The sequence below is a fragment of the Orcinus orca genome, chromosome 5 (assembly GCF_937001465.1).
Source record: "Orcinus orca chromosome 5, mOrcOrc1.1, whole genome shotgun sequence".
NCBI classification, from domain to species: Eukaryota; Metazoa; Chordata; class Mammalia; order Artiodactyla; family Delphinidae; genus Orcinus; species Orcinus orca.
The window spans coordinates 44,989,352-45,277,709 of NC_064563.1; the positions used below are offsets into that span (position 1 = coordinate 44,989,352).

General features: G+C 37.4%; 4 protein-coding genes and 1 non-coding gene across 17 annotated transcripts; 1 reads left to right on the top strand and 4 right to left on the bottom strand.

Moving 5' to 3' along the window:
* Window positions 1-15,687: 15,687 nt before the first annotated feature.
* On the bottom strand, window positions 15,688-122,027 carry IFT80 (intraflagellar transport 80). 10 transcript variants are annotated; one of them, XR_007477649.1, is made up of 20 exons: window positions 108,908-109,033; window positions 106,017-106,232; window positions 96,624-96,734; window positions 95,029-95,097; window positions 85,275-85,384; window positions 81,683-81,772; window positions 80,583-80,720; window positions 58,750-58,929; window positions 48,726-48,844; window positions 44,879-44,953; window positions 41,042-41,205; window positions 37,177-37,241; window positions 35,398-35,533; window positions 34,799-34,946; window positions 33,298-33,469; window positions 32,286-32,375; window positions 32,023-32,195; window positions 31,226-31,311; window positions 23,123-23,246; window positions 15,688-16,136 (listed from the first exon to the last, which is right to left on the bottom strand). XR_007477649.1 is itself a non-coding variant. In XM_049710508.1 (20 exons), the coding sequence occupies exons 2-20, from the start codon at window positions 109,105-109,107 to the stop codon at window positions 16,026-16,028; spliced, it is 2,334 nt and encodes a 777-aa protein (XP_049566465.1). In that variant the 5' UTR covers window positions 109,108-109,154; window positions 121,685-122,027; the 3' UTR covers window positions 15,688-16,025. The 10 variants fall into 10 exon arrangements, 9 of the variants coding, with proteins under 9 accessions (XP_049566465.1, XP_049566469.1, XP_049566464.1 ...); XM_049710508.1 differs by lacking the exons at window positions 31,226-31,311; window positions 108,908-109,033 and adding exons at window positions 109,069-109,154; window positions 121,685-122,027 and having other exon boundaries at window positions 106,017-106,236; XM_049710512.1 differs by lacking the exons at window positions 31,226-31,311; window positions 108,908-109,033 and adding exons at window positions 107,382-107,580; window positions 108,435-108,807.
* Window positions 122,028-122,135: 108 nt separating this feature from the next.
* Window positions 122,136-156,833, top strand: SMC4 (structural maintenance of chromosomes 4). 2 transcript variants are annotated; one of them, XM_049710501.1, is made up of 24 exons: window positions 122,136-122,244; window positions 123,427-123,570; window positions 124,456-124,634; window positions 125,004-125,195; window positions 126,767-126,943; window positions 134,100-134,264; window positions 134,539-134,666; window positions 135,138-135,278; window positions 135,935-136,085; window positions 137,832-137,996; window positions 139,523-139,756; window positions 141,562-141,747; window positions 142,697-142,858; window positions 145,028-145,253; window positions 145,339-145,418; window positions 146,255-146,407; window positions 147,763-147,889; window positions 151,563-151,752; window positions 152,910-153,054; window positions 153,333-153,506; window positions 153,934-154,116; window positions 154,254-154,486; window positions 155,008-155,191; window positions 155,644-156,833. In XM_049710501.1, the coding sequence occupies exons 2-24, from the start codon at window positions 123,432-123,434 to the stop codon at window positions 155,794-155,796; spliced, it is 3,867 nt and encodes a 1,288-aa protein (XP_049566458.1). In that variant the 5' UTR covers window positions 122,136-122,244; window positions 123,427-123,431; the 3' UTR covers window positions 155,797-156,833. The 2 variants fall into 2 exon arrangements, with proteins under 2 accessions (XP_049566458.1, XP_004281901.1); XM_004281853.4 differs by having other exon boundaries at window positions 122,160-122,303.
* Window positions 156,834-157,424: 591 nt separating this feature from the next.
* On the bottom strand, window positions 157,425-169,039 carry TRIM59 (tripartite motif containing 59). 2 transcript variants are annotated; one of them, XM_049710520.1, is made up of 3 exons: window positions 168,752-169,034; window positions 167,716-167,786; window positions 157,425-160,560 (listed from the first exon to the last, which is right to left on the bottom strand). In XM_049710520.1, the coding sequence occupies exon 3, from the start codon at window positions 160,555-160,557 to the stop codon at window positions 159,349-159,351; it is 1,209 nt and encodes a 402-aa protein (XP_049566477.1). In that variant the 5' UTR covers window positions 160,558-160,560; window positions 167,716-167,786; window positions 168,752-169,034; the 3' UTR covers window positions 157,425-159,348. The 2 variants fall into 2 exon arrangements, with proteins under 2 accessions (XP_049566477.1, XP_033265370.1); XM_033409479.2 differs by lacking the exon at window positions 167,716-167,786 and having other exon boundaries at window positions 168,752-169,039.
* A 41,948-nt stretch (window positions 169,040-210,987) lies between these two features.
* Window positions 210,988-266,393, bottom strand: KPNA4 (karyopherin subunit alpha 4). 2 transcript variants are annotated; one of them, XM_033409527.2, is made up of 17 exons: window positions 266,142-266,393; window positions 240,178-240,222; window positions 239,253-239,342; window positions 239,114-239,143; window positions 238,967-239,019; window positions 235,810-235,905; window positions 235,209-235,294; window positions 233,253-233,339; window positions 231,232-231,401; window positions 231,088-231,132; window positions 227,892-228,023; window positions 224,029-224,157; window positions 222,561-222,665; window positions 219,326-219,397; window positions 217,407-217,569; window positions 214,716-214,810; window positions 210,988-213,060 (listed from the first exon to the last, which is right to left on the bottom strand). In XM_033409527.2, exons 1-17 carry the CDS (start codon window positions 266,208-266,210, stop codon window positions 212,962-212,964), a joined length of 1,566 nt encoding a protein of 521 aa, XP_033265418.1. In that variant the 5' UTR covers window positions 266,211-266,393; the 3' UTR covers window positions 210,988-212,961. The 2 variants fall into 2 exon arrangements, with proteins under 2 accessions (XP_033265418.1, XP_012392896.1); XM_012537442.3 differs by lacking the exon at window positions 266,142-266,393 and adding an exon at window positions 244,603-245,037.
* Window positions 223,496-223,819, bottom strand: LOC117197493 (small Cajal body-specific RNA 7). The gene has a single exon (XR_004478140.1). It is a non-coding gene; the product is annotated as a small Cajal body-specific RNA 7 (non-coding RNA).
* Window positions 266,394-288,358: the final 21,965 nt, after the last annotated feature.

Here is a 288,358-nt window from a genome sequence, read left to right on the forward strand (position 1 = left end):
GTGATAAATTAACATATCTCAGGGCAATACACACACATATGTAACATACCATATTAATACACACAGAACCCATGTGTTCACAACAGTAGAATACCTGGATAGAAACATTTTTAAAGCACTAACGGCAATATCTTGGTGGTCAGTTTTATAGATTTCACCTGGAAGTTATTTATTACATAGAACTAGTAGAAAATAGAAAGGTAGATAATAGTTTTATTCTTTCACCTGAAAATAAATCATGATGAGATGCTGATTTTACTTATTTTTAATATTCTATATATAGTATAGAATGCAGATGTAGCTATATGGATACAGACATATCTATATAGATATATAGTCTGTGACTGATATCTTTTGCAGGGCTGCTACATACCATATCTTAAACAAAGCCACCTGGAAATGCCAGGTTCTCCAGTACTAACGAACTTTTGCTCCTGGTTTTCAGTTATCAAACTAATTCACGTACTAAAACATTTCAAACATTTTTATTTTCATTGACTTCTCATGAGTAGGGAAGTAATGGCCCTGTCCATCTGGAATGAGAGAAAACATGATTGATTTTCTAAATCGTGTGTGTATATATATATATATAATCACCAGTTGCTTAAAAGCCATTTGTAATGGTGTTGTTCAGTATCATAACCAAGAGGAAAATGTCTTCTTGAGATATAATGATAGTTTTAAGAGGCCATTAATTGCCACATTCTGCAAATGTGGGTGTGCTTCAGCCATGGAAAATGGCATTGGCAATTATGCCAAAGGGCATGAGGTGTACTATATAAGGAAAACAAGATTCAATTGTGAAGGCCAAAGGGAACATTAAGGAAATGGCCTCAACAGTTTAAAAGGCAATATGGTAAGTATCTTAATGTTGTACTTTTTGTATATAGTTTCTCTCAAGTGGAATTAATAAAGGAGACAATCCAGAGCTGAAACTGATATGTTATACACATGAGGTGGTGTTGAGATTTATACTATATTTTTATATACTATACTATTATAGTATATACTATATTCTGTATTGACTTGTAGAAATTTTGTGAATCATAATTAATTTGGATTTCCACACTAAGAGAAACAATGAGTTGTTTTATTTTGAACAACCCAGCATTAACCATCTCTCCAAAAGTGTAAGTTACAGACAACCAATCAATAATAGAATATTTGACAAGTTTATGTCTGACCTCACTGGTTTACAATTTATTTTTTCATTCATTCTCCTTTCATCCATTGGTGAAAAGGCTAATAAGTGGTAGGCTAAGGGAAAGTATTTTGTCAACCAAAGATTAAATCAAGTAACCAGCTAATTGCAAGAAATTAAGACATCTTTTCTTCCATAGGGGTAGAAAGGATGTCTTCATTATGTTTTTAAAATTTTGCCTATAAAATAATTAAATGTCAAATAAAACCAATACTTTGATTATACTTAAATACATATAGAACCTAATTTTATTTATTTATTCTCTTTTACCTACAGAATTCACTTTTAATTTTATGGCAAAAATTATTCTCTGGAGGATATTTAGGCTTGCCTTTAAACTAAAGAGTATTACTTTTTATCCCTCCTAGCTAAGCACCTGCATTGTCTTGATATCTTATAGTTCTTATTTTCTTTCTTTGTGTGTTGTTCTTATCCTGCTTTAGATTTTCAGTAGATGTTTTCTCCCAAACTCATCGTTTAGAACTCCAGGTTAATCTTTGCTGGAATTTAATATCACGCTGGTTATGCCTTGGCTTTTTGCACAAAGTTTCTTCTTTTGGTAAAACAGTATCTTCCAAAGTGTTTATTTTGTGTTCTATTCGCATGTGACTTCTGTAGTTTTCCAGTTTTGAATGAGGTAATTTTTCCTTTTCATCCACTAAATGACTGTAAACGTATCTGTTTGTTCTTATCTACAGAATTTTCTCTGTCACACTGGGGCAGAGATCAAATCTTTGCATCTTTTTAGCAAAGACTTATTTTTTCCAGATTTCAAACACAATAAATCTTTATTTACCTCTTTGTCTTATTGCTGCCTCTTTGTTGGCTACATTTGTTTCATCAGACAAAGGATTAGAATCTTGCAGATTTGCTCCTGTTTTATTCTGGTTTGTGTGAATTTTCTCTTCTGTATTGACCAAAGATTTTACCACATCAGAATTAATTTTTGATTATTTTCCTGGGTATTAAAAGTATCTTCTCTTCATTCTAGATTTCACTTTTCTCTTGCAAACTCTTCACTGGTTTGTCACCACGTGCATAACCCTTGTTGAAATGGCCAAGCTATCAGATTCCTGTAAATTTACACCAGTTTTACTTCTTCCTCTGATGTTACAGTCTCTGTCTTTTGTTTCGTAGCTCCATCTTCAGAGTTTTTCTCTTGGAAACTTCACAGTATTCTTTTCATCTTTCTTTATCTGAATCTTTTTTTTTTTTTTAAGAAGATGTTGGGGGTAGGAGTTTATTAATTATTTATTTTTGCTGTGTTGGGTCTTCGTTTTTCTGTGCAAGGGCTTTCTCTAGCTGTGGCAAGCAGGGGCCACTCTTCATTGCGGTGCGCAGGCCTCTCACTATCGCGGCCTCTCTTGTTACGGAGCACGGGCTCCAGACGCGCAAGCTCAGTAGTTGTGGCTCACGGGCCTAGTTGCTCCACGGCATGTGGGATCCTCCCAGACCAGGGCTCGAACCCGTGTCCCCTGCATTAGCATGCAGGTTCTCAACCACTGCGCCACCAGGGAAGCCCTATCTGAATCTTTTCTGATAATATAAGCAACTGAGACTTGAGTTCTGTATCAGTTCTATATCTGTGTCTGGGATATAGGGACATTCCCTGACTCAGCTTTTCTTGAAAATCAAGCTCATATTTCTTTACATTTATCTCTCTTTGCACATTCTCTTTTGACTAGGCAAATGTTTAGTTTTTTTTAATCTTTTTTGTTTCTTAGGATAGATCTTGTTCTTTGACTATCTTGAATGTTCTTTGGCTACATGTCTTCAGTTTCAGAGGCATTAGTTTTAGCTTCATATTCACAAGGCTTACAAGAGGAGTTTTCTTGACTGAGATCTCCTGGTCCAGCCTTATTTTTGTTCACTGAATCAAACATTTCCTCAAATCCACTATAGTCCACTTCCAAACAGCATGTCTTCTGCTTCGATTCTGCCATAAGTGTTTGCATTCCAAGAAGTCTTCAACTGCATTTTTCTTTTTTCTTGATGTTTTCAATCAAGTACTGATAACTATTGTCTCCAGGTTTTCTTTTGATGTTTTATTATTTTTTTAATAATATATTATCTATCTATTTATTTTGGCTGCACCGGGTCTTAGTTGTGGCATGCAGACTCTTAGTTGTGGCATGCATGAGAGATCTAGTTCCCTGACCAGGGATCGAACCCGCGCCCCCTGTATTGGGAGCGCAGAGTCTTACCCACTGGACCACCAGGGAAGTCCCTCTTTTGGTGTTTGAAGAAAAAGTTTTGTATGGCCTTCTACATTTTCTTTTGTTTGAAAAACATGTACACTCTGTATGTTCTAATATTTTTTCTATTACTCGGTTTTCTTGAGTAGTATTTTTCACATCTAAAAACCTACAGATGTTTTGGTTTTCCTTGTAATTCCCCTGATATATCTGACTCCTTCCTAAGGGTTTCCTGGGAACAAGATTTTAAAATTTGGAGTTTCCCTAAGTATTGTAATGTCTGCCAGATTTTCTACTGCATGTGCCTTAGGAATTTTCTTAGGTTTCTTCATGCCTGTAGAATGGAACATGCCTGTAGAATGTGAATGGAACCTGTCCATTCACATATCTGCTTTGGAGTTGTCCTGAGGTTAGTGAGAAGAGTCGCACTGTATTACAGTTTTGCAAATTGTAGAAGACCTGTCAAGTCTTCTACTTGGTTTCCCTTTTCTTTAGGAGTTTTGTCTGTTGGTGCCTGTTGGGTTTTCCATGGGTTCAGTCTTTTCCACAGAAGTTCTTAGAAATTTCTTGATTGTTGTCAGGAGTTCAGCTGATTCACCTTTCTCCCTGGGAACTGTCCCGAATTTCTTATTGTCTTATCTTCTGGGTCCACAATTTGCTGTGAAGTTTTCATAGGGCCGTAGGTTCCTGTTGGGTCTTCCACTGGTTCTGCCCTTTCTTTAAGCATCCTAAACAATCTTTTTTTTTTTTTTTTTAAACCTGTGACGTTTTCACCTTTTCTACATTTCCACTGGGGGGATAGGGAGTTCCTGTTGCTTTCACTCTCTGGTTGTATTGCGCCTCTGGTGTTTGTGTAAACTCTTGATGCCTATCAGATAGATCTTCTTCCACGGAATCTGCATTTTCCCTCAGTTGTTCCCAGTGGTCTCCTGAATATTCTTAGATGTTCTACTGGTTCTGGTTTGTGCTTTGGAGTGTTCCTAAGCATTTTGTGAACATCACCACCATTTATTTATTCCTCTGGTTCTTCTGGTGTTTACAGGTGCTCTATGAGAGCTGCCGGGTCTTTCATTAATTCTTGTTGTATTTTAGATGTCCTCAGCACTCCCGTGAGGATGCTGAGGGTGTTTGCTGGGTCTAATGTATGCTTTGGCATGCTCCTAAGCCTTCTGTGGACATTACCTCTATTTATTTGTCCCTGTTTCTTTTGGTGTGCGCGGGAGCTCTCGGACACCTGCCGAGTCTTCCGCAGGTTCTACCTTTTCTTCATGCGCTTTCAGCAGTATCCTGAGGACTGCTGGCGTTTCCAGAGGTTCCCGATCCTGCTCCGCAGTGCACCTAAGCTTTTTGTGGACACACATCTGTCATCGGTCTATAATTAATCATTTCATAAGTTAATTCCTGAAATTTATAGTGCTATGTTTGAGTTCTGGCAATTCATCTTGTTAAGTTACATATCATTATTTCTAGCAAGCTCTGTTTTAAAATTTGGTAGCAATTCACATTGTAGTCTTTCTTCCAAAGAATAAAATGTAAGCATGTACACAGCTTTAGATATAAGCTTGGCAGTTGCTTTGGGGGTGACAGTTTTTATTTGCTATCATAATGATTATCACAGTAATAACTGTAATTCATTGAATGCTTCCATATGCCAAGCACTGTGCTAGGCATTTTATGTGTATTGTCTCATTTGAAATTCATAAAAGGAGTAACTAAGGATTATTAGTTCCGTTTCACAGATGAGGAAGGTGCAGCCCAGAGAGGCTGAGTGGTGTGTCCAAAGTCACATGGCTGATATGTGGAAGATCCAGGGGGCAGATCCACCTTGTCTGACTCCAGAGCTGGGACTTCCACCCATTAAACTTCTCAGCATGCTCTTGACCCTGTGGAATATCTTATCATTAGAGCTATGCCTTAGCTGCATAGCATCATATGGCATCACTTTCTTTTTTTCACAAGTGAATAAGTAGCTACTGTTATTTGCTGTTTAAAGGAATTATTATTGGGGCTTCCCAGGTGGCGCAGTGGTTGAGAGTCCACCTGATGATGCAGGGGACACGGGTTCGTGCCCCGGTCCGGGAAGATCCCACATGCCGCGGAGCGGCTGGGGCTGTGAGCCATGGCCACTGAGCCTGCGCGTCCAGAGCCTGTGCTCCGCAACGGGAGAAGCCACAACAGTGAGAGGCCCGCGTACCGCAAAAGAAAAAAAAGGAATTATTATTAAAAGTACAGTAGAATCTGGGCCGGGAATCTTTAATGACTCAACAATTATTTGTGGGCATGCAGAAATGTTTCATGGATAAAACCTGAAAACGGTCAACAAAAGCAACTCAGATACCAGTTTTTTCCATTTCATTCAGCCAGTTCCTTCAGTGGCAAGTGTGCCTCCTTTCTGGTCTGGCTTCACTAACTTTAAAAATTCAAAAACACTTCTTTAAAACAGCTGGTAAATTGTTTCCAATATTTAGAAAAAGAAACAGATTTTTGTATGCTCAGCATAAAATGAGAACCATAGAGGCTAACACTACAACTAAGTACCCAGTGCCAGCTAATATCAAAACAGGGACAAAAACAGCTTCCTAAATGAAGATTTTGTTTGTGTTCTTGTGGTAGAGTATGATTGTTAAGACTTCATGAAGAATAACAGTGGTTTAGAGTGTGACTGCCTGGGTGACTCGCTGGACTCTAGATTTACTAGTTATGTGACTGTGAGCAAGCTGCTTGCCTTCTCTAAGCCTATTTTCTCATCTGTAAAGTGGGGAGAGATGGTTGTAATGAATATTAAGGTAATGTATAGAAAGCACTTAACACTGTGCCTGGGCCATAAAGATGTATGCAGGTGCGAGTGCACACATATTGGTTGACACTGGGTTGTTGATAAACTTGTGGAAATTCAAAAACTTTTCTAGTTATTCATGGACATTAATGATTTGAATTGAGTATAGAAACATTTAGGATGGAGCTAGAGATGATCATACTAAGTGGAGTAAGTCAGACAGAGAAAGACAAATATCATATGATATCACTTATATGTGGAATCTAAAAATGATCCAAATGAACTTATTTACAAAACAGAAACAGACTCACAGGCATAGAAAACAAACTTATGGTTACCAAAGGGGAAGGGGGATGTGGGATAAATTAGGAGTCTGGGATGAGCAGATACAAACTACTATATATAAAGTAAATAAACAAGTTCTACTGTATAGCACAAGGAACTATATTCAATATCTTGTAATACCCTATAATGGAAAAGAATCTGAAAAAGAATATATACATACATATATATCACTTTGCTGTATATCTGAAACATTGTAAATCAACTAGTCCTCAGTAAAAAAAAAAAAAAAAAGTATAGAAACATTTTAAAGAAAAACAGAAATTACCTTTAAAAAGAAAAACAAAACTGCCGGTCTTAATGACTGGTTTTGGCTGAGATGATACACTGTGGGTGAAAGCCTGGGTGGGAGCAGTAAGAGAGGACGGAGAGGGGCTTCCCTGGTGGCGCAGTGGTTGAGAGTCCGCCTGCTGATGCAGGGGACACGGGTTCGTGCCCCGGTCCGGGAAGATCCCACATGCTGCGGAGCGGCTGGGCCCGTGAGCCATGGCCACTGAGCCTGCGCATCCAGGGCCTGTGCTCCACAACGGGAGAGGCCACAACAGTGAGAGGCCCGCGTACCGAAAAACAAAAAACAGATGAATGGATAAAACAATTGTGATATATATTTATATATATTCCATTTTATTTATATATATATATATATATATATATATATAATGGAATATTATTCCACCATAAAAAAGAAGGAAATCTTCCTATTTGTGATAATACGGATGGATCTTGAAGGCATTATGCTAAATGAAATACAGACACTGTATGACAGAGAAAGATACTGTATGTTCTCACTCATATGTGGAATCTAAAAAGGTCAAACTCATCAATACAGAGAACAGATTGGTGATTGCCAGAGAGAGGCCGGGGTGGGGTGGTAGAGTGGGTGAAGGTGGTTAAAGATACAAACTTCCATTTATAACTTAAATAAGCCCTGGGGATCTAATGTACAGCATGGTGACTATAGTTAGCTTTATAATTTAAAGTTGCTATGTGTAGTGATGGCTGTGACCTAGACTTATTGTGGTGATTTTTTCGCAATATATACAGATATCAAAGCATTATGCTGTACACCTAAACCTAATATAACGTTATATGTCAATATATTTCAATTGGGAAAAAAATGCATTTCCCAAGAAGCAGTGGGTGGCATAGATTCTAGGACCAGGTTCTCGAGGCTTCTGACCCCAGATCCAAAGTTTATTAGGGCTGTGTTTCCAACTGAATTGCTTAACCTCTCTGTCCCTCGAATTCTACTTCTGAAAAGGAAGCTAAAAGTAATACATCAGAGGGTAAAGCTCTTAGAGTCTGGCACCCAGTGAAGACTACATATGAGGTGGTTGGTGTTCCCACTGTGAATGGATTTGAGAGAGAGGAAAGGTCAAGGTTGACTTGGCAGCCATGAAAAAAGTTTTCTTCACTGAGCTTTGAGGAGCCTCTGAATTCCAGAATGTGTCAGAAGCAGACCTTTAGCAGAATTCAGGAGCCTCTGAATTCCAGAATGTGTCAAAAGCCCTAAAATGTACATAGCTTTGATTCGGCAGTTCCCCCACTGGGAATCTATCCCATGGAAACAATCAAGGCCCTGTGCAAAATAGGATTACAGAGATATCCGTCAAAGCACTGGTCTAATGGTGAAGTATTGAAAATTACCTAATTATCCAATAGTAGGACACTGATTAAATAAACTATGCTCCATTCATACAAAGAGATATTCTTCAACCTTTAAAATGATGTGATAAGACATGTATTAATATGGGCATATGTTTATGATATATGTCATTAAGTGAAAAGAACTAGCAATAAAATAATATAAACACACACACACTGGAGAAAATTCAGGGTTTTTTTTTTTAATATTTTATTTTTTGGCCTTGCCACGTGGCTTGTGGAATCATACTCCCTCGACCAGGGATCTAACCCGGGCTCCGGCTGTGAAAGCGCCAAGTCCTAACCATTGGACCACCAGGGAATTCCCGGAAATTCAGTTTTTAAATCCATCTTTTATGCCATTACACTGAGATATGCCAACAAATGTATAGAAACTTCCAGCATTTTTTGCTTAAATTTTCAGTTACTCCAGTAATAACAAATACATGTTCTTTTTTAAAAAAGAAAAGAAAACGTTATGGCAAAGTCCCCTCTAACACCCCTGCTCTCTCAATTCCCAGCTCACTCCTCCAATATCTTTTCAGAATATTCTCTGTGTATTTTTACTACACATAGATGTATTCATAGTAAATATATATATAGTACTATTTTGCGCTTACTGTTTTTGTTTCTATGCAATTTTATCACATGTGTGGCTTCGTGTAACCACCACTACAATCAAGATACAGAACTGTGCCATCACCTCAGAGCTTTCTGGTGCCACCCTTTATAGCCCTATAGCCACACACACCCTTCCTCTCACTAATCCTTAACCCCTGACATCTCTTAATCTGTTCTGCATATCTGTATTTTGTTATTTCAAGAATGTTATATAGGGCTTCCCTGGTGGCGCAGTGGTTGAGAGTCCGCCTGCCGATGCAGGGGACACGGGTTCGTGCCCCGGTCCGGGAAGATCCCACATGCCACGGAGCGGCTGGGCGCGTGAGCCACAGCCGCTGAGCCTGCGCGTCCGGAGCCTGTGCTCCGCAACGGGAGAGGCCGCAACAGTGAGAGGCCCGCGTACCGCAAAAAAATATATATATACTAAACATACAATCTCTTGGGTGTTGTTATCTGTAACTGCTAAAATGAGAATAAAAGAGAATGCTGGGGTGAATCTTGATTGAGAACCAAGCTCAGGACTATGGTCACTAGCCTCAAACCTGACCCCAAAGGAAAAATTATGGTGAGACAATGGAAAGTACCTCCAAGACCTCTGGTCACCAAGAAAGTAGCCCATGTAGCGGGAGGGCAAAACCAAGAAACTATTGAAATTTGAAGGTACGGTGTGAAGGAGTTTTCTCATTTTGTGGTTAGTTATCATCGGCTCCCTGCAGAAGCTTGGCTAAAACGGATTGTGAGAGTGACAAATTTAGGGGCAGTATCTTTTGTTCTGAATACTGCAGCGTGAACAAGCACATTTGGGTGGATACAGGACCCACAGCTCAGCATGGGATAGTCATAGATGGCTGTACATGATGCAGACCCACAGCAGGTTATTCCCAAGGGAACAGCCAGCCTAGTGGACTAAATAAAACTGCTGTCAAGTGTGTTTACCCTGAAAAGGAGGACTTTCCAGCTTCCCAAATCAATGCCAAGTAGAATACCCCAGGTAAAGCAGCTGAAATGCTTTACATACAAACTGTGTGGAACTGGCTTTGTGATGAAGGGACTATTCATCCGCCCACATCATGGTAAATGCTGTGATTAAGGGGGCCCCTTTTCCATGGGCACTGCATGTCATCTTACTGCTGCAAAACTGAACAACAGTCTGAGAAGCCTTATCAGGTTTGCTTCCTCAGCTTGCTCACGTGCGTCTTACACATACCAAAAACATTAAAGAAAGTGGGAAATCGGGCTTGCCCGGTGGCGCAGTGGTTGAGAGTCCGCCTGCCATTGCAGGGGACACGGGTTCGTGCCCCGGTCCGGGAGGATCCCACATGCCGCGGAGCGGCTGGGCCCGTGAGCCATGGCCGCTGAGCCTGCGCGTCCGGAGCCTGTGCTCCGCAACGGGAGAGGCCACAACAGTGAGAGGCCCGCGTACTGCAAAAAAAAAAAAAAAGAAAGTGGGAAAGACAGATGGGAGAATCGAGGGACTCACTCCAGTGGCATGGAAATACTCCATTGGGGTGGAAATCTTTTCATGGTTATTAAGAAATGGGAAGAATAAAATGGACATAGATGGAATCGAAACAAAAGTCTTAATACAGCACTACTGAAATTTGGGAGGACCTCCTGCTAGACCTTCAACATTAAAGGTCCTCCCAAAGCCTGCTTTATTCTTCGCAATTTGGAGGAATTTTTAAAACTGCAAGGCAAAGATTACAATGAGAAACTCATCCTGAAAATACCTGAAGTAATAGGGAGATTAATCCAGATAAAGATTGATAAAAGGGCCTCAGTCCCTTGGCTCAACCCTTCACTGGGGACCAAAAGCCTTATGCACGTGAGTAAAATGGTTAGAAGGTGGGGAGGTTTCGGGGACACTTGACCTGGGAGCCCTGTGCACTATAGTACCAAAATCTGTTGGTAAAGTTCTAATGGGAGGCAAAGTATATTGAGAGGATACTGAAATGCAGTACTTTAATCCCATCAGGTGAACGGGTTTATATGAAGTGGTTATGACTTTTGTACCTGAATGTATTATGGGGATGGATATTGCATCTGACTGGGGAATATTTCCCCTACGTAGTATTGTAAAACAGAAGGCATGTAAACCCTTCCTTCAAGTCACGTGCCAAATGGGAATGAATAAGATTGCCCGAGCCCACACTTCATAGAAGCCGGATTGCTTGTCTGGACAAATCCTCTGTACAATAGCTGTGTGTGGAGTGTAACTGTGGTTTATGGCAAAAGCCCGTAAGCACCTCCCAGCAATGACTACTGGAATTGTGGACTAGAAAATTTCCATCTGAGGGGCAATTAGTAGCTTGCCACCAGACATTAACTGGAAATGCCCATGTGACTGAAAGGCATAAAATAATCTTGCAACCTGAAATACCCATGATGTCTGGTGATGTCAGAGAAATGCTCTAATGAAGAAGGCAGTGCTCAGAAGAGTTCTATAATAAAATAGACATGGTTTGTACAGGAAGATGCTACGGGGGAATGAAGTGTATCCACGAGTGGGTAGACTCTCTTCCCCAGGACTGACTTTGGAACATGTGAGGAGCTGCCAGATTCTATGGTCACTTGGACAGTGCCCTATAAACAGCTCTCAACTGACCAACAAAGAGCTGCTTGGTTTATGGACGGCAGTTTCAACATGAACAGACAACATTCTGTTTGGAAGGCCATCACTCTGATGGAAAAAGATAAAAACAAATCAGCTTGGTGAACTGCACTGCATGCTGTTTACCCTTATGTGTGGGTCTTCACCAACTCATGGGCAGTGGCCAATGACCTGGCCATGTGGTCAGGCAGAAGGACAATGGAAGATTGACCTATTGGGAGGCCAATGGAAACAGGGCATGGCTCTATGGAAATCATTATAGGAATTTGAGGGGTGCATTAAAGTAGGCCACGTCAACGCCATCAGAAGGCGATTAGAATCGACAAGCAGATACCCTAGTGTGCTCACTTGATGTAGCCACCTGGGTCTGTGAAACGGGTGGACACTGGGGGTGGGGGGTGGGCTGCAGCAATGCAGAGATGGGCTCAATCTAGACGTATTCCTCTGGTATCCTCTGAGTCACAAAATGCCAACAAGAACTGTCCTGTCTGCCAACAAGAGACACAGAGACTACAGCTGGCTCTGGGGCAGATTCCCAAGGGGGAGTCCTTGCCCAGAGCTGGCAAGTCAGGCTGATGCCGGTAGCCCTGGGGGACGGCAAGTGGATCCTGACAAGAATAACTCTGACTCTGGACTGGGCTTTGCTTACCCAGGGGTAGATGCAAATGATCAGAGTACTGCAAAAGAACTGGAACAGAAGATATTGCACTGATTTGGACCACTGCGTCACATTTCTTCAGACCAAGGAACGCTATTTACAGACCATTGTGTCCAACAACAGGCAGAGAGATATCTTCCTCGGAGTAACAGTTTGGTAAAGAATTAGAATGAGCAATCAAAACATTGATTGTCTAAAAGGCGGGAGATAGGGAATTCCCTGGCGGTCCAGTGGTTGAGACTTGGCACTTTCACTGCCAGGGGCCCGGGTTCGATCCCTAGTCGGGGAACTAAGATCCCACAAGATGAGCAGTGCAGCCAATAAAGGAAAAAAAACCAAAGAAACAGCAAAAAAAACCCCAGACATTTATAAAAAAAAAATGGGAGGAGAGAGAGGCAGGCATGAAAGGCTGGTTTACGTGTCCTCACGAATCTGTGCTCACAGTCAACGTGAGCGGGGCTGAGGGACTGTCCTCACTGGACAAATTCCTCTGCTTTTCTGAATGTGGGGATGAGGGGGTGGGTGAGGGTGCTGGTGTGACAACTCTACCGTTTTCTCTCTTTCCCGTATCACCTTACCTTTCTTCTGCCTACTTGAGGCAGTGGTCCCTGGACCAAGGATGCAACTATGCTGCTGGAAGCAGGGATGATTCCTGAGCAACGAGATCCTTTTTTTCCTAAGGGCCTGACGGGATGGGTTGCACTTTCGTTCCATCGGGCAATACTGGGGCTAACAGTGAATACAGTTACAGTGCCTATTGGAAGAAATAGCCCACTAACCCTGTACCTATGTAACCCTATCTTACGTGGATGGGAGTGGACAGAGCGGGAGGCACTTGGCTAGACTCTTACTGCTGCCTGTGATCTAGACCAGCACAGTGGCTGAACCTAATATTCCTTCCAAGGTGAAAAGGTTTGGGTACAAACAGAAGAAATAGTAAGTAGCCAAGGGTAAATGAATAATGACTGAGTTATACAATGAGAGAATTCCAATGGTCATGCTTGGAAGGAAGCTCAGAGCAAGAAATGATATTGTCTCTTAAGTCTAATTATACCAAATGCCTGGAAGTGTGAAGTCATATATTGCTGAGACCACTCCTGCTTTTGAACCTGACAAGATGGAGTGGAAACCCTGAGATATCCCATCATATGACATGACGATGGATTGGGCTGATTATCTGAGACTGGATGAGACTCCAGGAAAGGTGTCAGTATCTTCGATTCTTATTTTTCAGGTTACATCTACCATAATGTGATGTGTTATAACACTGGCATTATTGAAAAGATAATGCCAATATTGATCATCAAATGTATTAGGGGGGCTTCCCTGGTGGCGCAGTGGTTGAGAGTCCGCCTGCCGATGCAGGGGACATGGGTTCGTGCCCTGGTCCAGGAGGATCCCACATGCCGTGGAGCGGCTGGGCCTGTGAGCCATGGCCGCTGAGCCTGCGAGCCATGGCCGCTGAGCCTGCGCGTCCGCGCCCGGAACCTGTGCTCCGCAACGGGGGAGGCCACAGCAGTGAGAGGCCCGCGTACCGCAAAAAAAAAAAAAAAAAAATGTATTGGGAAATTGAGTTTAATAGCTTCCTATCCTTACTCCACATTGACTCCTCCAAGTGTTGCTGTATCTGTTATGCTCAGTCAGGTATGTTCCTTTTGCTATAAAAGATCCCATGATCAAAGACCAGGGAGTAGCCTATGATATATAAAGGATGTACCTGGTCTTGGGGAGGGGGGCTGGTAAAGAGCTTCCTAAACCCTTGGAATTTCCAGAGTGACAGGAGTATCTTTGTTACGCTAATGAGTGGGGGTGGCTAGAGAACTTCGGGATGAGAGCTGGTCACATGATTAGAGGGCTAAAGCTTTCAGCCACCTGACCTCCAGGGAGAGGAAGGGAGCTGGCCATTGAGTTCAATCTCATAGCCAGTGATTTAATCAACTGTGCCTACATAATAAAACTCTTGATACAAAATTCAGGACAGCCGAGTCCTGGGGGAGCCTCCTAGTTGGTGAACATGATGTGCTGGGAGGATGACGTGCCAGGGTTCCACGAGGAGGAGACGGCATGGAAGCTCTGTGTCTCCCACTTCCCCCCAGATCTCTCCTTCCTCCTAGACCCTGCTGTATGCACCTCTTCCATTTGGCTGTTCCTAAGTTGTATCTTTTACAATAAAATTGTAATAGAAAATGTTTCAGTGAGCTTGGTGAATCATTCTAGTGAATTATCAAACCTAAAGGGAGGTGGTAAGAACCCACAAATTTGGAGCCAAGTCGGAGAGATGTGGGTATCCTGGGGTCCCCACTAGCGACTGGCAACTGAAATGAGGGCAGTCTAGCTGAGGATTTTTCCCTTTAACTTGTGCGACCTACACTAACTCTGGGTAGTGTCAGAATTGAATTGAATGGTAGGGCACCTAGCTGGTTATCAGAGAACTGGTAGAATGCAGACACATTTCATTATATTTTTTCTTTTTAAATTGTAGTAAAATAAACATAATATAAAGTTTACTCTTTTGACCATCTTTTTTTAAACTTTCTATTGTCATATAACATAATATAGAAAACATATATAAATGTATAAGTACAACTTATAAGTAAACCCCTCAATCATATTTCACAAACTGACACACCTTTGTACCCAGCATCTGGATGAAGAACAGAACATTCCAACATTCCAGAAAGAAAAAGGAATATGTTGAAAAGATAGGAACATTTTCATTAAAACAAAACTAGATATATTAATTAAAATGGGGGTGAGAGAGGTAATCACTTTCCCATGCATATGCCTATGCCCACTCTATAATACACCATTTCCAAAAATGGCTTCCTGGAAGAATTTCTAAGGATTATTTGTGTCAATGTTAAAAAGCTTTGTGGTAATAATAGTTTGGGGACATACTGAATTAAGGCTAGTCAAACAGATTGATAATTTAAGGAGATTTTCACAAATTCAGACTCTAGGGCCTAGTGCCTAAACATTCTCGAGTCAGAAAAGGAATGAGGAAAATATTTCTTGCCCATTCTAGATCTATTTCTAAAATTATGGTAAACATATATAACAAAATTTACCATTTTAACCATTTTCAAGTGTACAATTCAGTGGCATTAAGTACATTTCTAATGTTGGGCAACCATCACCACTATCCATTTCCACAACTCATTCATGCCAGACAGGAATTCTGAACTTATTAAACAATAGCTCCCCAATTTTCCCTCCCACAGTCCCTGGCAACTACTATTCATTCACCTTTCTGACTCAGTGAACTCGCCTATTTTTGGTATCTCATGTCAGTGGGATCATACAATGTGTGACCTTTCGTGTCTGGCTTATTTCACTTAGCATAGTATTTTCAAGGTTCATCCATGTTATAGCACGTATCAGAATTTCATTCTCTTTAAAGGCTGGATAATATTCCACTGTGTGTAAATACCACATATTGTTTATCCATTCATCTGTTGATGGCCGTCCTTTTTTGCCCACCGTTTTGCTATTGTGAATACTGCTGCTATGAACATTGGTATACAAGTATATGTATCATTTTATACTTTCATAAGTCAAGCTTCATTTTTTGTTGTTGTATAAATAAACTTTTGGAGCACTTTACAATTGAGATCAAATAGAAATTAATAATGACATACATTTGAAAGAGTCCAATGTTTTATTATCAGCATTAACATTGTTCATACTGAAGATTCAGGGATAAAATAATGGACAGAAAACTGGAATGTAAGCAATACTACATAGATGCATCATAAATATATAGGATGTTTTGCTAATTATTGGACTAAAAATATAAAAGATGAAATTACATCAATTATTTTGTGCTTAGTCTTTCTGAATATTCTTTTGGTATTAAATACACAGCGAGTGCTTATACTTAGAGATTCTGCCTTTTTTTAAGCAAGGAGAACAAGCTTATCCTTGGTTCATCAGAATCAGTTTCAAAAGGTAAAACTTCTTAAAGGTAAGCATGGCATTTAGTGCATAAGACCAATATTCTTGCTGGGCTGGCTGCTTGAGGATCGCTCTCGTTCTTTAGTAATTTCCATCTCAATTTTGGCTTTGATTTTTTCCCAATCTATTTCAAGCTGCAGTAGAAGAAAAGAAGAAACATGCATATATAGTATAAGACATTTCTGTTTAATGCAAAGTAACTAAGAGTAAACAAAAACAGAACGCATGACTTCCAGAACATTTGAGAAAAAAGAGGGCAGGAAAGAAAAGTTAAGAAGAGATAATGCTCCCCCCAAAATGAAATAGTGTTAAGAATAAGACCTAATAGAACAATTATCACAATAAAAAGCAAAGACTCTCATTGTGATACCAAAGACCAAAATCTGGTTGTAGCTATTTATAAAAGGCACATCTAAAGTGTCCCATGGAGTCTTGGGATTCTGCTCCGGTGCCTCAGCTTCGAGGAGGTAGGAGTGAGTGAAGATGGACTGCTCTCCTCCAAACAAGGGGGAGAATGAACTGGGCTCCATTTTTGAAACAGTAGGCCATGTTTCAAATGGGTCAACTCTTCACTGCTTTTATACTGACGTTTCCATTAGGAGCCTACCTATGGAGAAAGATAGGGGAGCATCTGCTTTCCCAGAGCATACTCTGCAAAAGGGGCTCCTTCACAACTCTTAAAATAATATGAAGACTTGGTGGTAAGAAAATGACGAGGGCTTCCCTGGTGGTGCAGTGGTTAAGAATCCACCTGCCAATACAGGGAACACGGGTTCAAACCCTGGTCCGGGAAGATCCCACATACCGCGGAGCAACTAAGCCCGTGTGCCACAACTACCAAGCCTGTGCTCTAGAGCCTGCGAGCCACAACTACTGAGCTTGCACGCCACAACTACTGAAGCCCGTGCGCCTAGAGCTCGTGCTCCGCAGCAAGAGAAGCCACCGCAGTGAGAAGCCCGCACACTGCAACAAAGAGTAGCCCCCGCTCGCTGCAACTAGAGAAAGCCCGCGCACAGCAACGAAGACCCAACGTAGCCAAAAATAAATAAATAAAATAAATAAATTTATGAAGAAAATGATGAAAAGATATTAGAGGAAGTAGTGGGAAAGCAAGGCTGAAAGACACATAAAAAGAATAACTGAAAAGTGATAATATTTTTATCTGTTTTCAGCCAACCACCAGATCCCGCCAAAATCCAGCCCTGCCCCTCCACTAAATCAACAGACATAGTGTTAGGAACGGACTCTGCTCTGAATTCAATAAACAATTTCTTTAGGAAAAAGCCTTCTACTATTTTTAAAAGTTTGGATATCACTAATTAAGGAATGTGTGTCCTCTCAGGCAAGACATGGGTGAAACTGGGCCCTGCCTAAAACTAACTCTGATTTACTTTGAAATAAACCCGAACTCCTGAGACTGAGCCCAAAGTGAATAGGTTTTCACCTCCATGTAGGCGAGCTGAGTGGAATAAGCAGCATTAAAGCCGACTGCGTTACTACTTGCTGCCTGAACAGATTTACCTTAAGTAACTGAGACTAATTTAACCTTAACAGGACTTCACGCCTCTTTTATTTTGTGTTGGAAGTAGGTAGAATTAAGTATTTGGTTCTTTTTTTATTCCAATATCCTTTCTCTAAATTCCTGTGAAGTAATTTATGGATATATTTTAGATAATCATTCCATATACTTGTCTATAATACATAAAATTGATGAATTAAAAGAATCCCTTTACTCATAGAAGATGAAAGTCTGTGCTCAGATGCAAGTGACAGCTTATCAAAAGGCAGAGCAAATGTTAGGTTATTTGAAAGACTCATTTTTCAATCAGGTCAGAACTTGATGTTTTTAAATGGCAAAACAACTCGTCTAAGAAAACATTTGCAAAGAGAAAGACAAAACTTGATGAGTGCTTTGGCCTTCTTCCAGGCTTAAATTGACCTACATATGTTCTTCAAATCAATCACAATAAAACCATATATTGATGATACACTAAACAACTGTTGCTCAGCTGCACCAGAAGTGCATCAAGCAGATTGATGACATCTATATTAGTTACTTGTTATAGTACAAATGAGGGTGTCAGTTGACAGCTATCCTACTGAAAATAAATGTTTCACTTTCACTCTGGCATTTGTCCAGTTTTAGAACAATGTTCTCCTGATGATTTAGTCTCTGGAATAGAGTATTTTTAATAGTGAGTTTTAGATAAGGATGTACTCATGACAGCTGTCAAGTGACTTCTACACTAAAACACATCCTTTTCTAGTCTAGGGAGTGTTAATACTACTTGGCGCTTCTTATTCTAGTCCCTAGTTGGTCAATTCTTCTTACTCACATAATAATAATTTTAAAATCATAGCAAATGGCTCTCCATCCTCTACCCCATCTCTCTTACTCTCAGCCGAAAATCAGCTTCCTACTTTACAGAGAATATAGTGGCCATCAGGCATGAATTCACTTAATTTCCTTCCTTTCATAAAAGTAGGGTATCCATCCTTATCTCGTTCCCTTCTGTCTCAGGGCAACCTCTTCACATAAGTCCCTGATCTCGTCTTCTTTGACTCCTCTAGGACATCGGCCTTCAATTATTACCTACATATTTCAATTTCCTTCTCTTCACTGGCTGCCCCTCATCATCCTTCCCTCTGTATTCTGTCTCCCTACAAGCTACCACCTTCATTCTTCTTTTCATTCCTGACTCTCATCCTCTCCCCAGACCACTGTAGTATGACTGTGTTCCCACTACACCTCAGAAGCTTTTCACTAACTCCACCATTAAGTGTTTTAATCCCTCATCCTATACACCTTCTCTATACGACTCAATTGCTCATTCAACGAATATTTAATGCTCACTCTATGCCCAGGATTGCTCTAGGAGCAAGGATTTAGCAGTGAACAAAAAGATAAAAATCACTGTCTTCATAGAAAGATAAACAAAGACAAGTAAGAGTGGTAAAAGTTTTGGAAACAGGGGAGGGAGATAGCGCGGGGGTGGAGTTGGGGGGGGGAATGGGTGTTGTATTTCAAACAGAGTGATCAGAGAAGGCCTCCCTGAGAAGCTGACGTGAAGACCTGATGATGAGTGAGTGACTCTCTGGGTGTATCTGGGGAACAGCATACTAACAGACAGAGGGAAGAAAAAGGTCCTGATGTAGGAGCATCCCCTGGACCTGGCTGACCACCGCTCTTTGAAATATCTCTCTCAGTACAATATTGTTCTCTTCTGGTTTCTGCTCTCTTTTCTAAATGTCCTCAGTCTTTTGTTTTTCTTTTTCTTTTTCTCCTATATCCTTCCCCTCAGTAACCTCTTCACTGTTAGTATTCACTGGGGTTCCAACCACAGCTTTTTCATACTTTCCCTAGGAGATCTCCTCAACTCTCATAGCTTCAACTATTCCTAAATGGTCATGACCATAAATTTATTTCTCTAGCCCTGATTCTTCCTTTATCAACTCCCTTTGATGTTCACATTGGTATTTCCAACTGCCCACTAGACATCTCTGCCTAGATAGGGGCCACCCCACAGGGATTTCAAACTCAAAACAATGGCCTATTTTCATGTATTGAAACTCAAAAGGTCCAAAACTCATATATGCTCATGTTCCTCTACCAGTCACCAACACTAGGAATGTTCAAGTTGTTCTCAAATGTCTTGCCTTACCTCACCACCTCTCCTACCACCCCCAACCACAATGTTCTATTAATTTTACTGCTACTTTTTCTTACATTAATCCTACAGTCTCCATCTCCTGCTGAGATTATTACAGTAACCTCCTAACTGGTCTCCTAGTCACCACCCTTACCTCTAATCCATCTTCCACATCAGAAGTTATCTTTCAGGTCATTTCCTTGATTACAAACCTCCAAGTCTTTGCACTGCCTCCATTATAAGGTCTGCCTCCATTATAAGGTCTTATAAGGTCTATTATAAGTCTTAACAGCGTTAAGACTCTTTAATGTCTGGTCCCATCAATATTCCAGCCACCCAGTACCCAGCACCCAGGACCCAGGGCAGTCGCTCTGTACTCCTTCACCATTCTTTCAAGATTCCATGCATTTGCTCTTATTATCATATCCTTTAACTGACTGACAAAATCCTACTCAAGATAATTCCATGGAATAAATAAATAAATTTAAAAAATGAAAACTAACAAATACAAAGTATACAATTTCCAAAGGGGAAAAAAAGGATACTTTGGCGGAAAATTCCAAGTTTCCGTTTCCACTTAGGAACTGGGATTGTAAAAGGGAAAAGTGATCACGTCACTTCCATTCAGTATCTTTACATTAATCTTTGGGTAAATCCAATATACCGAATTTGCCCTATGAAACCCTCAGGTCAATCTCCCTTTTGCTCGTCACTCTTTCCCACTTCAGAGCCTTCCCTCAGCTTAGAACACGGCCATCGCCACACTCTCCCACCACACCCTCAGTCAGCTTCTACTATCCATTCTTTACAGCTCAGCTCAAATAGCAATTGCTTTGCTTAGAAAAATCTGCTGATCCCCCCCCCCCCACTCCAGGTCAGGCCGGTCATTCATAAAGTCTTACAGCACTATGTACACTACCTTCGAGGCAATTATCACAACTGAAATGAACAATTAACTGTATAATTAACTATCACCTCCATTTGAATATAAGTTTCACGAGGGTCAGTGTTTGCCAGGTTTACTATTATATCCCCACCACCAAGGAGAGTACATTGTCTGCAGGAGGTGCTCAGTAAATACTGAATGAATAAAAGGTAACTAATTATCCAGCAAATGAGCTATCACTTAACAATCTCTTGTTATTTTCTCTCCTGTTTTTCCCTCTTTTTTTCTTTCTGCTAGCATAATGCTTTAAACATTTCCTGTCTCTTCTACTTCTCTTCCTGCACAGAGTATGTATTCAGTAGATTGAATGTATTCCTCAAGTGGACTTTATTTGCCAGACTCATAAATTATTTTACAAATACTTACTGAACACCCTTGTAGAGCAAGTATAATGACTCTAATGGGGTTCTCAGAAGATAGTACACCGTGTATGGATCTCAGATTTCCATATTTTAAACTAGAAAGGCCCAAGTAACATTTCAGGGTTCATAAATATGAATGTATGTCAAACTTCACTTCTTATAAACTTTTACGCTATGCGTTGTGAGCCCATTTGAGTTCACCAGATAGGGAGAATAAACTTCTTTTTAAGAATGATCTTTTTCTATTCAATTCTTAGTTCTGAAATAAAGAGTTTATATAATCACAATTTTGGCTAAGATAATTTTTAAGTCAAAGATAATTTTCATCTTAAAATACTGCTTTATGATTTCTAGTTAACTTCCAAATTACATCTGTGAAGAAGAAAAGTGGGAAACTAGAACATAGTGCCATAGGGACTCAAAGTAACCTATATAGTTTCAGGATGAAAAGAAACCAAAATACCAAAAAAAGCCGTGTTGTTCTGATTCTCCCACTTTGAACATTTCTACTACTCTTGTGACTGAAGTATCATATGTTAGTTATAGGTGAATACGTATATAATGAAAAATAAGATATGAATGTTAAGTTTTTAATATCTGAAATATAATTTCCTTGAGGGTAAAAACTATATTTTTTATGGCCTCAAAAGCACCTAATGAGAACACAGTGAAAATAATATTGTTAGTAATGATGATGAAGAGGAAGCAGAGTATTAATCTGCTTAAAAATTACACAATAAAGTAAATTTAAGGTGGGTGCTCATTTTTAACATACTGTCATATTTTCAAAACTGAGACAAAAAAGAGGAGGTGACTACTGAATCTCTGGGCTGCTTAGCACTCAGTGCTGGTGGCTGCTGTCATATTCTGTGAATTGAGAGTATAGCCCTCAGAGCTCCCAGGGAAGCCCTCACAGCCCAAACTCCCGAAGGATCCATTTCAGCAGTAAACAGTTCTGAATCAAACAAAAAACATTTTGTGGAGCTTCTACAAAATACATCCCTTTCCACCAAGAAACCCACAACTTGTGTCTATCCTGGATCCAGATGATAAAGTTGCACTGCGGAACTAAGAATGGCCCCAAAGGCTTCATTACCCTGAAAACTGGTCTGAAGTCCAAAAATGTGGTTCATGACACTCAATATTCTAAATACGGCAAATGGATAATGTTGCCTTTAGTAGGTGCCTTCTCTCTACATCTTCTTTCCTCTTCCCAAGCTTCCTCTTATATATTCTGCCCCCTACGATAAATCAGAACATTCCATTTTATTCTATCCCCAAGGAGGAGCACTCCCACAGTCTATAAGCTCCATGAAGACAGAAGCCATATCTGTTTCAACACATAGCATAGTGCCTGGCCTGGAGTTAGTACTCATAAACATTTTTTGAATAAATGAATGATTAAAAGGCTAAAGGAATCAACTAGTTCACAGAGCTGGGAGCAAGGTTGGCCCTATTTGGGGATTACAAGTCTCTTGAATCTGCATGGCTACAGGTGAGCTCTATTTCTGCCATTTGAGTATAGAAGGATCTGGGCAGGTGGCCACAACCTTTTCTGCTCTAGGCGCTGGGACAAACGCCCTTGTTCTGGCTCTCCTGTGTGCTGATATGTACTGGAATGGCTTTTTTCTAATTGGGTTTATAAAACCTTATATTCTGGTAGGAACTTGAGAGGCAAAGGGTTAGCATTCTTTTGTTCTAGGCGGTGAACTCTACCCAGGCCAGGCACCTTTTGAAGTGCAACTGAGCTCCCTAGATAGAATCTGCAAAGTGGCAAAGTATCCACTTTCTGGCCAGTGCCCTCTGTGCTTATGTATTTCCCCTGGAGCAGAAAGGGCAGCTGGTAGAAGACAAAATTCAGGAGCTAGAAGCCGTCATCCTCGCCATTTATACTGTTTATCTAAAAATATCAGTTAGCACACAACCTTAACACAAATCGAATATTATAAAACCAGACTTGAGTTAATCAAAACATGGCTATAAGAGTCCAGAAAGATATTCAGTAATATAATTACATAGTCAAAATAAGACTAACATTGAAAGGCAAAAAGTAGTATTTTTTAGAGATTATGGTAAGAATTATTCAAATTTTGTCGCATTAGGATGAATAATACATACTTATAAAGCATATACATTATTATCAAATACTGCATAATACTTACACCTTCTGCATACTGCAGGTATCGTTTATTAGTTTCCTGTTTACCAAATGTCTCCAAAAACTTTTGTCGGTAGGCCAGCACTGTATCAACATGTGTTTTGTATTTAACAGCTAATTCAAGTGCCCTACGATGAGAAAGAAAACAGATTATCCGCACTGCTGTGTTAGCCTCTACGGGCAGTGGAGTTTCGGGTGAAAGGGTGGGAGAGTCTATGTTGATCCCTCCACTCCTCCCTCAGTATGAAAGGTACGTCATTCCCTACCTTATCCATCTTGCAAATTCCTATTTATACTTCAGGATCCAGACCAAACATGATCTCTTCTCCCTGACCAGCTCTCCTTGTAGAAATAAATGACCATTATATCTTATCTGTGCTACAGAACATTTTATACATACTATTATTTCAGCTCTGCTTACAGTGTATTGTAACTATTATGAATCTGTTCCTTCCACTAACCTATACATTTATTGAAGGGAGATCTGGGTTTCATTTCTCTTTGGTGAGTACTACAGAGTGTATGTATCATAAATGTTCATTGAAAAATTCATTGAAATCATAATAAAATTCAAGTGAATGAACTCCCCTAATGTAAGTGGTTCGACTATCTTGACCATTTTTTAAGTCAGTAATGAATTTATTCTGTTCAATATTCAACTAAATACTGATACCCTTACTTATCCTTATCATTAGTACAGTAAATTAAAAATATTATGAAAATAAAATTTGAGGATAATAAAAGTCTGACAAAATGCCTTTTGCCATTTGATTCTTAGAAAAAGTTAATAGCCATTTAAATTTTATAAGTTAATTAATATCTATCCATGTAACCAAGTTATTTTAAGGTAATATTTTATTTAAATAGCAGACAAGAACTAAATGAATTGCTAAACTCACTGTTATAACACCAAAGGCATAAAATCTATATATTGATAATTTGGAGGGAGATGAAAAGATTATTCTTCAGTTCCAGGCCTATTTTTGCATGTAGGTTTTGGACAGCAACTCAGCCCGTGATCCTATGCATAACTCACATTAGCTGAGCCAGGAACAATCTAGTAGAATACAGCTCTCCTACACTGTTCATTGTTATCCTGTTTTAAAGTATGGGAAACAGTCATCATAATAGTCAAAGTACAATATTTCTCAAGTTCTCTTGCTTTCTTATATAACACATGATTTCTAAATAGGCCAGTGATGGTTTATCAGAGCCAACTATTACGAACTTGTTGTTTTAGACAAAACTGACTACTGACTAGAATTTTTGCAATGTGTGACTGTTTAGTAGGAAAATTTGTTTGATTCTTAGCATGCTTTGGTTTGATGTAAACTAAATTGTCACTTTAAAAAGTATTTTAGATATTATGTATGTATTAATTGACAAATGATAGACAATTGAGATATTAAAGCCAATATGATAAATTATGAATGTAAGTCATGTATAATACAAATGATAATGTCAAAGTTCAGTACAATGATTTCTTACAAAAATATATTGGCATAAACAATATTGCTAAATCCAAGGATATTTGCTACCCATCACAAACTCCTCACAAAGTTCCCTCATTCCTCTGTGACTTTATGTCTTTCAGAGAAAAAGAAGACACACGGAAAAAATGCAGAGGTATTAGGATACAGAGGAACAAAAGTAGAAAACAAGAGAAGGCAAGAAACGATCTATAGAGGCTCGAAAGATGAGAAACAGAAGTAAAGATGCCTTAATTCTTCTAGCCCTCTCTCACATCAGCCCCCTCTTCATCCCTAAGGCTCTGATTCCCGTGTTGTATGTGTGAGTGGAGACTCTGGTGAACAACCTCGCCGGCACATCAGAAGTTCCAGTTCCCATTCTTTCTTTATGATTGTACATGATGGGGGAAGGAGTTCTTGACTGTGCAAAACTGGAGGTGTTCTAAGTGGGGAATACATAAGCATCTATTCTGGGTTGGGGCTTTTCAAAAATTCCAAAGACAGACTTTGTTATGGAACATCAACATGTTTAATTATGTAGAAAGGATAGACTATGATGTCTAATCCTGCATTTATTTTTTTTAAAGATTTTTTTATGTGGACCATTTTTAAAGTCTTTATTGAATTTGTTACAATATCACTTCTGTTTTATGTTTTGAGTTTTTTGGCTGCGAGGCACGTGGGATCTTAGCTCCCCGAACAGGGATAGAACCCACACCCCCTGCATTGGAAGGCAAAGTCTTAACCACTGGACCGCCAGGGAAGTTCCTAATCCTGCATTTAGATGCTAAGACTTATCTGCTATTACAGTCATTATTATTATTATAAAATACATATTAATTATCTGATTGAAAAGCAATAGCTAAAGTTAAACATTCAAATGATATGCGCTATTTTAAATGTTCTCTAAAAGCACATACTGGGTAAAAAATGTTTCTCTACCACATTTAGGAGGGAATTTACTCCAAATTATCTAAGAGTTATGGGAACAGTATGTCTCTAGCTTTAAAATGGTTATTCAGCAACCAAACAAATGTAACATTAGATTATGGGACTGGAAAAACTCCATGTATCCTCTCTGATTTTAAACAGAAGGAAGTTACATTAAAAGATGTTATAACTTCAAAATATAATTTTTTTGCATAACTTGAATGAAGCAGAATCACTTTATATAACTGGTATAAGTAGAAAAACTATTTTTATTAATACTTACATAAAGGATCAATATGCATACCTGGAGCTTCTAGTGTCTACCTCTCTTAACTTCAGTGTTTGAAAACAGACTACCACCAAATGTCCAAAGTGAATGTCAAAGAGATAACTTGCATATCTACTACTCCTCAAGGGCTGCATCTTATTAGGTTGCAGGCAATTTTCAAGTTCAAATATAAATGACGGAAGCACAAAGCAGCAAGACTATGCTTCTCAAATAGAATAACCCATATTAACAAAGTAAAATCTGTTCCCTTCTAAAGGATTTAAACAAATATAGAAATTCAGGGATCCTAAAAGCAATCTAATATATTTATCATCCAATACTTAAATTCTATCCTTCCAGAATTCTACAGGCCCAGTTGGGAAAATAGCAAGAAAACACAAAAAAGAAATAGGAGAACCTATAGATGAAAAGAAACCTAAGAATGTATCAACCAATCAAAATGTATGAATATTTTATGAATCCTGAATCAAACAAACCATAAAACAAAACATTTATGAGATAATCAGAGAAATAAGCACACTGAATAGAATTATTGTTAACTTTAAAAGTGTGATCATGATACTGTGGCTGGATTAAAAAAATCTTTAAGATACATACTGAGATATTCATAGATAAAATGATATGATGACTGGGATTTGCTTTTAAAAATTGTGGGGAGGGATAGAGGAGGAGAAGAGATTATTCACAAATTGATAACTGTTGAAGCTGAGTGATGGGTACATGGAGATCTATTATACTATTCTCTTTACTTTTGTATACATTTGAAATTTTCCATAATAAATAGTTTTTAAATTCCATCTTTTTTGGTCCCTCCTGATCTCTTTCGCTGAATCCTCCTCTTCAACCAGATCATTAAGTGTTGAATTTCAGGGGGAATCTGCCTGCTGCCCTCTTTTCTTTTTTTTGTTTTTTCTTTTTGTTTTCTTTTTTTGTGGTACGCGGGCCTCTCACTGTTGTGCCCTCTCCCGTTGCGGAGCACAGGCTCCGGACGCGCAGGCTCAGCGTCCACGGCTCACAGGCCCAGCCGCTCCGCGGCATGTGGGATCTTCCCGAACCGGGGCACGAACCCGCGTCCCCTGCATCGGCAGGTGGACTCTCAACCACTGCGCCACCAGGGAAGCCCTGCCCTCTTTTCTTTTTCCTTCTTTAAATTCTTGAGCCACACTCATGGCCGCAGCTACTCCAAAGGCTGATAATTCCCTCAGTGTCTTTGCCCCAATGTCTAGGACCTCCCCTCAACTTCACACCTGTATATCCCACTCCTGATGGACCTCATGAACTGGATACACAAAGGTAACTAAAACTCAACAAATCCAAATTGTTAGACAGCTTAGTCACCACCTCGCCCTCCCCACTCACCCCAACACAAAAATTTACCATCCAGTACAGCTTCGGTTCTACACAGATACCAAATGTGGGCTTACCCTCCTGATGAAAGACACAGACAAATTAAAGGCCTGCCAGACTTTCCTGGAATATACACAACACTCAAAACTTTTTTAAAAACTTGAAACACTATTCGATAACATAAACCAGTTCTGGAAGTCTTAGTTTATGAGAACAATTATTTACTCACTCCCAGAAGAGGGTAATACATGTGGAGAAAAAATAAGATCATTTTTAAAAGAACACCATCTACTTAGATAGGCATGCAAGAAGTCTATTATTAATTAATCAATCAGTCACATAATTTTATCATCGTCCTCTGTTTGAATATCTTCGCAGATGGGGATTATTCTACTCTCTAAGCAAGCCATTCTTTGGATTATGTTGTTATAAGCTGATTCCTATATTGGATCCAAGTATTTATCCCTCTTACTTCTATTTTTTTATATTAGCTATATCATTTAGAATCAAAACTGTCATCACAGAACTTTGTCAGTTTTGTTCATTGCTATATCCCCCCATGCCTAAAACCTGGCACACTAGAGACATTCCATAAATAATTAAAGAATGAATAGTAGCTACCATTTATTGAAGGCTTACTATGTATCAGGCCGTATGCTAAGAGACTTTCACATGCTATTTTACTTAATCCCGACAACAAACATGTGGTTTTTGTTATTATCACTATTTTAAACACAAGGAAACAGAGGCTTACAGAGCCTCACTAGTCTGTCCAAGATCACAGGACTAGTAAGTGCAGAACCAGAAATCAAACCCAGGTCTTATTTCAAAGCCCCCATTCTTTTTTTTTTTTTTTTTTTTATTTATTTATTATTTTTTTTTTTTGTGGTATGTGGGCCTCACACTGTTGTGGCCTCTCCCGTTGCGGAGCACAGGCTCCGGATGCGCAGGCGCAGCGGCCATAGCTCACGGGCCCAGCCGCTCCGCGGCATGTGGGATCTTCCCGGCCCGGGGCACGAACCTGTGTCCCCTGCATCGGCAGGCAGATTCTCAACCATTGCGCCACCAGGGAAGCCCTCAAAGCCCCCATTCTTAACCACTACATTTGTCTTTGTACCATTCAGCAGCCCTTTTGAACAAGTCATTAAAAATGACCAGACGTGGGACTTCCCTGGTGGCTCAGTGGTTAAGACTCTGCGCTCCCAATGCACGGGGTCCAGGTTCGATCCCTGGTCTGGGAACTAGATCCCACATGCATGTCACAACTAAGAGTTAGCATGCCGCAACTAAGGAGCCCACGTGCTGCAACTAAGGAGCCGGAGCAAACAAACAAATTAAAACATAAATAAATACTTTTTTAAAAAAAATGACCAGACATTTCACCAACAGACTGCTGTTGTTGTTTTAAGCAGATCTCCGTGTTATATCTAAATATGTCTGGTATGGCAGACATTCAATAAATATCTGCTGAATGAATGAATATGCATTAGGAAGAAATATTCCAACTGGTTTCAGAAATATCTGCAGAATTTGGAAATGAAGACAATACATAAGATTTTTAAGAGTTTCTTAGCAGTTATAATTACTTCTGCTGATTATCTGAAGTCATTCTTATCCAGTCTTTGATATTTATGCTAAAAGTGATGGGAAACTATGGGTTTCATTTAAGTGAGTCAGGGGTCAAGAGTGACATGATGATTTCCACTGTGAAAAGATCACTATGACTACAGTATGAAGAATGGACAGGAAAAGGACAAGGTAGGTGCAGAGAGACCAATGATGATGTTTTATTAAGAAAAACTTGGATCAGGGAATTCCCTGGCGGTCCAGTGGTTAAAACTCCACACTTTCACTGCATGGGGTGTGGATTCAAGCCCTGGTCGGGGAACTAAGATGCTCGCACGGTGTGGCCAAAAAAAAAAAATAGAAAGAAAAAAGAAAAACTTGGATCAGCTTAGATAAGGGTGCTGGTAGTAAAGTGGATGAGTGCCAGAGGTATTTGAGAGGGAAAATGGTTGGTAATTGGAGTATGGGGGAAAGAGGGTAAGGAAAATGTCAAAAGTAACTCCTAAATTTCCAGCTTTGGGTAGACTGAAAAGATAAGATAGATTACTCTGGAAGAGAACCAAGTTTATGAGGGAATAAATATAAATTTGAACTCAAACATATGAGACAGCCAATGGAAATGCTGAATAGGCAGGTGGATAACTGGGTTCTGGAAGCAAACATGGGCAGGACAGAGGGCTAGAAGAGAGATGCATATTTGGGAGCCTTAAGTGTGTAAATAGTAATCAGGAGCCTTGAACAACGCTCCTTGACGTTTATTGACTTACCAGGCAGGCATAAAGGTCTACCAGCATTTGACCAACCCATTGGTTTATAGTTTAGATGAAAAACACAAAGCATAAGAAAAGGAGATGCCAGGTAGATAGGGGGAACAGAGGAGCACCCAGCATTCGTTCTCTCTCCCCATTATATCTCTTTGTCCCTCTTGTTTTCCCTCTCCCTGAGATCTAATATCTTAAGGCAGAGTCATTTGCTGAAAACTGGAGGAGGGGAAGAGGCAGCACAGATAGCAGGATGTAGGGATAGTAGGGAAGATGTGAAGTTAGCAGCAGAGAATAAGTATAGTCACATGACCTAAGTCTCAAAGGATCAGAGATTTTACAAGAGAAGTAAAGATGGGGGAGGCAAAAAGGACACCAACTGCACTCACACCCAGACCTAAGGAATGTGGAGTCAGAGAGAATAAACTGACTCCATCTGAGAGGACTGGTAGGGAAGGCGTGTCCTCTGGAAAGAGGTAATTTTCACTTAGGTCAAGGAGGTATGAGAAATGTTCAAAGGGCTGTATTATAGGCCATCAATAGGAGCCATCAGAGGCAAATGCTTCACAGACCTGCTCTGATATTTATATACTGTATGTATCTACACCCAACGTTTGTAGAGGAAGTGCAAGGCAAAATGATTAAGAGTATTGCATAAAGATTAAGAGCATGAAAATTAAGTACCTACTATGTATATAGATAATATAAAATGATAAAATGTTTCTATCCTTCTAGAAGTGTATAATCTGAAAGGTGAAAGGTGACATAAAATTTACAAAGATAAATAACAAAAGAGGTAAACATCAATCCTATAAAACAATGTAAGTAGTAGTATCAGCAGTATATATTTTATTGCGGTAATAGCAGAAAATTCAGGTCCTCTTTAATACTGGAAGACTTAGGTTCAAATCCTAGATCAGCCAGCTACTTATGAGTAACCCTCAACTTCCTCATTTGTATAGTGTTGTGATGACCAAATAAGATGATATAAGGAAAGTGTTTAACACAATTCTTGGCACATGATAAGCGCTCAATAAATAGAAGCCTCACTATTATTAATGACAATAAAATGGAATTCCTAAGTAGGTTGCAAGCTTTTTAATATAAGGATGATTTTTAAAATATCTGTTATACTATATGGTGTTCAGAGTGCTATATAAATAGTAATGCCTAACATTTATCAACATAAACATTTTCTCAAAAGTATCAGTTGAAAATATGCTGTGAACACCATTCTTCCCTATTTCTCATGGAACTCATGGCTTAGTAATGGTATATACAATTTTCTGTTAGTTCTTTAATACAGGGTTTTAAAAAATTATTCATACTGTCTCTTTCCAAAATAGTTACTTTAATATTTGTGAATTATGAATAAATTGAGGATAAGAACAATGGCCTATTCATATTTGTAGAATCTAAAACATCTTTCATGATCCTTTGTATAGCCAAACAATGACAACAAATTTGTGAAAATAAAGGATAGAGACAGGGTGGCTGAATTGTATGAAGAGTGTAGATAATTAATGTATAAATTAAATAAAGAGACTATAGTATGTCCATAACAAAATTAACTACCTTTTGTTACTTTTTTAGCCATTTTGTTACTTCTATTCAAGGGGAAGATAGAGATAGGACTATAAAAATTCTAATCTGAGGGGATTATAAGTAAGGGGCCAGTAATTGAAAGATTTATGGGTTATTTTTGAGCACAGAGAGAGACGAAGATGATGAAAGACATTTCAAACCTGGAAAAGTCAACATGCCAGCTTTGTAACACAGTAACTTCAGGTGCATATAAGCACTACAACCTTGTTCACTGAGAGAGACATACCTGAGAGAATGAGTAGAGAAACCTAATATGTCATAGAGAAGAGCAGCCTGCCACTCAGCCTCAGAAAGCAACCTGTCCAAAAGCCTAAGGCAGCGGGGAAGGTTACTGACCACTCCTCGTTACAAATCCTTTGGTATCTCTTCCTTAGCTTCACAAATCTTCCCTGGCTCCTCTCTCTGCCTGTCTGACTGCTTTACCCCAATCTTTCAGCAGATTTCTCTTTTTTTTCACCCATCCCATAAAAATAGTTTATGTCTTCTCACTCCTCACATTCCCCAGGCAACTGCATCCATTCTTCTAGCTTCCATTCATTTGCTGATGACTCCTAAATTGACATCTCTAGTTCAAATCTTTCTTGAGCTCCAGGTCCAATAATCAACTATTATCACTTATCTCTTCACAAATATTTCAAATCTAACATCTCTTCCAAATCTGCTAATATTCTTACTACCATCTATCCAGTTACTGAAATCAGAAATTCTGGAGACATCCTAGACTCTCTTTTCTTCTTCACAGACAACTTCTAATCAATCATGATTCAGAGAAGGCAAAAATCTTTAATGGCAAACTACTCACAAATATAAATGTGAATAAATTCTTATATGATACTAGGAAACAAGTACAGTGGAAGATGTAATTTACTAAGTGGTCGGTAGAAGAATACACTAAGATCAATCAGGTTTTGGAATTGATGAAAAACATTTTTATTACCTTTCCCAGTTGTAGAGATTAATATTGATCTGAATCGCTTGATAAACAAGGCCAGCCTGAAGAAGTACCATTTCAGCCTCCTGTATGTTCCCACTAAACATTAATATGTGGGCCATTTTTGATTCTTTAGATGGAAGATTTTTTATAGAATTGATGTATTGAACCTTATCAATCTAAAAAAAAGGAAAATATTTGAAGTGAATAGTAACAAATTACGGTAAGAAAAACACACAAACACATACACGTAAGTAAACATTATTTACTTCACCAATTGCTGCGTAGGCTATTTCTGCAGTAGTCATATCTCGATTAGCGACTGCCATAGCAGCTAGGCAAGCCCACATGGTTTGCTCCTAAAGTGAAAAATGAGAACAATTATTTCAACTACAGGGCTGAACTGCCTTAAAATAAACAGTGAATTAAAATAGAATAAAGTTATATTTTAATGAAAAATAAAAAATCACTGAGCACAGCACTGAAAAACCAATAATTTAATAGGTTAATGATGTGGAAATTTCATTGTGGCTACTTTGTTAAAATATATTAATAACACAGAGAAAGTTTTGAATAAAGTTTTTTGAAAATGTTCATTTCTAATTATCAAAGGTTTATTTTGAACTTACAATATACTTTTACCATAATTCAAGGTTATAAGCCCTCCAGTCTTTTTGATGAGATGTCAAATGCAACTACAGGGAACCAGAGAAACAGTGAGTTTCTCAGACAACTCTATTATAGCAGATTGCCACCAACAACCCATTGTAAGGAAAAGCATCTAAAAGTCTTCACGAAAGTGTAGTCTAAGGGAATTAACCAATGTAAAACAAAACAGTTCTGCGGTCAAATATGCTTGGAAAATACTTGATTCAACCAGGTTGGGAAATGTTGATCTAAAGTAGTGAGTGGTTCTTAACCTTAGCTGTACAAATAATCTGAGGAACTTAAAACTATGCCCAGGCTCACTGGATCTAATAAATTAGAATCTCTGTGGGGGGTAGAACTTGGGAATCTGACTTTTAAAAAAAAGTTCCATAAGAGGTTTTTATATGTACCAGTAAGAAGAAACTACTCACTTAAAGTATAGCTTCTTCAGAGAATAAATCACACAACACCTATCTCTCTGTATCACTCATGTCTTCACTTATTAAAAAAAAGATGTGATCCCATTTGCAATTTTTCCCGCCCTTAGCTCTTACTATTTCTCATTTTGCACAAAGATATTATATAAACTAATACACAATATATACACAACTATGGATCTGAAATGTAAAGTACCTTAACAAAACGACAAAGTCTTACAGCATCTTCCCATTTTGAACTGCTTACGTATTCGTGGAGAATAGCAGGATATGGTGATATGCTGATGTGAATCAGTGAGCCATCAGCTCTTCTTATAGTTACCTGATTTCCAACAAAACTCACGATATGGGGATTTTTACTAAATTCACTGTTGAAAAAAGGAAAAGTGCAATTTATATTCTAAGGAAAATTTTTCATATATATTAAATTTGGGGAGTTGACCCCTGACATACATATGAAATCTCCAACCTCCAAAATGCACTCCCAAAAAAGTAAACTCCAGGGAGAATGTATGTATATTAAACAAATATTTGAATCTAACTAGCAAAATATACAAACATTTTAACATGGCAAAAAATTATTACATATTTGAGAACTATGCCTAAAAGCATTTGAAGTGATTTTTTCTAAGTCTTAAGGTAAATCACACAAATGATTAAAGCACTTAGCTTCAGCTTTTAAAAGTATAAACATTAAAAATTAGCTGATTCCAGGATTATTTTCTCATAATAACAAGAGATGAACTTTAAAGAGACTAACTTCTCTCCATTAGTTAAAAAATTTTTTATAGAATACCTCTCTGGTTTTGCTAATGTTGTGAGCTTGAATATTAAAAATGAACTCAAAATAGATTTGAAAATGAAGCTAAGATTTGGAGTTGAGAAGCCTTTGTACCTAGTTTGTCAAGAGTGAGAGACCTCCTTGCTATTTCTTAGAGAATTTAGGAATATAAATGCATTTGATTTTCTGAAGAATATAAAAAATTTTAAAAGCTTTTCAGTATACATTTTTCTATATTTAATATTAATTTAAGAATTCAATTCTAGAAAGACATACATTCCTGAAAGTCTCAAGGTCAATGATAATCTGGGAAAGAGTAAAGGTTGTCACAAAGTTATATATCACAGAAAAATCTTAAGAGTGCCTATATTAAAATAACTAAACCACACTGAAAAAACGACCTGAGTTACCATTAAACAACAGTAAACCTGAAAATTATATCCATATAAGGAAAAATTATATTCATTTAAGGAATAAATAAATAAAATAGTATTATCTGACCCTTTCAACTTGATTCCATCACTTAAATCTCATTAAACTAGTTTTAGCTGAACAGTTTTTTTGTTTGTTTGTTTTGTTTCTTTTTTCTTTTGCCGTACGCGGGCCTCTCACTGTTGTGGCCTCTCTCGTTGCGGAGCACAGGCTCCGGACGCACAGGATCAGTGGCCATAGCTCACGGGCCCAGCCACTCTGTGTCATGTGAGATCTTCCCGCACCGGGGCACGAACCCGTTTCCCCTGCATCGGCAGTCGGACTCTCAACCACTGCGCCACCAGGGAAGCCCTAGCTGAACAGTTTTATTTGGTTGACTAAGTAAAGTGAAAAACATCTTGCAGGACTTAAATTAGAGGCAGAAACACAACACTCTGTTAGTTTTATTTACAACAATAAACAATCCTATGCAGTAAAATGTTACCTTGCATCCCTTTCATATAATGTTTTAGGCAAAATGTCTCTGTCCACATAAACCGTATTGGGGTAATACCACACTGTAAATCGAGTATCTTGAAGTCCACAGAGGATGTTGCATGTATCACTCCACGCCAGAGTATGCACCATTGTTCCTTATTTTAAAAAGAATGTTAATGTACTATTAGTTCCATTACGTATTAAAAATACAACTTTAAAATCAGCAGATGTACAAGACCCTAAGTAACTGCTTGTAGGTATGACTATTTTCTGATCATATAATGGTGAAAACGTACAAAAATTCACATAAAAATTTATGGAAATAAATTTGAATATTTTACCCAGAACCATTATATTTTTAATCTACATGTCTTTCTTTCAATGCCAAGTTAGCTGTAGCAGCTAAAGACTTGCTGTTAAAATGGAATTAAGTAGCATTTCATAAGAACATACTTATGAAGTAACATTTCGTAAGAAATGTTATGAGACCAAAGCATTATTCATAGATTCATTCAAGTAAGTAAGCTATTTAGTATAATATACGACAGAGTAGATCTAAGACAACTGAAAGTAATCAAAAATTTAAATGTATTACAATTATTTTACCAAGTTTGATAATTTGTTCTTCCTTCCCAAATCGTTTCACTGAAGTGATACAGAGATCTCTATTTTTATCAATGAAAGCAATTTTTCTATCATTGGTAAGTCCCTTTTGATCTAGAGCAATTTCCAAAATTTCATTCTAAAATTAAAAAAAAAAAAGAAAATTCTGGGTTAGTTTTAGTGCTTGACATTAGATTGTTTTAATTGTTTAATTATAAGAACATTTGTTTATTTAAAGATCAATTAAATATCACTTACCTACTCATAATGATAAAATGTCCCTGTTAAATAATTTAACTGCTAATATACTAATAATTCAAAAGCTAAAGTATAGTTACTTTTTTTTAATTTACAAGGGAAAGATGCCTGTTAAAGCACTATAAAATAATGTATATTTTGAAATTCTGTAAGCTGAAACACATTTCCATGTGCGTCCATCACTTGGGCACAAGTTAAACAAATTCTGATACATCCATAAAATGTTATACTATATGGTGGGAAGAAAAAGGATTGGGAAAGCACTTTATGTATTGATATGAAAATATCTCCAGAAACAGAGTGTTGTGTGAGAAAAGCAAAGTGCAGATATATATGTTATATTTTTATAAAAGAAGGAGAAAAGAACATATATCAGTTTTGTCTGTGTATGCATTAAAAATTTCTGGAAGGATATAAGGAGATTAATAGTGATAGTTACTTATTTTGGTGGAAAGGAACTGTATTGACAGGTATAGCAGGCATACTTTTTCACTTTATGCTTGTTTATGCTTTTCTGTTTCTGAACCATTGAATATATTTGTTATTTAACTTTAAAACTAATAATTACAAAAAGAAGAAAATAAAAGATAGGGTAACACTTCACTGGTAGCACTGAACAATAAAGTTAAAAGCATCTTTAAACCCTAATACATCATTTATTAGAAGGATAACTCAAAATGTGCTCATTTGTTTATTTTAAGGCTAAAAATCAGAAACCAATAAACAGTTCACAATTCAGGGTCTTTTTGTATTTCTATAGATTTTTTTTTCCAGTTTAACTACAGTCTTAAAATCTAAAGAAAATGTTGGCTAAGAACAGGTCAACGGGGACTTCCTTGGTGGTGGCGCAGTGGTTAAGAATCCGCCTGCCAATGCAGGGGACACAGGTTCGAGCCCTGGTCCAGAAAGATCCCACATGCCGCAGAGCAACCAAACCCATGTGCCACAACTACTGAGCCTGTGCTCTAGAGCCCACGAGCCACAACTACTGAAGCCCATGTGCCTAGAGCCCGTGTTCCACAAGAGAAGCCACCGCAATGAGAAGCCCGTGCACCAAAATGAAGAATAGCCCCCGCTCACTGCAACTAGAGACAGCCCATGCTCAGCAAGGAAGATCCAATGCAGCCCCAAATAAAAATACATAAATAAATAGATCTATTTTTTTAAAAAAAGAACAGGTTAATGGGAAAACTATAAGCTGTTTTGAAGTATAAACACATTTTTATTTACTGATTCTATAGGTGCTAAAAGTTTAATCAAGATAGAACATTTTACTGAAAAGCAGTGAAGAGCCTGAACAAAAAACATATAAGTCAGATTCTTTTATTCAGTTAATTTGCAAATATAGCTTTCTATTACAGAATTTACTCGTGTTTAGTCTTTATGATATTTTAGGCAAAATACTCTATATAGAACACACACTGGTTTTAAATATAAAACTAATTTCCATGTTTTCCTCCTTAAAATGAAAACATTAATTTAAAAAAATGGCTATTTACATTAAAAATAGCTAATATCCATTACCTTATGAGAAAGAAGCTTCCCATCTCCCAGTGGTTTTCCAGTTGATGCCTCAAAGAGGAAGATTACTTGAAAAAAAGTGAAGTATTAGTTGATGTATTACATTAGAATTTTTATTAGTAAATTTCTATGGAGTTATCATAATCCTAATGAGAAATTATTTAGCTCTTCGGACCACAGCATACCTATCAGCACAGAAGAGCAGCAGCCTCAAATTCCTACTTAGTAATGAGGTCATATTTCTTAGTGGAACTGAATACGTCTTCCTAAAACATACATTCCCTAATTAGAATTGTTATTAATGGTATGGCATCACCGCACCACAGGATCAACAGTGGCAAGTCCAAATCTGGATGTAGTTTGTAATTTTCATAACTCTGATTTAGACCAACATAACAACCCAGACAATCATTTTACAAAGGAAAAATATGTTGAGTGCATACTATACAACCATGCAATGTGTTATGTACTCTTCAATTCCCTGTGGTCGGTACACTAATGTGTAATAACTGATTTGTGTGGTCTTTGTCCTGGGTTCCAGACACAGGTCTTCGTCAACCCTTGGAATTTTCTGATTGATAGGAGTGTCTTTGTTATGCTAACCGAGAGACTCTTGGTGATTCCCTAGATAGCTTCAGGATAGGGGCTGGTCACCTGAAAGACCAAGCACGTGATTATAGAGTTTGGACTTTCAGCTCCCTGAAATGGGAGGGGAGCTGGAAATTGAGTTCAATCATGTAGCCACTCTTCGACCTATTACAACTTGATGTTCAGCCTCACTACACTGATGCAAAGGCTCTTGCATGGATCACCAATGACCCCTATGTTGCTGAATCAGAGTCTATTTTCAGTCTTCAAGAATCTACTTCTAGTCTTGACCTCCCAGCAGCACTGGATACTCCTGATCATCTTCTTTCTTGAAACTCTTATGTGGGCTACAAAAAACACTGTTTTCTCTTGATTCTCTCCTATTTTGGACCATCCCTAATTCTCTTTTGCTATTTCCTCCTCATTTGGTGATCCTTTTTCCTAGGTTTTGTTTTAGGTCACATTTTCAAGCTATATACTTTCCTGGATTATTTTCATGACATCAATCATTATCTAAAAAATGATAATTCAAAGTTCTCTGTTTCCAACCCCATGTTAGATGTTCTGAGTAGGCCAAGTTGTAAAAATTACAGTAGATATTGTATTGAAGAAGCCAGGAACAAAAACTGTCTCTGTCCCTTTCTCTGTTTCACCAAAGGCGTTCATAATTCTTTCTGGTTCTAAAATTCTATGAATTATGAAAGGATTAAATAATAATTAAATAATAATTAAATAATAATGAAATATGTTTCAGATGTGAATTAACTGTAGAAAAATTCAGAATAAGGTATATTCAGTTGGAAACGTACATACTTTATTATAGTTTCTATCTAAAATATGTGGTGTTGGGACTTCCCTGCTGGCGCAGTGGATAAGACTCCGAGCTCCCAATGCAGGGGGCCCGGGTTTGATCCCTGGTCAGGAAACTAGATCCCACATACATGCCACAACTAAGAGTTCGCATGCCGCAACTAAGGAGCCGGCGACCCACAACTAAGGAGCCCTGGAGCTGCAACTAAGGAGGCCGCCTGCCACAGCTAAGACCTGGTGCAACCCAAATAAATAAATAAATAGATAAATAAATATTTTTTTAAATAAATAAGTAAATAAAAATAAAATAGGTGGTGTTGAATAAGAAAAGTATAGAAAGTTCATAGTGATCACTGGGATTTTCAAATTTAAGTTTACTGAAGACAAAAATCTGACTTCCAAATTATTATTAACGATTACACAGCCATCTTGAATCTGTCCACTATCTAGATACTACTGTATTTCATTTCATTCTCTTTCCTCTCATTTAGCCAGAAAGGAAGTCATTTAAAAACAAAACAATTACCAAATGTCCTCTCTCAGAGAAAGCCTAAGGCATAAAGAGAGAGAATAGCTCTACTTAGGAGAATTATATTTCCTACCAGTATGAGAGGTGATGCTATCTGAAAGTACTGAAAATTAAAAAGTGGGACAGTTTTCTAGCTCCTGAATTAGGTCTTCCATGGCATGACCTCACAAAATTAATAATCAGGTCAGACTTTTTTTTTTTGTAACATGTCACAGTAATGAACAATGTTTGTTCAGCAATATTTATTAACAGAGAATAACAATTATTTACTATCTTTCCACTAGGCTTTAGGGATATCTCACTCTCATTCTTACCTCATTGGCTCCTCGTCCTTTTACCCATCTCTAAATACTGATGTGCTCAGTCACTGGTCCTCTTCTCTGTCTATACTCACTTCCTGGGTGATTTCATGTAGTATCGTGGCACCATCTACACACCAATGACTCCCACATTTATATCTCGTCCCCAACTCTCTCCTGAGCCCTGGACTTTATCCTGTTGTTTCCTCTCCAACCCTGCTTGGATGTCTAAGAAGCATTTAAACTTACCATGACCAAAACAGAACTCTCTGGGTTTGTGGACCTCCTCTAAACTTCCTCGTTCCCCATCTTTCATCTCGTTCATCCAGGAAAATCCCTAGGGTAATATGCTTGCCTCCACTCTCTCATGCCAACATCTTTACCATGGCCAAGTCTTTACATGATCTGGTTCCTACTTATCTATCTCTCTGTCTTCTCCTACCACTCTCTGCTTTGCTTGTGTTGACCTAAGTCCCATGGCCCTCCAGCAGTTCCTTTTTTTTTTTTTTAAATTTATTTTATTTATTTATTTATTTTTGGCTGCATTGGGTCTTCGTGGCAGCATGCAGGCCTTTCTCTAGTTGCAGCGAGTGGGGGCTACTCTTCACTGCGGTGTGCAGGCTTCTCATTGCAGTGGCTTTTCTTGTTGTGGAGCACAGGCTCTAGGCACGTAGGCTTCAGTAGTTGTGGCATTCAGGCTCAGTATTTGTGGCGCATGGGCTTAGTTGCTCCACGGCATGTGGGATCTTCCTGGACCAGGGCTCGAAACTGTGTCCCCTGCATTGGCAGGCGGATTCTTAACCACTGCACCACCAGGGAAGCCCCTGGCAGTTCCTTTTATGTGCCAACAATTCCCATTTGCACCTGCTTGTCCTATGGTCATTCCCCTCCCCCACCTCTAGAATTCTCCATTCCCTCATCCTGCATTAATTTTCTTCACAGCATGTATCCGTGGCTGACTATATTTGTTTGATTTGTGGTCTTATGCACTATTGTATCCTCAACTTCTAGAAGAGTACTTGGCATACAGTTAGCACTCAATACTATTTGTTGGATACATGTTCTGATACAGCATTGCCTTAAAAAAATGGTTTCACTCATCTATGGAATTCCAAAACACCTGACACATTCATATTTATTTATAAACACTAATGTGGCCTAGATTTTTATATGAAAATTTAAAATTATTCATAACTTTCTTCTACTTCATTAGTTTAAAAATATGTAAACATAAAAATATGAATATATATAAGCAAAATAAATAGTACAATGAAGCACAATATTTACTATGTTACTAAATAAAGAAAAAGGAAATAGTTTAAAAGGTCAATAAACTTAAAAATTAACATACATTTTTAGGACACACAGTCTTGAATTCAAACTCTATACCAACAGCTACTGAATATATAAGATTTATTCCTTACAACTAAGCTTTGATGCTGTGACAATATCTATTTGTTCCATCAGTTGGGAATAATATGACAACTTTAGTTCTTTAATTGATTCATACTTAGGAAAAATTAGGAAGCTCATAATTCTTTCATATAAAGTTAACATAATAATAGATGAGAAAATGAAAGTTAATTGATGAAAATTTTACAGTGTTAACAAATTTCATGTAAAATTATAAAAATGCACTTACTTTTTTCATCAGCTTTGTCTTTTATTGCTATGGTATCATTACTCAGAGAGACCGTCTGTGCATTTAGAATATCTGTTCTCATTCCAGGAAATTTTGGAGAGGAAAGGAAGCGCCCGTCATAAGAATATAAATAGATACCACCACCATCTACAAGAAGAAAATGTCTAAAAAATAAAGAATAAAAATATATTTTCAAATAGGAGTTTACTATAATTTCATTTTTATATTAGAAAATAGCTTATGCTTTGGATAAATCTTACAATTAAAACAATAGTAAAACATAAATATATAAAGAATGAAATATAAAACAACCTGAAAAGTCAACATTGGTTGTTTGGTTTGTTTTCTAGGTTTTTGCTTTTTCATGGAGGTAGGAGAAGGAAAAATGAAAAGGCCCATTAATATTATAATTGTAATTCATTTCCTTCCCTAAAGAAGCATCTCTATACAATGGCAATAAAAAAATCGTGTAATTCACAATTCAGTGATTTTTTTAATGTCAGATGCTATTTGTTTCATGAAACAGTATTAGTACATATTTCACAGTTAAAGATTATGGTAAAGGGTTTCCCTGGTGGTGCAGTGGTTGAGAGTCCGCCTGCCAATGCAGGGGATGCGGGTTCGTGCCCCGGTCCGGGAGGATCCCTCATGCCGCGGAGCGGCTAGGCCCGTGAGCCATGGCCGCTAAGCCTGCGTGTCCGGAGCGTGTGCTCCGCAACGGGAGAGGCCACAACAGTGAGAGGCCCGCGTACCACAAAAAAAAAAAAAAAAAAAGATTATGGTAAGGATCATTAAAATTAAATTACAGTACTAAATTAGATTAAATACTTGTTAAAGTCCTAAACAGTGAAAATTACTCAAAAATTAACATCAGAGCCAGCATTTATTAAAATAAGATGTTTTGACTTTAAAACAATATGGTAACCATCAGTAAATGTGTTCATATCTAAAAACACATTTTTTGTATCAGGGACTTTGGTTCATTTGCTGTGTTGACCGCTCTATTCAAGGCATAGGGTCCTGTATAGTTTATTTTTTATTAAGTCAAAATGTAAATATTTTATGGCTGCTATTTTTTCTTTCAAAATTTATGAACATTGCAAAAAATAATTCAAACAATACAGAGAAAGCAAAAGATCTCCTGCAATCTTCCTACTTCCATAGAGATAACTTATGGCAAAGTATGGACACACCTTAACTTTACTTAACTCATTCCTGACGGACACTTATTTTATTTCAAATTATTCACTGCTTTAAAGAATGTCTAAAGTATATACACATCTCTGTATGTTTACATTACTTATTTCCTTAGTACAATATAACTTCTAAAAATGCAATAATTCGATCAAAGGGCATATACTTTTAAAAATTTAACATATATTGTTAAACTGCCCCTTGAAAGGTTGTATTGATTTACACTCATACTACTGCTATATTGGAGAGCCTGTTTCCTCAATGCTGAACACATTATTACTTTTTTTTAAAGAAAGTTTCCACTTTATTTTTATTTATTTATTTTTTTTCATGGTATGCGGGCCTCTCACTGTTGTGGCCTCTCCCGCTACGGAGCACAGGCTCCGGACGTGCAGGCTCAGCGGCCATGGCTCGCGGGCCCAGCCGCTCTGCGGCATATGGGATCCTCCTGGACCAGGGCACGAACCCGCGTCCCCTGCATTGGCAGGCGGACCCTCAACCACTGTGCCACCAGGGAAGCCCCCACATTATTACTTTTTAAAATCTTATGTTCAAGACTTTAATATCCTTGATTCAGAACTTTTTTTTTTTGGCCACGCCAGGTGGCTTGTGGGATCTTAGTTCCCCAACCAGGGAATGAACAGGGCCCTCGGTGGTGAAAGCACAGAGTCCTAACCACTGGACCTCCAGGGGATTCCCCAGAACTATTTCTTGATTCAAGAATTGCTAATTGTTCTTTTTTGCTATGGAAACAAATAGAAAATAAACATCAAAACAAAGTTAATATATAATGAATACCAAATATGTACACTTGAATTAAATTAATACTTGAGTATTGGTGTGTAGCTTATTTAATTGAAGGGTTTGGCCCTTACACATTAGTGTATGAAAACAGTATTTGCTAATGTTGACAAGTGACACATCATATTAGTATATATTCTTTCTTTGTCTCAGTACTAAAAGCATTTTCTCTTCTAAACAAGATACTAAAGCTTTAACTTCCTTGTGAGTAAACACTGTTTCAAGGGGCAAACATTTCTAAATGTACAAATAAGACCAGCAATGGGCAGTAAATAAAATATTCTTTAATTACGTAATCATTTATGCCTTTACTAATTAAGAGCATATTCAACATACATTTATATATAATATATAAAGAAATAAATTGGTTTGGAATTGTTTCAAGTAAAAAGAATTTAAGAAATAAATAAATAAATCACTGGTTCAACTTCATTAAACAGCTAATAAAAAATTTGACACAATTATTTTTTTGATCACTCAATGTCATCAATATGATGATCATACTCTTCAGTAACTATGTAACTGATAGCTTTGATACTCACGAGAATCTGATGGTGCATCAGAATAATTATGCTATTCAGCTACGCGGTTCTCTGCTTTTAGTTTTCTCATGCTCCCTTGCCAGGCGGTCACTTTTCTTCCTGTCATTGTGCCAGCCTCTTAACAACTCACCAGTATTCCTCTTCTGGTTTGCTATTTATAAAAGACTATGGGGGACTTCCCTGGTGGCACAGTGGTTAAGAATCGTCTGCCTATGCATGGGACACGGGTTCGAGCCCTGGTCCACAAAGATCCCACATGCCGCGGAACAACTAAGCCCGCGAGCCACAACTACTGAAGCCTGTGCACCTAGAGCCTGTGCTCCACAACAAGAGAAGCCACCACAATGAGAAGCCTGCGAACCACAATGAACAGTAGCCCCTGCTCGCCGCAACTAGAGAAAGCCCACGTGCAGCAACGAAGACCCAACACAGCCATAAATAAATAAATAAATTTATTTATTTTTTAAAAAAAGACTATGGGCTAGAAAACCTGATAATAACACTATTAAGAGCTGCCTAGGTGGTGAGTAAAGGGATGAGGAATAAAGTAAATTGTTTTAGTGAAAAGATTTCATGGGTAGCTATCTTAGGTAATTGCTGATTATATTTTCATACTTTATTTCTGGTTTTATTGAGTTGTAGTTATCTAACTCTGATCTCTGATTCAGTAGGGTATCACTGTACTTGACAGACTGATAACTTTCATGGAAAAGTGTGGGTTCCTGAGTAATAGCTACTCCTACTTTACTCCAGTTAATTGACCCAGAGTTTCTTAGTCCTGTATACACAAAGTCTTGGTCGAGAATATTATTTTTCAAACTTCAGATCACAGCCTAGTAGTAGCTCATAAAATTAATGAGTTTCAACCAGTATTTAAAAACAAAAACAGGGCTTCCCTGGTGGCGCAGTGGTTGAGAGTCCGCCTGCCGATGCAGGGGACACGGGTTCGTGCCCCAGTTCGGGAGGATCCCACATGCCACGGAGCGGCTAGGCCTGTGAGGCATGGCCGCTGAGCCTGTGCGTCCGGAGCCTGTACTCCGCAACGGGAGAGGCCACAACAGTGAGAGGATCGCGTACCGCAAAAAAAAAGAATGTAAAGAAATTCTGAGACCAAAAAGTTTCAGAACCACTGATCTAAGAGCTTATTCTCTTACTTTTTTTTTCTTTTAAAATAAAGAAACAGATTGATTCCAAGTCACAAATGTACCATGCTGTAAATGGCATGCTTTAAAGAGTGCTTTACTGCAGTTTAAAATATTTTAACCCCAAATTAAATAGTGAAACATGATAAACAAATTACCTTTCTGCCTGCAAAATTAAACTAACAGTTCCTTCTTTGAGATCAAATATAAGTGGTGTATTCCAGTTCTTCGTACTGAAAGACAAATAAAATGGATGTTTATTAACACTTGAAATACCAAATACTTTTTAATAAGTAGATGGGTACTCATTTTAAATGAAGTATCTTTAGTTTCACAGTAACTCTATATATATTTCTATTACAGCACTTGGTGCATTGTTCTGAAATTACTCACTTAACATGTCTGTATCCCTGACTAGAAAGTGGACTCTGTGTCCCTAGCACCTGGCACATAGTAAGTACTCAATAAATGTTTATTCTAGGAGCCACAATATGCAAATTGAGGAATCATAAGTTCAAGTTCTGTCATTTATTAGCTCTGTGATTGGGCATGTCATCTAATGTTTCTCTTTTGAAAAATAGTAGCAGCATAGTATAGTGAAAAGAGGATGGGGTTTTGGCTAGACAAATCAGGATTAGAAATCTGGTTTCACCACCTGTCGGCCATATGATCTTAATAAGCTTGACCTAAAGAACAGTTTTCTTATTTTTAAAATGGAGATAATGATGACTTACCTAAAGCATCTAGCTAACTGCCTACTGCATAGCAGATACTGAACAAACAAACACTATACTAACAATAACATGATGAACAATTTTTCCTACAGGTCTCCCAATGTAAATGTTGAGCTGAATGAAGATTTCTGTGAAACATTCTGTAAACTGTAAAATACTGTATTAATGTAAGCTATGACTATGCCTATTGAATAAACAGATGAATGAATGAAAAAATAACTCCTATGATTTTTATGATGTAATATGATTCAAAGATCAGGATGGGTGGAGAGAACATTTACAAACTGAAAAACCCATCCCCAAATAATCAAAGGTGTTTCATAGTTTAAAATGTTTTATTACTCCTATATATTCTGAATTTCTCTCAATTACTTTCTTAGAACCAATTCTTTAAATCAGATTAAATCTCATATTGATCCAGGAGATGGGGGGAAGGGGAAGGTTGCAGTAAATTGGGGGAAATTAATCTTGGCTAATGCAGAGCCTGATACCCATTTCAATGAGTAAATGCATGCATAAAGCCAAACAGTGAGTAAATCACTACTAATAATTAGTAAGTCTGAGGTTCACAGGTACGATAAAGCTATGTACTTTTGTACTTTAGAAAAAATTTCACAGCATGCTCATTTATGCAGTCATCAGAATTAACGCTCATTCTTTGTCGAGAGAGCTGATACAAATAGTGAGTATGAGGTTTTTTTAATGTCCCCTTACAAAATATCTGAGATTTATGACATCTGATATATATACATATATATATATGACATGGAAATATAAACTCCCTAAATCAGAACAAGAGAATTTTCTATACAACTATTTGAAAAACCAAATGAAAATTTAACATAGAATGCTCATATATGGTTTTCTTTGTCTGGAACTTCTTTTCATATAAACCAGTATATGGCTTGCATGTTTGTTTTTAAAATTATATTTTTATTACTAAAAAAAGGGCAACAGTTATTAGGAACTTGAATTCAAATCCCAGCTCTTCCTTTAGTAAAGAAGTTAAGTAATTTCACCTAGGGTAAGTTACTTAATTACCTCTGCGTCCTTTAGTTTCTTCATTTTGTAAAATGGGAATAGTAATAATAATATCCAACACACAGAGTAAATTAGATCATGAACATAAAAGATAGTATAATAGAGCTCAGTAAATAATAGTTGTTATTATCTAAAATACTAGGTATTTTTAATTTAATGAACTATATTTCAGTATGATGGGTCTCAGCATTACTTCATTCCCACTACTGCTCCCTGGTATTTCACCTTAATAAATATTTTGTACCTTCATAAATGTCTTGACAACAAGAGAAGGGAGGTAATGTTAAATCAGAAAAGAAAAAAAGCAATTTAATATTTTGACACATACTACCTGGTATGAGAAAGGTACAGTGACAAAAAAATTAAATAACAGCTTCTAAACTTTTGGTAAATATTTTAAAAAGCAACCTCTCTAATACAAGTAACACATAATGATACCAATCCTACAGATTCAAACATTATGTCCTTGCCATTAAAATTAGTAGAATAAATCCCTCGTTTAGGGCAGTTAAGTTAAGAGCGCTACCTTTCTTCAACCAAACCCTAAACTGAGGAAATCTTCTCTGTTTTCCTCAACCCCATGAAAATTATTCAAAACCCATGTGCACTAAGTGATTGTGAGATTCCTCATATTCTATAGTCCCTTTCCTATACCTCAATGGTTTAACTTGGTAGCTTTCTTGACTTTACCCAAAGCCTCCCTTCTCTTTCACGTAAGAAAAAAAATTTCATGTAAAATTGAGCTGCTTATTTCTTTATCCCCTTTCTCCTTTGTTTCTCCCATTTCATTACTCCAGGCTTGGCTGTTATTCTAAGTTGCAGATTCTGATTAGCAGCAGATTTCCACATAAGTGAGTGACAATTTGTAATATATACTTGTAGCAACTGATACTGTTAATTAAATTTTAGGATACCTTTGTGTTGTGTATTACTGAGCTTTAGCTTACCAAGACAACAGTATACTTTATGTTTTTCAATTCATTTATTCATCCCCAAATATTTATTTATTTAAGTACTTACTACATGTACTGGGTATACAGTGGTGAATAAGACACATACATACTCTACCCTCAATTTTCTATTCAATGATTAAACTATAACCACATAATGTTATAAATATAAGCACAAAATGTAAAAAAAAAAATCTTTATTCACAACTCTTGAAAGTGTCATAGTGGTTCCTTGAGTTTTCTGGATAGTTGAGAAGTCAACTGGTGGCAAACTAGAGCTAGTTTGTACCGATTGTTATACTTTCAGGAATTTTGCAAGCCAACTGTTAGATAAAGCCATTATTTAAAATTAAAATATATAAACATAATTAAGCAAATTATATTCAAAACAAAGATAATACTCAAACTGATCACTTCCAGTTTATTTTATTACATTTTACTATTATCTATGCACTTGAGATTATTTACACCTATTGTTATCTATATGGTGGCAATTCTATATAATAGTTTGCCGCTGTGCATCTCTTCTTAATTCTGTGACATCATATTGGTAGCTTGAAATTGGCCATGGTAGAGGTATTTATATAAGAGAAATGAGCTAACACTGCAAATCAGGTTGTTTGGTTGGTTGGTTTGTTTCCAGAAAGCCAGTTCAATATTTGTCAGCACACACTGAGTTACATAAAAATACCAAGTAAGTTTTTAAAGTTTTAGGTGCAAGTTTCTTGGATGTATTGAGTCATTTCCTGTTTTTTAATACAAAGTATACTGAACATATTTTCTTTCATCATTTCTGGACAACTCTGGATTATCAATAGGAACATTTATGATTACCCTGGACTATATTAAGCCTGAACACCTCCTTGTGTCCTTACTGAACATCTTTCAGCCTGCTGTCAGGCTGCTAGCTGTCCCCGCTACCAGTGGTTAGGTGGTTCCTTTTCCCATCATTTATCAGATGCTCCTAACCTTCTCTGGGCTTTGAAATCAAATTACACTGAAGTCCTTAGAGCTATGAGTAAAGTAAGAGTAAACATTATCTCAGAGAAGGTATTTTGTATTATAAAAGTGATTATTAACCGTTGATGCACAAACTTTATTAGATCTACTTTCCTTACTCGTAGCTTACTTTTTATCACTTCTTGGTTGGTAGTAAGTTCAAGATAGGCAAGGTTTTGAGAAAGTTAAGTTTAAACCAAACCATGTTGATATGAAAGCTTGAAAATAAATTCCTCCTTACAGACAAAACTCTGGATTTTAAAGAAATGCAAGATGCTTACGAGAACACATAACACTGAAGAGACGTTGAAACAACTAAGTGTGCATAGTTCAAAGAGGCTTTAATGACTCTATCACGGAATTCCAGTAAATCCACTGCATCATTAAGAACGTTACGAACCTAAACAAGGGAAAATGAAATACCAACAAACAACATTAAAATACATCAAATTTTAATTAGATAGGTTAGCAAACACAAAAATTTCTATGCATTCTTGATTATCTAATCATAAAAAGAAGAAGAATTCAATAGGAACCAGGCATAAGATTTGGGTATAAAATCATCCAACAAAACTACAGACACAGAAAACTTAGAAATAAGTAGAAAAAGATCTACGTATAGAGATTTCTAACATGAAAGCCAATCTGTATGATGTGGCAGTGGAGCAACAAGGTGAAAACTGCTGTAACAGTGAGATATATAGTCAAAGGAGTATGGCACATAGGAGCTGGAAAGAGACTATATGATTTCTGCCCAAAACAGTAAGAGATCAATAACTTATGAAATATATTTTTAAAATTTTAGGGTTTTTAGGGTTAGATTTTACTTTAAAATTTAAGTTCTAAGGAAAGAGATATAATAACTTTAAAAATCAAAAGTGGAGTAGGAGGTGTCAGTAAAGAAACCAACTACATAGTGAAGAAGCCAAGGTGTGCAGAGGGGTGGAAAGTATTTCCATGCATAAAAACACAGGGATAATATATAAAAAAGCTAAGCACCAACTAACAAATGGCGACTTGCCTATGATAGTCAAAATTATTATAAAAGTTTGTTAACTGATAAAGTTTTTATTTTTTAAAGTTTTTTGACGTTTTTATGTATTACCAGATGGGTAATACATTATAGTAAGAGGTGAAAATTAGAGAAAAAGAGATTAATTTTACTTAGAAGTTAGTGTTTCTTTAAATTCCCCTCAAAATGTTATCATCTTTCTAAATTAACATGACAATTATAGTATTAATGAAGAATAAAAGGGTATGGAAGGAAAAAGAGGAAGATAAAGTCAAACTTCTTCTAAGTACTTCTTCAAATATACCTACAAGGCATATTATATTTTTATTACCTGTTCCCCAACTCCTATCCCCACCAAACTATTATTGCCATGACAAGAGATAGCAGAATTATATACACATCTAATCCTTGACCCAGCAATCTTACTTCTAGAATTCTATACCAAAATAAACAAGCAAAACTATGAAATAACATATACACAGGCTATTACTACATACAGCACTATTGGTAACAGCAAAAGACTGGAAACAGCCCAAATATCTATCAACAGGGGATAGGTTGAATAAACTACATTCACAAAATAGAATAATATACAGCTATAAAAAGGACTGAGTAAGATCTATGGAGCAACCTCCACGATATATTGTAAAACAAAAAAAGGCAAGATGCAAAACAGTGTGCATAGTATTATACCTTTTATCTTATAAAGGGAAGGAAATGAAGATATATGGATTTGTTTATATTAAAAAAACAAAAAATGTAAAACAGTATTCAATAATATATTATTAGAATAATATTGAGATTGGTATTTTAAACTATATTTTAGGATATATTCTAGGATATATTAATGTCTTTAAGAACAAAAATTTTCTTGTAAAAGAAAAGAACTGCAAATAAAAAAATCAAGAGTAAAAGTCCATAATCTTGAATTCTGAACTTGAAACCTCAGTATACACTCATGATATATTTTTATCTGTCAAAAACAAATACATTTTATCTTAATAAAATACATTTTATTTTTTATTTAAAAAATAAATACATTTTATCTAGAAGTAATGATCAAACCAGTAGCAATGAGCACACCTGGATCATGGTCTCTAAATAACATTCCCCTCCAAAAGGAACAAGGCCTTCTTGGAAAAATGGTGGATTTCAAGTCTGGGACAGGAAATGTATCAATATAAGACACCTGGAACATCTTGTCAGAAATGCAAGCAAGCTGTTGAAATCATCTCAAAAGAACACAGGAGTCAAATGGCCAAAGATGGAACCATTGGAGCATTAGAAAGAATAAAGACTGCAATGGATTGAAATATATCAAAAATGTTAAAATCTGCAAGTTTATAATGATAACAACAACAACAACAAAGAAACTCATTGGGCATACCAGGAAACCAATTCGCCATTTGAAAACTGGTAAATAAAGGAAAATAATTCAGAATTTGTCTCACTTCAGAGTAACAAATAGTTGATTAGGCAAAGTCTTTTACAGAAGAATTCTAGCTAATAATTAATGCAGAAGGAATGATAGAATTACAAGATGCAACTCCTGATGAAACATGGTTCTAAACAAGTACCATCCATGGCTGCTAAAAATATTAAAGTAAAAGCCTAATGGGAAACTATCTGACATATGAATCAGACTTATAACACCTGAACACACTGATAAATCTCATCATTAAAAGAGAGATAAGCAGACATGTGTCTCGCAACAGGAAGTGTACAGCATCACCCACAAAGTATTCTTTATATTTATCAAGGCTCTATATCTAATAAGCAGTCTACAGGAAATACAGGGGCTAGATGTACATGTTAAATGTAATCATACCACAGGGATGCAAACAGGAAAATGAAGGAGATTCAACAGAACAAATGACCTGGTTTTGTAAACAAACAAATAAATAAATAAGGAGGAGGAATTGTTCCAGATTTTAAAAGACTGAAGAGACAAATTAAATGCAATATGGGACTTTGTTCCTGGTACAAACCGACTAACTATAAAAATATGTATTGACATGTACCACAATGTTCATTGCAGCTCTATTTACAATCTCCAGGACATGGAAGCAACCTAAGAGTCCATCGACAGATGAACGGATAAAGAAGATGTGGCACATATATACAATGGAATATTACTCAGCCGTAAAAAGAAACGAAATTGAGTTATTTGTAGTGAGGTGGATGGACCTAGAGTCTGTCATACAGAGTGAAGTAAGTCAGAAAGAGAAAAACAAATACCGTATGCTAACACATCTATATGGAATCTAAAAAAAAAAAGGTTCTGAAGAACCTAGGGGCCGGACAGGAATAAAGACACAGATGTAGAGAATGGACTTGAGGACACGGGGAGGGGGAAAGGGTAAGCTGGGACGAAGTGAGAGAGTAGCATTGACATATACACACTACCAAATGTAAAATGGATGGCTAGTGGGAAGCAGCCGCATAGCACAGGGAGATCAGCTTGGTGGCTTGTGACCACCTAGAGGGGTGGGATAGGGAGTGTGGGAGGGAGACACAAGAGGGAGGAGATATGGGGATATATGTATATGTATAGCTGATTCACTTTGTTATACAGCAGAAACTAACACACCATTGTAAAGCAATTATACTCCAATAAAGATGTTTAAAAAATATATATATATATATATATATATATAGAGAGAGAGAGAGAGAGGGAAAATAATGGGAGAAATGGGACCTGTTACTGTAGACAGACTTAGGAGACAACTGGAGAAATGTGAGATATCACTATGATTATGTTAAAATAAAAATAGTTCCTACCTTTTAGACTTTTTTTTAAAGTCTTAATCAAAAAGAGTGTTGCCAGGACTAGTGGTAAAGAAAAAGACACTGATAGGTTTGCTTCATTCTTCCAAGAGTGGGGGAAATGACTGCAGAAGGGGAGTAGTCCGATGGCAGGTGCTTCAAAGGAGCTGGAGTTCTTTAGGGAAGAAGAAGTTATTGTGGTCTGGAATCAGCAATGAGGGGTAAGGAGACAACTACCTGACCCCCAGACCCAGTAATACTTGACATAAAGAAGAAAAACACCTCTACTTAAGAAGGCTGTAGGAGAAACACTGGTCTCAGGAGTCAGCAGGTTTTTTACTTTTTTTTCATAAAAATGTGAAGTGTACTTTCAGCGATAAGGCTGAGCTCTGTCTGCAAGGCCACAGGTACATGCTGCAGGTTGTGCACTGCACAACTCTAGGTCCAAGGGATGGCCCCCTAGAATTGAGCAAACCATGACTGTAGGTGGTGAACCTGTGAGTCTCTCTTTAAATCCTAGGCTGTTCTAGGTTTGTCTTTCAGGGAGGGGAGAAGAGAGCTACACCACAGACCCCATGCTCTGATTTCAGACAGAGACTGGATCAGGCCACTTGTCTCACTTTGAGTCCTTTCAGGTCCATCAGCCTATAGGAGCCCCTCTCTGCGTTGCCTTTGCCTCTCTGCTTCTGGACCAGGAGTCAAGCAGGTTGGAGGCTTCCCTCCACACTCTGCATTTTTGTTCCATTTCTGGTCCACAGAGATGTTTATCCTATTTTTGAATCCAGATAAGTCTCTTTTAAAAATGCATTTCATAAATTATTGATCTCTTTAGAGCCAAATGTACATCTCATCCTTCCAAGTATGAACTTATGATACCATTTTCACCAGAAGTCTGAGCTCCCGGAGACTTTTTAAGAGGTCCAAAATGCCATCCTCTCCCAGAAGCATTTTAAAGCTAATGGAATGAAACAGAATTTTCTAAAGGAAGTTATATGGTCGTTTCTTTATAGCAACATGATACCCAGTGAAATAAACTGGCTGTTAACACAGGTTTAGGAAAATTCAATATTTTAAAAATCCGATGTATAATCCTCTGTCATTACTCAAATTATAGGCAGACTTCTTAAAATTCATATTGGCCTAAAGCTTCACATGGGGGAATTCTATTTTTTGTGAATCTGGAACACTAGAACAGGAATAAAACATCCTGGCCATGATAATAAACAAAAGACACACTGATAATTGCTGTTATAATTTCAAAGCTATGGTAAATCCAACATCAGAAATGTCCTGTGCTGAATTTTAAAATGCAGCCATTTACTCTGTTCAATTCAGGGCAGCTTCAGGACTAACCTGTTCATACTTGTATCACCTAATACTTCTATCTGACCACAATATTTAGACTTCTCAGACTGACATAAGTCCAAAAATTCTGTTTCTACACTTCCAAATACTCATTTAATCCTAAACATAGATATAGCCATAGCAATGGTTACCATTTATCTTTGCTTTACATACATTATCTCATTTAATCATCAAAATCACTCTTTCTTTAACTCTTATCTTTACAGGAGATAGAGTGACTAAGAATCAAATAATCTTGAATTATGGCAACAATTAAAAGCCAAAGCTGTGCCCCATGCTAAAGTGAGAGAGGCAGGAAAGAGAAAACGGTAAACTTGAGACCTGAGGAATGCTTCATCTCCTCCACCTGTACCCTCTCCCTCCTAGGCACTTCCTCCCAGCAAAGACATCAACTATCCCTTTTGGAAAGAATCATCCACTGGGATTCAGCCTGGAGACAAGGGACAACTTAAGAAACCGTCTCACTCTAGGTTACTGTTATCATATAAAAGCAGAGGTCCAGAGAGACAGGTAGGGCAATGAAGCCTATTGCCAGGTAGCAACTGCCAGGTCAAGGTCTGGATTTAATAATTAGGACTCAACATGATCTCTGGTTTCTGAGTTAACAAAACACAAATCAACCAAGTCTACCAAGCTTCTGAGAAAACTGTAAAACTCTAAACCAGGCAAACAAAAAGTTGTGATTGTTGTCCCTATAGCAATCTGTGGCTGCACCTCACAACAACGTTAAGTGGGCTGCTAAAATGTATGGACCCCAGTAAGGGAATCCTCCCAAGTGGGAAATCTTCCCAGAAAGGCAATCTAGAGTTGCCAAATTAACCAAGCAACTAACTTTATTGCTAAGAAAAAGAGTTCTCAAGATATTCCTGGCCAGCTGGGTTTTTGCTAGGAACCTGGTAATCACAGTGCGTTGTTTTCCCTTCTCCCATTTTCCAAATTGTTTTCATTGCAGCCGCCCTGTTTTCCCTTCGTCATTATAAACTGGGAATATGGGGAAGAGAAGAATATTAAAATTCGAATTTATTTATAGTTTTCCAGACCAGAGAGTTGGAGCTGGAATGACTGGATTAGTCTAGGTTATCATCTTTTAGAGAGGGGATGGGTTTGTTTTCAGTTGCATATAGAATAGCTGCAAAGTTAAGTAGTGCATTTCTGAATTATACATACATGTGAATAAGGGAAAGTATGCGTGGTGAGTAGATTGTAAGGGGATTAGTGATTTCTGTATCTTCATATTCACATCCTTATGTAAGTCTCTCCACTGTGTGGTAGACTGGACCTTGTAGCTTGCTTCCAGTGAACAGAAATAGGCTAAAGTGATGAGATGACACTTCTGAGTTCAGGTTATAAAAGACTGTGACTTACGTCTTGCTCACACTCTCTGTGCCCTTCGTAACTGCTCTGACAAAGCTGCCAAGTTGTGAGCTGCCCTGTGAAGAGGCTACATGCAAGGAACTGAGGGTGGCCTCCAGTCAACTGCCCTCAATTCAACAGACATTGATAAATGGAATCTTGCCAACAACCTTATCAGTGAGCTTGGAAGCCAATCCTCCCCAGCTGAGCCTTCAGGTGCCACTAAGCCCTGGCCAACACCTTGATTGAAGCCTTGTGAGAAACTATGAGCCAGAAACCCCAGCTAAGCCATGCCTGGATTCTTGACCCACAGAAACTGAGAGATAATAAATGTTGCTGTTTTAAGTCACTAAGTTTTCAGGTGATTTATTATGTAGCCATCGGTAACTAATACAGTTATGGTTGCTAAACAGCCAAAAAAGATAGACTATAGTGGATATCTGTTGTTTTCTGTCTGCCCAGAATCAAATGCTATCTTTTCTGGTAAATATGCTTTGGTTTTCCTTTGGGAAACCATTCCCCCTATTATTCTAAGTGACTAAGTGGTTTACATGGGGTTGACTCATCATTCCCTCCACCTCCCAACGAAACATACTTGACCCAGACTTGGCACATGAGATCCAATGCTGAGACCTCTGCTGTAATTACTAAGGGGCTGGAGGGGAAAGCACTCTTTCTGTTGGACTTGAAGTTGGTAGAATGTAAGCCTGGAGCTACCAAGGCCTCAAAAGAGAGACAGCATTTGTGAAAATGAAGCCAATACAGAAAAAAGGACCGTTGAGGAAGAGATATGATGGAACTCCTGTTGATCTTATTTAAGCCTCAGGATCCAGTACAGCCTCATCAGTCCCACCTTTTGACTTCACATGGACCAATAAATTTCTTTTGTTTCTTTATTCTTTACCTTCATTCAATTAATTTGAGATGAATTTATGAAAAAACAAAAGATTTTCAACATATTAATCTAGAAGGTCCCATGAGAACAGGAACCAAACCTGTCTTATTCACAGCTGTACTTCCCATTGCCTAGCTCAATGCCTGGCAAGTAGGGCATTGAATAAATGAAATTGTTCTAAGAAAAAACTATGAATAGACCCAGCTTAGCAAAAACGCAATACAAATGTCTTATAATCACTGAGAGAGTAAGACTCCTTTACAAAAATAAAAATACTATTCTAGTCCTAAAATTTTGAAAGATTATTTGCAAACATTACTTTAAGTATAAAGACAATTTGGATTAGATAAGCTATTTAAGAACCTCCACTGTTCATCTTATCTTATGTAAAAATCCTCTAATTCTAGGATGATTCCTTTTTATTATGAAAGAAAAACTTCTCTTTTTAAATATATTCTCATCTTGGGGCATTTCTGAAATTAAGACAATACTATATTAGCTAGCCACCAAGCACTACATGAGTAAAAGTGTGTCCCCAAATCAGCTGATTAGAACTCACAATGCATTCTTTGTCATAGACACAATACTATAAATAATGTTTCGGTTCCCAGGTTGACTAACAAAAATATATACTTACACCATCACCTAGATCCAAACACTCATTTACAAGAAATACAAAAGACAGAGAAGTATGTCAAACCACACTATGGGGATACAATTAGCAATGTCCACACTGTGGGGCTGGACAAACAATTTGGTTTCAACAAATAAACCGCAGGGGGTAAAATAGAGATGGAAGGGGAATCTACAGACTAAAAGAGACTTAAAAGATATGTCAACCAACTGCAACATGTAAACCATTCTGGATTCTGATTCAAACAAACAAACTTTTAAAAATGTGACATGGCGGAAACAATCGAAAATTTGAACACTTCTTGGATATTTGATAACATTAAGGAATTATTATCATTTTTAATGTATGATAATGGTATTGTGGGTATGTTAAAAAGAGTCCTTATCTTTTAGCTGTATATATTGAAAACTTCACAGCTGAAATGATACCTGAATTTGCTTCAAAATAACTGGGGGAGGGGGAAAGTAGATATGGACATGGATGGGGCAGGTTTGATCATGGGTTGACGGCTGTTAGGCCTGGGAGATGAGTACATAGAGATTCATTATACTATTCTTTCTATTTTTGTGTGGCTTAAATTATCCATAATAAGTTTAAAATTTTTTAAATAAGAAAGTAGAGGGACTTCCCTGGCTGGCCAGTGGTTAAGACTCCGCACACTGCAGGGGGCCCAGGTTCAATCCCTGGTCGGGGAAATAAGATCCTGCATGCTACAAGGTGCCGCCAAAATTTTTTAAAAAAAAAGTAGAACAAAGAAAATGTATAAGGTACCTAATTATTATCAATCTGGTGACCATTATCCAGATTGTCTGTGAAAATCTGGATACTCAGTCTAAAGAATACCTGAACAGACACATCCAAGAAATCACAAGATACATGCTTCCAAATTTTTTTTCAAACATTTTTTTTTTTGATGTGGATCATTTTTAGCATCTTTATTGAATTTGTTACAATACTGCTTCTGTTTTATGTTTTGGTTTTTTGGACGCAAGGCATGTGGGATCTTAGCTCCCTGCGCCCAACCAGGGATGGAACCCTCACCCCCCCACAATGGAAGGCGAAATCTTAGCCACTGGACTGCCAGGAAAGTCCCTCAAATTTTTATAGTAATTATAATCATCTGAATTCGGAATCCTGAAGATAGAGGCAACTGCTATGGACAGGAGAAAGAAAGGAAGAAGATAGAGTTCCCTTTCCTTTGGGAGAGAGTCTGCCATCAACACATTGTCTTTGGCCACTCCTCCTAACTTTCATCAACTAACTTTTTCCCATTTTAGCTTGTCTTAGGTAATTCTTAAAAGGGGAAAAAATATTTTTTAATCAGGTTAAATAAACTCATACAATTATAAATAAATAAAATAATGTAACCCTGACAGTGATCAGCAGGTTATTACGGCTGCCTTGAGGTCAGCTCCAGCAGTTAAATCTAACTTGTTACAGCTTCCTTCCTTCTTCCTCAACTGAATCCACATATTCCCTCAATGCTTCAAGTTTCACTATCCCTGTTGTCAAACCCAAGTTCATGTGCCGGAGGCACAGTGAGGCCAAACAAACCAAGACATTGAAGTCTGGAGCACAGAAAAGTTTATTGCAAGGTCTAAGCAAGGAGAAAGGGCAGCTCATGCTCAAAAGGCCCAAACTCCCCGACAGTTTTGGGAAGAGCTTTAAAAGGTAAGATTTGGGGTGAGGGCTGCAGGGTATGTGATTTTCTTCTGATTGGTTGGTGGTGAGGTAACAGGGTGATGTTTCTGGAATCTCAACCTTCTTATTCCAACCAGTCTGGGGTCTACATGCTTGTGGTCAAGCATGCAGTCACCATCCTCCAGCTGGGTTGGGGTCTTAGTTTCTGTAGAACAACTCAAAGATGTGGGCTTTTGTACCAGGGAGGGCCCCACTGGGTCCTGCTCAGTTTTAATCCCCTCTTTTCTTTGATACTCCTGAACCTTGAGGGGAACAGGTGAGGGACAAGAAAGGGAATAATGTTTTGGATAGAGAGGTTAACCATAAACTTGGCAGAGAAACTCGGGTTTAGGGGGCCTCAATTTCATTCCTGCCTCAACACCATAATTTCAGTACCTGTGGGCACTCATATTCTACGTCAGTGAAAGGTTCTTATTTTATGTCATGAAAAAGTCACTAATGGTATAGTTAAAATATTTCTAGTATGACTGAATCTTTATAAACCTGATTTAAATATAATTAATGAAGATAATTCCATTTTCTGTATTGTAAACTAATGTGAAAAGAAGAAGATTTAATCAACCTGAAACATAATTATACCTGCATGGTCCTTCTTTTAGTTAATGTTACTTGAAAATCTTTCCACTCCCAACGTTGCTCCACCACATGTGCAAAAACAACATGTCCATTTCCACAGGCTCCAGCGATCTGGGTGCCATCAATTGACCATGTGATATTAAATATGCTGCCAGTGTTGGGCTTTTCTAAAGCATATGACCACTGGGGAAGAAAGAACAAGAATAGAATTAATTTATTTCAAAAACATTTTAGAGAAGTTTCAAATTGAGCATATGTTAACATACTAGGATGACTTTTTTTTAAAGAATGTGTCTTTATTCTAGAATTATTTAGAAATATTTTCTTAATAAAATGATAGCATACTGAAATGGAAGATATAGATGTGATTTTTAAAGTATACAGTAGAATACATAATATGATAAAAGAGTATGAAATCACTCAAGAACTGCAAAACACCCACACCATTTTGATTTTCATTTAATTTTAAGCAGTTAATACTAAACAGGTAAATACAAAGATTATGTAGGAAAAAAACAGACATCTTACTATTAATTCATAAGGATCTCTATAGTCCACACATCTAAAAACCTGTTACAATATTTCTATAGTGTCACTAGAAATTGAAACTAAACACACAATGTAACTAAAACACCTCTAAAACACATATCTTAAACCATGAAAGTACAAGTAAATAGATATTTTTCTTCTTCTCACAGTGCAGTTAAGTATAACCTCTTCTAGAATCTATCTGTTTGAGAAAGCAATCTAGCAATATCAATAAGCATCACCTGGAAAAAGGAGATTCTTATGTGTGTGTGCAAATAAGACAGTAAGAAAAAAAAACTTTTTCAAAGATGGTATTATATGCATTTTCTTTCATTCTTTCAGATGAAACATACATATTTACTAGGAGGATGATTTATTTATTTGACTAAATTTATTTATAGTCTCTTTCCATTCTTTTAACCTTACAGACTACAGTCAAATTAAGTCTTGATTTTTTGTTGTTGTTGCCCTTGGGTGGGCATTTATTTTTGTTCTACATTGGTTTTTTGTTTGTTTGTTTTAATATTCATTATCAGCTATGGGCTCACTGACATAAAATTTGGAGAAAATAGAAAAAATATAGAAAAATTCACTAATCCACACTACTATAAAACAAGACTTTAAATTCCCAATAAAAGTTCACATATCCAATAAAAAGGCTGTATGACTCTTACTACCCACTGACACTTTTTTTCAACTCCTTCCCATCCCCCTTCAAATCTCTAACTATTGCTTAAGTAAAAGGCTCTATGATAACGTTACTATGAAGAAGGTAATGAACAAACTGTAAGCTTTGCTTCATCAGCAGCATAAACATATATACATAAAATTCATATTTTTAAACTATTTACTTTAAAGCATGATTTAAAAATACCCAAAGAACTGAATCACCCAGAAAAATCTTACTCAAATTAAACATACAAATATTTATCTAAGAATTCATGCCTGATACTAAGAAGAGAAAATGAAAAGAAATTTTAGATATTATCATCACCCTATATTCCTCTGACTTCTTTCAGAGTCCACATGAACCATGATACCCAAGTTATATTAAATTCTTACCTTCTAAAAAATTAAATTTCTTCCCCTTTGCAATTACTCTAGTAATAAAAAAAAAATACAAGCACAAGCAAATCATCAGAGAAGGAGTCTTGAATAGTTACTAAATTTGAGGGGACAGGGTTATATTTTGTCCAATCAGTAAAGTTAATAATTTTTATTGGCAAATCAGAAAGATTTATCATTTGTCCTTTTTTGAAAAATTGAGGTATAGTTGATTTACGACATTAAATTAGTTGCAGGTGTACAACATAGAGATTCAAAACTTTTTAAATTATTTTCCATTTAAAGTTATTATAAAATACTGGCTACATTCCCTGTGCTTATCATTTGTGCTTTTAAAGAGACTTTCAATGCTCCAAGTCTCTTTTCTTCTCCAAATAAGCCATGGAACACTGGATTCACATTTGCATTTCCAACCACTAGAAAGAAATGAAGCAGCCTCCCTGGATGTAATTTAGTGGTACTAGCAGCAAGAACTCTGAAGATGAATTTTTACCTATCCCTCACATTTATGCTAATCTCTTTGACCAAACTATCCCTTTGTTTAAGGTAGTGTTACTCAAAATGTGCTCAGGCCAGCACCATCTATATCACTTGTGATCTTGTTAGAAATGCAAATTAATAGGCCCCGCACCATCCTATTGAATCTGACCCTCTAGTGGATGAGCACCAGGAAACTTTTTGTTGTTGTTAGTCTGTTTTTCTTTTTAAATTTTTTTTTATTGAAGTATAGTTGATTTACAATCTTGTGTTAATTTCTGCTGTACAGGAAAGTGATTCAGTTATACATATAAATATTCTTTTTTAAATATTCTTTTCCATTATTGTTTATCATAGGATATTGAATATAGTTCTCTGTGCTATACAGTAGGACCTTGCTGTTTATCCACCCTGTATATAATAGCTTCCATCTGCTAACCCCAAACTCTCACTCCATCCCTCCCCCAATCCCCCACCACCACCACCTTGGCAACCACAAGTCTGTTCTCTATGTCCGTGAGTCTATTTCTGTTTCGTAGATAGGTTCATTTGTGTCATACAGTGTTTTAGATTCCACATAAAAGTGATTTCATATGGTATTTGTCTTTCTCTTTCTGACATACTTCAATTAATATAATAATCTCTAGTTGCATCCATGTTGCTGCAAATGGCATTATTTAGTTCTTTTTTATGGCTGAGTAGTATTCCATTGCATATATATACACCACATCTTCTTTATCCATTATCTATCAATGGACATTTAGGTTGTTCAGGAAACTTTTAATGAGCTCTTCAGGAGATTCTTAAGCATCATAAAGTTAGGACACTCGTCCTCAACTCTGTACATTAGAATCATCTGGGAAGCTTTTTTCAAAAAAATTACCAAAAGCCAGGAATACAACCAAATAAATCCAGAATTTCCTGGGGTGGGGTCTGGATATGTTCTTAAAAGTTCTCTGGGGGCTTCCCTGGTGGCGCAGTGGTTAAGAATCCACCTGCCAATGCAGGGGACACGGGTTCCGGCCCTGGTCCGGGAAGATCCCACGTACCATGGAGCAACTAAGCCTGCACGCCACAACTACTGAGCCTGCGCTCTAGAGCCCGTTAGCCACAACTACTGAGCCCACGTGCCTAGAGTCCATGCTCTGCAACAAGAAAAGCCACCTCAATGAGAAGCCCGCGCACGGCAAAGAAGAATAGACCCGCTTACTGCAACTAGAGAAAGCCCGTGTGCAGCAACAAAGACCCAACACAGCCAAAAATAAATAAATTAATTAATTTTTAAAAAAAGTTCTCTAGGTGATTTTAATGTAGAACCACTGTTCTAAGAGAAAAGCAAAATCTGTGATTCGCTTTAAGACTATCATTAGCTGCTGACTCACTGCTAATACCAAGCCAATGAATTTGCTAACACTTGAGATTACATGACCCTTGTTTTATCCACTAATCCAGCTTCTCTTTGTTATGTATAAATTTTTCTTACATTCATCAAGCTAATTTTTTTCTTTGAAACTTTTTATTAGAATTTCAAACATAAAGTGTAATAGGAAGAATAACATAAAGCAGTGGTTCTCAAACTTTAATGTGTATTAGAATTACCTAGAGGGATTGTTAAAATAAATGGCTGGGCTCCAGTTTCTCTGATTTAGTAGATCTAGGGTGGGGGCCAAAGTGTTTGCATTCTAACAAGTTCCCAGGTGGTGCTCAAGCTTCTGGTCCAGCAACCACACTTTGAGAATGGCTGGTATAATGAAGCCCCATTACCCAGTTTCCAACAATTATCAACTAATAGGTAATTCTTTTTTTTTTTTTTTTTTGCGGTACGCGGGCCTCTCACTGTTGAGGCCTCTCCCGTTGTGGAGGACAGGCTCCGGACGCGCAGGCTCAGCGGCCATGGCTCACAGGCCCAGCCGCTCCGCGGCATGTGGGATCTTCCCAGACCGGGGCACGAACCCGCGTCCCCTGCATCGGCAGGCGGACTCTCAACCACTGCGCCACCAGGGAAGCCCTAATAGGTAATTCTTATCTCATGTGTACTACCACCACGGCCCAGATCATTTTGAGCAGTCCCTTACATCATATCATTTCATCACAAAATACGTCGGCATATATCACTAAAAACACAAAGATTTTTTAACCCAACCTCAATACTATTATTAAACCTAAAAACAATTAACAGTAACTCCTTAATATTATCATAGTATCTAGTCACTGTTCAAATTTTTTCCAATTGTCCTTTTTTGTCTTCAGTTTGTTGGAATTAAGATACAAATAAGGTACAATCATTTTGATTGGTTGTGAAGTCTCTTAGATTTCTTTTGATCTATAAGTTCCCCTTACACATGTTCTTTTCCCTTGAAATTTTCTGTGGTTGAGGAAACTGGATCATGTCCTGTTGTTTCCCATAGTCTGGATTTTACCATCTGTATTCTCATGGTGTTAATATATGTTAGTCTGTCCCCTTTATTTCCTGTTAATTGATAGTTAGATCTAGAGTCTTGATCAGATTCAGGTTTGATTTTTTTGGCAAGAAAACTTCGTAAGTGATGTTGTGTACTTCCAGCAGGAAGCATTTAATGTCCGAATATCTTCTTATGCTGTTAGCAAATGATAATCATTGCCTAGGAGGACTAATTCACTTACAGTTGCAAAATGGTAATATTCCAATCCTTCTTTCTTCATTTACTAGCTGTAATAGTGCTACAAAAAGAAACATCTCCTCAACTATTTGGTTACCCTGGGATACAGTTCATATATCAAAGGCAGAATAAATTGATTATTTCCCCTTAATTATTAGTTTTCAAAAATATAAATTTGAATAGTGACAATATTATCAGTAGATAATTGTTAACTGTTAACTGTTTTTAGGTTTAATAATGGTATTGAGGTTAGGTTAAAAAAGAAGTCTTTGTGTCAGTGATATATACTGAAATATTTAGTGATGAAAAGATGTAATGTCAGGGATTTGCTCTAAATGATCTGAGCCATGGAGAAGTAGGTGGTGGTATAGATGAGATACGAATTAGCCATTAGTTAATAATTATTGGATAATGGGTAAATAAAGATTCATTCATTCATTCATTCAGTTGGTTCCCTTGTAACTTCCAAATGTAACCAAGAAATGTTACTGTTTAGTATCAAGAACTCATTAATTTTAACATATTTGATGTGTTTTTATAAATACAGTGCTCCAATTAGCCCAATTTTAGCCAGTGGAATCCCCTTTCAGTTGGTTCTTTAATCTTTTTGACAGAACCCTGTAGTTTTTGATCACTTCCCGGGCTTTGTACAATGAATGACAAAATGTTCCAGTCCCATTTTTATATTTCCTGACCCACACCTGGCATCAGTCTTTTCTTCAGTGAGTCATGGTGAACTTTATGGAAATACGGAAAATGGTACTGAAAAAAACCCCACAAGTGCTAAGGGTGCTCGCTGTTACTGAGCTGATCATTAAAGCCTTTTCTAGGCCTTTTTAATAGACAGAACTAGGAAATTTTTTCAATAACTCAAACTGATACTTCCATTTCAAATCCAGGAACTGTAGGATTTTTATTTACCCTCTCCAATCTTACCTCAGTATCTGCTTTCACTTAGCCAAAAATCCCAGCTGTTAAGAGCATCAATATAAATACTCAGAATAACAACATCAACACCACAAGCAAATAGTTACAAAAGAGTTAAAAAATTTTTTTCATTCTTTTGCCCTTAAGCTTATTTCCCTTTTTTTAAAAATGACAACTTTATTGAGATATATTTCACGTTATAAAATTCACCCTTTTAAAGTACAGAATTCAGTAGTTTTTTCAGTGTAGTCAGAGTTGTGCAACCATCACCACTACTATTTTCAGAACATGTTTATCACCACAAAAAGAAACACATGCCCATTAGCAGACACTCCCATTCCCCCCACCCTCACCCCCAAGCTCCACTAATCTACTTTCATTTTCTATTCTGGCCATTTCATGTAAATGAAATAATACACTATGTGGCCTTTTGTGACTGGCTTCTTTCACTTAGCATAATGCTTTCAAGGTTCATCCATGTTGTAGCATGCATCAGTATGTCATTTTATAGTCAAGCAATATAGTATTGTATGGATATACCATATTTTGTTTCTCCATTCATCACTTGATGGGCATTTGAGTTTTTCAACTTTTTTTTACTATTATGAATAATGCTGCTATGAACATCTGTGTATAGGTTACTGTGTAGACATGTTTTCAATTCTCTTGTATACATACCTAGGAGTGGAATTGCTGTGTCTGTGGTAACTATGTGGTAACATAGTATCCTATGTTAAGCATTGTACGGTGACGCTATTAAAATCTGACGGCAGATTTGTGGTTTAACATTTTGAGGAACTGCCAAAATGTTTTCCAAAGTCTTAGGACAATTTTCTGTTGAGTCTCTACTGTAAGCACAAGGAACAATCAAATCATTTAAAGTCATTTGGATTAGCTCCTCTCCGGGTAGGTATACAAATGACTGAATACACAATTAGGCTCATTTTTTTCATTTACTTTGGTTTTAGGAATTGCTTTCTAAAAATTTAATTTTGTTTTATAATTATGTAAAATATTTACAGGGTATCAAAATTAAATTTACCCAAAAAGTATATAAAACAAAGTATAATCAAAGAAGTCCAACCTCTATCCCTTTTCTCTCTCCTATTCTCTCCTTCTCAATATTGATAATTATTTTTTAATTATATGTTTTATCCTTATATCTTCCTTCATTCTAAGTGTGTATGTGCACAGCTGTGTGTGTGTCTCTGTGTGTGTGTGCATGCACCAGCATTTATCTAAGACAGGGGTAGGAGTAGTGATACAAATAGGTCCAATATGAAGACATTATCTATTGTAGTATATGGATATACATATCCTTTTATAGCTATTGATAGTATGATCAATATGTTTTTACGTACTCTGTATATCCATACGTGTGACTTCCAGATTGCTATAGCTGAAGCTAAAATTCTCCAGTAGACTCCTTGAAAGACTCATGGGAATAACATTCCTTGAGTTCTTGCATGTTTATACCAGTATGCTTATGACCTTTATATTTAAAAGCCAGAATAGCTGTAGTAACCTATGTTAAGCATTGTACGGTGACGCTATTAAAATCTGACGGCATTCTGATTTTCCTCCCTTTATGAGTGACTTGTTCTTTTCCTTGGATGCCCACAGGACTTATTTCTTCTTCTTTAAACTCCTACAGTTTTATTAGTGTATATCTGGGTGTTGGCCATCTGGGTCAATTTTCCTAGGTATCTGGTATGCCTTTTCAATATCAATTTCAGATCCCTTAGGTCTGAGAAAATCTTTCTTGAATAGTGGCTTTTAGTATTTTTCTGTTCATTGCCTTGGACTTCTCCTTTAAAGATCCCTATTATATGTACTTCAGATTTTCTCTGCCAATCTTCTGTATCTATCACTTTCTATCAAACTTTATATGTCTTTTGCCATTTCCCTGCTCCCATTTTACATTCTATTTATTTTAAGGCATCATCCACTGTGTTCATTGGCTCTTATACTCCTTCTAGTTTGGTCTTCATTTCTGTAATAATTTTTCCTTTTTTAAATAATTCCCTCCTGAGTTCTGTCACCTCTCCTTAAAAGTCTCCCATTCTCCCGTCACCTCATTTCCTAGTTTTTCTAATTCTGATTTATATGGTTATTTAATAGCTTTTGTCATGGTTTTAAAACATCCTTCAACTTCTTTTGAATTAACTGGTTGCAGTGCTTGTCTGTTTATGGCATGGTTTTGTTGTCTTTGGCAACATTATGTGATTTGACTGTGATCCTGATCTTCTGCTCATTTTTAAGTGAAATGGGTTTTGCTGTACTTTGGGGAGGAAGGGATGTTCCAGAAGGATAGCTCTAGAGCTCTCTCTTCTGTTGTTTTCTCACAGTGATTAAAAAAAAAAAAAAAAGAAAAGCCTCCATTTTTTGAGACTAGCATTCTCTGCTTCTTCTCCAACTTTATTTGGATCTATTCTCATCTTTGCTCAATTGTGTCTGTTCTAATCAAACTGGATTTTAATCTCAGCAATTTCTGCAGTACAGGGCTTTGTCCCAAGAGGAAGCTTGATTTGTTAGTTTGAAGAGTACCTTCGACCCAGGCATCTCCAGCACTGTCAGATCCTGTCATGATCCCCTTGCACTTACTCCGAATTGGATTCTACAGAAATTTCTTTCCAGTTTCAGCTGCTGTTCTCAGATTGGTCTGTCTCACTTTCAGGTATCTGTTGGTGATTTGGGAGTTCTTCTTTTCTTGTGGTCTTAGAAACCTGGCTACCTTTGCTTTGCTTCCTCATACACAGATGCTGTTACCATGTATACTTGTCAATGGTACTTCTGGGAAAATCGCTTGTATTTAGGGTTTTGTAGGGATAGAGTACCACCCACTTTTGCTGTAGTTGCTATCTGTAGGTTTTGGTTATAGTCTTTTCCTTTCTCTGTTTTATGAGGAGATTTGAGAGGATTGAGAAACTATGCCACTATACCCAACAACATGGATAAATCTCACAGATACATGGTTGAATGGAAAAAGTCAGACAAAAGTGTAAATACCATATGATTTCATTTATATAAAGGTTAAAACAATCAAAACTGATCTGTGATGACAGAAGTCAGAATAGTAATTACTGTGGAGGGGTAACTGATGGGGGGAGGCACAAAGGAAATTTCTGGGTTGTTGATAATATTCTATATCAATATGGGCAATGGTTTCTTCGGTACTTGTATATATAAATAATACTGAGCTGTACACATAAGATACTGTACATGTTTTATCTCAATTAAAAAAAAAATGCTGCCTCTGCCATTATCATTCCCCCAACCTATTTTATTGAAATTATACTTTTTTTGTTTTGTTTTGTTTTGTTTTGTTTTTGTTTTTGTTTTTTTTTGCGGTACGCGGGCCTCTCACTGTTGGGGCCTCTCCCGTTGCGGAGCACAGGCTCCGGACGCGCAGGCCCAGTGGCCATGGCTCACGGGCCCAGCCACTCTGCGGCATGTGGGATCTTCCCGGACCGGGGCACGAACCCGTGTCCCCTGCATCGGCAGGCGGACTCTCAACCATTGCGCCACCAGGGAAGCCCCTGAAATTATACTTTGTTTTCATATTTTGAGACATAATATTGATCTAAAATAAGTAAATGTCAATACTAAAAAATAAAAGGATATATAAAAAAATATATATTTATAGTAATCATAATCATGTAAAGATGTCTGCTCAATGACTTGTAAGGCACACAGAAAATGAAAATATTTGATTTTTTTGTATGTTATGGTTATGGGTATTATTTTTTCTATTTTTTGTTATCATTATTTTTGTTATAGTTTTTTGCCATAAATTTCTTCAATATATAAGCTGTCTTGTGTATTTAATTAAACTATTTAATACTAATTACTATTTGTGCTTTCACAATACTGGTAAGGTTTTCTATTTTTTTCATAATTCCAAGCAATAAATTGTAGCTAACACGGTTTTCTTAGAATACAGAATATGAAAAAGTATACATAAATTACTTTTGACTTGGATAAGTGAAAATAATTTATAAAAAAATAACAATATGTACCAAAATCAGAAAAAAGCAAATTCATATTTGTGCTTCTTGGTGAAAAAAAACAACAACACATGTTTTGTTGTTCATTTAAAAAAAGGTTTTTTAATGTTTTTAAGTTACTCCACCAGAGAGGAAGTTTACTTTAACCAATTTAGCCTCATCCGAAATAAGTACAGACATATCTGAAAATTTACCATTATTCTATTCTTTATTCATTCTTCCACAATTATAACCTTTGCCATTAAATAAGTATGATATTACATTATCTGTTTACATATCAGTACTCTCAAAAGAGGTGAGCTACTCCTCGAGTACAGGTATGGATATTATTCCTTGAATAGTCAGAATATCACACAGAACTTAACACACACAAATATTTGTTGAATGGATGAATGAATGTGCCTGTGTCTTTAAGCAAGCCTTCCTTCCCAGAGCTTAACCATGACTTCAACCAAACACGACTTTTAAAATTTAAACAAATCCAAGGAGCAAATTAAAAGCCAAAGATTTACAAATTTTAAACTAGCCATCTCAAAAACATCAACGAAACTGACTAAATGGATCAATTCTAGTAAAACTAGTCAAAATGCTCCAATGGAAGTCATTAATTAAGTTACATCAGTTGAGTTAAAGTAAGTCATTAAAAACCAAAACAATATATTTTGTCTGTACAATGATGCATTAAAACGCAACATTTGGACTTCCCTGGTAGCACAGTGGTTAAGAATCCACCTGTCAATGCAGAGGACACAAGTTCGAGCCCTGGTCTGGGAAGATCCCACATGCTGTGGAACAACTAAGCCCGTGTGCCACAGCTACTGAGCCCATGAGCCACAACTACTGAAGCCTGTGCGCCTAGAGCCTGTGCTCTGAAACAAGAGAAGCCACCACAATGAGAAGCCTGCGCACCGCAACTAGAGAAAGCCCGCGCACAGCAACGAAGACCCAACACGGCCAAAATAAATAAATAAATAAATAAATTTTTAAAAAATGCAACATTTATGGAACATCTATATGTTAAATGTTTTTATAAAAATTAATTAATTTATTTTTTTTGGGCTGCAGTGGGTCTTCGTTGCTGTGCACGGGCTTTCTCTAGTTGCGGCGAGCGGGGGCTACTCTTCGTTGTGGTGCACGGGCTTCTCATTGCAGTGGCTTCTCTTGTCGCGGAGCACAGGCTCTAGGCGCATGGGCTTCAGTAGTTGTGGCATGAGGGCTCTGTAGTTGTGGCTCGCAGGCTCTAGAGCACAGGCTCAGTAGTTGTGGCACACGGGCTTAGTTGCTCTGCGGCATGTGGGATCTTCCCGGACCAGGGCTAGAACCCGTGTCCCCTGCATTGTCATGCGATTCTTAACCACTGCACCACCAAGGAAGCCCTTAAGCGTTGATTTAAAAAGATTAAAAGTAAATTCTGTAATAGAACTCTGATGTTGTACTGCTTGCTAAGTTTCTCAATTCTGGACAACAGGGTCTTATTACTGTAAAGCCAGCCCAGTTCCCTCACTTTATGTTTACATTTTATGGCTTTATGGTTTCTAGCAAAGTTGGTTTTATAGCAAATCTGAAAATACAATTCTAATTTTCATTATAAAGACAGAAATTTATTCATGCAGAAAGAAAAACTCTCAGAGAATTAAACTGAAAATTTTTGGCAAATATGGCTAAGGAGGCTTTGGAACACAAATGGCAACCTCCTCCATTTTCTAGGACCTGGCCCTCCCCAGCAATCCCTATGGTTACTGCATTAGAGTCCTGATGGCCATGTTTATACAACATACCCCAACCTGACTGACCAGGCATGAGTTCTTAACCAAGGTTGGGCCAGTGACCCCTTCCCTGAGGGTATTTAAAACTAGGACTAAGATTCTTATCTCAGTCTGGCTACTCTCCTGAGTAGAGATGTATACTTGAGAACTGTTGACATTTGTCACTTTCCAGCAGGTAAACTGGGGAGGGTTGGGGAGGGGTCAGTTTGCTGGGAAAGGAAAAAGAGGAGGGATATGCAGAGAGAAAAGCAGAGGCAAAAGGCACAAAGGAACCGCTTTGTGTGTTTTCTTGGCATTCCAGTTTCTGATTCCTGAGGCCTAGCTACATCCTTGCTCTGGCTTCTAGAAGATAACCCTGTAATTTTAGAGCAAATTGCTCTTTTTTGCTTAATGGTTTCTGTTACTTGCACCCAACTATAATAAAATGTAGGATAAGTCTGAAGTTCTAGGATCAGCCACACTTCTCTAGCACTACCTCAGTTTTTCCCACTTCTGGCACATCATGTAGAGTACTACTTCCTCCTCTACAAACCTCATATTAAAAAACAAAGAAGCACCACACTAATACTACTCAGGAAAGGAAGCAAGCAATATGTCCAGTGCCCATGGAAAAGGCGTCACAGAACTGTGGAGTTGAAAGGAGAGAGGCGATCACTTAGCCCAGATTATCTATTTCATAGATGAAGAAGCTGAAGGTCCAGAAGAAGCCTTTAACTTTGTAAATTCACCACTGGAGCCTTGACTCCAGGGCTCTACAAACATATCAATACTATTCCTACGTTAAAATAAAATAAAATAAAATAAGCAATCATACTGGACAGCACAATGCAGAGAACAATTGAGAATTCATCTTCAAATTGTTGATGTATTAAAGGATATTACATCTCTTTGAGGGAGGATACCATTTTTTTCCTCTGTATTCTGTCAAATTTCTTAGGATACCATTTTTTTTCTGTGCATTCTGTCAAATTCCCAGCAGGGAAATGAGAGCTATTTAAACTAAAAAACATAACTTGATTATAACAACTTTTAAAAGTACCTCCTAAATGTCAACTTCACTCTTCTCTTTACTACTTCTATATAAATACACTAGAGTAAAAGGATCCTCAAAAGCATATCTTTAGCCAAGTTGGATTAATTCAATTCATAAAATTGTGCATTCACAAATTAAGTTTAGGAGGAAAAGAAAATAGACGCAAAGTTTCTTATTTTTCTTTAAGGTACACTAACGATTTTTAAGATCAATATTCTCTCTAATATACCAGGAATTAGCAAATTGCAGGCTGTCTTAAATTACGTGTTGACATACATAATTGACAATGAAAAGTGACATATAGCAGTATGACCAGTTACTGCAGATGATGAATCATTGTAATTATTTTAACTGAATGGGAGAATGAATGGAGGGAAGACTTTTTATTATAATGACTAACTGATATTCAAGAACAGAGAAAATGAAAAAAGTTCTCTCTTACATAAGCAATAGCACCACCTGCTGATACATAAAAGCAAAGACGTCAGTTAATTTAAAATCTGGCCAAAGGTACTTTATATATTCAGATCTTTTCCCTTGAATTCTGTTCCACTTAACGTAATATAATGCAATTCATTAATATATTCTGTGTATTTATTTATAATAACTATGTTAATTTTAAAGTTTTTACCTTACATATTTGAATCATGCACTTAAAAAAATCAAAGGTAAAAATAAAATGTATTATGGAATCCAGGGGAAAATTTTAGTTTTTGTCTGATATTCCCTGACCACTTCTCCTAGAATAATGCCATCTCCCATACCTATCTTTATTTTTTTATAGCATTTATTACCACTTAACATATCATGTATTCATTCTGTTTGTTTATAGTCTTTTGTCTGCTGGTATAAAAACGCTCAAGAGCAGGGAATTTATTTTTGTTTACTGCTGTTTCTTTTCTTTTCATTATTATTTTTCTTTTTATTATTTATTTTTGGCTGCGTTGGGTCTTCGTTGCTGTGCACGGGCTTTCTCTAGTTGCAGTGAGCGGGAGCTACTCTTTGTTGCAGTGCGCAGGCTTCTCATTGAGGTGGCTTCTCTTGTTACAGAGCACGGGCTCTAGGCGCATGGGCTTCAGTAGTTGTGGCACGTGGGCTTCAGTAGTTGTGGCTCTCAGGCTCTAGAGCACAGGCTCAGTAGTTGTGACGCATGGGCTTAGTTGCTCCAAGGCATGTAGGATCTTCCTGGACCAGGGCTCAAACCCGTGTCCCCTGCATTGGCAGGTGGATTCTTAACCACTGAGCCACCAGGGAAGTCCTCTTTTTATTATCATTATTATTATTTTTTTTTTGGCTGCATTGGGCCTTAGTTGCGGCACGTGGGATCCTTCACTGAGGCGCACGGGCTTCTCTCTAGTTGTGGTGTGTGGGTTTTCTCTCTCTAGTTGTGGTACGCAGGCTCTAGGGCACGTCGGTTCTATAGTTTGTGGCACTCTGCACTCGGGCTCTCTCACTGAGGCACCCAAGCTCAGTAGTTGTGGCACGTGGGTTTAGTTGCCCCATGGCATGTGGGATCTTAGTTCCCTGACCAGGGATCGAACACGCGTCCCCTGCATTGGAACGCGGATTCTTTACCACTGGACCCAAATGGAACTACCAGGGAAGTCCCACTTACTGCTGCTTCTTTAACACCTAGGGCAAGTGCCTGGCACATAACAGACTCTCAATAAACATTTGCAAAGAAATTAATATGAAAATAAATGAACAAATGAATATGCAGTGCATTTTTAAGCTTCCTGGAAAGTATAATAGCTGTGTCAGAGACTTCAAGGATCTTGATAGACCTTGCCAAATTATGCTTGAGAAAAGCTGTACTTCAACACTTTATGAAGAGGCCCATTTTCCCACTTTCTGATGAGTGGGAAATGGCGTTAGAAAAAATGAACCCATTACTGAAGAAACTGAATATACTTGGGGGTTCTGGAGGCATTTACAATACACCTCTTTTATCCTTTGTTCATTTTTTTTTCAGTTAAAGATTTTCTATGTGGTTCTTTTTTATAATTTCTATAAGACCACTAATTTAAAGTCTTTGTATAGTAAGTCCAATGATGGGCTCTGGAGGGAGTTTCTATTTCTTTTTTTCCTATGAATGGACCATACTTTGTATACTTGTAATTTTTTGTTAAAACGTGGACGTTTTGAATATTATTATGTGGTAAACTCTGGAAATCAAATTATTGCCCCCTCACCAGGGCTTGATGTTGTTGCTTTACGAGGGATACAGTCATCTGTTTATTTAGTGACTTTTCCAAATTATTTTTGCAAAGACTGTATTCCTTTCATGGATGGTCACTGAAGTCTTCATTCTGTTATCTCAGTGGTCAGCTAGCAACCTGACAGAGCCAAAAACAAAGAAAAAAATACTCCCCCACTCTGCCAATGGGCTCTGAGCTGGGACACTCCTTCAACACTTAGCCAGGCCACCTATAATTCGGCCTTAGCCTTCACCTCCTGCCTATGCAGAGCCCAAAGACCTGCCAGTAATACTCCTCTAAAGTCTTTACTGTGTGTATGGCCCTGAGCATGTGTGTTGCACACTGAATTCCTCAGTATATGTGACAGCTCTCCAAAGCCGTTATTTTTCCATACATCTTCCTCCTCAGCCTCTTCCTTCCCAGGCTTTTTTGGTCTACCTGCAGCTTGCCCCATTCACCATCCCTTGCCCCAAGTGGTTGTGGGTAGTATGCCTTTACATGCTTTCAACAGATGCCACCTGGGAAGCTACTCCAGCTCTGAGAGATTTCCAAGGGAGGCAAAACAAAGACAAGCCTCTGTGCAGGTGTCTCAGGAGAACCAAAAAGCATAACTACAGTTTTCTGAGAACATGGTCCATATTGTTCCCCTGGCACCAACAAGCTACACCAGAACTCAGGCTGCCATTCCCATGGCCACTGCTAAGCTGGGAATGAGGGATGGTAGGCAGGTAAGCAAAAAACGCCACAATGCTTTCTTACCAAAATTTAGCACCCTCTTTCTTTCTTCATTAAGCATTTCCCTGGTTGCTACAAAGTGTTTTTTTTTTTGCGGTACGCGGGCCTCTCACTGTTGTGGCCTCTCCCGTTGCGGAGTACAGGCTCCGGACATGCAGGCTCAGCGGCCATGGCTCACGGGCCCAGTCGCTCCGCAGCATGTGGGATCTTCCCGTGTCCCCTGCATCGGCAGGCGGACTCTCAACCACTGCGCCACCAGGGAAGCCCTGCTACAAAGTTTTGAATTAGATTCCAGAGCTCTGAAAAAGTTGATTCTGATATTTTTTTTTTTGGGCCAGTTAATGGTTGCTTGAGTGGAGGGACCAATTCTTGGAGCTCCCTACTCTACCATTTTCTGCAACATCACTTCTTTTTATTTTTATTGAAGAATTTTTTAAAGACCTTTACTGCATCTGTACCATTGATACACAGTCATTTAAAAAGGTTCACACTACACAAAATCATATAAAGAAGCAAAAGATCACCCAAATATAGTATTGGGTGTACCTTTAGCCACAATAGTTAGTAGTTAGAGGTAGTTAGAGTTATGGGTATACAATTTTATACAAGTGAGATCACAGAATAAAACCTGGTCTTTTTACTAAATAACTTACCATAGATAGCTTTCCAGGTTATTAAACATCATCCCTCTTCCCCACTTCTAATGACTTGAGGGTATTCCATTTTAGGCATATAGAATATTAACCTAATCAGCCTCCCACTTGTGGACACTTTATTTCTGATTTTTACCATTATAATACTGCAATGAAATTGTTATGCATACATCTTTGTGTACTTGTCCAATGATCTTTAGAGTAAATTCCTAGAAATGAGGGGAAAAAAAGGTTGAAGAAATAAGAATAGAGCCTTGTTGACCTGTGGGACAACATCAAAGGTCTAAAAAATTTGTAATTGGACTTCCAGCAGGGAAGGGAATGGGGCAGAAAAACTTTGAAAAAATAATGGCCAAAATTTCCCCCAGTTTGGTGAAATCATAACTTTACATATTCAAGAAGTATAAAGAATCCCAAACAAGACAAATACAAAGAAAGTCATACACTATCAAACTATTGAAAACCAAAGACAAAGAGAAAATCTTCAAAGCAGCCAGAGGTAAAGGCCACTTTACACTCAGGAGAGCAATGATACCAACAGTCACTTATTTCTCATCAAAAACAATAAAGACCAAAAGAGAGTACAGCAATATCTTTAAAGTGCTGAAAGAAAGGAAAAACAACTCTGTCAACCCAGAATTGTAAATCCAGCAAAGAGGAAAATAAAAAACATTTTCAAATATACAAAAAGAAAGAAAATTCATCACCAGCAGTTATACACTATGAGATATGCCTAAAAGAAGATTTATAGGTTGAAGGAAAATTGTATCAGATGGAAATTAGTATCTTTAGGAAGAAATGAGAGCACTAGAAATGCTAAACATTTCTTTCTTCCTTAATTTCTTTAAAGTGAATATGACTTTTAACAGCAAAAACTGTATCATATTGTGATAGATGTAATATAATTATAGCATAAAGGAAAGGTGGGTAAATGGAATACCATGGATGCAAGGTTCGTATATTTTACATGAAATGGTATTATATTAACTCTAAGTAGTATGTGAGACAAAACAAGCTCCAAGTAATGCTCATTCTCTGGTCAAGGGGCCAGGTAGAGGGGTTGCAATGCAGGATGGAACCCTTTGGACATAACTACCCTTCTCCGAACACACACTATGAAAGAAACCATGGCACTCTCCCAACCAGGCACTGTGTCCTGTGGAAACAGTGGGATGGAGCCCTGGGGAACATTCCCGCTCTGCACTCAAGTGAGCAGAGGTAGCACCTTTCCGCCTCCCCACGTGGTGCTGTAGAGACAGAGCCCCTCAGGCCATTCCAGCCCTGCAATGCCAAAGCAGTGGCCCTCTCCAGTGAGCACTGTGAAGGCTGCCCAGTGGGGCCCCCATCTACCATGCCTGATTTGCACTAATGACAGCAAAGAGGCAGCACCCAACCCCCTCGCTACAAGAGTTGGGGTAGGATTATGGAGAGGAGGGAACTGGAGAACGGTATTCTTTAAGTCTATGTATAAAGCCCTTGGAACACCATCAAGCAGCCTATTCATGCAGCTGACTTGAATCAACACAGTAAAACCATGACAACTAACTGGACTATGGAATACCACCTAAAATGGCTTTGAAAATGAAATTGATATTTGAACAACAATCCACAAAAGTGAGCCAGGATGTGAGTTCTGAACCAATACAGGTAACTTGCCTACTTAAATAGAAGATGTAAATGGGAACAGGAGTTTCGTATCAGCCTAGTGAGGGTCTTTTTAGAAAATTCCAATTTTATGATGAAAGTTAATGGGAATATTAGATTTACTATATAACAACTGAGTTGGAGTAATGTACCTATACAAAAATATAAAAATTTCTGCTTTTTCAAATATTCTTCTCATCAGTCCATTTACATACATGCATAGTAAGGAATATATTCAAACCAAAACCTTAGTTACAGCCTCCAAGCATTTGAGGTTTTTTCTCCCACTAGAAATATTTCTTGAAAAACATTAAAAGAAAATATTTACAAAAACCACATTTTTCTAGGCTTATTATTTCACAGATAACCTGAAAGTTTACACCAACATCATTCTTTAAGACTTATATTAAAAAATTACTGTCCAATTTCTGTCAAGGAAGCCTAGATAAGAATTTTTTAAATGTTGATTAAGAACACTGCACTCAACTAAAAATCTGTGAAGAGCTCTCAAAACAGAGCTCTCAAGATAGAAATCTGATAAATTTGTAGCAAATCCTTCCTCAGGACCAGATTTTTATAATATCTAATATTGAAATTATTCCACAGAATCTGGCCCTGGATAAATGATTACTACTATTAATTATACAACTTTAAGTTGCAGATTTTGAGGAAAAAAAAAGAAGCAAGGAGCTACATTTAAGTGTGACATTTCTAGGTTGAAGAAAACATGTACTTACTTCTTAAAAGAAGCCTTAATAAGTTTTTTGCAACAGATAAACAACTGTGTGAGAAAACTATGCAGCACCAGCTGACTTAAATTTTTGGCTCTAACTTGACACCACTTACTCAGTAAGTAGAAAAGGTGAAGAATCTCAATAAGCATTGCCCTTCTTACCTTTCACCATACGAACTTGCCTTGACCCTCCAAATAGATTAGTTCTCATTACGAGGAACAGCCTGTACCTCCTTGTAAAATTTATTACAACTGTAATTAAATAACTGAGTGGGTAATTAATTATTTAATACCTGTCTTAGCAACAAGAAAGTAAACTCCACAAGGGGAATGTCTGCTTGGCATTTTTTAAAAAGATGTGCAGGAAGTAATTATGCAGTAGGTAATTTGGTTTTGACTCAAAATGCTTATAGCATTTATATCTTAGTGAACAGAATTACTTCCCAATAAAGATGTATATATTCTATATCACCTTAAAAACAATTTTCCATGTTTTAATTATATATACATATAAATTAAATAGCTTCAAAATTCAACATTTGTTTAAAAAGGAAAGAAAACTGAATTACATGATTAGAGAATCCAATGAATTTTGCAAGCAAAATAAAATTAAAGGATAAATCTAGTTTTTTCCCTCTTCAAAAATTATACAAAGCATGTTTTTTATTTGAAAACTTTAGAAAACGCAGTTATGAAAAAAAATCACCTATCACTTCAAACTCCAGGAATAACCATTGTTAAAATGTGTTATATTGTCAGACTGTTTTTCTATTCATATATAGACACATATCTTTACACAAATAGGACCATCCTATAGATAAAATTTGTAACTTTTTTCTGACAATATATCTTAAAAATCTTTTCATGGCATTATGAAAGCAGATTATCACTTTTAATAACTATATAACAGGGCTTCCCTGGTGGCGCAGTGGTTGAGAGTCCGCCTGCCGATGAAGGGGGGCACGGGTTCGTGCCCCGGTCCGGGAAGATCCCACATGCCACGGAGCGGCTGGGCCCGTGAGCCATGGCCGCTGAGCCTGCGCATCTGGAGCCTGTGCTCCGCAACAGGAGAGGCCACAACAGTGAGAGGCCCACGTACCGCAAAAAAAATATATATATATATCTATATATCAAAGCTGATTCATGTAGAGCTTTTCTGGGTGGAGGAGTACCAGGGGCTCAACCTCCTCACCTCTTTTCTACCCCACAGTAACCCCTAAGGGGGCTCCACATAAAATAACTACATTTTAAAATAGTAAAATCTAGACTCTTTTAGATGGCAAACACAGAACCTTTTCTGTATTATCTCCTGGTACCATCCCATGCAAAATCTTATTGACATTGCACAAAAAGCACCATACTTTGATGCACAAGAGGTTCCTTCTGCCTACAACTTTCTTCTCCCACCATGTCTCCTTGAAGAACTACTAATTCTTCAAGCCTCAGCTCTCAGTCAGTGTCCCACAGGCAGAGTTAGGCTCTGCCACTCCTCTATTGTGCTTGCACACAGCAACCTCATGTATAGCATTTACACAGTCTTATAGTCTGATTCTCCACTAGACTGTCAACAACTTGAGTGAAAATCTTTACATCTTCCCATCCCCAGTTTCCAAAATACTCTCTGATGACTAGTATATATATGATATCTATTGAATAAAAGAAAATATATTTAAAATGTCAATCACAAGTCTTAAAAAATTATTACAATATATTCAGTCTATTCAGTTGAACAAGGTAGGAACAAAATTCTTTTAGAAAATTTACTTTACCTGAATAGTTAACATTCTAAAAATAGGTTTGGTGTTTAATTAAGTAAATCTTTAATTCAGTTATTCGATCAATTCAATGCCCCAAGATTTTTAAATCTTTAAATATTTTCATCAAAATGGCAAACTTAAATTATTATGCTTAAATGGACTTATTAGTGAATTACTGAGTATCTACTGCATTGTACAGATAATAGAGAATCATTAAGCTATAGGACCTTATAAACTATCTACGGAGTCAAAAACAATATACATAAAACTAAAATGGATGATATAAGAGTATATAATACACTGTGAAAATGAGAATATATATTCTATAGGCTGAGAATCATTGATAGAAAATCAGATGAAAATGAGATGGTCTAACTTAACATCCTTATGTTAAAACTAAGAAAAGAGATCTAGGTGAGAGGAAGTTAGAAAAATAGATAAATAAACTTTATCTATGGAAGGTATCATGAAAAGAAGTCAAATATGAAGTGAGCCTTAAAAAATAGGAAGAACTCATTAAGTGTAACAGATGAGAGCATTCCATGAAAAGAGAAGATGAGGACGTTAGTGAGGGGCAGAGAAGATTCATGAGTCTGATTTGAACACATACAAATTAGAGAGTAATGGGGGGAAAAGACAAGAGGTTTTATGGCACCAGGTTTCAGACAGCTTCAAAGTCAGGCAGAGGACTTTATATTTCATATGATAAAAAACAAGCAACCAGAAAACTTAATAGGTCATTTAAAAAGCTCTAAGAATTCTAAATTAACTGTCCTGTTTTGCATTTAAGGAAAATAAGCTACAGAAAACTTATGTGATTTCCTCATAGTTAGGAACAGTATGGAATAGCCCCACTCATATAATGCTGCCACCTCTGGAGCACTTTGATGAAACAGTTCATTCTTCAAGTACAGTGGGTAAATACTGCTGAGCTTGGCTGTTTGCCTAAGTTCTAAACAGAATTTGTATAGAGGGCATATTCTCTTGTGAGAGAAAAATCTCACACACATTCAAATATGAATTCTTTGGTTTTAAAATGACCATTCAAAAAATTTAGTATCAATTCCTTACCAAAAATATGCAACCAAAACTTTTGTATGAAACATATTGACAGTTAAAAAAAAAAAAGGGGGGCTTCCCTGGTGGTGCAGTGGTTGAGAGTCCGCCTGCCGATGCAGGGGACACGGGTTCATGCCCCGGTCCAGGAGGATTCCACATGCCACAGAGCGGCTAGGCCCGTGAGCCATGGCCGCTGAGCCTGTGCGTCAGGAACCCCTGCTCTGCAGCGGGAGAGGCCACAATGGTGAGGGGCCCGCGTACCGCAAAAAAAAAAAAAAAAAAAAAAGGTTCAAAACTGAACCCTCACAAAAAAAAAAAAAAAAACTGAACCCTCTATATTGATTGGGCATAAATTTTAACACTTTACCATCTTTCACAACCATGCTTAAAATAAGTATTTCCAGAAAGATAGTAGAGAACATACCCAATCTTCAGATTGAACTTAAAGAGCTTGTATGGTCCCATAAATCTGGAATTGATTGAACCAGTATATTAAGAAGACAAACCAGAAAGATGCAGTCAAATGCATCACTGAAAATGTTTTTTAAAGATTGAGAACCAGGTGTGTTGTGCATTATGACAGCACATCTGTGATTGCTTACCACTATAACTTACCCCAGTTTTATCACACAAGCGTAAAGTATGAAATGATCCAACAGCAAATAATTCTCCATCTGGAGCCCAGGCAACTGAGGTAATAGGATGCTCATGAGGTTGTGAACTGTACAGAGGGCGGCCGTAGCTATCCCATACCTACAAAAAGCAAATTTTAAAAATTCTTTTATAAGTCACCACGTTATTACAAACAAGTTTGTAGCTTCTAGTAAAGTATCAGGTAAAGATTTAGAAGTCATCACTTTATAATATTAGCAATTACATGTCTTTACTATCCAACAAGGCAAGGTGGGGGTAGGGAAGCTGTATTCCTGGAAACCTAAATATCTCCCCCAAAAATGTTATGGTATCATCATGATAATTTCAGATTTTACTAACGCTTTAATTAATCATAAAAACTACCCATTTTAGGGCTTCCCTGGTGGCGCAGTGGTTGAGAGTCCGCCTGCCGATGCAGGGGACACGGGGTCGTGCCCCGGTCCGGGAGGAACCCACATGCCACGGAGCAGCTGGGCCTCTGAGCCATTGCCGCTGAGCCTCCGGGTCCGGAGCTGTGCTCCGCAATGGGAGAGGCCACAACAGTGAGAGGCCCGCGTACCGCAAAAAAAAAAAACAAAACTTAAATTGATTTAAAGAGTCACTAAAACTAGGAGTTGTTTTCATGTTGCTACTCATTAAATCAAATTCTATAGGTCAGGGACTTCCCTAGTGGTACAGTGGATAAGACTGCACGCACTCAATGCAAGGGGCCTGGGTTTGATCCCTGGTCAGGGAACTAGATCCCACATGCGTGCCGCAACTAAGGAGCCTGCCTGCCACAACTAAGACCCCACGTGACCAAATAAATATATTTTTTTTAATGGTTAAAATGGTAAGTTAAAAAAAAATTCTATAGGTCAATGAAATAGGCCAAATTAGAAAGGCAACACTTCAAAATGCCACTGAAAATTATAAAATAACAATTTGCTAAATTATTAGAGTTAAAAGATATGGCTAAAGAGAAGGACTAAAAGAATACTCTTACATGCTAAATACTTTTCACCAAAATTCGATTCTTTCAACCAGGTGATAAATTCAAACATTATTCAAACATTACATACCTTATATTTACAGTCTTCGCCAGCAGATAAAATTAAATCATTGACTGAGTTCCAGTCTACTTTTAAAATAATGCCATCATGAGCTTTCCACTATGAGAAAAAAATAAGATATTTATTATAACTTCAAGAGCACTGAAAAGTTTTTTAAATAAGAAAAGGCATTTTGCCTCTTTCTAATGATTCTTTTGTCCTCTTCTTGGAGAAGACTCCTATCTTCCTTTCATAACCATTATGCTGGTTTCATTTCCAATTTAAACTAATGAAAAGCACCTTGCACTATGACATCCACTATATAACTCACATCCTTATTAATTTCCTCAATTGCCTGGACTCCAGATGGAAAATCACTTGCTATTGAACTATTCCAAGCTTGACATCTGTGTGATAATAATGGAATGAATATGTTATGTACTCCAAAACTTACTTGAATCCAAATTTTGCTCCCTTTGCACAGTTGATCCCATTACTGATACTGCCTTCATTCTTATTTACTAATTCTTTTATTTTTTAAAAAAACTTCTACTACATGCACATCCTCTTTAGTACTCTCTTCATTCTCTTCTGTACATTCCCCTAAGCTTCATTCTCTTTACCTTCATGTCCCTGGAGTAGTCACTAACTACTCTGAGAAAATTCTGCTGCATTTACCATATAACAAAAGGTTTCCCACAGATATATACTCTACACATATATAGAATGCATACATATTTGTGTATATATCTAAGTCACCAAAAAATTGGCGATCTAGAAATTAAGCGTGGATGTCTTCTTGATCTTAAATATAATTTATGTGCTCATTTAGCTATTAACCACGCACATAATTAAAAGCCATTAATCTTTCACTAGGTTTAAGCAGAATAATATAACTGAAAAAGATTAATTTTTCTTGAAGACTATAAGGTACATTTTAATGTCTGAACCAACCAACTTTGTTTCAAAGAGTGACTGATTTTAAGGGTTTTCTCTCTACAGAGCCTTCCCGGGAAAATCTATTATTCTTAATGTATACAGAAAAAAACATCAAATTAGGGTCAAATAAGCCCTAGGAATAAGCAATAATTCATAGCTTGTTTTATTCAAGATACATAAAAATACACTCTGTCAAAAACAAATGTTTTGGACTTCCCTGGTGGCGCAGTGGTTGAGAGTCCACCTGCCGATGCAGGGGACATGGGTTCGTGCCCCAGTCCAGAAAGATCCCACATGCCGCGGAGTGGCTGGGCCGGTGAGCCATGGCCACTAAGCCTGCGCGTCCGGAGCCTGTGCTCCGCAACGGGAGAGGCCACAACAGTGAGAGGCCCGCGTACCGCAAAAAAAAAAACCAAACAAAAAAAAAAACAAATGTTTTGATAAAGCAATAATTTTCACAATTTACTGCTAAATTAATCCAATGTCCTAAAATAAACTGCAAAGACAAAAATAACAAAATATAGATATATAGAGATATACACGTGCAGAGATTCTCAAGAGTTTCATTTTAAAACTACAAAAATAAAATTTTCCATATTCAAAAGTTAGGAACAAAATATGGTTTAAATTTTCCTTATACTATAATTTAGAATATCAATTATATATTACATATATTCACATATTACATATAATGCATAGACATTTTTCAATTATTTCTTAATGTATTAGGCATTTTGTAAAATTCCTTTGAATCGTGAGCTCCTCACAGAAGGCAGGAACTATGTTCTGTTTCACTTTTAATACGTTACACCCCAGCATAGCGCCTAGGATATAGTAAGTATGCACTACATTCCCACTGAATGACTAAATAAACAGAAGTCTCCTCACTCTGAAACCAAGTTCTGGGTCTCTAGAAGAGTCCCTAAAGCTCTTAAGGGAAATGAAATATATACTTTTGAACTGTATTCTACAAGCAAGAATTAAATAAGCATTCTTTTTTGTGAATAATCCAAATTTGAGTATGTGTTTATGCCCAAGGAGAATTGCTGCAGCTTTAGTTTTCCAAAAGGAATAGAAGATTTGCACGAAGTTACTAATTATCCTTTAACCCCTCTCCACTCTAGCTGAATTTTGGCAATGGATACTTTTCTTTCCCTTCACTACCTCTTGGGCCAAAGGTTTTACCGAGCCACAAAACGATAATTTATCAATGGTGATTTAAGCATCTTCCTGAGTTTCACTTACATATGCCTAATTACAGGTATCTTAACAAATCACATAACTATAAACTAAAAGATTCATCTGGCCTGCTTTTGCTGTATGATTTCAAAGCACATTTTCAGAATATAAGCGGTACTAGAAGGACTTTGACTAAAGGCAGTCAGAGCCGGTCCTCTTTCCTAGCTTATTCCTTTTCCCCAAATTCTTCTCTTTCTGTTGTTCCACGGTTCTTAGCAGAGTGTTCTGCATGTAGAAAAATGTAAATGCATGATGACTGTGTGGAATATGTATAGCATACTCTACATAGAAGTGATTAATATGGAATCTCAAAGCCATTTCTATATCCTTACTCTCCAAATTCTACATCTACCCACTGTTAAACCTAATGTTTCTTCTTAAAACACTTTTTATACCTGCTGTAGCCAGTCAATCTCCAGCACCAAATCCCTTACCCAGGACGTGGTCATTCTACACCTTTTAACTGGCCTCCATGGCTCTAATTTATTAAGGGCTGACTAAAAGGTAGAGATGACAGAATAACACCGCAATATCAACAACAACTACTCTTCATTGTGTGCACTCAATATTTTGATTATATGCACTGTCCCATGCACTTTGCAATTTAACTCATTTAATCCTCACAACATTCCTATCAAGTAGGTATTAGCATCACATCTAAGAGATGAGAACGCTGAGGCTCTAAGACATTTTATAACTTGCCTAAAGTCACATATAAGTAAGTGAACATTTGAACCCAGGTGACTAACTCCAAAGCCTGTAATCTTATTACCCACACTACACTGTGTCATTATCAAAATATGAAGAAAATGATTCTGCCTCTTTGCACTGAAATCAAACATCAAAATCCTGGATATAGGCTTAAAGGTTTTTCATTTATTTGTCCTCCCCTGACCTGTCTTAACTGCCACTATTGTTTTGCTTCCCTATAATTGGTAAAATTATATATACCCAATTGTTCTAAACATTACATTGACGCCTCCTCCACTCTAAAAATACTAAAAGAATTCTAGGGTCTTAGAGAAAGCTCAAGGGTACTGAACAAACAATGAGGAGGAAGACGCTAGAGGTGATGATAAAAAATACAGTCTAAACAACCTCTTAAAGTTTTATGATTTAGTCCTGTTTTGTCTCAAATCTATACATGTTAGGTTGACTCTGTTAAATTTAAAGATGGCTATTATGCCAAATCATGTGATAATTTAGTAACTCAGAACACATTTATGACTTACTGGTATAATGTGAGTTGGAAAAAGGGGAAAGTGAACCTCGTTGGAAACATAACCAGATATCCCCTGTTCTGTAACAAAGGCCGATAAAACCACACACTTAAGAGCTTCAACTATAACAAGACCACCCAGAAAAAAGGGACTCCTAAGAAAGTGACCTCTCACTTAGCAGTCTGGCAGACCCCAGTAACAATTTACAAATGCCTGAGAAGTACCTGTAAAACTTTAGCATTTGGTTGAAGAGGTTTAATGATCAGCTGTTTGCCTGCTGTGTAAAGAACCTTTTCCGAATCAGGGCCCCATGCTACTGAATACACTGGTGTTCCTGTAAAAAGGAAAAGAAAAAAAACCTGATAAACTTAAATTATTATGCTTTATAAAAGGGAGATTGTTAGGAAAATCAAAAAAGCAATTTGGGGTGTCATTTCATTTCCTCATTCAATGGCCCATCCAAACTGCAGTATAAGCCTGATACTGAAACATAGACCAGGTTAAGATTGACTGTTGAAAATCTACTGTGAGCAACTGATAAACTATATTTTTTACTAATTTTGACCTTGCTGAGAAAATACGGAGCTTTTAGGACTTTGAGAGCGTGCTATGGAAAAACGTAAAATAAATATACTTCATTATGTTAAGATACAAAAAGGTATCAGAAAAGTCATGATTTATCATTTCCCATCATCAACAACTCTTGTGTAGTGGTTTGATATGATTTCAAATCCACTCGTTCACGAAAAAATGAAGTTGTTTTGATCTAAGAATGAAGTTGTTTTTATAAGGAAAGCTGTTTTGCTATAAGAGTGAAGGTGTTGTCGGGAGATCATCATGGACATCTGAGGCTGCTGATGAAGCACCCTGTAGCTCAGCTGCTGAGGGGCACCACTGGCGGCTGATCAATAAGAACAAATGAATAAGCAACTATGGCGACAGCAACGGTGAAAACACTGCAGCGGCCCCACCAAGATCATTCACCCGGTCAACACTTGAGTCTTCGTTCCCTAGCAGTGTGCTCCAGCGGCAACATTCGACTTTTGCTTTTGTGCCTTCAGCTTGTGGTTGACTAAGCCAACTCTCCTGAGAACCAACTGGTAAAAAGGTACACCTCAACTAAATTTGGACTTCTTTATTATCATTGGTTTGGAGAATATGTCTTTGTTGGCTTCTTAAGAGACATTATTCTGGGGACTTCCCTGGTGGTCCAGTGGGTAAGACTCCGTGCTCCCAATGCAGGGGGCCCGAGTTTGATCCCTGGTTGGGTAACTAGATCCCGCATTCATGCCGCAACTAAGAAGTCTGCATGCCGCAAATAAAAAAAGATCCTGCATGCTGCAACTAAGATCCAATGCAGCCAAGAATAAAATAAGTAAATTTATTTTTTAAAAAAAGAGCTGTCATTTCACTGTACATGAATTATACTTCAATAAAAATGGGGAAAATTAAAAACAAATTATTTTTTAAATAAATAATGAATATCATATCAATTGAGAGCATTAAATTATCTGTGTTCCACTGTCTGACCCAGTCACCTATTCATTAGAACCTGTTCATTAGGGAAGTGAATCAAGTTTATATAATTAATCTATGAAATATTAACCTATTTATATTTATAAAACAAAGCTTTTAAAAATTGTCTAGGATTTCTAAGTCAGACCATTGTAGCAGTTGACTTTATGTGAATGATTGAATAAATCTTTCAGTAATTTACATTCTCAGTAAAATGAAATCTGAATCTGAGGATTTACAAGCAATCAGTAAGATGTTTATTTAAATGGAAAACCCAACTGATGCTAATCAACAGGGAGTAATCAGTAATCAACAGGAAGTAAATTTCAGAAAGATAAATGCTGTGTTTAAGTGGCACCCTACTCCTTTAGTGCCATTTTTTTCCCAACCAGAACGTAATTCAAATGTGAGTAAGCCTCAATGGTTTACAGGACTTAGAAAGTCTGATTTAGACCTAGTCCAAAAAACTCCTGAAGCATTCCTTTCATGGTGTAGGTTAGATATTATATTGGGTCTAAACATCCTGTTCAGTCGGTGACATCTAGGATTGTCCTGTATCAAAGGAACCTACAGATGAGCAATGAGATGGCTGACCTCAGAGGGTACTTCTTCTAAACTTAGTAAGTATATTCTCTTGAAACATTCTCTGGGAGTAGCCAGGAGCTGACCTGGGCTTCAAAGTAAATCGCCAAATGAACAGAGTTCAAGTCTAATAAACTCCCCAGAAAATGTAAATCAAAATTTCAGATATTCCAAACATGATTCTTGGTGAGGACAGTAAGGGAATAATAGAGGAAAGCTTATTTGATACAGTGGTAGAATTACAGGTGCCTTCTTTATTTCCATTATTATAGTTGTAAGTATTGTGCAAAAAAAGTAAATTTATGTATTTTAATTATAGACTATCACATCTTCATGAATACACTCAGTAAAATAACACTTTCCTGAGTGTATACAAAACTATGACAAACATCTACCCCCAAGGAAATAATTCAGTAAACACAGCTCCCATTGAGTTATACAGGATGTGACTCTAGTCCTTTAGTTGTGGTAAAAGGCATGGTTTGGGGTATAGGATGAGGAGTTAGGGACTCTTATGTCCTCTTTCACATTGAATTTGTGGCCCCATTAAGTCAACTGTGTCACCATTTCCTTGTTTATAAACCTTATAAATCTTCAGAATATTTATCTCTCCTGTTAGGACATGGAGATTATTCATTTCCTGCTTATAAAACAATTTTTTAAATAATAATGCTGTTAAAGAAACAGGTATAGTAATTTATAGAATAAAACAAAATAGGCTTATAGAGGAAAATTTAAGTAATTCTTTTGTTACAGCATGTGGTTTTTAACCACATTCCTTCAATCAAAAAACAAATATAGAGTTACTTATGATAAATAAGCAATCCTAAATGAGATCAATAGCTAAAGAAGTTCCAGCTTCCTAACCACCAATATTCAAAATGAATATAACGGACTTCCCTGGTGGCGCAGTGGTTAAGAATCCGCCTGCCAGTGCAGGGGACACAGGTTCGAACCCTGGTCCGGGAAGATCCCACATGCCGCAGAGCAAATAAGCCCATACGTCACAACTACTGAGCCTGCGCTCTAGAGCCCGTGAGTCACAACTACTGAACCCGCACGCCACAACTACTGAGGCCCGCACACCTAGAGCCCATGCTCCACAACAAGAGAAGTCACCGCAATGAGAAGCCCATGCACCACAACGAAGAATAGCCCCCACTCACCACAACTAGAGAAAGCCTGCGCAGCAATGAAGACCCAATGCAGCCAAAAATAATCAATCAATTAATAAATGAATGAATGAATAAATAAATGAATATAACATCAAGAACTAAGAAAACTCTTCCTTATATTCATTCTTTATATTTGTAATAAAATGTTAAGTGTGAAACTCCTGTATATATGTTTTTATCGCTATACAACTTCTGATTTGGGTGGTTCTGGAGAAGGCCATATTGAAAGTGGATGAATTAACTTCACAGAGAAAATGATTTCTATTATAAAAAATCCATCTCACTAGCATTTGAAACAAATCTTTAATATTTAAAATGTTTTTTAAAAACGTATTTATTAAAGCACTGAATTACTCCCAATGCTACACTTCACTTTGCAAAGTCAGTATGGAAATAATAATATAGCCTTTACAACAAAAACTTTAGCAAATTATATGATAAGATGTTATTAATTTCTTTATTAACAAAAATGGACAAAAAACAAAAGTAGTTTTATAATAATTAATTTGTTTTTTATATTGGGAATTTTTATTTATGCTCCATTTCAGTTAAGACACTCAAAAAGATCTTGTTTTTCTGACTTTGTACACTAAGATCATGTGACCTTTTTGACATTTTTTAAGAAACCACATGCACCTGGGGTTGTGTTAAATGTCAGACCCTTATCTCTCTGTAAAACAAATTATCTAAATTCTTTCAACTTGTTGAAGGCATTTTAAACCACAGAAAAGGAGACAAAAATGTATTTCAATTGTTTTAAGGAAGTACATGGTCAAATATACCATGTTTTTCACATTCATACTAAAAGGTATCCCCTAAAAAATGTTGTTTTTGCATGCTTTTAAGAATGATTTTGAAACAAACTCTCACTATTACAATGAAGCATTAGCTACCTTTGCCTTGAGTGCAGTATAGGTCTACATCTTGTGAGTATAAGTAAAGAACTTAGAGCAGAGTTTGGCACTCTATAAGCACGACCTGTTAGCTACTACCACTACTACTTTGTAATGCAATAAGCAACCATTTGTTATTGTGTTGTGCATGGGAGTAAACACTCAAGTATTTTGGTTGTCAAATCATTAAGAATTCAAAAACAAAGAATTATTTCCCTTTCATTCTATTTGTAGGGACATGTATTAACAAATAAGTAATATCGAGTGGGATTTATTCCTCAAAAAAACAACTTTTTGGTTGTGTATGTCACTGGGTCAATACAGAGAAAAAAGCTGAAATGAAGGCATTTGTTTCTTTAGTTTCTAGCCTCAGTCACCTCTCCCTTGGGGATCTCAACTTCCTCCATAGCTTCACCTTTCACCTTTCTGTAACTGACACACAATAATATTTCAGCCTTTACCTCTGAGCTCTAACACATTTCCACTTGCCCCAAAGACATGCCAGAACTTCAAACTCTACATATTCATATATCATCCCTCCACACATATCCCCTCAGTTCTTCCTCTGAATTCTTCACCTCTTACAGGATTATCCATTCCTCTTGGCCACTGAGAACTATTCACTTTTTTCAACTACCCTCATCACTGACTCTGTTCAAGCCTTACTGCACAATAGCATAAAACATTTCAGTAACCTCCATACCAGCGACCCCAATTTAACCTCTATCTCTTCTAATTTATCCTACATATTACTGCTAAGGTAATCTTCCTAAAAAGGCAGACTTTATCTCTTCTCTCCTGCTCATTTTTTTAAAAGATTTTATATGCTTATAGAATAAACTCCAACCCCCTTCATTTAGCATCTGCGAATATCAGTGTCTTGGTCCCTCTTGCAGTACCATCCCTCACAGAGCCTACACTCTGGTAGGCCAGAGCCTACCCCTGGCCCAAGGGGGTTTCTCACCTGACTTCCATGCCTCACGCCATTCTGCCTCTGTGCCTCTGATCATCTAATTTCTTCCATAGCTCCACTTCATTGCCAACAAGCTCATTTATTTATCCTACCTAATTTCTTTATCCTTCGAAGCCTAATTAAAAGATGCTGCAGTATTTGCCAGGAAGCCTTTCTGATACTTTCTCTCCCCACAAAGCATTCATTTCTGCTTTCCTGTCCTCCCACAATGCCTTAAAGAAACGAGTACATTCTGCCTTGTGTTACAGTTATTTATATTTCCTTTACCAAATTCATTATAAACAGGTTCCATGTTTTGTCATCTCCTTCTTCTATTTGAATATAGTATAAGGGAAATGTCCTTAAAGGTTTGCAGTATTACTCTCTTCAATTTTAACCTATAATTAAAATATACAATGTAACACAAGATAGGGCTTCATTATAATTATCCTCGGCTTACACATTATTTTTCTCTAATAAGGAAAAATAATTCCTGATAGGCACCAGTAAGAATAGTTTTTAAACAAAGTCAAATTCCACCCCCTGCCCCACCCCCACCCCCCAAAAAAAGCAAGATTAATGCTTTTTCTGTATTGGAAGAGAAGGTGATGACCATGACTTTTCTATCTTTATATCTGCCTCCAATCATCAAGAAATGAATTTGGGAATTTTTCTACTCATCAAGGAAAAAGTACAATTAACATAAACATGTAGTAAAAATCACAGGATGCTTTCAACATTGTTTACATAATTCTGAGTCTTACAGTAATTCAGGCTTACGTTATTTCATTTTTGTGCCAAAATTTACAGTTTTTCTCCTCAAAGAAGCCAGGAGTCCCCGACCTCTACCTCCCTTGGTCTTTTTACTTGAACCTTTAGCATTTAGCTCTCAGTAGGTCAGATTTATAATCACCCTTGAAACTTGTAGCCTATAATATATCAAACCTTATAAATAACTAGGGATTTTTCCTTCAGGGTTAATGTGATTATAACTTAACTTCTCTAATGATTTTTCCCAGAGATAAAACAGGCGAAGTCTATCTATGCCTTATTAGGAAAGTGTGGGTGGCAGCAATGATCAAAAATTCAAAAATTAGGGACTTCGCTAGTGGCACAGTGGTTAAGAATCCGCCTGCCAATGCCGGGGACACGGGTTCGAGCCCTGGTCCAGGAAGATCCCACATGCTGTGGAGCAACAAAGGTCATGCACCACAACTATTGAGCCTGCGCTCTAGAGCCCGCGGGCCACAACTACTGGGTCCATGTGCCACAACTATTGAAGCCCGCACGCCTAGAGCCCGTGATCCACAACAAGAGAAGCCACCACAATGAGAAGCCTGCACACCACAACAAAGAGTAGCCTCCACACCCTGCAACTAGAGAAAGCCCGTGTGTAGCAACAAAGACCCAACACAACCAAAAATTAATTAATTTTAAAAAATTCAAAAATTAAAAGCATAGTTCTATAGTGAATTTATAATTCTTAATCTAGAAAAAGATATCAGATTATTCAGTTGAAATACCAGTAAGTTAACTAAAATAAAATCTACCTAATTTAGTTTTGTTCATTAATCTCATAATTAACATAAACCTTGAGTGAGAAGAATAAGATTCAAATAGGATAAAAATGATCAGCAGTTTCACAGCCATTTGATGTCAAGGAAATTACAGCTATTTGGAATGTTGATGTAAAATACCATTACATGATCCAATGAATACATAATAAAATTACCTATCTTATAAGACATAATATATACTTTAGCTTTTAAGAAAATCCTATTTATCCATCTATTTGAGAGGAAGAAAAAATTAAAAAGAGCACCACCCATCCCTCTCCAAAATAAATACTATAAACAAAAACTAACTCAAAATCGATCATAGACCAAAAAAAGATCATACATTTAGCATAAGCACTAAAACTATAAAACTCTTAGAAGAAAATATAGATGTAAGTCTCCATGACTTTGGAGTAGGCAATAGTTTCTTAGATATAACACCAAAAGTAGAAACAATCAAAGAAAAAAATAGATAAACTGAATTTCATCAAAACTTTTGTGCTTCAAAAGCTATCATCAAGAAAATGAAAAGGAAACCCACAGAATTGGGAAGTTGCATATCCAAGTTGCAAATCATATATCCAATAAGAGTCTATTGACCAGAATATATATAAAGAGCTCTTACAACTCAACAATAAAAAGACAACCCAATTAAAAAATATGCAAAGGATTTTAACAGATATTTCTCCAAAGAAGACCTACAAATGGTCAAAAAGCACATGAAAAGAGGCTCAATATTATTAGTCATCAGGGAAATGCAAATCAAAACTACAGTGAGATACCACTTTACAGTCACTAGGATGATTGTAATAAAAAAGACAGTAACAAGTGTTGAAGATTTGAAGAAATTGGAACCTTCATATATTTCTACTGGGAATGTAAAATGGTATATTCACTTTGGAAAACAACTTGAAGAAGATTTTAATTCACTGATATGAAACCACCTCCAAGACAGTTCACAATTCAAGTGAAAAAAAGCAAGGAGCATATTATACTAGATACAATATGCAACCACTTGTTTATAAAAGGGAAAAAAAAGAACATATAAAACCAAATTTCCTACACAAGAAAATGGTAACAGCAGTTGCCTCTGGGAATGTTTGCTGGGTGGCTGGAAGACAGGGGTAATACGAGAGACATGCGTAGTATTTAATAGATAACTTTATACCCTTCTTTATGCTTTAAATTCTGAACCATGTGAATGTAGTATCTATTAAAAATTAATACTTAAAAAGATGTAAGTGCTCCCTGCAAGGCACATACTAACAATCAAAATTTTATGATCACTATTATTGAAAATATGAGTTGCAAACTCAAATCCCTTCAGAGATTTATGTTGTGTTCTACCATGTAATATAAATGAGTGAAGTATGTAGAGTGCAAGAAAAATAAGAGAAGCTTAAAATCCAACTAAAAATGGAGCAGCCACTATTGAACTCCAGCTGACTGTATTTGTTCTGGAAAGCAGACTTAATGTTGCCAGTTCTTCCAATTTTTCAAGACACCAGAAATCCAAATATGTATGTAAAATATCCTAATTTTTAATGTTGGGCCTGCACCATGCTAGTGGGGCAGATTCAGCCCACGGGCCATCTGGTGATTTCTGATGTATAAAAAGTCCTTAATTTATGAATATATTGGGCTTCCAAACTGCCTCTGCACGTTTGGGAATTCTAAATGCATTTTCTCTATAAGAGTAAAATAAGTAGCAATCTGGTTTCCAGACCTATTATACAGGTAAACTATAGTACTGAACCAACAGCACTATGTCATCTACCCTCTATGATTAACAATGTTTATGTTAAACAACTTATTCTAAGTTTCAACTTTAGACTTTGTAAAGTCCAAAATGGTAGATCCAAGGGGTAATAAAAGGGAAGGAGATGATTGGGAAGAATTTAAAGAAAGAGAAGGAGCTGTACGGGGACAGTGGTGAAGGATCTTAGGCAAGAATTCAGATTATTATAATGGGTAATGAGATAAGCTTTCAAAATTTCTCTGAAGATCTGTGTCTTCTATAGACAACATATTTAGCAAAAGAGAAAAGAAAGGAAAAAAGGATATGTCTCAGTAGCAGCAACAGCTGAAAAGAACTGCAGCCCCATCTCCAAGGGGGTGGTGATGATCTCTAAACGAATTGTGTAGCTGCTCATAAGTCAGACATCATAAGGTAAGAATGCCAAATAATTAGCTCTAACAAAAATTATAAAGCCAAAAGTAAATGTCCATGCCTACTAGAAGATTAAAATAAAATTTATTTTCTAAAGGTACACTTTATTACTAAAGCAACAATAAATTGACACCTTTCCCTAACAAATTTACTGATGAATGTTTCTATGAACTCTAAATTTTCCACTCACGGATAAATATTCTATTTGGAGACCATCTGTACCAAAGATTTAACCTCAGGAGATAACCACTACCTATTACTTATGGTTACCTTTGCTAACATTTGGTTGATGTGTAGCTAAAGAAATGTAACTATTTTAACATATCCTAAGAGTAAACATGAGTTAAAAAATGAAATCTGGAAATTTTTGGAAGTCAGTTGTTAGAGATGCTTCACAAAATGACTTTATCATATACTTCTGAAGAATAATCTGCAAACTTTTTGGCAGCCTGTCTCTGAAGGTCAGCTGATATGGGCTCAGGACAACATTAAAACTGCTTTATTGTTCCTAAGTAAACCTAATTTGGAAAATAAATCTGCTACATGGAAAAAAATCATACGTAATCTAAATCCCAACAGGTATGACCACTGGATTGACTTTATGGGCACTTCTTCCCAATGAACATGGAAAACCAAGCTGCTGCTCTAAGTAGTTGTAGTTTACCAAGTTTTGAATCATAAGAGTATCTGTTCCCCTCCATTAGTATAGATGTACAACATAATTTAGAAAGGGTGCTATTATTATGATATAATTAGAACTTTTTAAGTAAGGAGATACTCAGTGTTTTCTATTATTATTATTTACTTAACTAGACACCCAATCCTGTTCTAGATAGGATATGCTCATGATGCTTCAGAATTATTTTAAAAAGAATCATTAGCCTATAACTCCATTTATATAGATTCACTAACAAAGAAAAAGCGTTTGAGTGGGTCTTATATTTCTTGGCTCAAACAATACAGTTACCATGGCCCATCAGGCAACATGAAAGTAAGAGGAAAAAGTGTAAATAGAAATAAGAGATTTCAGGTTTTGAACCTGACCAAAATCAGCCTGAGGAACTATATTAGACTAACTATATTAGACTATTCTTACAGGAAAATGCAAAGACATTTAATTGCTTATAATACATACCTTGCTGAGCTAAAGTTGATCTTAGCATTCCAGTCTTTGACCAGATTTTTATTTGTCCATCTTCTCCAACTATAAAGAGAAAAGAATTGATTTTTTATCTATAGGAAATAAATGCAAACATTAAATTTACATATAAAAATCAGCAGTATCTACACTAATGCACATTTAAAATTCAGACATGAGTTACTCTACTTAGATATCACTGCTTCCTAAATATAAAATTTAACTGAAATTACTTTGAAACAATTTTATCAAAGTAGCCTGACTTCAATGACAAAATTATTTTTTTCCTTTAATCTTAGAAGACTTATGAGTATATTATTCAAATAATGCTTTCATTTTCACTGACGTCTCCATCCTAGAATTCTAAGAAAAGTGTTTTCAGTGTAATTAGAAGAGTTACAGCCAAATTCCAGTGAGTTGGGGACTGAATGGAGTGAAGTAATAAACTACTCTTTTGGACAGTTTGCCTGATGGGAAAGAAAGAAAGAGGAAGTTGTAGCTAGAGTTATTTGTTAAAGGAGGGATTTTTATTTCTTTTTTCTCAATTTTCAAGATGAATGACATCTGAACACATTTATATGCTGAAAAAAAAAAAGGAAAAGAAAAAAAACACTGGAAAAGGAGAAGTCGAAAAAACAGGCAAGAGAAGAGAAACTCACTGATAAAAGTCCTACAGAAGGCCCAGGGGATAGGTGTGGTGGTTTTAAAATATATCCACAAATTCTTTGTTATTCCTTCTTTTAAGAAGTGAAGCTTAACTTCTCTCTCCTTTCTCCTTCAGTTTGGTCTATACTTAGTGACTTGCTTCTAATAGAATATGGTGGAAATGATGGAGTATGACTTCCAATGGTGGGTCATAAAATATATTGTGTCTTCCATCTTGCTCTCTCTTGGATCACTCACTCAGGGAGAAGCTCCAGCTGTCATGTTGTTAGAACACTCAAGCAGCCCTATGGAGAGGCCCATGTTGTAAGGAGCTGAGTAAGGCTTCCTGCAACAGTCATAGAGGAAGTAAGACCTCTTGCCAACAGCCATGTGAGTGAGCCATCTTGGAAGCAGGTCCTCCAGCCCCAATGGGGCTTCATATAACTGCAGCCCCATCCAACTTCTTGATTCTGAGACAGAACCACCCAACTAAACTGTTCCCTGTCTCACAGAAACTGTGAGATAATACATGTTTACTATTTTAAGTCACTAACTTTTGGGATAACTTGTTATGCAATAATAGATAACTAATATGATAGGTGAAGATGAGAATCCCTGCAGTAGGGCAGGAGATGGAAAAGAGATGGAAGGGGGGTAAAGTTAAATGAGAATATTTTGAATTTTAGAATTTTAAAGAATTAAAAGTTTTATTTACCCCACACTTGACCATTCCAAAACCTTCTTGACAGAACATTCTTCATAAGCCATATAGGAAAACTAATATGACACTGTGAATGATAACATTATATAGCAGTCTAGATCAATACTGTGCCAATTATTTGCTATTAGACAATGAAAGACACTATTGCTAAATGAAAATATTCTGTTCCTTTGGAAATTTTTCTTTAAAAATTTCATTTTAAATGTTATTTTTGCAGATAACCTACCTGTAACTAATGCTGTTCCTTCATAATTCCATCGTCCAGCAAGTACTGCTCCACAGTGAGCTTCCACACTTTTTTCCACTCTTCCTAACTTAGAAATCAGATGAAATTTGCCTAAAAGAAATTAAACTTGAGAAATCTATTTTATTAAATTAATTTATCCAATCAACAAACATCTGTTGAGTATCTACTAGTAGACTAGTTAGCATAGTGCTAGGCATGGGAGATACCAGGGCAAATAATATAATTATTCTTACTCTCAAGGGACACTCAAATCCATTGGGAAACAGGCACAAAAACAAAATTATACAACCTTGAAACAAGTGGTGTGACAGAAATATATACATGATACTATGATAGTTCAGAGGGACAATAAAATTCTGCTGGGATATGGTCAAAGAGGGCCAAGAGGAATGTCAAGAAAGCCTTCTATTTAAGCAGAACTTTGCAGTCTTGCTTTTTTTTTCTTAAAAATAGGCTATAGAAAAGTTAGGAAAGGTGTAGAGGAGAGGAACCAAGATAGTTAAATGGTGTTAAAAGATAAACTGAGGCATATTAAAAAATATTGAGTTTTGGGGAATTCCCTGGTGGTCCACTGGTTAGGGCTCCTCTCTTCCACTGCAGGGGGCCCAGGTTCGATCCCTGGTAGGGGAACTAAGATCCCAAAAGCCACGCTGGCAAAAAAACAAAACAAAAACAAAAACTGGACTTTGTGCAGAAATCAATTCCAATCCAGCAGTGCCAAACTTTAAGTGGTTAGGAACGTTCCACTGACAGGAGCTCAGGGAGAAACTTCTATAGAGAAAAGGCAGAAGTAAAGTAAGGATACTATTGATTGACTACAACTTAAAGCCTGGTTGGCTGTTTGTGATTGGTTGTCCTTAGGTTTCAATTTCATAATCTTGAAGCATTCATTTACAGGCTTAGATTTTGGTTTGCAGAGGTATACAGCATTAGAGTCACCTCAAGTCTAAAGGCCTCCTTGTTTAACTAATTGAATAACTGATAATCCCAAATTTTCAAATTCTTGCCTTATTTGATTTTACACTGTACCAGGCACCAGGTAGACAAAAAGAAGCAAGTTACTTAGTTGCTGTTCTCAAAAAGTTCACACATATATAGGCAAACAGCAAAAGGCTTACAACTTCAAAGGACCTAAGCAAACTATATAAGAGATGTCAAGGGAACAAATCAACTGTACAAAGAATAAGTGCTACAGGAAGCCAAAAAAATAATCAGTGTGGTTTTGAATGATCATGAAGTCTAATAATATATAGTTTGTAATAAAATAATTAAGTACAGTTGGTCCTCCACCTCCAAGGGTTCTGCATTCTTGGACTCAACTAATTGATTTAAAAAATACATAAATAAATAAAAACAAAAACCCAGAAAGCTCCAAAAGCAGAACTTGAATTTACCCTGTACCAGCAACTATTTACATAGCATTTACATTGTATTTACAACTATTTACACAACATTTATACTGTATTAGGTATTATAAGTAGTCTAGAGATGATTTAAAATATGTGGGAGGATGTGTGTAGGTTATGTGCAAATACTATGCCATTTTATATAAAGGACTTGAGCATCTGTGGATTTTAGTATCTACAGGGGTCCTGGAACCAAACCCCCTTGGATACAGAGGGACAACTGTACAGTAAAATTAGAAATTTTCCCCAAATCAAAAAAAAGGTATATATTTTTTGTAGCAAAAGAATAATGTGGCTTGCTTAATCAAATTTTGCCTCAGAGGATTTATTTTGTTTGAATTCATTTTTAACTTAAGGCTTTTCAAGATTCTGGACGAATATTAACAATCCATTAAAAATACATATTTAATAAGTCAGGTGCTTTAGATGGCTTTAAAACATTTCTCTGGAGAGCTCTAATACAGATGGCTTTAAAATATTTTACACTTAGCACCCTGTGGTTATTTCACTGACCACCAACCTATTCCCATCAATAAAGTCATTCTCCCTTTTTACACACATTGCACAATATTTGTAGCTCTGTTGCAGCATTTTTTTATTGGACTGTGATTCTTTTCAGAAGGCCATGTCTTAGTCATATTTTTATTTGCAATAGTGCTTTACGTAAGCAGCATTTGTTAAATTTACCAACTCAGTAACCATACTTAGCAACTTAAAAAAAAAAAAGGACTACTTTGACATTCTTTTCTTTCTCATTCAATCTGAGAGCTGTCTTTTCCCATCATTCATTTTCTAGGCCCTCATCAATAAACTACCCCTTTCCTTCATCTAACCACCCACTAGCGCCATCTACTTTTCCTCATATCTTCCTTTTAATTTTATATTTACCTCTGGGTTATTTTTCAATGTAACAAGATTACTTTTTTTTTTTTTTTTTTTTTGCGGTACGCGGGCCTCTCACTGTTGTGGCCTCTCCTGTTGCGGAGCACAGGCTCCGGACGCGCAGGTCCAGCGGCCATGGCTCATGGGCCCAGCCGCTCCGCGGCATGTGGTATCTTCCCAGACCGGGGCACGAACCCGTGTCCCCTGCATCGGCAGGCGGACTCTCAACCACTGCACCACCAGGGAAGCCCTAACAAGATTACTTTGAATTCAACTGTGCTATTACACTCTTTATGTTACTAACTTAAAATTAATTTGGATATACTTTTTTTAATGCATTGCTTTAGAAAGAAAATACAAGGGGAAAAAATTCTCAAGAGGAAACTATAAAGATGACATATAGTGAGTGGCCATTATTTACTTTATCCAAATCTGTTTCACTAAATGTTAGCATATCGCCCAGCACAAAATATCCACATACTAAATTGTTGCATGTAACGAATGAATCTATCACCAAAGAGATTAACCAAATAGCTCCTGAACCTGAAATGAAGGGTCCGAAAATTTTTCTTTTCTTTGTATTTTAGAAATTTTATGTATTTTTGATCACCGATATTTCTTATCCTAAAACATCGAATACTGAATTTCTGACAAGTGCTGAAATTATTCTTGCTTCCCATGACCTCACAGAAGACACATACTGGAACAACTAAGGCCAACTCTTTGCATAGATTTGACACTCAATAAATCTTTGGTCTTTGTAGTTTGGTTGTTACAAATTGCTTGACTAGCACCCCCAGAGTAAAGCATAAATATAAAACTAAATATATCAAAAATTTTAAAAAACACAGTTATCCTTTTAACTATTTTGGTTCTTCTCTCCAGCTTTTCCATAACCTTTTAAAAATGCTAGACCAGGGCTTCCCTGGTGGCGCAGTGGTTGAGAGTCCACCTGCCGATGCAGGAGACGCGGGTTCGTGCCCTGGTCCAGGAAGATCCCACATGCCGCGGAGCGGCTGGGCCCGTGAGCCATGGCCGCTGAGCCTGCGCGTCCGGAGCCTGTGCTCCGCAACGGGAGAGGCCCCAACAGTGAGAGGCCCGCGTCCCGCAAAGTTATAAAAGGGAAAAAGAACAGAGTAAGTAGATTAAAATTACACGAAACACATTTCTTAAAGTTAGAAATGCCTTAAGAAATGTCTATGGAAACATGAGAAGGCTTGAAATAGGGTGCTAGGAAAAAGGTCACACGAGCACTTTTGCAGACTGCTTAATAGCAGAAAAGTTTTGGCAGATGGTTGCAAAAAGCCAGAGATCAGTAACCACTAACTTCTGACAGAAAGAAATGAACACATAAATGCTTTTTAAAGTGGGATTTTAAGTGTACATATTAACTAATAAGAGAATATGAGGATTACTTTAAGATACCTAATACAATGTATAAAAATATTCAACTTTCACTAAATATAACTTAAGGAGTATTTACTGGCTTTACAAAAGATTTTATACCAGAATTCCTTTACATGGCAGCTCCCCTAATGCATTTTAAATCATTCTTTTTTAAATGTAAATCTTGCAATACATTGTCAAAGAAAGAAATATCTCCTCTAAAAAGTAGGATACAGCTGCATGAAATATTCAAAAAGAAGTAATAATGTTGAAGAGAGAATTATTGGTGAGACAAAATACTTGGCAAAAGTCTGCTTTATGTATTTCAGGACCTGTGCCCAAATCCCATGGATCTTTTTTGAATGTTACCACTAACACAGAAGATGGAGTGGGTATGACAAAGGGAACACTGGAGGAGTGATGAACAAACTCAAAAGCCGTAACCATTTTTGCCAGCCTTGGGGGAGAAAAATCAAGAGAAGAGAGTTGGTGCCAACTAGAAGAGGGAACCTCGTAGACAAAGAACGAAATTTTGAAAAAGAATTTTTTAAGTACTGGGTTAACATCATACAAAATGAAAAAGTCCTAGTGATCTGCTATACAATATTGTGCTTACACAAAAATTATATTATTAAATATTGCACTGTACACTTAAAAGTTTATTAAGAGGGTGGATCTCATATTATATATTTTTTAAACCAGAATAATACTTTTTTATAGTATTTGATTAACAGAGAATACAGCATTGATACATAAAATGATCTCAGATGTTTATCTGGCAAGAAACACCTTGACCGACCACCTTTCAATAGCATCCACTTTCTTTTTTTTTTGAACATTTCTTTTTCTGTTTGTTTGTTTGTTTGTTTTTCCCGTACGCGGGCCTCTCACTGCCGTGGCCTCTCCTGTTGCGGAGCACAGGCTCCAGACGTGCAGGCTCAGTGGCCATGGCTCACGGGCCCAGCCGCTCCGCTGCATGTGGGATCTTCCCAGACTGGGGCACGAACCCGCGTCCCCTGCATCGGCAGGCGGACTCTCAACCACTGCGCCAACAGGGAAGCCCTCTTTTTCTGTTTTTTTGAACATTTCTGGATTCTGTTTCTTGTCTTACTCTTCTACTTCTTTTCTTTGAACTATCATCCTTTGCCTTCACTTTCACAAGATCCCAGATATTCCTCATCCCAGCCTAAGAGAAAATACTCAGCTACCCTGCTTTGGTTCTCTCTTCTTCCTACATCTAGTTGTAGCATGTTATGTTACCTTATTTGTTTGTTTGTTAGTTTGTTTGTTTTTGTAGTAAACCTAAAAAAAGTAAACACTATAGTTTCTCAAGAGTCATAATATATTTTTCCACTTTTAATCTTGCAAATTTATCTTTAAATGATATTTGTCTTACTTTAGACTTTTTTCCCTATCAGAAAGTATTTTACCTAAAGCCAATGTGAAATAGAGACCCAAACAGCTATTCTTTAGTTAAGTGTACCTAAGTAGTCTTAATAAATCAGGGAAACACTCAGATAACAGAAATTATCAAGACTAACTATATTTACTGTCCATATTCATCAGATACAGGTCAATCTTCATACACTATTGACTTTAAAAAGGAAAATGAAAAGAAAATATATGGTAGACTTCCCTAGTGGCTCAGTGGTTAAGAATCCACCTGCCAGTGCAGGGGACACGGGTTCAATCCCTGGTCCGGGAAGATCCCACATGCCAGAGAGCAACTAAGCCCGTGCACCACAACTACTGAGCGCCACAGCTACTGAAGCCTGCGTGCCGTAGAGACCAAGCGCCACAACTACTGAGCCCATGCCCTGCAACTACTGAAGCCCGCGTCCTCTAGGGCCTGCGTGCCACAACTGCTGAGCCCACATGCTGCAACTACTGAAGCCTGCGGGCCTAGAGCCCGTGCTCTGCAACAAGAGAAGCCACCATGAGAAGCCCGTGGACCACAATGAAGAATAGTCCCCGCTCGCTGCAACTAGAGAAAGCCCGCGTGCAGCAACAAAGACCCAACGGAGCCAAAAATAAATAAAAAGTTAAAAAAAAAAGAAAATATGTGGTATGCCACCTTCTATGTAATAAAAAAAAGGTGAAATGAGAAAATATACATGTTTTTATTTCTTTTTGCTAAAAGAAATAAGAAAGGATAAACCAGAACCAAAGGGATTGGTTACATACAGGGAATAAATAAAAATAGGGTGTATGGGATTGGGTGGGTAGGAGTAGTGACATTGCTGAGTATATTTTTTTGTATAGTTTTGACTTTGTGGAACCATCCATGTAATATTTTACATATTTAAAAAATAATCAAATCAACAAGGATGGGGAGATGAGACCTTAAATGGAAAACAAACAGAAATAAATACACTTAACTATATTTTAAATGAATAGCAACAACACTAGTAGGGGGGAAATGCCAAGTAACTTTGAACACAAGACTTTGACTCTATATCCTTGACTCTATATCCTCAGTGTAAAGATAAAAACAACAGTAAAATATTAAACTCTATTTTTTTTTTTGCAATAGTATGGATCAGCAATTCTGAAACAACCTGCTGTGTATTGTAGAATTAAACAAGTAAGTAAATATATTGAGAGTAATGGGAGCCAAGCTTCCTCACTGTTTCCAAGTATGGGGAAAAAAGACTAGAATTAACCCTGTGGTGCTGAATTAGAATTGGCGGTATCAGAATGAACTCATGATTTTTATCATGGAAAGGAAGGAAGGGAGAAAGGGGAAGGAAGCAAAGGAAGAGAGGGAGGGAGGGAGGAAGAAATTGCTGTAGATTTGTATATTTTAATACACATTTCTATTCGTATTTCTTAGCTCTGTCCTGTGAAAGGACCTTGAAGTAAACACATCCCATTGAAATGAGCATACCTGGCACACTCATCTTGGCTTTTAAATACCATTAAGCACCCAGAAAAGAACAAGTCTCCTTGGAGAAACAGCTTATTTGGAAGCTGGGACTGGGAAAGCACAAAATGAACCTGGAACATCTTGTGCCAGCAAAGAAGTGCTCAAAAGATGATGGGGAAACATACCCCCCAGGGTAAAAAGAAAATTCATTTGAGCTGGCTTCACGGAGCTCCCACTGGCCAAACCTGGGACAATTGTAACATCAAAAATTTTAAATGGTAGTAATAGGATGCTCAAGAAATAAAATAAGAATCTATGAGTCTAATCTAAGTAAACAAATAAATAAATGGGCAGGAGACAGAAGGCTCTTCCTTGCAGTAAAATACCAACAAATCAATATAAAAGAAATTATGGAGTTAAAAAAAATCACCATTTGGCAAAAATCTTAGTAATAAATGATTCAGCCAAGAGACATCAATAGATGCCAAGACAGTGGGAGGAAATCTGAGGAGGAAGAGAATATTTTTATATAGTCTGAAAGTATCCTTTCAGAAATTATTTATTAAAAGGGAAAAACATTAACTTTACACTAGATTAATTTAGTGAACACAACCTTTCAAAATAATCAAAGTTAAAGTCACCAATAATGGGTCAAATCAGCATCATGAATCTTCCAATATGATGCCCTGAGTACTGCTGCTAAAATGTATAACTGGATTTAATCATGAAGAAACATCAGACAAACATGAATTGAAGGACATTCTGTAAAAATAACAGGCCTGTATTCTTCAAAACAGTGGAGATCATAAAAGAAAAACTGAGGGGTTGCTCCAGATTAAAGGAGGCTCGAGAGATATGACAAAACAATGTGTTATTCTGTACCAGAAAAAAACAAATTTCTATAAAAGATATCATTAGGACAATTGTTAAAATTTGAATATAAACTGTAGATTAGATAACAGTATTACATCAATGTTAAATTTCCTGATTTTTATCAATGTATTGTGGTTAAGTAACAGAAAATCCTTATTCTTAGGAAATGCATTGAAGTATTTATGGTTAAAGTGGCATATCTATAAATTACTCTCAAATGTTTCAGAAAAAAGTATATGTGGGTTGGGGGGAGGCAGGGGGGAGAGAGAGAGAAAGAGAGAAAGAGAGAGAAAAGACCAGCAATGATAAAATATATGGGACAAAATGTTAACAACTAGTGAATTTGGATAAAGGATATGCAGCAGTTATTTGTACAATTCTTGCAACCTTTCTATAAATGTGAAATTATAACAAAATTAAAAGCTTTTTTTAAAGTCAACCCTTCATTTTATCATAAGAGGTAAACTAAATTCTAGCTGTGCTCAGAGTCAATCTTGTAAGCGCTAGGCACTGTACCAAATACTTTCACACAATATCTCATTTAATCAATATTCAGAAAACTAAGTTTAAAAATTACATGTAAAAGAATTAGAATCTGATGTGATTGTTTGCCATAACATCCCTTTCCTATTCTGGCTACAAAAGCCCTCTTCTCTTTCCCTTTCCACGGTGGCCTAAGGCCTGCCATGCTCTGTCAATCAGTGTCCCAGTCCCTTGACTAAAATGATTCACTCAGTGATGGGCATGTGACCCAAGCTTGTCCAGGACTTCTCTGCATGTTGACTGCAAGTGATATTGAGGAAGAAGCACTCTCTCTGCTGACTTTTCTTTTCCTGTAGGGTAAGCCTTGGGCTGCTGGCTGCCATCATGCTCACGTTTTGGGGCGAGTCTATCCAAGAGATGGCAAGAATAGGGGCCTGGGGACTTCCCTGGTTGTCCAGTGGTTAAGAATCCACCTTCCAATGCAGGGGATGCGGGTTTGATCCCTGGTCAGGGAACAAAGTTCCCACATGCTGTGGGGCAACTAAGCCCGCGCGCTGTAGAGCCTGTGCACCACAACTAGAGAGCCCACGTGCTGCAACTACTGAGCCTGCGCGCTCTGGAGCCTGCGCGCCACCACTAAAGAGCCTGCACACCACAACTAGAGAGAAGCCCACACACCGCAATGAAAGATCCCGCATGCCGCAAGATCCCACGTGCCGCAAGATCCCGCGTGCCGCAACAATGATCCCACATGCCACAACTAAGACCTAACGCAGCAAAATAAATAATAAATAAATAAATAAGTAAAATCTCAAGGGCTTGTGTATGTGTTATTTAAAAAAAAAAGAATAGGGGTCTCATGCAGTTGTGCTTAAAGATCTACCTCTGGAGCTAGGTAAACCAGAAAATTCCATCTGTGAATAAGTTAGCCGAGTAAGTTTCTGTTACTTTTGATGAACGTACTCTTAACTGATATAGTAGGTAAAGTGTAATACAGATGAAAAACAGTTCAAGTTATTTCTAGGAAAATTAAAACATTTCCTTAAAAAATAGAATAATCATGCTTTTTACTCACCAATAATAAAACTATGGTCAAATTAATCTCCAGCTCTGTAAGTAGGAATTAACATGTACTAGAAAATAAAGACTATATTTGATAGCTTACTAAATGAGTGTGTGTTGTACCATCTATTTTTAGTGTGGTTATGTTATACAGTTAAATTTGACAAAATTAGAAACCAAAACTGAAAAAAGCCTAACAATACCTGCGAGCACAGAAAAAGTAAAGCCAGAGGTTCAGATTTAATCCCAGTATATGCCAGTTTAATTCACCTTCTTCTATGACAATAGTTTTATGGCCTATACACAGACGAACTGACTACATAGGAAATGGATAAACAACTCAAAACATGTCATACTAAAATGTTATGTCTTTTAAGTATAAAGATTAGCATATAACATTTATTTAAAACTTACCATCAGAACTTGTGAGAACAAAGCTTTCTGCTTGAGTTTGTTTCTTTATGCCTAAACTTTTCGGAAACCAGTGAAGATCTATTGGGTAAATATCATCAGGCAGCTTTACTATTTGACTTGTTTCACTAGTTAACAAGTTCCACTTCACTATCTGGTGATCATCACTACATGAATACAGTTCTTCAGCAGTATTCCAGCCCACACAGCTTACTAATTCTTGATGTGTCACCATGTTAAGGAGATATAAAACACACACAAAAGTCTTCAGTCTTAATAAATACAATATTTTGCAGATGCAGATTATAAGAAGAGTATAAAATAGGACGAAATGTTTCAAGCTTCTAAGCCTATTTTTCATTTTATGACTTTCATATTTTTTCCATATAAGGAAAAGAAAATAAGCATCTATCAAAACAGTTGTAAGAAGAATGGAAAGCAAGATAAGAAACCCAGGTGCCAAAAGAGAAAAAAAGAAAGATTTGACTATATGAAAATTTTTAAATTGTGTTACAAAGTATTCCATAAACGAGGCAAAAGATACAAAGACATCTAACAGAACAAAAGGAATGAAAGGATCGACTCTAACCCATTGGGGAGTAAGTGGGGAGAAAAGGGAACTATGCTTTTTTTATTTACATATATCTGTTTCATTTAAGTTATTAGAATAAGCATGTATTATTTTGATAAAAGTTTTCAAAAATCAAGTGTTAAAATAAGACTGACGGGACTTCCCTAGTGGCGCAGTGGTTGAGAATCTGCCTCCCAGTGCAGGGGACACGGGTTCGAGCCCTGGTCCGGGAAGATCCCACATGCCGCGGAGCAACTAAGCCCGTGCGCCACAACTGCTGAGCCTGCGCTCTAGAGCCCGCAAGCCACTACTGAAGCCTGCATGCCTAGAGCCTGTGCTCCTCAACGGGAGAAGCCACCACAATGAGAAGCCCGCACACTGCAATGAAGAGTAGCCCCCGCTCGCCACAACTAGAGAAAGCCTGTGAGCAGCAATGAAGACCCAATACAGCCAAAAATAAATAAATAAGTAAATTTATAAAAAAAAAAAAAAAAGAAAGAAAAAAAGACTGAAATCTAACAGTAAAATACCTGCTTAAGTGACACATTATAATAATTCACCTAGGAAAAAACCTACAGCTTAACAGCTGAAACTAAAATCCTACCAAATTTCCTGACATTAAATTCAGGAAGTAATTCAATTACAATTTACTGTACCTACAAGGTAATATGGATAAAATATGAACCCTAAAATTCTTACTTTAACCTATTTTTTCAGTCTCTGATTTATCAAGTGGATTTCTATAAACTGAGGTGTTCAAGTAGCCCTCACTTCCACCATCAGAACAGGCTGCTTACCCTAGCAGAGCTGTGTATCTAGAGAAGGCACTTCAGTTTGTCATTTTTGAGATGCTTTCTCCTGCTTATATGTGGATTTGTATATTACCACATTATCCTGGTTGGGTTGTTTGCTCTTTTGTTGTTATTGTATAATCATTTTACTGCCTTCTCTTCTCACCAATGCTTTCTACTGGCTCATCCAAGCAATCAGTAAACTCTAAGGAAAAAGAAAGAAACTATGTGCCAAATTAATTCTGGGATGGTCTAAGATTTTTTTTTAATACTTCAAAATATGATAGATTAAGCAAAATAACCAAAAAGGTAAAAAAGAAATTATGGAGAGTTCTTAAGAGACTGCACAAATAGGTAATAAAGTGGCATTGGAATACTCAGAATTCAAAGTAGAATCTAAACAAAAGGATCTGGATGTCCCATTAGACCATTACTGAAAAAATTCTTCAAGTATAATTGCTACAGCTTAAACAATGTTAGGTAAAACCTTTAAAAAGGAGTGTGTCAGGCATAATCTAGAAAGAAAGAAAATACACATACACACATGCCCCAAAACAAAAAATACTAAGCTTATCCTCATAAAAACTGATGTAAGTACACATCAGACATACGTGACATGTCTTCAAACTAATAAGTTAACTAAAATTACAGGAGAAATGAGAGGACTGCCAGAATAAGAAAGTCTAAAAAGACTTATTCTTCAGCTTGAAAAGGTAAAAGCAGACAATAGACATAGTCAAAATCTAAAAGATTGTAAGCAGCATGAACTCCTGGGGGCACACTTTTAAAAGAGAATAAAAATGATTTAAGGAGAAATAAAAGGAATTATATCTTCACTCAAACGGTAAAAGAAGCAGACAAGACAATATTAATTCAAAGCGTTTGATCAAATGTCTAAAACAGTGCTTCTCTATCTCTGAAGGATCCTATTTTTATTTATTTCAAATCTGTTACAGATCAACATTTTCTAAGATAAAATAAAAATGAATTACTAGAAAAATGATCTTATATTTGGATGTTGTGACTATCAAATTGCTACAAAAATTTCTTCCTTCTTACCTTCAATTTCTTTACTTATCCCTTCACAGACCTGCAATAAAGTCCACAGATGATACTTTTAGAAGCACTGGTCTAAATAACTAAGAATGAAGGTAAAGGGGCCTATCATATATTCCTGACACATAACTGGGAGTTCTTGCTGACAAAATATAAGGTCATGCGTTTGAGAAATATTTATAATTGCCCCCTTCCCACGTGAAATAATAAAGGTCTAACTGCTCAGACTTCCCCAGCTTACCCTCCACTTTATCATGAGTAAGAAGAAATAGAGCAGAACTCAATGAAAACATACTAGATCATACCAACAGATAAATTATTTGATTTTTAAAAAACTTCTCTTTAAGATTTTATTAGACTAAACAAAAACTGTTTTTTATGTACTTAAGTATAGTAGTACTTAAGTAGAGTAAGAAAAATGTCAATAAAAATTTGAAAGTAAGATTTAGAGCAAATAGTTTGCATTGGAGAATTACCTGCAACACAAGACCTCAAATATTTCAGAAACAATTTAGCGAAACTACCAATAAAGGAATGAAAAAAATCCATTATCCAACTAGACTAGAAAAATAGAAGAAAACTTTTAATAATACTATAGTAAGGTGATCACAATAAGGTTTATAAGTATTAAAAGGATATGCTTTGGTTCTTTTAAAAGAGATATCTTCAGTCTCATGTCTCCACCTTCCAGCAAAGTTTTAAAATGCCACTTGATTGTACTCACTGTAAAAATAAAAGGGGGAAAATATAGAATCTGCATTAAAAACAAACATATATACACAAAAAATTAAAAGTAAACAAAATATCTTAGCACCCCAAGGACACCAAAACACTTTCAATCCTGCTGGCAACAAATACATGGAAAGAGGAAGAAAACTAGTCAGTGTGCTAATTCTGGCAAGTGAGTGATGGAGGCCTTGGGTTGGATGCCGGAAGTCCTCTACAACCTGCCTAAAACAGTCCTACAAGTACAGAACGCCACTAAATCTGGCCAGGTAAATAATTTCCAAGGGATGTCCCAAGACCTAATCAAAAGATTTTTTAAACTGGGAACTGTTCAATGGCAGATCAATGTTGGTCCTGTTGAATGGATACACAATAAAATAAATTCCAAAGGTCTGATCGAGGGCTAAGATACATATTTTGAGCTTTAGTTATAGAACCCACATGGGAATACCATGACATCATCAACCTAGTGATCCAATCTGAGATTTACATTCTGTTGGATGTAGATACACTGCCCAACAGTTATGGTTGCCATGGTGGCAAAGTGAAAAATAAGCGAGTTATTTAAAAGAGAGGTAATAAATCTATTATAAAAGCTATATAAAAATCACAATGTAAATAGCAAACAAAAATTTAGAAAAACAAGAGTAACACTCTCTCAAATAATCATGCTATCAAAAGATACAAATCAAGAAAATGCTAAATTGTCTGAATCCAATTTATAGTTGTGGGATTCTTTCTGAGTAATATCACTAGCCTAGAGAAAAAAATAAATGAAAGTGTAATTAAAGGAAAAAAATCCTCTTCACCAAGTAGAAAATTACTGCTAACTACATCAAAGAAGGTGTGAATTATAGATAAGAATTCAGTGGGCCTACCTTAGATAATTTCTCATTCTCTCAAATCCAGAAGACTTTTAGATTGGCAAGGTGCTAAATACAGCTTTATCTCAAAGCACCTTTTTCACTTATTGTACTCATAAATTTGTGAGAATGGGGAGAAAATTGTTACGACCACAGAAAAAATCTGAAGTTTTCTATCCAGTCAATATGCAGCTAAGGTCAGAAACCTCTCTCCTCCAGTTCATTTAACAAGATTTATGTTCAACTTTAAAAGTATGAATCTGTGTATAGCATCCAGAGCAAGAAAACAATTTCTCCTAGGCACACTTCTAAGGTTCACTTTTCGTCCTTAGGAGTTTTAGCACCTTTCTCAAAACTACTTCCTTCTTTCTATCAGACCTCCTTCAATTAGAGGGGGGAAAAATGTAAATACATGCTGCTTTTTCACAATAATTCAAATTCACCCAGCTTATAAGGATTTTAAAAGAATAAAGGCAGATAACTTGTTGATTCTGGAAATAAGAAACAACATAATAGACAAGAAAAAATATATATATATAGTCTGAATATACAACTACATTCAGAAACTTTAAAGGCATGATGTAGCCTATATCAAAATACCTCAAAGTGCTGAAATCCATAATAATTAGGAATCATTCCTCACCAAAAGAAATCATTATCCCATATAAGTAGTAAATGCAGTATGTTTTTCATGAGAAAGTAATCTGCAACTATTCAGAAACGTGGTGCCAAGGAATCAGAGAAAGAGGCTGGCATCTGAACATTGGGAAGATTCTCTTTTGCTCAGAAAGCTCTTCCCCATACATCCTATTTAGCTGAGATCATCTGCATGAAGGATATGGGCATTCTGATGTGAGACTGAATAGAGGAATAAAGGAGAAGTAGTATTAGAGCACAGCCAATTCAGGGAAGTGCAGAGCTGCCTGGGGATGCACTGAGGTGTTTTTATCTGCCCAAAAGCCTTGGTCACCAAGGATCTGACTAGTCAGTGGTAGGTGGGGTGGGAGGGGGAATAAAAGAAAATTTCTAGAGCATTGAAAAATCTATTTTGCAACTTTATATAGGGAGAAGACAGGAGCAACTATGCCTTTGCTACTAAAAATCATTTATAAGCTGTCTTTGGTCCAGCGTGGGTTAACATTCATGGCGCTTAAGAGGAAAAAATATGCCCAGGAAATCCGATCACCAAACTACCAAAATATACTCCAAATCTGGCCACTTCTCAGTACTGCCATCATAAGTCTAAAGCCACCATCATCCTCAATTATTTCAGTAGGTCCAGAACTGATCTTCCTGTTCCTACATTTACCCTTCAAACTCTTCTAAATACAGTAGCTAGTTATGCTTTTAAATCATTAATGCTAAGTCAGATCATGAAGGCCAGCATGGCCAATACAGAGTGAGTGAAAGGGATGGCAGGAAATTGGGGAAGAGGAAGGAGGGACACAGATCACATAGAGGTGGGAAAACCACAATAAAAGCTTCATTTTTTTTCTTCTAAATGAACGGAGAAGCCAGTAGAGTGATAATATCTGACTTACATTTTTTAAAGTGTCACTATGGATGACACTATGGATGGTATGACCAAAAAAAAGCAAACATGAGCAACACTAGAAGCAGGGAGGCCAGTTAGGATTTCAATGATCCAGAAGAGAAATGAAAGTGGATTGATAAGGAAGGCAGTAGTGGTGCAAATAATATGAAGCAGTTATATTCTGAATATATTTTGAAAGAAGATTCCACAGGATTTGTTGATGAATTCAGTTTAAGAGAAAGAGGAGTCAAAAATGACTCTAAAGTTTCAACAGGTACAAAAGAGTTGCCATTTACTGAAATGAAGAAAACTAAGGGAGGAACAGGTTGAAAGGGATGATATAAAAATTCTGTTTTGGGTATGCTAAGTTTAAGGTGCCTATTAGATATCCGAATGAAGAATTCAAGGAGAAATTGGATATACGAGTCTGGAGTCAAGCAAGAGGTCAGAGCTGGTGATATCATTGAGATGTCAGTTTGAGGGTTATCAGCACAAAGATCATGTTCAAAGCCATGGGATGAGACTACCCAGCAGAACTTGAAATGGCCTAGAAGTCCTACTGAAGCCTGAAGAATTGTCAGCATTAAGCTTCTAGAGGAAGTAAACTAGAGAAAGACAAGTGGAGATATACAATGAGATGCTTAAAACAGATTTTGGGGGAGAGTATAGATATTGGTAAGGATGAAGTAGGTTAAGCCTGTCAAAGTGGGTGGCCAAGGTCAAGGTAACTGAGAGGCCAGGGCATGGAAGAATTGATTTCAGGATGTTAAATCACTGAGAATAATGACAAGAATAGTGGTGGAGATAGACACAGTTACCCAGGTGCTAAAATACTATTCATTGAATGAGGAAAAAAGAAGAGATCTGTAGATGACTACAAAAAGGCAGAGTAGATAACGGTTTGATCTCACAAGACTTATCTCAAAGGGACTAAGGGATTGTAGAGAGGAAAGGGGAAGAGAGTCAGTTGTGCAGAAGCACTAATGAGAAACAAGGCCCTCTGACACATGGGAGTCTGGAAGGCAAAACAGCCTCCATTTGAAACAGCCAAGAGGAAAGCAGTTTCCTTAGGAAACAACCAGATTTAAGTTAGACTGTGAAGTTAAAGGGTAAAACTATGAAGTTTTAGAGTAAAGGTTGAGAACACAGATTTGGCCAATGACATACTGTGAGTTCCAAAAGGTAGAGTAGTAGGATTTAAATGGTGAAGAGCTAAGAGTTTGGGACAGATGGTGGGAGATGGTAAAAACAGCCAGCTGTTCTCTTTCATTCATCCCTACTTCTGTGGTAGAAGAATCTGAATTTTTGCTGCATACCTGGCCATCCAGAATAAAGATTACATTTCTCAACTGCCCTTGAAACTGGGTGTAGCCACATAGGACATTAACAATTCTTAAACCCAATGGGGATATTACAACACCATCAACCTCGTGGCCCAATCTGGAACTTATATCTTGAGGGGGGTAGATAACTCTACCCAACAGTATTGGTTACCCACAGTGGTAATATGAAAAGTAAATGAGTTACCTCTTATAAAATCCACACTACTACCTCTTATAAAAGTTATATAAATCAGCATTATTGGCAAATAAAAACTTGGAATTTAAGAGTAACCCTCTCCCTGCCATGCCATCAAGACCATATATATAGCAGCAACAAGATAGAAGGAACCAAGATTCTTGACCTTGTAAAGAGTCCTATCAGTCCTATTTAGCCTTTTAAGTGATAGAAAATAAAGTTTTATCATGTTTAAGTTACTGTCATCAACAGCTAAATCTAATAATGAACTAATGCAGGGAATTAAGAGCCTTGAATGTAGAGACGGAGGGAAATAGGGTTGTAAGGTATGATGGAATAGTCCCAATCGTCGAATAAAGGAAGGTGTATAATCAATTTAAATTGTAGCCTTCTTCCTGAACTGTTCTCTTAGGTGGTTTGTAGTGTTGATGAAGAGTTTTATAAGACAGGAAAGGGCAGTCTTGCTAGGATCACATGTAACTCTGTGGGAATTCCTTTTCAATCCTGCTAATAAGGTTGTTAGGATTTACTTTAATAGGCAGTTTAGGGAGGGAAAGGAATTGTAGAGTTATAGAGGGAATAAATATCCCCAACCTTTTCTCCTAATTTCCCTAACCTTAAACTGTGCACTCATCCTTGTACCTCTGCTGTATCTATACTCACTGCCATGGTGATCTCACCCAGTTTCATGGCTTAATATAAGATTAAATTTATTGACTACCTAGTGACAACTCCCAATTTCATATCTCCAGTTCAGACCTCTGCACTGAATTCCAGACTTTTTAGCTAACTGATTATTTGACAACTCTATTTGAATGTGTGACACCTAAAAACTTAAGATCCAAATCAAACCCCTGATCTTTCCTCCAACTTTGCTCCTCCCACAGCCTTACCCATCTCAGTAAATGGCAATTCCATCCTTCCAGTTGCACAGGCCAAAAACCTTGGAATAATCACTGACTCTTCTCTCACATTCCAAATCCAATTTGTAAAAAACAAAACCTGTATGATCTATCTTCAAAATACCTGACTTTCATGACCCCCACTACTATGGCTCCAGTCCAAGGTACCATCACCTGTTAACCTGAACTATAATAGCCTCCTAGTTGACCTCCTAACCCCTCACAATCTATGCTCACCATAGCAGCCAAAGTGAATTTTAAAATAGGTCATGGTGCTTCTCCACTCAAAACTCTCCAATGGCTTCCTGTCTCACTCAGAGTTAAAACAAAGGTGTTTTTTTGTTTTGTTTTGTTTTGGCTGCATTGGGTCTTCGTTGCTGCGCACAGGTTTTCTCTAATTGCAGCGAGCAGGGGATACTCTTCACTGCGGTTTCCAGGCTTCTCATTGCAGTGGCTTCTCTTGTTGTAGAGCACGGGCTCTAGGCACGCAGGCTTCAGTAGTTGTGGCACACGGGCTCAGTTGTTGTGGCCAGCAGGCTCTAGAGTGCAGGCTCAGTAGTTGTGGCGCATGGGCTTAGTTGCTCCACGGCATGTGGGATCTTCCCAGACCAGGGCTCAAACCCATGTCCCCTGCATTGGCAGGCAGATTCTTAACCACTGCACCACCAGGGAAGCCCCTGAAACAAAGGTCTTACAATGGTGTTCAAAGCCTTTATTGATCTGGACTCGTATCGTGATGGTTAATCTTATGTGTCAGCTTGGCTGCAAGATGGTGCCGTTATTTGGGCAAACACAAGACTAAATGTTACTATAAAACTATTTTTTAGGGTTTCCCTGGTGGCGCAGTGGTTGAGAGTCCGCCTGCCGATGCAGGGGACACGGGTTCGTGCCCCAGTCTGGGAAGATTCCCACATGCCGCAGAGTGGCTGGGCCCGTGAGCCATGGCCGCTGAGCCTGCGCGTCGGGAGCCTGTGCTCCGCAACAGCAGAGGCCACAACAGTGAGAGGCCTGTGTACCGCAAAAAAGAAAAAAAAAAAAAAAAAAAAAACTACTTTTTTAGAGATGATTAAAACTGACAATCAGTTGAAGTAAGTAAAGCACATCACCCTGCATAATTTGGGTGGGCCTCATCCAATCAGTTGAAGGCCTTAAGAGCAAAAACCAAGATTTCCCAAAGAAGAAGGAATTCTGCTGCCAGACTACAGCACAGAAATTTTGCCCAAGTTTCCAGCCCTAAGACTAATGACTTCAACATTAACTTTTCTTTCTCTGGAGAGCCCTAATAGACCACATCATTTCTCTGACCTCATCTCCTGTTTCCTCTCTCTTTTCACTCAAACTGCTCCAGGCACACTAGGCTCTGCGTTTTTCTTCTTACATACTATGTAAGAAGTATGTTTGGGGGCAAAGGAGAAGGAACCAGTGGACAGGGATTGATTGGCAGTACTATAGAAACAGAAGACAACTAAGACAGCATGGTCCCCTATGAAGTCATTTGATCAAGGACACTGATAATGGGGTACTTCTTTTTGTAAACACATATAAATTGACAGTTCACAGAAACATAAATACAGATGGTCAGCGGGCAATCAAAAACATGAAATAAGTCACAGCCCCAATTTTAATTAAAGAAATGAAAATGAAAACAACTAGATACCATTTTTCTGTTGTCAAAGTGGCCAAAGGCAAAAACCCAGCCAGAACCCAGCCCTGGCATACAGAGAAAGAGTTAGTCACATACATTATTGAAGAGCAGGAAAACTGGTGCTAACGGTCATTGATTCTTTTGTTCCGCCCCCCCACCAACACTTTTGACTACATTTTCTACCTTTGGGGAATTTCCTACCTTATAAATAAAAAACCAATTATTTCCTCTCTAGCCCTCCTTACAGCTAGGACATAGGCAAATTACCTAGGCTTTGCCAATCTGACACATCTGTCATATTTTGAGTTAGAAGCTACTGATTCAAAAGAAGTATATATAAGGAATCTACCCTGGGAAGAATTCCTAGTCATAGGAATTTGTCATATACATATAAATGTACACCAAGATACATATACAAACTATACAAGCCTATTTATTACAGAACTCTATACAGTACTATCAAAAACTAGAAATTTAAATATTCATCATAGATTACACATGCATGTTCCAGATATAAGTATTTACAACATGGAACAGAATTAGAACCAAGAAAATAGAATTAAGAATTAATGTTAAGGATTAGACTTAACATTATGCTAAATGAAAGAAGTCAGTCACAAGAGGGCAGATACTATATAATTTCCCTTATATGAAGTACATAAAGTAGTCAAATTCATAGATACAAAAAGTAGAATGGTGGTTGCCTGGACGGAAGGAGGAACAGGGAGTTTCTATCTAATGGGTACAGAGATTCAGTTCGGCAAGATGAAAAGAGTTCTGCAGATGGATGGAGGTGACAATAGCACAACAATATGAATGTACTTAATGCCACTGAACTGTACACTTAAAAGTGGTTAAGATGGTTTACAAAAAAAGAAAAAAGAAATGAATTAGATTTAAGAAATAAAACTAAAACATAAAAGCACTAACAAAATGAGAAAAATTTTAGGCAAGAAAGAGGGAAGGTATGACTTGTCAACAAGAATGTACCTATAGATAAGAGGTAGCAGAAAGCCTACGAAGTAAACAAGAATGTGAAGGAGAGATAAGAAATCCAAGAGCTAGATCACAAGTGCATTTATACCAAGCTCTGTTTGGGTCATTTGCATATTGTCTAACCCTTGGGTGTTGATATTAACAGTTGAAATTAATGGTTTGCTGATGACTACCCAAGGCCCTATTTTTAGAAGTACGATTTTTATCAACAATTTTCCAAATTGATAGCTCTGATTAGACTCCTATGTCTCTTTTGCAGTAAAGAGAGGAGGGAGAGAGAAACAGATCTTTTATTCAGATTGGTCCCATCATAAAACCACTTGAAGACTAGAGCTGAGATCTCTTATACGGCAGGGAAGGCAGCAGCAGGTTCACCATTTCCAGGGACAGGTTATTCAAACACCTAACAAGCAATGGAACAGGTTTACGAATGGCAGTATAGTTCACTTACTAAAGACCTCCAACCTCCATGCCACTCCACTTCCTGTAGGTATCTGAAGTGTATGTATTGATATATGCAGTGGTATTTACATTTCCTTGCAATTTTAGTTAAATTAGAGCTAGCTCTTGCCAACCATACTTTAATATTATTCACATTGGTTATATTTATAATCCTTTTGCAGGACGGCCTAATAAATTCTAGCCAATAAACCATGTTATTCACAAATTTAAAAATAAGTAGTCGTCTTTAATTCATCCTTTTAATTCATCAACTAGCATAGAAAAAAATTACACTCAACTGATAAACTAGAGTGCTGTACAACTATTTAAAAAATGAGATGAATCTATATGTATTGATACAGAAAGATGTCTATAATATGTTAAATGACAAAAACAAAGTATACAGTAGTATTATATAACTCAATCCCTTTTGTGTTAAAAAAAAAGGGAGGAATATATATTCAAGTTATTGGATACTAAAACATTCTTCTCGGAAGATATGCAAGACACTTAACGGAGACCTTCATGAGGTTAGGGACACTGGGGTGAGAAGGCACTCTTTTAATTTTCATTTTATATGTTTTTATACTGTTTGATGTTTTTATCATGTTCATAATATTTTATCTATACATTTATATTTTTAATATAGAATTATCTGAATGATAGGATTATGGCCCAATTTTGCTTTCTTCTTTATGCATTTCTGCATTAAAAAAAAAACCTAATAAATGTTATTTTTCGTAAGATCACCATTCTCATTCTCTTTGCAGTTTCTACTGCATTTGACCCACTTCTTATTGAAACTCTCAGCTAGAGATCTTCCAAATACTGCACTTTGTTTTCTTCTGTATACAAAATGGGGTTAATAATGCCTACCTCACAGGTTGGTTATGATGATTAAATGAGATAAAGTAGACATGAGGTTAAAAAAAAAAAAAGGCATCTTACAAATGTCCAGTAGAGTGCCTGAAACATAGTAAGAACTTAATAACTGTTAGCTATTTATAGTGAAAATTGGTGTTTTTGTCACCCTGCATATATTCACTCTTTTCCTAGCTACAAAGAATTTCTTCTTGGAGCACCACTTCCTCACTCTTAGCCATATGGCTTCAGTGGAGCTAGCATGAGACCTAGGCTTAAGTCAATTAGAGATCTCCAATAGAAACTTTTATTTAACTAAAAGATGGGGAAGAAAGACACTTCTTAACCCCCAGGTCTTTAAGTTTAGGAAATTTGAGGCTAGAGTTACTGTAACACCTTACCACGGCAAGGGGAGAGCCTGGAGGTGTCAGAGACCACTACGTGAAGCCTGAGAATAATGCCAAGACAAGGAAATGCAAAGCAGAACAAAGAAAGAAGCACAATCCTAGTGTGTTTGTTTGAACACTGAATCCAGTTATACTCACCTAACTTTTTGGTTATGGAAGTTAATTTTTTTTTCTCAAGACAATTTGGATTGGATTTTCTGTCACTTGTAATCTACAAAGTCCTCCCTGAGACATTACTATAATTATTTCTTCTTCCTATATTCTAAGAATGTACATTCTCTAGTGCTATCCTCTCTCTACTCACAACCTTAAAAATCTAATCTATTTTTAGTGTCCCAACTATTCTTGTAACTCTATCTCACCCTATTTTCTCTTCTGAACTATATTCTCCACCTCTAATGCCCACTGTATATACCTTTCCTAATCTCAACCTATATGAATAAAAACAAACTCATTTTTCAAAACAGTCCATCCCCCAAAACTGCTCCATTTCCTCACTTCCCATTTTTTTCTGTGTTAAGATAGGTGAGAGTTTCAACAAGACTGGTGTTCTAGGGGGCTTATATTATCAAGAGGAATATTCATTACTATCTCTCCTGTCTCTATATCCAATTTATTCATCTTGAACAATATTCTCTAAGTATTTATACATTACTTACATAAATTCATGTTTATTCATTTTGATCTATTATTTAATGTCTAATTAATCCAAATATTCACAATTAATTACAAACTTTGTTAATATTTTAAACATTTACCCACAAATCTAATTTCAGACTTTATGAAATGCTGTAACCACATTAGAAATGCTGTAACCACATTAGAAGGTAGACAAAACACATATTATTATAATGATGACAAAATCTAACTATGCACTTAAAGAATTGCAAATGTTAATTTTAATTCTATTCCAATTTTTCCCCTTGAACTTATTCTTATTTCTTCCTGTGGGGTACAACTTTTTGAAATATAAAAAGTAAGCGTTCTCTTCTCAGACTGCCTGAAATTATAGATAATGGTTGTTAGTAGATGATTTTGGACCAGAAAGATGAGACTTGGTTATACTTTCCAAGATCATTGTAACCTAGTCCATCCCAATTGGACCAGCTTCTTTTTATCCAAAGTACTGGCAGGGATCAATCAAGTCTTTATTTCTTGTGATCCTAATCTCTTCTCAAATCACTTCTTCACTTTTTCTGAGTGCCCTACTTTCACTCTAGATTTGTCTCCACTGTAGCTGTTTGTTATGAATTTCTTTCCTATGTTATACAACCTGGTTTAAGTCTGCTTAAAAAATATTTATTCTGAGTGGAGCATGGTTAGGTTCAACTAAATCTAAAGCTATTGGTCACTTTATTGATTTACTGAAATTACATTTCTTATCAGTCACTAAGACCAATCATTATTTAAAGCAACCATCAAAGGCAGTAAAACTAGGATTTATTTGTGACTTATCTTTCTTATCGCCTCATCACTAATCCAGGGATTCATAAAAAATAGAATCTGACTAACTTTAAGGGTTCAGACTCTTAACCATTAAAACCTACAAAAGCTATAGATTTTCCCCCAAAATGTGTCCAGATTTTTACCTTTCTACTGCATAGGCACCTCCTACATGGAGGACTGGACAGTAATAATCCAACTAAGCCATGCCTGATCTCAGTCTCTTTCCCTTTTTACACATCCCACATAACTACTGTTAATTTTTTTTTTACCAAGTCATTCCTTAGCTCAAAATTTTTCTAATATTTTGAAAACATCCTTGACCTGGCTTTCAAAACCCTTCATAAACTAATCTTCTAACTTGACATCCCATTATTCATCCTTAGCACATACCCTAATAAGGTCAATGTCATAAACACAGCAGTACCAAATGCATATAGTGTGTGTGCTAGACAATCATAAACAATCCTATGAGGTAGGTATTATATGCTGGTTTTATAATAAAAAATCTCAGAGATTGATAAATTGAGTAAACTGTCTAAGCATGTAGCTAAAAAAATGATGAGATTTGGGACTCTTGTTATCTGTTACATCTTTCTACTACATCATGCTGTCTCCCATATACATAACTCAATTTGGTCTAGTCTTTGCTTTTTTCATGGTTAATATCTCTCCAACTCAGTTGTAATAGTGTTTTACAGACTGCAAAATTCCAAAAGATTCCAGATGTTTTCAAAGAGAACTGATTGCTACATTTTCTTGTACACCTACCAGCCAAATTTTTTTTTCACTAAGCTTTATTGTCTGTAGTTTGTCTTATGAAAACAATAATTTTTTTCAACTTATATTACCTCAAATATAAAGGTATATTACAATATCAAGTCAATGTTTATTCAAATCACACCAGTCTCCCAACCTCACCAAATTCTTACACTTGAGGGGAGTGTCCTCCACACCTCCTCTTGAGAAACACTGAACCTGAATATGCTCCTCAGGGCAAGAGTCATACTTACTTACTTAGAATGACAATGTAAATTCATTCATAAAGCAGATATACTGGGGCTTGAGTATGCCAAGTCCTAAGTCTACAAAAGTTAAAAGGGGGAATAAAAGAGGCTCCCAGTTCTCAATGTCAAGTACTTAAGAGTTGCTGAATAAATGCTTGTTGGACATAGTCAAATCAATTAATGGTTAACATTGTGAGGGATTAGGATCACGTTTGAGAATCTGATCAAAGTTCTGGGAACACTAACTCCCCAGAAAAATTCACAAGCACCCAGAATTTTGTATACGATTTCGGGGGCGGGGGGCGGGGGAGGGGAAGTGGAGAAGAGGTGGTATGAACTCCTCTGAATTCCAATCACCTACCACCAGATCCACAAACTCCTGGCTAAAAACCTACTAGCAAAACTAAAAACCTACTAGCAAAACTAGATTCTCTGGGAACAGGTATACTTGCTTAATAATCCTGATTATGCCTGACAGTGCAATGTATACAAAAGCTACTTAAGAAATATCTGCTGATCAATAATTTTCTCATACCCAGACACCAGCAAATCGTTTCTTCCATTACAGAGTCTTTCAGACAAATGATTTTAAAAACGCGAAACCCCCTTTCACTAGTGACATTAATGACCTAACACCAATAATTCGAAATCATTATTTTGCTTTTCACTACACGATCATTCACCAATCCAGGTTTTCTCTTCTCCTTGTTACCCCTCTACTCCCTCCAAACTCAGGGCTTCCTCCTTTGCATCCCAAAAGCTACGTCCAGAGCCGCACCGCCCCCAGGGAGACGGAAAATAACTGATGCTCCACTCCGCACACACCCTCATAGCAGGGAAGGTGGATCCAGTAATGGCTACAACTTCCAAACCCTTTCCTCACCTCTCGCCTAGAAGTAAAGAGATTTACCTTAAGTGACAGGAAAGCGGTGGCGATCGTACTCACAGAAGTGGGACCAGTTACCAAGAAGCCTCGGGCCTCTCTGTCACCATAGCGACTCCTAAGAGCTAAGCTCACTCCATCTTCCCGCGATACTTCCCTGCCGGGCGTCACCCGAGCAGGCCCTAGACCCCGCCCCTCAGCGAGCTCGCCCTCTCCTTAAGGGGCGTCATTGGACGACTGAGCTTTGCCTTTAGCTGTGGGCGGAGCCTCACTCTATTTTTTTTATCTTTTTCAAAATTCTCAAAGTTTTTTAAAAAATATTTTTTATAAGAGTGCTATTGCCGTAGGCCCACGGAAAACATTGTTTCGCTTTTCTTATTCACTTAATAGAAAACGTCCCCTGCCGCCTGGGTCCCGCCAGCAGTTCGCGCATGCGCGTAAGCCACCAGAAAATGGCGGCGATAATCGCCGCATTTTTTTCAAATTAGTGGTTCCCAGAAAGCATTGCGCGCATTTGTAACGAATTTCCGTTCGAGTTTGTATTTTAGGCGCCATTTTCGAGTGAAGGACCCGCAGCCGAAACACCGGTAGGAGAGGGGGGGTATGCAACCGTTTCCAACCTTGGTCTGAGTGGACTATCCGGCAGGTAAAATACTTCTTTTCCTGATCAGGTTGTCACACTCTTACTTCCTGTCCCGTCCGCGGGCTCCTGGAAAGTAGAGGCCTTGAGTTGGAGCAGCCGAAGTCTAGGCTGAGGCTGCCGCCGGGAGATTTCTCTCGCTGTCACCCCTCCCCCCCTCGGCCGCTCCCCGGCAGTCGAGGCTCCCGCGCGCTTCTCCCGGGCGCCACTTCTCTGAGCCACATAAGCGTTGCTCAGGAGACTGGGGACCCGGGGGGGGGGTGGTTAGGGGGAGCCTCTCAGCCTCGCAGACCTCTTCTCAGAAATCTCGATCTTGGTCGGACTCTAGCGTGGCCCCCTGCCCGTCTCACTTCCCGCAAGGGACTAACCACCGGGTCTGAGCCCTTAACTGGTGACCTTTCGTAGTTTATTGTCCAACGGGATTCTGCCGCGGACCCCGGAGGGACAGACCCCTGCCACCTCAAGGCTATTGAACCGGAGCCGGCGCTGCCGGCTTCCGATTTGAAAATCGCGAGTGGTCGGACCCGGCCGGACTGTAGAGAGCAGACCTCAAAGACCCCGGGGCGTCCGCTGCGCCGAGGGCTAAATGGCGGGGAGAGGAAAGTGGGCGGCTCGCCGCCAGTTGGTTCTTCGCTGCTCTGGGAAGAGGTGATAGATAGCCCTTCAAACGAACTCTTGTCTCTTAGAATCTGTGCGCTTGCATCCCTAGCCCAGAGAGCGTGGGAATGTCCGCAAATGCTAGCGTATGGGAATTGCTTCGTTTAGAAATTACGTTAGAATAGTCTTTCACACTTATACTGTGGGCGGACGGCGGGGGTGCATTAAAAAGTAAAAAGAACCTAAGCAGTTGCTCTGTTCTTGCTTGATCCCCAAGCACGTCTAGGTTTTCCCACTTGCTTAGGACTTAAGAAAACGAATCCCGCCTTCTTGGCACTTGAGTTTTTGGTGCCTTCTTTCTCGAGGACCCGCTGGCGTTAGCGGGGTTTGACGACGGGGCTCTGGAAAACGGGTGGACGGAGTTTTCCCGGAGTGGGACGGGGTGAGCCCGTCTCACCGGGAGTGGGGGGGGGGGGGACATACCGGCACTGGCCCGCGGCCCGACTTGCTCCCGGCTCTCCCTCGGCCCCAGCGACCATGCCCCGTAAAGGCACCCAGCCCTCCACCGCCCGGCGCAGAGAGGAAGGGCCGCCGCAGTCCCCGGACGGCGCCAGCAGCGACGCGGAGCCCGAGCCGCCTCCCGGCCGCGCGGGGAGCCTCGCGCCTGCCACCGCAGGTGAGTGGCCCTTCGCGACGTCGCGGGCAAGCGCGGGGGAGACCCGGGTGCATCCGCGCCCAACCCAGGACTGGCTGGTGTTCTTGGGCGCGGACAAGAGGGGCTGCGAGGTTGACATCTGAAGGTCAGGTAGAGCCGCTCAAGAAAGCGATTTGGCGATTTTCACAGATTAGACAATGTGCAATCGGTGTAACGGTGCCGGAGGGGATGGGGGCGAGTAAATAGCTTCAATTCTGAATTTCTGTTCATTGTCTTCTATTTCCACGGAAATCGACACGGTCAGCCAGGAGCTAGTGGACTGGTTTTCAGACAGAGTCAGCCTGACTGTAATAATAATGATGAAAAGTTTCTTGACCCTGTAACTTCACCTTCGTGGTCTTAAATTGCTAAGAGAAGATGATAATTTACTCGAAACTACCGTAGCTTTTGTGAGTCCAGGAACTGAATGACATGAAACCCCTGTGACAGTGTCTCTAGAGCTCGCGAGTGTCCAAAGTTAAGGTTCCAGGTGCTCACAGATACGGAGAGAGTTGGATCTAGAGCCTTAGGATTTAACCACCTGTTTAGACAGGGAGCAGGGAATCAAGTGGTTGTGGATTTCCCAGATTTGCATGACGATGTAGTGTTTCGGCTCCTAAAAGGTATATTTCTATAGGATTTTGTGACTGGTCGCATTTCTTTCAAGAATTTCTTTTTTGATAAAACCAAACCAAAAGATTCTCATCCCCTGTGAGTTTAGGATAATACTATATTTGAGTGAAAATACAGATTACTACGTTTCATAAATAACATCTCTCCAGAGATGAGCAGGCAGTAGTCCTCCGAACTAATTGCACTAATGCAGGCTTTTTTCCCCTTGTTTTCCCTTTCCTTTGACTGACTTAGAGACTCCAAGTGAGGAAATAGATAATAGAAGTTTAGAAGAGATTTTGAATAGCATCCCTCCTCCCCCACCTCCAGCAATGACCAATGAAGCTGGAGCTCCTCGTCTTATGATAACTCATATTGTAAACCAGAACTTCAAGTCCTATGCTGGGGAAAAAATTCTGGGACCTTTCCATAAGGTATTTGACCTTTTTAAAATAACTGTTGTAATGCGTCTTTAGTATAAAATGTTTCAATTTTGTAGTTATTGTATTTATGCTGATTGATTAAAAATACGGTATGTTTCCTATGCTTTTAACAACTGAAATTAGCTTTTGTTTGGTTATCTTTTGGTACCTCTCTTTATAAAGTTTTCCACACTGAATAGAATTGGTGGGTTTTCTGTTTGAAAGGAGTATTTCCTCTTTAACTCTAAGAATGAATTTTGTAAAAAGTCTGAGTTAAAATTAGAATATGGTGTTATTTAAAGTGTTGAAGCTTGTGATATAAGAGACATGATATATGAAAACAGCTATCTTTAACTTTTTTTTTTTCCTGTTTTTATGCAGCGCTTTTCCTGTATTATTGGGCCAAATGGCAGTGGCAAATCTAATGTTATTGATTCTATGCTTTTTGTGTTTGGCTATCGAGCACAAAAAATAAGATCTAAAAAACTCTCAGTTCTAATACACAATTCTGATGAACACAAGGATATTCAGAGTTGTACTGTAGAAGTTCATTTTCAAAAGATAATTGATAAGGTAAGGGACTTTGTTTAATTATTTGCAACTTCAAGTAAGGAGCACAAAGGATTTCAATACGTTGCACATTTTATTATTTTTGGCTTAAATTGGCTCGTAAAAATTAGTATATGGTTAAAGCAGAACCAATATTTATTTCATTACCTCCATGACCATATTTTCTTTTTGAGGATTGGTGGTAGTGGCTGTTAAACTTAAAATATTAAAATTTTTAGCCAGGGAAATGAATTATAAGTAGCTAATAATAATGCTTACCTTTTTGGTGTAAAACATTGAGCAGTTTTAATATCCCGAGTACCAAGTAAGCATTCTTTTACTATAAATTTTGGATTCATTTTTAAAGTTATGTTTTTATTGCTTTCAGATAAGTTACCTAAACTTGAAAATGTTAAACAGTTTGACTAAGTTTACCATCTCCCTTATTTCGCATTAAATTTAATGTTACTAGTAGTCATCTGTATAGGTGGTACGAAAGAGCTTTGCTTCAGTTTGAAGTAAACTACCCTTTTAAAACAGGAAAGGGTAAGGTAACATGTTTGTTTTCTAGAAGAGGAGACAATTATAGGTAAAATGCCTATTTAGATTATTCACTTGGCTCTGTTGGTATTGGGGTTTTTTTTCTCTTCTATTTAATAATTAACTTTTGAAATACGTGGTTCAAAAATGACTGACTGGAACCTAAAAATGACGCCCAACATCACCAGTAGAAAACTAATTACATAATGAAATGAGGTTGTGATTTGGCCTCTAGGTCTTGTTTTGGTTTGGTTTTGTTTTTTAATTTTAATATAAACAGCTTTAAATCTACATGGTGGTATATATTTTAATTTTGTTTCTTAGTGCTTTTCTATTGTACAGTTTTGTTGGAAAGTAGATTGCCAGTAAATCAGATTTGATTCCATTGCTTATTAATTACACTTGATTTGTGTAAATTTTAAAAACCATGATTTCAAAATGACATAGATTTTAAAGGAAAGCAAGTTTTAATGTTAAAGCAGATTTGCACTTCATTTTTTAAATTTGTTTGATTAAAAAAATAGGGGAATGTAGTTGTCAATTCTTTGCAATTTTTTTTACCTTCAATTAATGACATATTCTTCACCCAAAAAAGGAAAAAAACTAAGCTGTATCATCCAACTACTATACCTTCCTTCCATTTTCCTCAAATCATCTCTTGCAGCTTTTTTTTAATGGACTAGTAATCTGTCAACATGGTTTAATAATTTGGGTGAGTTTCTTTTGGATACAGTGGGTTTCTTGTGCCCCTTCATCAATTCTTTTCTCAGTCGAATATGTTTTTAGGCTTGAAGGTGGGGTGTTTTCTTTTTTGTTTGTTTGGTTGCATTGACTTTTTGGTTTTTGTGATCTACGAGGAAAGAATCAAAGAACTTGAAAAATTATTTCTAATCTTAGCTAAGATTAATTCTAAGAACTATTGTCAGTTTATGTGCATATTCAATTGAAGTTCTTAAGCCATAGAATTGGTTTCAGTATGAAGTGAGTGAAATTTGGAGCAAACCTCTGACTTAATACCAACAATTGTTTTCTGGTTTTGTTTTTCCTCAAAACAGGAAGGGGATGATTATGAAGTAGTTCCTAACAGTAACTTTTATGTATCCAGAACGGCCTACAGAGATAATACGTCTGTTTATCACATAAGTGGGAAGAAGAAAACATTTAAGGATGTTGGAAATCTTCTTCGAAGCCATGGAATTGACTTGGACCATAATAGATTTTTAATCTTACAGGTAAATTTATTAAAGATATTAGAGGTTCTCTCGTTCTTCCCCCCCCCCCTTTTTTTTAAAATAAAGTGTAAGGAATTTTTCCCTATTGGATGAATCCTGTATTTTTGAGGCCTTAAAGTACTGTAGCAGCACATCATGGTTTACATACTACAGTCAAGATGCGAATCATTATTTGCTGCTCTAGAAATTTAAGGAAATTCATTCAGAACTGTAATTTCATCATCATATGCTCATTCTATGTTTGGATGGACTGACATACTTGTTCCGCTCTAGCAGCACGTAAATATTGGCGTAGTAAAATAAATATTAAACACCAATATTATTGTGCTGCTTTAGCGTGACAGGGACATAGCAACTATTTATCATTTCTGTTTGTATTTCTTTTTAAAATAACATTTTAAATGAGATTTGTTATCTTTTAATAGTTCCTTTCCTTTACTTTTGTTCTTTGTCATCTCTACTAATATTATATACTCGAAAGAAAAAACTCTATATACTTGGTGTTTCACAAATTTACCTGAGCACCTAACTGATTTAACTTTTTTTTTTTTTTAATGCTTAGAATGGTCAATTAAAAGCTTATTCAAGCTCTTTGTTTTGTTTCAAATGGCCTACTTGAACCACTTCTACTGGAAGATCAGAAAGTAACTGATATTTCATTCTTAAGTATCACAACTTTTAAAGTCTTTTTAAAGGGGTATAAAATTAAGTACCTGGTGTTAAGCTGATTTTTATTAGAAACCCTGTATTCTTTATCTGAGTAAAGATATTTTCTATCAGTGTTGTTTGGTAAGAAAAATTCCTTATCTTCTCTATGTCTTACCTTTCAAAAAAGTTCTTAGTGTAAAACATGGCTTTGTCAGACATATTAAAATTCCCTTTTGATTTGAGGCTATCTTCTTTTCCTTTGTCCTACCTACAATCACCAAGAGCATAATAATAAGAGGAAAACTATATTGTGATATAGAAATAGCTGCTAATATTCTTTAGTGTCCTGTACTACTGATTTTAAACTAACTTGGGAATTTTGGTTTGATACTAAAAGTTTGATTAGTATGACTGAGTGTTCCCAGTAAGAAACTTATAAAGTGTTAGCCTCTGTTTCCATTTTAGTCTATATTCTTCAACTGCTTTTTTTAAAAAAATGTTACTTTTAGACGTACATAGTGTATGTAGAAGGTAAAGAAATATTCTGGGATGACTTATATTAATATTTTCAGTTCATTTGTAATACTTCTATAACCCAAACTTATTTTAAAATGGATGTTGGGAAATCAGCAGCAGATATATTTCTAAATAAGATTTGAATTTACATAAATGTGGGATTAAAGCTGTGTGTGTGTGTGTTTTAATCAGATTTAACTTTTATGGACTTTTGTATTCTGGGATTTGATTTTGTTAATTATGGATTAAAGATGCCCCTTTAGAATACTAAATTTGATAGTGATACCATTTTGCAGGAACCTATCATTGTGTTTATCTTATTTGCTGTTTATTTACTGTCACACAGGGATAATCAAAGTTTTACACCTGTGCGTAGACTCATCAAAATAGGCTGCATTTTAACCCTTGAAACAGTGATTTTTTTCCCTTGATATTGCCTCTGTATACATAATTCAGTTAATAAAGGGAGCTAAATAAAGTAACTTCCCAAAGATGTAAATAAGAGTAGTTTTTAAATTGTAAACTTTATATTAAATATGTGCTTCTTAAATGCCCAGGATGCTTAAGCCATTTGTCCTCATAATAATCTCAACCTTTTTATGTCATCATAATAGTTATGTTGTTTAAATCATTTTTAATACCGAGATGAACTTTCCACGTTAACAAATTGAATTCCATTTGATTAAATTTACAGATAAGAGCCTTAGAAACTCACCTGTTAGGAAGAAGAAACAGGGATTGGACTAGATAGAACTAATGATGCCCTATTTAAAAGTTTGAGGGAAAGTGGCAGTGGTTTCTATGGATTTTTATTTAGTTCCTTATCAAAATCTTAGACTCCTGCACTAGAGATTTAAAGCATTTGAAGGTAAGTAAGAATGCAGTTTTCATTACCTTATCTCCCACTAAATAACATCTTAAAAACTAGCTGTGGTTTGGGAGGCTGGGAACTTGGAGACATCAGAATATCATCATCTAAGACATAAGTGATTACTTTGAATAAAATGTATAGGCTGTTTGGCCAGTGGTAGTGATTAACAACCTAAGTAATATAAATCCAGCTCAAGTGAAAACTTATTTTTAAGACTAAAAAGCACTAAAGTTTAGAAGTCCATAAGGGTAAACTTTTTTTTTTTTTAAGTATTTATAATGGTATAGTAGGGTCTTCAAGTAGGCAATTCTAGTATTTGAAGTCATTTAAAATTTCATCGTTGACTATTTGAATGAATTCCTAGTGAGTCACTATGCTGAGATGCTATAAATGATACAAAAATGGTAGAATTCCGTTTCTTGTCCTTAGAGGCACTTAATACACATGCCTTCCAAAAGTGTTAGACTATAATTGGCCGTTGTGCTTTTTATGTTTGTACATTTCCCTGTTTATATATACCTTGTTTGGGAGCTGTTGTCCCATTGTTGTAACTATAAGTGTAAACAAGTAGGGTTTTTTTAGCTCTGTGTAGCATTTCATGGGTAGCTAGTTTTGTCACAATTTTCAACTTCATATGCTTTTTGTCTTCATATTATAAAATCTAAACTAAAATTTAAAACAACCAAATTTTTTTTCTTATTGTTTAGTAATTTGGAGATTGGATTAACTGAGATCTGAGTTGTTACCTAGTCATCTCTCCCTTTTTCTTTTCAGTATACTTCTTCTAAGCCTGGCATGACATATAAACTTATTTGGATTCTGGTCTTTTAGCCTGTAGAAATAAGTCTGTGCTATATCAAAAGAATTTTAGCTTTATCAATAGTACTTTAGTTATCCAAAAGTGTCTTGTTCAACCGCCTCAACTGTATGAAAGAAAATAGGAAACTACCCCTAAGCATCCAAAATAGATAGCCAGCAGTTTACCTCCTAAAGCATTGTCCTTTCTGTTTATGCACTTAATTTAGACAGATACTAACCTCAGTCATTTGGTTTCTTGCCCTCTGTTAGTTCACAAAGAGCAATTAGAATAAAATTTATCAGAATAAGAGAAAGAACAATAACTTACATTACAGTGGAAAATGGAGAAAATAAAAATATTGCCAAGGCAAAATAAAATTTCAAAGCCTAGTAAATCTGGGCCGTTTAATTTTGATGCAAACACCCATATTTACCTTAAACCTTCAGGTCTTATTAGGAAAAAAGCTTTGTTATAGCTATATACTACAGTTTCCTGTGGTTCTTGCTTGCTAAAACTTGGATTCTGTTTCAATAAAGATAAAAAAGCATCGTACCTATTCATTCCTCTTAGATTTTTTTTTATTTTTTTATTTTTATTTTTTTTTTGCCGTACTCAGGCCTCTCACTGTTGTGGCCTCTCCCGTTGCGGAGCACAGGCTCCAGACGCGCAGGCTCAGCAGCCATGGCTCACGGGCCCAGGCGCTCCGCAGCATATGGGATCTTCCTGGACCGGGGCACGAACCCATGTCCCCTGCATCAACAGGCGGACAGTCAACCACTGCGCCACCAGGGAAGCCCTCCTCTTAGATTTTTAAGCTATATTCTTGTAAATTAGATTATTGAGGAATGCTATAAATGAATCACAATACCCTGGTTTGCCATCCACTTGAATACGGTATGGATTAGGCCTTGGATGTTATAAATATCCTCTTGAAATACGTTTGCTATTTTTATGTTACTTTAAAAAACCACAGATGGGGCTTCCCTGGTGGTGCAGTGGTTAAGAATCCACCTGCCAATGCAGGGGACATGGGTTCGAGCCCTGGTCCGGGAAGATCCCACATGACACAGAGCAACTAGGCCCGTGTGCCACAACTACTGAGCCTGCACTCTAGAGCCCGCGAGCCACAACTACCTAGCCTACGTGCCACAACTACTGAGCCTGCACTCTAGAGCCCGTGAGCCACAACTACCTAGCCTACGTGCCACAACTACTGAAGCCTGCGCGCCTAGAGCCCATGCTCCACAAGAAGAGAAGCCACCACAATGAGAAACCTGTGCACTGCAACAAAGAGTAGAAGCCAGCACACAGCAATGAAGACCCAATGCAGCCAAAAATAAATAAATTTATTTTTTAAAAAAAACAAAACCACAGATGGTATTTCCACAGTTGCCTAGTATCTCTGATATAGTGTGAATATAAATTAAAACATAGGAAGTTACTAGTAAACAACAGTGAAAAAAATTGTTTAAAACCTTGTTTAGTATACTTAAGCTATAGAAAATAGAAATAACCGTGGGGGGGCCTACAAAACTTTGCCAGCTTCAGATGGTAGCATATAGCAACTTGAAACTTTTTTTTTTTTGTCTCATCATGCTACCACTACTTGTGATTTGGAGCTTTGAGTGGTAAGGTGACTTTAAATCCAGGGTGATGCTTTAAAATTATTTCTGAAATGTGTTGAAGGTATTTCCCTAAAACTATATTCTATAATTTCACATGGAATAGGTACATTTTCTGAAATATGAGTGGTCCTCTAAGCAGACTGTCTACCCACAGATTATACATGAAATGACACAAAATGGAAAAAGAACGAAGAAAACAAATAGTAGCAGGTAGTAAGGCAGAGGACATCAAGGAACAGAACCACAAGAAAGGTCCCAGGTTGTCATTGAAATACCACAACAGTCCTAATTGTCACATGACAGGTAGAAGGCTAAATGTTCTAATAACCTGTTGATTCAATAGTGCTAATCTGATAATAACCGGTTTTTTCGTTTGTTTTTTGTTTTTAATGAATACCATATAATAAAACTGAATGTTATATGGGACTTGAGGTGCAACTATGTTGATTCATAAACGTCCTTGTCTTTCACTTGAAAATGTTTTTTTCTACTGGGCAACCTTGTTAGAATGAAAAGAAATCAGAGCTGTATATCCTTCATTTTAATTGGAAAGGGAGGAACAAGTAACCAAAAACAAGCAACCACTATGCTTTATTCAAAGCTAGGCAGTCTCCTAATGGTGGTAATCCATCTCTTCAATAAGTAATTTGGCCAGGAAAAGTGTGATGCCTTTAGGAATATTTTTATCATTCTTACACCAAATCATAACTTCTGGTTATCTGAAAAGTGTATACTTAAATAATACCTTATAGTGATTTGACTCGGACATGTAAGTTCTCTTGGCACGGTTTTCCATTTTTCTTAAAATAAGTGTTCAGATATTCAAATTGAATTCGGTAGAATGTTAGACTATCAGGTGTCAGATATTTGGATTGTTAAACACTAATACAAAAAAGTTAAACTGACTACCACCAGATCAGTGATTTTCAGCTGGGGGTAGTTTTGCATCCTCACCCCCAGTACATTTAGCATTGTCTGGAGATAGTTAGGGCTGTTACAGCTGGGGGAAGCCTGATGCTGCTGACATCTAGTGGGTAGAGGTCCCAGATGTTATTAAACGTGCTGTGATACCCAGCCTAGCTCCCCACAACAAAGAGTATTCAGCCCAAAATGTCAGTAATGTTGCTGTTGATAAACCCTGTCTAGATAACAACTGAATAAGTCTCTTGGCTTCTTCAGTGGCTGGAGTCCCTGTTGTAATCTAAAGCTTTGGACACTCTGCCAGGCTTAAATCCTGTCTGAAACTTAAAATTGTTATGAAAATATTTGGAAAAAACTGATAATTGAAAGCAGAATAAAACATTTTATATAAATAGCTACATATTTTAAACGCTAATATTTAGTTAAAACTAATTCATACATACCCACGGTTGCAGAGAAATCTAAAAAATAACAGGCTCTTAGGATAACATTTCAGTTTGTATTTTATAATCATGTCCTGTTGTCAAAGTACAGAAAAGTGATCATCTGTAAAAAATGTTTAAAATTATGCCCTTTAATGAGTAGATTTTTTTTTTACACGGAATCTTAGTTCCCCAACCAGGGATCGAACCCATGCCCCCTGCAGTTGAAGTGTGGAACCCTAACCACTGGACCGCCAGGGAAGTCCCTAATGAGTAGATTTTAAAATAAGCTGTTTTATCTTTTCTTTTATCTTTAAATTTTTTTACCTTGTATAATTATGTTGAGGATTTTGGTAAATATGATGCTTTGTCATTAGCAAGTTTTACCCCAGATTTTTAAGGTTCATTCACAAATACATATTGTAGATATTTAAATTGAGAAAGACTATATGCTTTTTTTAATATATAATTTAAAAAGATTTTTTTCAGTCTTTGCTATCTTGCAGAAATAAAGGGGTATTTTTTTTTTCTATTTGTCCCTTTTCTTCTGTTGCAATAATATAGAGTACAAGCAGGCTACTGGTGTGAAGTAAAGTAGCAGCAATTTGCCTGAGCATTGTTCAGACAAAATTTTCTTCCCCATCAAACTAAATGGCTGCCTGGCAATCAGCCTTGAAAGTTACTGATTGTGAATTTTTTTCTTCTTTTCTCTTTGTAATTAAACTGAGTAAATACAAATATATAAATGTTAATCTAAAATTTTAATTATAGTTCAAAAGTTGTTGTAATAATGATTGCAAGCAAAAGTTTTCCAGTGTTGTATGTACCAGGATCTTTAGTTTCCAGTCAGTTGGATTTTTTCTATTAATATTATTACCATGAGAAATAGTAATATTTCCTTTTTCATTTAATGGTCTTGTTTTTAGAAAGTTACAGCATTAAGTTTGAGACATTCTTACGAAGCCCAGCGCTTGCTGAGGAACTCATAACACCAGGTTTATAGAGAAACCTTAATGATACTAACCATCTTGGGACAGGATTCCTACAGTTTAACCATGAAGGGTCTTTTTGAAAATTCTTTGTTTTAGAATAGGAGCTATAATTCTGTTAGTAGTTGAAAATGTTGCCACAGTGATTTAATTGTAGATTGTATGAATACTTTGCTGAATTTTGCTTAAAACCCTTAAGAGTATCAGTGGAGAGAACATTTTTACTTTTATTAAATGTCTTTAAACACTGATTTAAATCATTTAGTTGTTCATTACTGTTGGATTTGTTCATTGTTTCTAGTTCTCACTTAAGGTTGATGTTGCTAAACATATGCAATGAGTGTGAAATATTACTTTTTTTAAAGGGTGAAGTTGAACAAATTGCTATGATGAAACCAAAAGGCCAGACTGAACATGATGAGGGTATGCTTGAATATTTAGAAGATATAATTGGTTGTGGACGGCTAAATGAACCTATTAAAGTCTTGTGTCGGAGATTTGAAATATTAAATGAACACAGAGGAGAGAAGGTGAATCTTCTGTAGACTTTAGTTGTATTGTAAACCAGAATGTTTTCTGTATTAACTAATTTTACTGAGCTGGATATTCAAGTTATAGTCATAATTATTCAGGCAGAGTTTAGTGTTTTAGGTTGAATTTTATATTTTTCTTACTGGCATTTCAGAGGAACATTGTTATATTAATGTAGTTTATATGTTTTTTTATCTAATGTTGGCATATTTTAAATTCAGATTGCTCAAATACACTTCATGTGAACAATCTCTACACTTTTAACTTTTGTAGTTAAACAGAGTTAAGATGGTGGAAAAGGAAAAGGATGCCTTAGAAGGAGAGAAAAACATAGCCATTGAATTTCTTACCTTGGAAAATGAAATATTTAGAAAAAAGAATCATGTTTGTCAATATTACATGTAAGTACCTTAATTTATCAATTTTTGTATTAGTTTCTGGCAGTAAGTCTAAGCCCTTCTCTTTTCCCATATTAGAGAAATGTGAAGACTGAAGTTAAAAAAATTCTAAAAGTTGCTTTATGTGATGAATTCATTAAATTAGGGTTGTTTACCATAGTATCGAAGTTGACTTTTAAGTATCCTACTTTAAGTTGGGAGGTGGATTCACAAGTATTACTATGCTTAATAGTTTTACATATACATTCTTTTGAATTCATATAATAGCAGATCTAATTTTGTTTATGTGGAGCCTATTTTTATTCCTAATTCTAGCCTTGACCCTAGGTTGGTTCCCCCTTCCCTGTCAGTAATCCTAGGTAATTGTTAATTGACTGTGGTTAAGAATACTTTAGAAACAGCTGATTTTACTAAAATAGAGAATTTTAGAAATGGTATTTTAGGATCTCTGATATCTTTTTTTCCTCTCTCTAGTTATGATCTGCAGAAACGAATTGCTGAAATGGAGACTCAAAAGGAAAAAATTCATGAAGATACCAAAGAAATTAATGAGAAGAGCAATATACTGTCAAACGAAATGAAAGCTAAGAATAAAGATGTAAAAGATATAGAGAAGTAATAATCTTTTGGAAAGTACTAAAAGTATTTAGATTATTACATTTTATTGCATGTATGTGTGTGTGTCTGTATATAAACTTACTGCCAGCACATGCGTGTAATACATTTGCCAGCATATAAAATGGTCTCCTTTTGCAAACAAAAAATTTAATTGACTTACATCTAGTTGATGATGATTATCACAGATTTGACTGCCCAACACTGGTCTTAAAATAATGCAGGCTGCTACCCCCTAGTGGCAGAACATAATAACACAAAACATCGTAGCAAACAAGCATTTAACTTGACAGGTTAGTTGTCTTAAAGTTTTCTCATTACCTTTCTCATATCAGTCTTCAATGACACCAATATCCCTTACCTATGCAGTTTTCTCTTTTATTCTTTAAAATGAGTTTTGCTTATTTTTTATGGTCAAATTTTTCTATACCTAGACATCATAGTGATTATTTCCAATCCAGCTTAGAAGGACAAAATAACTCCTATAGTCACACATTTTAACAGCTCCTTCAAATATGGGTGGAGGAGAGGGTCAGCTTGAAACAGGATCCTACCTTATAAGAACTTGGATACATTTATAACCAGGCAAGGTATATAAGGTGGCTTTAAAATATCAGAATATCCAAAATAGTGACTGAATTTTCTTACTTTGCTAGGAAGCTGAACAAAATTACAAAATTTATTGAGGAGAACAAAGAAAAATTTACAAAACTAGATTTAGAAGATGTTCAAGTTAGGGAAAAATTAAAGCATGCTACAAGTAAAGCCAGAAAACTGGAAAAACAACTTCAAAAAGATAAAGAAAAGGTAAGTTATAGGGGAGAGATTCTTAAAATTTCAGGTCTGAATATCACATGTAGTTTTTATTATTTTTCATGAATGTTCTTGGCCCATACTACCTAAGAGAATGAGTTGGGATTCTGAATGTTTAGTGTTTCAGGATTTATCTCAACCTGATTTTTCCCCAAAGGGAAATCCTGTATCCATTGACTTTGAGTTTTAGAGCTTATGTTTCTGATATACATTGTTGGCAAAATATTTACCAAATCAGCAATTCTATTTTGGTGACAATAATTTTCTTCTTCCTAGAGTGTATGATTTAAAGAGATGTTTTTGGCTACATATCATAGATTTTTAAAAATGGTACCTTTGTCTGCAGAAATCAAGTTAAGAGTATCAGCAGTTTTCCCTTAAAAGGGAGGGAAGGGGAAGTTCATAATTTACAGCAAGTGGTTGATTAGCTAGACTGAGGTTTCAAAAAAAGAAAGATGAGGTTTAGACCAGAATGCCTAACTTGCTAGGAGCCAGACTAATAAATCAATTAATTTGGGGTGTTTCAAACTATATTCATAGTTTAATCAGATATTAATAGATGAGACACATAAAGCCTCTCCCCTCAAAAAAGTTTTGTACCGGGCTTCCCTGGTGGCGCAGTGGTTGAGAATCCGCCTGCCAGTGCAGGGGACACGGGTTCGAGCCCTGGTCCGGGAAGATCCCACATGCCGTGGAATAACTAAGCCCGTGTGCCACAGCTACTGAGCCCGTGCTCTAGAGCCCGTGAGCCACAACTACTGAGCCCACGTGCTGCAACTACTGAAGCCCACGCGCCTAGAGCCCGTGCTCTGCAACAAGAGAAGCCACTGCAATGAGAAGCCTGCGCACCACAACGAAGAGTAGCCCCCCCGATCGCCACAACTAGAGAAAGCGCACGTGCAGCAACGAAGACCCAACGCAGCCAAAAATAAAATAAATTTATTAAAAAAAAAAAAGTTTTGTACCATATAATTACATGGTAATTATAAGACAGGCTCTGCTTCAACTTGTAAGCATTTTCTGAATGCATTTGTTCACAAAATGCTTTATGCTCAGTACAGTAACACATCTATGTGAATCAGTGTTTGAGGGACACCATTTTGGGAAATGTTTAATTTCTCTGTTAATAGATAATCAGAATAAACAAAATAGCATGGATTTGATAGAAACCCCTGAACTGGGCAGATTAAGCCAAATGTAACTGTAGTAGAGATAATTAGCCTTTAGGAATCAACTGTGGAAAAGTGATAACTACTGGAAGGTATTAATGGAATAAAATATTAGTCCTATGTGGTGACTCTGGAAGGGTAAAGTTAGGAAAGATCTTAAGATTTGAGGGAAACTAGGTGTGTATGGGTAATTTGTGGTAAGTTGTAATGTACTTTGAAGGGGTACTTCAGGGAATTCCGTGTACTCAGACCATATTCATAGGTGAAGAAGGATAATTACAGCCTAAAGTTGGAGCAGAAGGAAGATCTGCTCAGCGAGGAAGAATTGTTCTCCATAAGGAATCAGGAATTCGTAGAATTAGTTTTACCATTAGACTGAGAGAACATAGAAATTGCAGCAGATGATTAAGGAAGTACTTGCTAAAACTAGCTGCTTTAAACTTAATTACAGTGAAAACCGCAAAGATCTAGAAGATCCTGAGAAATGCTTTTAAATAAGCCAAATATTGATGGTGTTGGATAGCCTAAAGGTACATGCTTCTAGTAACTTTAATTTGTTTTATAATCTTAGGTTGAAGAATTTAAAAGTATACCTGCCAAGAGTGAGAATATCATAACTGAGACAACAACTAGAAATAATGCCCTTGAGAAAGAAAAAGAAAAAGAAGAAAAAAAATTAAAGGAAGTTATGGATAGCCTTAAACAGGAAACACAAGGGCTTCAGAAAGAAAAAGAAGTAAGATTTCTTTATCAGTTGGCATATATTTTGGTGCCTTTTTTTCTGTTAATCTTGAAGATTGTTTTTATAGTAATATTAAGAAATGAACTGTTAGAAGAAAAAGTTTGGACTTTTAATATCTACCATTCCTAAAGATGGTTAGCCTAGACTCTTTCCCTTTTTTGTTGTTTGCTTTCTCGTTTTAAAAAAAAAGTTAACGAGAACTTATAGTGGTAGAAGAAAATACTCATCAAATACTTTGTTTTATGTGCAGTTCTTTGTTACACATTGACTTCATCATCAAATTTTCTTTTTCATCTTCTCTTAAATTATTTTCTTGGTAATTTATTGGTTACTACCTATAAATGCTTGGGACCACACTAACCGTAGATGACATCTCCTTTCTTTGCTTCTGTAGCTCTTCTGTAATAGTTTTAACCATGGCTCATGTGTCAGTTCTTGGCTCAAATCCTAGGTCAATCCCTTATTATCTCTGAACTCAGGTTATGTCTCCAAGTTATCTTCCTCAAAATGCGGAAGAAAATATTACCCATCTTGTGAATCTTTGTGAAAATAAAACGTGTGTTTACTTATATAAAGTGCCTAGAAAGTAAGGAATTAATAAATATTAGCTACTACATTATGTTAGCACTTCCCTAAAGCAAGAGTGTGAGATTGTCTCATTGATATGTCTTGTCTCCCCAGCAAGAGTATAAGCACAGAGTTTAGCTATCTTTGTTTATGTTCACCACAGCCTTTTAGACAACACTGAGCATGTTAAATAGATATTTAATAGATGACAGTAATTGAGTTGAATTGACTTAACGTTACTTAAGTCAGTTACATAAGACCTTTGTTAATTATACCTCCATGAAGTGTTTTGGAGTTTCTTTATGGACTAAATTGATTCTGTTTTGAAATATGGGCATGTTCTAATATCATACTATATTACTGGGCCAATGCTTTGTATGTGAAATAAAAGGGTTAGGCTTTTGTAAGGGCTTTTCTTATTCCATTATTCTAATAAGTAGGTCCTTTCTACACAGTCAACTACAGTAGTCCAAAATTTCTACTCACTCATCAAATTATGACTTGTGTTGGGGATTACCTCACCTTACCTCTAAAACTTAAAAAGATTTCCAACATAAATATACTTGAGGAAACTTTCTGCTGAGTAGTCCTTACACCTTACCATTTTAGGTAAGGTAATGTGGAAAGACCGTGGAATCTAGATTTCAGATCCACATTTTTGTTCTCTTTCAACCACTCCTTCTTTGTCATTTTAATCTCTAAATTGAGATATTAGATATTAGTATGGTATCTCCCTTGTTAAGCTCTTGTGAAATCAGTTGGGAAAAGACTGTATACCATGAACATTCACAACTAGGCAAAAACTGTTAGTCCATTCCACTTGTGAGATTTATTTCTGTATATTGTGCTTGTAGAATCTATTAAGTTAAATTCAAAATGAATGGTTTCCATTTCAGTTTAGGTTTGAAAACACATAAATTTCGGATTTAATGGGGTCTATCATATTTTAACAGAGTCGAGAGAAAGAACTTATGGATTTCAGCAAATCAGTAAATGAAGCACGTTCAAAGATGGATGTAGCCCAATCAGAACTTGATATCTATCTCAGTCGTCATAATACCGCAGTGTCTCAATTAAGTAAGGCCAATGAAGCTCTAATGGCAGCTTCTGAGACTCTCAAAGAAAGGAAAGCTGCAATTGGAGATATACAGGCAAAACTCCCTCAAATTGAACATGAACTAAAGGAGGTAAATCTTCTATTGTATTTCATCTGAACATTGTTTATGAACCCTAGTTTTATTTATTTTTATATTTACATATCTTTTTTTAAATCTCAACATCTTTTTTTTTTTTTTTTTTTGGCTGCGCTGAGTCTTCGTTGCTGCGCACAGGCCTTCTCTAGTTGCTGCGAATGGGGGCTCCTCTACGTTGCGGTGCGCGGGCTTCTCATTGCGGTGGCTTCTCTTGTTGCGGAGCACGGACTCTAGGCGCGTGGGCTTCAGTAGTTGTGGTGCACGGGCTTAGTTGCTCCATGGCATGTGGGATCTTCCCTGACCAGGGCTCGAACCCGTGTCCCCTGCATTAGCAGGCGGAGTCTTAACCACTGTGCCACCAGGGAAGTCCTGATCTCAACATCTTAAGTGACTGGTACATAGATATTTTTGTTGTTATTGTTTAGTGTAATCTTTCCAAAAAGAATGGGGTTAATATTTCAGTATTCTATCTGATACGAATCGAGACTATCAAGAAGCTGCGTTCTCCCTTCAAGTGTCAAACAGCAAATAATATCACTGCTGCCACCATTATTTACCATTATAAAAATTTAAACAGAAGAAAGTTTTTTGTTTCCCTAAATCTAAGTGTAGACAACTTCGGCGATGGTAAAGGAAAATCACAAATAAGTGTAAGTGTGTGTGTGAACAAATATGCAAGTCAACTATCTTAGTGTATTTTTTTCTGTTTTTGAATTTATGAATGTAGTTTTCTTTGTTGGGACTGCAAGTTGTTAAACTAATCAAGACATCTGGCTTATTAGCTCATCTACGTCCTCTGCTATCCTTGAGTGAATTAGACATCTAAGGAATTTCATAACTTTAATCTCAAAAGCATCATTAGGCAAGATGGCAATAGAAAATGCTGCTTGGAGAGAAATTACACTGAAAATGAAGTCTTTTTCATTTTAGTAAATGCACGCCTCTTGGTCATCAGAGAACTTAATGGCCGTATAGAATTTAAATGTAAACTTAAGTTATATTCAGTGACTACATCTATCTTCCTCATGATTCAGTTTATTTTTGGATAAATTACATCTGTAACTTGAGCTTTTATCAGTACTTTAAACCAGTATGACTGGTAATAGAGGTAATAATTTAAAGCCAGGAAGTGAAGGAGAATGTCAGAAAAATGGCTGCACTAACTTGGAGATTGAGAAACTGAGAATTAGGCTTTTTGTGTGCATGTGTGTGGTTCCTCTTCTTGGCAGCCTGACGTTTTTGTTTAGCAATAGTAGTGTTCACTCATCATGCTCTCCTTCATTTCAGAGCTATGCTTTTTTTCTTTGTTTTCCTTTATTTAATTAGATATAATAATATATGCTATATAATACTATATAATAAATCTCCTTTTATTTAAAAAGCAAGGCACAGTGTAATCATAGCCCTGCCCGGTCACCCATAACTAGAGTCCTGTATTGAGGTCTGTTTTTGATTAGTGTAAGAATATAAGAATTAGGACACATTTATGCCTAACTGTGTGGTGCCAAACTGGGATTTCCACAACCCTAACTCCTCTAGCTCTAGCAGTTAGTGCACTGCTCCTAGGTCTATATTGTGTTTATATTCCTTATTATTGACCCAGATAATTTATGCCCCCTTTAAAACAGAAAACCCATCCATATTTTTCAAAATCAAACCAACAGTTGCAATGTGACAGCTTAGTCCTGGTTCAAGTGTTGATTATTGGCCTTTCCTTCTTTTTTTAGGTATTACAACTAATTCTATACTGTGATAGGGTGTAACCTTCTGGGATTCATTTTCTTTATTTTCACCTTTAGAAAGAAAAACAACTTCAAAAACTTACACAAGAAGAAATAAATTTCAAAAGTTTGGTTCGTGATCTTTTCCAAAAAGTTGAAGAAGCTAAGAGTTCCTTAGCAATGAATCGAAGTAGGGGGAAAGTCCTTGATGCAATAATTCAAGAAAAAAAATCTGGCAGAATTCCAGGAATATATGGAAGATTGGTAAAGTAAATTTATTTGTAAATGACTACATTTTTCTCAGATGTTATAATTTTCTTACCTTGACTTAACTGTATATTAAGTGTCTCTGTACATAAAATAACATTTACTTTTGTTTCTTTTAAAGGACATTCATTTTTAAACATTTTGCTCTTACACTCAGGCATGATAAAATTCTTTGTGGTATGTATTTGTTCGTGTTACAGATAGTTTTGGGTTTTTTTTTTTAATTTTGTATAATTATAGTCATTTTAAGAAAGTGATCCAACTCTAGTGATAAACTTAACAAACTCCTTTTTTTCTTTTTTTAAAAAAATAAGAACTTGATAAATTATATTCTGGGTTTTATACCATTATACTAAAGGTTGTGGCTAGAGTTTAGGAAAATCAACAAGGAATGATGTCAAAACCCAAGGCTAGGGATAGTGGGTACCTGAAGCCTGAGCTGAGCCTGAAGAAGGAAGGGAGCTGTGGCCAGCTAGAAGGTGGCTGGAAGGAAATGGGGATAGCTTATGTATTAATAGACTGAGAAGCAGATTTACATAATCTTAAATGGCTTTGAATAATTCAGAGTTTTATTATTCTATAAGTTATTTTGCTTATAATACTTTTAGGTTTCAAATTTTGACACTATACATTTTTATTTACATGCAGTGAAAACAGTTCTCTCATTTTGTGCTCATTAAAAATTCAAACTCTGTATATCCATAAGTTTTTTTTTTTAAGGTAGATTAAAAATTCTAGTAGTGATTGCCTTTGCAGAAGAGAAAGGTTGAATGTGAGGAACACTTAAATTTTTCACTGTTGTACCCTTTTTGTACTGTTTAAAACCATACGTAGGTATAGTTCAGTTAAACACAACTTGAAAAATCTATATGAATTACTAATAAAATGATCCTGTGCCTAATTCCTTGCTGATTGTGCATTGATTTTTCCCCCCCTTCTCTATTAGGGGGACTTAGGAGCAATTGATGAAAAGTATGATATTGCTATTTCATCCTGTTGTCATGCATTAGACTACATTGTTGTTGATTCTATCGATACGGCCCAAGAATGTGTAAACTTCCTTAAAAGACAAAATATTGGAGTTGCAACCTTTATAGGTTTGGATAAGGTGGGTATTCCTAAACTACCTGTAATTTAGTTTTTAAGTGCCAAGTGTTTTTTGATTTTGAATCCTAGCTTTTTTTTCATAGTTATTTAAGTGAACACCTGATAGGTTTTGAGGATTATATTAGGTTCTGGGGTTACATGGTTGTGAAAAAAAATCCTCTACTGCCTCCCCTAAAGGAATATATATTCCAATGTTACAGTGATTGGTAGTTTGCATTTCTAACTTCCATCGTCAATAACTACTTTAAAAAAAAAAAAAAGTAAAAGAAACACTTACTGAGATACAATTCACAACCATAAAATTCATTATTTTAAAATACGTAGTTCAGCAGGTTTTAGTACATTCACATGGTCTGGATTGTTCAATCATGACCACTGTCTAATTCCACAATATTTTCATCACCCCAAAAGAGGAACCCCATACACATTAGGAGTCACTACCCCTATTCTCTCACCCCTCCATCCCCCTGCAACCTTTAATCTACTTTTTGTCTCTAGATTTACATATTATGGACATTTTGTATAAATGAAATCATATAATATGTAGCCTTTTGTGTATGGCTTCTTTAACTTACTTTTCGAAGGTCATCCATGTTGAGACTTCCCTGGCGGTCCAGTGGTTAAGACTCCACACTTCCACTGTGGGGTGCGTGTTCAGTCCCTGGTCAGGGAACTAAGATCCTGCACGCCGCATGGTGTGGCAAAAAATAAATAAATAAATTCCCTCTCTTCTCTTTGCAGGGGGTGGGGCTAATACATGTGTATCAGCACTTCATTCCTTTTTACTGCCAAATGATATTCCATTATATGATGTAGCACAGTTTGTTTATTCATCAATTGATGGACATTTGGGTTGTTTCCATGTTTTGGGTATTATGGTTAATGCTGCCATGAACATTCCTGTACACAGGTTTTTGTACGACATCTTTTCATGTGCTTATTTATTGGCCATTTGTTTATCTTTGGAGAAAAATCTGTTCACATTCTTTGCCCATTTGTTAATTGGTTTGTCTTACTGTTGAGTTGTAAGAATTCTTTATATATTCTGGATACAAGTCTCTTGTCAGGTATGTAATTTGCAAATGTTTTCTCCCATTCTGTGGGCTCTCTTTTCACATTCTTGATGGTGTCCTCTGAAGCAAAAAATTTAGATAGAAGTCCAGTTTATTTTTAGTTCCTTGTATTTTGGGTGTCATATCTAAGAAACGACTGTGTAATCCAATGGCAGGGTGATTTACCTCTGTTTTCTAAGAGTTTTACAGCTTTAGGTTCTAAATTTAATTTTTTAATCCATATTAAGTTAATTTTATAATACAGTGTAAAGTAGGGGTCCAACTCTACTCTTTTGGATATCAGGTTGTTCCAGCACCATTTGTATTCTTTCCCTGTTGAATTTTCTTGGCACCCTTATCAAAAATCAACCGATCATAAATGTAAGGGTTTATTTCTGGACTCTTCATTTATCTGTGTCTGTCCTTACACTGATACCACACTGTCTTGATTACTGTAGCTTTGTAGTAAGCTTTAAAATCAGGAGTCCTTTCATTTTGTTCTTTAATATCAAGAGTGTCCTGGGGTTTTTGTTTTGTTTTTAGTATATTGTAAATGGAATTTTCTTAATCTCATTTTCAGATTATTCATTGCTAGTGTATAGAAATACAATTAATTTCTGCATATTGATCTTGTATTCTGCAACTTTGCTGAATTCATGTTAGTTCTAATAGTTTTTTAATGTATGAATTCCTCGGGATTTTAATACGTATAAGATCATGTCATCTGTGAATAGAGATAGTTTTACAATAACTTCTTTTTTAAAATAACAGTAGAGTAGGGCTTCCCTGGTGGCGCAGTGGTTGAGAGTCCGCCTGCCGATGCAGGGGACACGGGTTCGTGCCCCGGTCCGGGAAGATCCCACATGCTGCAGAGCGGCTGGGCCCGTGAGCCATGGCCGCTGAGCCTGCGCGTCTGGAGCCTGTGCTCCGCAAAGGGAGAGGCCACAACAGTGAGAGGCCCGCGTACGGCAAAAAAACAGTAAAGTAATACTCAATTATGTAGATACTCAGAACTTTGTATACATGTCCTTATGTTTAATACATGTGTATTACTTCTATAAATTATACCTAACAGAAATGATCTTTATATATATATTATTTTTCTTTTTTATGTTTAGATGGCAGTGTGGGCAAAGAAAATGACCAAAATTCAAACTCCTGAAAATACTCCTCGATTATTTGATTTAGTAAAAGTAAAAGATGAGGAAATTCGCCAAGCTTTTTACTTTGCCTTACGGGATACCTTAGTAGCTGACAACTTAGATCAAGCCACAAGAGTAGCATATCGGAAAGATAGAAGATGGAGAGTGGTAACATTACAGGGGCAAATCATAGAACAGTCAGGTAATGTTTTTTTTCTCTGCCATTGAGTTTATTTAATCTTGTTGGGGGAGACATCTAAGTCTGACTTCTCTCCTCTGTTCTCCAGGTACAATGACTGGTGGTGGAAGCAAAGTAATGAAAGGAAGGATGGGTTCATCAGTTGTTGTTGAAATCCCAGAAGAAGAGGTCAGCATGTACAAAATTACGGTCAAGACATTTTTGTTAAAGCAGCTTTACTGATAAGTAACATACTGTAAAATTCTGCTATTTTAAATGTACTGTAATCAAATTTTCAATTAACAGATTGAATTTTCTCTAAATGACTAGTATATAAGCTGTGGGATTTTATATGAAACTTGTTAAAGTTTTAAAAGTAAATTTAAAAATATATGCTCGACATATATATCTTTCTCTGTTATGACATTTGGATCATATCATAATTTATTTAACCATTTACTTACTGTTTGACATTTGTTTCTTCACATAGTTACTGATGTATAATTATCTTTTCTATTTTGACATAATTCTTTAAGTTGTAAATATAGCAAAGACTTCTGATACATGTTTCCAAATTTTGTATGTCCAGAAGTATAAGAGGAATGTCAAAATGCTCAGGAAATACTGCTCTGTTCCATTATTACCCTCGGAACACTATACTTTTTTCTTCCTTAAAAATATGTACTTAGATATCCTGGATACCTAACTTTTTCTGAAGAGGTGTGGCTTGATTTTTTTTCATATTTTGAAATAGTTTCTATTTTTCCACTTAAATATTTGTGTAGTATACCTTCATTGTAATAGTAGTTGACTATACAACACTTAAAATTGTCTTTTCATCTGATTCTATGATGCGGAAATTAGTTGACCATCTCCTAAGCTTTAGGTTTTGGAATTGGATCTGGGTTGTTTGCTTTGTTTCTAGTCTTTAAGATCAGAAGTTTGGGTTTTCTTCATTCATAAATTGCTGTTAATCTGAAATGACTCTTGGAATAAACTTATTTCACTGGTATTCTTCTTTGTAGGTAAATAAAATGGAATCACAGTTGCAGAGAGACTCTCAAAAAGCAGTGCAAATTCAGGAACAGAAAGTACAACTGGAAGAAGCAGTAGTTAAGTTAAGGCATAGTGAACGAGAAATGAGGAATACACTAGAAAAGTTTACTGCAAGCATCCAGGTACTTTTTTAATCAATATTAGCTGAAACTATTGGAATTCAACAGCAATTTGGCAGAAGCATTTTGCTGTTTGCTTATAATTTTAAAATATAAGGGGGGAGGAGGAGGCCGAGTCTCTAGGTGTAAGGCGCATCTGTTGGTTTTGTTTCCCCGAGTACTAATGGATAAACGCCCTGTCACAGTGTTTGCTCCAGCCACAGCTATTTCTGGTTTCCATTTGTACTCCATGAAAATGTGTCTTCCCTTAGCAACTATGTGACCCTTTATTTCATTCTCTTCTCAAAGTGAAATGTTTTCTTAATTATGAAAAAGCAATACATGCCCAGTCTCTTTTAAAAAACAAAATCAGAAAACAGTTTTTAGGAAATACTCAAAAGATTATCACCTTAAATTTTTATGTATGTCTTTCAACTTTTAGTGTGTCTAGTTTGCATGTATGTGTTTATGTATATGGTAGATATTGATATACATATTAAATTTGCATATGAATTTTTAATGAGTCTTATTAACTTTTCTTCACTTATTAATTACGATTTTCTTTCCAAGCCAATGTACATTTACTTTGTGTGCAATTGTATTGGCATATTTTGTTCGTATCACGATTTGATAAATATTTTTCTGTGTTGACTATGTACACTGCTGTGTTTTAAATATCCTTCTTAGGCAGACCTTAATACACTCATCCAATTATTTCCTTAGGTTAGAGTTCTAAAACTATAATTATTACCCAGTATGTGTACAGTGTTGTTTTTGGGTTTTTTGGGGGGTATTTTTGCGGTACGCGGGCCTCTCACTGCTGTGGCCTCTCCCGTTGCGGAACACAGGCTCCGGACGCGCAGGCTCAGCGGCCATGGCTCACGGGCCCCGCCGCTTTGCGGCATGTGGGATCTTCCCGGACCGGGGCACGACCCTGTGTCGCCTGCATCGGCAGGCAGACTCTCAACCACTGTGCCACCAGGGAAGCCCTGTACAGTGTTTTAAGCGTTTGTTGCATAATGCCAAATTGTTCTCTTTTAAAAAGACGGTTCTAATTCATTTACTAATAGTAGCATATGCAAATAATTTTTCCAAGTCTTTGAACACTAGGTACTCTTCAGTTTGTTGTAAGTTTGCTAATCTGATATAAATACTAAAAAATAGCATTTTAACTTATCTTCATAATGAGTGTATACATTTCATGCGTTTTGTTGGCCATTTTCGATTTTTATATTAATTGTTCGTGTTTTCTGCCCTTTCTTGTTTTTGTCTTTCTCTTAAAGATTTTAAGTACCTTTTTTTTTAGAATGTTTAAAGCAAATGTTATTGTTAGTAAGTTTAAAATACTAACAGTTTTGAATGTTAAAACATTTCTGTAGCGTTTATCAGAGCAAGAAGAATATTTGAATGTCCAAGTTAAGGAACTTGAAGCTAATGTACTTGCTACAGCCCCTGACCAAAAAAAGCAGAAATTGCTAGAAGAAAATGTTACTGCTTTCAAGACAGGTATGTTGAAGGATATACACTTTTTTTTCCCCCTGTGTGGTCAAAAACAGGTTTGTAATATTTGGAATGTTTAAGATAGCAGTTTGTAGAATAAAAAGCAGATTTCATATATTATAGACAAGTGACCACTCTCTTTTATGGTTTTTGTTTTTATTTCTCAGAAGGTTATAAAGTACTATTAAGTACTTCATTTGACAGATAAGAAAACTGAGGCACAGAATGGTTTATACAATTTGCCCAAGGTCGCATAGCATATGGTGGTGGTATAGGAATTCAGGAACAAGGCAGTCTGATTCTGATACCCATGCTTTTAATTTTATATTTTGTATACTTTGGCCCAGTCTTCCTAAGGACCCTTCAAGATAGTAGTTATTTTGTTTGAGAGCTTAGAGAAAACACATTTTTCCTTCCAGAACTTTTTCTACTTGTATATAAACATATAAGTGGTCTTCCAAAAGCTTTCAGCAAGAAAGGGAATTAGTTCATAGGCTCATAGTCAGAATTGACTTTGACATTAAAATCCTCTGATCATGCACTTGAGCAGCCCTGCTTCTATTTCCATGTTGGCTTCAATTAAACATAGGTAGATGTGCATCTTATTGCACGAGGAGGTAATGGTGAGTTACACAGTATCTTAGGGACACCAACAAACACAGTGAGCCTTCATCATGTCCTCAAGACCCTTGTTACAGTCTGGTTCATGAGCAAAGGAAGGCAAATACTGATTGTTCATCTGAAAGAACTAGATGGACTGGAATTGGAGCAATTATCCAAATGTTCAAAAAATGAGGTCGAGTTTTCTTCCCAAAGAAAAAGAGGTAAAAAGATTGTAAGCAGACAGATGTCCACTGGGCATATTGAATATTAATATATAGCTGTATTAATTTTTTTATTTTTGTGGTCATATTTATCTACGTTTTTAATATTGAGGCATTCACTCAGATAGCATCTGCTACTGGCCAAGCTTTGTTTTAGGTGCTGTTGATCAAGCAGTGAACAAAATAAAGTCCCTCTTTTCAAGGAACTCACACTTAAAAGATGGGGAAGATAATAAATACATTGCATACTGTATCAGGTGGTGCTAGGTGATAAAAGTAAAACCAGGAAAACAGGATGGGATGGGGATTCAGATAGACACAGTGGTTATACAGGCCACTGCCAGAGATACTTGAGCAGAGACCCAGTGGAAGTATGAGTGGACATGTGGATATTTGGGAGAAGAACATTTCAGGAAGAATATAGAGGAGTAAGTAGAGGCCCTGGGGCAGGAAGGACTATGCCAGAAGTTTCTAGGAACACTAGGAAGCCAGAGTGGCTAGAGTTAAACGATGGAAGAATCCAGATAATGTAGAGCCTTATAAGCCCTGCCTCCATGTGAAATTAAAAGCCATTGGAAAGTCATATACAGGGAAGTGATATAATCTGACAGGACTCTTTTTTCCTTGCATTTATTTTGGGTATATATTTTGTCCTTGGAGACACAGGGACTTCACCCTACTCCTCCTTCCCGAGAATACCTACAATATTTGTTGTGTTTGCTTTGATGGAACCTAATGGTCAATTAAAACAAAAAATGTGTATCTTTGTCATTTATAGCAGCACTTTCACAGACTACAGGAATCTGTATTCTTGTTTGAAAGGGAATCCTTGACTTCATTAGGAGCCCCATATATATTTCCTCTCATGGAAACACTGGCTATTATTAGTAGACTCTGTTAATATCTAATATGGAAGCCCATTTCTGCAAGCGTATCTTTAAGATTATATATTTTATTTTACATTAATTTATATTTTTAAAATCTCTGGCTGTTGTGTAGAGAATAGAGTAAGGGGAGCAAGGTGGTATAAAATAGTGACTTCAAAATTATAGACTATCTGATGTTAGTTTCCCCCTCCTACTTCTAATAGACATGCTACTATAGATAGGGAAAAGAATTTTTAATGCATGTTAGGTACTTGAAAATAAGGAAGAAGATTTTCTGAAGGGTGGAACCCTTCCCAGTTGCATACCTGGCCCATCCCCCAGTATAAGTCATGATGCCAGACCCCACAGCAGCTGGTACTCTACCCCACAAGGGAGCTAAGCATACAGACAGCCTAATGGAACTTAAACTACAGAGAACATCGCCACTTTGAGCAAAAGAATTCCTTCAATAAATACACTATTTTAGTATCCTTAGGGGGAAAGGGGGATTCAGAAGACAAAAAAAGGGCAGGGTTTTGTTTTGCTTTGTTTTTTTAAAAAGCCAAGTGGTGATCTCAGAAATATAAAGAATAGAGGTTGGAGTTAAACTCACTAGGTGAGTTTGAAAGATCAGACTAAAGAATTCTCTGATAATGTAGGACAAAAAGATGAATACTAAGTTGTGAGATTTGGAGAATATTGAAATTCCAATCTACCTAACAGGAGAGAAGAGACAATCTACAGGAACAACAGTTAAGTCTTTATCTAATCTTTTCCTCTTAGCACATCCTACCTCCTTTCCCCTATGCTAAATGTATTGATACACTCCTCCCATAGGAGCTTTATGGGAGTCTCTTTCCATAAGTTGGCTCTGTTTCTGCTTGCTTTTCTAGACATAGATATTGAAAGCTTGAACTCCTTACCTTTTTGCCACCTTTCATCCTTCCTATATTGTATAGTGATTAGGATTCAAATATGGAGAACAGAATCCACTCTGGTTAGTACAGATATGATTTGGGGTGTGGGTGTGTGTGTGTGTTTAACAGAGTAAAAGATTATTTACAGAATCACTGTGATGGCTTAAGAAATTCTAGGTTGAACATGAAGAATAATTTCCAGAGCTACTCTGTAGGAGTAGCTCATGAAAGGAACTATACTGCCTCTTCTACAACTGGAAAGTCATCTCTCAAATGGGGAAGATGAGGGACTTCCCTGGTGGTCCAGAGGCTAAGACTCCACGCCCCCAGTGCAGGGGGCCTGGGTTCGATCCCTGGTCAGGGAACTAGATCTCACATGCCGCAACTAAGAGTTCGCATACCGTAACTAAAGACCTGGCACAGCCAAATAAATAAATAAATACCAAATTGGGAAGATGACACTGCAACTGCCAACAACAGAAGCACATTGTACCTACTATAATCTATACTGTCAAAGTTAATGCCAATGCCTGTCAATATTCACAAAGCTTTTGACAGGACACCAGAGCCTCCAACACCACCAAGAAAATTCAGACTTTTCCATGACTGCCAGCAGAAACATGCTCAACTCATCAGTTTTGCTATCCAAATTGTGTGAATTTTTTTTGATTGAATAAAACAACCACAATTTTCTTCACCCCGGGCAGTAGTCAGGCACATAGTCTATCTAAGGGTAAAAATCATTATGAGACCAATAGTCAAGAAAGTACCCTAAAAACTTTTGAAAAGAACTTCAGGGCATGAAGCCAGTAAGAGATAAGTGGGTTATGTTCACAGCTGAGCCAGAGAATTTAACCATGTGTTGTTTTATAACACCATTTGTTTTGACTTGGGCATTCTGGTTTTGTGTTTTGGGGTTTGTTTGGGGTTTTTTGAGGTACTTTTCCTTAAATGTCTAAAATTTCTTGGGCATGCATCAGGTTACGTCATACTGACTGAAGAGATTTACATCTAACAAGTGACACTCATTAGCGTAGAAACACAAATTAATTTCACTTTTTTTTTTTTCCAGAGTATAACAATGTGGCTGAGAGAGCTGGTAAAGTGGAAGCTGAGGTTAAAAGGTTACACAATATTATCGTAGAAATTAATAACCATAAACTCAAGGCCCAACAAGACAAACTTGATAAAATAAACAAACAGTTAGATGAATGTGCTTCTGCTATTACTAAAGCCCAAGTAGCAATCAAGACTGCTGACAGGTAGAGTATGCATACGACCCTGTCTTCCTCTTCCCTACATCCCCTTTTTAAACTTAATGTCCATTAAATGTTTCTGTTACTGTTACTAATTAAGCCCTTCTGACATGTTGTTACCTAATAGGAGTTTTGGTGGGCACCTATAATAAACATCATATGACTAGTTTTTAAAAACATAAACGGGTATGCTTTGGCAAAATGTGGTTATATAATTCCCAAGTTTGTGAGGACACAGAAGTCAGAGTTTCATTTCTCTGGCTTAAAGGGAGTAGAGGGTGATTCATTGAAATAGATCTAGGTTTTAGGAGAATAAGAAGGTTGAGATTTCTTAGCAAAATTGTTTTAATAACTTAAATTTTTAATTAACTAGATTAATTTAATTAACTAGATTCCATTGTCCCAAAAAGTTTTTAATACGTTCGTAACAGATCTTGTTTTTAAATTAATTTTCAGAGTATCAAAGTATTTCTAAAATAATTAAAGCTAAATATGTATAAAAATGTTGAAATGTAAACAGCTGTTTCTTTTGTCTTAAAATTATGAGTCACATTTGATTATCTGGTTATTCTGCTATTACAATGTCTTTTGTTCAAAGATAAGGTGCTAATAAGGCATATGTTTTGCCTAAACACAATTATCAGTCAAAATAGAAGTAACTTCATTAAGGGAAAAAGGTAGGGGTGTGTGTGTGTGTGTGTGTGTGTGTGTGTGTGTGTGTGTGTGTGTGTGTTCATGTCTCCAGTTTCCTCCCCGCTCCACCCTGCCAAAAACACTTGTTTGCCCTGACTTGAACCAGGGCGTATTTATTTACTTGATGGTATAGGTTCATGGGTGTAAAGATTGAAGAATCTCCAATCTGACAAGAAAATGACAAGAATATAATAATAATCCAGTGGACAATTTTGCTTCATAGTCTAAGTCTAAAAGCTTATATAAGGAAGTTTTATTAATTTATACTGAGAGTTTAATAAAATATACAATATCCCACAAGTGTATATATAAACATAAAAAACCAATTCAAGGATTTTAGTAAATCATAAATTTTAAAATATGAAAAAAATGTTACATTGATGTCATGAAAAGTTCTTTGGTAGGTTTTCAGAAGTAGAATAACAAATCACACATTACCACATTTTTAATATATGATTTTGCTTGTTTAGAAATCTTAAAAAAGCACAAGACTCTGTCTTTCGCACAGAGAAAGAAATAAAAGATACTGAGAAAGAAGTAGATGACTTAACAGCGGAGCTAAAAAGTCTTGAAGACAAAGCAGCAGAGGTCGTAAAGAATGCAAATGCTGCAGAGGTAAGACATGGAGAGGGGAGAGGATGGTATTTCAAGCAATTAAGATTTACAGATGTCAATACCTTGCCTAGTAAGCACTCAATAAGTTAAACTTATATTAACTTTCATCTGTACAGTAAAAATGAGTACTGTATTGGAACTTTTCTGTAAATAGAAACATTTTCATTTAAAGTGGAAGGGGCGTGGGGAGAGATTGCTTGCTTCTTCATCTTTGTAATGTGAAAATCCCTGTTCTGTTTGAGAAGATCATATCTGTAGCATTTCTTCTTGGTTTTTAGGAGTCCTTACCAGAGATCCAGAAAGAACATCGTAACCTACTTAAAGAACTAAAAGTAATTCAGGAAAATGAACATGCTCTTCAAAAAGATGCACTTAGTATTAAGTTGAAACTTGAACAAGTAGATGGTCATATTGGTGAACATAATTCTAAAATAAAATACTGGCAAAAAGAGGTGAGAATTGTTATGGATAGTTAAATGTAACTTTAAGATATCCTTTATGAAAAAAGGTTAGGGTTTGTTTTTGTGTTTTTGAGGTATGTTGTGATTCTTAATTTCATGGTGTATAATCACTTCTCAGGTTTATAGGGGCAAAATGAACAGTATATAGGAGTTATTATATACAGAAAAATATGCATAATGGTCAGAATTAGTCAACATTTTCAGCCCAGGGCTGATAACGGAGATTTAACAAATGGCTACATGAACACCTGGAACACTACAACTATTTTTCTTGAAGTCCTTTGAAACATAGTTGATACACAAATTACTCCTTAGTATATGTTGTTTTGATAGGCAGTTTGTCATATTAATTTGTGAGGTTTAACAATGAATTATAATACTATGCCTTTTCTAACACTGATCTAACTTAAACTTTTAGATTTCAAAAATATCATTGCATCCCATAGAAGATAATCCTGTTGAAGAGATTCCACTTCTAAGCCCAGAAGATCTTGAAGCAATCAAGAACCCAGATTCCATAACAAATCAAATTGCACTCTTGGAAGCCCAGTGTCATGAAATGAAACCAAACCTTGGTGCCATTGCAGAGTATAAAAAGAAGGTACAAATAAACTGTGTAATAGTCAGGAAGTCTCTACACCTTAGCCTAAATTGTGGCCTTTATTTTATATAATTAGCAGTGTTATTTCTCATCTCAAATGTATAACTGAATTGATGTTTTTCTCATTCTTTTCATAGGAAGAATTATATTTACAGCGGGTAGCAGAATTGGACAAAATTACTTATGAAAGAGATAATTTTAGACAGGCATATGAAGATCTTCGGAAACAAAGGCTTAATGAATTCATGGCAGGTTTTTATATAATAACAAATAAATTAAAGGAAAATTACCAAATGCTTACTTTGGGAGGTGATGCTGAGCTGGAGCTTGTAGACAGCTTGGATCCTTTCTCTGAAGGAATCATGTTCAGGTTTGTAATTATGCTGTGTACTGAGTTTCGGATTCTTCTGTTATATCTCTCTACATATTCTCCAAACTCAGTATTTTTTTTAGGGGTGGGATGTGAAGGTTAGATGTACAACTTATTTTATTTCATAAGTACTAGTTTGCTTGGATATTAGTTTACAGCATAAATTCTAGGCAAACAGTAAATACTTGATTTTACAGAATATTTGTCTAATTTTCGAGGCATTTCAATCTAACATATGTATTTTAAAATTGCAAAGCAAAAAGTGCATTGGAAACAGAGGGAAAATACCAAGAATTACTTAGTAGCTTGCTGTTTAAATCTTAAATTTTTGTCAGGTGTTCCTGTGTGTTCATCCTCCAATAACATGTTTATAAAAGAACCCCTCAGAAGTTTATATTCGTGAAAAGGAAATTAGAGATTCCCAAGGAAGGTGGTAGAAGCCAGTTATGGGAAACAAATCACAAAGTCTTAATTTAGCTTTACAAGTAATTGGACTGACGAGATTTTCTTAATTATTTCAGTGTCCGACCACCTAAGAAAAGTTGGAAGAAGATCTTCAACCTTTCGGGAGGAGAGAAAACACTTAGTTCATTGGCTTTAGTATTTGCTCTTCACCACTACAAACCCACTCCCCTGTACTTCATGGATGAGATTGATGCAGCCCTTGATTTCAAAAATGTTTCCATTGTTGCATTTTATATATATGTAAGTAATCATTTAGAGCTTTTCATTCTGAAAATTTTATGGATTCCCTAAACATTACAGATGAAATTCTTTGACTTATTTCTTTTGAGCTTTTTTCCCTGTTCTCTAATCCCATATCCCATGGTATTAAAGGAGGCCACATCCTTTATTTCAGCCAAATAGTTCCATTTTGGAAAAGTGAAATATAAATGGATAATGTAAATTAGTAGCAGAAACACAGCTAGAAATTTTTTTCTATATCTTTTTTCTACTAGAAGAATTCTAGGCAACGATCCTTCCAGATACCCGAATTCTTCTCAGACCCAAATACTGTTTCATGAATTATCCATGTTGTCATTCTTCATGTTAATTAATTATGTCATGTTGAATTTACTGTCAAGAAATATTTCAGGGAAGTAAAGCTTAGATGTTTATTGTATAATTTTTCTAATTTATTCTTTCTTTCTCTTTAGGAACAAACAAAAAATGCCCAGTTCATAATAATTTCTCTTCGAAATAATATGTTTGAGATTTCAGATAGACTTATTGGAATTTACAAGACATACAATATAACAAAAAGTGTTGCAGTAAACCCAAAAGAAATTGCATCTAAAGGACTTTGCTAAACTTGTTTATACTGAAGATTTCTCAGATTGAATCACCGCAGATTCAGCGTACTGTATTTACTGACTTTCTGTTTGTAAAGGGTTATAAATTATATAAAATACATATTCTTAAACTGGATCATATAACTAGTTTCTGTTTTATGCTGTTACTTAAGAGACATGTTATAAGTGTGATAAAATATTCTCTATACCTGCTTCTAGGAGATTGTAAGAAACTGACAACTTTATAAGCAGCAGACTATGGAGAAAATAAGATGCCTGGGGCGGGGGGTGGGGGGGTCAGGTGACTTACCCTTAGCCCCAAACTGCTACCTGCAGAGTTAAAAGTGAACAGTACAGTTCTAAACTAGATCATGTTACCAAGACACAGCATACTCTCATGGACCTTTGACCTACGCTGGAGAAGCCTATCAACTGCTACTATAGTAAAATTTTTAAGGTATTTCACTTAGTAATTTAGATAGTCACTATTACCCAAATCCTAGGAACATTTTTTTTTTAACCGTCATTCTGAATTATAAGGATGAGAATTTAAATATTGTGTTCTTTTCTAAAACTTGATATGCTTGACTGTTTAAAACACTTGCAAAAAGGGTCAGCAAATATGTCTGAAATAACTTGGCTATCTCATTAGTTGAAAAGGAAAAATACCCACTTCAGGAAAAGAATAAAGTGTATAAAGACTAATTTCCTTAGTATAAATGGCAATTAAGATGGAGTGCTGTTTGCCCATCAAGTTGTCAAGGGTTTTTTGTTGTTGTGTTACACTGTATTGACCCAAGAATATTATAATGCTACTGGAAGCCAGCAACCACTTGGTTTTCAAAAGAAATTTTGGTATTGAATCAAAAGTCTGCCCTAGCTATTCAGTTTCTAGAATATTGATCCTGAGGAATTAAAATTAAAAATTACCATGTTGTTCAATGCAGTATTGTTTAGGTACTAAAACCCAACAAAGACAGTCTGTATCATAATATAACCGTTAAAAGTGTAAATACATTAGCATGGAGTTAAATAAAGCAAGATCTATAACTCAAGTATGGTCATTTGTTTTAAATCAAGATTATACAAGGGAAAAGTAACTAGAAAAAAGTATCAACATAATCAAGGGCTTTTTCATTGGTGAGAACAGGTGAATGGAATTTAATATTTTTATATTATATTTTAATAACCAATGGGGTAAAGCTTAGTACTTTTTATTTTATTTTATCCATTTATTTAATTTGGTGCTGCATTGAGTCTTCACTGCTGCACGTGGGTTTTCTCTAGTTGCTGAGAGCAGGGGCTACTCTGTTGTGGTGCGCAGGCTTCTCATTGCGGTGGCTTGTTGTGGAGTACGGGCTCTAGGCACGTGGGCAGTAATTGTGGCACACTGTATCTAGAGCGCAGGCTCAGTAGTTGTGGCGCACGGGCTTAGTTGCTCCACGGCATGTGGGATCTTCCCAGACCAGGGCTCGAACCTGTGTCCCCTGCGTTGGCAGGCGGATTCTTAACCACTGCACCACCAAGGGAAGCGCCCAGTACTAACTTTTAAAGAGTTAAAGTAGATAGACAGTGCCCGTAAGTCCATATGAAAATCCCAAAGCAACCACTCCCGAGTTTGACTGCCCTATTAAGCCACTCAATGCTTATATCAAAATGAGTTTATTAAAATATATACTTTTGTTATACATAAACTTAGAAATATTTCAGGATTACATACTTTAAATTTTACAGTCTCATCCTCCTGATAAAAATACAAAAAGAAGAGCATGTATAAGACTCAGTTATTTGTATATTTGACTATATTCACGCACACTACATAAAATTTATCCAACAGTAAAGTTCTACTAAAAACTGGCAAGTTACAAAAAATATTAAGGTCAAACTTAAAATGCTTCAGTTTTTAGCTGTGATTCATAGACATAGATTAAAAAATCTTGGCTTAAATCCTTTAAAAAGGTAGCACAACAGATGAACTCTGAAAATACATGGAGTCTCATATACTAGATACATGGCCTTGGGCAATTTACTTTTGTGTCTGTTTCCTAATCTACAAAAGTGATTAATACACACGAGAAATATGAGATTACAATTTTGACACATAATACCTAACATTTCAGTGCTAATATTTATACGTATTCCAAAAAGTATGTGGCATTTTTGTGTTGTACCTATTACTTTAATCAAGTCGATGCAACTTCAGTCTAAAGTTAGTTGGTAAGCTGAATATATACCTCCTCCACCTCCAGATGTTCTTTGCCCACACAACAGTTAGTCGTGCTATTCTGATTCTGATATTCTGATTCTGATCATAAATTGACAATACAGCCAGCCGTCTTAGTGTTCAGACTTGTTCTCAGTAGATGGTAAGACACTAAGGAGTATTTTAGAACTAGTGCCCTGAGTACAGTCACAGCTATAGGACCTAATCTGACCTGGAAAATGTGTGAACTAAGTAAGGCTCCTAAATATGTGATCCAAGAGCCAATTTGGAATTTCTGGAAAGTGAGTGAGCTTGTACTTAGGGTTACAAGGACAAAAGGGCTAAGAGCCCTACCACAAGCACCACGGTTCAGCCCCTGTTAATAAAAAGGAAACTAAATCAAAGGGATTTGACTTAATGACTAAGTAGGCTCCCTTTATAACACAATTCAAGAAAATACGATCAAATTATTGGTACTTTGGCATCAGCATAAGAGAAAGTTCAACAGAAAATTTTAGACCTAACAGTTAATATGATGCCATTCAAATATGATGAGGGTGGGATATATCAATAATATTCCATTCTAGTAACATGTTTTAGAGTTTTTAGCCAAGAACTGATTTGACTGACATGACTAAGACTACACAAAATTAAATACAATCCTAAAATAAATTTACACAAACCATAGAATAATAAGTACTAGGGAATGTTACTGTTTGGTCCCCAATGGCACTTCAGCGTTCCCAAAGCAATAGTTTTATTAGGAGTGAATGCTGATATAAACATTTTAGAGCTCTTAAATCTACCTAAAACACACTGTGTGTGGATCATGTACATTTGATCAAACACATCTTCAATGTAAGCAATCCACTCTCACTATGAGACTTTGCTACTTGAATTTAAAACCTCTTCTCACCATCATTTGTCCATTCAAAAGTGTCAAGCTTTTACCTTTCGGGATTTTGCCATCTTTTAATTAAAAGCTACATATACACAAAGAACTGCAGAGCCAACCACTGCAGTATATAATGCTAAAAGATAATATTGGTACAAGAATATTTAAATATCACAGTGATATTAAGTCAACCTCTCAAACCAATAGAAATGGGATAATACTCAAAATCAAGTAATTACTAGATTTTGTTCTGGTTTTCAGAAAACGAGAGACATTGTCTCATTTCTAACTTTTGATGACACATTTTCTCTTCAACAGAAGCATGAAAGGGATTATATTTGTTGCAACTCTAATAAACCTTAGCTTGCTATTTTATTTATCCATGCTACCCCTATTGCTCCATTTAGCAATGGTCATTAATTAGTCTCTGCTGTACAGAATAAGCCTACTTAAACAATTCAGATTTGAATTTTCAACAAATTATTTTCCACATGAATTCCTTCAGTAAATATAAAGTGTGACACAGTATATTCTTTAAATCATGCACATTCTTATATAAACTTTGGTAAACAGATAGAGAGGCTTCAGAAAAACATATTGAGGTGATTTCATTTAAAAAGGTCATTATGTGTTGGTTAAAAAAGAGGATCAGCGTCAGCATCACTGAAATTAGTGTAACTATAACAATGTTTAGAATCTTTAAAAATTCAACTTCTTTTTCCTCCTTACCAGGCCAGGAACATGGCATCCTTTTTGAAGAAATTTTCATTTCAGGAATGAGAAGTTTCTTAATCTGTCCAATTTCTGTTCTGCTCCATTCTTCTTTCAGTACTTGGCTTACTTGAGGATAAATTTCAACAGGCTGGACCTCAGGGAGTGGTCTTTGTTTCAAGACCTGCACACGTTGGCGGACATCATCAACTTTTTCAAGAAATTTAAGTGGAGGCTCTTCTTGTAAAGATGTTGTCAGTGTCACTAATTCACGCTGCTGCTCTCTTATTTCTTTCATTCTTTCAATTTGTGGAGTATATTCTAGATTAATCAGATTGCCAACGTCACAAAGAGCAGTTAGGAAAAATTTTTTTTTTTGTTCTAATGTATCACTAAGCTCCTTAAAATACTGGAGAACAACTTCCTTATCACCTTGGACCATTTTCTCTGAAAGAGATTTTTGTTCTTCCAGCTTTTCAATAAGACGGGTAAGATCTGCCCAGTGTGTGTCAGTTAACTGTTCAAGCAGTTTTTCAGGCGTGTCCTTTTCTTTCATATAGGCACTTTGAAGGTCATCTATAGGATGACCATGATGTTGACCTATGGTAAGGCAATGACCACAAACTAATTTTTTATCCAGGAGACAGTAAACATTTAACGGCTGCCTGTAATGTTCAGGGCAGGTGACAATATCTGGATGGTCTTCTTGCTGGTACTTTTCAATAATAGCCCTTAACGCAAAATTAACAGGTAAAGACTCAATACCAGTTGGAGCAATTTCAATAATACTTCTGCAGTTAGGGCACTTGAGTGGAATGCGTAAAGGTCTCCATATATAAAAGTTACCAGATGCCTGTAGGACATTTTCCAAGCAATTTCTACAAAATGTATGAGAGCATGGTAGTACACGAGGATCTTCAAAAATACTGTAACAAATAGGACATGTTAACTCATCCTCAAAATTGTGCATTTCCTGTCAAGAGAAAAAAGTATTTTAATTCTACATATAACAAAGACACATGCACATATTATGTAAAGTTTTAGGTGTTAACCTCCAAATTGTTAATATACTGTACTTGTCATTTAAAAGAGTAAGATTTTTAAAATTAGCTTTCTATATAATGCAATTCCTAACACTGAATAATTGATCACCTTTAAGAGCTTATTTACTTTGGGGTGTTCTGTTGAAGTCTATTTAATGATTATAACTAGTCTGTGCAACTTTTTACATTCTAAGATGCTAAAATCAAAACTATACACAAATCATGAATAGGTAAGACTAAATATTTCTATGAAATAAAAAGTTAATTCTTAACAAAATTACATTCTTCAATTCACACTCTCAGTTGGCTCAACCATAGTTTCTAAAGTAAGTTATTAAATTTCTAACTGTTCTATAAATTTCAAGCTTCTTGAATTTTGGAATATTAGCGTGTATGCTTAAAGCCCTGAATCAGCACAGTGTAACAGTATCAAGTAATATTAATTTTAAGATTTGGAAGGGAGTAATATTTCTGAATTAGTCCTTGCGATAAAAAAGTTTGAAAGATGAAGTGTTGATTGTGGTAATTATGAATTACGGACCACTAGAGCATTAGTGGTAAAGAACATCATTAGTCATCTTTCCTTCATGAAAGAAATCCAGCAACGGTTCAGAGACCCTCTCTGACACAAGTAACTTGACGTCTCGGCAAGCTATTACCGATATTTCCAACAAGCCTTCCACGTGCCATTCATGCAAAATCTAAAGCTTACCAAATCCTCCTCTATAAAAACTGTTAGAAGTATCTACAAATAACTAATTGTACTTTTAAGAAACAAAAACCTCTTCAGACTTTTTTTTACAGCTCTTATGCACCTCATCTTCACCAATTGCAAAACCCAACTCATTCATTCTTCAAGTCTCAAACTGAGTCCCACCTCCTCCCCCAGATTAGGTCCCCTAATCTCACTGAACACTGCACTTCTACTTTATAGCGAGCACTTAGATGGAGTTTATTTAAAAGAATTTTGTTGCAATTCCTGCAGGTCCAGTGGTTAGGACTCAGCACTTTCACTACCGGGGCCTGGGTTCGATGCCTGGTCAGGGAACTAATATCCCACAAGCTGCGTAGCGCAGTCAAAAAAATAAATAATTTTGTAACATTTTTCAATACATTAGAATATAAGCCTGCAATAAGGGCAGGAATTGTATCTAAGCACAGAAGTTGACACACAGTAGGCATTCACTCAATGTTGGTTGAATAAACACTGCCCCTTAAGAGACCAATGTTAATAAAATGCCAGACCTTAGTTTTGGGGGGTTTTTTTTTTCTTTAAATAGCAAAATCTCTGCTTAGGAAAAGCTTTTATCAAGAGTCCATCAGAAAATAGAAAATACTCCATTCAGACTGACAATATTAAGAACCGTAATGAGCCAAGATGTGAGAGACTAATAAGCCTGAACTGTGAGGCATTCCAGGAAACAAAAATAACTGGACAACAGAAGATGACATTCACTGCAGATAAATTTAAGTGCCTACATGTTGGGAAGCCTTTATGACTACCCTTTACCTACAGAGAGCTCTGAAATAGAAAAACCACCCAAGAAAAACGTTTCTCAGTTTATTTCAGTGATGTCAGAATTCATAATGAAGGAATAAACAGAATAGCACTTTGCAAAGGAATAAAATGTGAGCATTGGACATATATTCAATTTAGATTTAATATTAGAGTTATTTAATGTAAGTACCAAAAATCAACCCTAAAACAGAACCCAACCTTTCCCTCCGAAGTCCTATATTTGTCAAAAAGTTAGAAATCATTTTCCCTGGGAACTCATTTAAGGACCCAAAAGCTCAACTTTCTTTAGAATGAAGATATTCAATAACAATATTGTAAAGAAAATATCATCTCTTAAACTTACATAAAGTGGAAGCAAATATCCTGGTCTCAAAAGTTACTTCCATAGCACATAAAATTTTTAACAAAATTTAATCAGAAACGTGTAGATAACTTGAAGATACAGAAATCAAATCTAAGACTACCCTCTTCTAGCTGATTTTTGAAAAACTGATTTTAGGCAACAAATTTGTAAGTCAGAACTGGCTAACAGAAGTAAGCCTGGTTGAAAATAACTACGTAAGGCCAGGAACTTTCTAACTCTGGTTGCTGCCTGAGAAACAGAAGATAAAGGTGGCTATCATGCTTAGGGGCTAGTTTTTACAGAAACTAGTATGAAATTTTATGCATCAGAAATTTTCCATAACCAGCCTAGACTCCTGAGGGGGAATAAAGGAGCAAAAAAATTTTCCTATGAATATTTTCTGGTATGAACATCTTGGATTTAGCTATGCTGTGTGTATGTAACAACACTGGAAACTAGAAGACAATGAAGCAATTCTTCAATATTCTCGGGAAAACATGGCTTCCAACCTAAAATTCTATACTCAGACAAAGTAAATAAATTTTGTAGATAGTCTAAAGATAGTTTAACACAAGAGGTCTCAAAACTGAACCACCCATCACCCACCCTTTCTAAAGAAGCTGCTGCAGGAAGAAAAGAAAAACAATAATTCTCACCAGGATAACTATGAAATGAAGTCCTGGACAACTGTGCAGCAAGCCTAGAGAAATAGTAGTCTGGAGGAAGAAGACAAATCCAGAAGGAATGCTTTTAAGTAAATAAATGGAACTGACAACATTTCACGTGTCTGAACATATTGAGAGGTAATGAGAAAACTAAATTTAGGGAAAAGTGACGGAATCATGAAAAGAGGAAATACTACAACACATTATATAGCTCAATTGTCCTATTTGTTATAATATTTTAAATATTAAATATTGATTTTACCAAAAAGCATGACTGTTAAGGATTCAATGTGTCTCCCCAAACTCATAAGTTGAAATCGTAACCCTTAATGTGATGGTATTAATGAGGTAGAGCCTTTGGGAGGTAATTAGGTCATCCGAGTAGAGCCCTCATGAATGAGATTAGGCCCTTATAGGAAGAAGAGATACAGGGCTTGCTGCCTCTCTTTCTCTGCTCTTGGCCATGTGAAGACACAGCAGGAAAATGGCCACCTGCAAAGCAGGAAGAGAGCTTTCTCCAGAACCCAACTTTGCCAGCATCCTGATCCTGGACTTCCCAGCCTCCAAAACTGCAAAAACATAAATGACTGTTGTTTAAGCCACCTAGTCTATGGTATTTTTGTTATAACAGCCCAAACTAAGAAACTGACAAAATTATGTTGGGAGGAGGGAATAAGGGAAGGAAACAAAGTTTAAGAACTTTGTTTTATCTTAATCTTCTCTTATAAGAAGTCAATACATGCCTAAAAGTGAAAAATCAAGAAATCACATTAAAAGCAAATTATTTATGAATAAAGAAGCAATACCAAAAGAAATATTTAAAAGAAATGAAGTGACTGCTTCTGGAAAGCAGGAATCAAGAGTGGGGAGAGTGAGGGCAGGAGGCTGCTGTTTTTCATTATAAGCCTAAGTTCTGTTTTTCTTTCAACTATTAACATACAATTTAAAATATTAAAATTTTAAATAAAGAAATAAAGACAATCCCACATGCATCCAGGAAGAAAAGTAAGATACCCCAAAAAGGAAAACAATACATAATAGTGTCAGAATTCTCTGGGAGACTATAATTTCCAAAGATGGCCACAACAATTAACTCCCACATGTTGTTCTGTGATGTGACTTTGCTGGTATTCCCCTATCAAGAGATGAAATCTATTCTCCCCTCAAAAAGATCTGGGCTTGGGGCTTCCCTGGTGGTCCAGTGGTTAAGAATCTGCCTTCCAATGCACAGGAAGTGGATTTGATCCCTGGTCAGGGAACTAAGATCCCACATGCTGTGGGGCAAGTAAGCCCATGTGCTGTGGAGCCTGCACCACAACTAGAGAGAAGCCCGCATGCCGCGACGAAGATCCCGCGTGCCGCAACTAAGACCCCATGCAGCCAAATAAATAAATAAATAGTTAAAAAAAAAAAAAGATCTGGACAGGACATGTGACTGCTCTGAACAATCTGATACAAGTGACACTATGACAGTTCTGGGTATAGCCCTTAGCTAGCCTAGCAGATTGCTGCCTCTTCGCTATGTGAAAAGTCTAGGCTACTCTGCTGATGCGAGAGGCCAAAAGGAGAAGCAATGAGGTGCCAGACATGTGAGTGAAAAAGCCATCTTGGACATGCAGCCATCCAAACCATCAGACGTTTGTTACACAGCAGTAGATAACCAGAACATCTCCAGAGCAACTAGGAATGCTAAAAGACATGTAGCAATCAATATCCACAAGGATCTGGAAGGAAAAGGATATGACCTAAGAATTCTATACCCAGCCAAGATGTAATTTATCCATATGAAATAATAAAAATACTCTTTAGCAAAATCTACAGGGTTAAAAAAAAGTTCTACATGGCAGAGCTGAAGCCATATACTTTCATTAACAAACAGAAGTAGTATAAAAAGGATTTATCTAAAAAAAAAAAGAGAAAAAATGAACCTAGGAAAAGCAGAAGAAAATTCTAATGCATGATGAAAACCATGAATTAAAATATAGAAAATTGTTAGAGTTGATAAACCCAAGAGCTGGCTTTTTAAATAAACAAGCCAGGGGCTACAGGGGACTTTGGAGAGTTGTTATTTAATGAGTGCACAGTTTCACTTTGGAAACGTGAAAAAGTTCGGAAGATAGATGGTGATGGTTGCACAACAATGTGGGATGTACTTAATGCCACTGACTACACACTTAAAAACGGTTAAAATGGGGCTTCCATGGTGGCGCAGTGGTTGGGAGTTCGCCTGCCGATGCAGGGGACGCGGGTTCGTGCCCTGGTCCGGGAGGGTCCCGCATACCGCGGAGCGGCTGGGCTCTTGGGCCGTGGCCACTGGGCCTGCGCGTCCGGGGCCTGTGCTCCGCAACGGGAGAGGCCGCAACGGTGCAACGGTGAGAGGCCCGCGTACCGCAAAAAAAAAAAAAAAAAGGTTGAAATGGTAAATTTTATGTATGTTTCAAAACAATAAAAAAACTTTAAAATGTTTAAGTGTCTTGCCTATTAACCAGCCTTTCCCGTCAAATTAATTTTAGAATTGATTTATATTAATATATAATTTTAAAAAACAAAAAAAATTAAAATAACCCATGTAAAATGTTATTTTCATCCAGTGGGTACTAAAAGCCCAAGTACAAATTGATAACTTAGTTCAAGATGTTCTGCTTCCCTTTTAAAAGTCACCAAGAGGGCTTCCCTGGTGGCGCAGTGGTTGCGAGTCCGCCTGCCAATGCAGGGGACACGGGTTTGTGCCCTGGTCCGGGAAGATCCCACGTGCTGCGGAGCAGCTGGGCCCGTGAGCCGTGGCCGCTGAGCCTGCGCGTCCGGAGCCTGTGCTCCGCAACGGGAGAGGCCACAACAGTGAGAGGCCCACATACCGGGAAAAAAAAAAAAAAAAAGTCACCAAGAAATATGAACGTAAAAAAGAAATCTTTTCGGAAATAAACCTGAAGCTAAATCATCTACGTATAAATTATTTCACAAATGTCTTGTGCTTAAGTGTCAAAAATAAACACATTACTGAATTTCTAAACTTTCTATGCAGTCTTTCTCCAGAGGGCCGATTTCCTATGGAGACTCCATAATGTCTAACCAGCATATTATGGATGGTCAGCACTGACAGCAGATGATGGAGAACTGGGCAGTACCAAAAATATCATTACCCATTCTCCTGTGTAAACTATTCTTTAAGTTTTAATTCCCTAATGCATTATTGCCTTTCATCTCTACACATGAATGGTTATAAAACATTCATTACATTTTACACCTTCTGAAGAGAAATTTGCCACATTATAGTTAGATGACTTGCTCTAGGACTTAGAGTGAGTCAGCTATAAGTCTGGGAAAATTCAAGAGGTGCCACTTCCCAGGCTGGGTCTCACATCTTTGTGGCCCTACCTAATAAAAAGCACATTTTATGCAATTCAAGACTTACTTTAGAAATACTACATTTGTGCCATCTATAAATATGGAGCAAGATTTTTAAAATACTTTTGTACATATAAATGTACAAAAATAATGAAGGATCACCTAACTCTTTCAAAACAAAATCCTATGGTCAGATCTGATTTTAACTCTGCCCATTTGCACTGTTTTCCTGCATTTTGACATCAACCTGTTTCCCCAAACTAAAAAAGAAACTATTAATGCAATTTAACCAGGAACTGATACGAGCAGTTAAGATTTTCTTTGCTTTTTTAAAATATTTTTAAAAGTGAAAAATACATATATATTTGGTGGGAAAAATTCAGCAATATGTTTGCTGAAAAGAAATGTTAAAACTAACATCACTGGACTTCCCTGGTGGCACAGAGGTTGAGAATCCGCCTGCCAATGCAGGGGACACGGGTTCGAGCCCTGGTCCAGGAAGATTCCACATGCCGTGGAGCAACTAAGCCCGTGAGCCACAACTACTGAGCCTGTGCTCTAGAGCCTGCGAGCCACAACTACTGAGCCTGCATGGCATAACTACTGAAGCCCACCCATCTAGAGCCCGTGCTCAGCAACCAGAGGAGCCACCGCAGTGAGAAGCCCACACTGCAACGAAGAGTAGCCCCCGCTCGACGCAACTAGAGAAAGGCCCGCACGTAGCAATGAAGACCCAGTGCAGCCAAAAATAAATAAATTAATTAAAAAGAAAAAAAAACTAATATCACCCAAAACTAAAATTTCGTCTTGCCAGAATAAACTATGGTACCTTAAAGGATAGCTACTTGGTCATTAAAATGGAATGCAGACCAATATGAAAATATATGGTAAAAAGGTATCCAGATAACTTAATAAATTCAACTTGCAGATCTGTGTTAAATGTGTGTGTCTGTATTAAGATACACACATCCTTGTAAGATTTCTAGAAGAGTAAACAAGAGTTAACAGTGACTAACTTTAAGATATAGGTCAGATAAGGGAGTTGTTTACTTTTCACTTTATGATCCTTCTATATGGTTTGAATTTTATACACCACCAACATACACACCTTTTTTCAAAAGATTTAAAACTTTCCCCTTACATTTTAAATCACACGCTCAGTAAAAATTTACTGAAAATTTCTTTGGTATTTACTTAATCTCCCAGAACTTACCACTTCGTTGACCTTCTGGTTTGCAGACTGAATATATATCTTCAACTTTTTCAGATTCTTTTATTTTTATTCTAAAATAAAAATAATTTTATCTTAATGTTCTAGACTTATATTCTCAAAACGTATGTTAAGTATGATATCATAGGGAATGATATCGTGGTAATTTCACTGTCTTTGACGTTTACCTTCCCTAAGCGTCACTGTGTTTTTTTAAAAGTAGCGACAAATATCAACAGCTGTGGTGCAGCAGGATAGGTTATCACCTGTACCTTGAAAAGCCCAAGTCTGTGACCAAATAAATTGCCACAAAGGACCTCTTTTTATAGCGTCAAGTATCTTATGAGCTCTTGAAAATATTAGCCAACAATCGTGATGACGGAGCAAACATTCACCGTCATTTTAGACTGCTGAAAGTTAACTGGAAGACAAGTAGCACCCATGAGAGTGAAATATTTTGCCAGCTTAAAATTATAAATCTTGATTTAGGTTATACCCATTAATACGTCTGTTCATCTCTCAATTCTGCCATTTAAATGCTGACAGACCCTGGGTCAGTTTTACCTAGTGCCCCTCAGAACTGACGTTTCACATCTGTAAAATGGGCATAACTACACCTACGCGGTTAAGTCCAATGAGAACGCCTCCCAGAGAAGGGGCTCGAAACAGCAGTGCCTTTGCCCTTCCCCTTCCCGAAGGTTTGTGACAAATCCTCCCGGGCCTCTCTCCCAACGCGCCTCGGCGCCCTCCTTTCCGAGCCGCCGCGAGGCCGCCCAGCTCGGCGGAGTCCAGCTTCTCTCCGCCTCCCCACCACAGAGGGCCTTCTCCCTCAGGAAATGCAGTTCCTTATTGGCGGGAGGAAAACGAGGTCCCCCAAACTCTCCACCTGGAACAAGAGGGACCCAAGACGCGGGGCCCAAGCTAGCCCTCTCCATCACCAAGCCCCAAACACATGCAGTACACCAGCCTGCGCTACAGGGAAAGAAGAGGGACCAAGAGCCGCCTTGTCGGACCGAAGAGAAGCTCCTTATAAACTCACCGTGGGGAAGGGAAAAGCAGGCAACTCCACCAGCAGAAACAGAGCTCCACAGCCTGCGGGCTGACGCAGAGATCTACTCAAATTCCCGCCCTCCCTCCTCTGCCCTGAGGGCCTTCAGGTTCCCAGATGAGGCGGGGCTTGAGAGCCTCAAGACGCAGGCGCAGTCTCCCGGCAACCTTCAACTGCGTAGCATCAGCCAATAGGAAGAGCGCGGGGCCGCTGTTCGAAAGTAAACCGCCGACCCCTGGGGCCGAGGCGGGGGCGTGATCTCTAGGACTTGGCACGAGGCCCGCGGCGAGTTTTCTGTGCCTGCGCACTAGGCGTGGGCTGCCGCTCTGGAGCTCCAGAGGCGCGCCGCAGGGGACGCTTCAGTGTGCGGGGGTGCTTCTTGCAGCCGTGACCCTGGCCTGGAGTCCCACTTGGGGCCGCGGGATGGCGTCCCGGGAAAGGCGGGGCCTGGCGGAGGCAGACGATATTTACAAAAAGGATTCGTAGGGCTATTTTTTTTTTAACCTTGAGCCAAGCCGGCACGTCCTGATTCTAGACTTTAAAGCGCGGCGTCTTGCATTGTGACTTAATAGGTTCCCTGAGGCTTCCTGAGCGCAAACGCACCCCAGTGGGCAAGCGCCGTCCTCCCCTAAGCCCGGGTTTCCTTTTGTTTACGGTATCTGGAGACATAAACCCAGCAGAGTAATTGGTTCAGCATAGGAGGAGAGGGCTTCTGATTATTGAGAATTCTCTTGTACTTAAGGAGACCTATCTCTGCGGGCTACTGGGACCTTAGGACTCATTTAGGACTATCTCCCTCTGTCTCTCCCTATTCTTCCTCCCACCTCTGCCCCCTCTTTCCACGTTATGAAATTATTGCCTGGCAATGACTGTTGCAAAGAAGTCCTGACTTCCAGTTCAATTTTTCCTCCAAGTCCCTATTTCACCTTCTTAACCCTTAGAATTAGAAAGCAAACAGTTCAGTAGTCCCTTCGCAGTTTCTTTTTCTTCAGAGACTTTATCCAGCTGTATGGCAAGACACTTTCATCACAGCTTCCCTCTCTAAAATGGAGTTAGAGGTCATTTACAGCTGTGCTAAATAAAGCTATGAGCCTCTGTATACTGTGCATTGCCGGTACTTTCAGGTCTTAGTTTCTTATACAGTAAATTACAGAAAAATATTAAACAGAATAAAAGTAATATCAGTGAGTCCTGAGTCCATCTCAGATGTCTTCACCAATTCGGCTGCTGAAGAGTTTGCTTATGATGTGTGGATTCCAGTGATATCCAAGATATCCGCTGTTAACAAGGTGGCATATATCCGTTTAGATTTTATTATGCACATAGGTTTTCTATTTAAACATTGTAGTCATCCTGATAAACAGTTTTTTAACTTGCTGTCAAAACAATATGTTGTGACTCTTTCCATAGCAATAAATGCAGTATACTTCTGTAAAAATATTCTTTCTTAAAAAAAGTATAAGGCAGATGTTAACAATGGACTTTGAATGATTATGATGTGTCCATGTAGATGCATCACTTGTAACAAAGGTATCACTCTAGTGGAGGATGTTGATAATGTGGGAGACTATGCATGGGGAGTAGGGCAGGCAATATATGGGAAATCTCTGTACCTTCCCCTCAATTTTGCTGTGAATGTAAAATTTCTCTAAAAATAAGATAAAGTCTTAATATTTTTTTAAATTTAAGTGTAATTGCCTCTAGAATGCATGAATATTGCTGAATAATGCCTTGAGCTATAATTTTTCCCACCTGTGTTTCCCCCTGCACTTCCTTACCTAAAGAGTTACGTATGTAGCAAGAAAGCAGAAGTACCTTTCACTAGACTTCACTGGCATTTGTTTTCCAAAAAGCCTCAATCTCCTCAATCCATTGAGATAAATAACATTGAAGGGAAGAGGCTGAATGTTTGGGAGAAGTAAAAAGAGAGAAGCCCCCGAATAGAGATTAATTGGGCCTAGTGGAGGGAAGCTATGACACCTAAAAGGAAGGGCTACATCTGTTCCTACAGGGAGACTGGCTTAGAGGCCCATGGATTCCCAACTCTACCAAAGATTTCTATAACCCAGCATGACCAGGAAGTGGCAGAGAGCTACAGAAGCCTACAGAAACAACGGCGGCCTCAGCAATAACAGTCAACTCTTGGCATACGTGGGTTCGTGGACTGTGATTCATGCACTCTCCAGAAGATAATGTTGGCCTGGAAAGACTAGACAAGAGTAACACTCAGATGTAGAAGTACATGCTTAAAATCCATAAGCTTGAAACTCTGAGGTGCTAAGGTGCTCAGCCACCCAAAAAAAAAAGGTGAGGAGGGAGAAAGCTCAGCTGCTCTGGGTCTCTGCCTGTATACTTGCACCAATCTCCTTTTGCTGGAATACAGGAAAAGGATAAAAGATGAGAAATTTTTTGTGGTTATTAACAGGTCATACGAAGAGGAGGCAATAAAACATGAATTTTATGACAAACTTTGGTGCTTAGGTCAGACTCTCTACTTCTGTCTCCAGAGCCAAAACAGGAGGCCTCAGTCACAGAGAGGTGCCCCGTAGGCAAGCTAAAACACTTTCTGATTTGGGGTTTTAATAGCTACTGAGTTTAAATACCTCTCTGTTGTCTCCCATCACATTGGCCTTACAGAATTATAGTAAAGAGAACATGCGATTTTCCAAATTATAAGGCACCCATGGTTCATCTCTAGGACTTCAAAGATAGCACAGCCATGGTGCCATGATTACAGTGGCAGTGAGTCAGGGACAATGAGCTAGGAGGATTTACCTAACAGTTCTGAGAAGGCCATTTTATCCGGAAAAAAAAGCACTCAGCATGATGCAGTAGAGTTCACAGACGCAGGGATTTGGAATTGGAAGAGATCTTAGACGCAATCTAGAAAAACCTCATCTTCAGAAGAGAAAAGCCTACTGACCATGTTGGCATTGCCTTAAATAACCTGAGTTTGAGCCCAAGTTTGATATTAGTACCTAAAATTATATAAACTACACAGTTTTAAACATTAGAATATATTACATAGAATTTATTTTCACACAGTCCTTTTCAGCTGTATCTCTGAATGCAGCTTGGAAAACTAAAAGGATGTCTTCTGTTCAACAGTAGTTTACCTCCTAACTAGTTTCCCTTTCACTTATTGTCTATCATTAAGAATCATTTTATTTATTTTTTTAAGAATCATTTTATTTCAAATGCCGCTAACTTTTTTTTTTTTTTTTTTTTTGGCTGCGTTGGGTCTTCGTTTCTGCGCACGGGCTTTCTCTAGTTGTGGTGAGCGGGGGCTACTCTTGATTGAGGTGCGCAGGCTTCTCGTTGTGGTGGCTTCTCTCGTTGCGGAGCACGGGCTCTAGGCATGCGGGATTCAGTAGTTGCGGGCTTCAGTAGTTGCAGACATGGGCTCGGTAGTTGTGGCTCACAGGCTCTAGAGAGCAGGCTCAGTAGTTGTGGTGCTTAGTTGCTCCGCGGCATGTGGGATCTTCCTGGACCAATGTCCCCTGCATTGGCAGGTGGATTCTTAACCACTGCGCCACCAGGGAAGTCCGCTGCTAACTTTTTTTTGAGTGGGGAGCCACTAACTGTTTTTTTAATTAAGATATAATTGACACATAACATATTTGTTTCAGGTGTACAACAAAATGATTTGATATTTGTATATATTGCAAAATGATCACCACAATAAGTCTAGTTAACATCCATCGCCACAGTTACAATTTTTTTCTTGTGTTTAGAACTTTTAAGATCTACTCTTTTAACAACTTTCAAATATATAATACAGAATCATTAACTATAGTCATCATGCTGTACATTACAGCCCCAGTGACTTGCTTATTTTATAACTGGAAGTTTGTACCTTTTGAAACCTTCACCCATTTCAACCACTCCCCACGCCATTGCCTCTGGCAACCACCAATCTGTTCTCTGTATCAATGAGTTTTGTGCGTTTTTTTTGGCAGGGGGGTAGATTCCACATATAACAGATCTTTCAGTATTTGTCTTTCTCTGTCACTTAGCGTAATGCCGTTAAGGTCCATCCATGTCATCACAAATGGCAAGATTTCCTTCTTTTTATATATATCACGACTTCTTTATCCATTTATCCATCAATCAACTCTTAGGTTCCTTTCATGTCTTGGCTATTGTAAATAATCCTGCAATGAACAAGGGGGTGCAGACACCTTTTCAAGGTAGTTTTTTTGTTTCCTTCAAATAAATACCAGAAGTGGAATTTGTTGGATCATATGCCACAAGTTTTTTTAAATGTTCAGTTTTATGGGTGGCTTTAACCTTAAATAAATTTGGAGATCTCTTAATTTAGGCACTTAATATTCAATTTTCTAGAACATTCTGTGTAACTGTTATGCCATCATCACATTTATTTTAATTATCCAAACATTTTGAATTTCAAGAATTTTTTCTTATATGTCATTCACAGAATTTTAATTTTGATACAGTCATTTAATTCTCTAATCTATTTCATCAAACCAATATTTGGTTTTTGCCTAATAAATGCACAACATGAAAGATACAAAAACATAGGTCCTGTACTCAAGTTGCTTTTCTAAGTGAGCTAACACTCAGATATAGTACTTTTAAATGATAATATCAGATAAACTGTAGTCTAGAGTGATTGTACAGCAAACTGGGACAAGGAGTCTAGATCTGAAGTGTGGAATTCCCCAGACTGCTGTGACTGGTGACCTGGTAGCTGGAGCTGCACATAGGTGACCTTCACCTGTTTTGAGGTCCATAGAGAGGTTTCTATAGTAGATACAAATCAGAGTGTCTGCCCACCTCAAAATTAGATCCTCATTGGTCATATCTGTACTACACCACATTTTCAGGTTATGGTCTCTATCTCCTCTATTTAGAATGGTTGGATTTGCAGCAAGAAAGACAAGTCTGAGAGTGGCTAATATATTCCCAAGCCTGGTTGGCATCACAGTTGAAAAATCAAGAAACATTCGTTCAGCTAGAGCACACCCTCACGCCATGCACAAAAATAAACTCAAAATGGCTTAAAGACTTAAACATGAGACATGATATCATAAAACTCCTAGAAGAGAGCATAGGCAAAACATTCTGTGACATAAATCGTACCAATGTTTTCTTAGGTCAGTCTCCCAAGGCAATAGAAATAGAAACAAAAATAGGCAAATGGAACCTAATCAAACTTACAAGATTTTGCACAGCAAAGGAAAACAAAACGAAAAGACAACCTACGGAATGGAAAAGAATATTTGCAAATGATGCAACTGACAAGGGCTTAATATCTAAAATATACAAACAGCTCATACAACTCAACAACAACAAAAAACACCCAACTGAAAAATGGGCAGAAGACCTTAATAGACATTTCTTCAAAGAAGACATACAGATGGCCAGTAGGCACATGAAAAGATGCTCAACATCGCTAATTATTAGAGAAATGCAAATCAAAACTACAATGAGGTATCACCTCATCCCGGTCAGAATGACCATCATTAAAAAGTCTACAAACAATAAATGCTGGGACTTCTCTGGTGGTGCAGTGGTTGGGAATCAGCCTGCCAATGCAGGGGACACGGGTTCGAGCCCTGGTCCGGGAAGATGCCACATGCCGCAGAGCAACTAAGCCCGTGCGCCACAACTACTGAGCCTGCTCTCTAGAGCCCGCGAGCCACAACTACTGAAGCCCACGCACCCTAGAGCCCATGCTTCCCAACAGGGGAGGTCACCACAATGAGAAGCCTGCGCACCGCAACGATGAGTGGCCCCTGCTCACTGCAACTAGAGAAAGCCCACGCACAACAATGAAGACCCAACGCAGCCAAAATTAATAAATAATTAATTAAAAAAACAATAAATGCTGGAGAGGGTGTGGAGAAAAGGGAACCCTCCTACACTGTTGGTGGGAATGTAAGTTGGTACAGCCACTATGGAGAACAGTATGGAGGTTCCTCAGAAAACTAAAAATAGAATTACCATATGACCCAGCAATCCCACTCCTGGGAATATACCTGGACAAAACTATAATTCAAAAAGATACATGCACCCCTATGTTCATAGCAGCACTATTTACAATAGCCAAAACGTGGAAATAAATGTCCATTGACAGATGAATGGATAAAGAAGATGTGGTACATATATACAATGGAACACTACTCAGCCATAAAAAGAATGAAATAATGCCATTTTCAGCAACATGGATGCAACTAAAGATTATCATACTAAGTGAAGTAAGTCAGAAAGAGAAAGACAAATACCATACGATATCACCTATATGTGGAATCTAAAATATGGCACAAATGAACCTATCTACAAAACAGAAACAGACTCATAGACACAGAGAACAGATTTGTAGTTGCCAAGGGGGAGGGGAGAGGGAGAGGGATGGACTGGGAGTTTGGGATTAGCAGATACAAACTATTGCATTTAGAATGGATAAACAACAAGGTCCTAATGAATAGCACAGGGGACTACATTCAATATCCTGGGATAAACCACAATAGAAACGAATACTAAAAAAGAATGTCTATATGTATATAACTGAGTCACTTTGCTGTACAGCAGAGATGGGCACAGCATTGTCAATCAACTACGCTTCAATAAAAAAAAGAAAGAAAGAAACATTCAACTTTTAAGTTTTGGAGCCAGGGGAATAAAACACCTGTGTTGTTTAAATCCTCTGCTGAGACACTGTCCCATACTCTTTTAAAGGAGAAAGATTAGGGTCTTTCTAGTTACCAAGTCCCTCTTACTTGGCACATGACAATGTACATGTCATCCTGTATATTCAGGGGGCAAATGCTGAATACACGTGTGCGATAAGGCCCTGAAATAGTTTATGTGGATGATAATATATAGTGCCTTTTCTTTCCTTTTTGAGGATGCTCCTAACATTCATAATAACCAGAATTCACCCCTTTTTTTTAACATTTAGGCAGATTTGGAGACAGAAGCATATGGTGTGATTTTTCTCGTAGCCTGTCTCATTTTTGAGATTTTTCTAGCAATATATGAGTAAACACCAAGCAAGTTTTAGAGACAGCATTCGAAAGAGGAAGAGATTGTCATCTCACATATGCAATAACCTTAATTACAATGGCTAACCTTTATTAATCATTTACTATGAACCAGGCACTGTACTAAGTAATTCATTATCTCAATCCTCACAACCATTCTATAAATGTTACTATTTTTTAAACTTTTAAATGAAGTATAAAAAAACAGTGTCTCTATTTTTATCCTAATTTTACAGAGGAGGGAATTAAATGCCAGCAAGTTGAAATAGCTCCCTCAGGGCTAGGCAGCACGGTTCTCTAATCCCAAAGCAGGTGCTCTTCATGCCAGGCTGTATGCTTTCATTTTCTTCCACACCTTCTGTATTGCTTTCTTAGGGTTGCTGTAAGAAATCAACACAAATTTGGTGAATTGAAACTAGAAATTTATTCTCTTGCAGTTTTGGAGACCAAAGTCTAAAGTCAAGTTGTTAGCAGTTACACCCCCTCTGAAGGCCCCAGATAAAAATCTGTCCTCATCTCTTTCAGCTCTGGCTCCAGAACTTCCTTGCCTGATCTTCCAGATCAGCTCTAGCTGCATAACTCCAGTCCCATCCTCTGCTTCACGTGGCCTTCTCCTTTTCTGTGTCATATAAGGACACTTGTCATTGGACTTAGTGTCAACCGGGGTAGTCCAGAATTATCTCATTTCAAGATCTTTTTTTTTTCTCCAAGATTCTTAACTACATCTGCAAAGACCCTTTGCTAATAAGGTCACGTTCACAGGTTCTGGGGGCTAAGATGTGGACATACCTTTGGGGGGAACCACCATTTAACCCGCTGTACGTTCCTAATGAGACCTCCGAGGGTTGTAGTTGTCACTTATACAGTGTTCAGGGCTTCACAGACTCACAGAAAACTAGATAGAGAGTGAATCCCAGAGATCACCTCCTCATTTTCAGCAGGGTGAACGCAGAGGCACCCAAAGGAGAGGTGCCTCTCGCTCAAGGTAACACAGCAAGTGCATCACAGATTCAAGGCCCCGCTTAAACTCTCTGATGCCCTATCCAAAGGCCACTTCACATGACCAGAGAATGACTAATATATGTCATTGTGTGGTTAATAGTGTTTTTCATCTGTCGAAGAATCATGATAATAACAATTATCCGTATGTCTCTGTGACAAATTTCTCTCAGATCTCAGGGCCAGGAAAAACTTTTTTTTTTTTCACAACTAGACTAAGCTTCACATAGCTATGAAAGCTACATAATTATATCTATTTGTGGCCAACTGCTATATGTACGGTATTATGTCTAAATCTTAGAACTGGACCGATTTCCTCCTCTCTAGGCCAAATAAATTACTTTTCCTCAGATAGCTTTTGTATTAGACATTTCAGTTGCAGCTTCAAGATACAAGATATCAGACACTGAAGTGAACCGTGAGGCAGACCACTCTGGGGAAGTTATGGAATACGGGGGCTCGGAGTCTTTACCTCCCTCTCACCTTCAGGGAAGGTGTGCAGGGTTGTGGAGAGGGTCTGTGAGGAGGACTCCCTCTGGAAAGGCTTGTGGAGGGCACTATCAGTCCCACCTCCCTCCCTGAGCGTCTGCCCCTCACCTCAAGCCTGGAGAGAAGGGCTCGGCTATGTCTACCCTGTGTTGGAGGGATTGAGTGCACTGGCATCTACTTAACACGTGGGAAGTCTAAGAGGTGACACCCTGAATGAAGGAGAATTGCTGCTGCATGGGGACTGGCCTGCCTCCCCCAAGCTGGTGGGCGCTGGGGAAGCATGAGCGCTCTCCAAGGATCACATGAGCAGCGTCGGTTTCCCTAAGGCCCTGCCCAAATGAACCAACTAGAGGGGAAAGCAAGCTTCAGTGGAGAAACCCTGAAAGTGTCCCAGGTCCTCCTACAGGCTGCAGAAAGAGTGAACAAGGAGCTGAGGGGAGCATATCCACCAGCCCAAGCAAACTCAGGTGAGACGTCCCCAAGGATAGACTCCAGAGAACCTGTGAAAGAACCCCAAAGGGCACAAAGAGCCTCAGGAGAAGAGAATCAGCTTCGAACATCACCCAGGCCCAGGGAATGCCATCCAGGCTCCCAGAGCATCAGTCAAGTGAGAACTTTCTTCTCCACCTTCTGCCCCAGTGCAGGAGGGACTAGAGACAGGAGAGACTGAAGTAGCTGGGATGGGGGGGCAGGGAGGAAGTAATTCAGAAATGAGCCAACCTTGTACCTTCCCCAGGAGTTGGCAACGCTTCTGTAGCTGGCCTTACCTCCCTGGCTGAGAGTGAGGGAGTAGCTGCAGTTTCAAGTGAAGTTAGAAGCTTAGACAGTGGGACTAATTTCTGAAATGAGACTGTATTTTGCAATTTGAAGGAGGCTCAGGGCTTTGTTGTGTTCCCCAGCAGTGACCAGAAAAGTCAAGCCTCCTGGCATATTCATGCAGGATCAGGGGAAGAACTTGCCCCATGGAGTACATTTTAAAGGAACCATTGAAGAACAGAATTAAAGTTGCTCTGGAGCTGATACGTTCTTATTCAAATTACCAATTATATTGCGTCGAAAACAAAAGTCCCAATCTCCACTGCCTGTCATGAACAATTGGAGATCTATTACTCTTAAACAAAAAGATGTTTGTTATGTGGGACAGTGTTGGCAGAGATGGGTCCCAGCTTGTGACAGCTTAAGCAGACGGCCACTGCTCACCATTGCCTCCCTCATTTCACAGACCCTGTCTTCTGATTGCCCTTTCCCAGCAGCAATACAGTCTATTCACGTTCCCATGTAGAGCAGGTTAGTCATTTCTTATTAATAAGCTTCTGACTTCCCTACTCACAGGGTCAACTTATTTTTCCTAAAACGAATAAAACGTTCTTTCTCTACTAGCAATTCTGGCATCCACTGAAGAGACATTGTGTTTTTCATTCCACACCCATTTTATAGCAACCAAAATGAGTTGTGCATTTATAAAGATAACATGCTGTGTGCATTTAGAAAGATAATCTTTTAGGCAAAAATTATGTAGCTGTCAAAACCATGAAATTCACATGTGTGGTGAGACTTTGCTTGACTAAAGTTCAATGCTTCTGGTTCCTAGCAGTTATTAGGGAGTTATAAGCTTCAAATTCACTCACAACTTCTGAACTCTTGTTCACAAAGTTTACTCAGTCCAGTTGTAGGATTGACAGAAGTAGGTAGTGCCAGGTTAGTGACCTGTTACCAACACTAATTTATTTGATGACATTTCCAATAAGACAAGGGTCCATGTTTCATAAAGCTGGGAAGCTTTCTATTATTTAAAATTATTCAGGGACTTCCCAGGTGGCGCAGTGGTTAAGAATCTGCCTGCCAATGTAGGGGTCACGGGTTCGAGCCCTGGTCCAGGAAGATCCCACATGCCGCGGAGCAACTAAGCCCATGCGCCACAACTACTGAGCCTGTGTGCCACAACTACTGAGCCCACGCGCCTAGAGCCCCTGCTCCGCAGCAAGAGAAGCCACCTCAATGAGAAGCCTGCGCACCGCAATGAAGAGTAGCCCCCGCTCGCCGCAATTAGAGAAAGCCCGCATGCAGCAATGAAGACCCAACGCAGCCAATAAATAAATAAAACTTTTTAAATTTTAAAAAATAAAATTATTCAGCTGAAGAATATTCTGCTCAGTCAGAAATGATTGACAGTGTTATTTTTATAAGTCTAGTGATCCTAGATTATGAAGAATCATTTGCAATTGACAAGAGAGTTACCACGGGAAAAAAATTACCTACTGAAACAGTTCCTAGTTCACATTGTAATATTCCAGAATATTTCGAATTTTCTCAAACGTTATTATAACTTTCAAAATATTTTCTCAGCAAAATATTTTTCACTTCATTTTTAAAAAAATATTACATAGTTATTGACTATATTCCCCACACTTTACATTTCATACCTGTGATTCATTTATTTTGCAACTGGAAGTTTGTAACTCTTAAATCTCTCTCACTTATTTCTTTCCTCTCCCCTCTGGCATCTACCAGTTTGTTCTCTGTTTCTATTTTGTTATATGTGTTCATTTGTGTTGTTTTTTAGATTCCACATGTAAGTGAAACCATACAGCATTTGTCTTTCTCTGACTTATTTCACTCAGCATAATATCCTCTAGGTCCATCCATGTTGTTGCAGACGCCAAGGTTTCATTCTTTTTATGGCTAATATTCCAATGTATATATGTGCCACATCTTCTCTATCCATTCACCTATTGATGGGCACTTAGGTTGCTTCTGTGTCTTGGCTATTGTAAGTAAAGCTGCAATGAATATTGGGGCGCATATATCTTTTCAAATTAGTGTTTTCATTTTCTACTGATAGTACCCAGGAGTGGAATTGCTGGATCATATGGTAGTTCTATTTTTAATTTTTTGAGGATTCTCCATACTGTTTTCCATAGAGGCTGCCCCAATCTACATTCCCACCAACAGTGCACAAGTATTCCCTCTTCTCCACATCCTTGCCAATACTTGTTATTTGTTGCCTTTTTGATAATAGCCATAGTGACAGTGTGAGGTGGTATCTCATTGCTGTTTGGATTTGCATTTCCCTGAGGATTAGTGATGTTGAACATCTTTCATGTGCCTGTTGGTCATCTGTATGCCTTCTTAGGAAAAAATGTTTATTCAGATCCTCTGCCCATTTTTTTTTTTTTTTTTTTTTTGCAGAACGCGGGCCTCTCACTGCTGTGGTCTCTCCCATTGGGGAGCACAGGCTCCGGACGCGCAGGCTCAGTGGCCATGGCTCACGGGCCCAGCCGCTCCACGGCATGTGGGATCTTCCCAGACCGGGGCATGAACCCGTGTCCCCTGCATTGGCAGGCAGACTCTCAACCACTGCGCCACCAGGGAAGCACCCTGCTATGGAATTTGAGGAAAAGAAAGGAAACAAGGGAAGAGTGAGAGCAATTCTCAGGGTAGGTCACAGAGCACACAACAGCTTGATTACTTTCCAGAGTAAGGGCCTTGGTGGTGGCAGGGGGGCGGGGGTGTGTGGAGGGGGCAGGCTGGGTAGCCACCTCTTCCGTGAGACAGTGTGTGGCCATCTGCTTTCATACAAAAGTCTTTTATACCTCAGGTTTGTGTCCCTTGGTCATCACTGCATATGCGGTCCAGTTAACCATTCTGATCTCCAGTGTGATTAACCTTCATATAGAATCTCTTCTCTAGTTCCACGCATTGCCCAGAATCTTCTTTATCTATGAATAGCCCCCCTTCGTTTATTTTTGGCATAATCCATCCTTCTTCTCCTTTAGGGTGCAACAGAAGTCTTACTTTTATGGAAAGGAACTTTCTGACTCAGGCTAGAGGAATATCTCTACCACCATATTTTGACTCTACCTAGAGAGAGACAGGTAACCTCTATTTATATACACAGATCTCAGACACTCTTTGTGCTTCTTGTAATCTACATAGCCTCAGAATACACCTGGGAAGCTTTTTTGCACCCTAGAGCTATTTAAATTAGGTTATCTTCCAATGAATAGAAGGATTTTTTTAATGGAACCATCTTTATTTTAAATGAAATTTTGTTCTAAATTAACTTTATTTCAAAGGCAAATACTAAAAGTTGTTTAGCGTCTCATAAACTATCATTCATCATTTATATTAAAACCTAATCTTTTAAGACAAATACACAGTGGAAGGAGTAGACAGATCCATCTACCTTAAATGACTCTCAATTCACAGTTCTCTCTCACCATTCCAGGTGAGAATTATAAGAATTATAATTATAAGAATAACATTTAGAAAAACTAAACAATCATGCTAGTCATCACTCTAGTTATTTAATGGCAGCACGTTGGCTTATTTAACAGGTAATGTTTTCTTCCTTTTCCTTCACACACAAGTAGAAAAGCAGTGATTAGATTCCTCATGAAAGCAAATCCAAGGTTATTAGGGAGTCACTGTATGTAGTTTTATGTGCAGGAAAAGAATCTAATGAATAATTCTATCACTCCTGTCTATACACTATTTGCCGGTATTGAAGGAGCTGTGAACTAGATAAATGTTTACAAATGGATTTTAATTTTAGTATAGCTAAATATTTAGTATACTAAATATTAATAGCTGTGGATTTAATTTTGGATAAACGAAATCTTGGTACTAAGAGGCCAGGGGTTTGATAACTACCTGATGCTCATTATACAGAAATTTGTTTGCTTTTATAGCCATAGTACTTCTGAACTGTGCCTGTGATAAAGGGAAGCCAGCAGTAAAAAGCATGAAGGTGACTGAGAAGTAGCTCGAAGTATGCATCCCCTTGAATGAATAGTCTCAGCTGCCTCAATACACGAAGAGCAAATTATTTTGGTTCTTTTTAGCTGTGTGGACATCCCATCTCATTTCACAAAAGGTTTAAGGCAAACCATTATTCTTAATTCTCAATTTAAAAACTGATTCTTGAGGAATCCATAAGGGAGGAAGGAAATCATCTGTGAGAACAAGTTTAAAAGTTGAATATCTAGTGACCCTATGATCCCCACCTTCTGGTGTTCACCCTCTTATATGATCCCCTCCCCTGAGTGTGGATAGGACCTGTGACTTGCTTCAAACCAATAGATTATGGTAAAGGTGATGAATGTCACTCCCATGATTATGTTATGCTTATAAGATTCCATCTTGCTGGCTGTCTTGCCCTCACTCCCCTGCTGACTTTGAAGAAGCAAACACCCATGCTATGAACTGCCTGTGAAGGGACCCACATGGCAAGGATCTGCAGGTAGCCTGTAGGAGCTAAGGGCCTACAGCTTCAAGGAACAACAACCTGAGTGAGCCTCAAAGTGGACCCTTCCACAGTCAAACTTCAAGATGAGAATACAGCCTAACTAACACCTTGGTTGTAGTCTGGCGAGATCGTGAAGCAGAGAACCCAGCTAAACCAGGGTGAGACTGAATCACAGAAACTGTGAGATAATAAATGTGTGTTGTTTTAAGTTACTAAAAAAAAAAAGTTGAACTAACTAGGAATATTCTATTGTTCAGTAATTCTACATGCAGAAGGATTTTTAAGCCCAATTATTCTCCCCTGCTCAATTTCCTAAAAACCTTAAGGCCCATGCCGTCCAAAAGAAGGAGAAAGAGATTAAAAAGGGAAATAAAAATGGAAAATACAGAAGATAACTTTAGTGGTAATATTTGAGACATAAAGGAAACAGAGCTTGCTAAGAAGGATTTTGTGAGAGGATTAACTATGGTCATTCTTGGTAGTCATGCTATGCTCAAAAGCCATAGCTTTCCAGGACCAGATGGCTTCACAGGCAAATTCTATCAAACATTTAGAGAAGAGCTAACACCTATCCTTCTCAAACTCTTCCAAAATATAGCAGAGGGAGGAACACTCCCAAACTCATTCTACAAGGGCACCATCACCCGGATACCAAAACCAGACAAAGATGTCACAAAGAAAGGAAACTACAGGCCAATATCACTGATGAACATAGAACAAAAATCCTCAACAGAATACTAGCAAACAGAATCCAACAGCACATTAAAAGGATCATACACCATGATCAAGTGGGGTTTACCCCAGTAATGCAAAGATTCTTCAATATACGCAAATCAATTAATGGGATACACCATATTAACAAACTGAAGGATAAAAACCATATGATCAGGCTTCCCTGGTGGCGCAGTGGTTGAGAGTCCGCCTGCCGATGCAGGGGATACGGGTTCGTGCCCCGGTCTGGGAAGATCCCACATGCCGCGGAGCGGCTGGGCCCGTGAGCCATGGCCGCTGAGCCTGCGCATCCGGAGCCTGTGCTCCGCAACGGGAGAGGCCACAACAGTGAGAGGCCCGCGTACCGCAAAAAAAAAAAGAAAAAGAAAGAAAGAAAGAAATGCCAATTTAAAGCTTATTTCAATCTTGTACTTTAAAAAGTTTCTTTAGGTAATACTCAGTCTCTTGAGGCTCCTCCTCTCCTTAAGGTGGGTCTGAATGATGGGGAGACAGTTGTTCCTCTGTGATTTTGTGCAACTTGTTGGGGTAAGGCAAGGTCCTTGGAGCCATGTTCAGTTTTTGGTTTTGTACCTGGAAGCTGTGCAAAATCCATTGTCCACTCAGCCTCTCTGTGCTTCTGGAATTCGTGGCTCAAGTCTGAGGCTGGTGTGAGTGGTGACTGGGCTCTTTCCAGCGGGCAGTGCTCCCAATGGGGCTCCCCTGGCTGCCTGGCTTTCCCCAACTCCTGCTGCCTGCAGACCCCCGAGTCTCTGCCATATCCTCTCTGCAGTCTCTCTGCCTGTTCTCTACCCCAGCCTCTGGGTGGGTTGCCTCACTGGGCCTCAGGGTAGACATTCCGCTACCAATTCAGGATCTGCACCCCATGGGAGCTGTCGGTGCCTCAGGCAGCAAAACTTGAGGTAACCATATTGCATCACTTCTCTGATACAGAAGCTCCCTTGCTGGCGTGGGGCAGCCTGGGAGGTGGTGCTTTCCAAGAGCCTGAGCAAAGTTGTGTGTCCTTCCTCCTCCTCCTTCCTATTTCCTTTCTGTTTCCACTTGAAAGATTTAGGGAAGAGCAGGAATAATAAAGACCATTCAGAGCAGCCAGGAAACTAACTTTGTTCTCAGCGGTCCCTAAAAAGCTTTTAGGCAAATTGCAAGGGAGGAACGTTAAGGAGACTTAATTAGGCTTTTCAGAATCAAACCCAAGACAACACAGAATTTCATTGTGTAATCTAAATAGTCATTGGTAAAATTGGAACTACAGTCCTAAGGAAAGAAGATGGAAGATGAAGAGAGGTGAGCAGGTCGTCCTGAGGTGGTGCCACTCTTCCTGTTTTCCTCTTGGTGTTTATAGCAAATTCAGAACAGCAGGAAGGATGTAGCTACTGTGTAAGCAATGACTCCACACTGATCCTGTCAAGTTCTTTCTCAGACCCCTGCACACTTATTGGCCTGGATTCGGGTTTAGAGTCGCAACTGCAGTGCCTAATAATAAATATATCTGATACATTTATCATTACACCATTTATAAATTATTTTTATATATATATATAAAAAAACAGTCTTCTTCTATAATGTTTGAATATAAGCGCCATGAGATAAGGGACTTTGTCTTATTTTATTTACTACTGAATACTCCTAGGACCTAGAACTTTGTACAGTATTTAGTAAATGGAAGATGTTTAGGAAATATTTGTGGCCTGATTAACTGATTATTTTATGCTATGTTGAAACTCTTTCCTCAGCATGTCCTATACTGAAGGCAGTAATTTTAGTGTTTTGGCTTACTTAAAATTTTTCCATGTAATAGTTAGATACTTTAGATATATAAAAAGTTTTATCACAATGCTAGTTTCCACCTATTAAAAGATGCTTTTCCAGGGTGTGTGTGTTTATGTGTATGTGTGTTTCCCACAATCAAAAAGATGTAATCCTGCAATTGTGGCAAAAACATAAATGGTCACATTTGAAATATCAAATAAGACATTAAGTTGAGAACAAAGTTATTAACATTGGTTTAGTCTACGGTGGGTTTTTGTTTTTGGCCATTTGATTTATCAAGTATTTATAAAGCATCAGTTGTGATGACTGAAATATTTGACACTTATAAGATATGAACCCAGGTCTTCTTAGTTGGGGAGCCAGGAAACCTACACTGTAAGGAAATAGCTAAGTGCCAACACAGTGAATACTGATTAAATGCTCAAATGAGTGATATCAATGGTGAATGCTCTGGGAGCATGAAAGGCAAAGGTGAGGTCACTGTGAACTCTAAGAGACAAAGGAGGCTTCAGGAAGAATTATAGTCTGAGGTGGACCAAATAGCTCCACCCTGGACCCAGCGTGGAAGGACCCCCTCCACTCCTTCTTTGGTCGCACTTCCCGACAAGAGTGAGGAGTGTAGGGAATTGCATCCCCCCTCTTCTGGGCCATGCTCTGTGTACTGGGACCCCAGGATTCTGGCCAAACACTGAGCCCCTTTCCAGGGTCTCGTCTCCTGGCAGCCACAGACAGGTGAAGGATTGAGTAGAAGGTGGAAAAGAAGCAGCGTGGACCAAGGGCCTGATGCTGAGGACCAGCGGCTGGCTTTTCCTGTATCATCACATCCTGGCACGGAACACGAATTCTAAATTAGAACTCAGCCTTCCAGGTTACTATGAAGGTGAAGGAGGAAGATAGAACACAACTTTTTTTTTTTTAATTTTAGGTTAATTTGTAACATTTAAATATTTAGATATAATAATATTGATTCAAATTTGTACTTTTGCCCCAGGCCTGACAAATATCAGGGGCACGTCTGACCAGAAAGGATAGGGAAGGGGAAGAAGGAGGGGAGTGGAATGAAAAGGGAACATCTAGGAGAAATGCTGTGCAGTGAGCTCCACGCAGCGGGTAAAGTGGACCTCTCAGAGCGTGCAGGAAGGCAACAGGAGATGAGTTCTTCTCCCTGACTAAGAAAAGAGAAGCCCTTACCTGAACTTGTGCATATACACATTAATAAAACATAAGTTCCAGGTGATTTGTAGTAATTTTGTGGGCTATCTGCTCTCCTTTCAATAAATTCCTTATTGCATAAAACAAACAGAGTACAGTTCTGAACCGCCATTACGACTAGTATAGAGACTTCCCTGGCAGTCTAGTGGTTAAGACTCCGCACTTCCATTGCAGGGGGCACGGGTTTGATCCCTGGTCACAAAACTAATAGCCTGCATGCCACATGGTGCGGCCAAAAAAAAAAAAAAAAAAAAGACTAGTATAAAAGCACAGAAGAAAGGCCAGAGGTGATAGATATGTTCTATGACAACAAATTAAGAAACAAACAAAAAAAAAAACCTGGGACCAACCAGAATCACAACTAACTGCTGAACAATCATTGACAGGAAGACACTGGAACTCACCCAAAAAGATACCCCACATCCAAAGACAAAAGAGAAGCCACAATGAGTTGGTAGGAGGGGCGCAATCACAATAAAATAAAATCCCATAACTGCCGGGTGGGTGACTCACAAACTGGAGAACACTTACACCACAGAAGTCCAACCACTGGAGTGAAGGTTCTGAGCCCCACGTCAGGCTTCTCAACCTGAGGATCTGGCAATGGGAGGAGGAATTCCTACAGAATCAGACTTTGAAGGCTAGCAGGATTTGATTGCAGGACTTCGACAGGACTGGGAGAAACAGAGACTACACTCTTGGAGGGCACACACAAAGTAGTGTGCACATTGGGACCCAGGGGAAGGAGCAGTGACCCCGTAGGAGACTGAACAAGACCTACCTGCTAGTGTTGGAGGGTCTCCAGCAGAGGCAGGGGGTGGCTGTGTCTCACCGTGAGGACAAGGACACTGGCAGCAGAAGTTCTGGGAGGTACTCCTTGGTGTGAGCCCTCCCAGAGTCTGCCATTAGCCCCATCAAAGAGACCAGGTAGGTTCCAGTGTTGGGTCACCTCAGGCCAAATAGCCAAAAGGAAGGGAACCCAGCCCCACCCATCAGCAGACAAGTGGATTAAAGTTTTACTGAGCTCTGCCCACCAGAGCAACAGCCAGCTCTACCCACCACTAGTCCCTCCCATCAGGAAACTTGCACAAGCCTCTTAGATAGCCTCATCCACCAGAGGGCAGACAGCAGAAGCAAGAAGAACTACAATCCTGCAGCCTGTGAAAAAAAAAAACACATTCTCAGAAAGATAGATAAGATGAAAAGGCAGAGGGCTATGTACCACATGAAGGAACAAGATAAAACCCCAGAAAAACAACTAAATGAAATGGAGAGAGGCAACCTTCCAGAAAAAGAATTCAGAATAAAGACAGTGAAGATGATCCAGGACCTCGGAAAAAGAATGGAGGCGAAGACTGAGAAGTTGCAAGAAATGTTTCACAAAGAACTAGAAGAATCAAAGAACAAACAAACAGAGATGAACAATACAATAACTGAAATGAAAACTACACTAGAAGGAATCAATAGCAGAATAACTGAGGCAGAAGAATGGATAAGTGACCTGGAAGACAGAATGGTGGAATTCACAGCTGTGGAACAGAATAAAGAAAAAAGAATGAAAAGAAATGAAGACAGCCTAAGAGACCCCTGGGACAACATTAAACGCAACAACATTCGCGTTATAGGGGTCCCAGAAGGAGAAGAAGTCCAGCAAGTGCAGAGAGTCCCATACAGGATAAACCCAAGGAGAAACACGCCGAGACACATAGTAATCAAATAGGCAAAAATTAAAGACAAAGAAAAATTATTGAAAGCAGCAAGGGAAAAACAACAAATAACATACAAGGGAACTCCCATAAGGTTAACAGCTGATTTCTAAGCAGAAACTCTACAAGCCAGAAGGGAGTGGCATGACATATTTAAAGTGATGAAAGAGAAGAACCTACAACAAAGACTACTCTACCCAGCAAGGATCTCATTCAGATTTGATGGAGAAATCGGAAGCTTTACAGACAAGCAAAAGCTAAGAGAATTCAGCACCACCAAACCAGCTCTACCACAAATGCTAAAGGAATGTCTCTAAGTGGGAAACACAACAGAAGAAAAGGACCTACAAAAACAAACCCAAAACGATTAAGAAAATGGTAATAGGAACATACATATCGATAATTACCTTAAATGTGAATGGATAAATGCTCCAACCAAAAGACACAGGCTCGCTGAATGGATACAAAAACAAGACCCATATATATGCTATCTACAAGAGACACAATTCAGACCTATGGACACATACAGACTGAATGTGAGGGGATGGAAAAAGATATACCATGCAAATGGAAATCAAAAGAAAGCTGAAGTAGCAATACTCATATCAGATAAAATAGACTTTAAAATAAAGAATGTTGCAAGAGACAAGGAAGGACACTACATAATGATAAAGGGATCAATCCAAGAAGAAGATATAACAATTATAAATATATATGCACCCAAAATAGGAGCACCTCAATACATAAGGCGACTGCTAACAGCTCTAAAAGAGGAAATTGACAGTAACACAATAATAGTGGGGGACTTTAACAACTCCCTTACACCAATGCACAGATCATCCAAACAGAAAGTTAATAAGGAAACACAAGCTTTAAATGACACAATAGACCAGATAGATTTAATTGATATTTATAGGACATTCCATCCCAAAACAGCAGATTACACTTTCTTCTCAAGTGTACACAGAACATTCTCCAGGACAGATCACATCTTGGGTCACAAATCAAGCCTCACTAAATTTAAGAAAATTGAAATCATATCAAGCATCTTTTCTGACTACAACGCTATGAGATTAGAAATGAATTACAGGGAAAAAAAGGTGAAAAACACTAACACATGGAGTCTAAAGAATACATTACTAAATAACCAAGAGATCCCTGAAGAAATCAAAGAGGAAATCAAAAAACACCTACAGACAGATGACAATGAAAACACAGCAATCCAAAACGTATGGGATGCAGCGAAAGCAATTCTAAGAGGGAAGTTTATAGCTATACAAGCCTACCTCAAGAAACAACAAACATCTCAAATAAACAACCTAACCTTTCACCTAAAGGAACTAGAGAAAGAAGAACAAACAAAACCCAAAGTTAGTAGAAGGAAAGAAGTCATAAAGATCAGAGCAGAAATAAGTGAAATAGAAACAAAGAAAACAATAGCAAAGATCAATAAAACTAAAAGCTGTTTCTTTGAAAAGATAAACAAAATTGATAAACCATTAGCCAGACTCATGAAGAAAAAGAGGGAGAGGACTCAAATCAATAAAATTAGAAATGAAAAAGGAGAAGTTACAAGAGACACCACAGAAATACAAAGGATCATGAGAGATTATTACAAGCAACTCTATGCCAATAAAATGGACAACCTGGAAGAAAAGGACAAATTCTTGGAAAGGTACAACTTCCAAGACTGAACCAGGAAGAAATAGAAAATATGAACACACTAATCACAAGTAATGAAATTGAAACTGTGATTAAAAATCTTCCAACAAACAAAAGTCCAGGACCAGATGGCTTCACAGGTGAATTCTATCAAACAGTTAGAGAAGAGCTAACACTCATCCTTCTCAAACTCTTCCAAAAAATTGCAGAGGAAGGAACACTCCCAAACTCATTCTATGAGGCCACCATCACCCTTATACCAAAACCAGACAAAGATACTACAAAAAAAAGAAAATTACAGACCAATATTACTGATGAATATAGATGCAAAAATCCTCAACAAAACACTAGCAAACAGAATCCAACAACACATTAAAAGGATCATACACCATGATCAAGTGGGATTTATCCCAGGGATGCAAGGATTCTTCAATATACACAAATCAATCAATGTGAAACACCATATTAACAAATTTAAGAAGAAAAACCATATGATCATCTCAATAGATGCAGGAAAAGCTTTTGACAAAATTCAACACCAAGTTATGATAAAAACTCTCCAGAAAGTGGGCATAGAGGGAACCTACCTCAACATAATAAAGGCCATATATGACAAACCCACAGCAAACATCATTCTCAATGGTGAAAAACTGAAAGCATTTCTTCTAAGAGCAGGAACAAGACAAGGATGTCCACTCTCACCACTATTATTCAACATAGTTTTGGAAGTCCTAGCCACAGCAATCAGAGAAGAAAAAGAAATAAAAGGAATACAAACTGGAAAAGAAGTAAAACTGTCACTGTTTGCAGATGACATGATACTATACATAGAGAATCCTAAAGATGCCACCAGAAAACTCCTAGAGCTAATCAATGAATCTGGTAAAGTAGCAGGATACAAAATTAATGCACAGAAATCTCTTGCATTCCTATACACTAATGATGAAAAATCTGAAAGAGATATTAAGGAAACACTCCTGTTTACCTTTGCAACAAAAAGAAGAAAATACCTAGGAATAAACCTACCTAGGGAGACTAAAGACCTCTATGCACAAAACTATAAGGCACTGCTGAAAGAAATTAAAGATGATACCAACAGATGGAGAGATATACCATGTTCTTGGACTGGAAGAATCAATATTGTGAAAATGACTATACTACCCAAAGCAATCTACAGATTCAATGCAATCCCTATCAAATTACCAATGGCATTTTTTATGGAACTAGAACAAAAAATCTTAAAATTTGTATAGAGACACAAAGACCCCGAATAGCCAAAGCAGTCTTGAGGGAAAAAAATGGAGCTGGAGGAATCAGACTCCCTGACTTCAGACTATACTACAAAGCTACAGTAATCAAGAGAATATGGTACTGGCACAAAAACAGAAACATAGATCAATGGAACAGGATAGAAAGCCCAGTGATAAACCCATGCACCTATGGTCAACTAATCTATGATAAAAGAGGCAAGGATATACCATGGAGAAAAGACAGTCTCTTCAATAAGTGGTTCTGGGAAAACTGGACAGCTACATGTAAAAGAATGAAATTAGAACACTTCCTAACACCACATACAAAAATAAACTCAAAATGGATTAGAGAGCTAAATGTAAGACCAGAGACTATAAAACTCTTAGAGAAAAACATAGGAAGAACACTCTTTGACACAAATCACAACAAGATCTTTTTTGATCCACCTCCTAGAGTAATGGAAATAAAAACAGAAATAAACAAATGGGACCTAACGAAACTTAAAAGCTTTTGCACAGCAAAGGAAACCATAAACAAGACGAAAAGACAACCCTCAGAATGGGATAAAATATATGCAAATGAATCAACGGACAAAGGATTAATTTCCAAAATATATAAACAGCTCATGAAGGTCAATATTAAAAACACAAACACCCAATCCAAAAATGGGCAGAAGAACTAAATAGACATTTCTCCAAAGAAGACATACAGATGGGCAACATCACTAATTATTAGAGAAATGCAAATCAAAACTACAATGAGGTATCACCTCACACCAGTTAGAATGGGCATCATCAGAAAATCTACAAACAACAAATGCTGGAGAGGGTGTGGAGAAAAGGGAACCCTCTTGCACTGTTGATGGGAATGTAAATTGATACAGCCACTATGGAGAACAGTATGGAGCTTCCCTAAAAATAGAATTATCATATGACCCAGCAATCCCACTACTGGGCATATACCCAGAGAAAACCATAATTCAAAAAGACACATGCATCCCAATGTTAATTACAGCACTATTTACAATAGCCAGGACATGGAAGGAACCTAAATGCCCATCAATAGATGAATGGATAAAGAAGTTGTGGTACATATATATAATGGAATATTACTCACCCATAAAAAGGAATGGAATTGAGTCATTTGTAGAGAGATGGATGGAGCTAGAGACTGTCATACGGAGTGAAGTAACTCAGAAAGAGAAAAACAAACATCATATATTAATGCATGTATGTGGAACCTAGGAAAATGGTACAGATGAACCAGTTTGCAGGGCAGAAATAGAGACACAGATGTAGGGAACAAACGTATGGACACCAAGGGGGGAATTCTGGGGGTGGTGGTGGTGATGGGATGAATTGGGATATTGGGATTGACATGTATACACTAATATGTATAAAATGGATAACTAATAAGAACCTGCTGTATAAAAAATAAAATAAAATTCAAAAAAAAAAAAAAGAGAGAAACTGGCAGAACTCAAAAACAAAGTAAAACCTGGGACCAAGCAAAATGGCCAACAAAAGGAGAATTAGTAAGTGAATGATGGTCTATCCCTATTGTGAAATACTATGTAGACATTAAAAAATCATGTCGGAGATGATGATTTTGTGACTTGAGAAATTGTTCATGATATAAGTGAATAGAGCAGGATACAAAATTTTACTTGGTATAATATTGTTTGTTTTTAAAAATACATCATATGTATATTGAAAAGACTGAAAATAAATACATTGTAATGGTAACAGTAATTATTTCTATTGGGTGAGCAATAGACATTTCTCATTTTCCCATATTTCCAAATTTTATATGGTGGCATGTATTAGGGTTGCAAACTACTGCTATAAACACACACACACACACACACACGATCTGGGAAAAGAGAAAAAAAGCAGAACTAAGAACCATCACCAGAGTATTCCAGTTCAATATGGTAATGGAACATGTGTGTTCCCATATGAGAACCTGTTGAAATGCTGAAATGAAAATGACCATGTGAAAGAGTGAAAAGAAATAAATCCTTAAAGGTAAGGAGAATAAATGAAAGGGTGAGTCATCAGAAGAGAAGTGTCAAGTGATTTCAGGAAGATGAGAAGCAGCAGCAGGTTAATCAGAGTGGAGGAAGTCCATAGTCCAAGTCTGAAGAGACTGAAGTGGAGATGAGAGCCACTCTTAGGGGTGGAAAGCTGGGGAGGTTCTAGGCCAGGAGGGGGCTGGTGGATGGAGAGATGAGGGGGCTCTGAAAACAAGGATACACTGAAGCTTAACATTTGGCCCCTTAAATGCCTCCCTACCCATATATATGTGTAAAACCATTGACATCTTGAGTGCAACAAAATGAAAAGAAAAACAAGTGGGCTCTTAACCCAAAGAAATTGATGTGCTTGGGAAGAACTAAGGCTTCCTCTTCTATAATCTGAAATGTTCAGGCTCTCAGTCTGATGATCAGCATCCTGTCCACACACTTTAAAGCAGTCTGCAGACAACATGAACTACCCAAAGCATGCAAAGTTCTCAGCCTCGTCAGTTTAAGAAGAGGCCTCTTGGGGAAAAAGACCTACAGTGCAATGCCAGAGAAGACTCAAGCTAGCAACCTAGAACAATCAACCTGATCCTTCAGTTTTGAAGATGAACAGAAAACCCAGGATCACTGCATTTATGAATACCAGTGGCAAGAAAGATAAGGGTCCAGATAAGCAAAACACCTGATCACAGAAAAAACAAATATAATTTGGGGAATAGAGGGGTAAAGAACCTTCTAATTAATACTTAGAGAGATTTAAGAAGTCAGTTACCCATAAAACAAGAATAGAATGCAAAGAAGAAGGCACATTCAGGAATACAAATGAAGCCGCTGTAAGTTAAAAACAAAAATTGCCAAAGTAAAAAAAGAAAATTTATTAAAAGACTGGTAGATAAAGTCAAAAAACCTCCCAGAATGTTAAGCAAAAAAAAAAAAAAAAAAAAAAAAGACAAAGGGATGAAAAGTAGCATCTAAGATTCAACATTTATGTCCTCAAAAAGAAGGGAAGTGAGAAAATGGAGAAGAAATTATTTTTTTAAAAAAAGGACAAAACATTTCCAAGATCTGAAGAAAGACATAAGTCTGTCTAACGTGATAAATGAAGCAAGATTCATGGTAGACACCATCATCATGAAGTTTCAGAACACCAAGTATAAAGAGATCATAAAAAGATTCAGAGGGGGAAGGGGGATAAACAGACTACCAACAAGGGAATGAGAAACCAATTGTCACAAGAATTATCATCAGTGATATTAGGTACCAGAAGACAATAAAGTAATTTCTTCAAGGCTCTGAGAATTCTAGATTTGAATGAAGAATTTTATACCTGGCCAAATTAATGTGAAGGTAAAATAAAGATATTTTCAGATGTACAAACACGTCAGAAAGTTACCTCCATGAACTATTTCTGAGGAAGTTACCTGAGGATGAATGTCCTTAAAACAAAAGGAATCAACAAAAAAGAGAAAGACATGGGATCCACCCAGGAATTATCAATCCCCAGATTACCTCTTGCGATGAGTTTACATCGGGGCAGAAAGTGGAAGGCTCTGGAAGAGATGCCACAGGGGAAAAAAGGAGACCATGATGTCACTTTTGCAGAGAAGTAAATATAATCCCAGTGCACTATTTGGCTCTTGTAGTGAGCAACATGTACACAATAAGGTAATCAAATTAGGTATTTTTCAACTTTTAGAATCAAACCATAATCAAGACAGACAAGACGATTATAAAATATGGTTAAAGACAGAAAAAATGATTATAGAATACAGTTACAGAATAAAATGAACAATAAATCTAACTGTTTATAGTAACATTATTCATAATAGCAAGGAAAAAAAAGTAGAAAAGACCAAAATGTGTGTCACCTAAGATGAAAAAACAAAATGTGGTATATCCGTACAATGAGGTATTATTCGGCAATAAAAAGGAATAAAACACATGCTAAAACACCGATGAGCCTCAAAAACATTATGCAAAGTGAAAGAAGCTAGTCACAAAAGACCACGTAGTGTATGATTCCACTTCCATGAAGTGTCCAGAATAGGTAAATCTATGAAGACAGAAAGCAGGTTAGTGGTTGTGTAAGGTTGTGCAGAATTGGGGAGGGACAGCTTATGGGAATGGGGTTCGTTTTTGGGGGGTAAAGAAAATGTTCTAAAGTTAGATTATGGTGATGGTTGAACAACTCTGTAAATACACAAAAAACCATTGAATTGTACATTTTAAATGGGTAAACTTTATGGATTGTAAATTATATCTCAATCAAGCTTTTTTAAAAAAATTAAAAAGTAAAGGTAACAAAAGTTGGGAGGTGGACGGGAGGGGCAGAGAGGAGAAGAGAAGAGTTGAGATGGTAACACCCTTATCTAACATATCAGGTGGTTAAGAGGTAATGTTGAAAACCGACAGAATAAGAACTGGAGGCTTAAATGAACAATTTAAAGTATAAAGGTAACCACTAGAAGCATTCAAAAATAATTTATCAAAAACTGGTAAGAAAACAATAGAAGTGGAGATAATATGAGTGAGTTAAGTCTGTCTTTCATATATAGGGAGCACATACTATCTAAAGTTGGTAAAATAAAAACTAGAGGTATATGCATATTATTCAAAGTTTTGCGTGTAACCCCAATTATAATAAAAGGTAGCTGCCTCTGAGGAATGAAAATGGGATGGAGAGAAAGACTGTGATGTTTCATTAAAAGCCCTTTTGTACTATCTCTTTGTTTGTTTTGTTGTACCAGGGGCCTATAGTGCTTTGATTAAAGCAAAAAGAGAACAAAATTGACTATGAAAAACTAGGGAACTAAAGAAAAAAATATTTACATGGCTCCCAAAATATGCTGTCTTGCCTTAAAATACATTTTATACATTTTCAATCCTCGATTAGATCCTTGAAAATTACAAGCCAAATAAAAGTTTGTCATGAGACCAATTTCAAAATACTGTGCTCTTCCATAAAGCCTTTTTAACACTGCCATCTTGTGGCAGAAAAAAGTAAAATTGTATTTACGTAGAAATATATTTATACATTTTACACATGGTTCAAAATTCAAAAAAATTTTTTTAAAGCATCATGTGTTAAAAAGTGTCTCTCCAACCGTGTCCTTCAGAAACCCAGTTCCTCTCCATAGAGAATCCAATGTTAATTTTTTTGTGCCTATTCTTCCAGAGATATTTTAAGCGTATTCAAGCAAATAAATTTATATGTAAACATACACACACAAAGAATACTATACACAGTTATATATTTTGCTTTTTCAGTCTTTCAATATTTTGGAGATTTTTCTATATCAATACACAGGGTCTTCCTTAATTTTATTAGTAGGTGTAAAATATTCCATTATATGAATGTTGATTGACGGTTAATTCTAATCTTTTGATTTTTCACATGATGCTGCCATAAATAAATTTGTATGATGGCATTTCTCACATTTGGAAAGGGTACATGTATTTATAATTTTGAGAGATTTTGTCAAATTCCCCTCCACTGAGTTTGTACTAGTTTCTCCTCCCAACAGCAAGGCATGAGTGTACTGTTTTCTGAACACAAATGACAACGCATTAAGTGTTATCCAGACTTTTTTTTTTAAATTTATTTACTTATTTTTGGCTGTGTTGGGTCTTTGTTGCTGTGCACAGGCTTTCTCTAGTTGTGCCGAGCGGGGGCTACTCTTTGCTGTGGTGCGTGGGCTTCGCATTGCGGTGGCTTCTCTTGTTGCGGAGCACGGGCTCTAGGTGCATGGGTTTCAGTAGTTGTGGCGTGCCGGCTCAGTAGTTGTGGCTCGCGGACTCTAGAGAGCAGAATCAGTATTTGAGGCTCATGGGCTTAGTTGCTCTGCGGCATGTGGGATCTTCCCAGACCAGGGCTCGAACCCGTGTCCTCTGCATTGGCAGGCAGATTCTTAACCACTGCGCCACCAGGGAAGCCCTATCCAGACTCTTTTGATCTTTAACAACCTAGACCACAAATGGTTTCTTGCAGTTTTACTTTTAATTTCACTTATTATGGGTGAGACTGAATAAATTTTCATATGTTTACCAGCCTGTATTAGTTTGCTAGGGCTGCTGTAACAAAAGACCACAGAGTCGGTGATGTAAACAACAGAAATGTATTGTCTTATTCTGGAAACTAGTAGTCTGAGATCAATGTTTCAGCAGGGTTGGTCCCTTCTAAGGGCTCTGAGGAAGGATCTGTTTCGGGCACCTCCCCTATCTTCTGGTGGGTTGCTGGCAATCCTTGGCGTTCCTTGGCTTGGAGAAGCATATCCCTGTCTTAGTTTTCACACGGTGTTCTCCCTGTGTACATGCCTGTGTCCATATTTTCTCTTTTTATAAGGACACCAATCATATTGGATTAGGGCCCACCCTAATGACTTCATTTTAACTTAATCACCTTTTTTTTTTTTTTTTTTTCTGGCCATGCTGCGAGGCATGTAGGATCCTAGTTCCTCCACCAAGGATTGAACCTGTGCCCCCTGCAGTGCAGTCCCAACCACTGGACCACGAGGGAAGTCCCCTTAATTACCTCTTTATAGACCCTATCTCTAAATAAGGTCACATCCTGAGGTACTAAGTGTTAGACTTCACCATATGAATTTTAGGAGGACACAATTCAAGTTAAAACAGAGCCATTTATATTTTCTTAAACTTTATGTATTTTATCCATTTTCCATTGAACCTTTAAAAACTGATTTGTAGGATCTTTTCATGTTAGAAAAATTGGTCCTTTCTCTAAGATGATTAGAAATATTTTTCTTAGTTGTTTTTCTTTTGAAGTTTTCTTTCTTATGAAGATTTTCCTGCAGAGATTTTTATTTTTTATGTAAGTAAATTAATCCATTTCTTGTTTATGGTGCTTCTGAGTTTTCATATTACATTCGAAAAAATCCTCCCTTTACATTTATAAAATAATCCTCCCATGGCTTTCCACTAGTACTTCTATAGTGAGTTGTTTTTACTTTTATTCATTTGGATTTTTCCTGGTATGCAGTGTGAAATACAAAGCCAACTTTCTTTCTGGATGGTTACTCAGTTTTCTATTACTATTTATTGAATAATTCATTTTTCCCCATTTATTTGAGATACTGCTTTTTTTTTTAAAGTATTTTATTTATTCATTTATTTTTTGGCTGCGTTGGGTCTTCATTGCTGCGCGTGGGCTTTCTCTAATTGTGGCAAGCGGGGGCTACTCTTTGTTGTGGTGCACAGGCTTCTCCTTGTGGTGGCTTCTCTTGTTGTGGAGCACAGGCTCTAGGCACGCGTGCTCCAGTAGTTGCAGCACGTGGGCTCAGTAGTTGCGGTGCGCAGGCCCTAAGGCCCGCAGGCTTCAGTAGTTGTGGCACACGGACTCAGTAGTTGTGGCTCGTGGGCTCTAGAGAGCAGAATCAGTAGTTGTGGTGCATGGGCTTAGTTGCTCTGCGGCACGTAGGATCTTCTCAGACCAGGGATTGAACCCGTGCCCCCTGCATTGGCAGGCGGATTCTTAGCCACTGTGCCACCATGGAAGCCCCGAGATACTGCTTTTAATATATAGCACTATGTTCTAAATGTGTTTAGGTCTATTTCTGGATTTTCAGAAAATTTGTCTCTAGTAAATTATTATTAATAAGCCAGTTCTATACTGTTTTAATTAAAAATTTATATTTTACAATCTGGCAGAGCTACTAAGTACTCCGTCTCAGAATTTTCATATTTCTCTTCATATTTTTTTCTTTTAAAAGATCAACTTGGAGGGAAGTGACATATTTATGATTCTTATATAAGAAATTTATGACTTTTAATTCAAATCTCCATTTGTGTTCAGCAAGCAGTAGCATTTTTTTTTAAAATTGAGGTATATTTTATAGAGAGTAAATTTCACCCTTTTTAGTGGACAGTTCTATGAATTTTGACAAATGAATACAGTTGTGTAATTGCCATTACAATCAAGATATAGCACTTTTCCATCACTCTCAAAATTTCTCTTGTGCCCCTTTATAGTCAATTTCTCTCCCACCTAGTCCTGGGAAACCACTGACCCAATGTTTTATCCTTATAGTTTGCCTGTTCCAGATTGTCATATAATTGGAATCAGACAGTATAAGCCTTTGAATCTGGCTTTCACTTAGCATAGTGCATTTGAAATTCATTCATGTTGTTGTAACAGTTTCTTTCTTTATATTGATGACTAATAATCCATTATATGGATGTACTCATTTATCCATTCACCAGTTGAAGGAATTTGGGGAGTTGTTTCCACTACTGGGTGATTATGAATAATGCAGCTAGAAACATTCATATGCAGGTTTTCCTGTGAATGAAGTTTTCATTTCACTTTAGTAAATACCTAGGAGCGGGATTGCTGGTTGTAGGGTAAATTGTATGTTTAACTTTATAAGAAACTTCCAAACGGTTTTCTGAAGTGACCAGGCCATTTTGCATTCTCACCAGGAATGTAGGAGAGTGCCAGTTGCTTTGCATCCTTGTCAGCATTTGGTGTTGCCAGTTTTTTGGCCTTGGTTTTGTTTTTTAAATTTTAACCATTCTAATATGAGTGTAGTGGTATCTTGCAGTCTTTATTTACATTTCTCTCATTATTAATGATGTTGACCAGCTTTTCATGTGTTTGCTATCCACATATCACTTTTGAAGAATATATGATGGGGCTTCCCTGGTGGCGCAGTGGTTGAGAGTCCGCCTGCCGATGCAGGGGATGCGGGTTCATGCCCCGGTCCGGGAGGATTCCACATGCCGCGGAGCGGCTGGGCCCATGAGCCATGGCCGCTGAGTCTGCGCGTCCGGAGCCTGTGCTCCGTGGCGGGAGAGGCCAAAATGGTGAGAGGCCCGCGTACCACAAGAAAAAAAAAAAAAAAAAAGAATATACGATGGAGAAAAGACAGCCTCTTCAATAAGTGGTGCTGGGAAAACTGGACAGCTACATGTAAAAGAGTGAAATTAGAACACTCCCTAACACTATACACAAAAATAAACTCAAAATGGATTAAAGACCTAAATGTAAGCCTAGACACTATAAAACTCTTAGGGGAAAACATAGGCAGAACACTCTATGACATACACATCACAGCAAGATCCTTTTTGACCCACCTCCTAGAGAAATGGAAATAAAAACAAAAATAAACAAATGGGGCGTAATGAAACTTAAAAGCTTTTGCACAGCAAAGGAAACCATAAACAAGATGAAAAGACAACCCTCAGAATGGGAGAAAATATTTGCAAATGAAGCAACTGACAAAGGCTTAATCTCCAAAATTTACAAGCAGCTCAATAACAAAAAAACAAACAACCCAATCCAAAAATGGGCAGAAGACCTAAATAGACATTTCCCCAAAGAAGATATACAGATTGCCAACAAACACATGAAAGGATGCTCAACATCACTAATCATTAGAGAAATGCAAATCAAAACTACAATGAGGTATCACCTCACACCAGTCAGAATGGCCATCATCAAAAAATCTACAAACAATAAATACTGGAGAGGGTGTGGAGAAAAGGGAACCTTCTTGCACTGTTTGTGGGAATGTAAATTGATACAGCCACTATGGAGAACAGTATGGAGGTTCCTTAAAAAACTAAAAATAGAACTACCATACGATTCAGCAATCCCACTACTGGGCATATACCCTAAGAAAACCATAATTCAAAGAGTCATGTCCTGCAATGTTCATTGAAGCTCTATTTACAATAGCCAGGACACTGAAGCAACCCAAGTGTCCATTGACGGATGAATGGATAAAGAAGATTGTGGCACATATATACAATGGAATATTACTCAGCCATAAAAAGAAACGAAATTGAGTTATTTGTAGTGAGGTGGATGGATCTAGAGTCTGTCAAACAGTGAAGTAAGTCAGAAAGAGAAAAACAAATACCGTATGCTAACACATATATATGGAATCTAAAAAAACAAAAAAAAAAGGTTCTGAAGAACCTAGGGGCAGGACAGGAATAAAGACGCAGACGAGGAGAACGGACTTGAGGACACGGGGAGGGGGAAGGGTAAGCTGGGATGAAGTGAGAGAGTGGCATGGACTTATATATACGCTACCAAATGTAAAATAGATGGCTAGTGGGAAGCAGCTGCACAGCACAGGGAGATCAGTTCGGTGCTTTGTGACCACCTAGAGGGGTGGGATAGGGAGTAGATACGGGGATATATGTATAGCTGATTCACTTTGTTATAAAGCAGAAACTAACACACCATTGTAAAGCAATTATACTCCAATAAAGATGTTAAAAAAAAAACCACCACTTTTCATGAAATGTCTGTGCAAATTTTTCCTCTTTTTTTTTTTTAATTTATTTTTGGCTGCGTTGGGTCTTCGTTGCTGTGCACGGGCTTTCACTAGTCGTGGCAAGAGGGGGCTACTCTTCGCTGCGGTGCACGGGTGTCTCATTGCGGTGGCTCCTCACATTGCGGAGCAGGGGCTCTAGGCACGTGGGCTCAGTAGTTGTGGCTCGCGGGCTCCAGAGTACAGGCTCAGTAGTTGTGGCACACAGGCTTAGTTGCTCCGCGGCATGTGGGATCTTCCCGGACCAGGGCTCGAACCCATGTCCCCTGCATTGGTAGGCGGATTCTTAACCACTGCACCATCAGGGAAGTCCCCTCATTTTAAATTGGGTTATTTTCTTATCATTGAGTTGTGAGCTTTTATACAGTTTCGAGATTACATCGATTTCCTGCAGTGGCATTTAAAGTTTTCTTTACCTTAATCTGGCACACTTCTTATAAAGTTATTCTTTGGATAAAATTTCAACTATACATATATTTTCATCATATCTCCTGTATGATACACACATATATACACTGCTGTGGAAGTATCCTGTTGGAGCTGCTCTGAGGCAGCTGCTATGCTGAGAGAGCATGGCCGGAAGGCAGAGCACAAACTCGTCCCTTAGGGTCTCTGGGCTCTAGTGGTGAATAATAAAAATGGACAATTGCATCCAGAAGCGTCATCCTGCCACAATGGTCTTGTGGTGTTACTCCCGGGTTCTCTAATGACAAAGCCAAACATTGTGCTAGCTGGTAATGGAAAAACATTTACACCAGCCAGCTGCAGTGTCATAAAGTAGGGCAAAGAAGGGTGGACTTGGAGCTGAAAGACAACTGGTAACGGATATACCTCTAAATATTTTTTAGGCCATTCCCTCTTTTCTATTTCTACTGTGTACTGCCCTGTTCAGTACCTCCTTTTCTCATGCCCAATTGCTCTAAGAGCTTCCCAATTGGTCTTTCTGCCTTTATTCTTATCTTCCTGAAATCCATGTTCAACAAAGTTGACACAGTGATTTACTTAAAAGTTCAAATTTGACAATGACACTCTCCCACTTAAAATCCCTAAGTCTCTCCTAAATAAAGCATATTATGTGTTGCTTGTTCTGGTCCCTTCCCACCAACCCTGATGTCAATTTTTAGACTAAAAATGATTCCGTTTTCCCTATCCCTGACATTGCTCACTGGGGAAGGCCCTTGCCCCCCACTTCATCTGGCTAACTCTTGAGTCAGTCAGGAGGGCCCTACTTCCTCCAAGAAGCCTCCCCTGACTGCCTTCCAATGCAGGGGACGTTGGTTCGATCCCTGGTCGGGAAACTAAGATCCCACATGCTGCGGGGCAACTAAGCCCACGTGCTGCAACCACTGAGCCTGCGCAGTCTAGGGCCCGTGCACCACAACTACAGAGAACCCCAAGTGCTCCAACAAACAGCCTGCACCGCAACTAAGACCAGATGTGTGTGTGTGTGTGAGAGAGAGAGAGAGAGACAGAGAGAGAGGGAGGGAAGGAGGGAGGGAGGGAGGGAGGGAAGGAGGGAGGGAGGGGGGGAGAGAGAGAGAGAGAGAGAGAGAAAGGGAAAGAGAAAGAGAGAGAAAGAGAAAGAGAAAGAAAAAGAAAAGAGAAAGAAAAGAAAGGAAGGAAGAAAAACAGAGAGAAAGAAAGAAAGAAAAAGAGAGAGAGAGAGAGAGAAAGAAAGGAAAGGAAAGGAAAGGAAAGAAGAAAGAAAGAAAGCTCTATGTTCCAGCAATGTGCTACATGATTCCTGCTATAGTCTAGTATTGTATGAATCTTAATTGTGAACTTCAAGGTGTGCTAAACAAAAGGAATGGAGTTCTATGAGAGCTTTTAATAAAGGAATTTAAGTTGGGCAGTAAGTGCCAGTTTCTCTTAGAAAGTGATGCTTAAGCTAAGAGATGAACAAGGAAAGGGGGGAAGGGGATATTCTAGCAGAGAAAACAAAATCAAAGGCCTCACGAGAGGAGTATCTGAAAAGCCAGTGGAGTCAAAGCACAGAGAAGAGTGGTGTGCGTGAAAAAAAATGGCTAGAGAAAAAGGCAGGGGCCAAAAAATGAAAGGCTGTGGCCATGTTAATGATTTTGGCTGAGTCAAGGACATTTGAACATGGACTAGATACTATGAAGGAAGTGTTAATTTTTTAAAGATGTGATATTGCTGTGGTTATGTTAAGAAGAAGTTCTTAATTTTTTAGAGATACATAATGAAATGCCTAGGATTTGCTTCAAAATAATTCACGGGAGATAGGAAAAGTTGGTGGGCCAGAGATGAAACAAGATTGACCATGTGTCGGGACTTCCCTGGCGGTCCAGTGGTTAGGACTCCACACTTGCATTGCAGGGGGCACGGGTTCGATCCCTGGTTGAACTAAGATCCTGCAAGCAGCGCGGTGCAGGAAAAAAAAAAAAAAAAAGATTGACTATGTGTTGATGATGGTTGAAGCTGGGTGACAGGTACATGAGGGTTTATTATTTTACTCTACTCTTGCACATGATTAAAATTTCTGGGACTTCCCGCGTGGCACATTGGTTAAGAATCTACCTGCCAATGCAGGGTACATGGGTTCAAGCCCTGGTCCGGGAAGATCCCACATGCCGTGGAGCAACTAAGCCGTGTGCCACAACTACTGAGCCCGTGTGCCACAACTACTGAAGCCCACACACCTAGAGCCCATGCTCCACAAAGAGAAGCCACCGCAATGAGAAACCCGCGCACCGCAACGAAGGGTAGCCCCCACTTGCCGCAACTAGAGAAAGCCCACGTGCAGCAACAAAGACCCAACACAGCCAGAAATAAATTTTTAAAATAATAAAATTTCCAATAACGAGAAAAAAGAATGTTGCTTTTTATTCTAAGAGCAGTGAGAAGATATGAAGTGTTCTAGGTAACAACACTGGCACACTCAGATTTGAATTTTAGAAACATCACTCTTGGCTTTAATGCAGAGATCAGATTGAAAGGGAGCCACAGTGGCCAAAGGAAACCATTTTAATAGACTTTTGCAATGGTTCAAGAAAAGAGATGATGGTTGGACTAAGGAGGTAGAAATGGGGATAAGTGAAAGGATGCAAGAGCCATTTTGTAGAACTCAGAGGAGCTGATACTCACTGAGATAGGGAACAATTCAAGAGGACATGCTTGGTGGTAGGAGAGGAAGATCATAGGCTTGGACAAGCTAGAGTTGTGGTTGCCTTTCAGGTATATACGTGGGAATTTCAAGGAAGCAGTATGGAGATTTTAGAGAAAGCTGATACTAAGCTGGAAATCAGTGGCATGTCATAGCTGATCCTTGAAGTGTGATTACTCTATCTTTGCATAGATTAAAGGAAGCTTGGTGTGAGAGGAGAACCCTGGGTTGAGAGTTAAACCCCTTAAACATTTAATGACAGGGAAAAGCATGTGCTAGAAAGGAGATAAAATGCTGGCTAGGAGTTTGGTGGGGAAGGGGAGAGAGAGAGGGAAGGAGGTAGCAATGGTCAGAGGAGGAAAAAGAATGTGAATTTGTGAAAATCTAGACGGGAGTGGTCAAGTGTCTAGTTTTTCTGAGTCAAGATAAAGATAAAAAATTGCCCATTTAATCTAGTGACATATAGGCACTGGTGATTTTTCAAGGGCTTTATGGAGTGATGAGGGCAAATGAAAGACTAGTGGGTTGAGAATGAGGCTTGAGCAATTGGAAGAAGCAAACTTCTTAAAAGAACTTTGGCTGTGGTGGTAAGGGGAGGATGGAGCTGGAACGGGAGGGAGGGCTCCACTTTCATTTTTATGTTGGGAAGTATTTGTTGCATGTTCAAATGTTAATGGGAAGGATCACACTGAAGGGGAACAGTTGAATACAAAGGAGAGAAAAGCCATAATTCATAGTGTGAGATTCCTGAGAAGTAGCAGGAGATAGGACTGAAGACAATGGGACTGCCTTAGTTATGAGGAAAGCTATCTATCTCCTCTAATATAAGTCTCCAAGCTGGAAGTGAGCTGAGGAAGTTTCTCTCATATAGTTTCTCTTTGCCACCTCCCCGCCCCTAAAATAGGAAGGGTAATCTACTAAGAATGAGGGAGAAATAGAGGGTTAGGATTTGAAAAAAAATTAAAGTCTGAATAGCCAAACGAAGTCTTAAGTTGGAGATAATGAATTTAGAGATAGTAAGTCTAAATTTTTTGTATGCTCCATCAAATGCTCTGATGCAGTCCCCAAACATTGGGGTTTACCAAAGGTACCACGTACACCTGTCACTGTACTTACTTCTTTTAATGTATCCATTTGACTGTCTTTCCCTCAGTAAACTAAATTGAGAGCAAGTACACATTTTAATTGGCTTCATACTCTAACTCCTGACTTAATGCCTAGCCCAACATGGGTTCTCAGGTATTTGTTAAATGTAAAAAATAAGGCTTCTGCCTTTATTTCCAGCAAAAGTTAAAGGGAAATTCTCCTAGCTGCTGTGCTTATTATTTACGTAGGATTATTCTGAGTGCTTTACATGAATTAACTCATTTAAACCACAAAATAACCCACTGGGTAGGCATTACTACATTTTCCATTTTTCAGATGAAGAACCAGAAGCACCTAAAGTAACTTTACAAGGTTCCACAGGAGTTAAGTGGCAGAGCTAGGATATGAAGCCAGAAACTCTATCAAAGGGGCCACTGTATGAATTTGCTCTTAAAGCCTCTGCAACACTGAACAGGAAAAAATGAGTAAACACCATGGTGATTATCAGAACTGTTTAGATCAGGACTAGATAAAACTGAGGGAGTTCCTTGGGCTTGTTCCTAATTATTTCTAGCACCTAAAAATTTGTATAATTACTAGTCTGGTAGAAGAAAGCTTATGTAATTATTTTAATCAAAGAGCACTGCAACATCAATAACCAAAAAGCATTCTAATAATTTCATACTATAGACTAAAACAGTAATCAGTTACCTTTATGGTTTGGATACTTTCTTTGTAAAAACACTATTATGATACAGATATTTCAATAAATCACACATTTCAAAAATTAATTGCATCAATAGTATTATATATTAGGTTACCCCCTGCTTTATATTATGGAAGGCTGGTATTTGAAAGACACATGACGATGCATTGCAATATCCTGTGAGTGTCAGATATCCAGATCTGACATTGGGTAAATATCAAAAGTGAAAAAAGAAAACAAAGAAATGAGCATTCATCTGGCAATGAATGCCTTCCTACAGAAAGCATTCTAAACTTCAGATGCAATGAGGCAAACTGAAAAATTCCAAATTGAAGAGTTTTAGAAATAGTCACTACTATCAGTTCATGTGAGAGGTTGTATTGTAATCACAAACCTTTGAGCGTCTACAGAACTCATGGCACTTTCATAGGGTTTACAGAGCTTTGTTTATTTGCTGACTTTGGCCCTTAAGAAGCTTACAATTTAGTGGAAAGACTAAAATGCAGATGTGATAGAGCAGTGACTGAACAGACTCTACAGACTGAAAAATTACCATCGGTGTAAAACACACACTGCAAAGTGACAGCTAATGGGGATGGCAAGGGTAGTAGACGGTACTGTATATATTTGGCTTCCTGAAGGACACAGATATCTGGAATGTTCAAGGTATGTAAAGTGGTTGAGAATTCAGGATCCAAACAAGACACTTCCTATCTGCTACCTCTAGCTTTCTTTACTCTCTGCAGCTGGGAAGAACGGCAAAAGAGTTACCCGGGGATAGAGAAAACAGGGAAACAAACTTTTCAGTACATCACTAGTTGACTCAAACTGGAACAAAGTTACTATTTAGGTACCTTCACAGCTCCTTAACAGCTTTCCTATAACCATCTTAAACAGGTTCAAAGGGGGAAAAAAAAAAAGACAAAACCCAGTTTCTCTGCATCAGTTATATGGTTACATAGGCTGGGCATCTTGTAGATCACACTGGGAGCTACTAGATTTGAGGGAGTATGTAATTTGTTTATGGAGGGAGCACACTGGCAAGTACAAAGGGAAATGGTAGGAGATAGAAAATACCCATAATAGGTTAATGGATAAATTTTACGTTAATGAGTTGAACAGAGGGGATAACCCCTGAGAAACAAGAAGTACGGCAGTAAGGCAGGAGAGACTAAGGGTATGTCGATTTCTTCCCAACCCCACAACTATGAGCCAAAATGACTTTTGGCTGTGTGGCATGTGGGATCTTAGTGCTCCGGCTGGCAACGGAACCTGTGCGCCCTGCACTGGAAGCGTGGAGTCTTAACCACTGGACCGCCAGCGGTTTCCCTGTTTTTGTTTTTTTTAAGATAAGAGAAATACCCTCCTAAGCTGAGTCCAAGTGTTGGATATTAGCATTATAGTATCCAATTACAAAATCAGTAAAAAGGTAACCATGTAGAAAGTATGGGGGAAAGGTGGCTCAGAATGCTCAAAATCCAGAGGACGAGAGAGGATGGGACACTGAACGAATGATATGGAAGCAGGATTCATGCTTGAAGAATAACAGAAAGAAATGAAAAGGTTATAAAAAATTTTCTTCACGAAGAATAAAACTGGAAGAACTGACAGTCTGGAAAAACTAAGTTAACCTGGAGTAAGCATAGTTAGAGCTGCAAAGATGAAAAACTTGTGGAGAGAAGGTAGAAATTGGGCCAACAATGTAAGTGATAAGAGGAGTGCAGGGACTTCCCTGGTGGCGCAGTGGTTAAGAATCCACCTGCCAATGCAGGGGACACAGGTTTGAGCCCTGGTCCGGGAAGATCCCACATGCCGCGGAGCAACTAAGCCCGTGCGCCACAACTACTGAGCCTGCGCTCTAGAGCCCATGAGCCACAACTACTGAGCCCGCGTGCCACAACTACTGAAGCCCACGTGCCACAACTACTGAGCCCGTGTGCCACAACTACTGAGCCTGCATGCCACAACTACTGAAGCCCACGTGCCACTACTGAGCCCGCATGCCACAACTACTGAAGCCCACGTGCCTAGAGCCCGTGCTCTGCAACGAGAAGCCACCACAATGAGAAGCCCGCGCACCACAACTAAGAGTATCCCCCGCTTGCCACAACTAGAGAAAGCCTGCGCCCAGCAACGAAGACCCAATGCAGCCAAAGATAAATTAATTAATTTTTTTTAAAAAAGAAAAAAAGACAGGAGTGCAGGCCTCTGGCAAGAGGTAAATCAGAAATGTGCAGGGCGGTATTTACTTTCCTTCACACTCAGCTGCTCTTATACGCCAAGTAGCAGCTGTCAAGTCAATTTTTTTTTTTTTTTTTTTTTTTTTTGTGGTACGCGGGCCTCTCACTGTTGTGGCCTCTCCCGTTGCAGAGCACAGGCTCCGGACGCGCAGGCTCAGCGGCCATGGCTCACGGGCCCAGCCGCTCCGCGGCACGTGGGATCCTCCCAGACCGGGGCACGAACCCGCGTCTCCTGCATCGGCAGGCGGACTCTCAACCACTGCGCCACCAGGGAAGCCCTCAAGTCAATTTTATAAACAGTACATCCTGGCATGGACATCCTGAACCAAATTTGTCACCTAAAGGGCCTGAATTTAGAATATTCAAAATTAATGGAACTGCTTAGTTGTATCTTGAGAAAAAACATTCAATCTACCTTCCTGTATATTATTGACATGATAGTTAATATGCAATGTGACACTACAGTTCAGTTGCTTCTGATCACACTGGAATACAGGCTTTACAAACCTTCGTTTTTTCCGTCTTCCTTTAACTTAGGAATTAACTCATTACAATAAGACTACAAATGTGCACTCTGATTTTATTTAAAGGCATATGTGCATAATTTCATTACTTATATTTTTAAAGAGTATACACTTCATTAATGTGTTTGTTAAAAAGAAAAACCATTTTCTCCTTAAATGTTTAAAATGTCAAGTTTAGGAAGTAAATAATCCATTAAACCTCAGGAGTTAACTGGTAACTTCTTTTGATTCAAGCTAAATTGGCCTGTTTGTAGTTCACCTTCTTAATATCCACAATGAAAGATCAATTTTTGGAAACTCAAAGAAATCAAATACAGTGGACCCTTGAACAACATGGGTTTGAACTGCTTGGGTTCACTTATACATGGACTTTTTTCACTAAATATGCACTACAGTACTACATGATCTGTGGCTGGTTGAATCCTTGGATGTGGAACCACGGATATGAGGATTTTCGATTTTTGACTGTGCAGAGGGCCGGCACCCCTAACCCCAGCTTTGTTCAAGGGACTAGCTACACAGCACTTAGATTGTACTTAACAATTATTTACATGGCATTTACACTGTATTAGGTATCACAAGTAATCTAAAGATGATTTAAAGTACAGTTGACCCTGTAGTATTTAGTGAAAAAAAAAATTGGCATTTAAGTGGGCCTGCAAAGTCCATACTGTTCAAGGGTCAACTGTAATTTCAAAACTCACAAGCTTCTATAAGAATTAGTGTTAGCCATTCCTCAAAATACAGATATGAAAAGCTGCATAAACATTTTTTTGCATTGGCTCACAAATTTAAATGAACTCAGTTTTAGAACAGTAATTGAAAGCATAGCTTCCAATGGTATGGGAGGTACAATCTGGGTCTTCTCTAGCCCTTAGTAGCTGTCTGGCCTTGATCAAGTCACTTCTTCACAACTCTATCATCTGAAGCGGGGGACTGGGACAGTTCATTCATATTCTGAAATTCAGACTCCCACAGAACCCCTAAAACTGTATGTATATGCATTTTGGAAGGAAGCCGGTGCAAAGTTCTCAATAGATTCTCACAGGTAAACTTCATCTAAAAATAAGTTTGCAATATATTACTGATCACTTCTAAACTGCTCCAGCTCTAAATACTAGTATTTCTTTGTGATATAGGAACTCTAAGATGGCTCTCAAGATTCCCTGGTGTACATACCCTTTATAATCCCCTTTACTCAAGTGTTGGCAGGATACGTGAATATGATGGATATCATTCTGTGATTAGGCTATGTTATAAGGCAAAGAGAAAGGGATGTTGCAGGTATAATTAAGGTACTAATCAGTTTGGCTTTGGGTCAATCAAAAGGGAGATTATAGGGCTTCCCTGGTGGCGCAGTGGTTGAGAGTCCGCCTGCCAATGCAGGGGACACGGGTTCGTGCCCCGGTCCAGGAAGATCCCACATGCCGCGAAACGGCCAGGCCCATGAGCCGTGGCCGCTGAGCCTGCGCGTCCGGAGCCTGTGCTCCACAACGGGAGAGGCCACAACAGTGAGAGGCCCGCATACCGCAAAAAAAAAAAAAGGGAGATTATAATGGGTGGGCCTGATTTAATCAGGCGAGCCCTTTAAAAGAGACCTTAGGGCCTTCTCTGAGATCAGATTCTCCTGCAGGCCTTGAATAAGCAAGCTGCCATGAGTCCTGCATCTGTAAGAAAATTACTCTATAAAATCACTTGGCCTATTATAACCTCACTGGCTTACTTTGAACCAGGTTTTTGTTTACTAAGAAACATGAATTATGCAAAGTACTATTATGTTCACCTTCTGGTAACTTAAGCCATTTGTAAAAACCATGCTTTGTATGCAATCTATTTGGAACCATATGTTGTAGTTACAGAAATACTTAAAATATAGCTCAAGTTGTCTCTCTCAGTCCATTTTGCTGGAGGGGTGAAGGAAGGTCAAAAGCTTGGTTTGGACAGGGAGAAAGTAGAAGCAAAGATGGTGTCACCTGAACAAATTCAGTCAGTTAGAATATTAATACGTCTATACCGAAATTAAATAACTTAAGAAATTTCTTCTGTAATGTTGGGTCTATATCAAAAGCTTATGAAAGACAAGCAAACATAAGCCACCGAGTTACTCTAACTTTACACTAATATATGAAAAAATCCACACAGCACACACACACGCCCCATGTAAAACATTGCTTTGAGTTTTAATGTTTATCTCCCCAAGACAGCCTAGCCTGCACTCTACTTGGATAAATTTTACAAGCTAGTTTTCTGCTGCTTCTAGTTTTAAACTTTAACCATGTTTCTGATGACAAGGAATGCTGCAAAAATACTCTAGTTCAACAAAGAGTTATGATCACAAAATAATTTTTATCCATTCTACAGTGTTTCAGAATTACCAGTTGATTTTTAAACACAAAGTAGATATAGATGCTAATGGTGGCTAATCTGGTATGTTTCTTATAGCAAACTGTTGTTCATGCAACACTTGTGCTCAAAGGGGAAGGCACAGGATTTCCTACAATGAGCCACCTTATAAAGAGTTCTTTTTGTACAAATTAATTTATGTCACATTTAATTTAGTGTGCATAACCTCGAAACTGAGGCATTATTCCAATTTATAAAAACCACTTGCATAACTTTTATGCAAGTTTTAAAAATACAAAGTTTTCTCCCTAAAGTGGCTCAAAATAGATTGTTCATGGCTGCCTACATCTAAGATAAAAAGATTCTAAAACAATTGAACAGATTAGGCATATTATTAAAGGTGTTCAAACCATTACTTGATTTGTACATCTACTCAAACCTCTTCATCAGTCTTTATTCAGCAGTACATATGCACCAAATTCCATTTTAGAAGTTTCCATATCATTTTCATAGAAAACAAAGTTTGAAAACAAGTAACATTTAAACACAGCACGGTATTCTACCACAACTGAAACTTTTTTCTTCTTCTTCTTTACAGGACTCAACAAAATCTAAAAATGAACTAGGCTGTAGATTTACCTCATGCAAAGATCTTTATGTTATCTCTGAAAATGAAAAGGATGGCTTTTTAAAGCACATTTTACTGTTTTATACTATTATGGTAACTTGTGTACTGCAACACAGTCTATTTTGAGGGAAATTTATGGTTTTTTTTCATGCAAAAATCTACACAAATTAGTTTTGATGATATGGAAAGCTTTTCATAGCATCAAACACTCATCTGGTGCAAATGCACAGGGAAACCTTCCTGAAAGTTTTCTGACTTGAGAAGCAACTAAAAAGCCATACTAGGTAAAGTAAATAAAAACTAAAAACAAAACAAAAACCCCACAAAAAAAAACAAAAAAAACAAAAAAAACCAAAAACTAAAAAAAAAAAAAAACCCACAAAAAAAAAAGAGGGGGAAAAAAAAAGGAGGGGTGGGAAAAGGGAAGAAGGGAAATAGAAAACACAGGCTGCAGAGTACACCAATGTCTGCTGCTGAACTGGTCTTTGTTTTCATGTCCAGTGTACAGTAACACTTACGATCTCACTTTGATGATTTACTAGGTTTGTTATCAGCCCCCTGAAGGCAAATCAAGCTTGCATGCGTTCACATACAGCACCACAACCATACTCTCGTACACAGTCACTCCAGGACTAGGAGTCTGCTTCATGAATGAAGAGCCCTAGATTTCAAAGATGAACCTGGCTCTCTATCACTGAGCCAGACATTCATTCAACATTGTCCATTCACACACTGCTTCATAGCAAGGCCTGGGCTCATTTTCCTTTGACTTATATGGGCATCCTATTCTCTTTTATGCTTATAAGGCTTGAAGATGACATTACTGCACTTTCCCCTCAGCTGATATAATGTCAATGTTCCTCCTCAGGCACTGAATATCTGTGACCTGTAGCCCTTTTACTCTGAACAACCTAAATAAGCATTCATGTAAAGTTTTCATTACATTTTGCCACTCATTCTCACTCGCACCCACTCGCCATCTTGACCTCATTTGGGCATTTTCTGTGATTCCAAATGAAATCTTCACATTTTCTTTCCCGATTTAATGCAGCAGCAGATCCCATGAGCCAAGCTTGATGGATCAAACCTTTTTATATATATGTGTATATATATATATATCTCAGTGCTGCATTGTACCTAACTTCCACAACATCCTTCTAAAACTGGAACCCTTCTGTTGGTACATTGGCAGATGAATTGAAACCAAATGTTCCACCTTGTATTGCCTCTGGAACAAGACTAGGATCTTCATCAATCTAAGGGAAAAAAGGAAAAAGAAGGTGATAATTAGTTTAAAAAAATAGCATTGTAGTACTATTTCCATTTAAAAAGTATGGGAGGGCTTCCCTGGTGACGCAGTGGCTAAGAATCCACCTGCCAATGAGGGGACACGGGTTCGAGCCCTGGTCCCGGAAGATCCCACATGCCGCAGAGCAACTACGCCCATGCGCCACAACAACTGAGCCTGCGCTCTAGAGCCTGTGCTCCACAACAAGAGAAGCCACCGCAATGAGAAGCCCGCACACCGTAACGAAGACCCAACACAGCCAAAAATAAATAAATTAATAAATTAAAAAAAAAAAAAAGTATGGGAGATGATAGGTGCCAACACTGTCCTACCACCCCTTTAGAAACCTGAAACACTTTATAAAGGCTTTTTCTTAAGAGATGCCAAAAAGAGAGGAAACTTAAGAGAATATGCAAAACGTGTATCTTCTGAAAGAATGAAAGAGAAGTAATACATTGGAAATGGTCCTACATCTCAGAGTATACTCACTGTAATGCTACCACTTTTGGAGAGTAAGTGTATTCTTTGGTTTATCTTTTAATAGCAATTGGAGACAAATGACTTTTGAGCTTAAAGTAGTAAAATAATAGCTCTGCTAAAAATGTATAATATTCTTTCTATATGCTTTATATCTAAACGTTGAAATTCCACAAAATTATGCACCTATAGTGTAGTTCCTATAAATAGGCACATCATCTTTATTATTCTTTTCATGATGCAACAGAGTAAACAAGACCTGCACGTTGAAGTATCAGAAATCATAAGGCTTTATGTATACCTAATTATCAATTAGGACTTCTAAAAACCCAACTTTAAGACATGTGACAAAAACTACCTTAAAAAAAGTATGCTTTTCAACTACTATTATATTTTAAATAGGACTTAGCTTGATAATCTGTAATTCGTCTTTAGTATTGTCCTTGTCAAGTTAATGTTCAAATCATGCATGCTTAACAAAATATTTAATAACATTCTATTTTTTTTTTGAAAAGTTGAGAAAATAATTCAAGAGATCCACTGGTGGTTCTATCTATAATCACTATAATTTTCTAAGAAACAACTGCTTTAATTTTAGATTTAACTTTCCCAAAGAGGTGATACTAAAAATAATTCTTTAATTTCAATTACCATATACTGACAATCTGAAGATACTCTTCTGGACTATACCTTACATTATATAGTAATATATATATTATTAAGAAATAATTATATTTCTTGATATTTTTTTCATTTTATCTATTTATCTTTGTATTAGTTTTTGGTGACCAACTAAAAATAACAGTGACAATATATTCAAATACAGATTAATTATTGTCATAATGGATTTATTATAGGATATACTAGGCTTCACTGTTTTGTTTATAAAGAAAATAAAGCCTGATTTATCCACTGTCAAAAATTCTTTTTTTTTTTTTTCTTGCCATTAGAGCTAGTACTACTTTTTAATACCTTGAAGGACTTTAAAATACTGAAATATTTGTACTTCTGAAATAAGTAACATTACTGTCATATATCTATTTCAATTCCATTCCCCCCAAATACATACATATACGTCCTAGCTTACATTTCATCCAGACTTATGCTTATACATAAAACTAAGAAAATTATAAAATTATTAAATACATCATCTGAAGAGAAGAACTGATCAATGATCTCATAGGCCAATTTGTAGATGTCTTCATTTTCATGATTTTGAAGTTGTTCAATTTTCTCCAGTCCTGTAAGAAATTTTATGAAGTGAAATAATGGTAATATTTAAAAAGCAGTGACAAAAAAAGTTACAATAATCTTGGGAACACAAAATCCAATTTTGAGGAATCTATTCTAAAGGTGAATCTTATAAATAAAAAGGTTTTATGCACAAAGATATAGCATATTTATCTTTAAAAAATTACCTGAGTATCTAACTACATATAAACATAAGCAATGGGACATCTATCTACTCAGCAGAATAACTATACACATCAGTGTTTATAAACAGTAATAACATGTAAAATTGCTTTGTTAAAAGTTAAAAGCTGGGAGATCCCTGGTGGCCAGGTGGTTAGGACTCTGGGCTTTCACTGCTGTGTGGGACCGGATTCAATCCCTGGTCGGGGAACTGAGATCCCACATGTGGCATGGCCAAACACACACACACACACACACATCCCCAAAGATGCAAGGAAAAAAAAAGTTAAAAGCAAATTCCTTCTACTTTGTAGCATCTGCCAAGTTTTTCTAGTGAGCATTTAGGAAAAGAACTTTTAAGTACTCATGATTAATAAATATGAATGTTAAGACAGCTATTCAAGTATAATGAAAAATGATCAAGATCAACCACAGTATTTCAGGGGAAAAGGGAATTTTCCCTGTAAATATTAATAAATTTATTAAATCATAGGCAGAATATATTAACTTAACCTATTGATATGCAAACTGGATATTGTTTTGCTTTACAGGAGTAATAATTACTTTTAAGGCCTCTGAATTAAAGTGAAATTGCCCTTTCATGAGTGTTCTTCCTTTATCTATTCTTTAAGTGGAGGAGTTGTTATGGGCATGTTTCTCACTTTTCACATTCTCTTTATGGGGCCCTTCCATGAAAAAGTTTAACTACTACATATAGGCTGAGGACTTATAACTCTATGGCTTCATTTCTTTTCTGAGCTTCAGATGTTGAAAATCTTAAACATGTATGATAATTCCACAAGGATATTTCAACAGGTATCTAAAACTCAAACTATCCAAAACACAATTTGTTCTTTGCCATTCTTCATTTACGCTGTTTATTATACTGTATTCTTATTGGTGATAATCAACAACAGTTTGAAATCTGAGAGACAGACTAATAAATTCCCCTTACCCTCAATACTCTATAATCAAATCTCAAAAATCTTAAAGTCTATCCGTTTCTTGAATCTTGTCATCTCCCCCTTTTCTCTATTATCACTGCCTTCATTTATTGTGGCCTCAACACAATATATAGAAACCACCTAGGTGGTTTCCTGCTTGTCTCTAAATGGTTCCATTCCCCTCATATCCATGGCTCCATTTAAATACATCAATTCACTAGGTAAAATCTTCCAATGGCTTGTCATACCCTACAGCAGAATCCTTTGGGAAGTTTATAAGATACATATTCCTAGGGCTCGCCTCCAGTGAAGTAGGCAATGCTCAAGATCTATATTTTTATTTTAATATAAAAGAATAAATTTTTAATAATTAAAATGTTTATATGGTAAAAGAAAAAAACATACAAGTAGGAAAAATTTTTAACAATTCCTGCTTTTAATTTTTCTGGTACTCCCTTTCTAATTATTTCCCTAACAGTATTCCCCATGTCCTGTTCCCAACTTGATAGTTATGCATTTTTTGTTGCTGTTCTATTTGTCACTTTAATAACTTTAAAAATACTTACTTCTTATTAATTTTCAAGCCTCTGAACTCTACTAAGGAAGCTGAAGATACTGGTTCTCCTACTCCTAGTTACCTCTCCCTCCTTTCATTTACTTCTCAACTTCCATCAGAAAGATCTTTACTTTTATGCTTATTCAGGTTGATAACATTTACATGTTATTCCACAGCCATATCTGAGACTTCCATGTTCTGTCTACATGTTAATCCTAAGGGTTGAAAGCTAAGACATGTTGTTTATCTTCCTGGTGGCTCTGGTACACTGCCAGATTTGGGAACCACTGCCCTAAAGTATCTGCTGTGTTACAAAGCTTCTAAGACTGCAGGGGCCTGGTCAATGGCTAAGTCTGCAGCCTTGTCTTTTGGCAGTTTCTACCTCATATTTTGTGATTCAGCAACACTAAACTACTTATAATTTGCTGAATGCTATTTCTCACCTCAGACTTTGCTCATGGTGTTATTTCTGCCTGGAACACCTTTCATCCCTTTTTACTTTATTAATCCTTATTCATCTCTCAAAATCCAGCTCAGGTGTCACTTCCTGCTTCTTCCAGGATGGATTAGGGTATTTCCTTTTGTTGTACATTTCTATTAGGGTAATTAGCACATTAAATCAGTTCATATTTATCTCCACGACTAGACTACATGCCTTGAGGGAAAGGACTGTGTCTTGTTTACCACCGGCTTCCCAGTACCTTAGCACAGTGCCTGTTCAATATATGGCAACAATTCAGTTACCTAAGCATATGCAAGAAGCTGAGCAGGACTGTACATATAGAATACAGTATTTACTTTATTCTATTACTTGATTATCTAAGACAGAAAAATACAGAAGTGCTGTATTAGTTAGAAAATAAAAGTAGTTACAAAAAGAACATTAAAATGTGGAATAATATCAATAGCTTATAATAAACTTACCTCCACATTCTTCTATAAGATTGGCTATGGTTTCTGCCTCATCTTCAGCCATTTTTAATATATTACTTAGTCCATCGAGTACTACTTGCACAACTTGTGCATCTTTTACAGTCAGCAAATTGCAAAAAGGTGGGATAACATTTTGTTGGATTAGGTAGGCCACCTGAAGAATGAAAATACCATGATATGATAAGTGTTAAGTGAACTTCATGCGTGCACCCTATTATCTCACTGGAATAATTTTTTTTTTTTTAAATTTTCATTACTATCTAGCTAGCTAGCTAGCTAGCTAGCTGTGTTGGGTCTTCGTTGCTGCATGCAGGCTTTCTCTAGTTGCGGTGCGTGGGCTTCTCTTGTTGTGGAGCACGGGCTCTAGGCACGTGGGCTTCAGTAGTTGTAGCACCCGGACTCAGTAGTTGTGGCTCACGGGCTCTAGAGCACAGGCTCAGTAGTTGTGGCGCACGGGCTTAGCTGCTCCGTGGTATGTGGGATCTTCCCGGACCAGGGCTCGAATCCATGTCCCCTGCATTGGCAGGCGGATTCTTAACCACAGCACCACCAGGGAAGTCCTCACTGTAATAATTTTGACTTTAAAATCTTGAATATGGAAATATGACCTCACCTCTCACATGATAAGTTAGACTACATTAATCTAACCTTCTTTTCTTTTTAATGTAGTATGTTAATTTTACATGAACTTAGAAAAAAAACTAAAGTGAAAATGAAGGAATCACTCAAGTTCATATGACACATTTCTTTGCCATAAGGAGTACTTCCTTCAGAGATCCTTTCTAACATTAAGAAATTATGAAATCAGTTGAGAGGCTGGATGATTATTTTTTTTAAACTGTAATTGTTCAATTTGAGAGCATCCACTCTTTGCTATAACATTTAGCACTCACATATACCTGGCCACCTCTCTATCTGCTATTCTATTGGTTCCATAAAATTTGCAAAATATTCTTCTATCATTTTTCTATTTAGTTATTTCCATGTATTGTATTTATATTCTACTCTGTATTCATATTTGAGTGGATTCACTGGTCACCACCAGTCTGTACCTTATTTGTGACAATTATCAGCTCCAAATTCACCCTTTTTCACTTGTCTGTGAAACATATTTGGGACTTTTTTTTTTTTTAATTTAGTTTTGGCTGCGCGGGTCTTAGCTGCGGTATGTGGGTTTTCTCTTCTCTAGTTGTGGCGCGCGCGTTCCAGAGCGCGCGGGCTCAGAGTTTGCAGCAGGCTCTCTAATTGAGGTACATGAGCTCAGTAGTTGTAGTGCAACTACATCGTGTAGCTGTAGTGCATCGAACACATGTCCCCTGCATTGTAAGGAGGATTCTTTACCACTGGACCACCAGGGAAGTCCCCCATACCTGGGACCTTTAAAACTCATTTTCTTTCGCCAGTTGGCATAATGTTAAGCTTTGTCACCTGCACAACTGTGAGAGTAAGTGCCTCTTTATATTTTATGCCCTAGGCACCTCACATTGTTCACCGTAGTTCTTAGTCCCAGCTTTTTGGCTGAGTTTAGTTCCTTGTTTGGTTTGCTGCCAGATAATTTTTGTTGTTGTTCATTTGTAAGGAGAATCTGTGAGGCAGTTTCATTCTGCCCTATTAACCTAAAAAGTCTTGTTTTTTTCTTAACACTGTTAAAAAAACGAAAAAAACAACCCTGACCGTAAGTGCTTCATCTTACCACGGATTAGAAAATTCTTGTAGGCCAAGAAGCTGGAAAGAAAACACTTCACATCTACGAAATATAACTAAAGGAAGTCAAGGTGACACTTTTATGTATCACAGAATGCCTGTTATCTTGCTATTATCTTAAATTATGATTTACTAAAATCTAAATCTTAGAATTATTGGTACTGTTATTTTACCAGTTTTGAGAAATAAATAAGAGCTGAACTTACTTGATCTTTCCTTCCGCTAATTGTTAAGTTACTTATGGCCCATGCAGCTTCTTTCTGAGTGCCAAAATCTCCCTGTAAAAGCAAAGTAAAGAATACAAATTGCAATATAGGGTAAACTGGAAAAGGTGTTTTCTGAAATGATTTTTCAACTGCTTATTCCCCTAGGTTTTCTTCTAGCCTTTCTATATACATATAATAAAGATAAGGCTTTGAACTCAAATTACCCTAAACAAATGGAGATTCCTTTTTGTGAACTTTCCCGGCAACAAATTGACTTGATATTGCTGTTCAGTAATATCAGATTAAATGAAGTCAATGATTAAATAATATCAGTCCAAAAAAAAAGGAAATATACAATTGTACTTTAATCAAAGAAATGTCAGGGTAAGGTATCCTTTTAAACACATAAAGTTTTAAAAATGAAAATACCCACCATTAATGAGACTGTCATAAAGCCATTACCCTCATATATTGTCTTTCAAATATAAATTGATAAAATAAATTTAAAATTCATTTAAAAAGTCATATATATGATTTAGTAATCTCACCTTTCAGAATTTACCAAGCAAATAATTCAAAACAAAGTAATATTATGTATCTTTCCATATAATGTCTTAGCAGCACATAAGAGTCAGAAAGTAAAAGCAACTTAAACAACAGAGGAATAACTAATTCTAGCAAATCTAAATAATAAAATAATAACCAGCCACTAATGTTAAGATGACTAGCAACTTGGAAAAATGCTTAGGATGTATTAAGAAAAGAATATGTAAATAAGAATGAAAATTAAAACTGAAGTGGATTAACACAACATTGTAAATCAATTATACTTCAAAAAAAGAAAAACTGCAGTGGGATATCTACTCTTATTTATCAGATTGAGAAATCCCAAATATGTGTTGGTGAGACTGGCAGGAGTGTAAAACGGGACAATCTTTCTAGAGGTGGATGGGCATTATATAGCAAATTTACATATGTGTCTATTTGTAGATCCAGTAATCCTAAATACAACCTGGCAAAAAACATGGAAAAAAACTTTACATAGGCATTTCCTTATATTTAAAGTATAAACAATAGACGAATAAACCAAAAACTAATAAAAATGATCATCTGTAAAGGAAGGGAAAGAACAGGGAGGAATGGACAGAAACAGAAGTTAGACCTCTGTGTATATACCTTGAAAACAAAGTACATATTTTTTACTTGCAAACTATAAATGCTTCATATAACCACAACAAAATAAAAAACAAGGGAATTCCCTGGTGGTCCAGTGGTTAGGACTCCGTGCTCTCACTGCTGAGGGCCCAGGTTCTATCCCTGGTTGGCGAACTAAGATCCCACAAGCCACACAGTGTGGCCAAAAATAAAAAAATAAAAATAAAAAACAAAACCTAAAGTAATTCCCCCAAATAAAAAACAAACAGAAATAACCTAACTGTATATCAAGCTGTATATGTTAACCACACATAACAGGAATTATTTCAAGTGACATTATTTTTAAGTACATCATTGATAGAATACATCCTAAAGACAAAAAAGTCCTCAAGGAAATCTCAAAAGTGGAGTAATCATGTTGTTAGTGTCAATGTAGTCTTGTTATTTTGATAGATTTTATATTATATAGCTCAAAATATAACTCAAATAATTATGTTCATGTTTTTGGAAGATTTCCAGCATAAAAGAGATAAAAATATAAAATCGAAGAAGTAAAAATAAAAACACTGCTATCTTAAATACCCAGTAATATCTGATAGCTTCCTTTCATTCATGATTTGTTTTTTATGAATCTCATGTTCATAAAATTACAATATGCATATTTTTCACTTTCTTAAAAAAAAAAAGGTCACCTATTTTGTTCATTCAAGCCTACATACCACGACAACCTTATAGCAATGATTATCCTTAGTACCTGAACTAGGATCTTTAAATACCATTTGCTACAAAAAGGAACCATGACACCCTGGAAAATAGTTAATTCCAGGCGTAGATCAGGAAATATACAAGGTAAGCCTGGGAATCATATCACATCCAAAAGGTAGGAAGCTCTCAAAAACTACTGCAGTGATGTAAAAAAGACATAGGCACCAAATTTAAGAGGTTCCCATTGGTCAGGGACAACCTGAACGTCAGAAAGAATAGCTACAAAGGACTAAAACTTATATAAAAAATATACACATATGTAAATCCATAATTTCCTTAATGACACTAAAAACTTTACACTCGTCTCCTTTTGAGGTCATTAGGGAACCATGTCATTCTAAAAACAGTGATAATGAGCAGGGATCAAACATTTGTCTTGCCTTTCCTATATGAAATATGTTTTAGAGTAAACCAACAGTTGATAGGGAAAAGCTCTTTTTTCTTCTTTATTGAAGAATCATGGCTAATACATAAAGAATGGCAGAATTACAAAGTCATCATTTTGCAGTTCCTAGTATAATAAGTGATCTAGGTAATGATCATCATGACTGCTGAAAAACCATTATGTGAAAGAATGATGAATAACTTTATAATAATTGGCTGGAACAGGCTGATAACATCTGAGCTGACTTAATCTAAATATCACTAAATGTAGGACAAACAGATAGAATGTTTCTCCTCATGTGAATCATTAGTGCATGACTGAACCCGATCTACCAGTTTATAGGAAATTAGCCTCTACTACCAGTTTGTAGGAAACATGGAAGAAAAGAAGATCGAGATATCCTCTCTTTAATTAACAGATCAGTGTTGAGAAAAAAACCCTCATGCTGTGAGTGGACACTTTAAACTGTCTCTTTCCCAAACATTAATGTAAGCATGCAATGATATGGCGTATAAAATAGCACACTTACTTGCTGTTTGATCTTGGGCAATTTATTTGTCTATACCATAGTTTCTTCATCTGTCAAATGGGAATAATTCTTAACCTCACAGAGTTACAGTAATAAAGAAATAAAGTAATATATGTAAAGTGCTTGGTACAATATGTGAGCATTTATAGTCAGTAGTAGTAATATGAATTTTTAATAAACTTCAGGATAATGGTAATTTTGACAAAAGAATGATATAGAAAAAGGGCCAGGGGTTTCTAAAAGGAACTATTTCTTGTATATAAAAAATGCTTGAACGTTTTAATATTAATACTATTTTACTGTACTACTCATGCCATTGTATAGGTTGTAATTAAACAGAAAAATATATATTCATATAATTCTTTTCCTCTTACACAGAACATACAAGATGACTTTCTTACCTTATCCAAAAGGTGTATTATCATTGGTACAAGATTGGCATCAATTACTGCCTGAACCTGCTGCTGATTTCCTGCGGTGATGTTAGAGAGGAACCACACTGCTTCCTGTAGAACAAGATCCTTTCAATATTTCTCATTAAAAAATAAAATCTGCAGCTGAACTAGGAAAAAGCACATTCACTACAACGTCCAAATGATTTTATGGAGTATGTTCCATAATAAAAAATTTAGGAATATGAATTCCTCTATCCCCTTTCCATATTTTTCTTTGGACAAATTGCTAATGACCCTAGTCTAAGTTATAATGAACTAACCCTTCTAAAAAATTCTTGAAAGCAATGTTCCCAAACACTAAGACTCAAAAGAAGCTTGGCTGAACAAATACTAAGGAACTGATGAGCTGCAATACAAATACAAATCCTAAAACAATTGTAAAGGAGATTCAGCATCCTCCTCACATAGCGTGCTTTATTTATTCTCTCTTCTGTTCTGACTGAGTCGTAGCCAAAGTAGATAAATCTCTCAATTATTCATGATAATGGAGACACAAAAACTGAAATAGTGGATTGTTTTAGTATACTTATTTGTAATAGTCATTCATTGCACCATCTCTCTCAAGAGGTAAAGTGGAACCAGATGTTTGATAGCTTTATTGGTCTACCTTAATGATCTTTTTATGCTACCCTTTACACCACAATGTGCTACTTCTACCAAGTTGATTACAAGTCTTTTTTTTTTTTCATAGACAATAAATGCATACTAAAAACACAGAATGAAATAAGACAAAATATCTGCCTAATGTCCTATGTAGGATATTGCTATAATTTACCAAAGTTAATAAACTTATTAAACATATGAATTTTCTAAAGGGAAACATTTTCTCTATTTTAAAAAAGTAGTAAACAAGTTTTACTCCTAGTGTGCAGTAGGCTCTTTTGGATCAGATCACAGGATCATGTTTAATGAACCTGTTAGAGATTTTAGGGTGCTAGGCTACTTAGGTGAGCTGTTCTTGGGTTATAATCATCGGCAATGTTGTAATCAACAACCCATGTATTTCTACAACAGCCTCAGATGCACTCCAACGTCAGCATCACCAGTCAGTGCCCCCTTTTCATAGCCTCCACAAGCACACACACATGCACACACACTCTATCAAATAGCTAAAAAATATTAAACTTAGATTACTTAACTTACGTATTAAAATCTTCCAATCACACAACATTCAACACCCAATTATCTCTATTTCATCATTTCCAAGAGAGCCAAATATGCACTGTTTACAATCGGTTTTATATATGGAAAATCATGTACCAATCCATGTCATAAAGAGTAAAATACTTTCTCTTAATGTCTAAATGACAGTTTATGTTAATAAACGGTATTAAAGACACTTGAGTCTCTAATTTTGCAAATGAAAATGGCTACTTTATATGCTAATTATTAAATAGTATTTAAAAATACTTACTTTATTAATTTTCTCTTTGGGATGTGTCAGAAGTGCGGGGAAGTGTGAAAGAGCATCACAGTTCAAAACTACTTGTGTTTGCTCATCAGTTCCAGTAACAATGTTGCCCACAGCTCGAAGTGCTGCTGTCTGAAACATAAAAAGATTTAATGAGATGTTGTTCTATATGAATCACTTATTACCACAAAGGTATGTTAGGCAGGTTATGAAAGATATATATATATATTTTATATAAATTTGTTTTATTTATTTTTGGCTGCATTGGGTCTTCACTGCTGTGCGCGGGCTTTCTCTAGTTGCAGGGAGCGGGGGCTACTCTTCATTGCTGCGTGGGCTTCTCACTGCGGTGGCTTCTCTTGTCCGGAGCGCAGGCTCTAGGTGCATGGGCTTCAGTAGTTGTGTCATGTGGGCTCAGTAGTTGTGGCTCATGGGCTCTAGAGCGCAGGCTCAGCAGTTGTGGTGCACGGGCTTAGTTGCTATGCGGCATGTGGGATCTTCCCACACCAGGGCTCGAACCCATGTGCCCTGCATTGACAGGTGGATTCTTAACCACTGCGCCACCAGGGAAGCCCCAGGTTATGAAAGATATCTTTATGCATTCATGCCTACCTATCCTTTTTGAGCAAGTTGTGTCAGATACTGATTTAGGAACAGAGGAGTGAATAGGACAGACATAAACCCATCTCCTATGGAGCTTCCATTATTGTAAGAGGAAACAGCCAATAAACAAGTAAGTATGAAGGATAATTTTAGATAGTAATTATGGCCATAAAGAAAATAAGATAATACAAAAGCTTTTGTGGGAATATGTTTTCAGTTCCCTTGGGTATATACCTGGAAATGGAATTGCTGGGTCATATAATAACTCTACGCCTAACTTTTCCAGGTACTGTCAAACTATATTCCAAAGAGGCCGTACCATTTTACATTCCTACCAGCAATGTATGAGGATTATACTTTCTCTACATCCTTGCCAACACTTGTTACTGTCTTTTTGATTATACCATCCTGGTGGGTATAAAATGGTACTTCACTGTGGCTTTGATTTGCTTTGCCTTAATGACTAAGGATGTTGAACATCTTCGTATGTGCTTATGGACCATCTGTATGCCTTCTTTGGAGAACATTAAAATTTTTAAACCATTTAAAATTAGGTTGCTGGAACCTCCCTGGTGGTGCAGTGGTTAAGACTCCACGCTCCCAATGCAGGGGGCCTGGGTTTGATCCCTGGTCGGGAACTAGACCCCACACGCATGCCACAACTAAGGAGCCCTCGAGCCGCAACTAAGAGCCCACATGCCACAACTAAGGAGCCCACTTGCTGCAACTAAGACCCAGCACAACCAAATAAATAAATATTAAAATTGGGTTGTCATTTTTTTTTGTTGAGTTTTAAGAGTTCTTTATGTATTTTGGACACTAATACCTTTTCATATATATGATTTGCAAACATTCTCTTCCATTCTGTAGGTTGTCTTTTCACTTTCTTGATTGTTTCCTTAGAAGTTTTTAATTTTGGAAGTCCAATTCATCTATTTTTTCCTTAGTTGCTTGTGGTGTCATATCTAAGAAACTACTGCCTAATCTGAGGTTATGAAGATTTATGCCTGTGTTTTCTTCTAAGAGGTTTATACTTCTGAATGTGACATTAAGCTGTTTGATTCATTTTGAGTTAATTTTTTAAAAATATGGTGTGAAGTAGGGTTCCAACTTCATTCTTTTACATATGGATATCCAGTAGCCTCAGCACCATTTGCTGAAAAGACTATTCTTTGCTCACTGAATTTTCTTGGCACCCTTGTTGAAAATCAATTGATCAAAAATGTGTAAGTTTATTTCTAGACTCTTGATTCTATTTCACTGATCAATATGTCTATCCTTATGCTAGAATCACAAAGTTTTGTTTTCTCTAGCTTTGTAGTCAAGTTTTGAAGTGAGAAGTCCCCAAACTTGGTTCTTTTTCAAGATTGTTTTGGCTATTTCTGGGTCCATTGAATTTCCATATGGATTTTAACAGGAATTGCATTTAATCTGTAGATAAATTTGGGAAGCACTGCCATCCTAATAATACTGAATCTTCCAATCCACGAACATGGATGTCTTTCCACTAATTTAGGTCTTGTTCAACTTCTTTCAAAAACGTTTTGTTGTGGCCTAGCTTCTTTAACAAGTAAATTTAACATGGGAAAGAAAAAAAGGAGAAGAAAGTTGTAGAGTAACAGAAACATAAAGACATAGCTACCACATGCAATGTGTTGACCTTGTTTGAATACTGATTTGGTCAAATTGTGAAAAAAAAAAATGAGGCAATAAGTAAAATTCAGATACTGATTGGATTTTAACATTACGGTTTCCTAAAGTGCTCTAATTATTGGTATGGTGGATATGTTAAAAAAAATAGCCTTACTTTTTAGAGATGCAACCTGAGTGAAGTTAGATATCTGGAATATGTGTCAAAATAATTTGGTGGGGAAGTAGAGATATAGAGGAAATCTACATAGTTCATTACATTATTCTTTCTATGTTCCTAAATTATGGCATGAAAGTTGAAAAAGTTTTAAAAAATCTCTATTAGTTACCAGGTAAAGTACAGAACATAACTTTCCTTGAGAGCTGGCTCAAGTGAAAGTCCAAGCCCTATTTTCTCAATAAAGTCCAGTATTAAAACTGAAGATGCATTCTGAAAAAAACAAAAACAAAATGCAAACCAAAAACCTATACCAAGACATAAGTACCACACTTAAGAAATGCAAACTTCATAAGAATCTAGTAGGAATATTTAAAATAAACCTCAAATAACCCTAAATGACAACTTATTCTATAATCAATTCTTCTGAATTTAGCTGTGTTCCCTCTTTTCTTTAAAGTGCTTTAAATTTTATAGCAGTGAGTCTCCATTTTGACAGTACATGAATATAACCTAAAGAGCTTTTTAAAGCCCAGGTTTCTAGGAAATATCCAGATTTACTGAAACAGTATTTCCAGGAGTAGAGCAAGGGAAATACACTAATTTTTTTCTTTAGGCTTCCCACTGCTGATTTTATTGTCCAGCCATGGTTGAGAAATAGTGAATCAGGTTAACAGTTTTCCTTATGCTATTATTGTGCTTTATAGGCTCTTAGTCATTCTAAGATTAAAGCATGCTATTTACCTCAGAAGGACAGGGAGAGCTTGCTGCTTGCTGCATCTCCCTTTACCACCGTAGTTTGACAGCTACTGCTTATAATATTTGTGTGAACTTCTCACCTTCTCTTTTTTGGCTCTTTCTAGATGCAGATTCTTTGGGATAAATATTTACATGGAAGGATTTTAAAATAATAAAACAAAACAAAATTAAAGAAAAAAATTTTAAATAACTGAGAGAAGACAATTTAGGAAACCCCTAAGCAGCACATTTCAGTACAAAGCCTTTATCACAATGCCAGTGAAGCTAAGCATTAACTAAACTTGCCAGGTGCAGTGAAGGAGAATAAAAAAGGACAGCTGTTGGGGGGAGGGGGGTGGGGGAAGGAGCAGGAGAGTGGAAGAAGAAAAATAGGAAAAGTAGGAAAAATAATCAGTACTTGTTTCAGATGCTATCCAAGTTGCTATATGAACTGCCCTGGTCTGTGTTAGAAATCAGTAATTTACAAAGAAGTCAACTTGGCTTTTTTGGGGAGGTTTGGGGGGTGGGGAGGAGGAGGTTCTTGTAGTAATCTATCTCATTTTCTCCATCTTTAAAATGGGGATATAATAACTCACTCTTTTCATCACAGATATGTTGTTATTAGGCTAAAAAAATACTTTACACTATTGACATTACCCATGTTCAAATGTCACACTTAAAGCACACAGTGAAATGCTTTTATCAATAAAAAACTCACCTGAACCTTAACTTCCTGGTGGCTGAGCAGAGGAACCAAATGAGGGACTATTCCAGAGTCTATTACCATCTGTATCTGTTCGTTGCCAGCATCAGTAAGGTAAGAGAGGGCCCAGACCGTATCTACCAATATCTAATGAATAAAAAGAATTCAAATAGTCTTTGAATATTTTCTCATTTCAAAAATTCTTAACCATATGGACTAACCTATGATTGTTCTACTATCTTCTTTCTTCCCTTTTCTCTCACCTAAATTCACTGGAATCAATCTTCTCTATTATATTAAGCATCGTCATCTATGAACGTCTATATCAAGTGTGTGCATCTTATCTTCTAGCCATATTTAGGATATTTAGGTTAATTATGAACTTGTTCACAGATTGGTATCCACTCTTAACTCACAAAGATACAAACACACTACATAGCACATAAAATATGAGAAAAAGACATTCTCTTTCCCGAATGCTCAGATTGAGGGATACTAGGTCCAAGGACATTGTGATAAACGCATGTAGTTGGAAAGAGTATATGTATCCAACATACAAGGTGGTTCAAAGCATCTGGGCTAGGTGAATATATTCAAGGTGTTCTTGCATCAATACCATGTTGGTAGGTCTAAAGCCAATACTCCAGTATTAGGATTATAGTACTTTCATCTTTTCCAACCAGTATGCTTTGCCTTATAAAACCAGAGGCAACTTCCCAAATAGGAATCTCCCACAGCTGCAGATCAAGACATTAAAAGCAACCATAGGTCAACTTGTGAGATCTATAATCAAAAAACATGTTCTAGTTTAAAAAACAAAAAAAAAACAACAAACAAAAAACCCCCAAAAAACCAACCAACTAAACAAAACTATAATTTACATCAGGTGCCAAAAGTACTTAAAAAAAAAAAGCCTCTGTAATTAACTTATAATGATTATATTTCAAAGTGCAACAGGCCATTGTGTTTCTTCTTTCTTTGTATGTGAAGTCCTAATTAGAAGTTATGGCCAAAACGAAGAATGACAAACAACTGTTAAACTGCTAAATAATACAATTACTGACGAAGACACAGTATTAAATAATTGTGCCTGAAACTTTACTTCCGAAAGCTTTTCTGGAATATGAACTCTGTGTCAAAAGACAAACCAGAGAAGTCTGAAACCTTTAAATTCTAAATCAATGATATGTTTAAAACATCCAAGAAGCTCCTAGAAGAAAATAGCACTTTGCCATTTTTCCTTTCAGAAATTCAAGAAAGCACTATGGATATTTTTAACGTAAAAAGACACCAAATGAAAAATTCACACACATAAAGTGGTATCAAAATATGTGAGACAACTAAATTTCAACTTACAAAAGTAACTTTTCTTTTTGCCAAAATTTGCTGACATAGGCAAAAAAACTTCAAGTTACTTTGTGCATGACTGTGTGTAAAATCCAGATATATTTTTTTAAAAACGCCCAATACTAAACATGTCATTAGTATGCTCACATCAAAATCATAATTTAAATCAGACCTGATCTCATATGCACTTTTTGTGTCAGCAAAGTCTATGATAAGTTTACTAATTACAACCAGAGTGTAATTTCAATGTTTCACTTATGGTTTGTGGAAGCAGTTTCATTATTTTATTTTTTTTATTTCTTTGATGGCCTGATTTAAGAACTTGCTCCTAAGTGTTAACCTAAGAAGATTTCATTTTTAGTAAACATTATTGTTTAGTAAACAATATTACTAATGCTACTAAAAAAGAACAATGCAAACTGGCTTGAGAAATTCAAGATATATCAAGAGCAAGAAAAACAGTTACAATCTCAAATGGATTGGGGTAAACAAGTGGAAAGAACACAATACATCTCTGAATAAGGTCAACCAAGATGTCTAGTTTTCCAGAAGAGTTGTAAACTTTGAGATTAATCTTTCTTGGAAATCTTTTAATAAAAGTAAAATACAAAAAACTGTAATTTAATCAAAGAATTTGTGAGCCATGGCCGCTGAGCCTGCACATCCAGAGCCTGTGCTCCGCAATGGGAGAGGCCAAAACAGTGAGAGGCCCGCATACCGCAAAAAAAAAAAAAAAAAAAAAAAAAAAGAATTTGGCTATAATAAGCCAAAACCAAAATTTGTTTACATGTGTGGTTTTTTTGCTTGTTTGTTTTTTAAACACCCTAGACTATCTGGAGCTAGAAAAAATATCTTTAGGACAAAGATCATGTTCATCTAATGAATAAATCAAGCACATTATGTCACTGCTTGATGTAGTATAATTCTAACTTTAATTTGCTCCATATCTTTACAGAGATCCTGGCAAAAGGGTATTAATACCCTAGAAACTGTGAAGGAATGAAGCAGCTTGTCAGACAGTGATCATACCAAACTGTGTTTTTAAAGAACTACACAAGGTTCTGATTGTTACTATGAGTTTTATCCATGTGATTTTCTTTTACCCATTATATTCCTAGCTCTTCTAACACAATAAAGGCTAGACTGAATTTATAAGCAGTTATGGCAGTTTCCCACTCATTCATACTTCCTGAGTTGCTTTCTCCTTTGCTCTCTGTGTTAGTATGAGTAGGATATATTTATTATGTTTAAAATCTAGTCTGCACTGATTTGTTTCCTTTTTGTTTGTATACTCAATTATCTCTACACCAAGTGAAGCCATTACCAAAGTCATTATAAATGAATTAATTGAGTAAAAATGAAATTAAAGAGCAACTGATATTCATGGTTTGGTGTAAGAATGGTATATGAATACAAACCCATGCATAAAGGCACAAATATTTCTCTTTTTTACCTTTCAAAAAATAATACCACTAGGTGTAAGTGTTCTCTCAATGGCCAGCTGTCAAAATGAGCTTTCATAAGAAGCTCATGAACAATCAAAGATAAAATCTTAGTGAGAGAGATTACTAACTGGCAACTTTAAGAACTTCCAATGCCAGTTTTCACAACACTAATATATAATATATGCACATACATTACTGCCCAGACCAAAATAACAGGCTTGATTTCTTCACTGAAATTTCATACTGTGATATGGGTAAACACAGAGAAAATATAAAATACCAAACTATGTATTGCAGCTCCTGAAATGAAAACATTTGATAGAGTGCACTGACATAATGTCATTTTCTCCCCTGTGTCATGGGGATAAGCCCTAACCATATATACATATAAAAATATATGACGGGAAGCATTTACTCACATTTACGTCTGTGTGATGAATTAAAACACAAAGAGCTGGAAGAATCTGAAGAGAGAAATATATAGATTTTAAAATATACACAGATAAAAATATACACATAATGGTATCTACTTTACTTTAAAGGAAAACAAAAATACTTGTTACCTCCTGAATGGTTTCCATTGGGGGTGGTGGGTCTTTGTGGCGACATAAGTTGACCATAACCCAAGTAACATTTCTTAAGAATGTTATAGGAATAGATGGACTTATGAAGGAAAGTAAAGGTTTCACAACTCCAAGACTTATGACATAATCTCTACACTGTGGCCCATCACCTGTAGGAAGAAGGATTTATTAATTCAATACAATAAGCAACTCAGAAAACGTAAAGCACTGGGTTCAATATGCTACTTCCTGTATTTGAACCAAGTACACTATTTTGTTTTATGTGAAAGTTTTAGACAATAATAACCTAGTTCTTTGAGCCAAGAGAAGCAAGATAAGGTACTAAGATTTTTTGGCACATTATTCATGTATTCAGGTTTATATGCTGTTCACCCTAAAATGTTTTTATGCCATCTAAAAGCCTCAGTAAGGCTTTAAAGTACTTTGTGAACACAGAATTCTTGCTTTTTCTCTTCTCTCTCAATGGTACTCTAAGTTTAAGAAACTTTCACGTTATAAAAAGAGATATATTGAAATACCATTACAGAGAAAATATTTGTAGAATTTATACTGATGATCTAATATCAAAGCATAGAGAGTATTAACTATAAATTACTCTATACACTTAGAAACTATGTCTCAAAAAGGCAGGGGAGAGGGAACCAATACCCCTAGATCAGTGGTTCCCATAGTGATTTTGGGGCCCTATCCCAAATCTGTTGAAACAGAAACTCTGTGGGTCCAGGATTCTGTTTTAACAAGCCCTTAATATAATTTTGATAACAGGCTAGAGTTTGAGAATCACTGCCCCAGAGAAAAGTGCCAAATTTAATTTCCTCTATCTAGAGTATCACTATAATTTGTAGTATGAAAGCCACACTGAAGTATTACATTCCGTAAGTGAAAACACTTTGCCCTGCACTGTGGTATCTGAAGATAAAATGCTTGTTCTTTTTGCAACCATGTATTCTAATTAATTCTAAAATGTCACTGGAATTAAAAGCCAAAGATCAAGATGTTGTACTAATAGTTCTAAATCTACAATTTGGTATAAAAGTGAGGGACTCTGGATATACAAACGATAGCATTCCTAACAGTAATATACCATATGCCAAGAAACAGTTTATAGGGAAATTCTCCCATTTGAAAACTCGCAATTGTGGAGCACTAACCATACCTTACCTTCCATCTTGGCCCCCAAAAGGGTAATAAAGAGGAGGTATATCAGAGCAAAACTGATTACTTCTATGCAAAAATAAAAAAATCTGTGGCAAAAATAACTTTTAACATCATGGTACACAATACAGTTCAGACAGCAGATTTTTTCCATTCTCCACTGGAGGACAGATTTTTGAATTTTTGAGTTTGGGTGAAGTTAGGTTGTAGTTAAAAAACAAATTCTTGAAATACTGGAATTGTCTTTAATTATTCTTCCTACAATTATTTATCAGAAAAAACCTGAAGGTATGGCAATCATGGTGGTCAACATTTAATGAGACTGCCTATAAGGTACAGATACCACATGTATGATGATGACCTCATGATGACAGTGGATAACATTACTATACTTCATTGCACTAAAATCCACAAGAGATATAAAAAATTTCAATTTAGATTCTTCTCAGAACTGCTATTACAGAGAAAACTTTTGGTTTATGTTTTGCCTCCTCCTTTTTTCTTATTATTTCCTAGGATAGTAAGAGAGTTGAGGAATAAAATGGACCAACATAATAAAGGAGAAAGAGGAAAATACCTAAATCACATACATATTTCATAATTATTCAAATAATTAAGAGTTGACTATATACGAAGAGATATACTGGTATCACAAGCAACAAAAATGTTCATTCTGTTTACTATGGGTTTATACTTAAACAGCTGTAATTTCTGTAAACTAGTTCATAAAAACTAGTACTAAAAAAGGCAAATTGCTTTTTCTTTTCAACTACTAGTAGTCATTTTTATTACACAGTACATGATAACAATGATTGTTGGACTAGTATTACAAGTTTTAGACAAACCTATGATATTTCCCAATGCCCACACTGCTTGCTCACAGACATTTTGATGGGGTGAATGGAGAAGCCTCAGGAAAAGTGGAACAGCATCTGAAGGAGGAAAACATAAGCTATCATTTAAATTTGAAGATACTGTTATATATCAATTATATTTCAATAAAATTGAAAGGAAAAAGGTTGAAAACACTATAATCTAAACCAAAAATCAAACTTGTTTCTTTGCTGAAATCCCAAAAGAAAGAAACCTATCAAAAATATATTTAAGGGCTTCCCTGGTGGCGTAGTGGTTGAGAGTCCGCCTGCCGACACAGGGGACACGGGTTCGTGCCCCGGTCTGGGAAGATCCCACATGCCACGGAGCGGCTGGGCCCGTGAGCCATGGCCGCTGAGTCTGCGCGTCCAGAGCCTGTGCTCCGCAACGGGAGAGGCCACAGCAGTGAGAGGCCCGCATACAGCAAAAAAAAAAAAAAATATATATATATATATACACATATATATATATATGTGTATATATATATATTTAAAATATATCTTCATTAAATGATTTTCATTAGAATAATGGTAGTGGAAAATTTCCAGCTAGCAGACTATTCATCATCAAAGTGACAGTTTTAACACACAGACAAATGTCAAATTAAGCTGATAAAATTTCATTCACAGTTAAAACCGGATTTAATTCCAATTTCAAGAAATTAATTCCTTATAGATTAGCATTAGCTTCAAATTTGAAAAAAACTCCAATTATTAAAATAACTTTTGAATATAGAAATTTAAAATAACATCATATGGGTCTTTAGCCAGGCCAGTGATTCCTGTGCCACGTGAGACCTTTTGAATCAGAAAATGATTCTGTTGCTTAACACAAGGAAAAACAAAGAGATGTTTAACAGAATAATACTGCACTGAACAAATGATTCTTCTATTTCTTTTCTTCCCTCTGATATTGCTCTGAAAAATGCTATTTGAGTACATGTAGATCAATCATGCTTACTTATAGTAAAAAGTAATTCATTTATCCATTACTTTTGGTATATTAAGACAGACTAGCAGTGTTAAAACAAATTCTAAGCCTCTTTCTAATCTTTAAGGAACACAAAAGAGAAAAGAAGAGGGATTAAGATATTGTCTTGAGATCATAAAATTAACTAAACAGTCAACTATACAAAGCAAAACCAAAAAAACCAAACCCCAAAATCACCTGAACCCAAAATTAATCAGTTTTATTATAATTTAAGGAAATTATCTTTTCTATGTAATATTATAATACAAGTGTCTATATAATAAAATCCTCACTGGATAACACTTTTGTTCCCTTTCAAAATCTTGACAGTGCTTAAGATTTTAACAGGTTTATTAGACAAGTATACTGCTTACATATTTGAAGGGGATTCTGAAAGTACCTTCTTTAAAATTATTAATTTCTTTGTTTAGTAGAAGAATCAAATAGTACTTATGAAAATAATTCAAGTTATTACTTTCAATAATTATTTCCCACTTACATTTCTTGGAACATAAAAAACAACCAATCCTATAATAACAATGAAAAAAAAATTTCAAGCCATTCTCTAAAGTAGGACCACTTTATAAAAGAAGATTTCTTTAAAATGTATAATGGACATCTCATTAACAGTGTCCAACAGGTAGTATGGCAACAGGAAAAACACCTTTATTTCTGTAATGTCCTATAAACACAATAATGTAACTACTACTATAATTACAAAATGTTTTCAGATTTAGAATCAAATGAATTTTTGGAAATAGAAAATGTCAGTCAATGGGACAAGATGATCAAAGTAACATACCTGAGTTGGCCTATTTCAACTACCTTATTTGTTACTGAATTCAAAATACTTAATTACTTTATAATATAAATAGCTCTATTCTTTTAGGAAAAGCATTGAGTTTTTTAATTAACTTTTTTTTGAAAATCACAATTTTGTCTCTTAATAACCAACTTACTGGACTGAACTACTGCTTGAGTTTGTTCAGAGGTTCCAGACGCAATGTTTGTCAAAGCCCATGCAGCTTCAAACTGTAAAGAAGGACTACAAAAAACAAATAATTTTAAACAGCAGGAATTTCTACACTGGCCCAAATATCCACCAACCACTCCTCCCCCTAGCATTTTAAAAGTATTACATATTTTTATTCAAAAGATCTATGCACCCAGTACTTTTTTTTAAACTTCCAATGACTATTTAAAATATCTCTTCAGTATAAAAAGCATACAACCTCCTCAGGTGTCCTTATTTTTAGTAAGAACTCTTTATTAAGATACCTGCACATTATTACCCAAACAGTTTTCTCAAGTACCTATCTGGCTAAACTAGTTCTTGCCAATTTTCAAAGCTTAAAAGTTAAATATATCATTCGCAAGTTCCCGTTTGGTCTTTACTTTCCTCTCTTGGTGTAAACATTCCTTACACTGTTTTTTACTTTGGCTTCTCAACTCCACCTTATAGCCCCCTTTTTTTTTCTTTAAAGACCAAACTAACTACGAGAAAATCTTATCTTCTGCAAAGGATACATCCTAAATTATTTCTTAAAATAATGTACTTACTTGTCATCTCTTTCAAGACAATGGACTAAAATAGGCAATATTCCAGATTTTATTAAGTCATCAATTGGTGGATTTCGATCACTGGACAAAAGCTTCCTATAAGAGATATAAACATACCCCTTGTGAACTTAATGACATATAATTAAATTCAAATTCACATTTGATATATTACAATAAACTGAATATTTGGCACAAATACTCTCCCTGCAAGCTACTTTTTAAATTTACATAATGCAACCTTTTCTCTATTATAAATTAATTTATAAATTTACAGAGATTACTAATAATTAGGAAAAAATGGTAAGACATGAACCACTTTTTTTTAAGTTAGGACAAAAGCAGATAGGATGCTGGTACAAGTTTATAGCTGATACTAGTGTCCAGTTCTTCATCCTACTCTATATACCAAATCAAAGGTCATAAAAGCTCAACAACATTCTCATCTCAACAACTAAAGGAAATGAAATAAACACAGCAATACATAGGAAAATATCCAGAGAGATATTGGAGATACTAAGGTGCATAAGACAGACACATCCTTGCTCTCATGGAGCTTAGAGAGTAAAACAATACCTAGTGCCCATTTACACATATGGCAGACTGCAGTTTTAGCTGACAAATCCTAAACGTGGCCTAACACAAATCGTCACCCATCTGAATCCCCTGCACTACTATATGAAGACAATGTTTAAGCAACTTTAATCAGATTATTCCCCTATATAAACCAAGTGATGGCTGCTAATTTACTACCCTATCAGTGTAAACTCCTTGACTGAGTTTTTTATAACACTCCACAAACTAGCTCCATCTTATTTATCTACTAATCTTATTCTCTGTAATTCAACAACAGGTCAGTTGTCTGTCCGACCATTTCAGTCTAATTTCTAGGCCCTTCAAATCCTATTCCCCACACTTGGAATGCTCTCTTTTTTGCCTATTCAAACTCTACCTTTTCAAGTTAAATGTTTTCAAAATACCCTCTCTGAATTCCGAGAATATATACACGGCATATGGCTACATTCGCTGTTGAGCATCACTATTTTTAATATAGTTTTGCCTTCCCGATTAGGTTCTAAACTTCTTACAAAGCAAGAATTATTCCACATGCTTCTTCACAGTATTTTCTGTAATAAATGGTACGATTCTTTGCACAACACAGGAAATAAACCCAGTCTTTCTTTTTCTTTTTTTTTTTTTTTTGCGGTACACAGGCCTCTCGCTGTTGTGGCCTCTCCCGTTGCAGAGCACAGGCTCCGGATGCGCAGGCTCAGTGGCCATGGCTCACGGGCCCAGCCGCTCCACGGCATGTGGGATCTTCCCAGACCGGGGCACGAACTCGTGTCCCCTGCATCGGCAGGCAGACTCTCAACCACTGTGCCACCAGGGAAGCCCAACCCAGTCTTTCTTAATCAAGGTTTCAAATTTAATAAAAGAAATTATTTTTTATTACTTCACTGAGGACATTCTTAAAGAGAAATGTCCCTCTTTCTTTGTAAAATGGCGCATATAATATCTACAATGTATCATCAGTTTGGTGACACTGTCTTGCTCTGTGCTAAAGTGCCAGTAGTTTACCCACAGTTGCTTTTGCAACATCCATGTGAATGTTAACACAGTAAAAACAACAACAAAAAAGGCAAATAAAGTCTTATTATTATTGTGAAAATAATACCTCCTTAAGTTATCCCAGGCTTTCCTAGGGATCCACACACTATATTTTGAGATCCCCTGCCTTAGGGCTTTAATTATCTTACAGAACTCATGTTGAGAAGAGCTGCTCCAATACTATAATCAACTCTGACAATGGTGAGCATAATGTATCAATTTCTTAATCATTCTTCCTATTACATTAATTTGCCATTCTGAGATGTGAAAACTTCTGTGATTTTCTTCCTACATAGCAAAGTTCTCTCTAAGAAGTTCTTCTACCTGTGGTGGGCAACATTTAATTCTATAATTTCCGTATGTGTTCTAGGCCATTTAAAGTGAATATGCAAAAGTAAGAAAGTCTAATAAACATAAAAGGGACTCATGCACTAGATAAGATATTACATAAAACTGTGAAGTTTTTTTTTCACTTTAAAATTCTGTAACTAGAATCAATTTCTTGCTTAAGTGTCTCTTTCCTACAATTACAACATAGGGTGGTATTCTTTTATTTATAAAAAAACAAAGGGCTTCCCTGATGGTGCAGTGGTTAAGAATCCGCCTGCCAATGCAGGAGGCACGGGTTCGAGCCCTGGTCCAGGAAGATCTCACATGCTGCGGAGCAACTAAGCCCATGCACCACAACTACTGAGCCTGTGCTCTAGAGCCCACGAGCCACAACTACTGAGCCCATGTGGCACAACTACTGAAGCCCACGCGCCCTAGAGCCTGTGCTCTGCAACAAGAGAAGCCACCGTGATGAGAAGCCTGAGCACTGCAATGAAGAGTAGCCCCTGCTCACCGCAACTAGAGAAAGCCCGCACGCAGCAACAAAGACCCAATGCAGCCAAAAATAAATAAAATTTAAAAAAAAAGAAACCACTATATTGTACTATGATACAACCATGTCTTCCCCGAGCTATGTATTAATACAAATGTCTCAGTAAAAAGTTTTTGGTTTTCCCTTAAAATATGAGTGCATAGGTTTTATAACAATGTGCAAAAATAACTAAATATTCTTACACTGACTGAGAAGTGGGAGTCTCTGTAGCCCTAAATCTTAATGTGTACTTCCCTGTACACTGCTACAGTAAGCTTTAATTCAATTCATTGTTTGATCAATATGAGGACTGTGAGAAGAATTAGCTACCTGAGTAGGATTTGATGAATCTGAATTTTAATAAAATTAAATACCTATTAATCAGTAAAAGGTAAAAAGCTTTATAAATAATGTTTTTCTATTAGTCTATAGCAATACCCTGTCAAATCAACTTTTCCCTGGCATTTGTACCTATTAGCCACACTAAAGCCTCAATGTATTAGTGAGTTTAGAAAACTGCTAATTTTAATACTCTAAATCAGAGAATAATTTTGAAAATAAATTCAGGTGGTCTATGACTGTTCTTTATTGTCATCAAAGTTAATATAAGAAACAGGACTACTATATAGTGAAAACCCAAAAGAGAACTCCTATGTAAGTTACAAAATATGTCCTTAAAATTTAACTTACCTAGCAGCTTGAACTGCACTTAACTGAATTCCTTGGTTATCACTTGAAGCATTCTATAAAAAACAAAACAATTTTTGATGCAGATACACAGTAATTAGTTGTTAAGTCCAAGAAATACAAATGAAAAGGGGGGGAAACTCAACTTACTTGAACAATAGCTTCTAGAGAGGTATTTTGCTGGGAAAAAAGTTAGAGAAAACTAAGTTAAAAAATCACCTTGTAATTCTATATTTATGTAAAAATTTTTCACTGGTATTTTTAAATTACCAGAATAACAATTACTTACCACTCTATAATCACCATCTATGTCAGAGTCTTCACAGATATCTTCATGTGGTACATTCCTTCTCTTTAAGAGATGTTCATCTCTTTTATTCTTTAAAAAAAAAAAAAACTTCAGTTAATTTTTAAAAAGCTAAATACTTTCATACGAAGGTTAGGCAGTCCTGTGCCTACAAAAAAACATGAAGTGACTTTTAAAAGTAAAATGCAAACGCAGAAAATTAAACCAAATTGTGAATTAAACACTTAAGCAACACTAATTTGAGCCCCAAACCCCAAATATTACATTTTTAATGAACCGTGAACAATGTAAAAATAAACTAAAAAACAAAATAATTTGATTTAAAAAGATAGTGTATAGTTTAAGCCAGAACCAAACATACATATTTATTTAAAAGTACTAAACCATTTTATACATCATCTGGGAGCTTCTCTTTATCACCTAAAAACAAAGTCAAAGCAAAAGTTGCGCAGTTCAAAATCAGACAAAAATCAACAATACCTTACAAAACTGAAGGGCCACCTGAATTTCACTAAAAATGTTTGTGACAAACTTAAAAATATATTCTCAACTAACCTACTTTAATACTTGAAAAGTTGATGAAATTTTTAAGTACCAAGTTCCTTTTATGGAGTAATTACTACTGTAAATAGCAGAACTATTTAGTATGACATATATTTTATATAAATCATTTAAAATTACAGAAGAAAAAATCATTTGATAATGTGTTTATCTCTATATTTGGATAGTGGACAAACTGTATCTTGTCAACTTCAATAGCTTGTCAAATTTAGTCAATCTTTCCATTTTCAAAAGAAAAAGAAATGCCAATTAAGCACCTGAGATTAATATACATTTGCTAATTTCTCTATATGCTATAAGGTTGTTAGAATTATGCTTGAAAGTACCCAATATTAATCAGGCTCACCTTCCTTAATTCAACTACAACTTCATTTCGTTGTCTTCTCATAGTCTACAAGAAATTAAAGAAAATTATTTTTTAAAAAATCACCTCAAATTCCATCAGCCAGAGAAAACTGATATTAACATTTTGATGTACATCCCCTTATCTTTTCTTCTACTCATATATATACATAGTCATATTTTACTCATAATAAAGGTTATATTATATAGATGATTTCCTATCTTCATTTCATATTCACATTCTCAAATACTGAACATCACTGAAATTATTAATGGAGCTATAATATTGGATATATCATAAAAATTTTAAACTGTAACATAAGAATTATTAAAAACACAAAGGTACAAAGAATAAAAGAACCCATAATCTCACCCCCTATATGAACTTCCTATTTAAAAAGTAATATATATACAAGGTAATCTCACCCCCCATATGAACTCCCTATTTAAAAACTAATATATGTATAAGGTTAGTAAATGCAACTGCTTTAAAAAAGGGGGGATGGGGGAAGGGGAGAGAACCTTCCTGCCCATTCACAGTTTCTTTCTCTAAAGGTAAACACTGTTAGATTTACTATGATTTTGACACACTTATCTATTTATTCTGATCTTCACCTTATTTTTGTTTATTTAATTAAAGATCTTAAAGATCTTCCATGGTGGTATAGGCAGATCTATTTCATTCTTCCTAAGAAGCACATTAATTATTCTACCACATACTGTAACCATTCTGTTTTTTAAAGTGTTTTTCTCATTTTAAAGTTACCTAACATAGAGGACTTCCCTGGTGGTGCAGTGGTTAAGAACCCGCCTGACAATGCAGTGGACACGGGTTCGAGCCCTGGTCTGGGAAGATCCCACATGCCGTGGAACAACTAAGCCCGTGTGCCACAACTACTATGCCTGCATTCTAGAGCCCACGTGCCACAACTACTGAAGCCTGTGAGCCTAGAGCCTGTGCTCCGCAACAAGAGAAGCCACCACAATGAAGAGTAGCCCTCGCTCGCTGCAACTAGAGAAAGCCCATTGCACTGGATATTAGATGAAACACATTTTGCAACAATAATCTGATTTTTATTGGTGGTGACAAAAATCACAGGTAACTTTAATAACTACTGAGGTTTATTGGCTACATTATTAACTGAAGGGAATACTGTTTCAGTTAGAAGTTAGTGAAAACAAAGATGTAATTAATTTTTTTCTAAGTTCCCAGGACCTCCTGAATTCCACCCATAGACTCCATGGGAATAAGGACTCAGCAAAGAACTCCTTTCTCCTTTTTAGAACTCCTTTCTAAAAAGTCAATCAGGTCATGTTACTCCCCTCTTCAAAACCATCCACTGGCTCTCCACTCTGGAGTAAATGCCCAGTCATTATAATGGCTTAAGTCTTCCCACCTCACCCCCTCACCCCCCCCCCCCACCCCCGGTTACCACCTCTAAGATCTCAGCTCCTATCACTCTCTCAATTCATTCTGCTGTATCCTCACTAACTTTGCTATTCCTCTAATGCACTGGAAATTCTCTCTTCAAGGCCTCTTCTAATACACTATACAGCAACTGCTAAGAAAATGGACTCCAAACTCCCAATGCAGGGGGCCAGGGTTCGATCCCTGGTCAGGGAACCAGATCCTGCATGCATTCTGCAACTAAGAAGCCTGCATGCTGCAACTAAGAAGGTTGATGTTGCAACTAAGACCCGGTGCAGCCTAAATAAATAAATAATAAATATTAAAATAAAATAAAAATACCAAGACAATTAAAAAATACTAATAAGATAGGCTGCAAAATGAATAAAAATAAGTAGACAAGTATTACAACAAGAGTTTCAATATTCACCATAGTTTAATCATTACAGCCTTTAAGAAGTAAGAAGAAATATTTTTACTTTTACAAGTGAGGACACTGAGGTTTAGAGAAGTTAAACTACTTGGCCAAGGCTACATGGCTAGAAGTGGGACAGCCAGGATTAGAATTCAGAGTCTCATACAAAGCCAATTAACCACTATGCCATATTGTCTCCACAAGTCTTAAAGTCAAATAGAGTTCAAGCCAATTTTAGAGCCTATGGTTCTTGTACAATATAGAGTACTATTATCAAGACAATGCGCTTTCGCTGTATCACAATACAAAAACAATAAATAACTCAAATAATAATATAAAACTATGTCCTGTTTCTCACAGAAAATAAAATCTGCAAAATGTACTACTTAAAAGATTTGTTCAGTAAAAAGGTAGACTTTTGAGGGACAGAGATTATTTCTAGTCTAGTCTGTAATCCCATCTAAAAAAGTAGGATTAATGTACAATGAATGGGCTTTAACTTCTTAATAAAGCAAACTATTAATAAATCCTAAACAACTGCTATATATTGACCTAAATATTTATTTACACACATTTTTCCCCATTTTTGTACATCTTACTTATTAAATTAGTTTCTGATAATTTGAAACTCTTAATAAAGGATTTGTCAAAACAATTTAGCACTGTAGTTGCTGTGACATAAGCTTTGGGCTATTACTCTCCACAGAAACATTTGCAAAATAAAAGAACTGACAACCTCTTTACAATAGAGCAAGAAAGAGTTTTCTTCTCTTGAGAGAAAGCTGTTACCTCCAAGGTAAAGAGAAGATTGAATGAAATAGTTAGATAGAAAGATATCCTACACAACAACCTGGCAGCATTTCCCCATGTTTTTTATTGCAAAAAACAAAGTGTCTTAAAAGTGGTATTAGATATTTAGACATTTTCAAATCACAGCCCCATCTCGAATCAAGAAGGACTTTTATTTCTCTGAGGTCTCATGAAAGGGATACACAAGACTTCTTTTTCTAAATCTTAACTTATCTTAAAGAGCTGGGTTTTTACATACTACATACAAATATAATAGTTCTGGATTCGCATGACTTAACTGATACAGTAAGCTGTCAATCAGAATTCCAAAAGGCTGCCAAACTAGCCAAAGGCTTATTTATAGGCCAAAGACTATCTAAAAAACAAAGGCTATAGAGGGTGCCCGCCTCCAGCCCCCCACCCTCAATAAACAGTAGAGTTCAGGCTGCTCTGATCATCCAGAATTTTTACATTTCTTTGCTTGTGATACAGCTTCAAAGTTCTAAACTCAGGCAAAAGGAAACAAGAAATTGTCAAAAAATTCAAACAAGTGAATCTTACAGAACACAGAATGGCATTTCCATTTAATAGTTATGTAGTTTTTAAAATTAACAAATAATTACTATGTATCCATTACTGTGCTAGGTTCTAGGGATTACTTTCTCTGCTCCAATGGGGTGAAAAGTAGAGTACTTTCTTTCCAACTTATGGCTAGTTAATTTCTAAGTCACTTTTTATCCATATAATATACTGTTTTCTTTAAAACTTTAGAAACTATTAATTTAAGATATGATGATGTAATAATATACTGTATGAAACTGAATGGTTTAAATTTTCTTGAGTAAAAAGTTAGGGTTTAGATCAGTAAGGACTCAGTAAGTCTTACTAGAGAAAAACATTTAAAGAAAATTCTAAAGTTAGTCATTCAAAGGTAAGGGATATAATACTTTGATTTTATTTCATCCAGCCTGTCATTTTTACCTTAGGAATACTGATACTTGGGTAATAGCACAAAAAAGCAAAAGAATAAAAAAATTTATCAGGCATAAGACCTTTTGTGAAGTGATGAGCTATATTTTAAAAATGGTATTTAGTAATATTACCACAACTCTGAAAATTGGCTAAAAATCATTTAATTGTATACTTAAAATGTGTGAATTTTATGCAAAGTAAACTATATCCCAATAAAGCAGTTTTTAAAAAGTTACACACACACACACACACACACAAATCCTCCCCTCAATGTGGATTACTACTGTATTACTACTTACAGCCTGCTAAAAAGCACACACTCAAGTATTCAAATATTTATTATATTGGCAATACCTACTTGCCAATCATAAGAAATACAAGGATGGACCAGAATAGCATATCCATGGCCTTAAGGAGGTAGTACTCTTATGACAAAAAAATACAATTTAATAAAATAGTAATAAGGCCTAACACTTAGCAAACACTGGGTGTCAAACACCATTCCAAATATGTTACTTGACTTTATTCATTTAAATATATGTAATGTGTTATAATGTGCATACTAATCTTAACAGCAGAGAGACTATGTAATAAAGATGAAATATAAGCTGATGAAATATAAGCTGAATCTTTAAGACTGAATGGAAATTCAGTTAGAGACAGGCATTTCAGGTAGCAGATAGAACATATACAAAAAGAGAGAATTAAAAGTGAGTTACTAGTGTTTTCAACCTATATAACCATTGCATCCTAAACATAAGTACAACAGCTGTTTAATCCAATAAATATGGTAAACCAAATGCTAAAAATAAATATCTATAAAAGTCTGTTTTCCCATTCTTTACCTATTTCTCCCTCCTCTCATCTCCACTTGTTGATCTCTCCAGCAGCAGTCATTATGGTGCTTATTTATGCCTTTGCCAAATAGCATATATGTTGTTAAATTGCAGGTGATTAGCAAATAAATTCCAACTTCACATTTATGACAATAAAAAAAATGCTTAATGTTAAATGCTTAACGTTATATGCTTGCTCAAACTGTGGATTTATTTCTCAGCAATAATATTTATTAATAGCAGCAGTAGGAGAGAAAAGTTCTAATTAGCACTACTAGTGATAGACAAAAGTCTTCATAAGTAGAATCAAGTTCTTATCTCTGACAAGTAAAAAGATGAATGGAGGTTGAGTATAAGAGAAGTTTAAAAGTAAATTCACGGGCTTCCCTGGTGGCACAGTGGTTGAGAGTCCACCTGCCGATGCAGGGGACACGGGTTCATGCCCTGGTCCGGGAAGATCCCACATGCCGCGGAGTGGCTAGGCCCGTGAGCCATGGCCACTGAGCCTGTGTGTCCGGAGCCTGTGCCCCGCAACGAGAGAGGCCACGACAGTGAGAGGCCCACATACCGCAAAAAAAAAAAAACCAAAAAACAAAAAGTAAATTCACTGTAGGAGGCCAGATTTAACCTTGGCAAGCTTTTGGACAAGTTTTAAGAAATACTTCGAATCTACAGATACCATACTTTAAAATAATCCACATGTAAATTATAAGCATTGAAATTTAACTTATTAAAATTATTAAATTACATGAATGTACTTTTTTAAAAATCACAAAGGGACTTCCCTGGTGGCACAGTGGTTAAGAGTCCGCCTGCCAATGCTGGGGACACAGGTTCAAGCCCTGGTCCAGGAAGATCCCACATGTCGTGGAGCAACTAAGCCCGTGCGCCACAACTACCGACCCTGCACTTTAGAGCCCATGAGCCACAACTACTGAAGCCCACGTGCTCTAGGGCCCGTGCTCCGCAACAAGAGAAGCCACCACAATAAGAAGCCCGCACACTGCAATGAAGAGTAGTCCCTGCTCACTTCAACTAGAGAAAGCCCACACACAGCAACGAAAACCCAATGCAGCCAAAAAATAAATTAAAAAAAAAAAGATAAAAATCACAAAAATGTTAGAAACTGTTAATAGTTGTTAACTCTAAGGAATGGCATTACAGTAGAGTTTCACTATCTAATCAATATTCAAACAATAGGGAAATACATTAAATTCAAAAGTTATACATATCTATTTGGAAAAGTTAGAAAACAAAGGTAAGAAGAAAAGGAAAAAGTTAAATTTCCTAAGTTTTCTATATTCACCTATATTGTACAAGAGGTGTATATACACACACACATAACAGAGGAGAAAATACAGAATACATACATGTCTCCCCCAAGATGGGTACTACCATATGGCTAAACTACTGGTATATGGCTACTAGTCCCAGCTCTACCTTTTATTACTGTAATCTTAGTCAAGTTACCATGTTTATGGGCATTAATTCCTTCATCTGTAGAGTGAAGGGATTCTAACATCTTTTATGTCTCAAAAATTTTATCAATGTTATCAACTTCAAAAAACAAAGTCACAAAAATATTTAAAATTGCCATTAGTACAAGTTACTACCCATGGCAATAACTTCTATGCTAAGAATACTGAGAAAGCCATAGCTCAAGATTGTAAACAATGAAAAGATATTGTATGGCTCTGGCATAGCTGCTCTGTGTTTTCACATTTTGCAGGGTTTTTTCTGGCCTTAAATTATGCTGCAAATGCCAAAAGGACATGGAAATCATTGAGCTTTCAATAGATTTGGTAACAGAGATCATTACCAAACAAATGAACTCTGTGTCTGTGCATGCGTGCTGCTGGCAAGGAGGAGGTGTTTGGTAGGGAAAGAAAAAAGGTTAAGAAATGACCATAAGTTTGGACCAACCCTCTCAAAGATGGGAAATGCTGCAAGGTGAACTTTCAGAATCACATAGAAAGTGATTAAGGACAACACATAGAGACACCTGTTATACCAAACAATGCATGTTTGAATTTTATATGAGCAAAAGGGAAGGTACTCCCTTCTCTTTTAGAATGAGACTGATCAAATCCTGGCAAGAGTGATCATTTCTCTTCAAAGGTTTTGAGTACTTCATAGAAGAAATACAATTTCAGGAACTGACTGAATAACAAGTTGAAGAAAACATACGGGAAAGACATTGGGAAAAATTACGAAGAACAAGAAACCAAATGAGATTCAACCAAGTTAAGGAAGTCAACAGAACCCAAGTCAACACTGCTAAAGAAATCTGCTATCTCTGTTTATTTGGTGCATTCTCACATGAGAAAACCAATTATTTTTTCCATTTACAAAACAAGATCAGATTAAAATAAAACATGAAAGGCAGGAGATTAAGGAATATTTTCCTTGTATGTACTTTTTATGAATATAATCAATTCAAATTCATGGTTTTGTTACAGAAAAATCTACACAAATATCATTGTAGGATTTTGTAAACTGGAAAAAATAGAAATCATTTAAACTATCTCATTTTATAGTGACTTGTCCAAGGCTCAGATTATCCTGGCCCCAGACCAATGTTCTTTATACTAGACCATACTACCTTTTCATTCTAGGTCTCCTTCTGTTGCATATCTCTTCAAATAAGCCACTTTTCCTTCTTTTTCCTCAGTATTTTCAAAATATTTATTTTTCTTTGTGAACTTATGTTCAAAGACTTTCACAATGGCAACAGAAAAACTTCATTAAAAGGTAAATCACTGAATTGCTTTACTAAAACACCATTTGAGAAGCATTAACTCTAATTATGCTCACATACTAAACAGATGTGTACATCTACACAAAAAGCCAGTAATTCACCCAACAAATGTTTACTGATCATTATATACCATAAACTGTTCTCAGTGTTAAGGACACAGCAGGGAACAAAAGGATAAAAATCTCTGACTTCACAGAACCTAGTGTGGGGAAAGACAATAAATAAAACTAAAATATAGGGCTTCCCTGATGGCACAGTGGTTGAGAGTCCGCCTGCCGATGCAGGGGACACAGGTTCGTGCCCTGGTCCGGGAGGATCCCACATGCCGCAGAGCGGCTGGGCCCGTGAGCCATGGCTGCTGAGCCTGCGCGTCCAGAGCCTGTGCTCCGCAACGGGAGAGGCCACAACAGTCAGAGGCCGCGTACTGTAAAAAAAAAAAAAAAAAAAAAAAAACCTAAAATGTATAGTATGTTAGATAGTGACAAATATTAGAAAAAATATAAAGCCAAGAAAGTGGATTTTTTTTAACTTTAAAAAAAATGTTTAAAAAATATTTATTTATTTGGCTCCTCCAGGTCTTAGTTGCAGCGTGCAGGATCTAGTTCCCTGACCAGGGATTGAACCTGGGGCCGCTGCATTGGGAGCACGGAGTCTTAACCACTGAACCACCAGGAAAGTCCCAAGAAGAGGGATATTTTTAAGTAAAGACCTTAAGATAAGTAAGCAAGCCATGCTGGTAATTTGGCAGAAAGTATTCAAGGCAGAGGAATTAGCAAGTAAAAAAGGACCAGACATAAGAGAAGAGGAAAGGCAGAGTCCAGGTGGCTGACATGCAATGAACAGAGGAGAAGGAAATGGATGGCCACTGTAAAGATTTTGGCATTTACTCTTAGTGCGATAGAAAGCCACTGATGGGTTCTGAGCAAATGAGACATCATACTCTGACTTAAAACAGAATCATTCCAGCTGCTGTGTTGGGAATACAACATAACTGTAGTAGTCCAAATTAGAGATAATAGTTTGGAGCAGAGTGATAGCAGGGGACATAATGAGATGCAGATTCTGAAGATTGATATATTCCGAAGATTGAATCTACAAAATGTGCTAATTAATGGGCTAGATAAGACTGTGGAAGAGAGGAAACAATGAGGAATGGAAGGTTTTTGGTCCAAGTTAAGTGAAAGATGGAACTACCATTTACTGAGATGGGGCAGACTGAATGATGAGCAGGTTTGGGGAGTAATATGACTTTTGAACATGCTAAGTTTAATATAATTATAATGAATCAAAATGAGTCAAGACGTCAGTTTGAGCCTAGGTTTCAAGGAAGAGGTTAGGACTAAAAATATCAACTTAGAAAGCTGGCTGTGTATAAATCGCATTTAAAACCAGATGATTTGATAAGATTATCTACAGAGTGAGCATAACTTCAGGCACTTTAAATATTAAGGGGCAGAGAACTAAGAAGTAACAGTGAGACAGAAGACAATAGGAATCTGTGCAAAGCTGGAATCAAGTGAAAAAAAATTACTTTTCAAGGAAGAATACATAATTAACTATGTCAAATGGTACTGACAGGTCAAATAAGATGAGGACTGAGAACCATCAGATTACTGTATATTTACTTTATAATTTAATATGGCTTGTCATCACAGAAACAATACCCCCACCCCAAATCTACTATGAATTCTGGTCTGTTTCTGTTACCGTTTATTCCCATCCTTGGACACTTAATAAGCTGAAAAATACTACCCAAGACTCAAAGCTTCTAACCCACATGTTATTTACTGTGCTACAGTACTGTACCTGAATAAGTTACAGAACCAAAGGTGAGCTCTGTTATCTACACAACACAGATTTCTCCAAATGAAAACAAACCCCACTCTCTAGCCCTTCCTTGTTCCCTTAAGCCACTCTACAAGCAGTCTTATTTCTGAGTAGGTCGTATATTTCAGGACAAGACTAAATTTGTGTAAATAATGGTTCCCCCTCCATCAATGCAGTCAATGAAGTAGACTACATTTCAACATATATATTCCCAAATTAACCACTTCTATAAGTATGAAATTATTTTTTGAAATGTCAAATATACAAAAAAGTAGAGAAAATCATAAGATACTCATGTATCAATAAATATCACTATTTTGTCCCATTTGCTTTATTTTTTAAAGAAATAAGAATTTCTAAGTATTACAGATACTGCTGAAACCTCATTCCAACCTCAACCCTCTCCACTCCCTTTCCCCTCCTGCCTTCCCAGAAGCAACCATTTTTCTGAATTCTCATGAGTGTTTTGACTGTATATCAACACATCTGTAATAGTTTTAATACATTTAACATTTAATATGAATAATATCATGCCATACACACCTTTTTGAAAAGTAAACTTTAGAGCAGTTTTAAGCCCACAGAAAAACTGAACAGAAAGTACAGAGTTCCCATGTATTCCTCGCCCCTCCTCCACTATCAACATTCTGTACTAGTGTGGTACCTTTGTTACAAATGACAAACCTATGACACATCACTATCACCCAAAGTCCATAGTTTACATTAGGGTACATTCTACAGGTTTTGACAAATGTAAAATAACATGTATCTACCATTATTATAGTATCATACAGATTAGTTTCACTGCCCTAAAAATCCTCTGTACTCTGCCTACAGTCTCTGGAAACCACTGATCTTTCACTGTCTCTACACTTTTGCCTTTTCCAGAATGTCATATAGCTGGAATCATACAGGAGGTGGCCTTTTTAGATTGGCATCTTTCATTTAGTAGTATATATTTAAGCTTCTTCCATGTCTTTTAATAGTTTGATAGAACATTTTTTCTTAGTGCTGAATAATATTCCATTGTCTCAATGTATCATAGTTTACTTACCTTCATTTGCATAAAAACCAAAGAGTGTGATTAATGAATTGTATGGTAAGAGTAAGAAACCTTGCCAAACTGCCTTTCAACGTGGCTGTACCAATTTGTATTCCCACCAGCAATGAATGAGACTTCCCCTTGCTCCACATCCTCACTAACATTGGTTGTCAAGGGTTTTTTCTTTTCTTTTTTTAAACTGTGGTAAAATACACGACATAAAACATACTATCATAACCATTTCTAACTAAAAAATTTTTATTAAAAAATGTAAAATTTGCCATCGTAATAATTCTTAAGTGAAGAGTTCAGTACATTTGCATTTTTGTGCACCCAATGTCCAAAACTCTTTTCATCTCAATAAACTGAAACCCTATAACCTATTAAACATCAACTCCCTATTTCCCCTTCCCCCGGGGCAACCATTACACTACTTTCTGTTTCTATGAATTTTGCTATTCTAGGTACCTAATATAGGTGGAATTGTACAATTTTTGCTTTTTGTGACTTAGCATAATGGCTTCAAGTTTCACCCACATTGTAATGTGCCAGAATTTCCTTTCTTCTTAAGTCAGAATATTCCATTGCATGCATATACCACATTTTATTTGTCCATTCACCCACTGAAGGACACTTGGCTTGCTTCCACCTTTTGACTACTGCAGATAATGCTGCTATGACTATTAAGGGTACAAATACCTCTTTCAAGTCCTTTTCAATTCTTTTGGGTATATTCCGAACCCAGGAGTGGAGTTGCTGGGTCATATGGTAATTCTATTTTTAATTTTTTGAGGAATCACCATACCATTTTCCATAGTGGCTGAACAATTTTGCATTCTCACCAACAGTGTACCATGGTACCAATTTCTCCACATCTTCATAAACGCTTGTTATTTTCTGGGGTCGTTTTTTTTTTTTTTTTGATTTTGTTTTTTCAGTAGTCATTCTAATGGGTATGAGGTGGTAACCCATTGTGGTTCTGATCTGCATTTCCTCAATAACTAGTAATGTTGAACACCTTTTCATATGCTTGTTGGCCACTTGTATAACTTCTTTGGAGATATGTTTATTCAAATCCTTTGCCCATTTTAAAATAGAGGTTTATTTTTTTGTTATTGAGTTGTAGGAGTTCTTTATATATTCTGGATGTTAACCACATATTAGATGTGCAAGTATTTTCTCCCATTCCGCCAGTTGCCTTTTCACAATGTTGACTGGGTCCTTTTATGTACAGAAATCTTAACGTTTGATGTAGTCCAATTTACCTATTTTCTCTTTTGTCACCTATGCTTTTGGTGTCATATCCAAGAAATCACTGCTAGTTTCATGTCATGAAGCCTTTGTCCTACGTTTTCTTCTTAAGAGTTTTATTGTTGTGTCTTATATTTAGGCTCTTGATACATTTTGAGTTAATTTTTGTGTATGGTATTAGGTTAGGGTCCAACTTCATTCTTTTGCTTGTGGATATCAAATATTCCCAGCACCATTTGTTGAAAAGACTGTCCTTTTACCACTGAATGGTCTTGGCACTCTCACCAAAAATAATTTGCCCATACATGCTAGGGTTTATTTCTGGGCTCCCCATTCTATTCCATTGGTCTATATGTCTGACTTTATGCAAGTATCACAGTTTTCATTACTGTAGCTTTGTACTAAGTTTTAAAATCAGGAAGTATGAGACCTCCAACTTTATCTTCTTTTTCAAGATTACTTTTGACTATTTGGGGCCCATTGAGATTCCACATGAATTTTAGATGGATTTTTCTATTTCTACAAATAATACCACTGAGATTTTGATAAATCCGTAGATTTGCATTAAATCTGTAGATCACTTTGGGTAGTACAGACATTTAACAATAATAAGTCTTTCTATCCATGAACACAGTATGTCTTTCCATTTATTTGTGTCCCCTTTAATTTCTTTCAGCAACATTTTACAGTTTTCAGTGTAAAAGTTTTTCTTCTCATTGGTTAGTTTTATTCCTAAGTATTATATTCCTTTTGATGTTACTGTAAATGGGTATGCCTCTCAATTTCCTTTTCAGGTTGTTCCTTGTTAGTGTTGGTTAATTTTATATCCCACAAGACTGCGTCCCAATGGTTCTCACCCAGGGTGATTTTGCCACTCAGGGGACATTTGGTAATTTCTGGAGACAATTTTGGTTTTTACAACTTGGGGGGAAGGGGACAGACATGCTACTGGAATCAAATGGGCAGAGGCAAGGGATGCTACTAAACATCCTACAACACAAAGGGAAGTTTCCCACAACAAAGAATTATCTGGCCCAAGATGTCAATAGTGCCAAACTTAAGAAACTCTGCTATATTCTACTATGAGTTATTCTCATTAGAACCCAAATTAAGTCCAAATATATTTCAAAATGTACACAAGAAAAAGGAAACATTCCAAAAGATTAACAGCAGTAAGATTATGGAGGATTATTTTATTTTTCCATTTTTCTAAAAAATTTCTACAATTACCATGCCATTACCATTTCAAGAGAAAAAAATTAACTTGGGACTTTCCTGGTGGTCCAGTGGGTAAGACTCTGAGCTCCCAATACAGGGGGGCCAGGTTTGATCTCTGCTCCAGGAACTAGATTCTACATGCATGCCACAACTAAGAAGCCGGCATGCCGCAACTAAGAAGCCCACATGCTGCAATGTAGATCCCACGTGCCGCAACGAAGATCCAGTGCAGCCAAAATAAATAAATATTTTTAAAAAGAGAGAAAAATTAACTTGATTTGAAAAATTTGATTTAGTCACTAATTCTAATCAGAGTACATGACTCTTTTTTTTTTCTTTTTTAAAGTTGCATTTGATTTCCACAAGTATTTATTTAAGTGCCACTTATCTGCCAGGCTCTGTGACAAGAATTAAGAATAGAGTGGTATACAAAATAGACAAGGTTCATACTCTCAGGGAGCTTATAGTCTGATGGGAGAATTTAACATTGAGTAAATACACTAACAAATTATGATACGTATTCTCAAGGAAAACAACAGGGGGATTTAACTTTCAACTAGCCTCTTCAGGGATGGCCTCTAAGTAAATGATATTGAAGATTCAAAAGATGAGAAATAACCAGGGAGGCGAAGGAAAGGGGATGAAGATAAAGGGAGTGGGAAGGGCATTCTGACAGAGCAGCATGTGTGAAAGGCCTGGAGAGGGCTATTAATGTGTTAGAGTTAGAGGAATTAAAAGAAGATGAGTGAGAGCATAGTATAAAGGAGATAATAAGTGAGAGGTAGGAGAAGGAGACAGGGACAAGATTTGGCAAGGCCTTAAAGGTCTCAGTAAGGAGTTTGAAAGCTAAATGTGGTGGGATGCAACTGAAGCAGAGGAGGAGCGTTGATATGATTTACTTATTTTTTAAAAGAACCACGCTGGTTATTTTATGAATTAGAGCAGAGCAATAGCAGAAATAAGGCAACCACTGTAGAGATGAGGTAATAATGATTTGCCCCAGATTTTAACAGTGAGTACAAAGCGAACAGAAAAGTAAGAATGGAGTGACATTGACTAAATAACGTCATACTTACAACCTTATCATAGAGAAACTTCTCTTTCCAGGGATGTTGCTGCAAAGCCAGCAAAGGATGTTACTTATGTGACACCCCCCTTCCCCACACCACAGCTGACTGGTGGAGGAGGTGAAGGGGAAAAGCCAATCCATAAACAGGCCAGCAGTAAAAACAATCTGCCTCAGTTTGGGCAGAGCTTATCAGCATAAGCAGATTCTCTCAGTAATTCAACACGAAAATTATATAAAGACTAAGAGAGTCAGTACCCAGGAAAAATAAAATTTAGTAGCTGAATTAGTGGCTGGCAGAGCAGTAGAGCAAAGATCCATGAATTCCTACCAAGATACTCCTACCTGAAATATCTGGGATAATGTGAGAACTGGTTCCTTAATGTTCCTAACACCCCACCCTTATTTGACATAGTCTGAATAAGGGTGTTCCTTGCATTCTCTCTCTTTTTTTTTTTTTTTTGGCCACGTAGCACAGCTTGTGGGATCTTAATTCCCCGACCAGGGACTGAACCCAGGCCTCTCTGCAGTGAAAGCGCCAAGTCCTAACCACTGGACCGCCAAGGAAGTCCCTATTCCTTGCATTTTTAAAAGCTTAATCAAAGAAAGTATCCACTAAAGTGGGATTTTAATTTTACAGAAATTGAGGCTAAAAAAATTATTATAAAGCTTTCCTGATGGCATATAGCTGATGAGATGCAATCCTAGGTCTTCTCATTCTAATAATCAACCTTTTCCACAAATCTTAAGGGAAGAGTTATTGGATGCCAAACATTTAGGATATCCTTTCCTTTCAAATTTAAGGTATGTTATTTATTATAAATTTGACTTTAGGAAAGAAAGATAAGGGATCTACTACAACACTAGCTCACAGTGGTTAAATATCACCACAGGGTCAGTTTACAGCAGGGATCTGAGAAATCTTGACCTTCTAGAATGTAAAATGATGAGAATAGGAATTTAGCCTGTGTTATTCATTGCTCTAGCCTCACTGCTTACAACAGAAGCTCAGACACAGAAACTGAGTAATTACTTGCTGAACAAATGAATTCAATACAGGGAAGGATAGATGAAAAGTGAGTGAAAAAGAGCTGCCAAGAGTTCACCTGTGACCCTTAGGTAGTAGAAAGTTGCCACAAGCCCTACTTATTTCTCTTAATTAAGCTACAACTTTAGTGAGATATAATTCACATACTATACAATTCACTCATTTAAAGTGTAAAATTCTGTCATTTTTAGTATATTCACAAAGTTGCACATCAATCACCACCATCCAATTCCAGATCATATTCTTCACCACAAAAAGCCCTATACCTATTAGCAGCCAGTCCCCATGTGCCCCTTGTCCCAAGGCCTTGGCAACCACTGATCAACTTTGTCTCTTTGGATTTGCCTATCCGGGACATTTCGTATAAATGTAATTACAGAATATGTGAACTTTTGTGACTGGCTTCTTAGCATTTTTTCAAGGTTCATCCATGTAGTAGCATGTAGCAGTACTTCATTCCTTTTTATGGTAGAATAATATTCCACTGTATGCATATCCAGGTTTTGTTTATCAATTCATCAGTTGATGGACATTTGGGTTGTTTCCATGTTTTGCCTATTTTAGATAATGCTACTATGAACATTCATGTACAAGTTTTTGTGCAGACACTTGTTTTCAATTCTTTTGGGTTTTATACCTAGGAGTGGAACTGCTGGGTCACATATTAACCCTTTAACTTTTTAAGGAACTGCCAAACTGCATTCCAAAGTGGCTGCACCATTTTACATTCTCATCAGCCATATATGAGGGTTCCACTTTCTCCACATCCTCATCAACACCTGTTATTGTCTATCTTTTTGCTTACAGCTATGCTAGTAGGTGTGAAGTGGTATCTCATTATGGTTTTCAGCTTAATGACTAATGCTGTTGGATCATACATTTTATTTGTTTATTGGTCCTAAATAAGCTTTGTCATAATTTAAAGACAATACCATTTTAAAGCTGGAGAACAAAAGGGAATTGGGAAAACTTATTCAAGACATTAAGAGAAAAAAGTGTGAAGACTCTGATATAAGACGTTTGAGAAAACAGTTGATCAACAATGAACTCAATTCTGTAGCTATACCTGTGAACACCTCTACATAATAGTCAAAGGCAAAATAAGAAACCATTCTACATCTGTATTGGATGGTAGTGCTTTATACTTTTGTCTTCAATAGGCTTTTTCTTCCGTTCTTCTTATTCTAACAGACAGACCCCTCATTCTTTTGAGAAACCTGTGTTTTAAGTGGAGGTACCAACACCCTCCCCCAACAAAAGCAACCCCCACACACAAACAGCTGGCCTATGGCACATGACTTTGTGCTGGCCAATCACAGAACCACATTCCTCTGCCCACAGTGATTAATTCAGGCGTAAGTATGCAATCAAATCTTGATCAATCAGAGTCCTCCCTAGACTTTCATTAGAACTCTTATAATGTGAGCTATGTCTCTGAACTTACTGGGTTATGAGAGCCAGATTCCCCCACTTTGCTTTAACTAATTTTAGCTGGGTTTCTGTTCCCCAAAACAAAACTGTATAATATTAAAAAATCAGCTCTTTCAGCCTAAAGCTATCAGACCTAACTTTTAATATCAACATTATGGAAAAAGTTTATGGTATTTAAAGCCACTATTCTAAACAAAGAGAAAATATTGGATTTCATAATTACTAAAGAACCAAGAGTAATGTAACAATTATTCAAAAATCTTAAGACTTTATTTTGCTTTTTTCTTTTCTGGACCTGCAACAGCTGAAAGTGGCTAAAGAGGAACAGGGGAATAGACAGGATGGGTGGCAAAAAGGTTAGGGTCATTTAATACAACCAGGTAGAGACTAGCTGTAGGGCCTTCAGGATACAACTACTGTAACTAAATTCACATAACACTTACTTTAAGGAACCATACATGCTGTAAAAACTGAAACAAGTATTACGAGTAGATACTGGGCAACTAAAGCTTTCATTTAAAGAACTAGAAACTGAGACAGAACATAATTTGCTTTCTAATATTAAAAATATGTCTATCACCAAATTATGAAACACCACATTATCTTAGGATTCTGACTTTTGTTAATGCAAATTTAAAGAAATTTCAGGTTTGCCAAAATACACCATTATTGAAAATGTAATTTACATTAAGTTCAATGTAAATTAAATTTAGGGTAAAAGTGATAGCTAATCAAATTTTGTCCTAACAGTAAATAAACAGTAACAGAAAACAGTTTAGCATTGTAAATAATCAAGCTAATCTTGTAGTACCAGTAAATGTCTATGGCCTTAAACCACTTTTCATTACGTGTACCAAATAATGTGAATCAGAGCTATTTTCTGGTTAAATTTACAGTCTTACAGGACAACAGTTACAAAATCTTCATAAAGTATTTACTAACCTACTTACAACACAGGATTAGAGAAATGAAGTCAGAAACTGGTAATTTTGTGACAATTTCATTAAGCATGCAGGAGAAAGTAGGCTTTCACTTGAGTGCTAATGAAGGGAAAAAGAAGCCTTCTCCAATTCATGTGATGTGATGTGAATTACAGTGCACAGTGGTACAAAAGGAACTGCAAACAAAATGTTAATCTGACAGGGAACACAGGGGGTTATTTGGATGTAATGTATGATGAAGCAAGTTGGTAGAAATAAAAACAGCCACCATTCACTCTACCTGCACTATATGCCATGCACTATTAAGCATTTAAGTAGTTTAAAGAGATTAAGTTAACTTCCATAACTATTAAATAGAGGAACTAGGGTTCAAATCCAGGTGTGACTCCATAGTCCATGTTATTTAACTGTGATACTGTAAAGCCCTTCAAGAGTCTTTTATTAATTAAAAGTGACAATCACCTATAACAGAAGCAACAATAATAACACAGACAGTGATTCTCAAAGTGTGGTCAGTGGGCCCCTGTGGGGACACTGAGACCTTTTCAGAGGGTCCACAAGGTCAAAACTATTTTCTTAAATTACTACTACTAATTTTTTTTTATTATGTTAACATTTGCACTGTACTGCACTGCAATGGGTAAAGCCACTGGTGCTTTACCATGAATTAAGGCAATGTCACCAAGCTGTAATAATAGTCATTGTGTTTCAGTTAAAAAGAAAAAAAGACTGTTCACTGAAGAATGTCCTTGATGAGGGGCTTCCCTGGTGGTGTAGTAGTTAAGAATCCTCCTGCCAATGCAGGGGACACAGGTTCAAGCCCTGGTCCGGGAAGATCCCACATCCCGCAAAGCAACTAAGCCCGTGCGCCACAACTATTGAGCCTGTGCTCTAGAGCCCGCGTGCCACAACTACTGATGCTCGTGCACCTAGAGCCCGTGCTCCACAACAAGAGAAGTCACTGCAATGAGAATCCCGCGCACCGCAACGAAAAGTAGCTGCCGCTCACTGCAACTAGAGAAAGCCCATGCACAGCAACAAAGACCCAACGCAGCCAAAAATAAACAAAATAAATTTTTTAAAAAGAGAAAAAAATGTTAAAAAAAAAGAATAATGTCCTTGATGAAACAGTAAAAAAATTACTTTTATTAAAAACTGGCCTTTTGGGCTTCCCTGGTGGCGCAGTGGTTGAGAGTCCACCTGCCGATGCAGGGGACATGGGTTCGTGCCCTGGGTCCGGGAAGATCCCACGTGCCCTGGGTCCGGGAAGATCCCACGTGCCGCGGAGCGGCTGGGCCCGTGAGCCATGGCCGCTGAGCCTGCGCATCCAGAGCCTGTGCTCCACAACGGGAGAGGCCACAGCAGTGAGAGGCCTGCGTACCACAAAAAAAAAAAAAAAAGGCCTTTTCTTTCTAAAATTTTGTGATGAAATGGGGATTACACATAAACCATTTCTACAGCATACCCCCTTCTGCAGCAGGATGACTGTTTCAGGAAAAAGTATTTGTGGGACTGTTTAAGTTGCTAATTGAACTAGCCACTTTTTTCATGGAACATCACTTTTACTTGAAAGAACAACTGAGAGACAAATTATGGCTATTCAGAAAGTGTCTGGCAGATGTTTTCACAAAAATGAGCAAAGTGAACTTATGGCTTCAAGGAAAACAACTTAAAGTATTTCTTGCTAATGACAAAATTTGAGCTTTCAAGTGAAGATAAGAATTTTGGAAAACTTGTATCTACCACTGTGAGCTTGACAGATTACCAATATTTAAGATTTTTCTGATGAGCTACGTGGCAATGCTAATAATTGTGAATTTTCATTGTAAAATAAATGTGTCAGCATTCGGAAGATCTACACAACTCAGTGAACTAATATTTTCCAAATGACCAATACATGATGTTACAAAATCAGCCATGTCCAAGTGCAAGACAGACCAATGAATTTTAATGTAACAAAGTAAGAAAAGTTTACTAATATGGCTTCAGATTCCACAATGCAACTAACTTTTAAGAAAGTGTTATTTCTGGAGTTTTGGTATATATGGTATGATATGGTATATCAAAGAATAATTTCCTTAATTATCTGAAAAGGCTATTAAACGTTCCTCCCTTTTCCAACTGCCTACTGTGTGAAATTGGATGTTCCTCATATACTTCAACCAAAAGAACATACCAAAAGATTGAATTCAGAAATAGATATGATATGAGGGGGCTTCCCTGGTGGCACAGTGGTTAAGAATCCGCCTGCCAATGCAGGGGACACAGGTTCGAGCCCTGGTCCGGGAAGATTCCACATGCCGCATAGCAACAAAGCCCGTGTGCCACAACTACTGAAGCCTGTGTGCCTGGAGCCTGTGCTCCGCAACAGAAGAAGCCACCGCAATGAGAAGCCCTCGCACTACAATGAAGAGTAGCCCCCGCTCGCGGGAACTAGAGAAAGCTCGTACACAGCAACAGAAGACCCAACGCAGCCAAAAAATAAGTAAATGAAATAAATCTAAAAAAGAAAAAAAAAAGAAACAGATATGAGAATTCAGCTCTTTACTTGAGCCAAACATTAAAGAGACTCAAAAAAATGTTAAACATGGCCACTCTTCTCACCAAATTTTTTGGGTTTTGAAAAATAAGTTATCTTCGGTTAGAAATTTATGTTTATATGAAACAGCTTTGGGACCTCCCTGGTAACGCAGTGGTTAAGAATCACCTGCCAAGGCAGGGGACATGAGTTCGAGCCCTGATCCGGGAAGATCCCACATGCTGTGCTACAATTAAGCCCGTGCACCACAACTACTGAGTCTGTGCTCTAGAGCTCGCGAGCCACAACTACTGAGCCCGTGTGCCACAACTACTGAAGCCTGTGTGCCTAGAGCCCATGCTCCGCAATGAGAAGCCACCGCAATGAGAAGCCCGCACACCACAACAAAGAGTAGCCCCTACTCGCCACGGGCGCACAGCAACGAAGACCCAAAGCAGCCAAAAATAAATAAATAAATAAATTTATTTTTTAAAAAAACAGCTTTATTAGTGTTATTTTTGAGTTAATATTTTTTAAAATTCTTACTTTTAGTTTCTAAAATGGTAAAAATTGATATTAATAGAAACTCCCAAATAAAGCTTTTTAAAAAATTTTTTTTTAAATACATTTATTTACTTTTGGCTGCATTGCGTCTTCGTTGCTGCACGTGGGCTTTCTCTAGTTGCAGCCAGCAGGGGCTACCCTTCGTTGTGGTGCATGGGCTTCTCACTGCGGTGGCTTCTCTTGTTGCAGAGCACGGGCTCTAGGCACGCAGGCTTCATTAGTTGTGGCACGCAGGCTCAGTAGTTGTGGCTCGCAGGCTCTAGAGCACAGGCTCAGTAGCTGTGGTGCACGGGCTTTGTTGCTCCGTGGCATGTGGGATCTTCCCGGACCAGGGCTCGAACCCGTGTCCCCTGCATTGCCAGGCGGACTCTTAACCACTGTGCCACCAGGGAAGTCCCCCAAATAAAGCTTTTTGAGGGTCCTTATTTTTAACCGTATAAATGGGTCTTGAGCCCAAAGCTCTGAAAATTTCTGAACTAAGACCATAACAAGCACATATATATTATCCTTATTTAGTAGGTGCCAATATAAAGATTGTTTTCATTTTATCTGTGGAAGAAAGGAGTCTCCCTCATCCCTGTCTTATTAAACCTAAATGGAAAGCACAGTAAGTAAATAGATTGTGTTCTCTAGTTTAAAGTCCACAAATAAAACACAATTTCCAAAAAGATCTCTGGTTTAAAAAAAAAAAAGGAAACAACACTTACTGAATGCCTATTATACCCCATGTACTATGCTAGGTGCTTTCACATATAGCCTTTTAATCAACTTTGAGATCTGTATTAAGGCTGAGAGAAGTTAAAGGGAGGTAATATAGTACAGTACAAATAGTATTGACTTCACTTTGACATTCCTGAGTTAAGACCATTCCCTTGAATGTTATGCTATTATGTCACTTAACTCTAGAATTTTTTTCTTTACATAATAATACTTCCTACTTACATGACTGAGAGAAATGAGAATACAATTAAAAGCAAATACAGTAGATGCTCAAGAAGTTAGTTCCCTTTAATCAGACTTCTGCTCTGTTCCAAAACTAAACCAGTGAGTACCACAATCATTGTTCAAGGTTAGACTTGACAAGCTCTCATTTCACCATTATAGGCCTCAAGTAGATGAATGCTGCTCCAGCAAACATTTAAAAATATCTTAAGGACCCACAACCACTATCAGATATAAGAGATCAATGTTTAAAAATTACCTACACATTTTTCCTAAAGTTGTTTCATTCTTTTAAAGCTAAATCACTCCTACAACTCTTCCCAATCTTGTTACATGCACATGTGACATACTAGTCTATGAAAAATGACATCTTGATATCTCTAAGAAAATTATCAATGAAGCAATTCTGAAATGGGTTGCCTCATAAACTAGGAAAGCTGAAAGGAAGCACAAAAACAATTATTTAATTCCCAACTATATTTCTATCAGATATTTCATATTGTCACATGCTTGGACTATTATATGAAAAATTAGACAGTGGTTATTTTAAGTATAGTAAATATGTTCCAAGATTTGTGATGAGAGAGGTCAGTCTCTAAAAGTTAACAAGACTTAATAGCTTAACAATGTTTTTCACCCTGTACAGTTTAACAAATCACCAAGGCCATTTCTAAACAATAAAACAGCTGATCAATTTATTAAACTCTTGCCAACCAAGCAACTATTTTTTCCTGAAGTTCAAGCTGACTTCATATTTGATGCTCTGTGGACAATGACAAGTTTCCAATTATGTAGCATTTTAGTATTCTTTTATTTTTTAGGGTAAGTATTTTTCTTAAAGTAGTGTTTTTATAAGATCTAATTATTTTTCTAACATAACTTATGCTCTATTCAATCCTGGATAACCTCAGAACTTCTATAAAAATTATGCAGGTTTATTATTAAGTCTATGAGAGAATTCCCCCTCTACTTTTAAAACATAAGCTAGATGAGATTAATTTGCTTTATTCTGACACATTTTTTTAATTTGAAATTTGGTCACTACCCATTTCCTGTGTTGCACTGTGCATACCCAGCTATGGTTACTATCTCAAACTAATAATGATGATCCTCTACCACACTGCACAAAAGGAACCACACCCTGAATGTCATCTGACAGTTCCTACAAGTTATTTTAAATGGATACTGACATATAACTTCTTTAATGCTTTTATCTTTCAAGAAGTTAGCATGACCATATTTTGGAGGAGCCAGAATGGTAGAATGTTAACACAGGAATAACTATCAGACTGAAGGCTATGGTATCAGTTTCAATTCCAACACTTAGAAATTCTGACTTTACAAGGGTCACTAATTCCCTGTGACCAAACTGCCCTTCAATGAGCAATTACATCTCTCTACATTAAAAATGTTCCCATTAATTTTAAGTTCAACATAACTTATATATGCACAAAGAGAAAAAACAAAGAGCCAACTGCAAATAAGGGAGTTAGAGAATCAGTTCCACTGAATCCTATTAAATCTCCTTCCTCCCCCTAAGAAAAGCTGAAGGTGATAAATGCTCAGAGAATTGCCAGGCATCTTCCTAACATTAACCTATTAATCTTCACAACACTCATGAAGCAGATGTCAAGGACCTCTAGTTTTACAGATAAAAGAACCCTAAGACTAACTGATTCTCCCAAAGTCACACACAGTTAAGAGATTAGATTAAACTAAACTCTTAAGACTCTGTACTCATCATAATTTGGAATCAAACAATGTTAGATCAAACCAAGAAATGTTCTAATTATCTCATGCTATCCTCTATATCCGTGCTATCCAATAAGGTAGCCACTAGCCATATGCAGCTATTAAGAACCTGAAATGTAGCTAGCCCAAATTGAGATACACTGTAAGTGTAAAAGACAGACCAGATTTTGAAGACTAGTATGAAAAGAAGAACATGAAACATCTCATTAAATTTTTTTACACTGATTACATGTTGAAATGGTATTTTGGATATACCGGATTAAATAAAATTTCACTGGACAGCACTGGTCCATACTTCTTTTCAAAGACCTTCCAATGAAACATGTCACTGTAAGATCAACCAAAAAGCAGTATTTTCTTAGAATTTGTTGTAGCACAATACAGAAACCATATTTTGAGGGAGGAGGAAATGGGCATAATTAGTATTTTGAGGGACACAGGCATATATGTATGAATAGATACACAAAATAGGCCTTCTAGTGTTCTCTAAGGATAATAAAAGATGTTTCTATCTCATTGCAGGCATATGTGACAGAATAAATCACAAGTGAGGAGAGAGTATGACTTTCCCTTAAAGTCATATTCCATTTCCTTATGTGGAAATGTGAAAATATTCATATTCCTAATGCACACACAGGGTTATCAAAGTCACAAGGATGCCCATAAGGCACAATGAACTTCTCAAAAAAATTTTACCTAATGTGTATTTATAATTATTTTTTAAAAAGTCACATATCATAATATTGTTCTAATATAGAATCAACACAATCTTATTTTGACTAAAATAATAAGAGATACACAGTAAGGGGAAACATCAATTCAAAAAATAAGGATCACCTGAAAATAGTTTGGCAACTCCACATAAAGTTACCATATGTGTTTTGTGACGACCTAGAGGGGTGGGATAGGGAGGGTGGGAGGGAGATGCAAGAGGGAGGGGATATGGGGATATATGTATACATATAGCCGATTCACTTTGTTATACAGCAGAAACTAACACAACATTGTAAAGCAATTATACTCCAATAAAGATGTTTAATAAATAAATAGAGTTACCATATGACCCACTAATTCCACACCTAGGTGTATAAGCAAAGAGAAATGAAAACACAGGTCTACACAAAAATGTGTAGATGAATGTTCAGAGCAGCATTATGCGTAATAGTTAAAAAGTGGAAACAATGCAAAAGTCTATCAAATGATGAATGAATAAACAAAATGTAGTATATCCACACACTGGAATATTCAGCTATAAAAACGAATGAAGCACTAATACATTCTAGTTACAGAGTGTATGAACCTTGAAAACATTATGCTACCTAAAAGAAGCAAGTCACAAAAGATCACATATTGTATAACTCCATTTATATGAAATATCCAGAATAGGCATATCTAAAAAGACAAAGAGTGACTGCTAGTGAGTTTGGGTTTCTTTTGGGGGTGATGAAAATGTCCTAAGACTGACTGTACTGATGGCTGCACAACTATGTGAAAACACCAAAAGCCACTTCAAATGGGTGAACTGTATGGTATCTGAATTACATCTCAGCGAAGATGTTAAAAAAAAAAAAAAAGCGCAGCCAGAAATGTAGAGGGGAAAAGGATCAGAAGGACTGTCAAGCACTTAACTGCTATTTCTCTGGACGTTTGTAACTTTGTGGTATTTATGTTTTTAGCTTTTGTAATTTGTGATTTTTTCCCTCATTTTAAATATTAATACTGGTCAAAAAAATGTTTAATCACATCATTACACAACTAGGTAAACTTAATAAAAGTCGTAAGTTCTACATTTAAATGGCAATTTCTATAGCATATGAATTATCTCAATAAAGATGCTGAAATTTCACTTCAACTAGGAAATAGTCCCTCAAACTAGGAAACCCACTAAGACAGCACTAACTGCCTTGGAAAGTAAATGGCTTTGTGGAAAGTCCAAAAGACAGTTACTATCTCAGTCAAGCAAATGCTCAAAGTTCAGAAACAGATGATGGGAACTTGAAGATCTCAGTATAAAAAAGTACAAAGAAACAACATAAAAAATACTACTTGACCACTTTCTCTTAAAAGCTAACCTCCTGATTCAGATGCAGAATGGAAAACAGAAACAAACAAAAACCCCTATTTACCTAGACGCCTAAACCTGAAGGGAAGAAGTCTTCTATTAAAAATCTGTGATGTGGGTGTGTGCTTAACCCACACACCTTATGTAGCCTAAGAACCTCAGGGGCAGCTGTTACTTAAGATAATGAAGGTTGCTTTTCACCCTTTTCAAATAATAAAACGTGATGGTGCCACTCCACGGCCCACCCCATCCCCCGCTACCACCACCACCGGCAGGTGGAGGGAAAGGATACTGCAGACTAGAGGATGACAGCTTTGTATAACCCTTTGGACTCTATATGTAAGAACGCAGCTGGTGGTCTCTCAGGAGGGGGTAAAGAGATTTGTGAACAAGCTGAAATAAGGGGTATCCTTTGCCTGGAAGAGGGCACACCGTGAGCCACATCTTGAATCAGCTATATCCATAGTAAAACACAGGCCGCTGGAAGGCACTGTTAGCATCACCAGGATGGCCTCTCACGCCGGGGGTGTTTTTTTTCAACGGAGAAGTTGACTCCTGTAGTTTGGAATACTGGGGGGAGGCAGGGGTAAAGCGGGAGTCGGGAAGACCAAAGAAAATGCCTTTAAGTGGAGACGACTCGGGCCTCACTGAGGAAGTTCCGAGACTCACTCGGTCGCCACACGCTAGTCCCCCCCTCCACCTCCCACCGCCCTCCTGCCCGCGGCGCCCGACGTCGGTGGGGGAACGAGAGCCGGAATCTCCGCCGCTACCGGGATGGGGGCCGCAGCCCGGCCCTGGCAGCGCGGCACACACACGCCTCCTCCGCACTCGCCGCGCCCGGCCTCCCCGCCGCGCGGCCCAGCCCCTCGCACCCGAGCCGGGCCGGCTCCTCGGGGCAGGCCTAGGCCGCGCCGGCGGTACCCCGGCACCTCGCTCCCCGGCGGAGGCGGACCAGGCCCGACACAAACTTCCCGGCGCGTTAGCACAGGCGTCACCGACGGGCCGGCCCCCAGCGCCATTCCCCCGCGGCCCGGCGGCGGCTCCCGCCCCTACTCCCCACACTCCGAGTCCCGGCGTAGATCGACCCGAGGCCCACAGCCCCCACCCCTCCGGCGCCCCCGAGTTTACCTCCAAGTCGCGGCCTTTGTTCTTGAAATTCTTGAGCCGTTGGTTGTCCAGTTTCTCGTTGTCCGCCATGGCCGGGCCGGTGACTCCTTCCCCCGCCCGGGCCCCGCGGGATCCGCCCCAACCACCACGCCGCACCGACACTCCCAGGAACCGGGCCGCCGCCTGAGCTGCTGTGCCCGCCGCGGCGTCGCTTCCTTCCTCCTCTCACCTGCCTCCGCCGCGGCCTTCTCCTCGTCTCCCCGCCCGTTTCCCTCCCCCCCCCCCGCCCTAACCCCAGCGCGACCGCAGCTCCCGCTAAGACAACTGCCGGGCCGGGCGGCGGCAACGGCGGCGGAATGTGCTGCCGGCTGCGAGGGGGAGGAAGCCTCGATCTGAGGGCCCCGGCGCCGCGGCCACGCCCATCGCCGCCAGCCCAGCTCGCCGATTGGCCAACCAGACTCCGGTGCGTTCAACCAATCAGAAAGAACGATGGAGAGCGGGGGCGGAAGAGCGAACGGAAAGGGAAAGCGGGCGACGCTGGGAGGAAGGGGCCGGGGCCGGGGCCTGGCCCCGGAGGGGAGGGGCGCGGCGGGGGCAGAGGCGGGAGGGACCACGTGCCCCCGGAGCAACGGAGAGGAAGCGAAAGAGAATTAGAGGCGGGAAGGGGAAGGGGAAGGAGACGCCAGGGAACGAGTTGGTTTGCTCATGTGCGGCCCACCCCAGACGTCTGGGGTCCGGGGTCGAAGCCCACTTAAAGTACGTTCTTTTCTTCTTCGGTGAACCTTCTCTTCCAGAGCACTCTTTGCGAGTTCCGCTGGCTTTACAGGAAGTGGGATCTGCGCCTCTGCTCCATCTCGGGTCGGGACAACCCCCTCCTCTCAACCGAGCTCCCTACCCTGGCAGGGGTCTCTGCTCTCTGGGGGCCCGGCTTCGGGGCTTGGACTGGAAGGAGTGACGTGCGTTCGGGAGGCGCAGCGGAAAGCGGGAGGGACAGTGGGTCGAAGAGGCAAAGGACGTTTTAGACGAATCTGATTCATCCTCTCTAACCAAGTCTCGCAACAGGTGGGAACTTGGGCAGCGCTGATGATCCTGTGACGATACCACCCCCTGGATTTTTCGTCTTAGAAAGTTAAAGGAGCTCCTCGGCCACAGAGTACTAACTTATGGAAGGCGGGGACCGTGGCACCTGGCATAGGAAATGTAATATTGTAACTCTGTTGAGAAAGGAAATGAGTTCCGAAGATATACATCTCTACCAGAAATGTTATTACCAGAGGCAGAAATAACACAAGCTACAAAGAACGTACTAAAATGTTTTAGAAAGCGGGAGAAGGAAATGGTTTAAAAATATATTTAAATCCAACTAATAGCTCCTCAAATATGCAGGAGCAATTGGAGTCGGAAGGAAAGCGGGGTGTTTAGAAGCTTTGGGTGTGTTTAAATTTGGCGAGTTAGGGAGAAGAGACCCTTATTCAAACTACTTTGGGAACTTTTACACCTGGTCCCTCCCACTTCCTTACCGGTATATTGTTTGGGGTAGAACGTGCAGAGATAAAACGTTTAAAATGAGTATAATACCTTTAAAGTCCTCAATACTTTGTATGCTTTGAGCTGCCTAGGCAAACAGAAGCTGTACCTGGAAATAATTCACACTGAACGTTCACTTGAATGTAAATTCAGTGCCGATTCTAAGTTTAAAATGATGTTCATTATAAATCTTTATTCCCCAAAGAATCTCACTTCAATTAGAAGTAACATTGCACACTGTAGCACTGATGTCTTCAAAGTGAGTTTAGGATAAGAAAATTCAGTTTAGAATATCGTACTCCTAAAAGAAGGGTGTGATAACAGTTATCCACTAAGAGAGATGCAATACAAACCGGAAATAACCACAACTTGTAATTTCGGTTTTTAATACTTGTTTAATGTCTGTCTAAGGTCTCTCTCCCTCTCTACACAATAAGCTCTCTGAAGTCAAGGGCCATATTTGTTTTTTTTATATATATATACCCGACACCTAGTACTTGGCATGGTAGTCTGCACTCAGTGACTTATCAAAGGCAGGACCTGAATCTAAGCTGCTGTGAGTGTATGTTTCATAAGTTAAAAGACAAGCTAACACTTCTTGATTAAAAATGTTGACTGAGTTAGTACAGCTTCTAATCTACACTGGGTTCCTTCTAATAATTCTTAATTTGGTATCATGCTCACTCCAGGGTTAAAGTTCAGGGGGTAGATCAGACATAGGCTTCAGGGCAACCCCCCCCCCCACACACACACGTTTAGAAGGAGTCGTGACACACTTTTCTAAAACGAACAATTGTCCTTAATTATAATGCTCAGGTAGTCTGTTTGCTGGCCTAAATTTTTCATTTGAAATTATCATTACCCATTGCCACTCACTTTACATGTTTAGTGTCTGTAGCTCCAGTTCTTTCCAGATAGAAGATACACAATTTATATAAAAGGAGTACATTTTTTTTCCGGGAAGTTGGTAATAGATCTAAATGCAGATCGGCAATCTAATTGGCAAGATATGGTAGTTCTTAGTTAGGAGGTGTCAGAAATTTAATTTGCTGAACTAAGGAAATAGTAATGCAGCCATCAATACCATTTCAACACAGACTATTTAACAATTTTTTGTGTGTATTATGAAATATATTTATAACCAAACACTGTAAGACTTATACATGAGACCTATTTTAAACAGGATATTCAACAGCAGGTACATAATATCCTGACTTGTTATTATTTTGGTATAAGAAAAGTCTAAAATATTATGGAGATACTAGCTTTCAATGTGTCATGAAATTCTCTTAGAGTCACTTTCTGAATAAAGAAATTTATTTCTGCAGCAGAGACTTGTGAGAGGATTTGTGAAGCTTTATACAGGGTTTTAGTTGATCAAATGTAATTTCAAAAATAATTATAATTGAACATTATTTCATTTAAGCAGTTTGGAGTATTCTCATGATACATACATTAACTTGAAGATTGTGGAACCCCTCTTTAATCTAGAATATGGATCTTACAGTTTGTGTTACTGTTTGGGGAATTATGAGTGATTTCTTGAGCAAAACTCTAGGCAGTATCTACTGAAACAAGAAGCAGTTTTATGTGTTGTTAAATCTTAACTAAAGTGTAATTTCTATTTTTTATAGTTGAGTGGATTTTTGTGTTTTTTTTTAGAGAGAAAAAAACATTGGACCTTTGTTAATATGCTTTTATTTTCTTAGGAAAACAGAACTGATCAGGTAGTGGAGGACTTTATTTATTCCTCTTTATTGCCAGGATTTTTCAGACTTTTGGGGAGCCTGGAAAAAATTACTTCTTATTTTGACTCAAGTCTTGGAATGGTAAGAGATTAAAAGCATAGCTGTTGATAATAATCTGACTGAGAGAGATGAGCCACCAGTTTTTCTTTTAACTTAGTTTTTTTTTTTAAGCTTAGTTTTGACTAATTAATTGGAGAAATACTCATGATTCTTGTGTACAAATCATTGATTATTGGTAAATATCTATTTGTATTGCCACCAGGCAAACATCCATAGATTTTCTAAAACTTTTTTCACTTGCTTTTTTTTTTAATTTTTAAAATTTATTTATTTATTTATTTTTGGCTGCATTGGTTCTTTGTTGCTGTGTGCGGGCTTTCTCTAGTTGCGGTGAGTGGGGCCTACCCTTCATTGCGGTGCGCGGGCTTCTCATTACGGTGGCCTCTCTTTGTTACGGAGCATGGGCTCTAGGCGCATGGGCTTCAGTAGTTGTGGCTCGCGGGCTCTAGAGCACAGGCTCAGTAGTTGTGGCACGTGGGCTTTAGTAGTTGTGGCTCACAGTCTCAGTAGTTGTGGCTCACAGGCTCTAGAGCGCAGGCTCAGTAGTTGTGGCGCACAGGCTTAGTTGCTCCACGGCATGTGGGATCTTCCTGGACCAGGGCACAAACCTGTGTCCCCTGCGTTGGCAGGTGAATTCTTAACCACTGTGCCACCAGGGAAGCCTCCTTCACTTGCTTTTTATTTGGACCTAAATATTGAAAAAATTAAAGGATACGTATACTCTTCAATTTTAATTTTTAAAAAGTAAACAGCACAGAAGGATCCACTTAAACCAAATAGCCAAGGAGACTGATCATATGACTTAGAGCAGTGTTTCTCAAACAGAGAGTTCCCCAGATCTAGATGTTAGTAAGTATTCCTTAAAACCAAATGAACACAAAAACTTTCCTTGGTCTAACAAGTTTAGAACTTGGTGGGTGCGGGGAGTGGGAACTTTGAGACAGTGCTAAGAAGAACACCATTTGGAAACTTGAAATCAGTGAATTGAGAAGAGTCACTATCCCTCTTCAATTTAAAAATTTCGTATTAATAGCACCAGTTTGTAAGTATAGTGACTTACAAATGGGTGGTATTTCACAAGTTTGCTTGAAGATTCGTTCTTTGAAATGTGTGCATAAAAGCATGGTCATGACTAGTGAGTAGGTGTTCAAGGTAACCCACAAGGGCTTATTTAATCTATAAAGTACTTATATGAATGTCATAGAACCTAGTGACAATATGTGGCAATAGTTCTATGAGGAAAATGCTGTATTTGGAGTTATAACTTTGGGTGGGAGGAGCACTTTTCTTGTCTTTGCCACCATGCACCAGGAACTGTGCTAGGTGAGGAAGTGACAAAGTACAGTGTTCCTTACGTGTAAAATTCCATGTAGCAGAGATTCTGCAAATTCATATCTTACCTAATGTTATAGGAACCTGGGCTAGCTCTCACTAGTCAGGCTCCCATGGCTTCCAGTAGCCCAAACTGGTAAAGAGGAATGTTAGGATTCTAGGGGCTGAGAAATAAGGAAATGGGCCCAACTTCTTGCCCCAGTAGATCTCACTTCAGGCAAGCTCCCTACCCCTATCTTTTTTTTTTTCTTATTTACTTTTTATTTTTTAATAATTACAGATTCACAGGCATTTCCAAAAAAATAAAAAATGTACAGGGAGGTTCTATATATCCTTTACTCAGCTCCATCTCCTCCCATGGTAGCATCTTGAGTAACTATAGTACACTATCAAAACTAGAAAATTGATTTTGATATAATCCATAGAGCTTATTCATAGGGGACGGGAGTCATTAGAATGTAAAGACTATATGAAAGTATCAGGGGGTGCCTATATACTGGAGCCTCTTATAACCCTATGCTTGTTGAGAATTTTATAATGACAACAATAATAATTGCTACTGGGAATTCCCTGGTGGTCCAGTGTTTAGGACTTGGCGCTTTCACTGCCAAGGGTCCAGGTTGGGGAACTAAGATTCCATAAGCCATGCAGTGAAGCCAAAAAATTTTTAATAATAGTAATAATAATTGCTACCAAATATTTAATATCTACCATATTCTAGGTCTAGGTATTCTATGTGATGTATTTTATTATTATCAGTGTTGTTATTTGTATTTCTATTATTATAAACATAATTATTGAGCAATTATGGGGCAGGCAGTCTTCTAAGCCATTGATAATATTGACTTATTGAATCCTCACAACAACCCTAAGAAGAAAGTATATTATTACTCACTTTACAGATGAGAAATCTGAAACACAGAGAGGTTTAGTAATTTTCCCAAGATCACACAGTCAATAGAAGAGCTGGCATTTGAACTGGGTCTGACACCAGAGTCAGCACTCCTGATTACCATCTAGGTACATAGACTTCAGAGTTCATAGTAACCTCTCAAGGTAGATATTATTGTTTCTATTTTCTGTGTGAGGAATCTGAGGTTCAGAAAGGCTAAGCAACTCGCTCAAGATCCGATACAACTAACAAGTACTGGAGCCCCAGTTTGACTCCAGGCCTGACCAGCTGCAAACCCCCACTATTTATAGTTAGCCATTGTTATGGACTGAATGTGCCCCCGCAAAATTCATATGTTGAAACCTCATCCCCAATGTGATAGTGTTTGGAGGTGGGGCCTTTGGGGGTGATTAGGTCATGATGAATGGGATTAAGTTCCCCTATAAAAGAGGCCCCAGGGAGCTCTCTCATCCCTTCCGCCAAATGAGATTACAGTGAGAAGACTATGGTCTATGAGGAAGCAGCTTCTCACTAGACACTGAATTGGCCATCACCTTGATCTTGGACTTCCCAGCTTCCAGAACTGTGAGAAATAAATTTCTGTTGTTTATAAGTAAGCCACCCAGTCTATGACATTTTGTTATAGCAGCCTGAACAGACAAAAAAACCGTTTTGCCTCCCTGGTTTTTTTTTCTTTGGCCTCGGATTGAACCCAGGCCCTCAGCAGTCAAAGCACAGAGTCCTAACCACTGGATTACCAGGGAATTCCCACCTCGCTGGTTTTTAACAAAAATCTCTGCCAGACCACAATGATATTGTGATTTAAAAAATATATATTTGGTCTTCCTCCACAGTTTTGGCACATAATTCCTAAAACCTTTGTAGTTTCCTAAGCAATAAGGGTTATAGGGATACCTTTCCTTCTCAGCTTCTGAAATAGCTCCAGAATGAAACAGGTATCCTTTCAACCACCTCTGAGTTTATGTTAATATGATGACTTTCGGAAAGCTCCTAAGGATAGGGACCTCTGGTGAGGGGAGAGGGACTGGAGGTTGAATCAGTGGCTAATGAAGCCTCCATAAAAACCCAAAACCAACTGGTTTGAAGAGCTTCCATGTTGGTGAATACATGGAGGTGCTGAGAGGGTAGTGAGCCTAGACAGGGCATGGAAGCTGAGCCCTTTCCCCATACTGAACCCTATGTACCTCTTCCACCTGGCTGTTCCTGAGTTATATTCTTTTATAATAAACTGGCAATCCAGTAAGTAAACTGTTTTCTTGAGTTGTGTGAGCTGCTCTAGCAAATTAATCAAGGCCCAGGATGGGGTTATATGAACCCCCAATTTACTGCTTATAGGTCAGAAGCACAGGTAACAACTTGAACTTGCAACTGGTGACTGATGTCAGGGAGTGGGGCTCAGTCCCACAAGACTTTAACCTGTTGAATCTGACACTATCTCCAGGTAGTGTCAGAACTCAGTTTAAATGTAGGTCACCCAGCTGGTGTGGCAGAATTGTTTGGTGTGGGAAAAAAAATGACACATTTGGTGATCTGAAGTGAGAGTAGTGCTGTGAGTTGACAGAAAACAGAAGAGTATTTTTTTCCTAAACAGGCTCTAAAGAGGTCTAAGTCTGAAATGCCTGAAGAAGTGGTTGTCAAACCTTAGAGTGTTTTAGAACCACTTGCAAGACTTAAAACTCCAATTGGTAGACTCCATCCACAGAGTTTGTGATTCAGTAGGTCTGGGATAGCATCTAAAGATTTGAATTTCTAACAAGTGCTCACTTGATGCTGCTTGTACTGGTTCCTGGAACATACTTTGAGAACTACTAGATCTGGCCTGCCATCCCATTTAAGGTGGTTTCAGCCTAAGGTAAGGATAGAGTTAAATAAGTATAATTAAGCATCACAGTAATAGATGATAATATGTCATGTAAATTTTCAAAGTACTGCAAATATAAAATAACGGTCATATGACTCTTACTCGAAAAATGTACCACATAATTAATGTTTCAAGGATAGAATTTACAGGTCAGTAATATCCAATTCCATGTTACTTTCTGAATAGATTGATGCAGTACTTTCCTGAGTCCCCTTTCTGCCTCCAGTTTTTCCCTTGAGTTTTCTCGGATACCATTGATGACATTCTTCTAAAAGATTAGCTCCATTGAGCCTGTAAAGTCTATTCTGAGTTCCTTGTTGTTAGGTTAAATCTCATATCCTCTGCCACTTGCCTAGCTCCTTGAAGGCTCAGGCCAGTCCCAGTTCTTGAGTCAATCTGCAAAGAGGCAGAGCATGTCTCCATTAACTGTTCTTCCTCGACTCCTGAATTCTAGCCTGTTTGCCAGGTTTTCCTCTATAGCTGCCTCCTCAGGGCCACACCCTCGCAGGTCCAGTCAGGAATGGGTTCTCCTGCCACATCTTGACTGGTCTCCTAGAACGGTCTCTGATACCAACAAACAAAACAGAAATGCAGAGTTAATTTTATTTTTAGTCACCCTGTTCAAGGGGATTCCTTCACAATCAAAACAATGAAAAGAGGAAAACTTGTTAATTCTTAATCCTTTCTCATTTCTCTTAATGGTGCTACTCTACTTAGTTTCTTGAGCTGAAAACACTAAGTGTTATTGATTCTTCATCCTTTTCTCCTGCCATTCCATGTACAATCAAGAACAGATGGTATAGAATTAATAGGATATCTTCATGGTGTCTCTCTTATTTGCCTCCTTTCCCATCTCCCTGTGACCATCTTCTGCCCTGTTCAAGACCTGTAAGAATTGTTTCACATTCATGATGTCTCAGAGTTGGAAAAGAGCACACGTGTTAACTAGTTCAACCACCTACTTTGTGCTTGAATTCTCACTTCAACATTCTCATCAAGGGCAACACATTCATTAATGGGGAATTCAATGTTTCTTAAATCATAACCCATTCAGTCTTCAGAGGATATCATTAGAAATTTCTTCATGTCAAACACATGTGTGTATATAATATCATTTAAAAGAAAAAGTCATTGTAATATTTAAGATCAAAGCAGTTAAATATCTATAGACCAAAAAAGGGCAGATGTGTTAATGGAGCTCTTTTTTTTTTTTAATTTGTGAAAATGATAGATTCCCACCTTCAGTAATGTCTTACACCTGGATTATGGGTCCTTTTTTGAAATTTGAGAATAGTAGTGCTAGTCAGATGGGTGAAAATTAATTCTCATGAATACGAGTGATTTTAATAACTTTAATGAAGACAGAACTGATGCCCTAAAACAATTGACTGCCTTGGAGAATCACATATAAGTAGAACTCTGATGTATTTATTAGTTGTTTTTCCCTATTACTGAGCATAAATTAGATGTGGCACATGGTACCATGTATACACATATAATTCTAGAAAATGAATTTAAAAATAGTACAAGATTGAACACATTCAAGACATAGAAATTAGCCTTGAAATACATAACACCTCATAGGATTTATCAGCTTTCTATTTATAGTTCTGTCACTATTTTATACAAAACCCTGAAGTCTCTTGGAAAACTTCTCTAATAGTTTCAACAAATTTTCCAGATGCCTACAGAGTCAAAGGTCTGGAACTCCTGGTGTGTCAGTTAGACTTAGTTACCTTATGATGGACTTCAAGATAAAATCTTTAACAAATCTTTTAATGTTTTTCTCACCTCTTCCCCACTTGGTTGAACCCTGGAAATCCTTGTCCTTTCACCTACATGCTTATCCCAACACTCACTCATTAGGCCCTATAAAAACTATTGAGAATCAGGGCCTGGTTAGTGTTAGACCATCATATTTAAAGCCTGTTAGATATTAGAATGTCTTATCCTCTTGCCTTTTTGGCTACATCCCTAGGATCTGCCTGATCAAACCTTGATGTTCTACATGACAGAACATAAGCTACCATGCTGATCCCAAATTAGACTTCCCAGGTTTTTAGTTCTACTTATAAAGAGAAGTATCAGAGGAGCATTTAGCTTGTAGACAGTCAACTAATGACTAGCAATACTATTATTTGGTTAATTCAAGTCTATCACAGAACCATTAGAGGGACTTCCCTGGTGGCACAGTGGTTAAGAATCTGCCTGCCAATGCAGGGGACGTGGGTTCGATCCCCGGTCTGGGAAGATCCCACATGCCATGGAGCAACTAAGCCCGTGCGCCACTACTGAGCCTGAGCGCCACAACTACTGAGACCGCCACCACAACTACTGAAGCCTGCGTGCCTTAGGGCCTGTGCACCGCAACTACTGAGCCCACGTACTGCAACTACTGAAGCACACGCGCCTAGAGCCTGTGCTCCACAACAAGAGAAGCCACCACAAGGAGAAGCCTGTGCACTGCAACAAAGAGTAGCCCCCGCTTGCTGCAGCTAGAGAAAGCCCGCACACAGCAACGAATACCCAATGCAGCCAAAAATAAAAAGAACAATTAGAGCAGTAGAAAAATATTTATGGATACCCAGACGGCCTAGAAGAGCTATTTAATTTCTAGAGATAGGAAATTCGTGTTTATAGTTTTTGTTCTTTTTTTCCTTCTACTTGTCACATGCCAAGAAGAAAAAAATCACTCATCATTTATCTGTCCTGATAGCCATTAAAGTGGAACCTCTTTAAAAGTAATTCAATTTGCCACAGACATTTCTCTTGAGAGATGCACATCTCTCCTCATTGAATCTGTGGCAGTCCTCTTGGAGGCACTCTTGTGGCATGCAAAGTGATCTAAAGGGTACACTGGCAAATTGTTAATCTTGGCACCCTTAACATGCTAGCTCCTTTTAGGAATAATTTAAACACACTCTGAATTGCCCTTATCACAAAGTATTGCCCTTATTATAATACCCAAAATAACAAAGAGGTGGATGGAGTGGATAGACAACATGTATATTTCCACCCACCCTTCCATACACTACCACTTAGTGTATTGTATATCTTAGCATATACTTTGTAGTGTAATGTATAGTATAGTGCAGTATATATCTAAGTGTATAGTACAGTGTATATGTAGGGCCAGCTTCATGGACATGTGACCTATATAGTCACATTGGGCTCTACACGTAGAAGGGCCCCACATTTGCCTTAATGATTGCTGTCACTATCTTGAAATTCTTAATTTTTTTTATTGAGAGGCTCCCCCTTTTCATTTTGCACTGGGACTTGCAAATTACAGAGTCTGCCATGGATAATGCAATGTATACACTTCTAACGCTCTACCTACCATATGCTTTTTGGCATATGTTTCTTCACTCTTTAAAAATAAATGCCTATGTAATATCTCTACTTTAAATGTAAATAAGTAATGCAAATATACATAGGATCGTATTATACATACTATTCTGCAACCTACTTTTTATTTAATATATTAGAGATATTGCTCCTTGTCAGTTATCTCATACTTTGTGATGGCTGAAGAATGTTTTCTTGTATGGATAAACCATTATTTATTTAATCTCCTACTGATGGACACAGAAGGTCTCCTGTTCTTTACTGTGACAGAGTGAACATCCTTGAATATACATCTTTGTTCACTTACCCCACTATTTCCTTAGGATAAATTTCTAGAAGTAAAATTGCTGAGTCAAAGGGTATGAACATTTAAAATGTGATACATACTACCCGACTGCTCCTTAAAAAAGATTATACCAGATTAAACCAATCTAAATCCCACCAACAGATTACAAGCACCATCGTTGCTCCACATGCTAGCTGAGCGTAATAACTCAGCTTCATCTCTGCCAATCTGATAGTGCCTGCTAGTTCTAATGACCTTAGCCTGAGTTATTCGCTCACTAGGATATCACTGATGTAGCTAATATGGAACGGCAGTTTTCTGACTCAAATATCAGTGCACCTATCAAAGTGAATACTTCTGGGGAGCGACTTTGTTCTGGAATCCTAGTCAAGATATTTGAGGCATTCTAAGCCCCCAACTTTTCTATTAAAATAAGGTTTTTGTTTCCACATGCAACATTCAGGGATACTGTAAATGCTCAAAGTGCCCCTACCAACATTAATCTTACTATCTTTCTGCCCTTAACCCCCCAACTTTTAAAAATCCTTTTTATTTTGAAACAGTTTCAGACTTTCACTAACTTGTAAGAGAACAGTACAAAAAATTCCTCTATACCCTTCACCCAGAGTCCCCAAATGTTAACATTTTACCACATTTGCTTTCACATCCTCTCTTTTTTCTGAACTCTTCAAGACTAAGTTGCAGGCATGATGCCTCTTTCCCCAAATGTTTTGTGTTCATTCTTTTATACAATCACAGCGTGATTATCTAAATCAGGAAAATTGATACAATATTGCTCTCTATAGACATTATTTAAATTTCATCAATTCCCAATAATTATAGAAAAAGAAGAAAACATTTTTTCTGGTCCAGGATTCAAACCAAGACCACACATTACATTTAGTTGTCATGAGTTCCTCCACACACCCTTTTTTGGGGTCATATTTTTGTAGATAAATCCTAGGTTGATGTAGAAAAATGCTTTTTGGCAACTTGAATTCCAAAAATCTGGTTGATTAGCCTTTTTTGTATTCATAAGTTTTAAAACAACGTTGCTTAAAAGGGAAAACATACGATCCAACAGGTTAAAGAAATGGCACAGTCTTACTATAGATCATACAAATTTTCAGCAGTAAATCATAAGCTATAAAAAATGAAAACTCCAGAAACATCTAAAAAAATGCTCTGGACTTTTAAGAAAAGGTTTTCCAGGGCCATTCTAAAAAGATCGTTTGCCCCTTTTGCTCAAGTACCAGGTGTTGAGAAGTCCTGTTTGATTATATACAAATAAAGTTACCTTCAAGTTTCTAGAGAGCCTAGGGAAGAAAAAAATGAAAAAAATGTAACAAGAAATGACTCAACACCAAAGTAAGGGCATTTGTGTCCTCAGTAGGATGACATTGAGCAGTTTTCCTTTCTCTTGAATCTTTTATTAATAACCAAAATGGTGTGAGGTATGTTGAGTGGGTAAATTAAAGCTTTAACTATGGCTAGACCATGAATAGACTCCTTGAAGCACTGGGGATTTTGGATAGTTGTGATCGGATGACCTCAGATCTTCTACAACTTAAAGATGAGTTCATAAAGAAGGAGCAAATGGATATTTTACTTATTAACCAAACATTCAAAAAGTGATCCCTGGGTGTCAATGTGTTAACCACCTTGAATGAAAACTGATCATCCTATTACTTTTTTCATCTTATGAAAGGAGAAATGGAGGCATAGAAAGGTACAGCAATTTTTGTCCAAGGTCACACAGCTAGTAGGTGGCTAGGAAACTGAGGATCTCAAGGTAAGGCCCACAGGCCAGAGTGTTGTAATCCCATTAATTCTCAAAACTGACCCATTAGGGGCTTCCCTGGTGGCGCAGTGGTTAAGAATCCACCTGCCAATGCAGGGGACACAGGTTTGAGCCCTGGTCTGGGAAGATCCCACATGCCACAGAGCAACTAAGCCCGTGCACCACAACTACTGAGCCTGTGCTCTAGAGCCCATGAGCCACAACTACTGAGCCTGCGTGCCACAACTACTGAAGCCCGCGTGCCTAGAGCCCATGCTCCACAACAAGAGACGCCACCGTGATGAGAAGCCCGCGCACAGCAACGAAGGCCAATGCAACCATAAATAAATAAATCAATAAACAAAAACAAAAAACCTGACGCATTAGTTTTGCCTCAAGGCTGGGGCTTCACACTGAACATAAATGATTGGAAGCATAATCAAAATCTAGCAGGGGCTTCCCCGGTGGTGCAGTGGTTGAGAGTCCGCCTGCCGATGCAGGGGACATGGGTTCGTGCCCCGGTCCAGGAGGATCCCATGTGCCGCAGGCCAGCTAGGCCCGTGAGCCATGGCCGCTGAGCCTGCGTGTCCGGAGCCTGTGCTCTGCAACGGGAGAGGCCACAACAGTGAGAGGCCCGCGTACCGGAAAAAAAAAAAAAAAATCTAGCAGGACAGGCACAGTCAAGAAAGAGAAAGTCCGCTAAATATAAGACATGACACCATAAAACTCCTAGTAAAGAACATAGGCAAAATATTCTCTAACATAAATTGTAGCAATATTTTCTTAGGTCAGTCTCCCAAGGCAAAAGAAATAAAAACAAAAATAAATGAATGGAACCGAATCAAACTTAAAAGCTTTTGCACAGCAAAGGAAATCATCAACAAAACAAAGACAACCTACTGAATGGGAGAAAACATTTGCAAATGATGCAACCGACAAGGGGCTAATACCCAAAATATACAAACATCTCATACAACTCAATATCAAAAAAACAAACAACCCAATCAAAAAATGGGCAGAAGACCTAAATAGACATTTCTCCAAAGAAGACATACCGATGGCCAACAGGCACATGAAAAGATGCTCCACATGTCTAACTATTAGAGAAATGTAAATCAAAACCACAATGAGGTGTCACTTCACACTGGTCAGAATGGCCATCATCAAAAAGTCTACAAATAATAAATGCTGAAGAATGTGTGGAGAAAAAGGAACCCTCTTACACTGTCGGTGGGAAAGTAAATTGGTGCAGTCACTATGGAAAACAGTATGGAGTTTCCTTAAAAAACTGATAATAGAGCTATCATATGATCCCGCAATTCCCCTCTTGGGTATACATCCAGAAAAAAAATGAAAACTCTAATTTGAAAAGATACATGTATCCCAATGTTCATAGCAGCACTATTTACAATAGCCAAGACATGGAAGCAACCCAAGTGCCCCTTAACAGATGACTGGCTTAAGAAGATGTGGTGTATATATACATACAATGGACTATCAGCCATAAAAAAGAATGAAATTTTGCCATTTGCAGCAATGTGGATGGACCTGAGGATTATTATACTTACTGAAGTAAGTCAGACAAAGACAAATACTCTATGATATCACATATTTGTGGAATCTAGAGAATAATACAAATGAATATATATGCAAAACAGAAACAGACTCACAGACATAGAAAACAAACATACGGTTACCAAAGGGGAAAGTGGGAGGAGGGATCAATTAGGAATTTGGCATTAACAGATACAAACTACTGTACATAAAATAGATAAGCAACAAGGATTTACTGTATAGCACAGGGAAATATATTCAATATCTTGTAATAAACTATAATGGAAAATAATCTGAAATATATATATATAACTGAATCACTTTACTGTACACCTGAAACTAACACAGTATTATAAATCAACTGTACTTCAATTTAAAAAAAAAGGAAAAAAAGGTCTAGACTAATGTGGGAAAGGAGAACAATCAGGAAACATCTGAAAGCAAGCTGCCCTATTTTGAACAAAGTTATAAAAGTTATCTGAACAAAGCTTTCTTCTTAAAATTCAATAAAACTAAATTCATATAAAAATGAGCAACAAGAAAATATCAAGATCTGATGCTATACAAAGTTATTATAAGGAAAAAGAATAAGGAGTAAAATAACGTTCATGCAGACATTAAAAGCACGTCAGAAAGACATACTCAATAAGCAGATCTGAAATACTATATTATTCCAAAATGAGGTAAAATACATTAAAAAATACATATATAAGAAATAAAAGAGCAAAATAAATTAGAATTCAAAATGGAAGTGATAGAACTCAAGAAAAAAATAGAAATTAAAATAGCAGAAGTTAGGTTCCCACTCTACAGCCTGGCTCCAGGGTTCGTGCATTGAGGATCACACCACAGACTTCCCGTGGCAGGTTTATTAATAAAGGTGTGGAATTTCTTTACAATTGACCCTTCAACGACATGTGTTTGAACTTCATGGGTCCATTTATACATGGAGTTTTTTCAATAGTAAATAGTACAGTACTACCCCATCCAGAGTTTGTTCAGTTGGAGAATGCACAACTGCGGATACAGAGGAACGAATTAAATGGAGGGCTGACTATACGCAGGTTTTCAACTTTGCAGAGAGTTGGCACTCTTTACCCCCAGTGTTATTCAAGTGCCGACTGTACTTTTCAAAGTGGTTTTGAAATAATTTAAAATAATAAATGTCGAATGATTTTAATAAAGATGATTACTTTAAATAAAATATGAAAATTTCACTTTATAATTTTGTGGCTGATTCAGTAGAGAATTATCATTTAAATCTCAGACCCTATAGTTTCAATCCAAATTCTGTGGTACCTTACTACGTGGGATTTTCGTGAAAAGTGAATACAATTTTTTTGGAAGCCAAAACCATAAAAGTGAATTTAACAAGTGGCAGCAAATGTCACAATATATTATGGAGACATTATATTTATGTAGAAACTCACCCAAAATGTATTAGAGCAATCTTTTGTAATGTCACATTGCATTATTATGAATTTGGAATTTTGCCATCATAAAGGTGTGAGGAATATACTTAAGGAAAGGGTGTGTTAGCAGAGGAATTGAATGGTAAACTCAGAACAATTATTCTCATGATGGGACAGCATGTGTAATTTTAAAAAGTGTATTGAATATGACTACTGTTTTCCTAATACAATCCAAGAAAACTAAGCTTGCCAAGAAAATTAAGCTTGATAAAATCTGTTCAGTTGATGGATGAGTTGTTCTACTGTGAGAAGGCACTGGAATGCAATGGGATAAAATCTGAGATGTACTGACAGAGACCCTGGCTTTTGTGCTTGTGTGTGAATGTGTCCGCTAGAGTTGGATAGGTACCGACTTGATATATTCAAATCACCGTGGTATATTTTCCAGACTATAGTACACAGGTCAAGCCTGTCCCACCCTCGCTGAAAACCACAAATATGAAATCTTAAGGCTAATTAGAGAGAAATTTGGACTATGTGCAAAGGCTGTGTATTTTAGTGTAGATCATCCTGGAAAACCTTCCTAACGCCTAAATTTTTTTTTTTTTTTGCACAAAAACATCAGGCTAGATGAATGTTGAAAAGTCTTAAAGGAAAAAGGATGGCTTTGTCAGCAAAGTATTTTTCTCCATAACTGGTTCCATGTTTTTGAACCAACATAGAGCTGAAGGAGAAAGAAAACATTTTTTTTTTAAACCCGATTTTGGTGAACAGAGAAGCCCTAGGTTCTGATTTTGACTTCTCCAAAGCAATTGCGGACTTGAACTTTGGCCCTAAGTGGGCCTACCTCACCAAGAAAGGAAATGGAGGTGATCTAGGTCTCTTTGCCCACTATTCTTTAATAAGTTAACTTACTAATACAACTGAGCCACAGATGAGCACAGATAACATTAGCTAATTTACCTGGGGCTCATTTCCAGGGTGAATTTGGACCCTGGACCCCAGGTGACTTCAACTTGCTTTGCTTCCTATCACCTTAACGTCAGTGACTGACACAGCCAGCCAGTCCTTTCTTACCCAGTGACTGAATGCCGTCAATACTTGTCCAGATTCTCAGTCTTTTTTTTTTTTTTTAATGCATTTCCTCTGCTTAGAGCATGTTGATTGGAGCTTGAGGTTAAGAAATAAAAGACAATCCAACTCAATTCATCTCAGCTCATTTCATTTCCTATGAGCAGCTTCAACAAAAAGTTGTTGGGATTGGGATTAAAACATTTGCTTAAAAGAGCCTTGAATTTTGAAGAGTTCAGTTTATTTCTGGTATCATGATCCTGGGAATACAGAGAATTAACTTGCTCCGATTGACTATGTAGAGGTTCAGCTTTGTTTCTTACATAATATAATAGAGAATTTTATAGCAAGAATATCAGTAAGTTCTATGGAACTTTGGGGAAAGCAGAGATTGAACAACAACAACTATTACTTACGTAGTTTTTTAAAAGGTAGCTAACTTGAAAAAAATTGTGGCTTTGCGGTTATCGTAAGATAAAACATGCATGTGGTAAAAATACGCAAAGAAAATCAAACGTTAGTTTATCCAGTAATAAACCAAATCTTCCTCCCAGACCTGCTCCCCAATCTTCGTTTCTCTCTGAAAAACACAACAGTTTCTGAAGCTAAAGTTGAAGAGCAGGTGGTGAATTAATCCTTTTGTAACTCAATCTTAGTCTTTAAGGACCAAAAAAAAACCATGTTGGGCTATAGCTTCAGCACTGTTGGAAAGAACCACATAGCACTGGTTTCCTAAGAGTCATCATTGGTGGTGTTTACATGTAAAGTGGCTACAATCCAAGGTTTATAAATGATTGCACAATAAAAATTAGAGTGCTCTGTTGTGGATCACTGAATAGGTACCAGGTAGGTTACAATTTAACCATGCTAAAGAAACCAAACTATGGAAACAAATGGTTATAAGTGAATCATTCATCAGAGATTTGAACCAATTCCTTTTAATTTATATTTTATGAAATATTCTTCCTCCCTCAATATCACAGAATTCGAACGACTGTTTAAAGTAATTATTATCTTTGACAGAAGTTTCCAAAGAGACAGATGTATTACAAAATAAGTCCACTTTCTATTTTTATAAACCAGTTTTAAGTGTGAAACTTTGTATGCACTGCTGTCTGATTTTTTTTCACATAAAAAATTGTCTCTTTATGGTCAATGCCTGTTTGTTTTTGATATCCGAATACTACATTTCTAAAATCATGGTGAATGGAGTCTCTGTTTACAGTTCATTGCTTTAAGCTGCTATCCTAGAGAAACACAGAATAGATATTTTCCATAAACCAGTTATTTATGTTCTAGATTTTTTTTTTTTTTGGTTGTATTTTGATAGCTCAGAACCTAGTATTTCATTAGTGCGATCTGAGCTATTTTCTTCCAATGCATTTATCTTAACACTTATCTATATTGAATTCACTTACCGTATTTCTGCATTTTTTTTACATTCCACACAATAAACGTTCATTTCTTTACCCAGCAAACATTCATTGAACATCATCTATGGCTCAAAGTTGAATAAGACACAGTGCTGTTTCTAGCAGCCTCACAATGTTTGATTTGACAGGCCAACCAACATGGAAAAGCAAAACACACTTGAACAAATCAATTTTTTGAAATGTTAACACAGAAAATACTTTCACAATATGGGCATCACTTGGCAGTGACACATTATAATAATGCTGGCAGAATAAGCTTTATTCTCACTTAGAGAAACGGTCTCCTGCTATCCTCAGGTAGTTGGACGAGAGCTCAGAAATGTTCTCTTATATTCAGAAGAGAAATGTTTGGTCATTCATGATTTTAATTTGTGTTCTACAAACTCTGAAAGAGTTGTTTGGTCCTAGTTCCAAAGGTTTTACTTTCTGGGAGCTACTATATCAGCAAGGGTAAGATTGGTCAACTGGGGGGTGCTCAGTCTGTTTAGAACTAACTTGCTAGAGTTGATTATGGGATATTGCCAACCTAAGATAATGTCATTAGCATTTCCATTCAGAAATAAGTTGTTCAAAATCCAAAGGTTGTTCTGTAACATCCTGGTCTGCTTCTGCAGCATATAAATATTCTACCTCCTAACTCTTAAGGCATATTTTATTTTGAAAAGGAAAAATCATGTGGCTCAGTTCTTACCTAATCATTACAATCTTATTATTATTATTACTACCATTGGTGAAGGGAACATCTCACTTTTTTTTTTTTTTTTTTTTTTTGCGGTACGCAGGCCTCTCACTGTTGTAGCCTCTCCCGTTGCGGAGCACAGGCTCCAGACGTGCAGGCTCAGCGGCCATGGCTCACAGGCCCAGCCACTCCACAGCATGTGGGATCCTCCCGGACCGGGGCACAAACCCGTGTCCCCTGCATCGGCAGGCGGACTCTCAACCACTGCGCCACCAGGGAAGCCCCATCTCACATCTTTTAACTGAAGCCTTTTCAACTTCTCCCCAAATCTATGCACATCTTGGCATTCCTTTTATCAGTAAATGGTAACTTTGTCCACTCAGTTGCTCATGCCTGAAACATGGTTGTCATGCTTGAAAACTCCATCTCCCTGTGAAGGGTACTTCACGTCCAATAAGTGATCTTTCTACCTTCAAAATATGTGTTGAATCTGCATTGTCATTGCCCTGGTCCAAGCGACTGTTGTGTCTCTCTGGACAACCGAAAAGCTTTCTCACTGGCCACTCTGTGTTCACACTCGCCCCTTCTCCAGTCCAATCTTCAATAGCTATGAGAGTGACAGTTTAAAGGGAGATCATGTTATGGCATTTTTCTTAGCCTGTTACGGCTGCTATAACAAAATACCACAGACCGGTAGCTTATAAACAACAGAAATTTATTGCTCACAGTTCTGGGGGCTGGGAAGTCCAAGATCAAGGCTCCAGCAGATTCAGTGTGGGTGGACTACTGCTTGCTGTGTCCTCACATTGTTGAAGGGCTAAAGATCTCTCTGGAGCCTCTTTTATAAGAGCACTAATTCCATTCATGTTGGCTCAGCCCTCATGACCTAATCACCTCCTAAAGTCTCTACCTCGTAACACCATGATCTTTGGGGGTTAGGATTCAACATATGAATTTGAGGAGGGACACAAACATTCAGACCATAGCAGTCATTTTTTTGGCTTGCAAAATCTTTCAGTGGCTTCTTGTTGCCCTTAAGATAAAATTTTAAATGCTTACTGTCCAGGTGCTACATGATGCTACTGTCATTTTGAGCTCTAGTCACCATGTCCCAGCCATACTGGCCTCCCTCGTCCTCTAGTACATCTCAACTCCTTCCCTCCCAGGGCCTTCTTACATGTTGTTTCCTCTGCTGTCCTGCTCTTTCTCCTCCTCTTGCAAGGGAAACCCATCATTCAGGTCTTAGTTTGAATGTCACTTTTCCTTCAGTCCTGATCCTACAGGCCAGATTGTATCTCCGTGTTATATTTTTCTCAAAGCACTCTATTCTTGCCATTTATAGCAGTCATCAGTAATAGTTATATGGCTATTTGTGTAACTATTCATTCAATGCTCATCTTTCCCATTATTATAGGCCCCACGAGAGCAGAGACCTCACTTGTCTTTGTTCACATTGTATTCCAAGCATCTAGAGCACTTCCTAGCATAATAACTGCCCAATAAATATTTTTTGAACACAAATGAGGGCAAATACTCATAAAACACAATATAGTTTAGCTTTAGATTATGGGATTTTTGATATTAAAGTGCATTTTTAATTAATTTGGTCTGTAAGAAATTAATCAGTTGGTTATCTTTTCTGAGCATTGACCACCATATACTATGACCTACTTAGTTTTTGCCCATGACAAATACCCCTGAATTAAATGGAATACAAATGTTTTTTTCTCTTTCTCTCTCTTTTAAAGCAATCAGAGTCTCTCACCCGTGCCCTTGACAGTGGAAGTGTGGAGTCCTAACCACTGGACTGCCAGGGAATTCCCTTCAATCTCTGAGAAAAGAATCTTCACCACACCCCCATTGCTGTCCTGCTGTGGCATTGACCAGCATGTTTTCCTCCACCACTGCTGACCTCTTGGGGCAGCACTACCTGACACTCCTTAAGGCAGGCACCTTGTCTTGCTGATAGACTCCACTAGACTGTTTCCATTATTGCTTCTGTGTCACGGTTCTCAGATATAAGTCCCCATGTTGTTTGCCAATGATGCTGCTACCGTTGTTGCTTGTGATTTCCATTGACCAGTCTTTCCTTATTCCCAATGTCATGACATCTCACTCTCTAGAAAGTTATTTCCATTGGAAAACTGGCAAATTTTGTTATTTTTCCTCTCTTCCAGGTCATTTGAAAAATATTCACTAAAATGGTCCTAACAGATCCCTTGGGCACCCCTGTGACACCTCCCCCTAGTTTTTATCCTGAAGCCATGTTCTGTGATATAGGACAGACTCTAAGGTGGTCCCATGATCTCTACCTCCTGCTATTCATGTCCTTGTGCAATCCCTTTCCTGTGAGTGTGGGTGGGACCTATGACTTGCATCTAATCAATAGAACGCAGCAAAGGTGATGGGATGTACTTGGTTACATGGATGTGATTACTTACTAAGATTATAATATCCGTCTTGCTGAGACTTTCTCTTGCTGGCTTTAAAGAAGCAAGATGCTGTGTTGTGAGTTTCCCTAAGGAGAGGACTACGTAGCAAGGAAATGAGGGCAGTCTCCAGCCAACAGCTAGCAAGCAACTGAGGATCTCAGTCTGACATCCGGAGCAGAACTGGATGCCGCTAACAACCATGTAAGTGTAGAAGCAGATCTTTTCCCAGTCAAGTCTCCGATGAAAATCCAGCCCTCTAGAGAACTGTACTTGTATCTGGTGAGGCTGGACATACTGAGGGACTATAGAGGTATTTTTATGAATTGGTATAAATTCAAAAGCTGCAAAGGAAGGGACTTCCTTGGTGGCCCAGTGGTTAAGACTCCATGCTCCCAATGCAGAGGGCCCAGGTTTGATCCCTGGTCAGGGAACTAGATCCCGCATGCCGCAACTAAAAAAGATCCCGCATGCCCCAACGAAGATCCAGCACGCAGCCACTAAGACCGAGCGCAGCTAAATAAATATTAAAAAAAAAAAAGAATTTCTTTTTTTTTTGCAAAAACAGTCATCTTCCATTTTATTCCAAATGCAAATTAAATACAAAAATTATTTCTCTGGGAATGTAAATTGGTACAGCCACTATGGGAAACAGCATGGAGGTTCCCCAAAAAACCAAAAGTAGAGCTACCATATGATCCAGTGATCCCACCCCTGGGCACATATCTGGAGAAAACTCTAATTTGAAAAGATACATACACCCCCATGTTCATAGCAGCACCATTCACAACAGTCAAGACATAGA

Coding starts and splice junctions, on each gene's coding strand:
- SMC4 (XM_049710501.1), top strand. CDS start 123,432: ATGCCCCGTAAAGGCACCCAGCCCTCCACCGCCCGGCGCAGAGAGGAA. Junction 124,635..125,003: donor TTCTGGGACCTTTCCATAAG/GTATTTGACCTT, acceptor GTTTTTATGCAG/CGCTTTTCCTGTATTATTGG. Junction 155,192..155,643: donor TTGTTGCATTTTATATATAT/GTAAGTAATCAT, acceptor CTTTCTCTTTAG/GAACAAACAAAAAATGCCCA.
- KPNA4 (XM_033409527.2), bottom strand. CDS start 266,210: ATGGCGGACAACGAGAAACTGGACAACCAACGGCTCAAGAATTTCAAG. Junction 233,340..235,208: donor TCAAGCAGTAGTTCAGTCCA/GTAAGTTGGTTA, acceptor TTCCTCCTTCAG/ATGCTGTTCCACTTTTCCTG. Junction 214,811..217,406: donor TCTTATAGAAGAATGTGGAG/GTAAGTTTATTA, acceptor AATTTCTTACAG/GACTGGAGAAAATTGAACAA.
- TRIM59 (XM_033409479.2), bottom strand. CDS start 160,557: ATGCACAATTTTGAGGATGAGTTAACATGTCCTATTTGTTACAGTATT.
- IFT80 (XM_049710507.1), bottom strand. CDS start 108,980: ATGGATTTTTTTCATTCCTTTATTGGTAGTTTCGCTAAATTGTTTCTG. Junction 106,233..108,907: donor TTTGAGGTCTTGTGTTGCAG/GTAATTCTCCAA, acceptor TGACACATCAAG/AATTAGTAAGCTGTGTGGGC. Junction 33,470..34,798: donor TTATATGAAAGGGATGCAAG/GTAACATTTTAC, acceptor TTTTTTCAACAG/TGAATTTAGTAAAAATCCCC.